This window comes from Ovis aries, chromosome 16 (genome assembly GCF_016772045.2).
Source record: "Ovis aries strain OAR_USU_Benz2616 breed Rambouillet chromosome 16, ARS-UI_Ramb_v3.0, whole genome shotgun sequence".
Lineage (NCBI taxonomy): Eukaryota > Metazoa > Chordata > Mammalia > Artiodactyla > Bovidae > Ovis > Ovis aries.
In genome coordinates, this window is record NC_056069.1 from 11,963,897 (window position 1) to 12,252,254 (window position 288,358).

The 288,358-nt window shown below is 39.7% G+C and overlaps 1 non-coding gene across 1 annotated transcript; it reads left to right on the forward strand.

Annotated features, from left to right (window-relative positions):
- The first annotated feature begins 54,776 nt into the window (after positions 1–54,776).
- Positions 54,777–54,883, forward strand: LOC114118788 (U6 spliceosomal RNA). The gene has a single exon (XR_003591951.1). It is a non-coding gene; the product is annotated as a U6 spliceosomal RNA (small nuclear RNA).
- Positions 54,884–288,358: the final 233,475 nt, after the last annotated feature.

Below are 288,358 nucleotides of genomic sequence, written 5' to 3' on the forward strand. Positions count from 1 at the left end.
CTGACGGGCTACAATCCATGGGGTTTCAAGAGTTGGACATGACTTCGTGACTAAATCACCATTTAAGATAATGTTTGCTTGTCTTCCTTTCTCATCTGCTATTAAAGAAAAGTCAAAAAAATGAATGAAAAGGATTTGTGAATACAGCATAAAGTGTTATCAAGCAAGCATTACTTGATCAAGATGAATTAAGCAGTCTCAACTCTTAAAAATCAAATACCCTGATAATCATGTACTTGTTTATGGGTGAAAACACACCCATTGAGGTCTGTCTAGGGGTGAGGGGTAACTGGTAAGTGATGCTAGAGAAGCAATTTTTGAGGAAAGAGCAATAAAACATATCTCCATGCCCTGTCAGGTATGTTAAACTCATCTTAGATTACAAGTGTAGGAGTTGAGTGGAGGGTTGGGATGGCTTCTATCAGAAGCAAAGTGGTGCTCACTCTGACCATCTCCATCTAATTCAGATGAGAGGGTGAGACCCTGGCTCTCATGCTTCTGGTCTATTTTCTAAACTTCAGCCTTTATTCTCTCATTATCACTTCCTAGGAAGTCCAATAAGGAAACAAATTGAAGGTGAGATTAGAAAATTGCTTGTTTTCAAATGAAAATAAGATGGCCTGATAGTTTTCATCCATCTAATGAGTCTCAGTTCAAATATGAATATAAAAATATAGTTAAAATTGTCTGAAATGTGACCACTTTTTAATGTCACTCTACAAATGTACATGGTGGTTCTTAAGTCCCACCTGCTAAAGTGTGAGAAGGCCAGTCTTATAGATCCCTCTCTAAATATTTCCAGAAACTTATCAAGATATTCACATGCCCCCAAATTAGATTTTGCTGTATCTTGCCATTGCTGGCCAACCAAACCAGTGCGTTGGAATCTCTGAAGTTAAAGCTACTGTGACAGCCACTTTCAAAGAGTTGTAAGCTCAAGGTTCCTGTTCATGGTGCCCATGGTGGAGAAACTGGATGATGACTGTGCCTTATGGCTGGAGATCTTGCCACCACTCTCGCAAAGTGACAAGGGGACACTCAGTTTTAAGCTAAGCTTGGTGCTGGGGAGGGGTTCTCAGTAAGGTTATTTGAGTCCTGGTAGCCAACTGGGACTATTCAGACTATAGCCAAAGCTCCGTGTACCTAATGCTGCATTTCTTTCAGTGAACACACACACCTCTCTTCCCAAAAACAATGCAAGGGTGTCTGGATCAAGATGACTTGTGGAGTCCTTTATCATGTATAATCTGGAACTGTCACTCTCCCACAATGCTCAAGCCTGTTTCTGGTTTGGGTTCACTTTTCAAAGATTTTTTTTCCTTGTTGGGACCACCTCAATAAGCTGATACAATGGGTGACTGAATTCCAGGGTGAACAGGTTTCAGTTTCAGGATGCTCCTCAGGCCCAGTGGCAATCAGTGGGTGCAAACAGAACTGGGGGAGATGGGACATCACCTTCCTCTGCTCACCAGAGCTGGGTGAGCCTGGCCAACGCCCCTGTTGCTGTTCTCACACCACTACAGCTTCCGTCTTGTCTTATGGATGTGGCGAGTGCCTTTTTGCTTCAGGGACTTGGCACTTACTTTCCTCTTCTAGGGCCTCTGTCCTCTGCTCACCATTCATTCCTTCAAGGCTCAGCTTAACTATCACCTCCTCGGAGAACCAGTTTCTCGGTCTGCAGTATATTGCCCTCTCTAACGCTTTTCGCAATCTACATCTTTGTTGTTTATTTACTTGCTTCCTCATTTCATGGAAATGCCGTGAAAGCAGCAGCCTGGCCTGTTGCTGCTGTATCTCTGGGCCTGGCGGGGTGAATGGCAGAAAGATCAGCAACAGTCCACAGTGATAGGGCACTTAAGAGTCGCCATGTATTGTGCTGAGCCAGCTTCTGTGTACTGGCTCATCTAATCTTAAGCACAGCACGGGAAACAAGTGCTAGTACGCTATCCTTTATAGGGGAACTGAGCCTGGGTATGTGTAGTGACTAGTCCAAGGCACGGAACTACTGTGTGCTGGTATTGGACTTCGCTGGTGGCTCCGATAGAATCTGCCTGTGATACAGTAGAACAAGGTTCGATTCCTGGGTCAGGAAGATCCCCTGGAGAAGAGAATGGGAATCCACTCCACTATTCTTGCCTAGAGAATCCCATGGACAGAGGAGCCTGGAGTGCTATGGTCCATAGGGTAGCAAAGAGTCAGACACAACTGAGCAACTAACACTTTAACTTTTTCACTTTTCGTTGGGATGAAAACCCAGACAGCCTGACTGCAGAGTTCATGCACTTAATGACTGTGTCATACAGCCTCCTAAATTACTGTACAATAGTCATTTTGCCCTATTCCAGGCATAAAGCAAAAGAATAACACGTTCTGCTCATGCTCACATTTGAGAACACAGCCGCCTTGGCACACATTCGGAGAGCATGTCTCTAGAACACCAATTCTAGTGGAGAATATGCATGGGCAATGAACACCTCTTAGGCACTGGCCTTGCCAGATATTAAAACCTATAATTTATTACACATATATAACTTCATGAGCCCCATTTCCTTCATCAACACATTCTAGGTTTAGAATATGGATGTGAAAACCACTGCCTGGGTTCAAATCCTGGCTCTGCAACTCACTAGATAGGCAAACTTGGGCAAATTTGCTAAACCTCTCTGTATCTTTCAGAGGATTATTGTGAAAAGCAAATGGATTAGTACATGTAAACCACTTAAAACATTTAAGAACCATTAGCTATTATTGTTCGGAGAAGGCAATGGCACCCTACTCCAGTACTCTTGCCTGGAAAATCCCATGGATGGAGGAGCCTGATAGGCTGCAGTCCATGGGGTTGCTAAAAGTCAGACACGACTGAACAACTTCACTTTCACTTTTCACTTTCACGCATTGGAGAAGTAAATGGCAACCCACTCCAGTGTTCTTGCCTAGAGAATCCCAGGGACAGCAGAGCCTGGTGGGCTGCCGTCTCTGGGGTCACACAGTGTCAGACATGACTAAAGCGACTTAGCAGCAGCAGCAGCAGCAGCAGCAGCAGCAGCAGCAGCAGCAGCAGCAGCAGCAGCAGCAGCAATTGTTGTTAGCATTTCAAGTCTTTGTGTGACTAGTTTTCAAATGCTATTGCATTCGATGTAGTTAAATCTTACAAAAGCCCTTTGAGGTAGGTACTGTAATTATCCCTTTCTGCACATAGGAAGCTGGAGCTTAGAGGGGGTTTTCGAACCTGGCCACATGTCAAGTACTCAGTAAAAGATGGAACTATGGTTTGGTCCCATCAGTGAACTACACAGTTTAAGCTTTCAGCTGCACATTACTCTGCCTTTTCTCATTTGATTCTAAAGATGCAATCATAGACCAAGGTTAAACTGTGATCCCAGCGCCTTTTACCATTTCAAAAGTTACCTCTGTATTTATTTGCTTGTTTAAAAAAAACACAAAAAACAGCTACTATTTCCACACCACCCCACCTCCAGTATGACATCTTACTTTGGGGAAGAATGTCCTGGGTTATCAGAGGCATCAAAAGATGTTTCAGCCCCACATTTTAAGACCCATATGGACATATTCTCTCTAGAACAACAGGTGGCTGGTAGCAGGGGGTTCAGTTCAGTTCAGTCGCTCAGTCGTGTCTGACTCTTTGAAACCCTATGGACTGCATCATGCCAGACTCCCCTGTTCATCACCAACTCCTGGGGCTTGCTCAAACTCATGTCCATCGAGTTGGTGATGCCACCCAACCACCTCCTCCTCTGCCATCCCCTTCTCCTCCTGCCTTCAATGTTTCCCAGCATCAGGGTCATTTCAGAATCTAGTAGCAGAGGGACTCTCTTGTAATAAGTTCTCCCGTCCATCTTCCAATGCACAGATGATTGCCAGTGGCTTTTTTCCTCCCCATGAGTAAGCCTTCTTAGTGCTCTTGTAATGGGTGGTGTCTGTTCTGATATTAAAACTGATTTCTTTTCTTCATTGTGTGTGTGTGTGTGTGTGTGTGTGTGTGCGTATTATGCCTGGTGCTTCTTCAATACCCACTGCCACATAGCCACCAGCTTCCTCTGCACTTAATGCCTCTTTCTTGCTCCTCACATGACAGGGCAGCAGCCTGCCTGGACTTGGGAGGGGCTGGGAAGGGATTTTTTTGTTGCTGCCTGTGATACATTATTTCCTTTCCCCAGAAAAGGATTCCTCCAATGCTGTCTCCTGGGGACACGTTGCTGCTCTTGCCTGGAGCTGCCCTGGTTACTTGGTCTGGGCTCATGCACAGCTCTAATTCAATTTATAATGCAGTTACATAACTGTTCCCAGTCTCCAGTTGACCTTGATGTCAAGCAGCGGTCAAGTTGTACCAGCCCGGGGAAAGGAGGAGGGATCTCTGGTCAGCCCTTGAGAACATTTTAGCTGGGGTTCTGGAACGGAATGTGGCACAGAAAGGCCAAACCAGACCAGTAAATTGTTTGGAAGGGGAAAAGCAAGGGTTGTTGATTTCTGTAAGATGGATGCTGTTGACTCTTAGGGTGATCCTGTGTCACTCGGTATCATGAGAGCTGTCCTCTTACCAAAGATAAGCGGGCTGTCTTCTTCCTTGTGAACTGCTGTTAGCAAATAAGCCTTTGGCCTTAGGGGAAGTGCTCCTAGGAGTGTCTTCAGCTTGGAACGCTCTCAAGGACAGACTTTCAGCACATTGTTTTCCAGAGAGTCCTGGTTCTATTCAGTTCTAAACAGTGACAAGAATAACCAAGTTCTGAGACTTTTGCTTCTGGTCTGAATAAACGAAGGAAAGCCAGGGGTTTCAACATGAAATAAAAACTACATCAAGACTGAACAGATCAGTCGAAATTTCAGAAATTCAATAGTATGAAAGCTCTCTGAGAGCAGGGGCTTTGTTTATTTTGTTTGCTGTTATATGCTCACACTGCAAAAAGTATCTGGCCCAAAATAGAGACTCAGAGAATAGTTGTTGAATGATGCCTCACAGAAGCATAACATGATTTATGGGTTGTGGCAAATGACTTTTTTCTAGTTTATTCACCCAAGGCTATCACACAAGATGTTTTCAGAACTCTATTCTACATAGTTTAATCATATATGTCTGCATATATGTATGTGTGTGTGTGTGTATAGTGAAAATGTAATGTTAAACATTGTACAAATTTATATTTATGTTGTAAATATATTTTTACATGTATATATATATGTGTGTGTGTGTGTGTGTATGTTGTCAGTCCTAAAGGAAATCAACCCTGAATGTTCATTGGAAGGACTGATGCTGAAGCTGAATCTCCAATACTTTGGCCACCTGATATGAAGAGGTGATTCATTAGAAAAGACCCTGATGCTGGGAAATATTGCAGGCAGGAGGCAAAGGGGATGACAGAGGAAGAGGTGGTTGGATGGCATCACTGACTCAACGGATATATGAGTTTGAGTAAGATTTGGGAGATGGTGAAGGACAGGGAAGCCTGGCATGCTGCAATCCATGGGGCTGCAAAGAGTCAGACACGACTGAGCGACTGAACACCAACATACGTATATGTATATATACATGACCCTTAACTGGTCATCCATGATCAGTACGCTGATTGATTGTGCCCAGATTTAGCAGTTCTGCCTTAGTCATAGCTTACTCACACTGATTTGGTTTCCCCATCAGCAGGACTAGCTTCGTGGGTGTGCTCTTGTACAGTTGTCAGGACCCCTTGCTTAGAAGCACCCTGTACTTATGTTTCATGCTCTGTCATCCTATTGAAATTCTTAATAATTTTTGAACAGAAGGACCCCATTTTCATTTTGCATTGGACCATACAAATTATGTAGCTAAGCCTGTCAAAAGTCCAGAGAGAGCTACTGTAGAGAAACACCATTTCATACCACCTACCGGTGCTAACAGCCCTTGGTAAGAAAAAAACAGCTGCTTATTGAGCAAGTCAACCGCTAGTATAATATACATGTTGAGAAGGGAATAGTCTGCTGTTTCCAAATCACTAAGAGATATTAACGGATCCATTAACCTTACAAGTGGCAGATGCACAATACACATATACTTTGAGAAAAGAATAATCAGGGAAATAACTCATGAATTCACTGGCACTTCTTCTCTGCCACAATCTAGCTATCTCTGCTTTTACTATCTTTATGAACGAAGATTCTACCAATTTTTCTACCAAATATTTTTAAGTCATTTATACTATCAACCTTTACCTTTTCTTTTCTTTTTTTTTTTTCCCTTTACCTTTCCTTACAACACAAATGCCTCAGATCCCATCTGCCTATACTGCTTAAATTCTACCACATTTCAGTACTTGGTCAAAATCAATTTGGCACTTTAATACACGCTATCTAGTGCTTCAAGAGTAGGGTTTCCATATCAAATTAGTTCCACTATCTTCCTTCCCAGGAAGGACAACACACATAATGTTAATTTTTCTAATAGTGCATAACCCGGACTAGGCACATAGAGCCACTGAGCAAACATCTAATTCTGTAAATTTAACTAACTTTAAGCCAACTAGTAATTTCCTAGGTATCACACACTAACATCCACCTAATAACTTTTACTTTATTACATATATTTTCAGTGTAAAAGTTAAACTTTCTAAATATCTGTTTTTGCTTAAATAAGGTTTTTAAGTTGCCATGATATTATCAGAAGACAATAGCCTACGCTTGTTGGTTGTGTAAGAATGAATTCACGGAATAAGCAAACAAGCAAAACACTATAGAAATAGATTCATAAATACAGAGAATAAACTGGTAGATACCAGGGGAGGGGGTGGTGAGAGGACAAAGGAAATTATTTCATACTGTGTAAAATATCAAATCACTGTTTTTAATACTTGAAACAAATATAGTATTATATGTTAATCATAACTCACTTGGAAAAAATAAATTCAAACCTTTTTGTTGCCCAAACTAGAGAGCTAAAGAAATGTTAAGAAAAACAAGCCATTGAAATAATGGAGGTGGTCTTTTTGTAGATTTTCCAAAAAAACTGCCCCAATTTTCCCAATTTTCCCCCAATTTTCCCAATTTTAATTCTCCCAATTTCAAAGCACAACAGCTGCTCAGGCCGAAAGTTGCTGGACCATTTAGCACTCACTTGAATCTCATAAAGTTTCCCATGTTTATAATTTCAAAGGATATTTTATGACGATCTAAATACTTATTTATTTATTAAAATGTCAAGTCACTCAGTGCGTTGGCTGATCAGAGCAGTCTGATTCTAAGGCACATCTTGATGTGAAGCAATGATGTTGCTTGAAGTCAAACTGGGGCCAGAGCCTCACAGCCAGATAGTTCTTAATTGCTTTATTTTCTAGATAGGAATTTTCTGAAATATATTTTCTTTGCAATGGAGAAAAATTTTTAAAGCTTTGCTTTCACTTCACAGTGAAAATAAGAAACAGGCAGATGGAAAATAACGAGTTTCCTCAATACTGTCTTGGCGGGAGAAATATATTTTTTTTAAGACTCCACCTTTTTCTACATATTCCAGCAACACCAAACTCCTGTTTTTCATTAGTTTGACTCTTGTTAGCTCCACTTAGCTACTCCTCGCTAGACAGAGGGGATCACAGATGGAACGCTGTCCTACCAGGATGCTCAGGCAGTAAGCATGTTCTCAAACTTGGACACAGATAGAGAATCTAACATTCCAACTCACGCTGTCACATACATCCTAGCGAAGGGAGTCCTCATTAGTGCTGTTCTTTATGCAAAACTAAAAGAATACAACAGAATAATGGGTTACACTATGTAAAAAAGACTAAATTAGAGTAAATGATTTCTGGAGATAATCAGCTTAAAGTGTTTGGATAGCTATTAATATAGTCAGGAAAATAAATCAAACCCACATCTCCAGGCTAAATGAAACAAAAAGATTAGGTCTAAATAGATCACCAAGTTCCATGCATGAAACAGGGTACTCAAAGCCGGAGCACTGGGACAAGGCCGAGGGATGGGATGGGGAGGGAGGAGGGGGGGGTTTAGGATGGGGGACACACGTACACCCATGGCTGATTCATGTCAATGTATGGCAAAACCCACTACAATATTGTAAAGTAATTAGCCTCCAATTAAAATAAATAAATTAATTTTAAAAAGGAAACATCTTAAAAGCACCTATATCTCCCATTATTTTACACATAATCTACTTTTTTTTTTTTTTTTTATAAAACTCTTTATCTTTGGGAGACATTTGATCCTTCATTTGCTGCAGAGAAATGACTCTCTTTTCTTGTTGTCAGGATTTTCAAGTGGGGATTCTGATGCTTTCTCTTAGGTCTTTCAGGTTTGCCTGATTTTCAAATCACAGTTTCTCCATAAATATTTACCTATATTCAAGCTGTAAGATACTTTCAGGAAATCTGAAATAATGAATTAGTTGATTAAACACTCATTCCAAAAAGTATGAGAAAGAAAGTAAAATGAGGAGCTTGAAGGGATTGGTTTAAGTAGGTGCTCCACCAGGACGATGGGACCAAATGATTTCCCAGACTGAAACCCTGATAAAACACACCTTTATTTTCACATGAGCTAAGACAGCTGACTGACAGGGATACAGCTGGGGCAGGAGGCGTGGAGAGGAAGCAAACACACTTGATCAAGTGAGCAGTGACCCAGATCCAGTATACATCTCCAACTTTCTGCTGGTCAGGTATATCCAATCAACCATTTGCAAGGGTTGGTAACTCATCCTTTCAGTAGTGTCAGTATTCAGAAACTGAGCTTGGCAGGCTCGTTTCCAGCTTGTGCTTCATCTAGCCTGGCATTTCATATGATGTACTCAGCATGTAAGTTAAATAAGCAGGGTGACAATATACAGCCTTGATGTACTCCTTTCCAAATTTGGAACCAGTCTGTTGTTCCAAGTCCACTTCTAACTGTTGCCTCCTGACCTGTATACAGATGTCTCAGAAGGCAGGTCAGGTGGTCTGGTATTTCCACCTCTTGAAGAATTTTCCACAGTTTGTTGTGATCCACACAGTCAAAGGCTTTAACGTAGTCAATAAAGCAGAAGTAGATGTTTTTCTGGAACTCTCTTGCTTTTTCTATGATGCAACAGATGTTGGGAATTTGATCTCTAGTTCTTCTGCCTTTTCTAAATCCAGCTTGAACATCTGGAAGTTCACAGTTCATGTGCTGTTGAAGCCTGGCTTAGAGAACTTTGAGCATTACTTTGCTAGCGTGTGAGATGACTGCAATTGTGCAGTAGTTTGAACATTCTTTGGCATTGCCTTTCTTTGAGATTAGAATGAAACCTGACCTTTTCCAGCCCTGTGGCCACTGCTGAGTTTTCCAAATTTGCTGGCATATTAAGTGCAGCACTTTCACAGCATCATCTTTTAGGATTTGAAATAGTTCAACTGGAATTCCATCACCTCCACCAGCTTTGTTCGTAGTGATGCTTCCTAAGGCATAAAGTGAAGAGGAACTAAAGAACCTCTTGATTAGAGTCAAAGAGGAGAGTGGAAAAGCTCCTTAGAACTCGACAGTCAAAAAAATTAGATCATGCCATCTGGTCCCATCACTTCATGGCAAAAAGAAAGGAAAAAAGTGCAAACACTGATAGATTTTTATTTTCTTGGGCTCCAAAATCACTGTGAAAGGTAACTGCAGCCATGAAATTAAAAGACACTTACTCCTTGGAAAGAAAGCCATTGCAAATCTCAGTTCAGTTCAGTCGCTCAGTTGTGTCTGACTCTTTGTGACCCCATGAATTGCAGCACGCCAGGCCTCCCCTGTCCATCACTATCTCCTGGAGTTCACTCAGACTCACGTCCATCGAGTCCGTGATGCCATCCAGCCATCTCATCCTCGGTCGTCCCCTTCTCCTCCTGCCCCCAATCCCTCCCAGCATCAGAGTCTTTTCCAATGAGTCAACTCTTCCCATGAGGGGGCCAAAGTACTGGAGTTTCAGCTTCAGCATCAGTCCTTCCAAAGAAATCCCAGGGCTGATCTCCTTCAGAATGGACTGGTTGGATCTCCTTGCAGTCCAAGGGACTCTCAAGAGTCTTCTCCAACACCACAGTTCAAAAGCATCAATTCTTCGGCACTCAGCCTTCTTCACAGTCCAACTCTCACATCCATACATGACCACAGGAAAAACCATAGCCTTGACTAGACAGACCTTAGTCGGCAAAGTAATGTCTCTGCTTTTGAATATGCTATCTAGGTTGCTCATAACTTTCCTTCCAAGGAGTAAGCGTCTTTTAATTTCATGGCTGCAGTCACCATCTGCAGTGATTTTGCAGCCCCCCAAAATAAAGTCTGACACTGTTTCTACTGTTTCCCCATCTATTTGCCATGAAGTGATGGGACCAGATGCCATGATCTTCGTTTTCTGAATGTTGAGCTTTAAGCCAACTTTTTCACTCTCCTCTTTCACTTTCATCAAGAGGCTTTTTAGCTCCTCTTCACTTTCTGCCATAAGGGTGATGTCATCTGCATATCTGAGGTTATTGATATTTCTCCCAGCAATCTTGATTCTAGCTTGTGTTTCTTCCAGTCCAGCATTTCTCATGATGTACTCTGCATATAAGTTAAATAAGCAGGGTGACAATATACAGCCTTGATGTACTCGTTTTCCTATTTGGAACCAGTCTGTTGTTCCATGTCCAGTTCTAACTGTTGCTTCCTGGCCTGCATACAGATTTCTCAAGAGACAGGTAAGGTGGTCTGGTATTCCCATCTCTCTCAGAATTTTCCGCAGTTTATTGTGATCCACACACTCAAAGGCTTTGGCATAATCAATAAAGCAGAAATAGATGTTTTTCTGGAACTCTCTTGCTTTTTCCATGATCCAGCAGATGTTAGCAATTTGATCTCTTGTTCCTCTGCCTTTTCTAAAACCAGCTGAAGCCTGGCTTAGAGGATTTTGAGCATTACTTTGATAGCATGTGAGATGAGTGCAATTGTGCGGTAGTTCAAGCATTCTTTGGCATTGCCTTTCTTTGGAATTGGAATGAAAACTGACCTTTTCTAATCCTGTGGCCACTGCTGAGTTTTCCAAATTTGCTGGCATATTGAGTGCAGCTCTTTCACAGCATCATCTTTCAGGATTTGAAATAGCTCAACTGGAATTCCATCACTTTGTTCGTAGTGATGCTTTGCAAATCTAGACAGCATATTAAAAGGCAGAGACATCACTTTGCTAACAAAAGTCTGTAGAGTCAAAGCTCTATGTTTTCCGTAGTCATGTATGCACGCGAGAGTTGTAACATGAAGAAGGCTGAGTTCCGAAGAACTAATGGCTTTGAATCGTGGTGCTGGAGAAGGCTCTTTAGGATCCCTACAAGGAGATCAAACAAGTCAATTCTAAAGGAAATCAACCTTGAATAGTCATTAGAAGGACTGATACTGAAGCTGAAGCTCCAACACTTTGGCCACCTGATGTGAAGAACCAGCTCATTGGAAATGACCCTGATGCCAGGAAAGATTGAAAGAAAGGAGAAGGGGCAGCAGAGGATGAGATGGTTGGACAGCATCACCAACTCAGTGGCTTTGAATCTGAGCAAACTCCGGGAGACAGTGAAGGAAAGGGAAGCTTGGCAAGCTGTAGCCCATGGGGTCAGAGACGATTTAGCAATGCAACAGTAACAGCAACAATTAATGACCTTAAGTCAGAGTTCATGACATTCTCAGGACACAATTTTTATTCATTTTAATTAAGAGAGGTTCTATCACACATTGTATGGGGTGAATGAGAGGAGTCAAGACTGTCAAAAAGTCAAATCATAATACCTTGTGCTATGACTTTAAATAGGGAGAACATTACTGGCCAGTATTATCCACTGCTGATATTTTCAAAACCTTAAACTTATGACTTCAGTGAAATACCTGGCTGGTCAGTCAGCTTTCACCCAACCTGACTTGAATTCCCAAGAATGCTGAGGCAAGTTAGGGCTTGTCAATAAACAAAAACAAAAGTTAATTTATGCAGTAATTGAGAATATTTGCAGATTCAGATGAATATCAAGTTGCATTCATATCATATATTCATTATTATAAATATATCTCAGGAAAAGCCACATAGAGAGATGCATAGGGCAAAGTATTGGGAAAAGACACAGAGCTTTCATACCCTCTCTGAGCACTTGCTCTCCTGACACCTACATGTATTCACCAATCTGGAAGATCTCCAAACCCCATTTTCTTGGGGTTTAATGGAGGTATCATTATGTAGGCATGATTGATTAAATCACTATTGTTTGATCAAACTTCCAACTCCCCTCCCCTCCCTAAACGTTGATGGGTGGGGCTAAATTACAACCCTCAACTCTTGGTTGTTCCCCCTATCTGAAGCAACCAGCCCTCCTCCCTAGGGGATCGCCAATAGTCACCTTGTCAACATAAACTCAGGTGTGGTTGAAAGGGGTTTGTAGGGTGTGACAAGCTGCTCCTTTTACCTCAATGCTTTGAAGTGATTTTAGGAATTGACAACAAAACACCAAACATTGTAACAAAAGATATTCCCTTTGTGCTTGTACATAGGAAATTCCAAGAGTTATAGCAGTTCCTAGAAATGGGATTAAAATCAAACGTGTAATTGTTAAATTATTTGTAACCTATTTTAGAGGCTACATCTATCAATTAATCACGCTATTGAAAATCTTTTAAGCCAAAGGAATAGCAAGCATCAATTAACCGTACTTGCAGACATATCTGTAACTGAATTAGACTGATCAGCTAGAAGCATCCCAAGGATGTTGGCCAAAGAGGAGGCAGAGGATCTTGGGAGGCAGGGACTCAACTTCAGCTGGTGGAGTGGCTAATGAGCTCTGCCTGAACTGGGCAGGGAGCTCCTACTGAGCAGCGGCGGCGGCAGACCCGATGGTTCCCCAAGGTCAGAATAAAGAGAACACTCTCTTTCAACGTTGGGGACAGTCCTCTCTCTGTTGTGTGAAATTTTTCACACCCTGGGACTGTTTTATAGGTTAATTTTAAAATTCTTTCCTATTGAGATCTACGTTTGCAAGTACCTACACATCATGGAGTGTCCTAATTTTAAGAAAAATAGGAAAGCTTGCAAAGCTCTTACAAGTGCTTTGGCCCCTAAAATAGAGTAAGTATATTGTGTTTTACAATAAAGAGAGGGCATCTGCAACCCGCACCTTACACAAGGACGAGTCATTGAACTTACGTTTCTAAAAGGAAGAAAAAGAGCTTGGAAGAAATTCTTTAAAAGGAGTAAAGCCGCTTACAAAGAAAACCAAATAATAAAAAAAGCCGATCAAATTGCATGCAGTAACTCTGTACTTTTAACCAATTAATCATGGTATTCGGGTAGCCTGTCTAGCACTTAATTTTCTGAGCTCTAAAAAAACAGACACATATAATAGAATCATGAAGAACAGAGGGCCTGGCAGGTGTTGTTTGTTGTTGTCATTTTTTTAACAGACATCGATGCACTCAAAAGTCCCTGACTGAATTCACAAAGCCAGGCAATATGTTGACGTGTTTGTTACTGTAAAGCTATGTTAAATATCAGAATACATGTTTTGTGCAAAGGCATTTAAATAAAACAAAAAAGTTGTTGAAATAAGAAACATAATTTAAAGAGGATCATGACCCAGTGATGGAAAACCAGGGCTTTTTCCTAATCCAGCTATTTAGTGCAGCAAAGCTTATGATAATCACCAGATCGACAGGCAATTTTTAATTTCTACTAGCTGTCAGTGGTACGTCGAAAGGTGCTGGGCGTGGACTATGGGTAAAAATGAGCCTTCAAAGAGATGCACGTCAATAGTTCAACTTTCTAGAGTCGATCTGCCAAGTCAAATCTCTCATGCATGGGTTTTTTTTTTTTAAACTTCTACTCCTCCTCAAACTCTATCTCTATTATAAATTTTCCTCAACTGATCTGGCAACAAAAGCTGGACAGAGAAAAATCCTATGTATTGTCATGAGAGCTAGAAAAGCCTCTCCTCAGATGAAGATTCAACCATTTAACAATCCCTTGCCTTCCTCTGCAGGGATAACCATGAGGCTCCAGGCAGTGCTGTCTGGAGCACTGTCTGTTGGAATTGGACATGATAATGAATAATGATGATGAATAATGATAATAAATGAGTAGTAAAACGTTTGTTGTTGTTCAGTCACTCAGTCATCCCTGACTCTTTGCTACCCAATGGATGGCAGCACGCCAGGCTTCCCTGTCCTTCACCATCTCCCAGAGTTTGCTCAAACTCATGTCCATCGAGTTGGCGATGCCATCCAAGCATCTCATCCTCTGCTGCTCCCTTCTCTTCCTGCTCTCAATCTTTCCTATCATCAGGGTCTTTTCAGATTAAACTCTCTTCACAGATCTGATTGCTTTTTGGCTTCAATTTCCATCCCCTAGCCAGGGCCTTTTGAAGGACCCCAGGAGAATCTCCCTGGAAATCCTTCCTTTCTCTGCCTCTTGCTCCCTGCTGAGGCAATCCACCTTATCAGTCCAGGCTGCCACTGCTCTTCCTTGAATGACTTGTAGGTGGGGAGGTTAGGAGGGGGGAGAGCAGTGTAGGAGGAAGAAAGGAGAGGCCTCTGCAGGCTCTGAGCCCTACAGCGGTGGAGGGGAGCAGAGCCCGAGCAGAGCTCTGCAGACTGCAAACTTGCACTGGCCTCCTTTACCAGCCGGAGGGGTTACCTTGCCTCGTAAGCAGGGCAGAGGCTACCCCTGTGCCTTCACGGCCTGCCTCCTGGAAGAGGGTACAGGGACCATGGGTATTCTCCTGTTTTCTGCCATCATGTAAATCATATACCTGGGTTTAGGTCCAAGGTCTACCTTTGAAAGGCAGGGCCCGTCCTGCCAGGCAGGACTGACTTATTCATTAGATACAGTCCGCATGGTCCTCTGACTCAAAATACCTCTCACTGTTATTGTTTAGTTTCTAAGTCATGCCCAATTCTGTGACTCCATGGACTGTAGCCTGCCAGGCTCCTCTTTCCATGGCATTTCCCTGGCAAGAATACTAGGGTGGGTTGTCATTTCTTTCTCCAGGGGATCTTCCCGACCCAGGGATCGAACCTGTGTCTCCTACATTGGCAAGTGGATTCTTTATGACTGAGCCACCAGGGAAGCCCTTTAGGGACCCACACAAATGTTTTGACTGCTTTTAAAATCAGAAGAAAAATGAACGTTTACATCAAAAATAATGTTCTAATATATGCTATTAACATATTAATCTTTATACCAACATTGTCAAAAAATAATAAGTTTTGAGTTTTGTTTTTTTGGAGAAAGAGGTTTACATAACATACTTAAGGCCCATGAAAGTCACAGTGTGGTGCAGCAGCCAAGAACTCACACTTGTTCTTGCTATACTGACCTGGCAGAAGGGGGTCTGTACTCCCCATGTGGACAGAGTCTGCTTAGCAGGACCATGCTCCCCCACTTGGAAAGGGAGATTAAGAGACGTCACCTCGACTTTAACCCAACTTGTCATTTCAACACGATTCTTACTAGACATCATTATTGGTCATTGAACCAATATCAATGTATTGGTCATATATGGATGTGAGAGCTGGACTATAAGGAAAGCTGAGCGCCAAAGAATTGATGCTTTTGAACTGTGGTGTTGGAGAAGACTCTTGAGAGTCCCTTGGACTGCAAGGAGATCCAACCATTCCATCCTAAAGGAAAACAGTCCTGAATATTCATTGGAAGGACTGATGCTGAAGGTGAAACTCCAATACTTTGGCCACCTGATGTGAAGAAGTGACTCACTGGGAAAGATTGAAGCCAGGAGGAGAAGGGGATGACAGAGGATGAGATGGTTGGATGGCATCACTGACTTGATGGACATGAGTTTGAGCAAGCTCCAGGAGTTGATGATGGACAGGGAAGCCTGGCATGGTAGTCCGTGGGGTTGCAAAGTTGGACAATACGACTGAGTGACTGAACTGATTGTTCACTGAGTATTTGCCCATTAATAAAGCTGACTTTGTTTAGCTTTTCTTTTTGGTTTCTTTTTTGTCTTAATTTTCCTCTTAATTTCATCTGACTATCAGCTTCTGGAAATGGTAAGCCACTCCAGTATTCTTGCCTGGAGAACCCCATGGATGGGCTACAGTCCACGGGGTTGCAAAGAGTCAGACATGACTGAGCGAAAGGAGGAGGAGAAAGATGGTAGGGAGTAGAGATGGATTAGGTCCTCATAATTTTCAAGAGATTTCCCCAGTTGGCCAAAACCTTTTTTTACATTCTCCTTTTGGAGTTAGTTGGTCCTACTTTATTTCCATTAGAAATTAAAGATTTATTTTGGAATCCAAGAACTTTAGAGTAGACCAAGAATTGTGTAAATACAAGGTCTTAACTTCAAAAAAGGAAACTTTGTTATCAAGGATACTCCTCATAATACTGAGTCTCATAGTACTTACTGGCTCTAGGTCATAGGGATCTGTTGAGGTTATTTTGTACCACAATTCTAAGGTATTCCATCATGATTTACTGAATGCTTACTAAATTTAATCCCTATGCCTGACCCCAGGGGTCATAAGATAAAGACCCGACCCTTTGAAATGGTGGTGTGTAGAATGTGGTGATTGACTTGAATTGTGCACACCTAGTCACTAAATTGTGTCCTACTCTTTGTGACCCCATAGACTGTAGCCTGCCAACACTCCTCTGTCCATGGAATTTTCCAAGCAATAATACTGGAATGAGTTGCCATTTCTTCCTCCAGGGGATCTTCCCAACCCAGGGATCGAATCTGAGTCTCCTGTGTCTGCAGCACTGGCAGGGAGATTCTTTACCACTGAGCCATCTGGGAAGCCCAGGTTGAATTGTATCTCCCCCAAATTCTCATGTTGACATCTTAACACCCAGTACCTCTAAATGTCACCTTATTGGGAAGTAGGATCATTGCAGATGTAATTAGTTCAGAGATCATTAGGGTGGACCCCAATCCAGTGTAACTGGTGTCTTATCAAGAGGGGAGATTCGGACAGAGGCAAGCCCATAGGGAAAACACTGCATGAAGCTGAAGATAAAGCACAGGGTGAGGCCTCCATAAGCCAATCAACGCCAAAGATCTCAAGCAAATCCCAGGAGCTGAGCAAGAGCACAGAAGAGATTCTTCTCACAGCACTTAAAGGAGTCAGCCCTGCCAATACCTTGTTCTATGGCGTCTAGCTTCCAGAGCAAATTTCTGCTATTTAAGACACTCAGTGTGTGGTATGGCAGCTTTAGGAAACTGATATTGTTGTTGTTTAGTCACTCTGCTGTGTCTGATCCTTTGCAACCCCATGGACTGTAGCCTTAGAGTCTCCTCTGTCCGTGGGATTTCCCAGGCAAGAATACTGGAATGGGTTGCTATTTCCTTTTCCAGGGAATCTTCCCAACCCAGGGATTGAATCTGCATCTCCTGTATTGCAGGCGAATACTTTACCACTGAACCACCACTGGAAAACCCAGGGAACTAATATAGTAATTAACTAAACCACTCACATAGAACAATAGATGCACATAAAATAAGTTTTTTTAAAAAAATCTATCCCCCCCCCAAAATGTAAAAAGACATAAAGATGCAAAAGCTTAGTGAATACTTTCATTCTGAAAAAATGAAAATTGTCTTTTAAAACTCATCAGGGAGAGCTCCATTTTGGTTTTGCTCATCATCTTTGGAAGAGAGGGAAGTTGGGTTTTTCCATTAACACCTCATGCTGCTTTCCTCTCCAGCCTGGGTGGTGACTGCGCGCTGTCAGCTCTCTTCACACCACTCAGCTGTGGTCACGGTTGGCCCAGGATGCTGGATTTGGTGTGGCCCTTTCAACAGACTAATTTACTGGCAGATAGCCTGCCGCCACAGAGAGAATTTTTTGACCAGGTTGTGGCAATTTGCAATAAAAGGATAAACACAAATGGAACTCTCTGTACTTTTTCATTATAGAAATAGTCAACATTTTGTACTTAAATGATGCATTGTACTCTTCCCTGAACTGCTCTGCAGGAAGCATTTTAAAATACGATATCTAGGTCCCTAAATAGATAGAATGTAATGGCTTCAGATCCACTCTGAAGCTGAAAGGAGACCTTGTAAAGCCTTGCACACATCACAAGCGGAGTGATACAGTCCCTCACCCCAAGACATTAATGAAGATAGAATCTAGAGTGGCCACTGTGAAAAGTTTCTGAGAGCAAACCTTTTCCTATCTTAATAGGATTTTCACAAACATCCTGTGTGGATGTTCATCTTCTATAGATGTCCAAGGTAGGCAAACTAAGTGGATGCCCAATGCAGGCAGAAAAGAGTAGAATAATTAAATGAGGAGGCTCATATTAGAGATGAAATATGCGGAAACCCAGATGTAGAACCATCAGCCTGAAAAATTACTGGGGGCGAAATGTCAATGTGAGACTAGCCAAGACAGGCTGAAGTTAGAGAAGCTGTGTGTATCAAGGAAAGAGCCTCCCAAGGACCAGATCCTCAGGATTGATTGGCTCATTCATTCACTCCTTCTTTCATTCACCCATTCCACCCCACCAAAACCACATAAAAGTGGTAAATGAGGCACCTGGGTCTTGTCTTCATGCAGCTCCCCTAGACACAGGAAAAGAAGTCACATAGAATGAAGCCAATACCGTACAATGTGGGGAACTAAAGTCTGTTACAGGAACTGGTATTATCTAAGTGATGGAAATGCCCTAGACTTCTCTTCATCTAGGAGATCAAGGCCTTCATCAGCTTTCTGTCTTCATCACTCTGACTTCTACCATATTAGAATCAATGGGATACAAGTTACATGAAATAAAAATTTCTAGATACATTACATATGATAGGTGTTTCCTAAACTAAAACACACTCAACATAATCAAATCTTTGTTTGGTGATTTAGAAAGCCAAGACTGGGAGAATACTGCTTCACTTCAGTCGCTCAGTTGTGTCTGACTTTTTGGACCCCTAGGGACTGCAGCAAGCCAGGCTTCCCTGTCTAGCACCAACTCCCGAAGCTTGCTCAAACTCATGTCCATCGCATCGGTGATGCCATCCAACCATCTCATCCTCTGTCATCCCCTTCTCTCCTGCCGTCAATCTTTCCCTGTATCGGGTCTTTTCCAATGAGTCAGTTCTTTGCATCAAGTGACCAAAGTATTGGAGCTTCAGCTTCAGCATCAGTCCTTCCAGTGAATACTCAGGACTGATCTTTAGGATGGACTGGTTGGATCTCCTTGCAGTCCAAGGGATACTCAAGAGTCTTCTCCAACATCACAGTCCAAAAGCATCAATTCTTCAGCACTCAGCTTTCTTTATAGTCCAACTGTCACATCCATACATGACCACTGGAAAAATTGTAGCTTTGACTAGACTGACATTTGTCAGCAAAGTAATATCTCTGCTTTTTAATATTCTGTCTAGGTTGGTCATAGCTTTCCTTCCAAGGAGCAAGTGTCTTTTAATTTCATGCAGTCACCATCTGCAGTATCTTGGAGCCCCCCCAAATAAAGTCTGTCACTGTTTTCATTGTTTCCCCATCTATTTGCCATGAAGTGATGGGACCTGATGTCATGATCTTAGTTTTTCGAATGTTAAGTTTTAAGCCAACCTTTTCACTCTCCTCTTTCACTTTCATCAAAAGGCTCTTTAGTTCTTCACATTCTGCCATAAGGGTGGTGTCATCTGTGTATCTGAGATTGTTGATATTTCTCCCAGCAATCTTGGTTCCTGCTTGTGCTTCATACAGCTCAACATTTTGCATGATGTACTCTGCATATAAGTTAAATAAGCAAGGTGACAATATATAGCCTTGACGTACTTCTTTCCTGATTTGGAACAAGTCTGTTGTTCCATGTCTGGTTCTAATTGTTGCTTCTTGACCTACATGCAGATTTCTCCAGAGGCAAATCAGGTAGTCTGTTATTCCCATCTCTTTAAGAATTTTTCAGTTTGTTGTGATCCACACAGTCAAAGGCTTTGGTGTAGTCAATAAAGCAATAGTAGATGTTTTGGGGGAATTCTCTTGCTTTTTCAATGATCCAATGAATGTTGGTAATTTGATCTCTGGTTCCTCTGCCTTTTCTATATCCAGCTTGAACATCTGGAAGTTCATGGTTCACATATTGTTGAAGCCTGGCTTAGAGAATTTTGACCAATACTTTGGTAGTGTGTGAGATGAGTGCAGTTGTGTGGTAGTTTGAACATTCATTGGCATTGCCTTTCTTAGGGATTGGGATGAAAATCAATCTTTACCAGTCCCGTGGCCACTGCTATGTTTTCCAGATATTCTGACATATTGAGTGCAGCACTTTCACAGCATCATCTTTTAGGGTTTGTAATAGCCCAGCTGGAATTCCATCACCTCCACTAGCTTTGTTCATAGTGATGTTTCGTAAGGTCCACTTGACTTCACATTCTAGGATGTCTGGCTCTAGGTGAGAGATCACACCATCGTGGTTATCTGGGTCATGAATATCTTTTTTGGATAGTTCTTCTATGTATTCTTGCCACCTCTTCTTAATATCTTCTGCTCTGTTAAGTCCACACTGTTCTGTCCTTAATTGTGCCCATCTTTGCATGAAATGTTCTCTTGGTATCTCTAATTTTCTTGAAGAGATCTCTAGTCTTTCCCATTCTATTGTTTTCTCCTATTTCTTTGCATTGATCACTGAGGAAGTCTTTCTTAACCTTGCTATTCTTTGGAACTCTGCATTCAAATGGGTATATTTCCTCTTTTCTCCTTTGCCTTTAGATTTTCTTCTTTTCTCAGCTATTTGTAAGGCCTCCTCAGACAGCCATTTTGCTTAATTTGCATTTCTTTTTCTTGGGAATGATTTTGATTACTGCCTCCTGTACAATGTCATGAACCTCCATCCATAGTTCTTCAGGCACTCTGTCTATCAGATCTAACCTCTTGAATCTATATCTCACTTCTACTGTATAATCATATGGGATTTGATTCAGGTCATATATGAATGGTCTAGTGGTTTTCCCTACTTTCTTCAATTTAAGTCTGAATTTGGCAATAAGGAGTTCATGAGCCACAGTCAGCTCCCAGTCTTGTTTTTGCTGACTGTATAGAGCTTCTCTATCTTTGGCTGCAAAGAATGTAATCAATCTGATTTTGAAATTGGCCATCTGATGATATCCATGAATAGATTCTTCTCTTCTGTTGTTGGAAGAGGGTGTTTGCTATGACCAGTGTGTTTTCTTGGCAAAATTCTATTAGCCTTTGCCCTGCTCCATTTTGTTCTCCAAGGCCAAATTTCCTTGTTACTCCAGGTGTCTCTTGACTTCCAACTTTTACATTCTAGTCCCCTGTGATGAAAAGTACATCTTTTTTGGGGTGTTAATACTGCTTAACAGTATTCTAACGTAATTGCTACCTGGTTCTTAACAGGAGTTAGTGACTCAATGTAAAGGGGTGTTCTTAGGTTTAAAGTACACAGGAAAATTTAGAGTTTAATGTGTATTTTCCCTTGGTCTTTTCATTCATGCTCATCCACTCTCAGTTAGTCTATCAGTAGACCACATTACTGACTTGTTAAGACATTAACATGTCTTTTGTTATCCAAATGTTATTGACCAGAGATACATCAATATGTTTTTAGAGAGTCATAAAATTAACACTACCATGGAAACTGTTAGAGCTTAAAAGTGACTGAGCGTTCATCTTACAACTTATAATTGTCATTTTCATTCATATTTTGCCCCATTAGGTTTTTGTTCCAACATTTTACAAAAATGAAACTCGCAGTAATGGAAAATGTTCCTTTGCTTCTACTGGAGGAGTGGATTGAAGACACATTTCTTAAAAGACTTTACAGGTGTGTCGTGTGTAACTATTGATGTAATAGCCTGTAAAGTGTAAGTGAAATAATAATTTTTGGCTGGCCAAAATTAAAATTGCTGGCTACAGGCATTGGTTTCTACAAAAATCCCCTGGTCAGTAACGAGTTAAGGATTCTCCCTGCGAAGCATATCCCAGATCCCACCTACCTAGCCCTTAACATTATCTTTCTTACTCATCTTACTCATCTTCTTCTGCTCTTTTTCACAAGACTGTAAGTTCCATGAGGACAAACACCATATCTATCTTGATCACTGATGTGTCTCTAATACTTGGCATATCTCTGGTACTCAAGTGCCATTTGTTGAATAACTAAACGTGTTCCTCTTTTACTATTTGCTTAGTCTATAGAGTCAGTTCCTTTCAGTCAGTTGCAAGAAACATAAGGTATGTTTCGCTTGCTTTTCTTATTAAGGGCATCAGGAGAGAACAGGACACAGCCTTAAGAACTGTCCAGAAGATATCGTAGCTGCAGCCCCTCAGACCCCTGACCTGGGCTCTCCCTTAGGAGACTGTGTCTGTTGCTCTCTCTTCCACTGTCTGGAGGCTTATCCACCCACTTTGTTTTGAGAGATCCTGCCGCTCTTGATGACTCGCTTTCTGAGTGAGGACCTGAAAAAGACACAGCTGGTGGTGGAGGTGCTGATTCAGAAGGCTTCATGGGCCACTGGCTCACCTCACCTAGACCAGAGTTTGGTGCTCATCCTCCATGAAAACAGGGATTATACAGGGAGAGAATCCATCCCCCACTTACCCCCACAAAGAGAGCTGCGGGCAAGACAGCCATTCTGGGCCTTCTCAAAAGGAGAAAACATCTGTCAAGTAACTCTCCTAGTCTGTGAAATAATATTGGAAGTTCCAAAATGTACAGCCATAAAAATGGATGTGGTTGGGGATTGGCTAAACACAAAATTTCAGAGCAAATACATTCTGAGGGTTAATCTTAATTGGTTAGGATTAATTTCTGATCATTTTCTAAACATGTACAGTCAAAATGTATAAGTTTGCCCCAATTTTTTAATAAAATAAATTGTTTGTAAAAATATTTAACTATCAGTTATAAGCTGCCCACAGACAAAAACATGTCGGCTACAAAGTTGAAAACATTGGCTACAGAAGCATTCACAGATTTAAGCAACATTGCTTAATTTTAAGTGTTTTCAGTTTTAGAGAATGGTGTATTTGTTTTTAAAGATTTATTTCAATATAACCACAATAGAAGGCAGTTTGGCTCAGCAGTTCTCAATAATTTGCATTTGTGAGCAAAACTGTACCCACAAGGATATTCATTGCATAATGGTTTGCAGTAGCAGAAGTCTAGAAGTAACCTAAATTTCTATAAATAAGGGACAGATTAGGTAAATTACATTACATCCTTAAAACACAATGTTCTGTATCTGTGAAAAAGAAGTCCAACCTACACATGCTGATATTGAAAACAAATTTCAAAATACATCAAGTGGAAAAGCAAGATACAAAAATATGAATGCCATGCAGATAAAAGGTGGCCTCCAAAGAGAGGACTTGCTTTCTGGGATGGGAATGAGGCCTACTTGTCAACCTATAAGCTTTTATTTTCCTTTTTTTTTTTTTACTGCTTGATTTTATAAAATTCCATTCATAAATTGCTCAAAATATAGAAAAAACAGAATCTCATTTTCATATTAAGCCACATATATGTAGTACTAGTTTTCTACTGAGTTTAGAAAAAATAGAGAAGAAACCTGAATATTCAGTACCTCTTATATTAATAAAACTAAAGCCTCTGACTGTGTGGATCACAATAAACTGTGGAAAATTCTGAAAGAGATGGGATACCAGACCACCTGACCTGCCTCTTGAGAAACCTGTATTCACGTCAGGAAGCAACATTTAGAACTGAACATGGAACAACAGACTAGTTCCAAATAGGAAAACGAGTCCATCAGGACTGTATATTGTCACCCTGCTTATCCAACTTATATGCAGAGTACAACATGAGAAAAGCTGGGCTGGAAAAAGCACAAGCTGAAATCAAGGTTTCTGGGAGAAATATCAATAACCTCAGATATGCAGATGACACCATCCTTATGGCAGAAAGTGAAGAGGAACTAAAGGGCCTCTTGATGAAAGTGAAAGAGGAGAGCGAAAAAGTTGGCTTAAAACTCAACATTCAGAAAACGAAGATCATGGCATCCAGTCCCATGACTTCATGGGAAATAGATGGGGAAACAGTGGAAACAGTGTCAGACTTTATTTTTCTGGGCTCCAAAATCTCTGCGGATGGTGATTGCAGCCATGAAATTAAAAGACGTTTGCTCCTTGGAAGGAAAGTTATGACCAACCTAGATAGCATATTAAAAAGCAGAGACATTACTTTGCCAACAAAGGTCCATCTAGTCAAGGCTATAGTTTTTCCAGTAGTCGTGCATGGATGTGAGAGTTGGACTGTGAAGAAAGCTGAGTGCCAAAGAATTGATGCTTTTGAACTGTGGTGTTGGAGAAGACTCTTGAGAGTCCCTTGGACACTTAGTAGAGCCAACCAGTCCATCCTAAAGGAGAACTGTCCTGGGTGTTCATTGGAGGGACTGATGTTGAAGCTGAAACTCCAATACGTTGGCCACCTTATGCAGAGAGCTGACTCAATGAAAAGACCCTGATGCTGGGAAAGATTGAGGGCAGGAAGAGAAGGGGATGACAGAGGATGAGATGGCTGGATGGCATCACCGACACAATGGACTCCGGGAGTTGGTGACGGACAGGGAGGCCTGGCATGCTGCGGTTCATGGGGTCGCAGAGTTGGACATGACTGAGCTACTGAACTGAACTGAACTGAGTAAGGAATTTACTTAGCCTTTGCCATTTTTCTCTGCTGCTGCTGCTGCTGCTAAGTCGCTTCAGTCGTGTCTGACTCTGTGTGACCCCATAGACGGCAGCCCACCAGGCTCCCCCGTCCCTGGGATTCTCCAGGCAAGAACACTGGAGTGGGTTGCCATTTCCTTCTCCAATGCATGAAAGTGAAAAGTGAAAGGGAAGTCGCTCAGTCGTGCCATTTTTCCCTAGTCTGTTTATATAATTTGCAACATGCAGAGCTTAGAAATAGAAAATCCCTAAATACAGTATAAGGATTAAAAAGCATTTGCAATATAAGAAAGTACTTAGTAACAAAGTGAATGTTTCCCTGAGGAAGAACCAGTTAGACGTGGACTCTCATTAGTCACTAGGCTCTCCTGGGCATTTAATATGACATACAAATTATATAATTCTATAATTAATATAAAGAATGCTATGCAGTCCTTTTATACTTTAGCTACTATGAGAGAGTAAAAACAAAATAAAAATAAATTTGACGTTGGGCTTTACACTACTTGTATGACTTTCATCTTTTCTCTCTGCTTTAATATTTACTTGCATTATCTTTTGTATTACTTAACAAACTAAGACAGAAAATTAAGGATAAATTCATATTTCTAGTCAGGACAGCATTGTAAAGTCACAATTTTAGACACTCCAAATGTTCCAGACATATAACAGTAATATATTTTAAAAAGAGAAAAAAATTAAAAATAGAAATGATAAAAAAATCAGACATTTTCATAGACCAGAATAGGAATATAGATTATAAAGTGAAAAGGTGGAGTGAAGTTGAAAGATGTTAGGCTGGGGACCTTTGGCTCTAGGTGTGGAAACTGGCAGAGGATCTAAGGATGTTTATGCTTGAGGGGTAACGGGAATTGAAATTGCCTGATGTAAGACTGGACCCTGGCTTACTTCTTGAATCAGAGGCTGGGTTAACCTCACATGTAAAAGAGGCTACAATAACACTATTTGCTGTCATAGGCTTGGGCTACAGCATCTATAAAGCTATGTGATTGTGATACAGCAAAGAGAAATACAGCCTCAGCTCCAGGATATGATCGAAACGTTTACTAGCTTGGACTAGATGTACAGTTGTTTTCAATATTTTCCGTCATGGATGCCCTGAATATCCAATGAAAGTGAAAGTGAAGTCAAAGTGTCCGTCGTTCAGTTGCATTCAACTTTTTGTGACCCCATGGACTGTAACCCACCAGGCTCCTCTGTCCATGGAATTCTCTAGGCAAGAATACTGGAGTGGGTAGCCATTTCTTTCTCTGCTGCTACTGCTGCTAAGTCACTGCAGTCGTGTCCGGCTCTGTGCGACCTCATAGATGGAAGCCCACCAGGCTCCCCCATCCCTGGGATTCTCCAGGTAAGAACACTGGAGTGGGTTGCCATTTCCTTCTCCAATGCATGAAAGTGAAAAGTGAAAGTGAAGTCATTCAGTCGTGTCTGACTCTCAGCGACCCCATGGACTGCAGCCCACCAGGCTCCTCCAGCCATGGGATTTTCCAGGCAAGAGTACTGGAGTGGGGTGCCATTGCCTTCTCCGATATCCTTCCCTAGGGGATTCCATTTCCTTCCTAACTGAGGGATCTCAAACCTAGGTCTCCTGCACTGCAAGCAAATTCTTTACCATCTGAACCACGCGGGAAGCCCTATAGAAGGACTAAATCTGAACTCTAGGTCCTGAGGAAAAGGGTAGGACCAACCGCAAAATTAGTAAATAGCACTAGCAGATTTCCAAAAGAGAAGAAGAGGAAAAACAATACTACCCGAGATTAACCTTCAACTAAAAATCCCATACATGAGAGGTTTACAAATGCCAACAAAGTCAGAACGTAGGAGAGGAGTTTACCTAATGATAAGAACAATACAGCAATCTGAACACTGGTTTAAAACTAGTGTATTAAGAATGTTCAAAGTGATAAAAAAGGAAGAACACCTCCTCCCTAAAATAATAAAAACAGTCAAACACGGAAGTAGTAAATCAAAAGACAGTTTTAAGGAACTGATCCAGGACACAGTATAGAGAAAAAAGTGATTTAAAAATGTAAAAGAGTAGTCGAGAGACATGGATGATATAATATATCCAACAGAAGCCCTAGGAAAAGAGAATAGAGGGGGAATGGAATGGAAGCAATATTCAAAGGAAGAACAGCAAAAAATACTGTCCAGAGTTAATGATATATTAGATTTTTAAGATTTAAAGTGCACATATAGTACTGATCAAAAGCAATCAAGCAATCTAGACCTAAATATTGATATTTTATACATCAATATATAAAGAAAATTAAGTATAAACTAATAGACATAGAAGATAGATGACAATCAGAAAGAAAGAAGACTTCTATCAACAGCTGCTGCTGCTGCTGCTGCTAAGTCACCAGCAATAGATGTTAAAAAGAAATTGGATAAGAGATTTCTGGGATGGTTGCAGATTAGGATGCACCATTCCTTTGTTTCCCTACCTAGACAAAAATTATCCTGGCAGAATCTGTCTATTCAATTATTTTGGAGCTCTGGAGCCTGTTGAAAGTTTACAACTTTCAAAGGTAGTCTTTCTGCTCTTGATGGGAACAGAAAATAGTAAAAAAAAAAATAAATAAATAAAAAACCAGTATGGCAGTTACTGAAAAAATTAAAAATGAATTACCATGTGATCTAGCAATTCCATTTCTGAGTATTCACTCAAAAAATTGAGTTGAAAGTAAAGCCTCAATGAGATAATTCTACATGCATGTCCATAGCAACATCATTTATAATATCTAAAACTAAAAAGTTATTTATAATATCTAAAACTAGGAAGGCTGAGTGCTGAAGAATTGATGCTTTTGAACTGTGGTGCTGGAGAAGATTATTGAGGGTCCGTTGAACTCCCAGGAGATCCAATCAGTCCTGAATATTCATTGGAAGGACTGATGCCAAAACTGAAGCTCCAATACTTTGGCCACCTGATGCAAAGAGCTGATTCAGTAGAAAAAACCCTGATGCTGGGAAAGATTGAAGGCAGGAAGAGAAGGGTTTGACATAGGATGAGATGGCTGGATGGCATCACTGACTCAATGGATATGAGTTTGAGCAAGCTCTGGGAGTTGGTGATGGACAGGGAAGCCTGGTGTGCTGCAGTCCATGGGGTCGCAAAGCGTCGGACACAACAGAGCGACTGAACAACAACACAAACATGGAAGCAACCCAAGTGTTCACTGATAGAGAAACAAAATATGGTGTATACACACAGTGGAATATTATTTAGTCTTAAAAATGAAGGAAATTATGATACATGCTGCAAAATGGATAAATCTTGAGAACATTATACTGAGTGAAATAAGGCAGTGATAAAAAGAAAAATACTGTATGATTTCACTTGCATGAGTTACTTAGAGGAATCAAAATCACAGAGACACAAAGTAGTGTGGTGGTTGCCAGGGTCTGGGAAGGAGAAATAGGAAGTTTTTGTTTAATGAGTACAGAGTTCTAGATTTATAACATGAGGAGAGTTTTGGAGATGGATGGTGGTGATGGTAATATAATAATATTAATGTACTTAATGCCCTAAAGTGTGCACTTAAAATGTTTAAGATAGTAAAGATAGTAAATTTTAAGTGTCCTTCACCACAATAAAAGAAATGAAAAAGAAAAAAGAAAGCAATGGGATTATATTTTTTAAGTGCTGACAAAAAATAAAGTAACTGCCAATAAAATTCTCTAATCAGCTTATCTATTATCCAAGAGTAAGCTATGAATTCTAAAACATTCATAACCATTGCTGAGAAACCGCTAGTTGATGTACTTCACAAAGAAAAGCAAACCCAGGGGAAAGATATGAGACATAAAGAGCAGGAGTAACTGTGGAAATTGATAAAATATGTTAATGTGGCAGAGAGCATTTTCCAAGAATGGTCACAGCAACGTTTCCAGTCCTTCCTATTGTGGACTTTGCCACACCATTATTGAGAGGTTGAATCTGTCTCCCTTCTCTTGGACATGAGCAGCCTTTATGGCTTACTATGAGTAGGATACAGTGAAAGAGGCACTGTGTGACTTTCAAGGGCGGATGATATGGCTTCTGTTCGGCTATCTCTTTCTTGGGACACTTGTCCAGGGAACCCAGCCATCATGCTCTGGGGAAGACCAACTGGCCTACACAGAGACCACTTGAAAAGGAATGCAAGAAGGAAGACCAAGGCCACCAGCCAACAGCAGGAGTCCAATGAAGGCTTTAGGCAGTGTAAAACAATGACACACCATCCTTAATTTACTTTGCTCAAATTCACAACCCTCAGTGTCTATGAGCATAATAATGATTGTCTTTTTTAATGCCACTAAGTTTTGGAGCAATTTGCTACAGAGCTGTATGGAAGAGTTAGTATATTTAACTGTTGACTGTTAAAAAGTTAAATATACAATAACAACAACAAAAATAATAATAACAAGGACAATGAAAGCTAGTAAATAGAAGTTGTTTAGGAGGTAAGCTTCTTGCTTGATTCGGGAGAAAGGTAAAGGTGTATAATAAATGTAGGCTTTGATAACATTTTACAGTTAAGTTTGTGGGCTACAAATTCAAAGATAAACATTAAAAAGAATAGAAATTGAACTAATCAACCAAAGAGTAAAAGTGGGAAAGGTAAAAATGAAAATTTTATAAATATATACAATCAGAGCCAAACAACATAATAATAAATTGACTAGTTCACTAGCAATGAAAATTGCTTTTCAAATTCTCAGACTTCTATTTGATTTAGTCTATGTTAAATAAAAACTCAAGCAGTGGCAGAAATAATATTCATACCTCCAGATTTTCTGATAGTGCAAAGTTCAGAAAGTTTTAGTCTTTTCAGTTATTTTGAGTATAAATCTCTACACTTTTGAAAGAGTGCCAATGGACAAAGAACAGAAACCAAGTGGTTTTGGGGGGCCATGTATCATGATGTTAGTAGCTCATTCGTGTCCAACTCTTTGTGACCCCATGGATTCTCCAGGCTCCTCTGTCCATGGAATTCTCCACGCAAGAATAGCGGAGTAGGTAGCCATTCCCTTCTCCAGGAGATCTTCCTGACTCATGGATCAAATCCGGGTCTCAAGCTGATTCTTTACTGTCTAAGTCACCTGGGAAGCCCTAGTTAGAGTATATGATTACCATGTGATTGTTAAATGAGTTTTCTCAACTCTCTCCTGGAAGAACATGGAAGATATTTATTTTAAATAGTTAATTCTAAATCACATTGAATAAGACAATTGATTCCACTAAGGAAGAAAATGGCAGTAGTTTTCCCTCAGCTAGGGGGATTGTTTGGAAGAGGGTGTTGCCAAATAGATGGGGAAACAATGGAAACAGTGACAGATTTTATTTTCTTGGGCTCCAAAATCACTGCAGATGGTGACTGCAGCCATGAAATTAAAAGATACTTGCTCCTTGGAAGAAAAGCTATGACCAACCTAGACAGCATATTAAAAAGCTGAGATGTTACTTTACCAACAAAGGTCCATCTAGTCAAAGCTATGGATTTTCCAGTAGTCATGTATGGATGTGAGAGTTCGACCATAAAGAAAGCTGAGCACCAAAGAATTGATGCTTTTAAACTGTGGTGTTGGAGAAGACTCTTGAGAGCCCCTTGGATTCCCAGGAGACCAAGCCAGTCAATCCTAAAGGAAATCAGTCCTGAATATTCATTGGAAGGACTGATGCTGAAGCTGAAGCTCCAATATTTGGCCACCTGATGTGAAGAACTGACTCATTGGAAAAGACCCTGATGACAGGTAAGATTGAAGGCAGGAAGAGAAGGGTTTGACAGAGGATGGAATGGTTGGATGGCACCACTGACTCGATGGACATGAGTTTGAGCAAGCTCCGGGAGTTGGTGATGGACAGGGCAGCCTGGCGTGCTGCAATCTATGGGGTCGCAGAGTCGGACACAATTGAGCGACTGAACTGAGGCAGATTGTTTGCTAGCCCACCTTATTTTTATTTAAACAGCACACACAAATAATAATCACTCATGGCAGTCAGTATTTAGCTCAATTTGCCGGCACATCCTACCACATTTTGTGTTTACCATTGTTCTCTGTGTCTCGTACTGACCCCACCTACCTTGATTCTATAGGATGTACTAACAAACACCCTGAACAATGCTCTAATAGGGGAAAAGGAGACAGAGGCATCACAGCTCTGTGCTTTTAAGCTGTGTCCTTTATTCTACCCTTCGCATTTCTCTGTCAATGAGATCCAGGCCACGGTGCCAAAGATGGCAGCCAAAACAAGGAAAAATAGAAGAGGATACCAGAGAGAAATCATGATGGCTTTATTTGCTGGACAAAAGAACTTTCTCTTGGCCTCTAATACGTTTAACAGTACTTATTAAAATGACCTCTTATTTGTGTTGTTGTTCATACACTGCTTTATACTGATAATTTAAGTATATTTTGTATCTTATCTCTTTAATCAGGCTATGTTCATTTTGAGGGGCAGTGTTTCATTAATCTTAGTATCTCCAGCACTTAAATTAGTGCTGGCACATAGTGAATACAACATTTGACAAATAAATAAATGCTACAGATGAGAAATGAATTTTCTCATAATTTTCCCTATAAAATGAAATTAAGAAACCTGCCTAAGAAATTTAGTGACAGAAGCGGGGACAAGAAACCAAAGACTGCTGTCCTCCTGCCCCCTACCAGAGTCAGAGCCACACTCTCTAAATACAGGAGGGCCATCTTCAGAAACCCCAGATTCCTTCCTGGCAAGCCTCTGTGACACCCACCAGGCTCCCATGAGAAGATGTCTATGGTCTCTGTTGGTTGTAAAATACCATAACAATGATATAGTGCTTTTAAAGTCTATCAGCAATTTTAAGTAAAGAAAGTAGTTCAAAGGCAAATGCATACTGTGACCATAATCTTTGGTGGACTCCTTGGGTGCTATATTATTTGTATATGTAAAAGAAACATTTCATTACTTCTAGAGATTTTTCTTTCCTTGAAAGTGAAAGTGTTAGTCACTCAGTCTTGTCTGACTCTTTGAGAACCCATGGACTATAGCTTGCCACGCTCTTCGGTTCATGGAATTCTCCAGGTCAAGAATACTTGAGTGGGTTGCCATTTCCTTCTCCAGGGTATCTTCCCAACCCAGGGATCGAATCTGGGTCCCCTTCATTGCAGGCAGATTCTGAGCTACCAGGGAAGCCCCTTCTTTCCTTGTTCAGTTCAGTTCAGTCGCTCAGTCATGTCCGACTCTTTGCGACCCCATGAATCACAGCACACCAGGCCTCCCTGTCCATCACCAACTTCCAGAGTTCACTCAGACTCAGGTCCATCGAGTTTGTGATGCCATCCAGCCATCTCATCCTCGGTCGTCCCCTTCTCCTCCTGCCCCCAATCCCTCCCAGCATCAGAGTCTTTTCCAATGAGTCAACTTTTCGCATGAGGTGGCCAAAGTACTGGAGCTTCAGCTTTAGCATCATTCCTTCCAAAGAAATCCCAGGGCTGATCTCCTTCAGAATGGACTGGTTGGATCTCTTTGCAGTTCAAGGGACTCTCAAGAGTCTTCTCCAACACCACAGTTCAAAAGCATCAATTCTTCGGTGCTCAGCCTTTTTCACAGTCCAACTCTCACATCCATACATGACCACAGGAAAAACCATAGCCTTGACTGGACGGACCTTAGTTGGCAAAGTAATGTCTCTGCTTTTGAATATGCTATCTAGGTTGGTCATAACTTTTCTTCCAAGGAGTAAGCGTCTTTTAATTTCATGGCTGCAGTCACCATCTGCAGTGATTTTGGAGCCCAAAAAAAGAAAGTCTGACACTGTTTCCACTGTTTCCTCATCTATTTCCCATGAAGTGATGGGACCGGATGCCATGATCTTTGTTTTGAGATAGTCCCAAATATTGACCCTGAGAAATGATCTCCTGTGCGCATGCATGCTGTCACTTCAGTTGTATCTGACACTTTGAGACCATCTGGACTGTGGCCTGCCAGGCTCCTCTGTTCATGGGATTCTCCAGGCAAGAACAGTGGAGTGGGTTGCCATGCCCTCCTCCAGGGGATCGTCCCAACCCAGGGATCAAACCAGCATCTCACATCTCCCTGCATTGGCAGGTGGGTTCTTTACCACTAACACCATCTGGGAAGCCCCAGTGATCTCCTATTTGCCATTATAATGAGTATTTATTTAATATTACACATCCTTCCTTTATAGTTTCTGTGTTAATAATCCAGTAATCGTGGGTGCACTACCTTCCTGGATCCCAAGGGTGAGACAATAATTTTCTTTCTTCTCAGCATATTCTTTCCCTATTTTATACACGTTCTCAGTTTCATATAAGGGTTTGGGGGAGAACATGAAAAGTCAGTTGGCAATTACTTTATAAGTTATGAATAATATCAAAATTACCAAGTAATTTTCTGTGGGTAGCTTAGACTTTTTTTCTCATTAGAAAGGACCTATAGGTTCATTGATCAGGACATATTTTTGTTCCTTTTAACCTTATCTTTGAAAGGCTTGTGAAGCTCTGCCTTACTTTTATTGCTTAACAGGCTTGAAAGACAGGAGAAAAGTCGCGGCAAGAACAGCTGAATAGAATTGTTGATTGTGATTGACAAAGAGCTGCAGTGTGCAGGAGAGGAACAAGGGCCTCTGTGTGGTGGGAAGCATGTGACCAGCTGCCCCAGTTCAGCCAGAGCAGTTCCATTCGTTAGCCTACTTTTCTGGATTTGCTTCAAGATTCTGATTGAACTTCCTCCTTTCCCGAGCCCTTTCCCCTTTCCCTCAGCCCTCAGAAGGGTTAAGAAAAAGGCAGACTCCTAAGAACAGCCTTATGAATTGTTTTATTCTCTTGGCTTTTTCCTCCACGTGTTTTCTAAAGCATAATCTCCAAATACTTTTGATTAAGGCTTTAACAAGTAAAGCATATGGCCCTGTTTATAAATTATATTCATGAGCTATTTATGTTAACACTTGGTGCTAATATATTACATGTCTTATAAAACACACAAAAAGAAAGTAAAAGAGTGATGCAAAACCAATAGAATTTTTCTTAATATCCACTCCCGCCCCACACCTTAATACATCATTTCCCTCCCAAGTTGTTTGTACCCTATTTTGGAGGCTCCTGACTAAAAGATAGTTGTGAGTTGACCAAGGAAAAGTGTAGTCCAATCTGAGAAGCTGCATTCTCTGTAGGACATCATTTGGGGATGTGACAACTTGGGCAGCTTCCATGAGTGTCTGGACACTTCCGGGAGGGCCAGGCAAAAATCACCCGCACGTGTCTAAGCCCAGGTTTCTGGAGACCTGAAATCTAGTTCTAGCCCCATCATTAAGTAGCTCTGTGACTCTGAAAAAACCACTTAACTCTCTGAATTTAATGTCAGTGTTAGAAATAGTAATTTTCCTGCCCATTTCTGCTAGTTGCTCTGAATATCAAATGAGGCAACAGTTTGCAACTTCCTGCCTATTTCTTCTAAGTACTATAAATATCAAACAAAGCAATGGATCTGCAATTGTTCTGTAAAGGATAACATGGAATAGAAATATAGGGCAATATTGTTATTCTTTTTAAAGATCATGGTAGGTAGGGTTAGTTTCCACCATTGTCTATTATATCAGCAAAACTAATTCACTACAGACTCATTTCCCTCTTGCTCTCCCCTACCAATATTAATGATCATTGGTGATCATCTAAGCCTTTTATTTTAGATTATAGTGAACAATTCCCCAACTCATCTTCTCAGGGTTTAAAAAACAGAAAAGGTAAGAAAAAGATAACAATTCTAGGGGTGAAAGACTGCAGATTATCTCAGCTCATGTTATTTTATGAATGAAGATACTAAAGCTCAGAGGCCTAAAGGATTTTTCCAGAGTCACACAGCTCAGAATGGAGTTACATTAGGACCTAGGCTTCCTATTTTGCAACTGATGTTGCATTCCAAGGGTGATTCACAGCATCATAGTTCCGTAGTAAATCACTTTTTCCTCCTTGACTGTTTGTTTCTCTCAATAGCAATCATGTCTTGGTGAAATCCAGTCTCTATCGATTCTCCATCAAAAAAGATTCTCTCCCTTTTCATATCCTTAAATCTTACAAATCAATCCCACTCCAACTCTTTCTTACTTTTTTCTACTTCTGCTCTGCTGGCCTCATTAGCTACCAGCAATATTTTCTTGTCAGGAAAGGACTGTGGATTAGATGTCCAGAGATGGCCCCTTAAATGGCCACAGCTGTCTCTGCTCTGTAAGGCACTCAAGGTAAAATAACCTTTTCACAGAGGGTAAAAATAGGAAGGCAGAAATAACCTTTGCACAGAAGACTCACACCAGAAGTAGGTGTGCTTATTTGGAGAGGAGAATTTAGAAATCAGGGATAGATATAGTAAGAGAAAAGGCTGGCTTCATGGATGTGTGTCCCTCCTGAAAGCTATTTCTTCCCTAAAGCTGATTTTTCCAGTCAGGACGGCCTTCCTCTTTCTTCTCTCCTATTCTTCTCTGGGCTCCAGCCCTGCTGCTTCCCAAGCTACCCATCCCAAACACTGTCTGATCTAATGTGAATTATGATCGTGTTACTTTTTCAATGAGTTCCATTTTCCCTGATTGAGGTTGTTTCTAGGTATTTAATGGAAAAATATTCTCGATGAGTAAGATATACGACATCTCAGGATCTATGTTTCTATTGGGATAAAAACAAATGAGTGGATTCATGTAGGAGAATGTCATTAAATGAAGCCTCACCCTAAGGTGTCACTATAAGATGGAGCAGTCACAGATGCAAAGCAAAGACCTAGTAAGTTTTTTTGTGAGTTCCATTTATTCTTCACTTTGTTCTCATAAAATATCCACTGGGTGGCTCAGTAATAAAGAATTCTCCTGCTAGTGTAAGAGACACAGGTTCAATCCCTGATCTGGGAAGATCCCACATGCTGTGGAGCAATCAAGTCTGTGTGCCAGAGCTATAGAGCCATGCTCCACAGCGAGGGCAGCCACCTCAGTGAGAAGCCTGTGTACTGCAGCTAGAGAGTAGCCCCCACTTGCTGCAGCTAGAGGAAAGCCCACGCAGTACTGAAGGCCCAGCAGAGTCAAAATTAAAAATAAATAAATTGTTGTTGCTCAGTCACTCCGTCCTGTCTGACTCTTTACGACCCAGTGGACTGCAGCATGCCAGGCTTCCCTGTCCATCACCAACTCCCTGAGCTTGCTCAAACTCATGTCCATCGAGTTGGTGATGCCATCCACCATCTCATCCTATGTCATTCCCTTCTTCTCCTGCTTTCAATCTTCCCCAGCATTAGGGTCTTTTCTAATGAATCGGCTCTTTGCATCAGGTGGCCAAAGTATTGGAGCTTCAGCTTCAGCATCAGTCCTTCTAATGAATACTCAGGATTGATTTCCTTTAGGACTGACTGATTTGATGTCCTTGCAGTCCAAGGGACTCTTGGGAGTCTTCTCCAACAGCACAGTTCAAAAGCATCAATTCTTTGGCGCTCAGCTTTCTTTATAGTCCAACTCTCACATCCATACTGGATGATACTGGAAAAACCATACCTTTGACTAGATGGACCTTTGTTGGTAAAGTATCTTTGCTTTTCAATATGCTGTCTAGTTTTGTCACAGCTTTCCTTCCAGGGAGCAAGTGTCTTTTAATTTCATGGCTGCCGTCACCATCTGGAGTGATTTTGGAGCCCAAGTAAATAGTCTGTCACTGTTTCTATTGTTTCCCCATCTATTTGCCATGAAGTGATGGGACTGGATGCCATGTTCTTCATTTTTTTAATGTTGAGTTTTAAGCCAGCATTGTCACTCTCGTCTTTCACCTTCATCAAGAGGCTCTTTAGTTCCTCTTCAGTTTCTGCCATTAAGGTGTTGTCATCTGCATATCTGAGGCTATTGATATTTCTCCCGGCCATCTTGATTCTAGCTCCTGCTTCATCCAGCCCAGTATTTCATATGATGTACTTTGCATATAAGTTAAATAAGCAAGGTGACAATATACAGCCTTGACATACTCCTTTCCCAATTTGGAACCTGTCTGTTGTTCCATGTCCGGTGCTAACTGTTGCTTCTTGACCTGCATACAGGCTTCTCAGGAGGGAGGTAAGGTGGTCTGGTATTCTCATCTCTTTAAGAATTTTCCACAGTTTGTGGTGATCCACACAGTCAAAGGCTTTAGTGTAGTCAGTGAAGCAGAAGATGTTTTTCTGGAATTCTCTTGCTTTTTCTATGGTCCAATGGATGTTGGCTATTTGATCTCTGGTTCCTCTGCCTTTTCTAAATCCAGCTTGAACATCTGGAATTTCCCGGTTCACATACTGTTGAAGCCTAGCTTGAAGAATTTTGAGCAATACTTTGCTTGCATGTAAGATGAATGCAATTGTGATGTAGTCTGAAACTTCTTTGGTATTGCCTTTCTTTGGAATTGGAGTGAAAATTGACCTTTTCTAGTCCTGTGGCCACTGCTGAGCTTTCCAAATTTGCTGGCATATTGAGAGTAGCAATTTAACAGTATCATCATTTAGGATTTGAAATAGCTCAATTGGAATTCCATCACCTCCACTAGCTTTGTTTGTAGTGATGCTTCCTAAGGCCTACCTGACTTTGTACTCCAGGATGTCTAACTCTAGGTGAGTGATCACACCATCATGGTTAGCTGGGTCACTAAGATCTTTCTTGTATGTTTTTTTCTGTGTGCTCTTGCCACCTCTTCTTAATATCTTCTTCTTTGGTTAGACTCATACTGTCTCTGTTCTTCAAAATGCACATCTTGCACGCGTGTTCCCTTGGCATCTCTAATTTTCTTGAAGAGATCTCTAGTCCTTCCCATTCTAGTGTTTTCCTCTATTTCTTTGCATTGATCACTCAGGAAGGCTTTGTTTATCTCTCCTTGCTATTTTTTGGAACTTGGCATTCAGATGGTTATATCTTTCTTTTTCTCCTTTTCCTTTCACTTCTCTTCTTTTCTCAGCTATTTGTAAGGTCTCCTCCGACAACTATTTTGCTTTTTGAGTTTCTTTCTCTTGGGGATGGTTTTGATCACTGCCTGCTATACAATGGAACCAACCTATATCCATAGTTCTTTAGGCATTCTATCAGATCTAATCCTTTAATCTATTTGTCATTTCCACGATATAGTTGTAAAGGATTTGATGTAGGTCATACCTGAATGGCCTAATGGTTATATAAAACACAAAATATCCACGTGGTGTGTAATAGGATCAGAATGCAAATAACCAGATCACCAGTGCAACTTTTGAGAGCAAAGAAAAATTTATGTTTACTCTATTTTGAATTTATCTTTTTGGGAATTTCTGGCCATTTAATTATCACCCCTGTTTGCACACAGGAGAAAGTCCAGCATTTTCTAGTTTATCCCTGCTCCCACCTGACTGTAAGTCTGCGTGCATGCTCAGTTATTCCATTGCATCCAATTCGTGACCCCACATAGCCCACTTGTCCCCTCTGTCCCTGGGATTCCCCAGGCAAGAATCCTGGAGCAGGCTGCTAGTTTCCTCCTCAGGGCACCTTCCTAGCCTTGGGAGTGAGCCTGCACCTCCTGCATGGGCATGCAGGTTCTCGGCCACTGAGCCCCCAGGAGTCTGTCGCATGTATAGTGTGTAGTTATATGGTATGTTTGGCACCCAAGCACCTAGCAAAGTCCCTGGCATAGCACAGGTGCTCCATTAATGGTTACTACACTGAACTAACTGGTTGTTAAGCCCAGAAAAACCACAGTCAAGAAGCTGAGATGCTTGTCCTTCTCTAAATGTTAATATTAAACACAACATGAGTTCAAACTTGAATAAAAAAGTAATTAGACAGTGATGAGTGGGAGGAGGGAAAAATAGGACAGCAGACTCTGAGAGCTCGTCTGACACATTTCAAAAAGTGAAAGAGATGAAAGCCCAGGCTTTCTTGAAATGTGTCAGAAGACTCCTAAGAAAAGAGGTCTATTAAATTATCACTAGGAGCAGGTGAATCTTGAGCACACAAGATGGAGAAGAAAGAGGGGTAGGACAGGAGGTGCCTGTGGGAGCCTGGAATTGCCCATTCACAGTCTCCTCTTCCTTCCCTCCCATTCCAGACTCCACACATTGGCTGGGTAAAGGGGGTGTTAGGGTCAAAGAAGGAAGGAATGATTCCTTGCTTCTCCACCTCTCACTCCTCCAGCCCTACCCAAAGTTAAACTTACATGTTGGGACAAAAGAAGCTCTCTGACCACTAAGCTCTGACGTAGCATAGAATATGGTCCAAATGCATCTGTTGGCCTTGGTTAGGAAAGGTTTCTGCTCTGATGCCACACAAGTCCTTCAGTATATGTGGGTGTGCATGCGTGTGTATCTGTGCCTCTGTGTGTGTGTGTTTACTGGTATGGGGGTGATCAGCTTTAACCTTAGGCTAGATTCACCATGCTAATAAATATTTTTAACTTCCAAGGGTCACTAGGCTCACACTGAAGTTTAATCATAGTACAAATAGAAATATGTGAATTTTTACAGATCATATATTAGAAGGTAAAACAACTAGCCAACCAACCTAACACCAACACTAACAACAAAATCTAGCTTCAGGTTTTAAACTTACTTTCAAGATTATGTTCATATTATGAAACGTTCTCAAAACACAATTGGAGTTTTAAAATTGACACGATTTTATTTTATAGGCTGTATACCAGATACCCTCTTGATCAAATGCGTTTGTCTTCTGTTACTTCTCCATTTTAAGACCTTTGCTCTTTCCTTTAAAGACTTCCAGAAGCCTGATTAAGCCAGTTTGAAAACTCCATTAACTAGAGTTTACAGGTGAGATCTCAAAGGCTTGGATGATTTGGAAAACTTTCATAAATATCTTTCAGAAATGTTCAGCTGCCTCAAGTTCATGTACAGCATTTGAAGATTTGGAGGAAAGGAAAGCTGAAGGTCTATACTACTCTGTTCAACACAGAAGCTTCAGGTGACCGTGAGTGCTTAGGTGAGCACAGAGAGCGCAGCTAAGGACATTTTAGTATGATTGGAACAACTTGGATACAGGAATATACTTTAAAAATTTAAGTGTGTGAAATCTAAGTACAGATCATGGTTTCAGCTGAAATTTAGATATCTGAATTGAGATGTGCTCTGAGTGTAAAATACTGGATTCTGAACACTTCCTATGAAAAAAAGATGTCATTAATATTATTGTATCATATTGACTAAATGCGAAAATGATAATAATTTGGATATACTGGGTTGAATAAAAGGTATTGTTAAAGTTGCTTTGCCTCTTTCTTTTCACTTATTTAATGTGACTATCAGAAAATTCGAGATTACATATATGACTCACATTGTAATTTTCACTTGATAGTGCTGGTCCAAAGGGCAGTTTTGACTTAAATATAACTATTGTAGTTCATCCACCTGCCTTACCATATCTCTGGCAGTAAGCTTTAATATTTATTTGTCAAACATGTTTTTTGTGTTCAAATAGAAGTGCTTAAATCTTCAAAGGGAAGTTGAGGTGAGGGGGGAAATGAACCAAAAGGGACAAAAGGCTGTAGCAAATGAGCTTTCTTCTCCATGAACAAGCAAATGGAACCACTTCTTATTATAGTCACAAAATTTTGCTCTAATTCTTCAGTGAAATATACATATATACATACATAATGTATGTATATAAATATACATATATACATGTGTGTGTATATATATAAGGGAAAAGAGAGAGAGAAAGAGGAATATCTTGAAGATAGGGTAGATTCAGTTCTAGAACACTTCGATAAAGTGAATATTGCTTTATTCACACAAGCTTTTTGATTTCCTAGTGCGTTAAAACATATTTATGCTATACTTCAGCCTATTAAGTGTGCCGTAGCAGTGTACCTATGAAAAACAGTGTATTACTGCAGTCAATGGGGTCAAAAAGGGTCAGACGTGACTTAGTGACTAAACAACAAATTGTTGTACAAAATTGTAAAGCACTGTACCCCAATTAAAAAAAATACATAGCTTAATTAAAAATATTTAGTACTAAAAAATGCTAACCATCATCTCAGCCTTCAGCAAGTCGGTCTTTCTACAATAGTAACATCAGAGATCACTATTCACAGATCACCATAAGAGATGTAATAACAAAGAAAAAGTTAGAAGTACTGCAAGAATTACCAAAATGTGACATAGAGACGCAAATTGAGCAAATGGTGTTGGAAAAATCATGGCAATAGATTTGCTCGATACAGGATTACCACAAACCTTCAGTTTGTAAAAAAAAAAAAATAAAATAAAATGCACTATCTATTTGTGAAGCATATAAAGTGAACTGCAATAAAACAAAGTACGTTTTTATGTATACATATATGGTCACTGATAGAATCACAGAAAAGTGGAAGTTACAACAAGGTGGAAAGTGGAAAAGAAATTTCAACCTCACCAATGTTCCATGACAGCATATGGGGAAAAAAAATGGGAATGGGAGAGGGGTGCTTTAAGAATGGTATTGTCAATGGAACTTTGACCTTATAGGAAACACATTTCCAACAATACAGTGACTATAAAATGTCAAGAATTGAGGATGGGAAACTGGGGGTTAGTGAAGAACGCAATTCATGACATTTCCAAATCAGAGAATTTTCTTTGGATATTTTCACTTTTTTCTTTCCAGAAGGTTTATCCCAGCTCAGAGTTGAGCCGCTTCTGCACCTTAAAATTGCTTTCCTTGAAATCTCTAATACCAGCTCTGCAGATCAGTACTGGATACAGTGTCCATGACTCCGGCACCTTGGATTCTCTGTGTGCCACTGCCCTTTATATGGCAGCTGCACCTCCAAACATCTCTAGTGCGTAATCCTATCAGTAGCTCCATTATCCACACCATCACCATGTAGAAACCTTAGACCTTCTCAACTTCTTCCTTACCTCCCTAGCACCCACTCAGTCAATCATCACCATGCCCAGAACCTCTCGACTCTATCCTCTCTCTTCATGTCCGCTCATCATCTCTGCACTAGACCCAAGACTTCCTAAGTCATCTCTCAGTTTTCAGAATTACCCATTTGGTCCCATACTTCAAAACCTTTCAATAAAGTATCTGTGTAACATTTAAATCCAACAGCATCATTTCCCATTTAAATACATTCAAGGACTACTAATCATCTATAGAATTCAGGGGCTTCCTTTTGGCTGGCCCATAAAGCCCTTGGTACCTGGCACGTACTCTCCAACCTCTAAACTTCATGATTTGTTACCTTTTGACTCATAATTAATGTTTACATATCAATTGTTTTGATTCCCTGCAGATCCTATGGTATTTTATGACTTTCTGTCTTTGCTTATACTTGTCCCTCCATCTAAAACACCTTTTCCATTTATCTTAGTGTTGCTTATCCTTCAAGATGCAATTCAGTTATGACCTGTCTCAGGAGGTCCTCCTCAAATCCCAGGTTGAGCTGTGGCCACTCTTCTCTCTCTAATGGCACAGGGGACATGTTTCTGGTTTAATATTTCAATTTGTTATATGGAAATCATTAAAAGTATCTGCTAAGTGTCTGTCTCTTCTTCTAGACCTTAAGTCCCATTAAAGTAGGGACCAAAACTCAAGTATCTTTATAGTCTCACTGTTAGCATCAGCTGACTTTCAGTAAATAATTATTAGAATGACTTGAGCAAGAGAAAGCGTCTAAAGGTATTGGGGTTGAAAGACTCTACACCTATAAAGCCAGAGTTCATATTCCTGGTGGTCTCACCATTGAGCAAGGAGGTGAAATTGCAGGAAAGTAATAACATGGTAGCAGACTGAGAGTGAGGGAAGAAGGCAGCCACAAGCTCTTGACATAAAAATGTTCTAGAGGGAAAGACTTATACAATCAGTGAATACATGGGGTACTCTCACTGCTAGCCTGGAGTCTGGACCCTTATGTGCCTGTCCTCCAGGAATCATGTGGCCTTGTTAGAAAATTGTCCATCTCTGGACCTTTCATTCTACCTTTATAAGTTATATTATCATCTTTCACCCATATAAAACAATTGTGGATTCAGGAGTATAATTTTCCAAAGTACAAACAAGTTTGATTATGTTTATGATTAAAGCAAGGCCTAGTGGGTTTAAGAGCCAGCCCACATCAACTCTCAGGATGAAGAACAGAGTGAAAAGCAATGTCGAAATGACTTACCCAATGGTTGTTTCAAGAAAGTTTTCAGATGACTTTTCCAATTAGCAACCAACACCTAGCGGTCCTCAGTGTGATAGCTATCCATTTCCAATCCAGCAAGATCAGTGGGACCTGGAAGATTGGATTGGCACCCTTAATCTCTTGCTCAGCACCAAGTATTTGCCTAGATGAGTGACTAATGGAGCAGTTGGCTTTCTTTTATGTTCAGTTACATGTACTAGGCAGTGTACGCTTGGAGTGTAAAGCATGATGACTGACATTTCATCTCCCACTTTATTGATACCATTTTAATGTTATCTAAGGGATGAAAACTCAATAAATCCCCATAATGAAAAAATCCTGTCCAGAGGGAAGCCAGTGGAAAGGGGAGTTTCCTCTCACAGCCCCTTCTCCTGTGTTTGCCTTTGGCTTCATTACAGTAGCAAACCAATCATCTTAAGAACTGATCTGTGGCTTGAAATTTTCCAAGCCAGATGTGGAATTGAATATGCAGATTAACAATGGGAAAGCATGTTTGAAAAGCTTTCAAGCCCATTTGAACTTGCATAGGTTTCTCATGCACTCTGTTAGCCGAAAGTTTACGAAGGAGTCTGTGTTCTTGGACCGTGGTGCCTGGAGGCTGGTGGTCAGGCAGGTATTTCCACACTAAGACAGTGAGACAACTGTAGCTCTGGAAAACGCACCCAGCAGCCTCTCCCTCCTCTTCCCACACTTCTGGGCAGAGAGTTGGCCTCAGGAAAGTATAGTGTGAGTGGGGGCAGCAGGAAGAGGTAGGCAGAGGAGCAGTGACAGCAGAAAAAGCAACAAGGTCAACACTAATAGCAGAGTAGCAGGACGGAGGTGATGAGCTGGTAAGAGAGGCCAGTCTGACAACCCTGCATTATGCTGTCAAAGGCTAAACCAAGTAGTCTTACTTCCTTTTCAACTGTGGGAAAGGGTGATTATGACTGAGCCTGGTTTCCCACATCATTCTCTAGTGTTCAGACCTCTCCAAATGTTAAGCAGCTGAGAGACGACGTTGTAGGCAAGACCAGCCGCTGAGTCCAAATGGAAAGGGCCTGGTAAAGGTAAAATGATGTGTTGCCCATGCAACGCTACATATATCTAAAAATTAAGCTTTCTTTATACCATGACATGCATTATGAGTTTTCCGCTCAACTTTTTATGTTAACAGAGTTGTTCCTGTACATGACATCTCAAGCGTGAATAGCAGGAGTGCACACTCGTGTACCAAATGCCTGCTGCATGAAGGGACCAGCTGTTGGTCCCGGCCATCTGCTAGCCCAGATGGATTCTCTGTAGGAAATGATCATCTTATATAACACACAATGTGGCCTCTTCTGAGCCCCAAATGGACTGGTGCTGTTAAGTCCTCTCAAGGAAAATGTCAGTGGCCAGATTCTGTTCTGTTCAAGCACAGAACTTTTACTGCTTGGTAAAGGTAGGTTACCACAGACAATGGCAAGGACGCCAGGGCTGCATTTCCTTGTTGTCTCCTAACATTTGTAGAATGAGTCATTGGTTGCCCTGCGGTTGTCCTCACGCACTGCTCATCGCTGTGATGGTGCTCGTGTTGAGGTCAGTGTTACTGCTGGAAGCTCATCACCGGTCATCTCCCCCATCTGCTCACCGACTCTATCACCACTGACTTTGATGTCCTGTCCTCAGCCCTGGGCCTTTGCAATTGTACTTTCCCATCCTTGTCCTTGAGGGGCTATCTCCCTCAGGTTCAGTTTCTGCTTGAACATCACAACCCTAAAAAGACTTTCCCTGACCACCTCATCAATCCAATCTTCTCCTTCCAATCCATTCCCCTCCATCTCCACACATTCTATTACCCTAACCCTGTCTAGTTTCCCTTAATCACTTTTAAATATCTTAAAACTATATGAATGCTTATTTAGTAATTTTGATACATCTGTCTCTGCAACTAAAATGTAGGATCAGTAGAGGCATGGACCTTTTCTCTCTTCTTTACTGATGTCTGGTGCCAAGACAGTGCTTGATACACGGTGGAGGGGGCAGGCAACAAATATTGGTTAACTGAACGAATGAGTGGATGATGAGAAGAAAATGCAGTTAACTGGCTTGTTCTCCACCATTCCATTAGGCAGAGAGGCGGATGTGACTGAACCCAGGTCTTTGGATTTCAAATTCCACGCTACTTCCTGTACACGAGGTTGCCTCTATTACAAAACTTACATTTGACTTCAGTGTTTATTAAAGGGGAAAATAAACTAATCTACATAGGAATCCTAAGGCCATTGTCACCACTCTTATAATTTGGAAACACTCTGATGAATTATTATCAGGCGTTTTATTTTTAACCCTCCTAAAGCTAAACACAGTACTTTCCCGAAGAGAATGCAAAGCTATACATCCAAGACAATAGTTTGTCGCAGAGTGGGAGCAAAGAAGCCTCAATGAATTTGAGATGTTTCCAATTAGCTCGCAAAAATGAGTGATACAAAAGGACTCCCAGAGGTTGCATATTGATTTCAAGTAAACAAATTACAATGCTGATTACACTATGCTGTTCAAATGGTCACCTTACATATAAGTGATAGAAACTTTCCTGAATCCCTGTGTCCTCTGACGGAAAAATCTCTCCCTTTGAGATCTGTGGGACTTGCTTTATACCATTTGTAAGACCCCCATCATAAGATCTACTCATGTAAAAGATTACACATATTCTAAAAACTTTATTATGTACTTAAATATGTATTAAGCATTTATATCCTTATCAAGTATTTTTCAGATATAGAAGTGATATATGGTCATCATATAAAATTTGGAAAATAAAACTCTTAAATGAGAAAATTATCCATATTTTACAGATGAACTGTGGAATCACTGAGCCAAGTTCAATGAAGAAAAATTCTGCTCAAATTGTATTTGATATTTCTTTTCATGTTTATACTTCATGAAGCTTACAAATTGTGAATAACTGTCATTTTTATAATATTCAGTTTTCAATTATATAAGCATGATGCATACTTCCGTTTGATTATGTGTAAATTATTTATGTATTTGTTTATGTCTCTGCTGGGTCTTCCTCGCTGCCCTGGCTTTTCTCTAGTTGCGGCAAGGGGGGCTACCCTTTGTCGTGGTGCATGGGCTTCTCATTGTGGGGGCTTCTCGCTGTGGAGCACAGGCTCCAGAAAACACAGGCTCCAGGGAGCACAGGCTCCAGAGAACACAGGCTCCAGGGAGCACAGGCTCCAGAGAACACAGGCTCCAGAGAACACAGGCTCCAGGGAGCACAGGCTCCAGAGAACACAGGCTCCAGAGAGCACAGGCTCCAGGGAGCACAGGCTCCAGAGAATACAGGCTCCAGAGAGCATAGGCTCCAGGGAGCACAGGCTCCAGAGAACACAGGCTCCAGAGAACACAGGCCCCAGTTGCTGTCCATGGGCTCCATAGCTGCGGCTTTCAGGCTCTGGAGCACAGGCTCAATAGTCATGGCTCACAGACTTAGCTGTCCTGTGACATGTGGGATCTTCCCGGACCAGGGATAGAACCCGTGTTGCCTGCATTGACAGACAGGTTCTTTACCACTGAGCCACCAGAGAAACCCCCATTTATTTAGTTTTAAACACATAATCTCAGTATATATAGATGTATTATAGATACATATTATACCTACATTATACACACAGAAATTTTCAAACATATGTAGGACTTAAAGAAGAAAACTTCAAAACTTTATTGAAATATATAAACAGGACCTGACTGTATATCTGAATAATATATTTATTGAATATATAGAAATATATGCATATATATTTTGAATAATATATGGATCACCTTGCATATTTTTTATAATGTTTTTTGAAATTGAAAACAAGTTTTAATAGCTCCGTTAAATTGTATCATGTGATTGTTACATACATTATTTATTGTCATACTGTGGGTTATTTAAGTAGGTTCCAAGTTTTTACTCTAAGCAATGTTGAAATGAACATCCTAATGCACAGATCACTGTACACCTCACTGATTATTTCCCCTGGGTTTTCAGTAGTGGATTTGTAAGATTGAAATCTATGAACTTCTCAAAGAATCTTGATAGTATAGTACCAAATATTTTTTCTAGAAAGCTTGAATTAATTTACATGCCTTTGATATCTCAATTTAGTTTATGATTGCTCTCTTCTAGTATTTGCTAAATTTGTATGTAAACATGGTATCTCTGGTTTTAGTTCACATTTCTTTGAGTGATGAGGTTGATATTCGGGAAAAAAGTTCCTGAAATCTGACCTAATTCCAGGTTGTTTTAGGGAAATAGTAAATGGTGGATTGAGAACTATTCAATAATTACTTTTGCGGGGCTCATTTGGAGCACATGCTGATTTCTGTGGTGTAAGTACTTCTACCATAGCATATTTCAAGCTGCTGGCATGATACGATTCAACATGGAGCTGGGAAGAGGTGTATTCAGTGGGTTCTAGCAAGTGGGGACTTCCCTGGTGGCCCAGAAGGTAAAGAACCTGCCTGCAGTGCAGGAGACCTGCATTTGATCCCTGGGTGGAGAAGATCCTCTAGAGAAGGGAATGGCCACCCATTCCAGTATTTTTGCCTGGAGAATCTCATGGACAGAGGAGCCTGGTGGGCTATGGTCCATTGTGGTCACAAAGAGTCAGACATGACTGAGCAAGTAACACAGAAAGTGGGGATGAGCTGGTACCAGCACATCACTGGAGTGTGGTTTTATGTTTAAATAACGTTTGGAGCTGTGGTCAGGTTTGGGTTCCCAGTCTCAGTGTGTTACCAACTTTGTGATCTTGGGTATGCATATCATACACAGGGTTTTATTTGCAGATGTAATAATCCAAGTATTTAACATAGTTTCTAGCCCAATGTAATAAACACATAATAAAAACATAATCAAAATAATATTAAAAAATAAAAAAACACATAATAAAAAAATATAATTTTTATATATAGCTCTAGTAATGTTTGTTTTTTCTTTTGTTGAATCATCTGTTCCTATTCTTTGACCATTTATCTTTCAGGTTATCACTGTTTTTCTTATTGATTTACCAACATTTTACGTATTATAGAGTATCAACCAATTTACATATTAACCAATATGTGGATATTAGCCATTAGGAATATTTTGGGATTCTTTTAAATTTTTTGCTTCTTAATTGAATATATGCTTTTAGACAATTAGAAATTAAAAATAACGTTTAGATATGTTTGTGATTACTTCTATTGTATTTATTCTTAGAAAACACCTTATATCACACAATCACACATGCCATTTATATATGTTTTAAAAAATTCTCCTCTAGGCATTTTTCTGATTTTACTTAGTACATTTAGCTGTTTAAATCTCTTAGAATTGTTTTGGTATATGATATGGGTGAGAAACTAATATTTAAGTATATAACCTGCTAGCTGTGTATGTACTGTGAAGGATGTACTATGAACTTCTCTCTCATTACCTCACTTCCCTCGTTTGTAATTAAAGATGACAGTATGGCCAACTTCATAATATGTTAGAGAGCTATTCTAAGTCCTAACATGTAAAGCGCAGGGAGCACTGTGTGATGCATTGTGAGTGCCAGACGGGGTTAGCTGTCTCCTCTTCCTCATCACTGTAATCATTATTATTATCAGCATCACCATCTTCTGTTTTATCTGTCCCATCCTTTCCTTATCGATTTTTTTTTCTCTTAAAGAAGATACTTTACTAGCAAAGCAAAACGAATAAGATGCTACCACTGCCAACAAATAAATTCTGACACACTTCTACTTGGGACCTGAGCTCAGCTTTTACAACTGAAAACACGGCTGTGAGGGGCACCTGTGGGATTCAGTTGTCTCCTACAGGCAAGCTGTTGGAGAGGCAGTCTTGAGACTGCTTTCACCTTGTAATTCATTATACACAGAAATAAGCTGCTCCATGACACTGTCCTTCCCAAGTCTACCCCTGAAGCTGGAGCTTTGGACTTGTTTGTCCTGGACACTATATGGGTGATTCTACAAAGAACAAATAGAACTGAAGGGTCATAGTCTGGTCCTGTTCAGAAACCTGAAACTTCTCTGGGAAATTTATTCTAAATAGAGAGAGAGGCCATTCACTGCCTGCTGCTACTGCTGCTAAATCACTTCAGTTGTGTCCGACTCTGTGCAACCCCATAGATGGCAGCCCACCAGGGTCTCCCGTCCCTGGGATTCTCCAGGCAAGAACACTGGAGTGGCTTGCCATTTCCTTCTCCAATGCATGAAAGTGAAAAGAAAGTGAAGTCACTCAGTCGTGTCCGACTCTTAGCGACCCCATGGACTGCAGCCCACCAGGCTCCTCCGTTCATGGGATTTTCCAGGCAAGAGTACTGGAGTGGGTCGCCAGTGCCTTCTCCATTCACTGCCTAACAGACACCTAAGTACTGATTGTCAGGACCAAGCTAAGCTGTGACAGAAAGACTTCTGTCTCTGCCTCAAGTTTTCCATCTGCAAACTGGAAACTAAGTATGCTGCTCCACATTTCAATACAATTTATTGTAGGGGCATTTAGTCAGTTTTTACTGTGGATAAATAAATATCTTGTATGATTATTTGCACTAAGATAGACATGGCTGATACAAAATTTTGGCTCAAAGTTCAAAGAGCCAAAGACTCTTTGAGAAGACTGTTGTTTGTCCACTGCACGATTAAAGAAGTGGATGGTGGTGGGGGGTGGTGGTTCAGCAAAGATTAAGGCAAAGGGACAATAGCAATAAAGCCTGGCTCTGCTTAGAACAGTTGTACATACGTGCTCAGGCTACAGACCATGGGGTTTCCCAGGAGAGAATGCTGGAGTGGGTTGCCATTTCCTTCTCTAGGGGATCTTCCTGACCCAGGGATTGAACCAATGTCTCCTGAATATCCTGCATTGGCAGGCAGATTCTTTATTTCTGTGCCACCTGGGAAGCCCAGAACAGTTGTATATCATCCCCAAAACAATTTCTTGGTTTTATACAGTGAACTTTTCATCACAATGTGACACGTTACTATGTCAATGAGATTGTGTGTGTGTGTGTATGTGTGTGTGTGTGTGTGTATATATACTTTCCACTACACAACTTTGAACAATACATCAAACTTGGTGGCCATAATCTGTTGAATATTGCTTTAATTAATCATTTTACTTCCCTGTTAATAGCCCTTCAGTCAATTGGGAATCAGTGAATTGCTCCTCCTTCCAGGGAAGATTTTCTAGGAGCACTTGCTTTATACTGGGTTAGTGGACATATAAGCAGAAGAAAAGCCTTCATGGGGAGGTGTGGCCCCTACTCTGGGAAGTGTAGGGAGCTCCTATAATGTGGCTCAATTTTAACTTTTCTGAGAAAGTTTTTATTTCATTCACTTTGGAAGGATAATTTCTCAGGATATAGAATTCTAGGCTGGTGGGTTTTTTCTCAACACTGTAAGCATCTTATACTATTGTTTTCTGGCTTACAGGCTGAGTAGAGGTGGACGTAATTCTTACCTTTGCTCTTTGACTGGTGTGTCTTTTCGCCTCTCTGGCTTCTTTCAATATTTTCTTCTAGCTTTGATTTGCTTCAGTTTGAAAATGAGATGCCTAGATGTAGTGGGGTTTTTGTTTTTGTTTTTTGTTGTTTTGCATTTATCCTGTTTAGGGTTCTACGAGTTTCTTGCAGCTGTGGTTTGGTGTCTGACATGAATTTGGGAAAATTCTCAAAAAATAAGATACAAGCATGGTTCTGAAGCAGCTAATAAAATTGGTCTCCACTTAAATTTCAAAAATATTTTTTAGTTATTTTTGAGTATTTGGTTTCACTTTCAGGTGAAGTTAGAATAATCTTATATTTAAAAAAGAACACCTTGTTTGAAGTTTAATTGAAATATTAACTTGTAGAGATTAAAAATAATATAGTATCCATCTTGGGAAAAAGAGTGTGTGTGTGTGTATGTATATATACATCATCAATTAATGTTTTATCATGTGTGTAAATACATATACTAATTAATAGGAATATATAAAAAAAGATATTAAAGGACTATATATATATTAAAGAATATGTATCTATTAGTATGTACATATTTATATGCAAATTTGTATGCTTTCTTCATCTCTAGACTGCAAGTTCCTTGAAAACATAAACTCTATTTTTTTTGTAATGTGTTGGCCCTGGCCAAGTGCCTTTTATATTTTGAGCAAATCAATCTAGGGTCACTTTTCACATGGAGGGAACAGGTTAGACAATGCCTCCCATACTCTTTCCAAGAAATGGATGGAAAATAATTACACCTGAAATTTATTTTTTTCTTTTCTCCGTTATATCCAGATTTGAAGGGATGCTACTGATGAGGCGGGGGTAGAATATAAGGGAAATGGTATAGGACATCTTTTGTTTCATGCACTCAAAGACAGCAGATTCTACAAACTAAGAATTATGTCTCAATATCTTAAGAGAAATTTCTTTATCCTTGGTACATGATAGGATTCTTTTTCACCAGAAAGGGATATAAAGAAATGGAGAAATCAGTAATTTAACTGTGGCCAGATAGTGACTCATTGCAACTAGGGGGATAATAAACAAATGATGAAATTCTCAAATTGATTTGCTTAATGTGAGAGCTTTAAACTCAGTCTCTGGCTATGAGTTAAGGTGAAGAATAAATGACACAATTGTTCAGTGGATATGATCAGTGTAGGCTATGCAGAGTACATCACACGAAATGCCGGGCTGGATGAAGCACAAGCTGGAATCAAGATTGCTGGGAGAAATATCAATAACCTCAGATATGCAGATGACACCACCCTTATGGCAGAAAGTGAAGAAGAACCAAGGGCCTCTTGATGAAAGTGAAAGAAGAGGAGGGTGGAAAAGTTGGTTTAAAACTCAACATTCAAAAACGAAGATCATGGCATCTGGTCCCATCACTTCATGGCAAATAGATGGGGAAACAATGGAAACAGTGACAGACTTTATTTTCTTGGGCTCCAAAATCAATGCAGATGGTGACTGCAGCCATGAAATTAAAAGACATTTACTCCTTGGAAGAAAAGTTATGACCAACCTAGACAGCATATTAAAAAGCAGAGATATTAAGGTCCGTCTAATCAAAGCTATGGTTTTTCCAGTAGTCATGTATGGATGTGAGAACTGAACCATAAAGAAAGCTAAGCATTGAAGAATTGATGCTTTTGAACTATGGTGTTGGAGAAGACTCTTGAGAGTCCCTTGGACTACAAGGAGATCAAACCAGTCAATCCTAAAGGAAAACAGTCCTGAATATTCATTGGAAGGACTGATGCGGAAGCTGAAACTCCAATACTTTGGCCACCTGATGTGAAGAACTGACCCAGTGGAAAAGACCCTGATGCTGGGAAAGACTGAAGGCAGGAGGAGTAGGAGATGACAGAGGATGAGATGGTTGGATGACATCACTGACTTGATGGATATGAGTTTGAGCATGCTCTAGGAGCTGGTGATAGAGAAGCCTGGCGTGCTGCAGTCCATGGAATCACATTCAGACTTGACTGAGTGACTGACTGAACTGACACTGTGCATATGGATAATCCAGTCCAAAGAATTCTTTTCAATAGCAGTGATTTTTAAATTATGCAGAAATTTTGACACTTTAATAATTTTTCCTGATTATAATCTTAATTCTATTTTTCAGTTCATAACTTTATAAAATATATATAGTCTTTAAACCCTAATTATGTTTTATGATATGTAAATAATACTATAGATTAGCTATAATTATTGAAATTACATTATTTCTATATACAAATTAAAGATTTTTATTGTCACTTTAAAAACAACATGAATGTTTTAATTAAAAATATAATTAGAAAAATAAATATAAAATGAGGTAACTTTATATATGCATGCAAATGAGCCATATGTTTGTCTACTCATGAATAGACAAGTATGTTTATATAAAAAATTGTGTTCATTTAAATTTTCTCAGGTGCATTAATTATATAAACATTTCTGGGAAGAAGATATAAAAATATGAATATAAGGTGACATTTAATGCTTTTCTTATTTTAATTTTATTTTTACTTATCGTAAGAACTCATCACAGTTTATCATCTTAACCATTTCTAAATGTACAGTTCAGTAGTGGTAAGTATATTCAAATTGTTGTACAACCATTTTTCAGAATATTTTATCTTGCAAAACTGAAGTGCCATACCCATTAAGTAACAGCTTTCCATTTTCCCTTGCCTACAGCTTCTGGCAGCCACCATTCTATGCTCTCTTTCTATGAATCTGGCTACTCGAACACTTTGTACATTGCAGGTATGCAGTATTTGTTATTTTGTAATTGGCTTATATCACAGCATAATGTCCTTAATATTCACCTATGTTGGAGCACATGCCAAAATTGCCTTACTTTTTAATGATAAATCATATTCTACTGTAAATATATATCACATTCCATTTATCCACTTATCTGTCCATAAGTACCTGGAGTGCTTCTACCTCTTGGCTATTGTGAATAGTGCTGCTATAAACACAAGTATACAGGTATCGCTTTGAGATCTGGCTTTCTAATTCCTTTGGATATATCCCCAGAAGTGAAATTACTGAGTCATATGACAATTCCATTTTTAATTTTTTGAGGAACCACCATACTGTTTCCCAAAGCAGCTATACAATTTTACAATTCTACTAGCAATACACAAGTGTTCCAATGTCTCCACATTCTCACCAGTACTTGCTACCTTCTGGCTGGTTTGTTTTATGTAATAGCCATCCTACTGAGTGTGAGGTAGGATCTCATGGCGGCTTTGATTTAGATTACCTTAATGATTAGTCATGAATATTTTTTCATGCCCTTATTGGCCATTTGTATATCCTCATTGCAGAAATATCTATACCAGTCCTTTGTCCATTTTCTAACCAGATTGTTTTATTGTTGCTGTTGAATTATAGGAGGTTTTTCTATATTCTGGATATTAACCCCTTATTAGTTAAATAATGTGCAAATACTTGCCATTTTCTAGGTTGCCTTTTTGTCCTGTTGACCGTGTCCTTTGATGCATAGACGTCTTTCATTTTGGTGTAGTCCAACTTGTGCTTTTACTTTTGTTGCCTCTGCTTTTTGTGTCATATCCAAGAAATTCTTGCTAAATCCAATGTCATGATGTTCCCCTATGTTTTCTTCCAAAGAGCTTTATATATTGAGTTATTTTTGTATATGGGGTAAGGTATGTGTTCAGCTTCATTCTTGGGCTTCCCTGGTGGCTCAGATAGTAAAGAATCTGCCTGCAATGCAGAGATCTGGGTTCAATCACTGGGTCAAGAAGATTCCCCTGGCGAAAAGAATGGCTACCCACTCTGGTATTCTTGCCTGGAGAATCCCATGGACAGAGGAGCCTGATGGGCTACAGTTCATTGGGTCACAAAGAGTCAGACAGGAGTGAATGACTAACATCTTCACTTTTCATGCAATTTCCAAGCATCATTTGTTGAAGAGAGACTGCCCTTTCCTCCACTGGATGGTCTTAACACCCTTGTTAAAGATCATTTAGCCATACATGTGACGACTTATTTCCAGGCCCTCTATCTATTCCATTAGTCTAAATGTCTGCCTTTATATCAGTACCACAGTATATTGATTACTATAGCTTTTTGATAAGTTTTGAAATCAAGAGTCTGAGAGTTTCAATTCTGTTCTTTTTCAAGGTTGTTTTGGTAATGCTTTTCCTTTAAGCTTATTTGTCACTCTTCTATTTCTTTAAATTTCCTTTTCTTATATAGTTTCTTATATTTTCCCTTCCTTTTATAGTTTTTATATTACGGCCTCCTTCACACCTGGAAGAAAGATGGACCAAGACAGCCTAACTGAGGGACCCAAAAGTAGTTGCCTAAAGCAGGCAAGCCTTAACAGCATGTGGAATAAACCTCTAAAATCTTTCTAAGGAAGGAAGGGTGAGGCTAGATTAGACACTTGGAGCAGGAGTTATAAACCTATGCACCTGCCCTATCTGAGGTTCTCATTAGTCATCCAATTTTGAGCAAGCCACTTCACCTCTTTAGACATCAGTTTTCTCAAGAATCAAACTGAGAGGGGTGCTTGCTTCAACAGCACACATGCTAAAATTGAAAGGATGCAGAGAAGATTAGCATGGCCCCTGTGCAAGGATGACATGCAAATTCATGAAGTGTTCCATACTTCTGATGAACCTAGAGTCTGTTATACAGAATGAAGTAAGTCAGAAAGAGGAAAAGCAACTTACAGATACTAACACATATGTATGAAATCTAGAAAGATGGTACTGATGTACCTATTTGCAGCGCAGCAGTGGGGACATAGACATAGTGAACAAACTTACGGACAAGGCTGGCAGCAGGGGGGAGGAAGGAGAGGGTGGGATGTATGAAAGGGTAGCATGGAAACATACACTACCATATGTAAAATACATAGCCAGTGGGAATTTGTTATATGGTTCAGAGAACTCAAAACAAGGCTCAGCAACAACATAGAAGGGTGGGATGGGGAGGGAGTGGGAGGGATGTTCAAGTGGGAGGTGACATGGGTAAACGTATGCCTGATTCATGTTGATGTTTGGTAGAAACCAGCACAATAGTGGGAGAAGGCAGTGGCACCCCACTCCAGTACTCTTGCCTGGAGAACTCCAGGGACGGGGGAGCCTGGTGGGCTGCAGTCCATGGCGTCGCAAAGAGTCGAACACGACTGAGCGACTTCCCTTTCACTTTTCACTTTCATGCATTGGAGAAGGAAATGGCAACCCACTCCAGTGTTCTTGCCTGGAGAATCCCAGGGACGGGGGAGCCTGGTGGGCTGCCGTCTATGGGGTTGCACAAAGTCGGACGTGACTGAAGCGACTTAGCAGCAGCAGCACAATAGTGTAAGGCAATTATCCTTCAATTAAAAATTAATACATTTTTTTAAAAGGAGGGGGAAGTTTTCTAAACTCTAGAAGTCTACCATTCCATAGGAAGATCAGATATAGGAACTGAATCTTAGTTCAGGCAATACAAACCCTAGGAGCTGGTAGTCTGTTTTTGTCCTCTCTCTATTCCTTTTCTTTTCAGTTATATTTCCTTTCTGACTCCCTATTACTTCACTTTCCTTTCTGGGAAATTCTTTTTCCTTTATTTTGTCATTTTATTTTCCTTTATTTTCCTTTCCTTTCTGGGAAATTCTTTTTCCTTTATTTTGTCACTTTATTTTCCTTTATTTTCCTTTCCTTTCTGGGAAATTCTTTTTCCTTTATTTTGTCATTTTATTTTCCTTTATTTTCCTTTCCTTTCTGGAAAATTCTTTTTCCTTTATTTTGTCACTTTATTTTCCTTTCCTTTCTGGAAAATTCTTTTTCCTTTATTTTGTCACTTTATTTTCCTTTCCTTTCTGGAAAATTCTTTTTCCTTTATTTTGTCACTTTATTTTCCTTTATTTTCCTTTCCTTTCTGGGAAATTCTTTTTCCTTTATTTTGTCATTTTATTTTCCTTTATTTTCCTTTCCTTTCTGGAAAATTCTTTTTCCTTTATTTTGTCACTTTATTTTCCTTTATTTTGTTATTTTATTTTCCTTTATTTTCCATTGTTTCAACTTTCTCAATTTTAACTTTAACAATTTTCACTCTATTTTCAGAAAAGGAAAAAAAGTACTGATGTTCTAATCCTCATCCAGCTAAATGCCATGCCATATTCAATCCATTCTTAGAGAAAGTTCAATTAATTATAGAGATAGCATCCAAACAGGCTGAGGGGATAAACATCTACATAGGAAAGAAATGGGTAGATACATTCCTCTGTTCTCTACTTCTTGTCCCCATTTCTGAAATCTGCCATTGAGGATATGGAGAACAGTGAAAGGTGGGATATTCAAGCCCCCTTGGGCTTCCCTGGTAGCTCAGTTGGTAAAGAATCTGCCTGCAATGCAGGAGATCATGGTTTGATTCCTGGGCCAGGAAGACCTGCTGGAGAAGGGACAGGCTACCCACCCCAGTATTCTTGGGCTTCCCCGGTTGCTCAGCTGGTAAAGAATTGGCCTGCAATGGGAGAGACCTGGGTTCAATCTCAGGGTTGGGAAGATCCCCTGGAGAAGGGAACCGCTACCCACTTCAGTATTCTGGCCTGAGGAATTCCATGGAATGTGTAGTCCATGGCATGGCACAGAGATGTGACTGAGTGACTTTCGCTTTCAGTTCTCCTTATTTCTCCCCTCAGAGTATTAACTGATCCTTTCTATCTCCTTTGTTGTTTTCTCAAATCTCTGACATGGTCCTCCTAACTTAAATGACTCCACTTAGCTCAACCTGGTCCCTTTCACTTCATCTTCTCTGTCATCCACCTTGCACATCACTGCCAGGCTAATCATAAAACTACCTAGAGTCGTCATTTGCTCAAAAATCTACAGTGGCTTCCTGTTATCTTTGGCCTTAGTTACAAATTCTCCTGTTTGGCTTTCCAGGCCATTCATCATCTCATAGTACTTTATTTCCCAGCCCTCCCCAACAGGTTTTTAACAGCTCACTTCCTTTCATGCATGCTGCTCTTATTCCCAACCCTTTGCCATTGCCCACACTATTTTTTCATTTGTAAGAATGTCTCTCCTCACCCCTGTCGACTGAGGAATTTTTGTCTCCTACATAAAGCTTACTTCAGTTACTTTAGATAACATAGACTTTCCTCCTAATTTCTTGAAGCTTATAAAATCAACTCTATACAGTTCAGTATTTGATTTTTTAGTATTTGTGTGTTGTTTTCCAAAGATTACAAACTCTTTTAGGAATGTGAACTTAAATTTTCCAATTTATAACACCACGTGCAAATGAAAGATTCCATGATTATTTTTAGAACCAAAATGTTTCAGTGTGTTCACTGACCTATGTATTCAAGTCCCTGGAATTAATTGAGCACACAGAGGTATATCGTGTCATATGCAGCATGCCATGGCTCTGAAAAATTATTCTTAGTATCAACAGGAGACATGGAGTCCCAGTTTGGCCTCAGCTATGTCTGACTCTTTGCAACCCCATGGATGGCAGCATGCCAGGCTTCCCTGTCCATCGCCAACTCCTAGAGCATGCTCAAACTCATGTCCATCAAGTCAGTGGTGCCATCCAACCATCTCATCCTCTGTCATCTCCTACTCCTCCCGCCTTCAATCTTTCCCAGCATCAGGGTCTTTTCTAATGAGTCAGTTCTTTACATCAGGTGCCCAAAGTATTCGAGTTTCAGCTTCAGCATCGGTCCTTCCAGTGAATATTCAGGACTGATTTCCTTTGGGATTGACTGGTTTGATCTCCTTGCAGTCCAAGGGACTCTCAAGAGTCTCCTCCAATGCCACAGTTCAAAAGCATCAGTTCTTCAATGCTCAGCTTTCTTTACAGTCCAACTCTCACATTCATACATAACTACTGGAAATACCATAGCTTTGACTAGATAGACTTTTGTTGGCAAAGTAATGTTTCTGCTTTTTAATATGCTGTCTAGGTTGGTCATAGCTTTTCTTCTAAGGAGCAAGTGTTTTTCAATTTCATGGCTGCAGTCACACACTACAGTGATTTTGGAGCCCAAGAAAATAAAATCTGTCACTGTTTACATTATTTCCCCATCTATTTGCCATGAAGTAATGGGACTGGATACCATGGTCTTTGTTTTCTGAATGTTGAGTTTTAAGTCAGCTTTTTCACTCTCCTCTTTCACTTTCATTAACAGGCTCTTTAGTTCCTCTTTGCTTTCTGCCATTAGGGTGGTGTCATCTGCATATCTGAGATTATTGATATTTCTCCCAGCAATCTTGATTCCAGCTTCTGCTTTACCCAGTCTGGCCTTTTGCATGATGTACTCTGCATATAAGTTAAGTAAGCAAGGTGACAACATACAGCCTTGACGTACTCCTTTCCCAATTTGGAACCAGTTCGTTGTTCCATGTCCAGTTCTAACTGTTGCTTCTTGATCTGCATATAGATTTCTCAGGAGGCAGGTCAGGTGGCCTGGTATTCCCATTTCTTTAAGAATTTTCCACAATAGTGATCCACACAGTCAAAGGCTTTGATATAGTCAATGAAGCAGAAGTAGATGTTTTTTTTATGGAATTCTCTTGCTTCTTCTATGATCCAGCGGATGTTGGCAACATTGAACATCTGGAACTTCTCGGTTCATGTACTGTTGAAGACTAGCTTGGAGAATTTTTAGCATTATTTTGTTAGTGTGTGAGATGAGTGCACTAGTGAATTTCAAATTGAGTTACTCATCCTCTCTGTACCTGAAAGTCCAGCAGGTATGTGTGTTTTCTCTTTTAGGAAATTACTAAAGCAAATCCTTCTGATCAATGCATCCAAGAGCAGCTCAGTGTCTTCTAAAATAATGACAATGTACAAAATAAGAACACACAAGTCAAACCAAGAAGAAATTTCTCAGTTTGTCAACGAAACAACTTACAGGCAGATTCCCCAAGCAGCAAACCTCCCTTACAAATATACACACCACATTTGAGAAGTCACATATTAAGGAGCCGAAGTCAGTCATTTACCAAACTGTGTTTCAATTCTTCCTTCATTCACTGTGCAATGCATGTTACTTTTTTCATATAAAAAAGGAATGCCTTTAATGTTGCCTTTTGCAAAGAGCTTCCCTTGTGGCTCAGCTGATAAAGAATCCTCCTGCAATGTGGGAGACCTGGGTTCAGTCCCTGGGTTAGGAAGATCCCCTGGAGAAGGGAAAGGCTACCCACTCCATTATTCTGGCCCGGAGAATTCCATGGATTGCATAGTCAATGGGGTCCCAAAGAGTCAGACACGACTAACAGACTTTCACTTTGAAAAGAGTTCACATCTATAGTAATCTCATAAATATGTCGGCATTTCACAACTCTATTAGTTTTGTATAGCCTCTACCTTCCTCTGTCCCTATCAGCACTTCTAAATCTTGCACATTTCTCACATATACTTAAGTTCATCAGGTGAATAATCAATAGGAGAAAGGCCACTGGTTTAGTTACCACTTCATTTTAATTCAGCCATGTGATTGACAGAAAATTTATATGAACTATCTATTAAAAGTGAAAGTGAAAGTCACTCAGTCATGTCTGACTCTTTGTGACCCCCATGGACTGTACAGTCTATGGAATTTTCCAGGCCAGAGTACTGGAGTGGGTAGCCTTTCCCTTCTCCAGGGGATCTTCCTGACCCAGGAATTGAACTGGGGTCTCTTGTACTGCAGGCAGATTCTTTACCAACTGAGCTATTAGAGAAGCCCTAAGACTCCTAAAAGTGTTCAAACTTTGGAATAAATCTGTTAAATACATACAATGTTAGGGTTTTTAGAAAAAATACAAACTTTCATAGATTTAAATAATATGAAAGCTAGGATTAGAAAGAAGAAGTGAGACTGTATAGTGAAACTTTACTTTTGCTTTTTCTGGCAGAAGCTAAAGAGCCAAGACTACTTTGCAATAAATAGGCTTGTGCACACAATTCTGAATATCTGCATAGAAGCATTGTGTTCTTTTTTGAAATCTAGAGAAAGAACTGTGGTTTCCCAGTCACTGCAGAAAAAGGAGCCATGTGTTATGTTGCAGATGGTCAATTTCCTCTGGTCACATTCACTCACTGTACATTGGGAAAGCAAAGAAAAGTGTAAAGTGATTGGATGGAACAATGCTTTTTATATAGTCATAGTGGATTATTTATTTTAAAAGGTCAGTCAGGAAAGGGTGTCAAGCCTTATAGAGTAATACATATGAAAATTAGTTAAAGTCATGAACCCCTGCAGGGGGAATCAGTCTTGAAAGTCAATCAAAGACCTACAGTAAATGCTCTGTTAGCTGGCATAGTTATAGAATAAAAGTCCTCTAATTAAAAATATGTTGCAGTTAAGCCTCCATTGTAATCACTAAATCATGCCTAGGTTTTAAATATTCAGGAATTAGTGTAATATAGAGTAGTGAGGAAACACAAACGCTATAAATTCAGACAACCTGATTCCAAATCTTGGTTATGACCCTTAACAGATGTATGATGTTGATTAAGTTATCTCTCATCTTTAAACCTTAATTTCCATATCTGTAAAATAGAGACAAACCTGGATTATATACCATGCTAGGACTTCCATTTCTGGCCAAGATGAAGTTTTGGGGACTAGAGTTTCCCTCTTGCCTCACACAATTAATAAAGTAGACAAAATATATGAAGCATTGGTTTCCATGACACTGATATTAGACTATGAAGAATATCGTCTCTGAGATATGAGAAACAAAAGAGATGAGATATCTGGTTGTCCAAGCTTACAACCTTGAGAAAATTTCCTGGTCATGGAGCAAGAAGGCAAACCAGATGTAGTCCAGCATGTAGTCCAGCAGAATAAGAGTTGAAGAGACAGCTGGGTATCTAGGAACATCAGGAATTCATAAGGCAGAGCTCAGAGAAGAGAGAGCCACAGAGAAAGAGAACTCTAGAGAATGACATAGAGCCAGTCCTTGAGTTCAGCACTGGTAAGAGAATCACCCACAGGATCAGAGGGACTAGTACCCACTGCTCACATGGAATCATGAAATACCACTGTGTCCACTGTTTCCCCGTCTATTTCCCATGAAGTGATGGGACAGGATGCCATGATCTTCGTTTTCTGAATGTTGAGCTTTAAGCCAACTTTTTCACTTTCCTCTTTCACTTTCATCAAGAGGCTTTTTAGCTCCTCTTCAATAAAACAGTAGAAACAGTGTCAGACTTTCTTTTTTTGGGCTCCAAAATCACTGCAGATGGTGACTGCAGCCATGAAATTAAAAGACGCTTACTCCTTGGAAGGTAAGTTATGACCAACCTAGGTAGTATATTCAAAAGCAGAGACATTACTTTGCCAACTAAGATTCATCTAGTCAAGGCTATGGTTTTTCCAGTAGTCATGTATGGATGTGAGAGTTGGACTGTGAAGAAGGCTGAGCACCAAAGAATTGATGCTTTTGAACTGTGGTGTTAGAGAAGACTCTTAAGAGTCCCTTGGACTGCAAGGATATCCAACCAGTCCATTCTGAAGGAGATCAGCCCTGGGATTTCTTTGGAAGGAATGATGCTAAAGCTGAAGCTCCAGTACTTTGGCCACCTCATGCGAAGAGTTGACTCATTGGAAAAGACTCTGATGCTGGGAGGGATTAGGGGCAGGAGGAGAAGGGGATGACAGAGGATGAGATGGCTGGATGGCATCACTGACTTGATGGACGTGAGTCTGAGTGAACTCCGGGAGTTGGTGATGGACAGGGAGGCCTGGCGTGCTGCGATTCATGGGGTCGCAAAGAGTCGGACACGACTGAGCGACTGAACTGAGCTGAACTGAACTGAGAGACTGAACTGAACTAATGAACCCAGAGATCCAAGAAGCCACAGAAAACCCAGTACACACACACACACACACACACACACACACACACACACAAACTACATTAAAGCACATTGTAACAAAATTGCTCAAAAACAAAGATAAAGAGAATATCTTGGTAGCAATCAGAGAAAATAGATATGCTATGTACAGAGGAATGAATAGCAGATTTTCTTTATAAGAAACAATTGAAAAAGATGGTGGTCAACAACTAGAAAAAAAAAAATCAACCTAAAATTCTATGCCCCAGGAAAATATCTTTCAAACACAAAGGCAAAAAAAGAGTTTTCAACCATGCATAACCTGGAAAACATATTCACTATCAGAAACACACCACAAGAAACATGAAACCAAATTCTCCAGGCAAAAGGAAAATGATATCACTTGACAATATGGATCTATAAATGAAGAGCACCAGAATAGAAATAAATGTACAAGATAGTTTACTTATGATTTAAAAACTTCATTATTTATCTATTTAAACAAAAATAATAATGCAGTATAGAATTTAAAACAAATAAATCATATTAAAATGCACCAATAGTACCAAGACTAAGTAGGAGGAATTTGATGTATATTATTTATCTTAAATTAAACATGAGATGATATAATATCACTTAAAGATAGATTGTGATAAGTTAACAATGTGATAAGTTAACTATAAACCCTAAAGCAGCTTTAAACAAGTGAAAAAAAAAAAGAGTTGGATCTAATAAGCCAACAAAGAAGATAAGATGGAATCATAATTTTTAAAAAAAATCAGTTGATCCAAAAAAAAAAAAAGAGAGAGAGAGAGAAAAAGAGTAAAAGGTGAACAAAGAATGAATGGAATAAATATAAAACAGCACAAAGACAGGACTATACCTAACCACATCAACTATACCATCCCACACTGAAGGGGAAATGCTATAAACAATCTAATTATAAGGCAATAATTATCAGATTATTGTCATTGGATAGTCAGGGAGGCCTGGCGTGCTGCAATTGATGGGGTCGCAAAGAGTCTGACACCACTGAGCGACTGAACTGAACTGAACTGAACTGAATTGTCAGATTGGAAGTAAAATAAAGACCTAGATATTTTCAGGCTTTTTAAAACAGAAATTAGAGAGCTGATACTAAAATTCATATGGAAATGTAAAGAATCTATAATAGTCAAGATAATTCTGAATAAGAAAAACAAAGTATTATTTGGAAAATAATACTGGAAAAGTATTATGGAAAATAATACTGCCTGATTTTGATATTTATTATAAAACTTCACTAATTAAGATAGAGTGGCACTGACAAAGATTGACAATTATATCAGTGGAACAGAATATAATCCAGAAACAGACCCACACATATACAGACCACTCTGTGTGTGCTAAACTGCCTCAGTTGTGTCCGACTCTTTACAACCCAATGGGCTATAGCCCATCAGGCTCCCCTGTCCTTGCAATTCTCCAGGCAAGAATACTGGAGTGGGTAGCCATTTCCTTCTCCAGGGGATCTTCCTGACTGAGGGATCAAGCCCATGTCTTTTATGTCTCCTACACTGGCAGGCTGATTTTCCACTAGCGCCACCTGGGAAGCCAGTACAGAGCGCTAACCTTCAACAAAAGTACAAAGACAATTCAATAGAGAAAGGATGTCTTTAAATAAGTAGTGCTGGAAATTTTGCATATCTATATGCAATGAATGAATTTTGAATCATACCTTGTATGACATAAAAATTGACTAAAAATGAGCTGTGAAAGTGAAAGTATTAGTTACTCAGTCATGTTTGACTCTTTGTGACCCCATTGATTATAGCCCATCAGGCTCCTCTGTCCATGGAATTCTCCAGGCAAGAATACTGGGGTTAGTTGCCATAGACTACATGTAAAAATAAATAACAAAAAAGATATCATTTAGAAGAAACCACAGAAAATCACTGTGACCTTAGGTTGGTCAAAGATTTTTTAACTATTAATATAACACCAACAATGTGATCATATTAAAAACTGATAAATTAAACTTTAGAAAATTTTAATTTTAAGTTTTTTGATAGAAACTCTTAAGAATATAAAAATAGTTTGAAAGAAAGTTTGTCAGATTATGTATTTATAAAGGATTTGCATATAGATTATATAGAGACCTCTCAAAACTCAATAAGAAAACAAATAATTCACTTTTTAAGAAATTGGCAAAAAGACACAAGAATGATATATATCTTCCAAAAGAAGATATACCAACGACAAATGAGCACATGAAAATATGCTGAGTCATTAGTCATAAGGACAATGCAAATTAAAACCACAATGAGATACTATTACATATCTGCTAGAATGGCTAAAATTAAAATATCTGGGTCATCCCCATGCACCAGCCCCAAGCATGCTGCATCCTGCGTCAGACCCAGAAAGATGTTATGGGGAGGGAGGTGGGAGGGGGGTTCATGTTTGGGAATGCATGTAAGAATTAAAGATTTTGAAAAAACAAAACAACAAAACAAACAAACAAAAAAATTTAAATATCTGACCATACAAGTGTTAACAAGAATTTTGAGAAACTGGGGATTCTCACAGTGCTGTTGGGCATATAAAATGGTGCAGCCATAGTTTGGCAATTTCTTCAAAAGTTAAACATGCATTATTCCACCAAGTTTATCTTGTAACTTGGCAGTTACAAGATAAACAAAAACATGTCATAAAAAGACTTAGCCCCAAACTGGAAATAAAGCAAATGTTCATCAATAGGTAATGGATAAGCAAAAGGTGATAGGACAGAATACTTCATCAGAGCCCTGGAAAGAAGAATACTGGTTGTTATAAGAGCTGGGCTGGAAATCAGGAGCCTGGAGCCTGAATCTGTAGCCTTGCCTGATTCTTCCACAGGAAAAAGGTGTGTGAACCCAGCTGAACCCTTCACTTCTCTAGACCTCAGTTTCTTTATCTGCTGAATAAAGCAGAAATATTTCCTTTTATTCTGAATTGTTTCTAATTTCCTCATTCACACAGGCACCAAGAAGACTAGAGAAAATGAGACAGAGGATCTTATGAAAAGGATAATGAAGTCTGATCAATTTCTATTATTATTTAATTGGCTATTGTAGAGAGTTTGTCCCTGTGATGGAATAAAAGTGATCAGATACGTCTGGCAAAGGACTTTTATTCCAAAAGGAATAAGGAGCCAGTCCTGGGTTCTGAAGCACAGGATCCCAGAGCACAATTCTCTAGTTTCTTGGTAGCTCCAATAGAGGTAAAAGTCTTTAGTCAAAAGTTTTGTGGATATTTGCTATTTATCCCTCCTCCACCCTATATCTTCCCAATGTTTCAAAATGATCTATTTTATAGCACTGAAAAGCAAAATTACATAGCTAAATAAAAACTTATCTGCTGTTTAGGGTATCCAGTGACGATGATGCCTATATGAAAAGAAATAAATCCTCAAAGTCACAAGATGCTCTCTGTACAGTCAAGCTTTCTTAAGTCCACAGTTGGGCTGGAATGAAACCAATCTTGACATGGTAACTGAAGGATAATTTGCCATCTAGAAAGTTACATTCCTGAAGAATATTTTATTGATTGACTAAAATTTGTAGTAGTGTCAAATTAGGAAGTGTTTTAAGTTGGGGAATTTTGTTTTCTAGTGCAAGAGTTAAAGTGAGTAATTTTAGCTATGCTTGAGGGAATGGACTGCATTTGGAACTCTCATGTAAATGAATGGATATAAACCTATCCATATATACCACATATATGAGGATCTTATTGCTTATTCTTATCCTGTTAAGGAGAATATGCAGTATTCTGATTTACATGTTACATGAAGTTACATGTCAGTAACATGCCACTGAAATCTTTCATGGTCATATATGAAATGTCTTCACACTGAAGAAATTCTACATTTTTCTTTTGTGTCAATCATAAATTACATTATCATGGACATAATCCCTTGCTAGCATTCACACTTATAATCACACTCATGCACATCCTCGATCTTTTCTGACAGCTTGCAAGGATCCCCATTCTCCTTTGCATGTAGCCTTCGCAGTTACAAAATTGAAATTTCTTTGGCCACTTCCTCTCATGATTGTAGAGCTCAGCTTTTCAAAGGTGTCTTTTTTTTTTCAATGGCTTAGACACACCTAAGAAAAATATGTATTCTTTTCACTACTGGTTATAGGCCAAAGCTTTTAAATCCCCATTTGCCAAGAAAACAGTGCTACTAAGTGTGCTATGGATCAACAAATCAAATACACTCTTGATAGTCACTTTTCTACCTCAAAAAGCCCCTATCATCTTCACATTTTCTTCTGCCCTTGTTACCCACAAATGGTCATTTGTTACCCACAGAAGAGCTACACTTATATCCATAGTCTGCTAATGAATCTCTGGCTCATATGTAGTATCTGACAGAACATACATGATACAAATCTCACCTCATAGCCTTATTTTTTATAAGCCTTGGAGGGACACAGTAAGTGAGTAAAGATGTTCTCTTTTCCAGGAGCATTTTTGTTTATAAAAATGGTATACATGGTGTCTTATGTTGGGTTCCCTAGAAGCAGATGGTAAGTCAAGGGTTGTGTATGAGTGAAAATATGCAAGAGAAGTGTGCAAGGGAACATAGGCAGCAGAAGAGGGGGAGGAAGAGGAGACGAGTGGGGTGGGGCGTGATTCCAGGAAGAGTCTTGTGGGGCTTCAAGTGGCAAGAGACACTTAGGAGTATGATTTACACCTCAGAGTTTGTATCCTTTGAGCACAGGGGCTGCGTCACTGGCTAAGGAAGGATCTAGGAGATAGAAAATGCCAGGCTCTTTGAGCTCCTGACAATGAGGTTCTTGATGTCTCAGGGGAGTCCCTTAAAGCAAGCTGAAGTGCAGGCCACTAGAAGTGAAGGCACAGAGAAGCCAGGGGAGGAACACACCCAAACCCTGCAAGGATGCCAAGGGGTATGGTCAGCACCAGCAGCTTTGTTGCACAAATGTTCACTGAGCACCTGCTCTGTGGGATGGTGTGCTACATGCTGGGAGCAAGTTGGTAGCAAGTGGGTCCATTGCACATTCCAGCTAAGTTTAAAGTAGGATTGAAAAATAAAGGATGCCTCTTAAGCCAACAACCACACAAATGAATGGAACATTACAAATTGTTGAGTACTTTGAAAAAAAAAAAAAAAAAAACTTGTGAGAGTATTTTTTGGAAGCACCTGGCTTAGTCTTGGGCTCAACAGATGCTTTTCCAAGGAAGCAATAGATAGCAGTTTGGCTCCCTGGCTCTATGAAGAAGAGTGGTTTTGCTAAGTAAAAACAATGTGCACATTTTTAGGTGTCCTAAAGAAATTCTTAAAGTCAGGCTAAACCCTGTGAAAAGTTTTAAATAGTAGAAAGGAGATAATATGAGGATGTAGAGCACTACAATCTAAAGGATATGTTCATTAGATTGGGTGAACTAGGAAATACTCCACAGTCCACACTTCATACAGGCAACACAACAGAACACAAACAGCCTGAATAAGAAAGTTACATACACAGCAACAATCAGTGGTCAAGTTTTGACAAGGGTGATTTTCTGACCAGGAATAATGATAAGAATTTCCCACGGTGAAACAATACGACTGCTAGGCACCGGGCTAGGTGCTCTATTCATTACCGGTTAACTCCTAACAAACGACCCATGAGTGTGGTACCATCTTCATCCCCACTATGCAGAAAGGAAAACAGGATGAGAGGGGGGTTGAAATATGCCGAGGATCACACAGATGCAAAGCAACTCAATGGGATCAAAATGGAAGTCTGATTTCAAAGCTGAGCCATAACTAATTTGTCAGACTGGCTGAGAGAGAAGTAACCACTTATATGATCTCACTGGGAAGAGAAGTAGAAACAATGGCAGGTTAAAGTCAGCAGCTACTGCTGCTAAGTCGCTTCAGTCATGGTGCGACCCCATAGACGGCAGCCCACCAGGCTCCCTCGTCCCTGGGATTCTCCAGGCAAGAACACTGGAGTGGGTTGCCATTTCCTTCTCCAATGTGTGAAAGCGAAAAGTGAAAGTGAAGTCACTCAGTCGTACCCGACTCTTAGCGACCCCATGGACTGCAACCCACCAGGCTCCTCTGTTCATGGATTTTCCAGGCAAGAGTACTGGAGTGGGGTGCCATTGCCTTCTCCAGAGCACTAGCTAATTATCTATCCACTTTAGGCAAGAGACTGGCTAGCTAGCTAACAGACCCCTTTCCAAACAGTGTGGGTCCACAGAGGAGTCAGTCATCCACACAGAAGTCTTACTGCTTGTTGCCTTGTAGGAAAGCATGCTCTGATGCTTTCTCAGTGGTCTCAAATACATTATATCTTAGACTCTTAGTTCCAACATCTTCATCACAGAACACATAGGGTCAATGCCTGAAAGTGGGTTCCTGATTGCCATGAGATCTTCACTAGAGGCTTCCCTGGTAGCTCAGCTGGTAAAGAATCCACCTGCAATGCAGGAGACCCTGGATCAGTTCCTGGGTTGGGAAGATCCTCTGGAGAAGGGATAGGCTACCCACTCCAATATTCTTGCCTGGAGGATCCCCATGGACAGAGGAGCCTGGAGGTCTACAGTCCATGGGGTCTCAAAGAGTTGGACGCGACTGAGCGACTAAACACAGCACAGAGTCACACCAACAAAATAAGCTGTTTTTTTTTTTTTTTTTTTTTTTTTTTGCCACAGCTCAAGGCCTGGCTTCTGAGACAACACACTCACTGTCTTCCATAAGCAGCTCAAAAATGTGAATTTCACATTGTGAGTCTGTCACACATAAATTACACTGGGGCAATAGAATGGTTTTTTCCTCTCATATGGTGACTCTGAGAGATTGGTAGCGACTGCCTGGAACATTGTTGCAAAGAATTCAGGCTCAGCAGGAGGAAGCATCAGGAGCTATGGGTGAGGTCCTTGGTCAGCACTGGATGAGGGAAGAATGTACAACATTTTGGCCACACCTGATGAAGCCCTATTTCTCAAACCTATCTAATCATAAAAGAAGAGTTTAAAAGCTGGCTTAAAACTCAGCATTTAAAAAATGAAGATCATGGCATCTGGTTCCATTACTTCATGGCAAATAGATGGGGAAACAGTGAGAGACTTTATTTTCTTGGGCTCCAAAATCACTCAGATGGCAACTGCAGCCATGAAATTAAAAGACTCTCACTCCTTGGAAGAAAAGGTATAACAAACCTAGACAGCATATTAAAAGGCAGAGACATTACTTTATTGACAAAGGTCCATCTAGTCAAAGCTATGGTTTTTCCAGTAGTCATGTATGGATGTAAGAGTTGGACCATAAAGAAAGCTGAGCACCAAAGAATTGATGCTTTTGAAATGTTGTGTTGGAGAAGACTCTTGAGAGCCCCTTGGACTGCAAGGATATCAAACCAATCAATCCTAAAGGAAATCAGTCCTGAATATACATTACAAGGAGTGATGCTAAAGCTGAAACTCCAATACTTTGGCCAACTGATGTGAAGAACTGACCCACTGGAAGAAACCCTGATGCTGGGAAAGATTGAAGGCAGGAGGAAAAGGGGATGACAGAGGATGATATAGTTGGATAGCATCACCAATTTGATGGACATGAGTTTGAGCAAGCTCCAGGAGATGGTGAAGGATAGGGGAGCCTAGCAGACTGCAGTCCATGGGGTTGCAAAGAGTCAAACATGACTGAGTGACTGAACTGACTGATGGATGAACCTAAGTAAAAGAATGCAGAGACCAAGGCCTCCATATTCTGGACTCTATTCATTTAAAATATCCAGAACAGGCAAAGAGTTGGGCATGACTGAGTGACTGAATTGAACTGAGTTGTTCTAATCATAAGACTCACAGGAGACTCTGGAAAAAAACACAGATTTCCAGGTCTAGGGCAAATCCACTAACCCTGCAGTCTAGGTGTCTGATAACTGACATTTAAAACTCATGATTCTTATGATTAGGTAAGTCTGGGAAATATTGAGATACTATTTTTATCCTATATATATATATATATACATATATATATATAGACTTTATGGAGTCAAAAACTTCTCATAGTTAAATTGTATTTGAATTGAACAGCCTTTTCTGCAGCCATATGTGTTGGTACACCTGTGTGAGCATGTACCAATATGCAGCTGCAGGTGTATTTAACAAGGATGGGCCTTCCTACCCTTTAGCCAACCCAGAGACTAGTGATGGGATCTGCCCTTCTGTATCACCACCCCTCCTCCAGGGGTCCAGAACTTACATCATGTTTTGAGTGTGACAGGGAGTTGGAAGTGTCTGGAGTAGTTCAGAGAGTCCCAGCTAATTTTCAAGTGAGAGGCAGACATCCTTTAGTTGTAGGATCACAATAGGATGCAGGCAAGAAGCTGCCTAAGGAGTGCCCTTTCATCGCCTCCTCTGTAGGGCCAGCAGATGCTCCTAGTCCAAAGGCCAGAGGTCCACACTTCCCACGCAGTCCCTGTTTCTGACCCCAGGCAGTTACTGGCATTTTCTCTGTAAACAGCTTTCTTTCTCCTTGACTTTCTCCAGTTCCTGGACTGACCTCCTTCAAGGTACCACCTCATACTTCTCTTTCTATTCTTCAGCACAGATATACCTAATCTATAGCCTATTTTCTTTCCTCTGTGGCCATGTGTGTGTATGTGTACGGGTGGGTGTGTGTGTGTGTGTTTGTGTGTCACAAGCTTCTATACTCCACTCTCCTCCAGGCCTCTCCTCTGATTTTCCTGTCTTAGAAGAAATAACAACAAACAGAAATTATTTACTGTTTATTTTTCTCTCTTACTGCCCTAAAAATCCTAGTCTTCCTTTAAGAAACATAAATATCTTTGCCTCTGTCTGACATTACGATCAGGAAATCCAGAGAGGAAAGAAAAGGTCAAAGTTAAATATTTCTTGCTCTTATCTTGTTATTTCTTCCTAGAGCATAAGCTCCCTGAGGGCAGACACTTTGCTCATTTTTCATTGTGACAGCTTCTGTAGTTGGTATACAGTATGGCATGTGTTAATAAAATTTGTAGGACCAATGCACAAATGACCATATTTCCAGCCTTAACTCCTCCAGTGCTCTTTTTCATCCATAACTCAACCAGTTTTTCAAGGCCCAGCTCAAGTCTTCCTCTTCCAAGAAGCCTTCCCTGCATATCCTATTTTTCTCGAACTCCTCTAGCAATTTTCTTTATTTCACACTACTTCCTTGTTTGTTATTTCAAAAACTTTTAGCTACTTTATTTATTGAAGGCAAACAACATTTTCAACAACTTTACCATAAATGTTCTAGTGACTTTCATTCAAGTTGTTTCTTAGAAATCCTTAAAGCAGACCAATGGCACCATTCCAAGAGTCTAATCCAAGAAAAGTAAGTTGGGTCAAAACAATGCTCTCTGGGTACACAGCTCTTTGACTCTTTGACTTGTCATTATTCTTTTATTTTTAATATGTGTCATATTTCCTTCTCACTTCCTTCATGAACAAAGGATTGTGTGTTTTCCCCTACAGAGATGAGCGTGGCTCGAGGCACGTAGTAAATTCCCACTGATTACTTGATTGATTTTAAAGACGCAAGGGTTACTTTACAGATTCGGAGGTTCTTCACATGACTGACTATGGTAAATGTGTCCTTCCTAATTCACAGGAAGGTCCCCTCAGTCTTGTGTTGTGGTTATAATGTTCTGTGAACAATAAAAGAAAATGTGTATGACTGTGAACACGTGTGTGCTCTCATTCTTCATCAGAATAGAAATAAAAAAGCCTATGAAAATGATTCATTCAGGCTTAAGGAGATGTTTCTATTTGTTCTGAAATGTGGCCTTTGACTAGGAGAAAATTAAAATTCTAGGATGCTTGGGCTCTTGAATGTTCTTTTCCTTTTCTAAACTTTGTCTCAGTTCAGAGCTGCCTTAGCAATTTTTTGCCAGCAACTGAAAGGAAGAGATTATTTTTGCCACAGCATTTGTCTCCATTTCAGCAGTGAAAACAAATGTTCAAAAGGTACTGGCAGAACAACTCAAATCTGAGGAGGTAATTTTTCTTACACATTAATCGTTAATATTGAAAAATGAAGCAATAATATTGATGGGATGTCATCCTAAACTCTAGTAAACTACAGAATATTTTGATTAAAAGAAGCAAAAAATAAAAAAAAAAGAAGGCATCATTAAGCAAGGAAGCCTGTTTCAGTGAGAGAAAAAGGCTTTGATTATTTGCCCCAAGATCCAGTAGTGCTAGTTGGGAAGGAAATGATGAGGGTTTGTATAAGTAACCCAACCCCAGTCCCCTTCTACCACAAATCTCTCATCTCAGAATTTTATATTCTTGAGCTCTCATGCTCTTCCGTGGTAAAGCAAACACATGTATGTTGTTAGTGGTTTCTCTACAATTATAAAACAATTAGGGTTGTTGAGCTTTCTTCTAGTGGAGGACACTTAGACATGTACTTCAACTAAGATTAAAAAAGAATCACAGACATTTGAAGGGCAGTGGCGAGTCTTTTCTCAATTTTTTGATGATTTATTTGTTTACAAAAATAATATAGTCCTTGGTTTGATAATTTATAGGAAAGAATCATTTCATAAATATGTTCTAACCTGAAAAACTTTGCGCATGTGGTGAATAGGTCACCTCAACCCAGATGAATTTTACAAGGGTTTTGAGTCTCCAGAGATTCAAACAATTTCTAGGTGCTTGAACTCTGGATCAGTTTCAATGGACGAGGTAAAAAGCATCTTTCAAGACAATATGTGCTCTTCACATTGCAACTAGTCTCTTGATTCTTCTGCCTACAGGGGACTCTAGCCAGATCTTAATAGCACAGTATTTTCCATATCCTCATCTCCTCAGTCAACTGGCAAAAGCAATCCAAGACTGTAAGTTAAAAAAAAAAAAAAGAAAGAAAGAAAAGCATCATTATCTTTTGGTCAATCTGGATAAACTTAAAAATGAGAAACAAGAGCCAATAATAAACCATAAAATTCCCAAACTGTAGTTAAAGTAGCCCCTCTTTGGACTCAGAATTTCACAGAAAGTTATAGAAAAAATGCTGCAGAAAGGATTCCTTGTTTTCATTCACAAGAAAAAAAATCACTGTAGTGATTTTTCTGGTTAAAAGATATATCTGGGGGAAAAATACTGCCAAACCAATGCAAAACCAAGTCATAATATCCAGTACCTTGGGAAAAGTAGATTTTAGTTTCTTCATTGAAGCATACCTAGGGGAAAAAATTCTAAGATCAACTAGAAAAAAGAAAAACACTTAAAAGTAGATTTCCATTTTCTTTATCATTAAAATGGAAATAATTATATTGGCAATAAAAATAAGCACTGAGCAGGGACAGGCCACAGTGACAAAATCCTGACAGCATCAGTATAAAGTAAGAGAAAACTAAGGAGTAGGTCTAATTGGTTTTGACCCTACAATATGTTTGGTAATTGTGTCCTATTCTTTATCTCTATTTTTGTTTCACAGTCATCTTTACATATTTCTTTCACCAGCTTATCTGGTGTCATAGTAGAGAAGTGTAGACAATTTGGATAGTATGATGGAAGTAAAGTTTGATGCTGTAATGAGCAATATTGCATAGGAACCTGGAATGTTAGGTCCAGTAATCAAGGCAAATTGGAAGAGGTCAAACAGGAAATGGCAAGAGTGAACATTGACATTTAGGAATAAGCAAATTAAAATGGACTGGAATAGGTGAATTTAACTCAGGTGACCATTATATCTACTACCATGGGTGAGAATCCCTTAGAAGAAATAGAGTCATAGTCAACATCATAGTCAACAAGAGTCCAAAATGCAGTACTTGGATGCAATCTCAAAAATGACAGAAGGATCTCTGTTCGTTTCCAAGGCAAACCATTCAATATCACAATAATCCAAGTCTATGCCCCAACCAGTAATGCTGAAGAAGCTGAAGTTGAATGGTTCTATGAAGACCTACAAGACCTTATAGAACTAACACCCAAAAGGATGTCCTTTTCATTATAGGGGACTGGAATGCAAAAGTAGGAAGTCAAAAAATACCTGGAGTAACAGGCAAATTTGGCCTCGGAGTATGGAATGAAGCAGGGCAAAGGCTAATAGAGTTTTACCAAGAGAATGCACTGGTCATAGCAAACAGCCTCTTCCAGAAGACAAGAGAAGACCCTACACATGGACATCACCATGATCAGACTGATTGTATTCTTTGCAGCCAAAGATGAAGAAGCTCTATACAGTCAGCAAAACAAGACTGGGAGCTGACTGTGGCTCAGATCATGAACTCCTTATTGCCAAATTCAGACTTAAACTAAAGAAAGTAGGGAAATCACTACACCATTCAGGTATGACCTAAATCAAAACCCTTACGATTATACAGTAGAAGTGACAGATTCAAGGAGTTAGGTCTGATAGACAGAGTGCCTGAAGAACTATGGACAGAGGTTGGTGACATTATACAAGAGGCAATGATCAAGACTATCCCCAAGAAAAAGAAATGCAAAAAGGCAAAACGGTTGTCTGAGGAGGCCTTACAAACAGCGATAAAAAGAAGAGAAGTGAAAGGCAAAGGAGGAAATAAAAGATATACCTGTTTGAATGCACAGTTCCAAAGAATAGCATGGAGAGATAAGAAAGCCTTCCTCAGTGATCAATGCAAAGACATAGAGGAAAACAATAGAATGGGAAAGACTAGAGATCTCTTCAAGAAAACTAGAGATACCAAGAGAATATTTCATCCAAAGACAGGCACAATAAAGGACAGAAATGGTATGGACCTAACAGAAGCAGAAGATATTAAGAAGAGGTGGCAAAAAATACACAGAACTATACAAAAAAGATCTTCATGACACAGATAATCATGATGGTGTGAACACTCACCCAGAACCCGACATCCTGGAATGTGAAGTCAAGTGGGCCTTAGGAAGCATCACTATGAACAAAGCTAGTGGAGGTGATGGAATTCCAGTTGAACTATTTCAAATCCTAAAAGATGACACTGTGAAAGTGTGACACTCAATATGCCAGCAAATTTGGAAAACTCAGCAGTGGCCACAGGGCTGGAAAAGGTCAGTTTTCATTCCAATTCCAAAGAAAGCCAATGTCAAAGAATGCTCAAACTACCACACAATTGCAGTCATCTCACATGCTAACAGGACTTCCCTGGTGGCTCAGATGGTAAAGCGTCTGTCTACAATGAGGGAGACCTGGGTTCAAGCCCTGGGTTGGGAAGATCCTCTGGAGAAGGAAATAGCAATCCACTCCAGTACTGTTGCCTGGAAAATCCCATGGATAGAGGAGCCTGGTACGCTATGGGGTCGCAAAGAGTTGGACACGACTGAGCGACTTCACTTCACTTCACATACTAACAAAGTAATTCTCAAAATTCTTCAAGCTAGGCTTCAATAGTACATGAACTGAGAACTTCCATATGTTCAAGGTGGATTAAAAGTCAGAGGAACCAGAGATCAAATTACCAACATCTGCTGAATCACAGAAAAAGCAAGAGAATCCCAGAGAAACATCTACTTCTGCTTCATTGATTATGTTAAAGCCTTTGACTGTGTGGATCACAAAAAGCTGTGGAAAATTCTTAAAGAGATGGAAATATCAGACCACCTGACCTGCCTCCTGAGAAATCTGTAGGCAGGTCAAGAAGCAACAATTAGAACTGGACAACAGACTGGTTCCAAATCAGGAAAGGAGTACATCAAGGCTGTATATTGCACCCTGCTTATTTAACTTATATGAAGAGTATATCGTGAAAATGCTGGACTGGATGAAGAACCAGCCAGAATCAAGATTGCCAGGAGAAATATCAATAACCTCAGATATGCAGATGACACCACTCTTATGACACAAAGTGAAGAAGAATTAAAGAGTCTCTTGATGAAAATGAAAGACGAGAGTGAAAAAGTTGGCTTAAAACTTAACATTCAGAAAATGAAGATCATGGCATCTGGTCCCATCACTTCATGGCAAATAGATGAGGAAACAGGGACAGACTTTATTTTTGGGGTTCCAAAACCAATGCAGATGGTGACTGCAGCCATGAAATTAAAAGGCACTTGCTCCTTGGAAGAAAAGTTATGACCAACCTAGACAGCATATTATAAAGCAGAGACATCACTTTGGCAACAAAGGTCTGTCTAGTCAAAGCTATGGTATTTCCAGTAGTCCTGTATCGATGTGAGAGTTGGACTGTAAAGAAAGCTGAGTGCTGAAGAACTGATGCTTTTGAACTGTGGTGTTGGAGAAGACTTGAGAGTCCCTTCGACAGTTAGGAGATCCAACCAGTTCATCCTAAAGGAAATCAGTCCTGATTATTCACTGGAAGGACTGATACTGAAGCTGAAACTCCAATACTTTGGCCACATGATGCAAAGAACTGACTCATTTGAAAAGACCCTGATGCTGAGAAAGATTGAAGGCAGGAGGAGAAGGGGATGACAGAATACTCAATGGACATGAGTTTGAGTAAACTCTGGGAGTTGGTGATATACAGGGAGGCCTGGTGTGCTGAAGTCCATGGGGTTGCAAAGAGTTGGACATGACTGAGTGAGTGAACTGAACTTACAAGCTTGGCTTCCGTAACAAAGATCCTAAAATAACAATGGCTTAATCAGAAAGAAGTGAATTTCTCTCTTACATCATAGTCTGAATAGAACAGTGATGGTATCAGGGACTCAGACTAATTGTTTGCTCGGTCAACCTCAATCTTCACCTTCTATTTGTGCCCTAAAATAGCTACTCTACTTCTGCCTTCACCTGAGAAGAGGCCATTCCATTAATGGCACATTTCATAATCTTTGCATATCATTTCAATTCATACTATTTTGGCTGTAGCTTGGTCATGTGACCACACTTTGGCTGAAAGGGTGACTGGAAATGTAATCTTTGAAGCAAGTATATGCCTCTGGTAACTGCATGGGTCTCTTACTTTTCATGCTTGATTTGCTATTGGTCCTTTGGCATTTCACCTGACTTTCAGGATTCTTATTGTTTTAGGGACAAAACTTACTTTCAGACACACTTAATGTGCTTTGGTAAGAGTTCAGGGTGCTTCCCACCTATTATTGGTTAATCACCAATATTAAGTATCTTAAAGTCAAAAGTGAAGTTGCTCAGTTGTGTCTGACTTTTTGTGACCCCATGGGCTGTAGCCTACCAGGCTTCTCCGTCTATGGGATTTTCCAGGCAAAAGTAGTGGAGCAGGTTGCCATTTCCTTCTCCAGGGATCTTCCTGAACCAAGGATCAAACCCAGGTCTCCCACAATGCAAGCAGATGCTTTACCCTCTGAGCCACCAGGGAAGTCACTAATGGTGTTATTTGCCCTTTCTTTCTAGTTCTTTCCTGATGGATACCTCTAACGTTAGCCTAAGATTTTAGTTTATTTTTGCTTGCCATAATGTTTATTATAGTACTCAAGTCCTGCTGCTGCTGCTAAGTCGCTTCAGTCGTGTCCGACTCTATGCGACCCCATAGATGGCAGCCCACCAGGCTCCCCCATCCCTGGGATTCTCCAGGCAAGAACACTGGAGTGGGTTGCCATTTCCTTCTCCAATGCATGAAAGTGAAAAGTGAAAGTGAAGTTGCTCAGTTGTGTCCGACTCTTAGCGACCCCATGGACTGTAGCCCACCAGGCTCCTCCATCCGTGGAATTTTCCAGGCAAGAGTACTGGAGTGGGGTGCCATTGCTTCTGGTTACATGTGCTTTAATTTGCTTCCTGGGGGTCCCGGAGGCTACTCTCCAGGCAGAGGCGCCAGGCTGGGCTCTCCTGCAGCGGGCCCCCCATGCCAGCCCTGCAATTTTAACTCGAAATTGCTCCTTAGAGTCTTCAGTTATTAGATTTGCTGTGCTTGTGTGTGTGCATGTGTATTTGTGTGCATGCATGCGTGTGTGTCTGTGTATGTGTGTGTCTGTGTATGTGTGTGTATGTGTGAATGAAAGTTTTATTGGTGAGTGTGGGATGGCCTTGTTTGGGGTGAGGCGTGAACTTGGTAATTTGAAAGATCAACTAGAAAATCTGGACAAGATTTTTTAAATATATGGAGATATCCCAAAGAAAACAGCCAGTGGAAAATACTAGGGCTGTATTCTAAGAGAACAAAGCTAAAGGGTCAAGCATTTAGGTTCACTTTTCTCCTAAAGGTTTTTACAACTTCATCCAGAACCTGAGCAAAGTATTCCTCAGACACACAGATGTGTCCTCTTTGTAATAATTCATCAAGCTCTAACCCTGGAGGAAGGCATGGCAACCCACTCCAGTATTCTTGCTGGGAAAATCCCATGGACAGAGGAGCCTGGAGGGCTACAGTCCCTGGGGTCCCAAAGAGTCAGACATGACTGAAGCGACAGAGCACAGAGCACATCACACTATAAAATAAGAATCTGTATAATTTCAATGTGTGATATACTTAAAATTTTTAAAAGAAGTCATGTTTGAAATCAAACAAATGAAAGAAATCATATAAAAAACAATATAACAAACACCTATGGGCCCAAGATTAAAAATTATTCTATCATTTAAACAATTTTATTTTCTATATTTATAATAAACATTTTGGATATAACCAGAGTTCTACCCTCATTTGTGTTTTGCCTCCTTATAGAAAACATCATACAGAATTTGATATATCATTCTTATACAAAGATTTGTGATTTTACTATACATATAGTAAGCATAAAGATATGTCCGATGATGAAAGTGAAGTCCAATGCTGTAAAAAACAATACTGCATAGGAACCTGGAGTGTTAGGTCCATGAACCAAGGTAAATAGGACATGGTCAAGCAGGAGATGGCAAGAGTGAACATCAACATCTTAGGAATCAGTGAACTAAAATGGATAGGAATGGGTGGATCTAATTCACATGACCACAGGTGAGGAAAGAAGAGAAGCAAAAGGCAAGGGGGAAAGGGAAAGATATACTCTAAGTGCAGAGTTCTAGAAAAGAGCAAAGAGAGATAAGAAGGCCTTCTTAAGTGAATAATGCAAAGAAATAGAGAAAAAAATAGAATGGGAAAGACTAGAGATCTCTTCAAGAAAACTGGAGATACCAAGGGAATACACATGCAAACACGGGCACAATAAAGGGCAAAAACAGCATAGACCTAAGAGAAGCAGAAGATATTAAGACATGGCAGTAATGCACAGCAGAACTATACAAAAAAGGCCTAAAGACTCAGATAACAGCAATGGTGTGGTCACTCACCTAGAGCCAGACATCTTGGAGTGCGAAGTCAAGAGGGCCTTAGGAAGCTTTCTTACAAACAAAGCTAGTGGAGGTGATGGAATTCCAGCTGAGCTATTTCAAATCCTAAAAGATGGTGCTATGAAAGTGCTACACTCAATGTTACAAATTTGGAAAGCTCAGCAGTGGTCATAGGACTGGAAAGGTCAGTTTTCATTCAAATTTCAAAGAAGGGCAATACCAAAGAATGTTCAAACTACCATACAGTTGTGCTCATTTCACTGCTAGTAATTTTTATGCTCAAAATCCTTCAAGCTAGGCTTCGGCAGTGTATGAACTGAACTGAGAACTTCCAGATGTACAAACTGCGCTTAGAAAAGGCAGAGGAACCAGAAATCAAGTTGCCACCATTCATTTGATCACAGAAAAAGCAAGAGCATTCCAGAAAAAAATCTACTTATGCTTCATTGAGTATGCAAAAGTCTTTGACTGTTGATCACAAAAAAATTGTGGAAAATTCTTTAAAAATTGGGAATACCAGACCATTTTACTTGTCTCCTGAGAAACCTGTATGCAGCTCACGAAGCAACAGTTAAAATCAGACATGGAACAACAGACTGGTTCCAAATAGGAAAAGGAGTACGTCAAGGCTGTATATTGTCACCCTGCTTATTTAACATACAGAGTACATCATGCGAAACGCTGGGCTGGAGGAAGCACAAGCTGAAATCAAGATTGTCGGGAGAAATATCAATAACCTCAGATATGCAGATGACACCACTCTTATGGCAGAAAGTGAAGAGGAACTAAAAGCCTCTTGATGAAAGTGAAAGAGGAGAGTGAAAAAGTTGCCTTAAAGCTCAACATTCAGAAAACGAAGATCATGGTATCCGGTCCCATCACTTCATGGAAAATAGATGGGGAAACAGTGGAAACAGTGTCAGAATTTATTTTGGGGGGATGCAAAATCACTGCGGATGGTGATTGTAGCCATGAAATTAAAAGACGCTTACTACTTGGAAGGAAAGTTATGACCAACCTAGATAGCATATTCAAAAGCAGAGACATTACTTTGCCAACAAAGGTCTGTCTGGTCAAGGCTATGGTTTTTCCAGTAGTCATGTATGGATGTCAGAGTTGGACTGTGAAGAAGGCTGAGCACCGAAGAATTGATGCTTTTGAACTGTGGTGTTGAAAAAGACTCTTGAGAGTCCCTTGGACAGTTAGGAGATTCAACCAATCCTAGGTGTTCTGATGCTAAAGCTGAAACTCCAATACTTTGGCCACCTCATGCAAAGAGTTGACTCATTGGAAAAGACTCTGATGCTGGGAGGGATTGGGGGCAGGAGGAGAAGGGGACGACAGAGGATGAGATGGCTGGATGGCATCACCGACTCAATGGATATGAGTTTGGGTAAACTCCGGGAGTTGGTGATGGACAAGGAGGCCTGGCGTGCTGCAATTCATGGGGTCGCAGAGTCGGACATGACTGAATGACTGAGTGACTGAACTGAACTGAACTGAAAATTACTATGTGTGTGCTCAGTTGCTCGGTTGTATCTGACTCTTTGTCAGACTGTGGCCCATTAGGCTCCTCTGTCCATGGGATTTTCTAGGCAAGAATACTGCAGTGGGTTGCCATTTCCTTCTCCAAAATTCATATATTAAAGCCCCCAGTGTGTCTCTGTTTGGAAGTGAGGCCTCTGAGGAAGTAATTAAGTTTAAATGAGGTCATAAGGGTAGAACCCTGATCCAACAGGTTTATTGTCCTCATGAGAAGAAACACTAGAGCTTCCTTTCTCTCTCTCTCTCTCTGTCTCTCTGCAAGCAGGCACCAATAAAAGGTCATGTGAGGACATAGCAAGAAGGCAGCCATCTACAAGCCAGGAAGAAAAGATCTTACCAGAAATGGACCCTGACAGCTTTTTAACCTCAGAGTTTCAGCCTCAAAAATTATGAGAAAAGATGTTTTTTTCTGTTTAAGCCACCAAGTCTGCTATTTTGTTATGGCAGCCAAAACAGACTAATACAACTGGAATAAGATAAAGTATAACTTGCAAACATCAAGAAGTTGAATTCTGTTTTTAACCCAATCTGGTAGTCCTTGTCTTTTAACTGATGAGGTTAATTCACTAAAGTCATTCTCTCTCTGACAGTTTTCATTTCTATCACTTTGTCTTATGCTTTCTATATCACATATTTTTCTTTATTATTTTCCTTCTTCTCGAAACAAGTATCTGACTGAATTATTGTCCTTAATTCTTTCTTTCCTTTCATCAGGCTGGGAAATTATACCCTTTAATGTTTATGATGTTATGGTTTATGCTTTGATTTTTAAAATGCTTGCCTTCTGAACAAAGTTCAAAGTGAATCAATAATTTTACCACATTTCCAAATATTACAAGGACTTTAGAAACTTTAAATCTGATTGCTCCCTCTTCTCTCATATGTCATTTTCTCAGATTTTTATTTCAACTTTGTTTTTATGAGTCTCACATTGTTCATAATTATTTTCATTTTTTTATATTGTTAACATGTGTTTAGGTTTACCCTATGTTTGCCAATTATTTTGCCCATGATTACTTTTGGAAACCTCTCTTCCTTCTGGGTCCAATTTTGTTTTTTTCTGAGGTAAATACTTTAATAATTGCTTTAGCAAGGGTATGTGGGTGGTAAAGTCTCCATGTCTTTTTGTTTTAAATTGTCTTTATTATGCTCTCACTCTTGACTGATGGTTTGTCCGATTTATAATTCTAGGTTGACAGCTATTTTTCTCAGCAATATGACAATATTAGTCAATTGTACTCTAGCTCTATTGTTACCATGAGGAATCAATTGTCAATCGTTTTCCCTTTATTTATCTTACTTAACAATTTTACTCTGGGACCTAAGGATTCACATTTTTCATCAACTGCTTAAAATCCTCTTGTTACTATTAGACTATTCATTATTCTTTTTCTTTTCCCTCTTAAACTTTTAATAGATATATAATAGACATTCTCCTTCCCTCTTCATGTCACTGAGTCTCTCTTTCATATTTTTATCTTCCTCAATTGCGTTTTACTTAATTTTCTTAGATCTATCTTCTAGTTCAATATTTTTGCTTCAGCTGTTTCTAATTTGCTCCATAAGCCATTTGGCTGTCGCTTAATTTTTAAAGTTCCATTTGATTCAATTTAATCCAATGATTCTTGGCATTTGTTTCTAGTGTATTTTTCATTATGTTTAATTATTTGAACATAATAATTTTATGTTTGCCATTAGAATATGCTATAAGGTGAAAATATTGATCTCCTAACACTTCTACCTGTTACATATTTAGTTTCTTATCCATCTTGGATTGTTTACTTGTAAAAGTTGAATTCCAGCTGCATTTCATCAGAGGCAGTCATGGAGCAGATGTGCTGTGGAGTGGTCGTGTGTTCACTTCTGACAAGTGCCCCAGAATTATCGTTGGTAAGTACAGGAGCACACCAGTACTCACTTCTCAGTGTGAGGATATCAAAACCTTGAGGGCCTTGAGGAGAGTGTAAATGCAAACCCCACCTTTGTGTGCGGAGCAGACCCAAATTATAAACTGACTGGGAACTCAGGCAGAGACAGACGAACCTTTCTGTGGCCTTCCTGTGTCACTGCACACAGCACTTCAGTCCTGTACTTTACTCCAGAACAGACTTTCAAAGTTTCCAGTTCTCTCCTAACGGGCTTAAGGATTCATTCTGCTACCCCGAGGGTCTTAAAGCTCTTAGGACACTTGAACCAGGAAAATCCTAACATCTGGTTTCCATCCCACATGCTTCCACCTGGAGTTAACCACCAAGGGAAGTCTCAACAGTGGGATTGTGCTCTGCTTGTCCAATTGCCTGATACTCGAGAATTGTTCTTACTTTTCCTGTTATCTCAACTATGCATTTTGAATAATGTTATATTTTGTGTACTTGGGGGAAAGGATTCAGGTAAATGAATTCACATTATTTAAGGAACAGGAAGCCCTGAACCTGTTTCTTTAAATGTCTCAAATTTTGAAGAGTTTGATGAAATTTATATGCCTGATACAAAGTTACTTTATTATTTAGGCCACCTAAATAACGCTCAAGATAAAGTAACATTAGTTTAGGCATAATGATTACAAGGTCAGGTCTTGATGTTTCCCTAGAGTCTACCTTCTAGGAAGTATGTTCTTATATTCAGTAATCCTGTTGGTGGCTTGAATCACTGCATAAGCATGTATGTTTCATTGAAAACTCAAGTTTTCATGAATTTAAAGAAACTACATCCCAACTGAGGGGCTCAAATTAACATAGGAATATTTTATGTTCACTAACCGCATCACACATTAATTCAAATCTGTGCTTTTTACCCTGGTGTCTCAGATGGTAAAGAATCTACCTGCAATGCAGGAGATGTGAGTTTGATCCTGGGTGAGGAAGGTCCCTTGGAGAAGGAAATGGTAACCCACTCCAGTATTCTTGTCTAGAGAATTCCATGGACAGAGGAGACTGGCGGGCTACAATCCATGGAGCTGTAAAGAGTTGGACATGACTGAGCAACTAACACGCACACACACACAAGCACACCCTAATTGAGAGGCTCAAATTAACATGAGAATTATTTTATGTTCACTAACTGTATCATACATTAATTTGAATCTATGCTTTTTACCCTGAGAATGTGAAGCAAGCTGGGGTTTCACAGCTATTTAAACCTCCTCTAAATAAGCAGAGTTGTGGGACATCCCTGGTGGTCCAGTGGCTAAGACTCCATGCACCACTGATCTTGGTGCAGATTCAATGACCGAGATCCCACATACCACATGGCACAAACAAGAAAGAAGAGTTGTATTCCTGAAACAAAAAGGAATATACTGGCAAGAGAAGACTCTCCTTGAGTTGATAACACATGGGTCAAATGCCTCTCTTCTTAGTTTATAATCATCTTTAAGACAGGCAAAGTAGTGTACAAATTATCTTAGAAACTCTGAAGTAAAACATCAAGCTTGTACACGGTAGATGCTAAATAGCTGTGGAAAGAAGAGTGGAGAGAGAGTGTGACGATGGTAGGAAAGGAGGAAAAGATGTAAGAAGGAAAGAAGGGGGAAGGAGAAAGGAGCCAACTTTTGTCCATCGATATGATACCCATAAAGAAAATGGAAGCCTAACTCACTTCTAGAACCTGGGCATCTGGGGCATAAATGCAGATGTCCTTAAGTATTACTTTAAAGGTTTCAGTTCAGTGAGATCCTACAGATTCCACCAATATGATTAAAGATTTTAGCTCCATGCACCCACTCCAGTGTTCTTGCCTGGAGAATCCCGGGGATGGGGGAGTATGGTGGGCTGCCGTCTGTGGGGTCGCACAGAGTTGGACACGACGGAAGCGACTTAACAGCAGCAGCAAAGATTACATAAGAATCTCTTGAGCTACATGTCTAAACTGGAATTTGTGTTTTCAGTGGAGTGTGACACTTAAAATCTCCATGGAAGCTGAGGAGCATGCAACCCATGTCAGCTCATCATGTTACTTCTATGAATCAAATATTTCTGAGCTGCATCCATGTTTTGAGAGAACTGTTTCTTTCTTTTTTATGACCTAAACATGATTTCATCCTGACCCATGTCTTTTATTTTCTCAAAATCTAAATTTCATAGACAGGGTCTGTTAGTTGCTCAGTCGAGTCTGAATCTTTGCGACACCATGGACTATAGCCTCTGTCCATGGATTCTCCAGGCAAGAATACTGAAGTAGGTTGCCATTTCCTTCTCCAGGGAACCTGGGAATCAAACCCAGTCTCCTGCATTGCAGGCAGATTCTTTACCATCTGAGCCAACAGGGAAGCCTATAGACAAGATAGAATGGTAGAAAACCCTTGCTTTCTTCCTGCTGTCACAGAGACCATCAACTCTATAAATGTTTCTCTTTAAGATCCAAATCCAAAGGTATGTGCTCAGTTGTGTCTGACTCTTTGCGACCCCATAGACTGGAGCCTGCCAGGCTCCTCTGTCTATTGGATTTTCCAGGCAAGAATACTGGAGTGGGTTGCCATTTCTCCTCCAGGGGATCTTCCCAACCCAGGGATCAAATTTGCATCTCTTGTTTCTCCTACATTAGCAGGCAGATTCCCTACCACTGAGCCATCTGGGAATGGAGGGGTTATTATGACTGAATTATACCCCTCAATAAACACTTTTCTAGCTCAAGGGAAAACATTCATTGGCTTGGTAAGGACAGTTTAGCCACACCTAGCCAAAACAGTAAATGTGAAAGCACTTGGAAAGTCAAGTATCTTGTCAAGTCATTACTGTATTAATGTGGAGAGTGTCATACTCTGCACTAGCATATGGGATGAAAATGGCCACCATGGGTAGACATATAGCCGAGGCTTCTGCAGTACAAAAAGGTAGTATCCCACTCTGCTCACATTGCTCCCTCTCTGTCATAGTCCAAGCTGCTATAGAAAAATATCATAGCTTGGCTATGCTTGGCTTATAAAAAACAGAAAACTATTCCTCACAGTTCTGGTGCCTAGAAGTCTAAGATCATGGCTCCAGCAGACTTGGTTTCCTTATTGCCAAATTCAGACTTAAAATGAAGAGAGTAAGGAAAACCACTAGACCATTCAGGTATGACCTAAGTCAAATCCCTTATGATTATACAGTGGAAGTGAGAAATGGATTTAAGGACTAGATCTGATAGACAGAGTACCTGATGAATTATGGACGGAGGTTTGTAACATTGTACAGAAGACAGGGAACAAAACCATCCCCAAGTAAAAGAAATGCAAAAAAGCAAAATGACTTTCTGAGGAGGCCTGACAAATAGCTATGAAAAGAAGAGAAGATAAAGGCAAAGGAGAAAAAGAAAGATATACCTGTTTGAATGAAGAGTTACAAAGAATAGTAAGGGGAGATAAGAAAGCCTTCCTCAGTGATCAATGCAAAGAAATAGAGGAAAACAACAGAATGGGAAAGACTAAACACCTCTTCAAGAAAATTAGAGATACCAAGGGAACATTTCATGCAAAGATGGACTCAATAAAGGACAGAAATGGTATGGGCCTAACAGAAGAAGATATTAAGAAGAGGTGGCAAGAATACACAGAAGAACTATGCAAAAAAGATCTTCATGACACAGATAATCACGATGGTGTGAACACTCACCTAGAGCCAGACATTCTGGAATGTGAAGTCAAGTGGGCCTTAGGAAGCATCATTATGAACAAAGCTAGTGGATGTGACAGAATTACAGTTGAGCTCTTTCAAATCCTAAAAGATGATGCTGTGACAGTGCTACACTCAATATGCCAGCAAATTTGGAAAACTCAGCAGTGGCCACAGAGCTGGAAAAGGTCAGTTTTCTTTCCAGTCCCAAAGAAAGGCAATGTCAAAGAATGCTCAAACTACCACACAATTGCACTCACCTCACATGCTAGCAAATTAATGTTCAAAATTCTCCAAGCTAGGCTTCAATAGTATGAGAACCATGAACTTCCAGATGTTCAAGCTGGATTTAGAAAAGGCAGAGGAACCAGAGATCAAATTACTAACATCTGTTGGATCATCAAAAAAGCAAGAAAATTCCAGAAAACCATCTACCTCTGCTTTATTGACTATGCCAAAGCCTTTGACTGTGTGGATCATAACAAACTGTGGAAAATTCTGAAAGAGATGGGAATACCAGACCATCTGACCTGCCTCTTAAGAAATCTGTATGCAGGTCAAGAAGCAACAGTTAGAACTGGACATGGAACAACAGACTGGTTCCGAATAGGAAAAGGAGTACGTCAAGGCTGTATATTGTCACCCTGCTTATTTAACTTATATGCAGAGTACATCATGAGAAATGCTGGACTGGAGGAAGCACAAGCTGGAATCAAGGTTTCTGGGAGAAATATCAGTAACCTCAGATATGCAGATGACACCACCCTTATGACAGAAGGTGAAGAAGAATTAAAGAGACTCTTGATGAAAGTGAAAGACAAGAGTGAAAAAGTTGGCTTAAAACTCAACATTCAGAAAACTAAGATCATGGCATCTGGTCCCATAGATAGATGGGGAAGCACTGGAAACAGTGACATACTTTTTTGGGGGGGTTCCAAAATCACTGAAGATGATGACTGCAGCCATGAAATTAAAAGATGCTTGCTCTTGGAATAAAAGTTATGACCAACCTAGACTGCATATTAAAAAGCAGAGACATTACTTTGCCAACCAAAGTCCATCTAGTCAAAGTTACAGTTTTTCCAGTAGTACTGTATACATGTGAGAGTTGGACTATAAAGAAAGCTGAGTGCCAAAGAATTGATGCTTTTGAACTTTGGTGTTGGAGAAGACTCTTGAGAGTCCCTTAAGGAGATCCAACCAGTCCATCCTTAAGGAAATCAGCCCTGATTATTCATTGGAGGTACTGATGCTAAAGCTGAAGCTCCAATAATTTGGCCACCTGATGTGAAGAACTGACTCACTTGAAATGACTCTGATGCTGGGAAAGGCATCAGAAGGCAGGAGGAGGAGACAACAGAGGATGAGATGGTTGGATGGCATCACCAACTCAATGGTATGAGTTTGAGTAAACTCCGGGAGTTGGTGATGGACAGTGAGGCCTGGCGTGCTGCAGCCCATGGAGTTGCAAAGAGTTGGACATGACGGAGTGACTGAACTGAACTGAACTGAACTAAGAATGCAGCATAAAATGATCAAGAACTTATATAGTTCTTGCTTAATAAGCTTACATTTTACTTCATATTTGACTCAAACTACTGATGTGTAGAATTTTAATGTCTCAGCATAAGTGGAGTATGTATGAAAGAGAAATGATCTTACAATGTTAATATTGAAAGTCATGGTATAAAAAAGAACATTTTAAAATAGTTAATAAAAAGTTAAATACAAAAAAAAAAGACTTAAATGCTGTTTATGAGATAGGTGTATTGTGATCAGTACTAACAGACACAATTTATATATACTGCTGTGGACATTAAAGATTAAAGTACTTGAGTGCAGGTTGATTCCTCCAGTTCTTTTCTTCTTTCTCAAGATTTCTTTGGCTAGTCAAGGTTTTTTGTATTTCCAAACAAATTGTGAAAATATTTGTTTTAGCTCTGTGAAAAATACTGTTGGTAGCTTGATAGGGATTGCATTGAATCTATAGATTGCTTTGGGTAGTATATACTCATTTTCACTATATTGATCCTTCCGATCCATGAACATGGTATATTTCTCCATCTATTAGTGTCCTCTTTGATTTCTTTCACAAGTGTTTTATAGTTTTCTATATATAGGTCTTTTATTTCTCTAGGTAGATATATTCCTAAGTATTTTATTCTTTTCATTGCAATGGTGAGTGGAATTGTTTCCTTAATTTCTCTATTTTCTCATTATTAGTGTATAGGAATGCAAGGGATTTCTGTGTGCTGATTTTATATCTTGCAACTTTACAATATTCATTGATTTGATGTAGTAATTTACTGGTGGAGTCTTTAGGGTTTTCTATGTAGAGGATCATGTGACTTCAGGCTCTACTACAAACAACAGTCATCAAGACAGTATGGTACTGGTACAAAGATAGAAATATAGATCAATGGAACAAAATAGCCCAGAGATAAATCCACGCACCTATGGACACCTTATCTTTGACAAAAGAGGCAAGAATATACAATAGAGAAAAGACAATCTCTTTAACAAGTGGTGCTGGGAAAACTGGTCAGCCACTTGTAAAAGAATGAAACTAAAACACTTTCTAACACCACACACAAAAATAAACTCAAAATGGAATAAAGATCTAAACATAAGACCAGAAACTATAAAAATCCTAGAGGAGAACATAGGCAAAACACTCTCCAACATAAATCACAGCAGGATCCTCTATGACCCACCTCCCAGAATATTGGAAATAAAAGCAAAAATAAACAAATGCGACCTAATTAAAATTAAAAGCTTCTGACAACAAAGGAAACTATAAGCAAGATGAAAAGACAGCCTTCAGAATGGGAGAAAATAATAGCAAATGAAGCAACTGACAAACAACTAATCTCAGAAATATACAAGCAACTCCTGCAGCTCAATTCCAGAAAAATAAACGACCCAACCAAAAAATGAGCCAAAGAATTAAATAGACATTTATCCAAGGAAGACATACAGATGGCTAACAAACACACGAAAAGATGCTCAACATCACTCATTATCAGAGAAATGCAAATCAAAACCACAATGAGGTATCATTTCATGCCAGTCAGAATGGCTGCTAAGCCATAAATGCTGGAGAGGGTGTGGAGAAAAGGCAACCCTCTTACACTGTTGGTGGAAATGCAAACTAGTACAGCCACTGTGGAGAATAGTGTGGAGATTCCTTAAAAACTGGAAATAGAACTGCCATATGACCCAGAAATCCCACTGCTGGGCATACACATTGAGGAAACCAGAATTGAAAGAGACACGTGTACCCCAAAGTTCATTGGAGCACTGTTTATAATAGCTAGGACATGGAAGCAACCTAGATGTCCATCAGCAGACGAATGGATAAGAAAGCTGTGGTACATATACACAATGGAGTATTACTCGGCCATTAAAAAGAATACATTGGAATCAGTTCTAATGAGGTGGATGAAACTGGAGCCAATTATACAGAGTGAAGCAAGCCAGAAAGAAAAATACCAATACCGTATACTAACACATATATATGGAATTTAGAAAGATGGTAACAATAACCCTGTATGCAAGACAGCAAAAGAGACACAGATGTATAGAACAGTGTCTTGGACTCTGTGGGAGAGGGCGAGGGTGGGATGATTTGGGAGAATGGCATTGAAACATGTATATTATCATATGTGAAACGAATCGCCAGTCCATGTTCAATGCATGATATAGGATGCTTGGGCTTGGTGCACTGGGATGACCCAGAGGGAGAGGATGGGGAGGGAGGTTCAGGATGGGGAACTCGTGTACACCTGTGGCAGATTCATGTCAATGTACGGCAAAACCAGCACAATATTGTAAAGTAATTAGCCTCCAATTAAAATAAATAAATTTATATTAAAAAAATAAAGTACTTGAGTGTTAGAAGCCTATTGTTTGCAAAGAAAACAGTTGGCAGAGTATTTCCTGATCTTGATCTGATATTGAAGTAAGTGAGGAAAATGGAATATTATTATGTTCTAACCAATAAGAATATATCTTTTGGTTCAACGACCAAATAAATAGGCGTCTTGTATTAAAATCAAGGAAATCAAGAGGAAAATTTGTCAGAAGAATTTTTGAAATGAGGAAAGTGAAAACAATCACTTCCCCATGATATACTTGATGTTGATAAGCACCATTTCAATGATTTCAAGGGTTTTTCTCAAGAGTATCTCAGGATACAGTCAATATGTTGAATAGCTCATTACTCATAGGCTGAAATAAAATATTTTTTAATGCTAAATAAATGATAACCAGTATTTCTGATAAAGATCAAATTGGGCTAAATGTTTGATCTGTCCTGATACATTTTTTAAAAAGATAGAGCTGTGGTTTTTTTAAATTTTAAAATCTCACTTGTTTCATTGAAGTATAGTTGATTTACAATATGTTAATTTCTGGTATACAGCAAAGTGACTGTGTCATACAAATATATACATATATACCTTTTATATTCTTTGCCATTATGGTTTATCATAAGTAATTGAGTATGATTCTTGTGCTATACTTTACGACCCTGTTGTTTATCTGTGTGGGTTTTTTTTGCCACTTTATTTTTTTTAATTGAAGGATAATTGTTTTACAGAATTTTGTGATTTTCTATCAAACACCAGCCAGAATCTGTTAGATAGAGCTGTACTGACTACCTTATATATTTAAGTGTTTAACATATAATTTATATAACTTTTATATATATATATATATATTAATATTATGGTAGCATGTTCAGTCCAGTTCAGTAATTCAGTCATGTCTGACTCTTTGAGACTCCATAGACTGAAGCAAGCCAGGCTTCCCTGTTCATCACCAACTCCCAGAGCTTGCTCAAACTCATGTCCTTGGAGTCGGTGATCCAATCCAACCATCTCATCCTCTGTCATCCCCTTCTCCTCCTGCCTTCAGTCTTTCCCTGCATCAGTGTCTTTTCCAATGAGTCAGTTCTTTGCATCAGGTGGCCAAAATATTGGAGTGTCAGCTTCAGCATAAGTCCTTCCAATGAATATTCAGGACTGATTTCCTTTAGGATTGACTGATTTGATCTCCTTGCAGTCCAAGGGGCTCTTATGAGTCTTCTCCAACACCATAGTTCAGAAGCATCAATTCTTCAGTGCTCAGTTTTGTTTATGGTCCAACTCTCACAGCCATACATGACTACTGGAAAAACCAGAGCTTTGACTAGACAGAACTTGGTCAGCAAAGTAATGTCTCTGCTTTTTAATATGCTGTCTAGATTTGACATAGCTTTTCTTCCAAGTCTCAAGTTTCTTTTAATTTCATGTTTGCAGTCACCACCTGCAGTGATTTGGAGCCTAAGAAAATAAAGTCTGTCACTGTTTCCATTGTTTCCCCATCTATTTGCCATGAGTGATGGGACCAGATGCCATGATCTTCATTTTTTGAATGTTGAGTTTTAACCAGCTGTTTCACTCTCTTCTTTCACTTTCATCAAGAGGCTCTTTCGTTCCTCTTCATTTTCTGCCATTAGGGTGGTGTCATCTGCATGTCTGAGGTTATAGCTATTTCTCCCTGCAATCTTGATTCCAGCTTCTGCTACATCCAGCCTGGCATTTTGCATGATGTACTCTGCATATAAGTTAAATAAGCTGGGTGACAATATAACTTTTATATATATAATATTTTTCTTATGATAGCCTATAAGGGTCTTGATAAAGTAGCACTTTAGTTAAGAGTTGAAGGAAGCGTAAGACAAGAACAAGCCATGTGGATGTCTAGGAAAGAACACTCCACTCAGAGGGAATAACAAGTGCAAAATTTCTGAAACAGAAGCATGCTTGGCGGAAGGGAGAGTAATAGGTGATGAAAGCAGAGGTAGCAACGAATCAAGATATACGAAGACTGAATGTTACTCTAAGACGAGAAGTCACTAGAAGGTTTTGAGCAGGGAAGTGTTTGTCACCATTTTCATGAGTTCACCTTGACTGCTGGGAATAAACTGAGGGAGGTAAAAACAGAAGGGAAACTAATCAGGAAGCTACATCAGTAACTGAGGCAAGAGAAGATGAGGGCTTATACCAGAGAAGAAGCAGGGGAAGTGGTAAGAAATGGTTGGATTCTGGACATATTTCTAGTCACTTATTCAGTAAATACTGTTTGTACTGTTCGTGGGGTTATCAAGGCAAGAATGCTGAAGTGATTGGCCATTCCCTGCTCCAGTGGACCCCGTTTTGTCAGAACTCTCCACCATGACTGGAGAAGGAAATGGAAACCCACTCCAGTATTCTTGCCCGGAAAATCCCATGGACAGAGGAGCCTGGCGGGCTACAGTCCATGGGGTCGCAATGAGTCAGACAGGACTGAAGCGACTTAGCAGGCACACACTCAATCTTTACCTTCCAAGGTGGCACAGCGGTAAAGAATCTGCCTGCCAATGCAGGAGACTCAGATTCGATCCCTGGGCCAGTAAATATCCCCTGGAGTAGGAAATGGCAACCCGCTCTAGTATTCTTACCTAGAGAATTCTATGGACTGAGGAGCCTGATGGGCTGCCGTCCATGGGGGTCACAAAGAGTTGGACACAGCTGAGTGAGCACCTTGAGCACCCTCCACAGTGACCTGTCTGTCTTGGGTGGCCCTACTCAGCATGGCTCAGAGTTTCATTGTGTTACACAAGATGGTGATCAGCTTGGTTAGTTTCCTGTGATTGTGGTTTTCATTCAGTCTGCGCTCCGATAGGATGGCAGGCTTGAGGATAAGAGGCTTGTGGTCCCAAGATGTGCCCACATGGTGGAGTAGGACATGCACTCATCTTCTCCATTGAGTGTCTGGGAGCCTCCAGTGGAGGTGTGGATCAACCGTGGCCTGCCACAAGGTTGGGGCACTGACTACAACAGCACCTGGAATCACAGGTGCTGGCATAAATCCTTTGGAAGGAGGTCACCATTACCACCATTACCCCTACCATAGTTTTGCCTCAGGTTCAGTGAACTAAAATGGACAAGAATGGGCAAATTTTTAATTCAGATGACCATTGTATCTACTACTGTGGGCAAGAATCCCTTAGAAGAAATGGAGTAACCCTCATACAACAAAAGAGTCCAAAATGCAGTACTTGGATGCAATCTCAAAACCAACAAATGATCTCTGTTCATTTCCAATCAACCTCACAGTAATCCAAGTCTATGCCCCAACCACAAATGCTGAAGAAACTGAAGTTGAATGATTCTATGAAGACCTACAAGACCTTATAGAACTAACACCAAAAGAAAAAAAGATGTCCTTTTCATCCTGGGGGACTGCAATGCAAAAGTAGGAAGTCAAGAGATACCTAGAGTAAGAGGCAAGTTTGGCATTGGAGTACAAAATGAAGCAGGACAAAGACTAACAGAGTTTTGCCAGGAGAGAATGCACTGCTTATAGCAAACACCCTCTTCCAACGATGATTCTACACGTGGACATCACCAGATGGTCAATACCAAAATGAAATTGATTATTTTCTTTGCAGTCGAAGATGGAGAAGTTCTATAAAGTCAGAAAAAAACAAGATGGGGACTTGACTGTGGCTCAGATGATGAACTCCTTATTGCCAAATTCAGACTTAAATTGAAGAAAGTAGGGAAAACCACTAGACCATTCAGGTATGACCTAAATCAAATCCCTTATGACTATACAGCGGAAGTGACAAATAGATTCAAGGGATTAGATCTGATAGGCAGAGTGTCTAAAGTGTGGATGGAGGTTCATCACATTGTACAGGAGGTGGGGATCAAAACTATCCTTAAGAAAAAGAAAATAAAAAAGGCAAAATGGCTGTCTGAGGAGGCCTTACAAATAGCTGAGGAAAGAAGACAAGGGAGAAGGAAAGGAGCAAAAGGAAGATATACCCATTTGAATACAGAGTGCCTAAGAATAGCAAGAAGAGATAAGAAAGCCTTCCTCAGTGATCAATGCAAAGATAGAGAGGAAAACAATAGAATGGGAAAGACTTCAAGATCTCATCAAGAAAATTAGAGATACCAAGGGAATATTTCATGCAAAGATGGGCATATTAGAAGACAGAAATGGTATGGCCCTAACAGAAGAAGAAGATATTAAGAAGAGGTGGCAAGAATACACAGAAGGACTATAAAAAAAAGATCTTCATGACCCAGATAACCACGATAGTGTGAGCACTCACCTAGTGCCAGACATCTTGAAGTGGGAAGTCAAGTGGGCCTTAGGAAGCATCAGTATGAACAAAGCTAGTGGAGGTGATGGAATTCTAATTGAGCTATTTCAAATCCCAAAAGATGATGCTGTGAAAGTGCTGCACTTAGTATGCCAGCAAATTTGGAAAACTCAGCAATGGCCACAGGGCTGGAAAAGGTCAGTTTTCATTCCAGTCACAAAGAAGGGCAATGCCAAAGAAGGTTCAAACTTCAGCACAATCGCACTCATCTCACATGCTAGCAAGGTCATGCTCAAAATTCTCTAAGCTAGGCTTCTACAGTACATGAACTGAGAACTTCCAGATGTTCCAGCTGGATTATGAAAGGCAGAGGAACCAGAGATCAAACTACCAACATCCATTGGATTATTGAAAAAGCAAGAGAATTCTAGAAAGCATCTACTCCTACTTCATTGACTATGCTAAAGGTTTTGACTGTATGAATCACAACAAACTGTGGAAAATTCTTAGAGCGAAGGAAATACCAGACCACCTGCCTCCTGAGAAACCTGTATGCAGGTCAAGAAGCAAGAGTTAGAACTAGACATGGGACAAAGGACTGGTTTCAAATTGGGAAATGAGTACATCGAGGCTGTATATTGTCACCCTACTTGTTTAACTTACATGCAGTGTACATCATGTGAAATGCCAGGCTGGATGAAGCAGAAGCATGAAGCAGGCACACAGATGACACCACCTTTATGGTAGAAAGCGAGGAAACTAAAGGGTCTCTTAGTGAAGGTGAAAGAGGAGAGTGAAAAAGCTGACTTAATACTCAACAATCAAAAATAAAAAGGTCATGGCATCCTATCCCATCACTTTATGGCAAATACATGGGCAAACAATGGAAACAGAGTCTTTATTTTCTTGAGCTCCGAAATCACTGCAGTGCAGATAGTGATCACAGCCTCAAAATTAAAAGATGCCTGCTACTTGGAAGAAAAGCTATGACAAACCTAGACAGCATATTAAAAAGCAGAGACATTACTTTGCCAACAAATGTCTGTAGAGTCAAAGCTATGGTCTTTCAGTAGTCATGTATGGATGTGAGAGTTGGACCTTAAAAAAAACTGAGCACCAAAGAACTGATGCTTTTGAACTGGTGTTGGAGAAGAGTCTTGAGAGTCCCTTGGACTTCAAGGAGATCCAACCAGTCAATCCTAAAAAAAAAATCAGTCATGAATATTCATTGGAAGGACTGAAGCTCCAATATTTTGTCCACCTGATGCAAACAACCAACTCATTAGAAAAGAGCATGATGCTAGGAAAGCTTGAAGGCAGAAAGAAAATGGAATTATAGTGGACGAGATGGTTGTATGGTATCACTGACTCGATGGCTGTGAGTTTGAGCAAGCTGCAAGAGATGGTGAAGGACAGGGAAGCCCGGCGTGCTGCAGTCTATGGGGTCACAAAGAGTCAGCACAACTGAGCAAATGAACAACAACCATTCAGCAAATGTTTATTGAACATTTATATAACTGGAACTATCTTGAACACTGGAAATGTCATGCTAAGCCAAACAAACAAAGAAAAACCAAACACAAATCTCCATGGTTCTTATTTTCCCTGAATAATTGTCTATCTCATGATGGAAGTTTGGAAGTAGAAACAGGCAATATAGATGTAAACCAATTTGCAAAAATACACACTGTGAATCAAGTTAACCAGTGTAAAAGGAAAGAGTACCTTGAGGGGAGTGGATGGACTTTGCTACTTTGGACTGTGAGTCTGAGAAAGGCCATTTAGGAAGCAGTGACTTACCTGCTTGGGCCTGAATGATGAGAAGGAGGCAACTAAATGAAGATCTGGTGAATGATCACTCAGGTAAAATGAATTACAGGTTCACAATCAGAGAGCTTGCTCAGCAAACAGATGTAAATTTGGCAGTGTGACTGGAACATAGTGAAAAAATGGGGAAATTGTTGGAAGTAATATTCTGTGTGCATGCCCTTAGTTGCTCAGTTGTATGTCCAACTCTTTGTAGGCCACCAGGCCCCTCTGTCCATTGGGATTCTCCAAGCAAGACTACTTGAGTGAGTTGCCATGCCCTCCTCCAAGGGATCTTCCCAACCCAGGGATCAACACAGGTCTTCTGAACTGCAGGTGATTCTTTACCACCTGAGCCACTAGGGAAGCCCAGGAAGTGAGATTATCAAGGAAGATCATGTAGTATCTTGAAGTCTGTAAAAAGGAATTGAAAAGGTATTTTAGAAAGCCTTTGGAAGGCTTTAAGTAAGAAAATAGCATGATCTACTTTACTGTTCTAAAAGATCCCTCTGATTACTTTGTAGAGGATTGATTCTGTTGGAGACATACAAAAGCAGAGCTCAAGTAAGCAGCTGGAAACATGAGTCTGATGTTCACGAGAGCAGTCAGGCTTGGAGATACAAGGTGAGGAGTAATCAGTGCATGGATGGTATTGAAAGAGATGGATATAAGTGAAATGACTTCAAAGTGAGTGTGGGTGGTGAAGAGTCAGGAATCCCAGGGACTTCCTGGTCTCTTAGTGAGATCACTCATTCATCGGTCTCCCATCACAGAAAGATCGTCTAGCTATTATCTCCTATTCTCTCCTCAGCTCACTGCACTGAGACATCTCTCCCCTCTGCTTAACTGAATCTGTCCCTGTTACAGTCACCTTTCTCCCCTTGAAACACAAAGCAAATGGGTTTCAGTGAATAAGTAACAAGTAGGAGAATCTGGGAGAATTAGAGCGTTTGAGTGACAGGATACCAACAGAAAAAGAACAATGCCTCCAGCAACTGAGGACCAAAAAATTAAAGTGCTGAGGAGGGTCTCCGCCATATCTGAGAGAAGATTCCTACCAGGAGCTTTGTGGCTTGGGTCTGTCTTCTCAAATTTAAGCTGCTTGCCTGTCTTTCTGATCACCATCTGCTCCTGAATTTCCCAAAGCCAAGCTTTACTACCCATCTCTATGACTCCAATTTGGGCCTTCTCAGGACTGTGCCAGCCTGGCATGCCACCTGCTATCTGTTACCAGGCCTCTCAGACTCTCCATCAGTCTGCCTGCTAGACTGAACCTCTCTCTCACACCCACAAATACATGCCCCTTTCCCATCATCTCTTGTGCGGCTCTGGTCCTACTTCGTGACTTCACTAGTCTGTGCATCTTGCAATAATTAATGAGATTCATCTGATTAGTCATGTCTCTCAATGTGACATTTCCTTAGTGTCCTGTTATGGTATTCTTTAGGGGTCTGGAAGATAGCTCGTGAGTGCTAAGGTTTCCCTGGTGGCTCAAATGGTAAAGAATCCACTTGCAATGCAGGAGACCCAGGTTCAATACCTGGGTCAGGAAGATCCCCTGGAGAAGGGAATGGGAATCTACTCCACTATTCTTGCCTGGAGAATCCCATGGACAGAGGAGCCTGGTAGGCTATACTCCCTAGGGTTGCGAAGAGTCGGACATGACTAAGCTGCTAATACACGCAACGTACTGTAAGAATCTGAAAACCTGGAAAGGTCTCTGGGCTCAGTTTAACACATACTCTGTGGTTAAGTTAGACTCCCAGTGAGGGCTGTGGCCCTTTACAAAGCATATACTCTCATGTTTTATCAAAATTAATAGAAGCAGCGAAGGAAACAGTGACTACAGTGAGGAGCATGTGGCAAATAAGGTATTCTTATTATCTTGTACTGGGAAAGGCTGGACCAAAATCTGGTGGACAATAAGGGCTTTGCTGGAAAGTTTAACTCTTCTTCCTGGTGCATGGTATAGGAAGACACAAGAGTCCTGAAGGAGTTACTAGAAGTTGAAAAGCAAATGTCACACTAATCTTGAAAAATCAACTTATAATTTAATATATATTCATGGAATTACATAGTCTATTATGTATTTGAAGCTTGTTTTGAGTTGAATTGTATCCCCCACAAGTTTATATGTTGAAATCCCAGTGGTCAGGATCTCAGAATGGGACTTTATTTGAAGGGTTTGTGGCAAGTGTAATTAGTTAAAATGAGGTCATACTGGAGTAGGGTGGGCTCCCCATCCAATATGACTGGTGCCTTAATTTGGACACACACACACACACACACACACACACACACACACACACACACACACAGAGGAAAGATGTCATGTGAAGGTGAAGGCGGAGATCTTCAAGCCAAGGATCCCAGTGACTGCCAGCAAACCACCCGAAGCCAGGGCAGAAGAACGGAACAGACTCTCCTTCAGGCCCTCAGAAGACACCGATCCTGCCAACACCTTGATCTCAGACTTGCAGCCGCCAGCACTGCAAGACAATACACTCCTGTTGTTGAAGCCACCCGGTGTGAGGTACTAACACAAAGCTTAAACAGACACAAATGAGATTCTCGACGATATTTTGGTCACATTTTCCATCTTGCATTCATAAAAGTGCAGAACAATTTGTCTGCACTTCAGAATTTTGCAGACCCTCACCTCATCACAATCACCACAGGGAAGAAGGAAAAACAAGCTGAGGTGTGTGTGCAAAAACATGGTCTCCCCTCTGAAGACACTGAAGGAGCGCTTCTTAATTTAGGCTTATTTCCAAAGAGGCTGAAGAAGGGAAATCACATTTAAAACAAACATTTACCCCTGTTGCTAAGTAAATGTCTCACAATATTACTATACTATCAGACATGAAAATTAAGCCAGAATCATGCAGTTAGGTCTAATGCTGTCTATCCAAGCACTGCTGCTACTGCTGCTGCTGCTGCTGCTGCTAAGTCGCTTCAGTCGTATCCGACTCTGTGCAACCCCATAGACGGCAGCCCACCAGGCTCCCCCATCCCTGGGATTCTCCAGGCACTAGTGACAGACAAAGAGAAATAGTTGCATTTTGTATGATAATTGGCCAGGGATGTGCAGCCTGTACTTAAAACCATGTCGGGACACTTTTGCATATCAGAAAACAATCTCATTAACACATTTCATGAGACACTTGTGTAATCAAAGAATTCTGATTATTCTCAAAGCCTTGGGCAAGGAATACAATTCAAACCATTTCAATGATAAAAAAAAATCAACAATTTTTACATTCCCACTGGTAGTGTCAAACTCATAATTGTATCCTTATTACTATGTCATCATTGTTTTATCAGAATAATTACTACTTTGTAGTACGAGTAAAACTATGTGCTTATAGAAACATGGACATGGGAAGTGTATTTCTTGCATTCACTTTAGACAGTAGAATCTACTGAAATTAGGCATAGGATAAAAGAGGATATGCAAGAAAAAGGCTGATGTCTTCAAATTCGCATAAAACCCTAAGGGTAAAAACCAGCCCACTCCACAAGTAATGTCCCCAAGCTTGACCTGGTGGTTTGACTTCCTGAAACTTGCACTGAACCAGACATTAGGCTTTTTACACAGCTGACCAAAGGCTCTGGCTGTCACAGCTTCTCTTCTGATGCCTCATTCTCGATATGCTCACCCCCACCCTGCCCAGACACACAGAGCTCAAGGCTCCTGGGCAATTCAGACAGGATGGCGCAGCACATGGAATCTACCCAGCAGACCCTCACCAGCCTGGTTTCCAAAGCCTGCCTGTTAAAACTAAGGTGAGGGTGAGTCATGGGGCCCATAGTCACCACCCAACCTGTTTGGGAGCATTGCTCAGTCATTTTAACAGCTAGACCTGCAGGCAACGTGTAGCCTGTTATGATAGGCTGAGCAGTGCTCAGTTTATCAAGGATCTGATTGGCCGAGCGGCCTTAGTGCTTTATAATAGTTCCTAGAAATGTTTACAGAACACTGTGTTTTGCACCTCCGTGTGAAGCACACCACGTGAAGCTGCGCCCCAGCCCACGTGGAGGGGGGCCAGTGGGAAGCTTCAGATTTCCCAAGAAGGGACACCTCTGTCTGTTTACCCCAAGCACTGTAGAGGAGGCATTAAACTCAAATGGAAGCAAGAGAGATGTAGATGAGATTTGAAAAGCTTAGGCTCCTACAAGAAGAATGGTTTGTTAGTCTGTCTCCTTGAAGGGGTTTTAAACAATGACAAGGAAGATTTATCTTTTACCAGTTTTGGAATATCTTTATTCTGTGCCCCTTGGAAGACACCAAACAAATATGTCAAACTAAATGGTGCCTCATGGGTTTAGGACTAGGGCTCTGTTCTTTTCTATTGGTTTGGCATCCTTATGGAATTTAGGGAAGAAAATCATTTTTCCAACTCTTAATGAACACCTCACATCCCACACACAGGTGCCCTTCTTTTAGGTCTTTTTGCTTCTAATTCCCTTTAATTTCCTTGGTCTTCCAAAACTGGCTCTGCATTATACATTCAGATAGTCCTTTTGTGGACAAAGAATTAAAAAAACACAGTATGCTTTCAAAAAACAGTTTAATGCTTTCTGCCTTTAAGCTTAATATGCTCAAATACAAAGAAAGATCTAAGAACCCACTCATTGCTATATTTTATCTTGGATTGGTGGACTTGTCAATTAAAGAAAGTATTTTCACGTTCAGACATATTCAGGGAATATTGAAGGAAAATGAAATGCAAGTGTAAATAAGGACTCACTAGGAAGGAAACGTAAATGGGTGGAGGGTAAAATCCACTTAGTATAGAAATAAAGTTGTGTTCACAGCAAGTCCAAACTGAGACAGGTAACACATTGCCCTAATGATCTAGCAGTTAAGCTTTTAAATGCCTGAAGTCTCATATTCTCGATTAAATTTCAGATTATTTGTGATTCCATGATTGGTTGAGTTTGGCTAGAAGCAGGGAGAAAGGGAAATGGTATCTCTGCTCTAATTTTCCCTCTCTTTCTGAGTTTCAGTGTTGAATAGTGGATTGTTATTTAGTCACTAACTTGTGTCCAACTCTTTTGGGACATCATGGGCTGTAACCCACCAGGTCCTCTGTCCATGGAATTTCCCAGGCAAGGATACTGGAGTGGGTTGCAGTTTCCTTCTCTTGGGGATCTTCCCAACTCAGGGATCAAACCTGCCTCTCCTGCCTTGGCAGGAGGATTCTTTACAGCTGAGCCACTATGGTGGGTGAATGAGGGCAAATGCTTTCGCCAGTAGAAGAAAATTTGGAAACACTCTTTTTGCCACCTATATCCAGTTTTTAAATTACCTTACTCAATGGCAAGATTTGGTGATTAGAGTTCAGGGAAACAAATGTTTTTCATCAGGGCTATGGCAATAGCTCCCATATTCAGTCTCCTTTACTCAAATGAAATTAACAAATCATTCTTCTATTGGTTCAACAAAAATTTATTAAGCACATACTGAGAGAGTCATTTCCTAGGCAGGTTGATAGGAAGTCTAGGGGTCCCCAAGGAGAGAGGGTCTGGAATTCTCAAGGAGGAAGAAAGGAAAAACTTTTTTTTCCTTCTCTACATTCCTTAGGATTATATAACAACAATGTATTATGCCCGAGGACAGTCTCAGGATTAAACCTTCTGGCTAATTCCGTTATCTTAAAATGTAAATTATGGGAGTAGGTCTGATGAGGTCTTTACAACCTCCAGACATTCTTTTGATTTACTGGAGAGTATATAACTCCATTGTTAACACTAGCAAGGAGGTACTCTTTCTACCCCCTTCTGATGCCTATGTCAGAAGCTTTCTCTATCTCCTTTATGCTTTAATAAAACTTTATTACACAAAAGCTCTGAGCAATCAAGCCTCGTCTCTGGCCCCGGATTGAATTCTTCTCCTCCGGGGGCCAAGAATCCCGGCGTCGTGATTCAACAACAACCTTTCAATACTATGTGCCAGATATTATTTTAGACCCAGGGTTATGGCCATGAAACATTTGAAAAATGTTTCTACCTTTGCAGGTTTAACTTGTAGTGAGAGGAGATGGATATTGAACAAGCAAGTAAGTGAAACTATAGTGTGTTAGATGACTGAAAAGGCTATGGAGGGAAACAAAGCAGGGATGGGCAATGGGGAGCACTGGGGGATATGTTGAGTATTAAAGTTCAAAGAAGGGAAGATAGGAAAGACTTGGCTGAGGAGAAAATATCTGAGCAAATATCTAAAGAGTGGGAGGACTAGATGTGGATGTTTGTAGGAAGAGTGTTCCAGGCAGTGGGAACGGCAAATACAAAGGCCTGAAAATGCAGTAGGCGCAACATTTGTCAAAGCATGAGATCTCCCTCATCCTATCAAAGTAAATGTCACACAGAAAGTAATTCTGTGCTAACAAAGGTAGCCAACAGCATGTGAATCCTATACTCACAGTGCGGTTTTTCTGTTCAGCATCAATTTAATGGTATGAAGTGCCTTGGGACTTGGTCCACATGTTACATTCATCTTATGTAGCTTTCTATTTGTTTTTATCTTATACTGCTGCTGCTGCTAAGTCACTTCAGTCGTGTCCAACTCTGTGTGACCCCACAGACGGCAGCCCACCAGGCTCCCCCATCCCTGGGATTCTCCAGGCAAGAACACTGGAGTGGGTTGCCATTTCCTTCTCCAATGCATGAAAGTGAAAAGTGAAAGGGAAGTCGCTCAGTCATGTTCGACTCTTCGCGAGCCCATGAACTACAGCCTACCAGGCTCCTCCGTCCTTGGAATTTTCCAGGCAAGAGTACTGGAGCGGGGTGCCATTTCCTTCTCCAAGAATATTATACTAGTAATACCTAAATACCAAATTATTGAAAAGATAGAAACAAAATAGGACTTTATTCACTGAAATGTGACAGTTCCCTTAGCCCACTTCCCCTGTTCTAGTCCCCTTCCACCTCCTGATCTCATCCCAGAAGAGACAACCATTAATGGCTTGATATATGCTCATCAGTCTTTTCTCTGTGTATTCACATACACAGAATATGTAGATGAAAGTAGTTTCGCTCATGAATGAGGTAATTTACATTTTCTTGACAATTTGCTTTTCTTGCTTAACAATGTGGAAGATTTACCTGAATTAGTACAGAAATCTCTCCTTCTTTCAACTACAGTGTGATATTTCTTGGTATGGATTTACCACAAATTATTTGTACTTCCCATTGATAACAAAGGCTCCTTTGTCCATGGCAAGAATACTTCAGTGGGTTACCACTGAGTGGGTTACTAGGGGATCTTCCTGACCCAGGGATTGAACCCTCATCTCTTGAGTCTCCTGCATTGGCAGGTGGATTCTTTACTGCTGAGCCACCTGGGAAGCCCAAATTCAAGCAATGCCAGGGCCAAAATCAACATATAACCCTGCCTGTTTGGAAAATGCCATAATGACCCACTTCTACTATGAGCATCTGGACACCTTTTTCATATGTCTGTCCCTCCCCCACTCCCCCATTGCCCCAACCACCCACTATTGTTGCATTATTTAATGGGATTAAGAAAGCTGGTCTGATGATGAAGCATCATTCAACACACTCTGAATATAACTTTAAAAGAACGTTATTTGGAAGGGACACATTCTGGGCAGCTTTAGACAAACAAAATTACTTAATAACTCTTGTGGAAAAAATTACAGTAGGTTAGAAGAAGGGAGGAAGCTATGGTAATTTGGAAACAATGTATGTTCCTTTGGAACAGGACTTAACTAACAGAAGACACTTGGTTTGTTTGGTAATAATTGCAACAGATTTCCATGATGAACTAGGTGAAATGCTCCCATGCTTGGAATTTCATCCAGAATTAACATGTTGCCTTTTCCTTTGAGGGTATTCTAGAATCAATGCACAGTTTCTCCACAACCCTAGCAACACTTGCATGGAATTTGGGATTGTTGAGGCTAACTTAGACCTCTTCCCAAAGAGTCAGTTGCTCCAAGTATCAGCACAATCTTGGTATACTCAGTCTCACCCATGCCACAATAGTACAGTCTTCACAAAAAGTGGTTTATATTTAGCTGATATACATATAATCTCAGAGATTTCCCTGGAACATGCATGAGGTCCTTCTTGATCTATTTTTATGGCTATAGCAATCTGTAAAGTTGGGCTCTCTGGAATCCTTCCTTGGTTTTCTGATGTTAAGTCCATCTGTTTTGCTGCAGTTTAGTGTTAATAGTAGCATTACCAGAGAATGTAAGTTCAAAATTCAGTCTAGGTGTCCAGCTTATATTCAGGGACACATACCCTTTCTGTGGCCATGTCACAACCCTTCTATAGGTGACGTGCTTTGCTGAATACAGCTTGAGACTTATCCATCATTGTTCTCAGGAAATTTCTGTGCCTCATTAGTCAGATAATCGAAAATCAGCTGGATTTTTCAAGCTTAGCTTCAAATTCTTTTTGCATTTGTCCTACACTAGGTGACATTAGGAAAACATCGCTGGTAGTAGATCAACTCTTGTGCCCCATTACCTAATGGCTTAGCTGCTTGACATAATCATTTATAAGCTCTGCAGTGATGTCTACTGGCATGGAGCAAATGCTGTCTGGCTGAGACAGATAGGGCCCCCCTGGAGAATAAACATATTTGTTGGGTTATTCTTGGAAGAGCTGTTTGAAAATTCTTTGAGCAAGGGGTAGAAAGTGGTGATGAGTTGTAGACATAATGCCAAATGAGCCCCCACTTCTCTAGCTCAGAATTCCCACAGTTGGCTACAGATGGAAGTCCATGGGGACAGAAGCAGTGATTGAAAGTGCTGGCAGCTTGGACCACCCTTTCCTGTGAGCTCAGTCTATGCATAACGTGAGAGAAATCCTTATGCAAACCCCAGATTTTGAGAGCCTCAACAACATGGACATTTAGAGCCAAGGAAGATCTGTACCAGGACCACAGCTGCACAAGCCTCTCACTCATTCCCCCAACCTTCTCAACCACAGACATAGAACATCCTATAGAGAGCAGTGGCCAGAGATGTGAAACCGAAATTCTACGGAGACCATGCCTCCTGGCCGGCAGATTCTTCACACCACCATAGGGTGAGCGCCGACACCAAGCCCAGCACAGCCACCTTCCTAAGCCTCCAGCGGCCACACCCCTTTCCTGCACTTCTGGCCTCTAGCCCTTGTTTAGCCTCTCCTTGTTGAGCCCGTGCAGCCACTCTCTTTCTTATTCTACATTAACACCGCTCTTTGAGGGGTTACTGGTGACTCATAACTTCAATCTTTCTTCAGTTTCTAGCACAAACCATAAGTATAGAATTCATGGGTTTTGGAATGAGGCAGATTTTTTTTTTTTTTTTTTGGCCTATTTGCAGGGGCAGCTTGAGCAAGATGCTTAACTTCCCATCTGTAATCCCTGCAGGATGGCTGGAAGAATTAACTCATCCCTTCATTCAGCAAATGTCCATTAAACATCCTAAAATAGGAAAAACAGAAAGCACAGTACCTGACATATAATAAGTTCATGATAAGAGTAATCATGCTTAGTGTGATGAAAATAATAACAGAGACAGAAGCAATATTAAGCACCAATCTGACCTGTGTCTTACATCCTTAGCTACTTCGATCTGAGATCAGGAAATATGGAGCCATTGTCCATAGTTTCTATGGCTTTGGTTGGGCCTCTGACTTCTTCCAGTTCATTCTTCCTGTGTACAGCATTTCTTTCTTGGCTTGGCTCTTGCAAAGTTCTCAGGTTGTAGTCTTGCCATTTTCTCTGGATAATATCATCATCCGGATAATATAATCATCTGTGAGAATTTGAACTTCTTCACAAGCTGCATGTCTCAAGTGTCACTCACCAGAAGAGTTCCTGTGTGGAGGAGCCGTTGGATGACATCCTGAGATATCGCCACCTGCCATATGGTGTGGCAAGTGTCATGAGGTAATTGCTTCCTTTATTCCAGGCCAGCCTGCCAGGAACTTGATGCTGCCTCTGTAACAGATGACACCAGTGGCTTAACTGTTCTCAGGCTTTCAAAAGCAACGACTTTGAATGTTCTAACACCATGGATTCCCTAACGTCTTCACCATCCTAGAGAGTTGTGTTTCCTCTGTGCCTTCTCCTAAGTACAGCTCTCTAGTTTTATGTTAATTGTGCTTGTTCCTACTACTCACCCTTGGAATTGATTCTAAGTTAATCAAAGTGTTCCAAATACAATTATCAAGTGACTGTTCCCTTAGTATTTATGTTCTTACACCCCAATTAATAATCTCACAACTTGAAGGAACTTGTTTCTAATTGTTTATGAATGTTTTGTCTATCTTATTTTCTTTACGTAGAACAAAATACTAATTATTTTTTTCTTGTTCTACACTTGTTTATGTCATTAAATGACAACATCTACAACATGAGTATCTGGAGGGCATCATATTTTTTTAGCTGAACATATTTCCTAATTTATGAAGCTCATGTAATGGATAATTGATCAGATTAGTTGCTTTCCATAAGAGGCCTTGTACAACAAGGTTTTTATTTAGTTATTTCTCTTGGTCACATCCTTAGGGTTTGTTGTTGTTTTCAGTCTCTAAATCATGTCTGATTCTTTGCGACCCCATGGACTGCAACATGGCGGGCTCCTTTGTCCACCACTATCTCCCAAAGTTTCCTCAAGTTCATGTCCATTGAGTCAGTGATGCTGTCTAACCAACTCATTCTCTGCCCGCCCCTTCTCTTCTTGCCTTTAATCTTTCCCAGCATCAGCATGTTTTCCAGTGAGTCAGCTATTCACACCCTTACTGTTATGTAAGCAAAAATATAATTCATCCTTAACTTCTTCTAACTTGTGTTTCCTAAGTACCTTGTTCACTGTTCTGATATTTTTTCCCCAGGATTGCATTCAAGTCTCTCAACAGAGTGGAAAGGGCTGGAAAGAAATGGTAAGGCCATGCTTCATGTAGGCAAGCTCAATGTTGCTGCAGTATCTGATTTGTCAGAATATAAATAGATACTAGAGGCCAAAGAAAAGAAAAAGAAAAACTCACTGGACCAGAGTTGATGGAACGCCATTTACAACCCCTGCTTTATTATCGTTGGGTTCTCATTTCCTTGAGTATTCTTTACATAATAAAGACCAAGGTACTTAACATTGAAATCTATGCTGTCAGAGGCTGAGTATGTTATGCTATGCTAGTAATTGTTTTTAGGATTTTAAATATATTTTAGAGTTTTTAAGATGTCAATTGTTGATCTGTCAACCTTTCAATTGATTCTGTGTGTGTGTGTGTGTGTGTGTGTGTGTTGAAAGAAATAAATGACCCTCCTCAGTTCTACAACTAGGCATTTTCTTATTAGCATAACACACATGCATCTGTAGAATTTTTTTTCTACATTCATATAATGTCTCAGAAAGTTTTCTCTCACAGTTTTTAAAGCCATGGAAATATAATTCAGATTTTTTTTCCCTCAAATCTTCAAGAGTTTGGCAAAAGAAGCTTCTAACCGACATTTTGTTTAATATATTGAGGGGAGGATTGTTGAGGGTTCCATAGAACTCTCTTCCTGTGGCTGGCACATCCTATTCCCTAGACTTTCACAGTGTGAAGATGCCAGTAAAATCTAAATCCTCAGCTTCCTTAATCAGCTGTTTCCTTATAGTTTCTTGATAGCCTCTTAATTTTCCTGTGTCCACCCTAGGAAAAAGAAATCATGAACCGTCTGGACTAACCCCAGTCTCTGGTGGATTCTAATGTGCTAGGAAACTTGAGAGTATCTTAACAGACTCACACGGAGATAAATGCTGATGGGGCAGGGAAAATCTAAGGGGAAAGTAGAACTGAAGGGAAAAGATTTCATGATTCATAGAAATTTTATATGTTCAATATATACAATTGGAACATCTGCTGAAGCACAATTGAGAGACTGCACAATTAACACTGCCCCCCCCATCCCGCCGCCAAAAAATGCCTTTTAGCCTTTTTCTGATAGCCTTTACCCTCAGAGCCTGCAGAGAGTTTATTTAACATTTCAAGTACATACTTCCTTTTTCAAAAATCCAGGATGATTCTTTGATAAAGTAGAAGAAATCTGATCTATCTTTGAACAAAGATTTTACTTACATTGCCCAGAAGGATATTTTCTTGTTCCATTAAATTTCTGGTTCTTTGTCCTTCACTGATTTTTTTTTTTTAATAAATTGTCTAATCTTAAAATGTAACAGAAGACTACAGCTACAGGAGCATTCATTGTGATCTTCATAGCTGGGACACAATGAGGTGGATACTGTCTTATACTACTCGGATGCCCCCTTCAGGACCAAGGTACTCATCTCCTCAGCTGCCAGGAATGTTGGTGGCTGATGGCTAGCAGCTGAGTCTCAAGTCCCTATTTGCTTGTGGACAAAGGGAACTGACTCATCCAAGTGAACAAACCTTCCCTGGAGGCAGTCAGCGTCTAGTGACTGATTCTGGTGGCCTCCTTGCCTCAGTTTGGGAAACCCCTGAAGCACCGTCACCATCTCTGAAGCCTTGGATCCCAGAGAGAACTGCAAAGGCCTCTGTTGCAACCACACTGGAGTTCAATTTCTCCTTCTCACAGTCTTGCTTCTCTCATTTCCCCTACAAACTTCCTGCACGCAAATTGCTACCACAGAGTCTATTTTCTGGGGAACTGACAAAAGAGAGTGGATACCAAGAGTGGTCCTAGGAAGCAGCCTCTTAGGAGGAATTTTTGGACTAGATTATCTGCCAGTCAGCTGCCAAAGAAAACCCCATCACTCCTGACAGGCTGAGGCCTCAAAGCACCCAGTGTGTGGTACTGGTGCAGTTGTTAATGCTATGGTTGCTGTTGTCGGTCGCTAAGTCATGTCTGACTCTGTGGGCCCATGGACTGCAGCATACCAGGCCTCTCAGTCCCTCACCATCTCCCGGGGTTTGCCGAAGTTCATGTCCACAGAATTGGTGATGCCATCCAACCATCTCATCCTCTGCCACCCTCTTCTCCTTTTGCCTTCAAACTTTCCCAGCATTAGGATCTTTCTCAATGAGTTGGCTATTCACATCAAGTGGCCAAAATATTGGAGCTTACCAGTGGCAAACTGGAATGAGATACCACCTAAAAAGAATGCATTGGTTGGTACAAGATCTGAGGAGCATTTGAAAAGAACTGAGGGAGCAAAAATCGTGAGGATTATGAAATTGGATGGCTGGCCTGGTACTCTTGATAAATTAGAATAGAGACAGCAAAGTGCTGAGAAAGATTAATCCCCAACATAAGACAAAATGTTAGAGGGTCTTATTGGCAGCATAGAAAGAGATCCATTTCCAATAACTGAGGATGGAAAAAAATCTGAAAACCAGGCCCAGAACTTAATTAGCAGGGTAGCAAAGCTCAAAGAAGGTTGACTTCTCAACTGCAACCAGTCTGCTTCATCAACATCAATTTCTAAACTTGGCCCTGTATCTTAGATTTGAACCCATTGACAGAAAGGAAAGCCATGTTCTGATAAGAAAGGACCCTGCAGCATCATAGTAAGAGTGTACAGGAATGAGTCTCCTGATTGGCATGGAACAATATCCACTTCTTTGGGCAACTGCATAACTGAGGAAAGGGGATACCAAAATATTTGAGGACTCCTTGGCAAAAGTTCTGTGTTAGCATTGTTAGTCAAGGACTCAAAGCATCATCATAGCTCCTCTTAGAATGGCATTATCTGAGTATCAGGTAATAAATGGGTTCATGTCCTGTGTCTGGCTCAGATGATCCAGTGGGTGGACCCTTCAGCATGGAGGGTCATGCTTAGCAGTGGGAAGAAACCCTACATTTGCTCCTTGGCTTGTGGTAAAAGAGCTATTATAATGGGTAAGGAGAAGTAGTTTATGAAAGTGTCCCTTCCTCTATCCAAGAGGGTAAATCAAAACAAATTTTGCATTCTGAGTAGATTGTCAAAGGTTAGTGGTACCCTTAAAGACCTAGAGGGTGGTCACCTTCACTTCTCCAATGAGTTAACCAGTCCAGCTCCTACAAAGAGCTGATGGGTCCCAACTGATGACAGTGGCCTTTCACTCAGTCAGCCAAGCATCAGCCCTGATTGCAGTTGCTGGGCCAGATGTGGTATTTCTGCTTAAGGAGATTCTCAACCTAGCCTCAGGAACATAACTGGGCAGATGCCTTCTTTTCCACCCTTATCAGGAAGGAGGATCAGAAGCAATACCCATTCATGCAGGAAAGGCAGTATTTAAGATCGTGCCTCAGGGCTCTGTCAATTCTCTAACCCTCAGTCATAGTGTATGTGATAGGAAGGGACCGGAACCATGTGGACATTCCACATAATATCACATTGGTACATTATACTCATGGCATGTTAACTGGACTTGAAGTTCATTCCAAAATACTTTCGCTCCTAAGAGTGAGAGAGAAACTCTATGAAGATTTGAGTTTCCTCTTTGTCAGTGAGGTTTTTAAGTGTCCAGAGTTCCAGGTATGCTCATATATGCCTCTAAAGTAAGGGACAGATTATTGCATCTTGCTTCTCCTGTCACTAAGAAGGAAACACATGTTCTAGAGGCAGCATATTTTACATCTAGGAACACTGCTCTGATCTATTTACTGAGGGACACAAAGGTTGAGACCAAGTAGAATCAAAGTAGCAAATGCAGGCCATGAGATAATCATCCCTGTAGCCTGGGCCACAAAATCCAGCAGACATTAGGGTACGAGAGCCCTTGGTAGCAAAAAGAAATTCTGTGGATCTTAGAGCCAACCATTCATTACAGGGAAATCACAGTGTAGACCACTATGGTTCTGGAGCAAGGCATCTGAGGTCTAGAGACACCGTTCAAAATACAACTCTTGCTATGCCACCAGGCCCTGATAAAGACTGAGCTTCTGACCCAGGCCATAAGGTGACCACAAAGCCACAGCTGTTCATTATAGTTGGGTTCTGTTTACTAAACCACAGGTCACGCACCCTCAATAGCAACACATAAGACAGAAATGGTGCAGCCAGGATCAGAGACGAGCAAGGCCACAGATACAAGTAAGCAGCACAATCCACGTGCTTCAGATGGCCATGTCATCAACCCCTGTTTCATCAGCTTCTCTCCCTCCCGGCTCACATCTGTGACTGCAAGGGAGTCCCTCAGACCAACTGAAGGAGGAAGGAAAAGACTGATATTATTCATAGATGAGTCAGTTCAAATGTGGGCACAGCTGTAAGTGGACTCCTACTGTACAACAGTCTTGCTCAGGGATGCTCCAAGGAAAGGACAGTGAGGAAAAATCCTGCTAATGAGCAGAGTTTGGGGTAATGCATCTGGTCATCCACTTTGTGTGGTAAGAGAAATGGCTAAGGAAAAAACAGGCCTGAACACCTAGTGAGTGGCTTCACTGGTGGTTCAGGAATATAAAAGAAATAATATTGAAAGATAAATAAGACAGAGGTATGGGGAAACAGCATGGTGATGGGCACAAAGAGTTAAGACCTTTATTTTGCCTGCTAACATTCACCAGAGCGTATCTACCTGGGATAGTGCTTGTCATGGTTCTAGGCAGAGAATGTCCTCAACCAAGATACATTGCATTAATTGGGAAATAAAACAGGTAATGCTGGTTTTCCCCAGTATAATACAATAAGTAAAATGAAAAGTTTGTACCACTCAGAGGAACAAAAGCTAAAAATTTCTCAGTTGAGCTAGATTTTTAAATATAAACATAACTAGAAGCAAACATGAGATAACAAAGCAATATCAAGTGACACCTAAAATCATTGCAGACAGTGACTGAAGCCATGAAATCAGAAGATGTTTGCTCCTTGGAAGGAAAGTTATGAAAAACATAGATAGCATGTTAAAAAGCAGAGACATTACTTTGGTGACAAAGGTCCATATAGTCAAAGCTATGGTTTTTCCAGTAGTCACATATGGATGTGAGAGTTGGACCATAAAGAAGGGTGAGCACTGAAGAATGGATGCTTTTGGATTATGGTGCTAGAGAAGACCCTTGAGAGTCCCTTGGACTGCATGGAAATCAAACCAGTCAATCCCAAAGAAAAACAATCCTGAATACTCATTGGAAGGACTGATACTGAAGCGCCAATACTTTGGCTATGTGATTCATTGGAAAAGACCCTGATGCAGGGAAAGGTTGAAGGCAAAAGGAGATAGGAGTGGCGGAGAATGAGATGGTTAGATAGCATCACTGACTCAATGGACATTAATTTGAGAAAACTCTGGGAGGACAGAGGAGCTCAGCGTGCTGCAGTCCGTGGGGCTGCAAAGAGTGGAACATGACTTGGCTACTGAACAACAACAAATCCTGCACTGTTCTCATGAAGAGGCTGTTTTAAATGCACCTCAGCATTTTAAGAGAGACTTTTGTGAAGCTGAGCAGGTATTTGTGCATAGGTGTATTAAATGGGAAGTGTCTCACTGCCTTGAATTGAACACTGGCTAGTTCAACATGTACTGGATAGAGTCAGAGGACTGGCCTTCTAGCCTCCTCCTTCTATGAACAAGCTTTGAGACCTGAGTTTTTCTAGGCCTTGATTTCTGCATTGATAAAATAAATGGACAGGTCAGATCAGAGGATCTTTTAATTTTTCCTGCTCTAGCACTCACCTGCTTTTGTGTAGTCCAGGAACACGTATATGATGCCTTGACACGTACACCCAGACTTTGACATAAGCAAGATCCCCAATAAATGGACCATTTTAGAAATTCCCACTCAACCACTGCAAATAGTAATTAAGTTATTGTTCAATTATGAAGTTCTATCTTCTGCATATAGCCTCTAATAATAGAAATTTTTATATAACCACTATAGAAATTTTAGGTAACCACCAGGTTCTTTTAGGGAGGGGAGTCTATTTTCTTGAGCTTCTAGAATACTTTAGGCCCCACACATTTTTTTTTTTAATTGTCAGTCATTTTTTGGTTTTCATCTTGGCCTAAAAATTCAAATTTAAGAAAGAAATGTATAATGTACTAATGCAACTTTTGTTCATTCCATGCTTTCCCTCTGAACTGATCAAATTTTCCTATGTGATACAATTCTACAGAAAAACAAAAATAATAAATAACAAGTGAATTTGAAAATATTATATTCCACAGACAGGGTGTTAGGTAATGAAGAAGACATGTATCAAATAGCTTAAATACACAAATTAGATGAGAATAAAAAGCAAAATATGATCCCCCACCAATAAAAGGGTATTTTGGCCCTGTACATATATTTTTCTAGAAAAAAATTACTTTGAGATATACTCTCAAAATTAAAAAGAATAGTGCATTAGCCATCAGGAAACTGCCAATCAAAGTTATGATCAAATTTCACTGTATACCAACTGAGATGGCTATAACAAAATAGACAATAACAAGTTTTGATGAGGATGTAGATAAACCGGAACTCTCATACACTGCTGGTGGAATTTTTAAATGATACAGCCACTTTGCAAAACAACCAGACAGTTCCTCAAAGATTAAACATAGACTTACCCAGACTTAGCAAGTGCCCAACAAATTCGTAGCTTTATACCCAAGGAAAAATGAAAATATATAATCACACAAAACTTGCATATAAATGTTCATAGTAACATTATTCATAATAGCCAAAAAGTAGAAAAAAAACAAATTTCTATCAACTGATGAGTGGATAAGCAAAATGTGATATATCCATACAATGGAATATTATTTGGCAAAAAAATTATGAAGTATTGCTACATACTACTACATGGATGAACCTTGAAAACATTGTTAAATGAAAGATACCAGATGCAAAAAGCCACAATAATGGATGATTCTGTTTAAATCAAATACCTAAAATGAGCAAGTATATAGCAACAGAAAATAGATTAGTGGTTGCCTAGGGCTGGAGTGTGGGTGGGTGGAAAGAGATGGGGAATGACTACTAATGGGTACGAAGTTTCCTTTGTGGTGATGAAAACTTTAAAACTGATTGCTGCTATGGTTGCACAACTCTATGACCATAATAAAAATCAGTGAATGGGTGAACTGCATATGTGAATGATGTCTCAGTGAAACTGCTGTAAAATGTAACAGATAAAAGACAAAGACTCAGAATGTAAGATATAGTGCACAATGCAATGAAGAAGTGAGTGTGAGAAATCCTACTACGAGAGCTAAGGAGCAGCCTGATAGAAGTTCGTACATATTAGAACAAACAAGGTAACAGGAAAAATATTTTCAATAAGAAGACAAGTGTCATCACACAAACAATACAATCTGTAAGCACAGTATCATATCGATAAAGTAAAGGCATATTTTTTTCTGATAAAAAAGAGCATGTGCATGCTAAGTTGCTCAGTTGTGTCCAACTCTGTGCAACCCCATAGACTGTTGCCCACCAGGCTCCTCTGTCCATGGGATTCTCCAGGGAAGAATACTAGAGCAGGTTGCCATGCCCTCCTCCAGGGAATCTTCCTAACCCAGGGATCGAACCAACGTCTCTTATGTCTCCTGCATTGGCAGGCGGGTTCTTTACCTCTAGTACAACCTGAGAAGCTACACACACCCTCAAAAAAAGAACAAAGAAAAACAACTAGAAGAAATACATTAAAAAAAAAATCATCACCCAAACATGATATGATATTTAGCAAATGACATCCAAGGAAAAGTACCGTCTGAAATACACAGCTGCAGCCCCACAGGTCGAGTAATTCAGGATTGAGGAGATGACCAAAGTCACTCAGAATTCAGAGGTAATTACTATCTTTGGGCCAATAACAAGACAACTAGAAGCATTTTCTTTTGATGAATTTGTATTTTTCTCGAAAGTGATTTGTCACTTTGAAAGCATATTTGTTCACAGAACAGTCTTTCCCTTTTAATCATTTATGGAAAATCATTCAAAAATATGTTTGCATCTTAAAATTTGTTTTTCTTTTATAAAAAAAATAAAAGGGCTTACATAAAGGATATTTCCTGACTTTTACTTGTGATTATTTTTTAGAAAAAAATGACTAAATTTTATCTTCTGGAAAATTTAAACTTAGCCCCATGTAAAAGCAGGTAGCTTAAAAAATTGCCCTAATATCTTAATGATCTCATAACCACTTTTTAATTTCTAATGAATTTTTAGGAACCAAAAGTTCTAGTTTTGCTCTAGTGTTAAAGAACCTTTAGCTGAACTGAAGCATTTTTTAAAATTTCAACTCCGTTTTTTTTTTCATTAAGCTGCTTTGGCTCAGTTGATCTTCTCAATTGTTTTCTTAGTTTCTGTTTCATTTATTTCTGCTCTGATCTTTATGATTTCTTTTCTTCTACCAGCTGGGTTTTGTTTGTTCTTCTTTCTCCAGTTGCTTTAGGTATAATGTTAGATTGTTTGAGAATTTTCTCGTTTGCTGAGGTAAGCCTGTATTGATATAAACTTCCCTCTTAGAACAGCTCTCGCTGTGTCCCGTAGGTTTTGGACCATTGTGTTTTTGTCTTCATTGGTCTCTAGGCATTTTTTAAATGTTTTCTTTGAATTCTTCAGTGATTCATTGGTTGTTTAGTAGCAGATTGTTCAGCCTCCACGTGTTTGTGTTTTCCCCAGTTTTTCTCCTTGTAGTTGATTTCCACTCTCACAGCATTGTGCTTGGAAAAGATGCTCGATATGTTTTCAATTTTCTTAAATTTACTGAGGCTTGCTTTATCGCCCATCATGAGACCTATCCTGGAGAATGTTTCACACACACTTGAAAGGACTGCGCATTCTGCTGCTTTTGGACGGAATGCTTTATAAATATCAATTAGTACATCCCATCTAGTGTGCCATCAGGTCTATATTTCCTTATCGATTTTCTCTCCAGATATTCTGTCCATTGATGTAACTAAAGTCTCCCAGTATTATTGTGTTACTATTAATTTTTCCTCTTACATCTGTTAACATGTGCCTTATATATTGAGGCACTCTCAGGTTGGATGTATATATATATTTTAAATTGTCATACTTCTTGGATTAATCCCTTGATCATTATGCAGTGTCCCCCTTTGTCTCTTGTGAAAGTGAAAGTGAAGTTGCTCAGTCATGCCTGACTCTGCGACCCCATGGACTGTAGCCCACTAGGCTCCTCCGTCCATGGGATTCTCCAGGCAAGGGTACTAGAGTGGGTTGCCATTTCCTTCTCCAGGGGATCTTCCTGACCCAGGGATCGAACCTGGGTCTCCTGCATTCCAGGCAGAACCTTTAACCTCTGAGCCACCAGGGAAGCCCTGTCTCTTGTACCTATCTTTATTTTAAAGCCTATTTTGTCTGATATGAGTATTCCTATTCTAGGTTTATTTTGATATCCATTTGTATGGATATCCATTTGTATTTGTATGATATCCATTTTTCATCCCATCAGTTAGTCTGTATGTGTCCCTAGATCTGAAGTGGGTCTCTTGTAAATAGCATATACATGGGTCTTGTTTTTGTATCCATTCAGCCAGTCTATGTCTTTTGTTTGGAGCATTTAATCTGTTTACATTTAAGGTAATTATTTATATATATACATATATATATATATATATATGTATATATATATGTCCTTATTGCCACTTCAATTGTTTTGGATTTATTTCTGTAAGTCTTTTTCTTCCCTTTCCTTTTGTTTCCTTCTCATGTGACTTAATGACTATCTTTTAGTGTGATGTTTAGATTCAATTTTCTTTTTTGTGAATATCAATTATAAATTTGTGGTTATAGTTATCATAAGGTTTTGATATAGCCATCTAAATAAAAGCACAATGGTTTTAAGTTGCTTATCACTTAATTTTAAGTGCATTTCAAATATCCTGCACAGTTTTACTCCCCTCCTCTCACAATTACTGGTTTAAATATCATATTTGTATGTGGATGATTCCCTACCTTTAGAAAACATGAACAGACAATTACAAGTGCTGAAACTGAGTTTGTGCTCTGAAACTCCTGACAAACAAAAGAACAAGACCAGATGGCTTCACCAGTGAATTCTACCAAATATTTAATTCCTCTCCTTCTGAAACTAGTCCAAAAGTTGCAGAGGAAGGAAAACATCTGGACTCATTCTATGAGGCCACCACCCTGGTACCAAAATGAAAGATATCACAGAAAAGGAAAATTGCAGGCTAATATCACTACTGAATGTAAATGTAAAACTCCTCAACAAATGCTAGCAAACTGAATTCAACAGCACCTTTAAAAAGATCATACATTGACAATAAGTGAAATATATCTCATGGATGGCAAGGATTTTTCAATATTTTCAAATTATTCAAATCAATCAGTGTGATAACAAACTGAAGAATAAAAACCATATAATCATCTCAATAGATGCAGAAAATGCTTTTGATAAAATTTATCATCGATTTATGATAAAAAAACTCTCTAGAAAGTGGGTATATAGGGAACATAGCACAATATAATAAAGGTCATATATGACAAACCCACAGCTACCATCATACTCAATGCTAAAAAGCTGAAAGTGTTTACTCTAAGATCAGGAATAACACAAGGATGTCCACTTTCACCATTTTTATTCAACCTTATTTTGGAAGTCCTAGACAGAACAATCAGAAGAAAAAAAAGTAAAGGAACCCAAATTGGAAAAGAAGTAAAATTGTCACTGTTTGTAGATAACATGAAACTATACACAGAAAATCCTAAAGACACTATCAGAAAACTACTAGAGCTCATCAATAAACTAGATAAAGTTGCAGGATATAAAATTAATACACAGAAGTCGATACATTTCTGTACAATAATAATGTAAAATCAGAAAGAGAAGTTAATAAATTCCATTCACTGTCTCATCAAAAAGAATAAAATATGTAGGAATAACCCTACCTAAGGTGGCAAAAGAACTGAATCCTGAAAACTATAAGATGCTGATGAAAAAAATCAAAGATAATATAGCCAGATGGAAAGATATGGCATGTTCTTTCCACCTGGGAAATTTTTAAAAGACTCACAGTTCAAGGCACAGCCAAGGAAGGAAAAGTAATAACTTGCTCAACATAAAAAATGTATTTTTATGTAAAGACATACCTCAGAGATATTGCAAGTTCAGTTCCAGACTACTGCAATAAAGCAAATGTAAGAATAAAGCAAGTCACAGGAATTTTTTGGTTTCACAATGTATATATGTTATGTTTATAGTATGCTATATTCTATTGTATGCAATAGCATTTTGTCTTAAAAATGTACATTACTTAATTAAAAGATACTTCATTGCTAAAAAGTTCTAACCATCATCTGACAAGGTAGGGTTTCCACAAACCCTCAATTTGTAAAATACACAATATCTATGCAGCACAAGAAAGCAAAGTGCTGTCAAACAATGTATGTCCGCAAATGCGAAATGACAATGTTAGGATTGGGAAAAGACAAAAAGAAAACAAAAGGGCATACTTATCTAACATACAGTGGAGTTATTTTTTCCCTTACACAGCAGAGATGGTAATAAATTAAAGGGGCAAAAATTGTAAATAAGAAATTCACAAAAGAAGAATAACGAAGAAACAATAAAATAGTCACTCTCACTAGTAATCAAAGAATCCAAGTAGTGTTAGTCACTCAGTCGTGTCTGATTCTTTGTGACCCAATGGACTGTAGTTCATCAGGCTCCCCTATCTGTGGAATTCTCCAGGCAAGAGTACTGGAGTGGGTTGACACTCCCTTCTCGAGGGGATCTTTCCAACCCAGGGATCGAATACAAGTCTTCTGCACTGTAGGCAGATTCTTTACTGTCTAAACCACCAGGGAAGTGCACCACGAAACAAGGGACAAGAAAATAGTCACTCTCACTAGTAATCAAAGAAGGCAAACTAAAGCACAAATGAGAACTGTTTTTCCGAGCAACGGAAAGAAGATATTTTTAAAAATTAGTTTAATTGGATGATAATTACAATATTGTGATGGTTTTTGTCAGACATCAACATGAATAAAAGTTTTATATGTATAATATAACAGTATATAACACTTTGTATATTAGCAGGCCATGAATTTGCTGAAAGAAAAGATTTTTGTGCCAATGTAGAAAATGAAAAGCCTTCATCCTTTTTTCTAAATCACAAATTCTTTTTAGAATAATTTCTGGGGATGTAAGGTATGGTATGATTATAATTAATAATACTCTATTACCTACTTGAAAGTCGCTAAGTGAATAGATCTTAAATGCTGTCACTGCAAAAAAGAAATGATAACTGTGTGATATGATGAAGGTGTTAGCTGACATGGTAGTAGTCATTTTGCAATATATAAGTGTATGAAATCAATATGCATTTACCTTAAACTTATACACATGTTATATATCAATTACAACCTCAATAAAGCTAAAGAATAAATCAACTTTTTAGTTAGGTACTTTCTCCCATGTATCCTTGAAAAACTATCCATAACCATGGTCACTGAACTTAAAAATCTGACACAGGGGTTAGCAACTAAATAGTTAATATTTATCTGAATGAATTCATGATATATTCGTTTAATGAAACACTAGTTTTCTCAGAGTTCCTTTTTCTGCATGGCCAAGTCTTCACCCACAGAACTTCCCATGAAGCTGCTGATCTTGCAGAAGTGGTGGGTGGAGCTCTTTTTGTCAGCCTACAAGGCCCCTAAGAATCAAGGCCCCATTGTGTCCATGCCAGGAAGCAGTAGCAATTCTACAGGCAAGCAGGTCTCAGCAAGCCCAGCCATAGGAGACCCATTCAGGTCAGCTATGCATAGACTCAGCTGTTGACACATAAGTCACTCATGACTTATTCAGAAATAATGTTAAAAAATTTTCCATTTTTACATTCTAACAAAAAATAACATTGGAGGCTAAATTCAAGCTCCTATATTATAACTGACTTGTGTTGGCCAGCTTATATTTTAAGGCTGACAGGTTTCCATTTGTTAAGGAATGAAGTCGTATTTGTTTAGGGGCCTGGTACTCTAAACAGAATTGCCCCAGAGACTGCTACTAAAACATCTAAGAAATTAATATTTAATAAAAAAATTTATTAAGCACATACCAAATTCCAGATATTATTTGAAGTACTCTAGGTGTTTTAATTCATTTAATGCAATGAGAACATTTTACAGATGGGGAAAATAAGTCTCACACAAAAGGTGACTGACTTGCCCAAGGACACACAATGAAAAATGGCAAGACCAGAATTTGAACTCTGGTGACAGGGTGTTAAGATTCTGTTCCTAACTACCAGGATATTTGACAAAGGAAAAAAGAGCCTGAATATAGAAGAATGAGCTTTCCAGGTGGCTCAGAGGTAAAGAACCAGTCAATGCAGGAGATGCAGGAGACACAGGCTCGATCCCTGGGTCAAGAGGATCCCTGGGTTGGAAGAATCCCCTGGAGGAGGATATGGCAACCAACTCCAGTATTCTTGCCTGGAAAATCACTTGAACAGAGGAACCTCGGGCTACCGTCCACAGGGTCACAAAGAGTTGGACACGACTGAGCGATTGAGCACATACACATACATAGAAGAATAGTTGGCTACTTTTCTGATTATAAGTTGTTCTAGCAAATATAGAGTTTAAAATTTATGATGTGTCTAAAGAAAGAAAATCACTACCCCCAGAATGTAAAGGAGAACAAAAGTTTTCAAAAGCAGGTAGCTCTGCCTGGATGCTGGGTTAAACGTGGAATTGTGGTGGCCAACCATTTGGATCTTTTAATGTGTACCAAGCCAACATACCAAACCTCATTACCACAGTCGTATTAACTTACATTTCATAATTTAATAAAAGGTGAAGTTAGACCATGAAGAGCAGTTATCAGCTCAATGTGCTGATGTGTTCTCTAACAAAGGATCAACTAGACAGATCCAGTTCCCAATCTTCCGTATTAATGCTGGTGATCAAATCATGACATTTTGACCTAAGTGCCAAATGCTTCATTTGCTGTGCCTTTTTTTTTTTTTCCCAAGGTAATTATGTTAGAAATGGGACTTCCCAGGTGGAGCTAGTGGTAAAGAATCCGCCTGCCAAAGCAAGAGACACAAGATATGGGATATGATTCTGGGGTCAGGAAGATTCCCTGGAGGAGGAAATGACTACCCACTCCAGTATCCTTGTCTGAAAACTCCCATGGACAGAGGAGCCTGGTGGGCTATAGCTGATAGGGTCACAAAGAGTCAGACATGACTTAGAACACACATACATGTTAGAAGTAAAATAGACCAATTTTATTTTTATCTTTTATCATCATATCTCCTTTCCTTGTGATAAGAAGGCCATGAGTAGAGAGACTGCTAAGAAAGTGTAGGCCAAGATTTTGAAAACTCTAACACAAGACAGAGTCTTATTTAGATTGACTGGAATGTCAACATAGTAGCAATTACTAAGTGTGCTCTTAGGTTTTTAGAAAGATTCTGGTAGGTTGGTAATTAGATTCTATTAGTTTAGCTGTAGGAAGAACTTGGCACATGCCCAAGTTTTGTTTGTTTGACTAGATTTCTTCGGTAAGGAAAAGTAATCCTTTCTTCATCCTTATTTATTCATTCAGTTATTTATACCATCACAAACATATTTAATTATCCTTTCCCGATTCTGAAATCAACCACTTCAAGTAGCCCTGGTTACTTTTATTTGAGATGATATTTGGAAACCAAGGTCTGGAGCATGGATATTTTGATTTTATTTTTTAATCTGTGTCTTTTAGAAACTGAGTTAAATTCAACTGCATTTTGTTATGAAGACTGATACATTTAGAGTAATTTCTATCATCTTTCTAAAAGAAAAGTTTCTGTTTAAGATGCATTTTCTTTCCTTTTTTCACATCCTTCCTGCCTGCTATTAACCTTATGGAATTTACTTTACTCTTTTTTCCTTCTGCTGACTTGGAAGGTGCAGCGTGTATTACATATTTAGTTATGACCATTAAATGTTTAATATAGGTATTTATCTAAACATTTTTCTAGCAAAGTAAACTATTTTTAGCCCTCTCCTATACATGGCATCTCAACCCATACTCTTGCCTGGGAAATCCCATGGATGGAGGAGCCTGGTAGGCTGCAGTCCATGGGGTCGCAAAGGGTCGGACACAACTAAAGCGACTTAGCAGCAGCAGCATACAAGGCATCTATCCACAGTATCTATACCCTTAATTCTCTTCATCTTCAATAACTGTTCTCTCTAATTTTATTTCAACATTTAAAAAACTTTTTGCCATGCCTGCATGCTTAGTAGTGTCTGACTCTTTGCTCACCTTTGAACTGTAGCCCACCAGGCTCCTCTGTCCATGGGGTTTTCTAGGCAAGAATATTGGAGTGGGTTGCCATTTCCTTCTCCAGGGGATCTTCCCGACCCAGGAATCAAACCCGTTTCCTGTGTCTCCTCCACAGCAGGCAGATTCTTTACCCACTGAGCTATTGGGAAGGCCTCCTCCCGTTAAAAAAAAAAACAAAAACACTTTTTTATTTGAGTATATATATTACACATGTACAACTGGATTAATTTTCATAAAACAAATAATTAAAAATACTGTATAAAATGCATGCAGATCAAGAAACAATATTATCAACACTCAAGTCCTCATTAATCCACTCACCCTGGAATCATAGTCTCCCACAAAGCTCTTCCTTTGGTAATCATTACTTGACTTTTAGCAGCATAGATTTGTTTACCTTATTTTTGACTTCTTATAGCATTTACTCTTTCATTTTTAGCTTCTTTCACTCAATATCATTTTTGTGAGATTATATTTTTGCATGTAATAAATAGTTCAGTCTTACTGGTATATACTGTTTTGTTGAGTGAATATAAAACTTATTTATATATTCGCCTGTTAATAGGCATCTGAATGGCTTCCAGTCTTCTGCTGCCTTTGGTTCACATGTATAGATAGAAGTCTGAAGCCTGCATGACTTTTCCTCCCATTTTAGGTGATCTGTGACTTCTGTCTCAGTGCTTTTAGAATTATTGGATTTTGAATTTTGAAGTGTCATAAGGAATTGTTGATAGCAATCCAATAACTTTACCTAATAAAGTAATTCTTTTTACTTTGCACAGCTTCTTTTAATTCAATTACAGGTTTTTTTTTTCTTTCGTGTTTCTAACTTTTTAAATATTTCATTCACACTCATTATTAATATGCAAGATCTCTGGTTTCGCATCTTATATCTATTACCTACTCCTTTATTATTTCCAACTTTCTGCCTCTTCTCTCTTCATGCTTTAGAATTTCCTCCCATTCATCTTCCAGGCTATGGATTTGTCTGTCTGCACTGTTGATTCTTTTCTCTATATCTATATCTCTGTCTCTTTGACTTATACTACCATTTAAAAATTTGAAAAATTTTAAAATTTGTTTTTATAACAAATCTGGTACTTTTTAATTTCCAGTCTCTTTATTTCATTTTTTATCTTTTTTCCTTCATTCGTGTTTTTCTCTTTTTTCTATTATTCCTTTAAAGTGAAAATATTTATTATCTACTTTTTTCCTATTTCCCAGAATAAGTATTTTCTAAAACGACATTCTTTCTTGGAATGTAATTATTTTCCTTTTTTATTACAGAATTTTTCAGAAGTCTTGCTTATTCCTTTGCTTGAGTTAAAGAAACAGGCTATCTCTGTCATTTTTAACAAACAAACAATAAATAATATAGATGGAGTCCTGCATTTTCTCTTGTTGTACTCAATTTCCTGTCTCACCTTTGAATCTAGTCTGAATGCCTGGCTGAGCAAACTAATGTAATCTGTTCAGTCATTTAAGTTATCCAGAAGCCTTGGGTTGAGAATAGTTGGGATTATGAGCCATTATGATTTTAAAATGTTTGATTGTAAGGTTTTTCTACATATGTTTGAAACTAGTTCATCAAGTTCTAGTTCCACTGAGTTGGAAGAAGACTGTTTTATTCAGCAGACACTAGTTATCAGTCATACTGGATCAAATTCAACATCAAGAAATTCCAACTACTATATCCTTTTTGTTTGGTGAAAAGGAGTATTTTTTTTTTCTTCATCACCAGCATCTTCCCTTCACATATTACCATTCACTTAATATGTGGCAGTAGAAATAGTTCCAAGTGAAGTGAGCTCCCTCTCCTCAGTGATCCACCTTCTAGACACTGCTTCTCCAGATGACCATTGTTAATACACTTCTGAGTCAAAGAATTCCTAGAGAAAACATCCTTTGCTCTCTTTAAGGGATCTATGATTTCAAAACACAGCACAAAGATGGGTTCCAACTACAATAGTTCCTCCCAATTCTTTCGGTCTTAGCCCTTTCACACTAAGGGATGTTGTTTGGAAGAATTCTCCGGAATGATCTATTCTTACTCGTCCCAGTTCACACTCCCCCATCACTCTCTCAGTTCTAGGGTAACTCACTGAACATTCTCTGTTTGGATTCAAAGTCAGTTTTTATTCTGTTAGAAATTTTAGAGCGCCAGATTGACACTATTACAAAGATTAAACGCTGGTGTGAGTTTATTATATATTTCCCTCTCTGTAGTCTTTGAGTTGGTTTTGATGATTAGAAGGGAAGGAATGTTATAACTGCTTTTACTTCTATCTTCTACTGAGCTCTTGTATTTTCAGTATTAGACACTGTATATCTTGCCTTTTTCTTTTTATCTTAATGAATCCTGTATGGACCTAAGCCTTTTAGGGTATAATAACCTGGGACAATTCCCCACTTTCTTTATCTGTTTAATAAATGTGGCCTTTCATAAATTAGATTTAATACATATGGAGCTTAACTGCGGTTATGGCAACATGCTTCCCAATTTGCTCACTTTTTTTCTTTTCCTCTTTTGATTTTTAATGAGGCAATTATGTTCTTTTTCACATATGCAGAATTCTTCTGTTGGGAATAATATTGCGACTTACTTTGCCAATAAAATTTCTGTTGCAGCAATATGGCAGGAAGTAAAGCGTTTTTTTCCCATAGGAATTCAGTTTTAGTTCGTTTCTCTAAGGTTTCCACTGCATATATTGAATACACTTCAATCTATAAATAAGAAATCTTCTGAAACCCAGTGGCAAAAGATAATGAGAGATACTTTAACAGAGTTTGCATATAATCACTTTGCTTTACAGCTTCTTTTGCATGATAGAGTGGTGTGGGGCTGGGAGAAATGAACATGTAAATTATTAAAAATAGCATTCTTGATCTACAAACCTCTTGTTTCCACCCCTTTTACTTTCTTTTAAGATCTAATATGAATCGATGCTCAACATCTTGAAAAAAGGAAAAACGATGTAGAAACAGTGGGGCTGCTCTTCAGTGCGTCCCTCTGCAAAGCATCATCTGTTTGAATTATTACATCTCTTACAAGAGTCTGTGGATAAGGTCTGATGAAAAAGGTGATATGGATCTAGTTCCACCCTTGCCTTTAACTAGTGGTGTGACCTTGAGGGAGTCACTTTACTTCTCCAGGCATCTGCTTTTCAATCTGTAAAATAAGGGGGTAATATCAGAGGCCCCCAAGCCTCCTTCCTGTTCTCAGACTCTGAAACACAAAGAGCCTCAGGTGTGCAATTACAAATGAGGGGTCTGCTAAAGCTCTTGAGTGTGAACAAAAATAGTCAAGCAGGCAGAAAGACAGGAATAGTTTCAGGAGCCCCCAGGATATTCTTAGATATTGTCCAACTAAATCTTGCGGGGAAACACTTTGATCACTATGCAAATCACTAGCATCTCATTTCAGAAGTGGTCTGACAATTTAAAATGAATTGTGTCACCAATACTGTTGCCTTAGACTCATAGCAGATAGCTCTCATCATGTCTGAGCATCAGACATGAAGAGCCTGTTCCTGCCACTCCCTCTTGGTAGAACATTCCAGAAACTGCCCCCAGTCAGTGAGGGTCAACACATAAGATGTCACTGCTCTGCCACCCTAAACCCTAACGTGTTACTCAATATCCACAGTAAGTTCCATTTTCAGAAACCTGACAGAACTTGCAACATTCTACACTGCTTGCCAATTATTTACTGAGAAAAGCCCTGTCATCTTCCTTGAAGAATCTTCACAATGGAACACATTTTGAGAAACCTCTGGGAGGCAATTTCTATGAAATATTCTTGGCTTAGTTTTAGTTATGATCGATCCACTATAAGAATATGATATTAATTCCTTTTTATGCGATGAACCTTGAAAAAAGTGAGCAAAGAGCTTGAGAATCTTGCCCTCTGGTAAAAGGGCTGCTGGAAACTTTCCACAGCAGTTTCCTGACCTGGAGCATCTCATTACAGAGAGAACATAGAGAATGACCTAATTTCAGGACTCAGTAGCATACTCTCAGTAAAGGTACATTACTAGATCCTTGGAGAAAGAATGCATTTTTAATTGTCATTTTCCTTTTATATAACAAATACTCCATGTCAAAAACTAAAGGGAGGGAGGAGAGGGAAAGACAGAGAGAAATCTAAACAGAAAGTTAAAATTGCCTGTTATCCCACTCTCTTTGAAACACTGTCATTAAAGCTATTTTTATGTAGATTTTTAATGCAAATTGATAATCAGAATATATAACTATTTTATATGTGCTAAAAAGGCCTATTGTTTTAGCATTTCCCTGCCCTCAAGCACATTCCATCTGCTGGCTAAAGTTCTTTGAAGTTTGAGAAGACTCTTCCTTACCTAACTGAATCCCTCAAACCATAATACGGAGACAGGGCATTGAACACAGCACAGTGTTTAACACTCAGGTTTGTGTTCTTTGGATTTTCTATTAGAAACAAAGATATATTCTTATTGGGAATGAGACCAGAAACTCGAATTAGAACTAAGGAAACATCCAGATTCATCAGTCTCCAGTTTCCCTTTTTGAGTCTCTTTCCTCCCTGACCCATCTCTTTAAACAGGATGAGCACTATTTCAGTATTTCTCTGAAGCAGAATTATGTCATCACCTGGAGCCGAGTGACAATGACCTGGTGTTTAAATCAGCTTTGTTATAACACTAAGCATGGAAGCGGAAGAGAAAGAAGAAATGGACTGCATTTCATTATGTTTCCTAGTGCTGTTTAGCCCACTGGCCCACCTGCAGGAAGGATGGGACTTTAGGAATTACGCTTGTTTCTGTTAAGCAACTGTTCTAACTCATCAGTGGAGAAACACTTGGAAAGGTTCTCCTTCCCTTAGGAATGTTGGCCAGTTCTGTCTCCTTCCCTCCACACAGTACAAAGTGTGAACTGCCCATCAGCTAGGCTTTTAAGGATCCATGTGATTTCTGAGGAGTGGCAATGTTCCCTCTATGCTAAGGATCGGAAATCACGTGACTCGTATTCTAAGAGAACCCAGAGGGGACTCCTCTTTTAGGAAAATATAAGCATCAGTTAAAGAAGGAGAAACAGGGTAAGTAAACATCCACAGACAGATGAACACATGAAGCCAGGACACATGTCCCACGTGAATCGTCAGCACACAGCAGCAAGAGGCTTGTTCCCCTGCTAAAAACCAGGTGACAAGGAGAAGAGGAGGACAGTTCTGGCAATGTTTCCATGAGAGCATGTGAAACCCCAAAACACCAGACCCAAATGAAAGAACTGCCAAACCCTTGAGAAAACCATAATTAGAGGGACTCCTAAAACTTTCAGCAGGGCAAAAAAAAAAAAAAAAAAAAAAGGAGCGGGGATTAAACCCAGCAATTTTATTACATAGCTATTCATCTTATGGACAATGGTTCATAATTGTCTCCTATTATTTGGGAATCAAGGATGGATCCTGGTAGCGACCCAGTTAGAACTGAGGAGAAGGAAGATTAAGTTGTTGTATCTGGTTTATCTTTTTTCTTAAGTGAGCAATGAAACAACTGCGAGGCATATACTGCATACCTCATTCCCTGAATCAACACGGGAGCCACGCCAAGTGTCAGATTAAATATTCCACAGCTGAAGTGTTTGCATAACTTTTTGGTGGCTACCATTTAAAGAAAGAAAAACAGTGATGGGCCTTTAAAAAAAATATTCCCTTAACTTGACATGCTCACAGTGCCCTGCCAGCAATTGCTCTCAACTTGGAAGGCGAGGCCATGCATATCTTGTCTCTGGAGCGACAGTGCCAGCTGGCAAGCGTGTCCCTGTGTTTCCATTCACCCTAGGAGCATGAAGCCCCACTGTGCGTCCTGAAGGCCACAGCTGGCACTGCTGTATTGTTTAACCATCTCTGCTTTGGCTAAGAAGCAAGTCATCTCAAGAAGGAATTTCCTGGTTTCTGAAGTGTCTGTCATGTTTCAACAATGAGTTTGCAATGGCTATGTGCATTTTCAGTTTGGGTTGGCTCTGTGGGTTTGCCCAGGAAATTGAAGACAGGTCTCTTTTTGAAACAAAATAATAAGTCTGAACAAATCAGCTTTATTGTTGTTGGCTCTGATGTGGCTTGGATTAATTTTAGCTCTACGTTTCTAAAGGGTTGCTCAAGAAATGATACTCTTCAATCTCAGGTTGTTTGAGGGAAGAGGGGGAACTGACATTTTGAAGTGCCTACTAAGTGTTAGGTGCTTTGGATGTATGATCTCAATGACTCTTCCTAACCATTGGGGGTAGTTGTTTCTCTGTTCATTTTACCAGTGGGGAAATGGAGACATTGAGAAGGTTATTCCCTTGCCCAAGGCCATGTTAAGAGCGCAGGCTGTGAAGTCCAATGGCTTTGTTTCATCCCAGACCTGCTACTTACTCTCTGCGACCTAGAGCAAGTCACTTCACCTCTCTGCTCCAACTTTATCCTCTGGAAAATAATAATAGGTATTTTCCATCGAGGACTAAATAATGTGTGTAAAGTGATCAATACCTGAGCTGGTCAGTACATTCAGCCCTTGTTACCTGACAGTTCAGGGATTTCAGCCCAGTGCAGCTCCCTTCCACATTGGTGCTAATGCCACTGAGTCACCAGTTTGCTGACCAATGCCAAACTTATCCATGGGGAAGTCTAAGTCAACACTGGTATTCAAACTCCAAAGCTGAAGGCAGATTTAATATCCTTGCTTTAAACTTATTTTCTCTATTGAAGCAGATAAGATCTGCAGCTCTGGCTCCAGCTCCTATGAAGGAAGCGCTTTTTGAAAAGGGACCAGAGAGGAGAAACGATGGATGGTAGAGAGGGTGGGGGGTTCTGTTGTCTCGTCGTCCAGGTCAGGGCCTTGGATTCAGAAGCAAAACCTGAAAAATTACTGTGTGATGTGTTTTCTCATGACAGCCGATGTCTATTTTATTCACTGCAGTCAAAAGCAGAGCTGAACTAGTAGTCCTAACTGATACCAACCATCACAGCCCCATCTGGGTGCTTCCTGGATGCCAGGCTCTGTGCTGGGCCCTGAAATGGAAATATGGGTAAGACATAGTCCCTGACCTTGCGGAGCTCAAAAAAGGGATCCAATGAGCCCAAACAACAAAGGGATCTGGCTCTCCAATGAGACTGTTTAAATTCTAGATCCTCTGAAATCCATTTGAAGGGAAACACGTATTTCATTAGTTGTCTTGTAACCAGGAATTTCTGGTGCTTTGTGAAGAGGCTTAAGTAACTTTCTTTAATAATCCTCAGTGAGAAAGCAAAAACCCACAAATAGGAGGGAGGGCCATAATGCTACCAACCCAGTTAATCACTTGGAAGTTTTTCCAGTCTTGCAAGGATTTCTTGGGCTTCAGTTGCCCCAATAACTACCCGCAGGGACTTGAAATCAGAATACCTGAATATAAGTTCCGGTCTTCCTTATTTACAAGCTGTATGATTTTAGCCAAAATCACTCAACTTATCTGAGTCATATTTTTTTAATCTGTAAAATGGAGAAGATAAATAATATTCAGGCTACAGATTTATTATCAAAGAGCAAATAGATTAACATCTTTGAAAGCCCTTTTATGCAGGAAAGACTTGTAAATACTTATTCTTGTTACTCCCACTCATACTTTCGCTTCCATTCATTTTAGAAACATTCTGTATTGTATGACTTTTAGATCGCAAGTTTTTTGCTTTGTAATCCAATGTCTGTGAATATTTCAATAAAGAGAGGGTTGAAAAGAAAGCATCAGTGAGCAATTTTTCCATACCACTTCCATGAGGGACAATGGGTAAAAATAAGACATCTCTCACTATTTTATTCGTAAACAACTATTTGTGAATTACTTACTTTATGTCATCCATTGTGCTAAATACTGTGTGTATGTGTGTGTAAAGTCCCACAACAATATCATTCTCACAATAGACTCATTAGAATATGATTATTTCCATTTTACAAATAAAGAAACAAAAGCCCAAGCAATAACATCAAGGTAAGAAATCTAGTAACCAGTTGAACTTGGTATGTGAACTTATATCTGCCTAACTGCAAAGTATAGGTTTTTAATCACAATTTATCCTGTGTCTGAAGATGATGATAATAATAATATGAAATGGGAAAGGGATGATTAATAACCATGTCTATTTCTTATATTTATAGGAAACTGAAATAAGATCACTTATGAATCTTTGAAGGTTCGATAATAATTATAGTATGTACCTATGGATAGAAATTTATGAGTTATGATCTAAGGAAAAGATGAATGAAAATTATAAAATATTATGTAAATATGTGGTGCTTTTATACAAACCTCTTCTTTAATTGGACCTCTGTTTTCCCTGAACTGATCTCGAGGGTCTTATATCATTATGAACTCTTAGCTAGAAATAATCTCATCAACTCTGAATTCCCAGATCCTGTTAGAAGAATGTTCTCTTATGACTAACACTCCTGCCTCTATACCTTTGCACTTGCTTTTCCCACTGCCTGGAACATTATCCATCAAGAAATTTGTCCAGCTCACCTGCTCACTTCATGGAAGTGTCTGTTCAAATCTCCTTTATCAAACTGAGCCTCCAGTCACGTGACTTGACTAGGTCTTCTCTCATCACATTGTACAAAATAGCCAAATCCCCCTCACAGCTATTTACCCATTGCCTTATTTTCCATGTCTTCAAAGCACTTCTTACCACTGAATATATTATTAAATATGTGTATATTTGTTTACTGACTGCTCCCATGGCTCAGAGAGAAACTCTGTAAGAACAGGAAATTTTTTGTTTGTTTATTGCTTCCCCAGATCTAGACTACTTCCCCAGATCTAGACTAGCACTTACCACAGAGTAGGTCCTGAATACATTTGCTGAATGAATGAAGAATGATGAACAGGGCCCTTTCTCTTTTGTATCATAATTAGTTATGCAAGTCTTACCTCACCTAGGAAACTGAATTTTTTGAGGTCAAGGTCTGTGCCTGGTTCATTTTTACATCTCTCTAGTTCCTAACACAATATACATAATTTGTTTAGTGATTGAAAATTTGCAGAGACATTATACATATTTCATTTGTGATCTAAGGACTCCATAACATGGTTTGGTATTTTTATCCCCATCTGTCTTCCTTGGCCTGCTATGACAAAATACCACATGGGTGGTAAAACCATGCACATGGTGACTAAAACCATGTACATTTATATCTCATGGTTCTGGGGGCTGGAAAGTCCAAGAAAAAGGTATCAGCTGATTTGGTTTCCGCTTAGACCCCTTTTCCTGGTTTACAGACAGTCACCTTGTCTTACATGGTGGAGAGAGAGAGAAGAACAAGCTCTAGTCTCTTCTTATAATCCCATTAATCCCATTCAGGAGAGCCCATCCTCACTACCTCATCTAAACTTATCTACCCAAATCCCCACCTCCAACACCTCACATGGGGGTTAGAGCTTCAACATACAAATTTTAGGGGGATATCAACATTTGGTCTAACATATCATCTCACAGATAAGAAACTATAAGTCTGAGAAATACATTAAATTTTTTGAAGTCAGAGATAATGCATAGGTCAGATCTCAAGCCCACTTCTTTTCTCCACAAGCCTAAGACTCTCTCTTTGAAGAATCCCTGCCTCACCCTGTGTTAGACTGATTAACAACTACTGAAAAGGAAGCAATAAACGGATACTGAAGCAGGGCTCCCTTGGAGGTATGAAGGAGGTACGTATGTGTTCAGTTGCGTCCAGCTGTCTGCAGCCCCCGTGGACAGTAGCCCACCGGGCTCCTCTATCCATGGAGTTTTCCAGGCAAGTGTACTAGAGTGGGTTGGCATTTCCTTCTCCAGGAGATTTTCTCACCAAGGATCAAACCCAGGTCTTCTAGATCTCCTGCATCGCAGCAGATAATTTACCTGATACTTTACCCCTACTGTCATTTGGTAGAAACTATAAAAATCTTTCATACAGTCAATGTCAAGGAAGATTCTTAGCTTCAGGCTTTCTTGAATATTATTTTATTTAAAACATTATATTATTAAAATATTATATTATTAAAATATTATATTATTTAAAACAATGTTAACATTGTTTTAACATTTTATTTTGTAATCGGAAATCTATCCTCACACTGTTACAACCTCTTCCTTCAGGTTTGAGAAATAGAGGCTCTGAGAGGGCGAATAATTTGAACAGGCCACATGGCAACTAAGCTGAGAGAGACAGGATTTGAACTCAAGCCAAGCTGTCTCTTTTTATACCTGCAAGAAAGCTCAGTTCTTAATATGGTCACTGAGAAAACCTTGTATGTCCTATTTGGCCTGCTTTTTCCAGTGGGCATGGTTTAGAATAGAGCTCTCTTCTCCAACAGAAGTTGAAAAGATATAAGTCTCTGAAAACATAAAGCTTTGGTTATTAATTATTCTTTCCTAAGTATATATGTGTATGTGTGTGTATATATACACACACATACACATATATATTGGGGGGACATACTTAAAGGATATGAATTTTTTTTCCCTGGATTCGATGAGCTCTTTAATCCCCAAATATTTGTGTAATCTGTCACTAAGCCCCAGAATTCCTGGAACCCTTATATAAAATCAACCCAGATTCCAAACTTAATGAGATTTATCCACCACTAATCTCCATATCTATTTTTATCAGAAATATCTTACTTATTTTCAAGATAGAACATGTCTCTATAACACGCCATTGCAGCAAATTCTACATTCTTGTAGATCAGAATAAAAAACAGAGTACAGGGCTAGATCTCAACCCGAAGAACGCTTTATCTTTTATATTTTAGGTTGAACTACAGACAGGAGAAAGAACTGTGAGGTTTAGACACTAAACAGACTAGTTTAAATTCAAAGCTACATTTAAATGTTTCCTTGTGAATGCCTGATATGCTCCATAATTTGTAATTTCATTCTCTGTTTTACCCAATCATGGGCCAGAAAAAAAAAAAAATCAAAAACCTGCTTTGTTTGATGCCAATAATAAATGTGGGACATTCTTTCAATTCATATGGTAAGCTGCCGTTTCGTGGTACCCACTAAACATGAAAAATTGCATGTATCGAGTATGACCTAAACTAAGAAACTTCAGAGTAGTCACTTCTGAAAGCCTCCATCTCTGAAGCCAACAATTTCAATCCTTCTTTGGAACTCTTCAATGGATGTGGATTCATCTTTTAAAGTTAGCTTGGAAAGAGAAAAGAGAAATGCTTGGAAGACAAAACTAAGATGCCTATTCTACTTTCTGCATCTACAATATGAATAATTTAGCCTGATTAAGAGAATGCTAAGGGCCATTAAATCTCCAATATTCTCAGATGATCTGATTTTCTCCATATGATACACTGTACCACCAATCCCAGTCTTATTTTCTTTCTTTTCAGAAATCCAAATGTTTTGACATGGAGTGGGTTGTTTAATATGATTTCCCAGTGAGTAAAATAAAATGACCTTTCTGAGGCTTGAAACTGATTCACAACTAATCAGTGCTAGAACAGTTATTTTCTTCTTTGGCCTCTTATTCTGGATTCACAAGTCACAAAACCCATGATACAGACCATTAGCTGTTTATCCTACTTCTGGCTGGCTTCTGAAAGTGTCAAAGTCTATGCTAGAAAATGAAGAGAATACAGGTATACTGCATTTCCAGGGAATCCAGAGTCCCTAAGAAATAATGCTTTTAAACATTAAAATGTATTAAAAGCAGCTTCTTGTTTTAAGTATCGACATGGTAAAGGAACCTCTTCTCTAGCAGACAATCACTCTGCCAGCTTTTCTATTTGGCAAGCCTAAATTTTAATAAGTCGGATGCATTTAAAGTGAGCACATCTGTGAACAGACAGAGCATTAACCTCAGGAGAGTGACATACTTCCTGATGGACAAGCTGGGGTGGTATCTGGTGCCTGTGGCAGCAAGGCCAGGGTGGCAGGGGTGGTGGGCAGGTTCTTCAATGTCATTGCATTTAGAAGCTAAGAATCTTGGGCACAACATAGCTTAAAAGCACATGATTATTGCCCTCATTGGTCTACGACTTCCAGAGTGTTTTCATTGTGACACCTAAGCAAGTTGAATAGAAAAACGATTTTAAATGAAGTCTTCTGAAGATTCATTCTTGAAAGGAAGAAGAAATAAAGTGTCAAGATAGCAACTCAGAAAAAGAGGACGGCTGTAAAATGTTAGAACATAGGCCTGTATGCAGAATCTTTTGAAACAGATACAAAGGCTCTTCTCTCTTCTTCATGTGCCTCTGTACTTCCAAGCCCTCATCTAACTAAGCAGAGACTGGTTGAAACACACTGCTTTGAATATGAAAGGGAGGTCACAAATGAATCATTTTTTAATAACTTGGGGAGGTCACAAATGAATCATTTTTTTAATAACTCGGGGAGGTCACAAATGAATCATTTTTTAATAGCACTGCTGCTACTTCTGCTGCTAAGTCGCTTCAGTCGTGTCCGACTCTGTGCGACCCCATAGACGGCAGCCCACCAGGCTCCCCCATCCCAGGGATTCTTTAGGCAAGAACACTGGAGTGGGTTGCCATTTCCTTCTCTGATGCATGAAAGTGAAAAGTCAAAGTGAAGTCGCTCAGTCGTGTCGCGACCCCATGGACTGCAGCCTACCAGGCTCCTCCGTCCATGGGATTTTCCAGGCAAGAGTACTGGAGTGGGGTGCAATAGCCTTCTCCAGATCCACTGGATCTGATCAAATGTTAACCTCCAATTTTCCTGTGGGACACTGTGAGGAAGATTTTTATTAAAACCCCAGTTTCCACAGCTTCAAAAGACAACACTGGCAGTGTAGGGTTGTCATCAGTATCGCTTTGCACTTGCTCTGATGTGGGAGGTGCTTTCTGAGTTTGTGCAGAACCAGTGTTACAGACTACATGTTTGTCCCCCCAAACTCACATGCTAAAAAAAAACTAACCCCAATGTGATTATATTAGGAGGTGGGGGCTTTGGGAGGTGATCTCATGAGGGTAGAGCCCTCATGAATGGGACTACTCTCATTTTTCAGTTGCCAAGTCGTGTCCAAATCTGTGATCCGTGGGCTGCCGCATGTCAGGCTTCCCCGTCCTTCACTGTCTCCCTGAGTTTGCTCCAACTCATAGCTGAGTCGGTGATACCATCCAACCATCTCATCCTCTGTCACCCCCTTCTCCTCTTGCCCTCAATCTTTCCCAACACCAGAGCCTTTTCCAATGAATCAGTTCTTTGCATCAGGTGGCCAAGTTATTGGACCTTCAGCTTTAGCATCAATCCTTCCAATGAATATTCAGGGTTGATTTCCTTTATGATTGACTGGTTTGCTCTCCTTGCTGTCCAAAGGACTCTCAAGAGTCTTCTCCAGCACCACAGTTCAAAAGCACCAATTCTTCAGAGCTCAGCCTTCTTTATGGGCCAGCTCTCACATCTGTACATGACTACTGGAAATACCATAGCTTTGACTATATGAAATTTTGTCAGCAAAGTGATGGCTCTGCTTATCATATGTTGTCTAGGTTTGTCATAGCATTTCTTCCAAAGAGCAAGCTTCTTTTAATTTCATGCCTGCAGTCACCATCCACAGTGATTTTGGAGCCCAGGAAAACAAAATCTACCACTGCTTCCCCATCTATTTGCCATGAAGTGATGGGACCACATGCCATAATCTTTGTTTTTTGAATGTTGAATTTGAAGCTAGCTTTTCCACTCTGCTCTTTCACCCTCATACAGAGGCTCTGTAGTTCCTCTTCACTTTCTGCCATTAGAGTGCTCTCATTTGTATATCTGAGGTTGTTGATATTTCTCCCAGCAATAGTGGAGTGGGTTGCCATTTCCTCCTTCAAGGGATTTTCCCGAGCCAGGGATCAACTTGTGTCTCTTCCATCTTCTGCACTGGCAGACAGGTTGTTACCACTTGTGCCCCCTGGGAAGACTTGTGAATAGGACTAGTGCCTTATTTAAAAGACCTCAAAGAGCTCGACTGCCCTTTCTACCAGCTAAGGAAATAGCAAAAAGACAGCCATCTATGAACCAGGAAATAGGCTCCAACCAGATACCAAATCTGCTGAGGCCTTGAATCTGAACTTCCATCCTTCATAACTGGGAGAAATGTTTAAGTCTATGATTTTGTTACATCAGCCTACACAGAAAAAGACACATAGTAAGCCCTAATACTGCCTGACTACACTGCTGAAAAGCAAACTTTATAAACTTCCCCATCCTTAGAAATTCTAACATTTCACCCTCAGCACCTTGCAAGCTTGTAAGGACGTGAGAGCTGGACTACAAAGAAAGCTGAGCACCGAAGAATTGATGCTTTTGAACTGTGGTGTTGGAGAAGACTCAAGTCCCTTGGACTGCAAGGAGATCCAACCAGTCCATCCTGAAGGAAATCAGTCCTGAATATTCATTGGAAGGACTGATGCTGAAGCTGAAACTCTAGTACTTTGGCCACCTGATGAGAGTAACTGACTCATTTGAAAAGACCCTGATGCTGGGAAAGATTGAGGGCAGGAGGAGAAGGGGACGACAGAGGATGAGATGGTTGGATGGCATCACCAACTCAATGGACATGAGTTTGAGTAAACTCTGGGAGTCGCCTATGGACAGGGAGGCCTGGCGTGCTGCAGTCCATGGGGTAGCAGAGTCAGACACGACTGACCGACTGAAGTGAACTGAACTGAACCTTGTAAGTTCACACAAATGCTTGTCATATGTTGCTTAGTTTCCTTAAAGCTATTTATAGCTCAAGTTGTAGCCTCCTCCGACTCCTATTTCTTCTCCTAATTTCATAAATTAAGTGTAGTATTTCAATTGATGAGGCTTCTTTTAATTCCTCCCTCCATCATCCCCCATGTTAGGGAAAATTCGAAGTGGTTAGAGAAAAAAATTACGCATCTGCCTAACATTCAATGAACATCTATATACAAAACACTGTGGAGCATCCAAAGCTGAATCAGAGTCAGATCCAGCTCTTACACAGTTTTAATCTATAGGAAAGAGAAAATGTAAAAAAACTATGTTACAAGGCAAAGACAGAAAAAATTGTTAGATGTTAGTAGCAAGTTTCAAGGAAAATGACATTTGGTCTCCCCTGGGAGATCAGGAGGAGTCTCATGGACGTCATTTTTGGATTGAGCCTTAAAGTATTCTTTTTAGTTTTATATGAAACAATATATTTTGTTTTTCTGATGTCACAGACCTAGCAAGTGGTTTTATACTGAATTTAATGAAAGTTACATACAACATTTTGTAAGAGGAGGAGGAAGAAAGGGAAATATTCATTAAATTTCAAAAACCAAAACCAAAATCTTAGATAACTTTTAGTATCTGTTCCATTCACACATTAATAAAGTTCATCTGAAAATTCTACGTAAAAGGAGAAGAGAAACAAGAGCAGAGGCAAAAAAAGAGAGCATATCAGAATAGAAAAAGTCACAGGGGAGAAGAAACCCACAGAGAATTTCCAGGACAGACCTTACTCTTCCTCCCAAATCAGGAAGATATTCAGCTAGGACACTGGGGCTTTATAGATCGATCTCCCCAAAATATTATCGAGTATGCAGCACCCAAGGGAAAGGAGGGAAGTGAGCAGGCTGGGGGTGGGTATGAGAGAAGGAAACACGCTTAATAGAGAAGACGGTGAAGGAGATAGATGTGTGTGTAGAGACAGTGCTGAAGAGCACTTAAACTAGAAAAATGTCCTGAGTTTCACCGTTCTAAAAAAAATCAATTTCTTTATTAGTTCTATCCAACATTGAACTTAGTAAAAATTGCTCCTTTTTAAATTAATCTTGTATGTGTATTTCATTAATATTTTGCTCTTGCTTAAGAGAGGCTTGTGATCTGCTTGAGAGATGCCAGTGAGGCTTGGCATGGTTACACCCATGCCCAGAATGATGTCCAGAGTCTCAAATGACCCCAGACACAAGCCAGACAGAGCTAGTGCATTCTAGGGGGATGGTTTGCCCATCAGTTCCTGTGCAAAAACCCAGGTCTAGGGCCCCATGGCTGTTTATGTCCTGGGATTTCCCCTCATGGAAATCATTTCAGTGTCTGACTGGGCTTCTCAGATGGAGGGTAGAGGATAGATCCAACTCAGGTATGACCTCCTTCAGATCTGGGTCTGAAAAAACTAAAGGCATGCTAGTCCCCAGCACAGTGAAGGCCTCAGGATCCCTTGGGCCTCCATGCTTGTAAAGTGCTGAATTTTGAGGAGAGGTGACACCACGTCTCCAGGAAGTTACTCTATCTCCACTGGGGCCACCGTAAAAAAATGATATCTGCTGTGGAAGAGACTTATCCTGGAGGAAACTCCTGCAAAAAACACATCTGTCCTTGAGATACCATCTGAGGATCCTGGGGTACAAGACCCATCATAAGGTGTGATGTGAAATCAAGCCCCACTGAAACACCATGAGGAAGCATGTTGGTTCCTATGGTACCCAGGCAGGGCATTTGGTGGGAGTGGGGAGTGGCGAGGCCTTCCCATGGGGTTGAAGGTTGGCACTGGAACTGGAAGTTCAAGGATTTGTAAGTATTAATGCCCATTCCTGGCATGTTACTCATTGATAAGAAGTTGAGTAAAGGGGCTGGAGGGGACCTGTCATCCAAGCCAACTGATTTCTTGATGCCACAATGGAATAATCCGGTAGAACAGGACACTGCAAACTCAAACACGTAAGACATCACAATGGAGAGGAAGCTTGGGGACAGATGGCTCTGGAGGCAAGTCGAACTAGAGAGAAGACATCTGGATACTCACAGAAGCAGATCATGCATAGAGAAGCAGCAAGCCCTAAGAAGGCTATCATTGAAGGCAGCAGTATCTGGGCATGCCATCAGGCCTGATGTGCAAAGAAATCTTGAGGTTTCCTGAGGGCAAGCCCAGCATTGAAGACTGGATGGTACATGATGGGAGGTTTCAGAGGTTTCAGAGCAGGAGAATGCACATGGCTGCTTGCCACAGATTTATTCAAAGGCTTTTGCCCCAGGCTGTCTCAAACTGGAGGAGCTGTGTTGAAGCTAAGGGGATGTCTAGGAGGGGTGAGATGTGCTGGCTATGACAGAGCTGACCATTAGTCCTTCTGCTGGGTCTGATTGGTTCTCTGAGGGTCCAAAAAGCACTGTGACATCCCAGACTTTGAGACACGGAGAACATGGCCTAAAGTCCACACCATATTCCTGCTGAGGGTGCTTTCCACATGGCAGAGGAGCTGTCTTCTGCTCAGTAGGAAGCATCCTGGAGCTGCCTGAATGCAGTTCATCATCGCCCCACTGAGGCTCTCATCTTCTCATGTAGCATCTGAGAGTTGGATCCCATGTCGACATTTAAACTAATATTTCCTTCTATGACATTAAGGGTCAGAGTAAACTCAAACTCAACCAGAGCTCATTGGTAGGGAATCGTTTTTGGAAAGCCATGTGGGTAAGACTCAGAGGAAAAATGGGAATGTTCACTGAAAGCCTGGAGTCATGGTAATGATCTCCATGCTGGACCTTAAGACTGTCATGCTTATCCCAAGAAGGCCACTTTGAAATTTCTCTGCAAATTGCTGTTAAAACATCTTGGCAGAAAATCTTAGGGGATTTTGGAAGCAATCCCCTCAATCGAAACCACTGAAGACTTCCTGGCACACTGTCTGGCCAACTGATTTCAGAAAGGCCTGGTCTGGATGCAGGATTGGGAACATTTACCTTTCATTTCAGAGACTATCATGCTTGCAAATCCAGGAAGGCATATCTGATCCCTGGCGTGTTGGAGTTGAGGGCCATACTCCTAGGAGCAGAGAATGCAGTGTAGTCATACTATCAGAATATGGTTCTGTTTGCCCAGGTGCCCAGCCTTCACTAGGGGTCATCTAGTATCGAGGGAGAGGCCCTAAGGAAAATTCCAAGGCCCATGTGGGTAACCCAGTATCCTGGAAAGAACACTGGGTATGGCCATCGTCCCTGATTATTCTTCTGTAGATTAAACACTCTTGCTGTAACTTCAGGCAAACTATCTGCTCAGGAGTCACATAATCTGGGCGATTGGATGCTAGGGACCCAGACTTAGAGCTCATGGAAGAAGGAATCACTTCATCTGAAGAAAAGGGCATATTTCACATCCAAAAATGACAAGTGGAGCCTCTGCGTCTGTCTGGGACCCAGGTCCCTTACTCCGGTTTTGTTACTGAGCCATTCTGGCCTTTATCAGTCCTTCTGGTTTCTCTGGAGAGTCAGCTTCCACTGCAGCGTTTTGCCTTCTTCAGTCTGCTATGAATGTATTTTCATCAGGGGAAAACATACACTAGATTTGAGAGTTTGTAAGGAGATGCTGGAGACACAGCTTTGATCCCCTGAGTTGGGAAGATCCCTTGGAGGAGGAAATGACAACCCTCTCTGGTATACTTGCCTGGGAAAATCTCATGGACGGAGGAGCCTGGCAGGCTACAGTCCATGGGGCTGCAAAGAGTCAGACGTGACTAAGCCACTGAAAACACCCGATGCACACACAAGAAGTTCTGCTGATGCACGAGCTCCTCATGATGTAGTCTATCTGGGGTCTCTCCCAGGCTGTGGGAATCTCAAGTGGCCACCAGTGGAGAGGGAAAGGCAAGAAGACACTGGGCTCTGCCAGAGCCATTGCCCCTGTGAGAGATGGGTAGTTGCTCCTTTTGGGGGCATCGGGTTTGGCACAGTACCGTGGAGGAAGAGTGGAGGAAGTTGGCAGGGGTGCCTGCAGAAGGGATCCATTTGTTTTCCACCCCAGGCTTATCCCAGGGGACGCATGGGAGCAGCAGGTGTGGTATCCAGGGAAGAATTCCGGGCCTGTTTGGCTTTCCGGGAGAGGTTGCAGGGCATTGCAAAGTCAAGTGTGTTCAGACAGGTTTGCTTCTCTTTGACCTGCTGCTAGGGATGCCGTGGGTGTGAAAGGGGCGGCAGGTTCCATTTGACCCTCAGGGCAGTCTCTGCAGCTTGAGAACATACACGTCATTTGGTCTGTCTTTGGAGCAGGTGTGGGCTTTGGTTCAGTTCAGTTCAGTTCAGTTGCTCAGTCGTATCCGACTCTTTGCGTTAATAATCTAAAAGTCTGGAAGACCTGTGGGTCCTGTGAGATGATGGAATTGTCAGGGTGTTGTGTGCTGGGGATCCTAGGAATCTATTGAGTCAGCAGAATTCTGACCAGGAGCTCTCTGACCAAAGCAGCGTGGGGCAATACCTTGTCCCCTTGGCACTATTTTCAGCCCCATTCTTCAGGTCCAGCTCTCACCCAGCCTGAGGAATGCTTGCTAGGTATGGTTCCCACTGTCAGAATCATAACGTGGGAGGGACTGGGATTGACTGGCCAGCCCCGTGTTCTCTCTGCCTGGAGAATTTGAAAACCAGTTAGGGACGTCCAGATGAAGCCATCACTGTAAGGGAAGGCCACCACCTCCTGGGTGTTGACTCTTTTGTGATAGAATTCCTCCCTTTAGGGTTACTGGACCATGCTGGTTGAATGCCTGAGCCTTCAGTCATAGACGGGGACAGGCTCCCTGAACTCTGCTTTGAGCGCAGCGGGAACAGTTGCTGAGGCAGTGGCAGGGGCCTGCTGCTTACTCGGCATGTCCCTTCACACTGGCTGCCTGTCTGCCTTGCTCCTCTTAGATTGTCTGTGTTCTGGAAGTGAGTCTTGAAGCTTCAGCATTCTCTGAGTGTGCTTCCTGCTTCTGGAGGAGAGCCTCACATGCTCAGGGCAAACATTTCACAGGGGTTGCCATGCTGCAGTGCTAATCCTAGAGCTTGGAGGTCCAGAAGCCATGCTCTCAAAGGCAACCCTCAGCCTTCAGCAGTTCAGTTTGGTCTTTAATCTGCACTGGCACACGAAAGAACTTTCCAAAGATGATCTCTGCCACCTAAATCGAATTTCCAGGTGAAAACTGGGGACATCAGTGAGTTCCACATTTAGCCCCCGGAGGAGGCAGCATGGGAACAGGGAAAGGGAAGCAAGCTTTGGTCCAGGGCCCAGACAGCTGCTGAGCTGGGTGGCACCCTCCCCTCCTCCATCTCCCCACTGCAGCTCTTAACATTTGTTAATCACTGGAAGGACCATGTAAATGACGCATATAAGAAATAGCTTAGAAAGGTGAGTTGAGGAAATTTTTAGAAAACATTTAAATGATAGGTTATAAATTTGGAAGTTTTCTTTTTTCTTTTTTGTAGGGAGTGAGGAACTACTAAGATTTCTGAATTTGGGCGTGACACGATTATGACTTGGCTTTAGAATGATCCACTCTCCCATTATTGTTTACAGGAAAAAGAGTCAACCCACTTCTAGATACAAGTAGGAGAATACCAAACCAAGATGGCTTGGATGATAGCTATGTATTAACTCATATGGGAAGATGTCCCATAACTGTAAAGAGGGATTCAGTTGTTTTTTCACAAAGTAATGACAGAATTTGAAACCAAGAGACTGGCTGAGGATATCAACAAAGGACACAGAAAAACAGCAACAAAAAAGGGACCAATATCAGAAATTTACAGAATGTCGGGAAGAAAATCGGAAATCAGAGGAACAAAAACTACATTTCTTATTATCTAAATTTTGCTGCTTCTAGTTTAGTGTGAGAGCTCACCTCTACCCCCAAATAATTATTTTTAAATGAAAATAGCTCAATATGAATACACAGTCTCTTAGAAATAATACATTCTTATTTCAGAAGATAAATTTAGCCAAGCATAAGTATAACTAAAAGAGTTCTTTCTCTATAGACAAGACCTCTGATGCATTTCAAAATAATTTTATTTACTGTCACTTAAAGTAATTAGAACATTCATCCCTAGTGGCTACTGCTCACCTTAGGAACAGTTTCCACATTCATATAAGGAGCAATGCGGAGACTATAAACTCAGCAGCCCACAGAACACTGGTCCCTCACTGGAAGTAAGAAGGGGGCTGTTGCTCCAGTTATCTGTAGCTAGGCAAGCTGCTCATCAAGATTTTCAGAATGCCCACATCGGAGCACCTCTTTGTGCGTCTTCGTAGAGTGTTCCCCAAGACCTTTTTGTAATCACTATGAGATTGTATTTTGTACAGCAGAATAAAGGGATGCAGAGTTGAAACTGAAAAATGACTATTCTTCATCTTTTCCTTTTGACTGAGCCTAGTTAACATGTTACTTTGGTAATTCTTCTGAGTACTCTGGGTATGAGTGGCAACACTTAGCCAAGGCAGGTGTCCCTCAGTGCTCTCCCACATAATTTTTTTTTTCACCAATAGACCAAAATGATATAGTCATAAGAAACAGGTATTTATGATTCTGTGGGGAAACTATAGAGGATGTTGAAGCTTTGTAGATGATGAAGTTGATGCCAGGCGACCTGCCATTGCATAATGATTCTACTGCCGACACCTAAAGACTCAACTTCTTGCCCTTGGGGTGATGTGATTTTGCCACAGAAAATAACAAAAAATGTCTAACTTGAAATTAACAGTGCTACATCCTGTAAAATTATATCAGAGCTTTTAATTTAAAAAGTATGATTTTTAAATTAAGCCCTCAGATGCCACACATTTCTTGGGTGGATTTGAATGAATAAAAAAGGAAGCAAACATTATAGAATTATAAATACAGGTGTAAATACTTAATATATACTGGGCACATAGCCTGTGCTACTATGTTTATATATAGCAAATCATTTCAACCTTTTCAGGAAGATATTTTACCATTATACTCTTTTCATAGATGAGAAAATGAATAGAAAAAGAGATTGAGAAATCGTTGTCATGAGTTCCAAATGAAAGTAAGAAACAGAATGCCATCCATGATATTTGCATATACCCAATCAGACGTAAATTGAAAAAAGTAGGGAAAACCACTAGACCATTCAGGTATGATCTAAGTCAAATCCCTTATGATTATACAGTAGAAGTGAGAAATAGATTTAAGGGACTAGATCTGATAGATAGAGTGCCTGATGAACTATGGAATGAGGTTCATGACATTGTACAGCAGACAGGGAGCAAGACCATCCCCATGGAAAAGAAATGCAAAAAAGCAAAATGGCTGTCTGAGGAGGCCTTACAAATAGCTGTGAAAATAAGAGAAGTGAAAAGCAAAGGAGAAAAGAAAAGATATAAGCATCTGAATGTAGAGTTCCAAAGAATAGCGAGGAGAGAATAGAAAGCTTTCCTCAGCGATCAATGCAAAGAAATAGAGGGAAACAACAGAATGGGAAAGACTAGAGATCTCTTCAAGAAAATTAGAGATATCAAGGAAACATTTCATGCAAAATGGGCTCAATAAAGGACAGAAATGGTATGGACCTAACAGAAGAAGAAGATATTAAGAAGAGGTGGTAAGAATACACAGAAGAACTGTACAAAAAAGATCTTCATGACCATGATGGTGTAATCACTCACCTAGAGCCAGACATCCTGGAATGTGAAGTCAAGTGGGCCTTAGAAAGCATCACTATGAACAAAGCTAGCGGAGGTGATAGAATTCCAGTTGAGCTATTTCAAATCCTGAAAGATGATGCTGTGAAAGTGCTGCACTCAATATGCCAGCAAATTTGGAAAACTCAGCAGTGGCCACAGAACTGGAAAAAGTCAGTTTTCATTCCAATCCCAAAGAAAGGCAATGCCAAAGAATGCTCAAACTACTGCACAATTGCACTCATCTCACATGCTAGTAAAGTAATGCTCAAAATTCTCCAAGCCAGGCTTCAGCAATACATGAACCGTGAACTGCCTGATGTTCAAGCTGGTTTTAGAAAAGGCAGAAGAATCAAAGATCAAATTGTCAGCATCTGCTGGATCATGGAAAAAGCAAGAGAGTTCCAGAAAAACATCTATTTCTGCTTTATTGACTATGCCAAAGCCTTTGACTGTGTGGATCACAATAAACTGTGGAAAATTCTGAAAGAGTTGGGAATACCAGACCACCTGACCTGCCTCTTGAGAAATCTGTATGCAGGTCAGGAAACAACAGTTAGAACTGGACATGGAACAATAGACTGGTTCCAAATGGGAAAAGGAGTACATCAAGGCTTTTTTAACTGCTTATTGTCACCCTGCTTATTTAACTTATATCAGAGTACATCATGAGAAATGCTGGGCTGGAAGAAGCACAGGCTAGAATCAAGATTGCCGGGAGAAATATCAATAACCTCAGACATACAGATGACACCACCCTTATGACAGAAAGTGAAAAGGAACAAAAAGCCTCTTGATGAAAGTGAAAGAGGAGAGTGAAAAAGTTGGCTTAAAGCTCAACATTCAGAAAACGAAGATCATGGCACCTGGTCCCATCACTTCATGGGAAATAGATGGGGAAACAGTGGAAACAGGGTCAGACTTTATTTTTTGGGAGATCCAAAATCACTACAGATGGTGATTGCAGCCATGAAATTAAAAGACGCTTACTCCTTGGAAGAAAAGTTATGACCAACCTAGACAGCATATTCAAAAGCAGAGACATTACTTTGCCAACAAAGGTCCATCTAGTCAAGGCTATGGTTTTTCCAGTAGTCATGTATGGATGTGAAATTTGGAATGTGAAGAAAGCCGAGTGCCGAAGAATTGATGCTTTTGAACTGTGGTGTTGGAGAAGACTCTTGAGAGTCCCTTGGACTGCAAGGAGATCCAACCAGTCCATTCTGAAGGAGATCAGCCCTGGGATTTCTTTGGAAGGAATGATGCTAAAGTTGAAATTCTAGTACTTTGGCCACCTCATGTGAAGAGCTGACTCATTGGAAAAGACTCTGATACTGGGAGGGATTGGGGGCAGGAGGAGAAGGGGATGACAGAGGATGAGATGGCTGGATGGCATCACCGACATGACGGACATGAGTTTGGGTAAACTCGGGGAGTAGGTAGTGGACAGGGAGGCCTGGTGTGCTGCAATTAATGGGGTCACAAAGAGTCAGACACAACTGAGGGACTGAACTGAACTGAACTAAATGCATACATGTATATAATATATACTGAATGCTGAAGAATTGATGCTCTCAAATTGTCATGCTGCTGTGTTGGAGAAGACTCTCAAGAGTCCCTTGGACAGAAAGGAGATCAAATCAGTTAATCTTCGAGAAAATAAATTCTGAATATTCATTAGAAAGATTGATGCGCAAACTCCAATACTTTGGCCACCTGCTGTGAAGAGCTGACTCATTGGAAAAGACCCTGATGCTGGGAAAGATTGAAGGCAAAAGGAGGAGGGGATGATAAAGGGAAAATGGTTAGATTGCATCACTGACCCAAGGGGCATGAAAATTTGAGCAAACTCCCGTAGACAGTGAAGGACAGGAGAGCTTGATGCGCTGCAGTCTGTGGGGTCGCAAACAATGGACACAACTTAGCGACCTGACAACAACAACAAACAGCAGTGTATACACATACTTATTTTGTCTTTTTTTCCCCTTTCTCCTCCCAGCTTCATCACACAAAACAGTTTAAAACCTGGATAGCCTGAGCAACGATCGTCAGGACTATAAACCAAAGCTGCTGTTAATTAGAAACTCAATTAGCAGATTTCCAGAAGACAATGTTCCATTCTCCTTTGGAACAAAGTGTTCGCGCACATTTGCCTCTAAGAGGGAGCTGGTAAAGAGCTCCTGGTGGCTCTTCTTATCCTGTCTCCACAGTTTGCAGTTATAACATGCACACAAATCCAATGCATTAAGTAATTAGTTCTCAGCATCTTGTGAACTGAGGACCTATTTCCAGAATGATTTAGTACCGTTTCCTCTGAAATTCATGGTAACAGAGGAAATAATTAGGCTCAAAAGGGTTTTACTTAAAATCTTGTGTCTCTGCTTATCTAAAATGACTGTGCTAATTAAGACTCTCACAAATTTTCCGGATACACTTCAACTCTGAGGACTTGGGTCTTCGCCTCAGGTGTTCCCTTGGGGTCTGGCACAATGCTGGGAAAACCCTGAGGTGTGAGTAGCTCAGACTGGAACCCCTAGAGACAAGCAGCTCATTTTGAACACAGGCTCTTCTATTGTATGGACATACATTCAAAGGCCTTTTTTTTTTTTTTTTTTTTTCGGTTTTGCACTTTTTTTCTGTAATCATGTTTAAGTCAATCTACTTGAGGTTAAAAAAATATTAGTCTAATCAGGCCTACATCAAGTGTGGTCTACAGACCAATTGGTGGTCTGTGGATTGTTACTGGCCATTTCATGGAACAATAAATATAGAACATGAAAGTAACATTTAGAAAATTTAACAGCAACTTATGCCCATTAAATTTTTTAGAAAAAATTTTAAAATGGGTCTTATATTCTTATATCTGTTTTTCTGTTTCATTTTTATATGATTTATCTTCTAACTGATCTTTTTTCCCTTCTTAAGGATTATGCTGCTGCTGCTGCTAAGTCGCTTCGGTTGTGTCCGACTCTGTGTGACCCCATAGACGGCAGCCCACCAGGTTCCCCTGTCCCTGGGATTCTCCAGGCAAGAACACTGGAGTGGGTTGCCGTTTCCTTCTCCAATGCAGAAAAGTGAAAAGTAAAAGTGAAGTCGCTCAGTCGTGTCCAACTCTTTGCGACCCCATGGACTGCAGCCTACCAGGCTCCTCTGCCCATGGGGTTTTCCAGGCAAGAGTACTGATGTGGGCTGCCATTGCCTTCTCCCTTAAGGATCATACTTCCTGCTTTTTTACATATCAGGTAATGCTTTTATTGGATTGGGGGTTGTGTTAATCTTCAGCAGTGAGTACTGAATTCTGCTTTGTTCTCTTACAGAGCTGTGAACTTTTTTCTGGCATGCACTTGTGTTGCCAGGGGTCAGTTTGGTCCTCTCAGGTATGCTTGTGGGCTGCCTCTAAGCAGTAAGCTCAGGTGAGGTAGGATTCCTCATGTTTCTTTTCTCTGAAGGGATCATACTCCTAATGGAACTTTTGCTCAGTATGTGAAAAACCATTGTTTCATGTGGTATTCTGGTTTCCTAGTTGTTTAAATTCGAGCAGCGAATCAGTCCCTTTGTCATTTGGCTAGAAACACATGTACTAGGACTTCATCTTAGCATCCTTCATCTTTATATCCAGCAATTCACTGGTAGGAATTTTACTCTATTTTTAGAAAACTATCAATTGATAATGCAAGAAAAGTTAAAGAGTGAAAATAAATGAAAAAGAACAACAAAACAATTAATTCAATTAAGAAATGAGCAGACAACTTGAAAAGAATTTCACCAGATAAGATTTACAAATGGTCAATAAATGCATGAAAAAACTCAAAATCACTAACCATTAGGGAAATATAAATCAAAACCACAATAAGATACCACCTTATATTCATTATAAAGATTACTTTCAAAAACAATGACGACAACAACAAGCTCCAGAAAATAACAGACCTTGGGGAGAAAATGAAACTCTAATCCATCACTAGTGGAAATGTAAAACGGTGCAGCCCCTGTCGCATGTAGTATGGCAGTTCTTCAGAAGATTAAAAATAGAATTACCACATGATCTAGTAATCTCACTTCTGGATATATACTCAAAAGAATTGAAAGCAGGGATCCAAAAATATATGTGTACACCATAGTCATAGCAGTCTTATTTACAATAGACAAAAGGTAAAAGCAGCTCAAGTACTGGTAGGATGAAGAGATGTTTTAAATGTGATATATACATATAATATGGGCTTCCCTGGTGGCTCAGCTGGTAAATAATCTACCTGCTATGCAGGAGACCTTGGTTTGATTCCTGGGTTGGAAAGATCCCCTGGAGAAAGGATAGGCTACCCACTCCAGTATTCTTGCGCTTCCTTGGTGGCTCAGATGGTAAAGAATTTGCCCACAATGCAGGAGACCTGGGTTTGATTCTTGGGTTGGAGAGAGCCCCTTGGGGAGGGCATGGCAACCCACTCCAGTATTCTTGCCTGGAGAATCCCCACAGACAGAGGAGCCCGGGCTTCTCTGTACATCAGGTCACAAAGAGTCAGCGCAACTAAGCCCAGCACAGTATATACATACATAGAATATTATTCAGCCCTAGAAAAGAAGGCACCTCTGACATATTCTATAACATGAACAAACTTTGAAGACACTGTAACTGAAATAAGCCAGACACCAAAGACAAATACTATGTGATTTTAAATACTATGTGCAAGTACTCAATGCCCCTGAACTGTACACTTACAAATGGCAAAACGGTGAACTCTCTGCATTTTACCGCAAAGAATACTGAAAATAAAAAAGCAACTTCATCTTCACTCCAGTTCACTTGAGAATCACTGGAGTTTAGAGGCTGAAGGTAGAAAAAGGCTGAAATGAGGGGAAGTTTGATGAAATTTTCTACCAGAGCTCAAGATGACAAGCAATAGCATTTCAGGCCACCCAGGTGCTTCCAACCAGGGAATCAGGAAGGTCTAAGTGAGTCAAATCTTACAGAACCTGCCATCATGGCTATTTTTGTATCATCTGTTTTCCTTTTCAATTAGCAGTAAAATCTTTAACAAAGATCTGTGTGGAAGGCTTCAAGAACAGTGAGGAAAGTAGAATCTGGAGGCTGCATTCTGTAGTACATCATGGGGGGACACCTTGAGAAACTAAGGAGGTAATGGTTGCTCTAAAGAGGAGAAGCAATTAAGTTCCTGTAGTCTCAGGGAGGAAGAGGGACAATCAGCCTAGGACATATTATTTATCATGAAAAAAGAGAATTGGGTTAAATAATATGCTTAGAATGATCCTATTGCTATATGTAAGAAAATATATATATACATTTATGTATATATGCATAGAAGAAAATCTCTGGAAGAATATAAGTGAAAATAACATTATAGCAATATCATATGTAGGCCCTTATATTAATATATGTATATATTGGGCTTCTGGTGGCTCTATGGGAGAGAAGCCTGGTGGGCTACAGTCCATGGACCCACAAAGAGTCAGTCACAGCTAAGCACACGTGCATATACATTTATAAATATATAGATATATATGTATAGTCAGTGTGTAAATTAAAGTATCTCTGTGGCAAACAACAAGAGCACAGTGATATAACATTGGTTATATCTCTGTGGTCAGATCATGGGTGGTTTGTACTTTTTCTTTGTAAGTTTATCATCTGTCGTTTACAGTCGGTAGGCAAAACTTTTATAATCAGGGAAAGAAAGCAATTTTTATTTAAAAGTTAGGAAAGGATTGTTGAGAGATGTTATGTGGTTCAGACTTGAGATACCTTTAATTGTTTTTGGAGATTTATCCATAAATTAGTCTGTTTCATTATCTCTCATTCCATTTTTGCTTTTAGCATTACAGATCAGGTGAGCAGCTTACACATTATCAGGTAACAATGCCTACCATTTTACATACTAGAAATGCATTTCATTCATTTAGGTCAGATAAAATTAGAATAATTAAGGTCACCGGATTTTGCCATTTAACAAATCCTTAAATCCAATTCTAATCTCATTCATTAATGTCACAATAAAGGGGTTAATTGTTAACATATAATGTTTCAGACCCACTCTGACACAAATATTATAATGTTATTAATAGATGCTATTAATGCCTTGCTTTCTAACTTTAGAGAAGGGCTGTTGTATTCAGTACTTAAAGAGTTACACAGAGTTATTGGTTCTGAAGAGGTCATCCCTGGGGTAACTCATTATCGCTTGTACAAGCACAGCATGTTCTGTGACAGGAGAAATGTCTAAAATGAGACAATCCAGTTAGTCAAGATGGGGCATGCCTGTGGTGACTCTGCAGTATGAGCAGATGCTGTCAGCTCCTGAATTGTCACCACGAAGCCTCGTGGCTGAGGCACAGTCCCAGCCCAGAACAGGTTGGCCACTAATCTGGGGGATTCTGAGAGCCTGTTGCCACATCAGACTCACGCTCAGTTGCTTCACTTCAGCTCTCACCCAGCTGGAAAGGACAATCTTGTTGCCTTATGAGTCTCCCACACCAAAACTTTCACCACTTTAAAATAGAGACAAACCAACAGATTTGAATCATAATCTCTCTCTTATTTTCTTTTTCCATTTCTTACAAAGGTATAAAGGGGCGTGAAAATTCCTAAAGGTGTACTTGAAAGGTCAGCCACCAACAAAATGTGCTGTCTCAATGGTTGGAATCCTCTCAAACCATTAAAAATCATATCATTAATGGTTTTTAAAGACATGGGAATGTGTTTGCCTCATGCTTGTACTGTGAAAAGAGCAGCTTATGAATGTAACTCTGTGAATATGGGGTATGATTACAATATTGTAAATGAATAAGATGTAAAAGATGAAAAGAGAAAAAAAAAGACTCAATGTCAAGATTAGAAGGGGTGTTTAAAGATCAATTTTTCTTTTGCTTTTTTAAAAATTTTTTCTGGCCTATTCACTTTCCAATATTTTCTAAACTTTCTAGAATAGAAATATATTACTTTCTAAAAAATTAAAAAAGACTCTCAGCAACTGTAGTTTTCAAGGTTGTCTCTAAACCAATGAGAGGGTAGCTTCTATTTCCTGATATCAATTCAATAACAACAGATACTTTTCTATAAATCTCCATTTTGCCATGTTGAGATGAGGCCTAAACAGAAATAGTTCAACCATTTTACATTTTCCTCAAACTAAAATTTTACATGTACCCTCATCTTCTTTATCACAAATTTAGAAAACTTATCCAGAAAGGGGAATAGACACTGCCCAATCAGCACTGCAGGTTCCCAAAGCTTCTACAGGAAGGTTTAATAAGAGGCTGCCTTGGTCCAAGGGGTCACTTCCTTTTGGAAATGCCTTCTCTCTCCTTACCCTGACACCAGGACAGGAAAAATACATAAATAACAATTGGCATTCATACTGTACTCAGAGCCTTAAAAGTACTTTCACAAGTAACAAGAAAGAATGCAAAGAGAAAGTCTCTGAAACCGTCTCAAGCCCTACTGACAAACATACCCCACTGACAAACATACCCCCTTATCTAAGCACGTTCTAACTTGGGTCACAAGTGGTGGCAAAGGGGATCCCAGAGGCACAGGATAAGGGAAATCAGCATGTCACAGAGCTGACTTGAGGCCAGGCACTGTGCTCATCGCTTGGCCTACAGTGTGTAGTCCTTACGACAAGACTAGTGAGACTGGAAGGAAGGGATTGGCACAACCGTTAAAAAAACAGAACACAACCATTACGGAGAACAGCATACGACAAAACTGGTTAGAACCTACAGGCCCAAGCTGGCAGAAGATTCAGCTTCCAGTAGACCTTGAGCCTTATTCTACCAGCACTATGGTACATTATCATAAGCTAAATGACACAACCACAGCAGCCGTGGCAGTTTCAAGACAGACTCTTAAAAGACCAAAAAGTGGACAGTAGCCCAATTCCTGGAAACTCCCACCCCTCCTCCAAGGTAGAATACTCTTCCCACTCATTAGCTTATAAAATCATCCTGCCCATAAAAACTAACCACTCCCACACTCTGAGCCTCTCACTTTCTGAGACAGCCCCCACTCTGTCAATGGAGTATCTCTCTCTCTAAACAAACTTGTTAAATAAATTTGCTTTCACTTTTCAGTAACTCACTCTTGAATTCTTTCCTGCTCGAAAGCAAGGACCCTCACTTGGCAGAGCATACAAGAGACTCACCCAAGACCTGGGACATGACCATCCTCTTATGTCCCATTTTTCCTACAACACTGGGACGAAGGTATCATTGTCCATATCAGGAATCAGCAGAGTATAATCCATAGGCCAACTTGAACCAATGGCTTGTTTTTGTAAATGAAGTTGTATTGGAACACAGCCACTCCCATTTGTTTTTTATGTCTGTGACTATTCTACTATAATTGCAAAATTGATTATTTACAACAGAGATAATTTTTCCTGCAGAGCCTAAAGTATTTATTATCTGGCCCTTCAGAGAAAATGTTTGCCAACCCCTGATTTACATGATATCTATGAGAAAACTGAGGCTCAGGGGAGTTCAAGAATACCCCAGTGTCACTCAGCTAATTACTTTCCATACCAAGATACAAACATGCATCTACCTTACTTTAAGCTCATGTTCTTTTTCATTTCTCCAAATTATAACTCAACAAGAAAGACCTCAACTTTCAGCAAAGTATATCATATGTGTAGCTTGTGCCAAGAAAGATGAGACATGAAGAACTGCTTTTATTTTTAGGAGATGTTATAAGACACATTAACTGTTGGATTCCTTAAACCATCCCTTAAACTAAAGAGCATTCTACCATAAGTTACTATTGACTAATATTGATATAATGTGTATTAGTCACTCAGTTATGTCTGACTCTGCAACCCCATGGACTGCAGCCCATCAGGCTCCTCTGTCATGGGATTTTCCAGGCAAGAATACTGGAGTGGGGTGCAGTTTCCTTCTCAGGGGATCTTTCCAACCCAGGGATCAAGCCCATGCCTCCTGCCTTGTAGGCAGGTTCTTTACTGCCTGAGCCACCAAGGAAGCCCTCACATTAAAACATTTTAAAATATTTGATATGTATGATATGGTACCACCTCTATGACCTTGCTAGTTTCTTCCTAGCCTAGAAAGAGAGGGGTAAGGAAACATGTGCTTAAAATAAAAGCCTAACCTATTCATCATTTTTAGCACAGCTTTTGTTTTAAATGTCAGTTTCTCTTTGAAAATCTCTTTTGCTTAACTCCTTAACCACTCAATTAGCTGTGATATGGGGCCTTGAAGAGATATTTCATAGGTGCCTAATGGAAGAAACTGCTCTGGAAGAAATGCTGATTTTCACTGCTCACACCACCTCACCCACTGGGGACATGAAGGTACAAGATGTCAAAGACGAAGACCAGAGCAGGGTGGAAGGCTAGCTCCTTTCACATCTGGGGCAGCAAAGGCAGCATGTTCCTAAGACCACAGTCTTTCCTAGACAGAGTCCAGCAGTTTTGTGGAAGAAAAGCCGGGGAAACCCAGAGGATTCATTCTCAATATGGTCAGTGGTGAGGAGAATCTGGTTCCTTGGTTCTTCTTGTGAAACCCCAAGGAAAATGTCATGACCCTATTGAAAAGCAATTCCTCTACTGTTTACAAAAAGGCATGGAGATTCAACCATCTTCAGGAAGGAGTCAGCAGAGACAGAATGATACAGAGAGCATTTTAAAGTGACATCCTTACCATGGGAAGAGAAGGAGATTAAAATAATCTAGTGGAAGTTAAGAATGGTGAAAGATTTTAAACCTATGATTTTACACTAAATTGCCATTGCACCTTGTCAAAAATCAGTTGTCCATATATATGTGGGTATACTTCCATGCTCCCTGTTCTGGTCCATTGATCTGTTTGTCAGTCTTTAGACTAACAGAACAGAGCCTTGATTACTGTAGCTTTACAACAAAACTTGAAATTAGATTTTATTAGTTCTCCGACTTTGTTCTTTTTTTCAGAGTGGTTTTGGCTATATTATATCCTTTGCATTTGTATGTAATTTTAGGATTAGCTTGCTGGCTGCGTAGGTTTTGATTGAGATTGCATTACATTTATAGATCAATTTGGAAAGAACTGGTAAATGGAGTAGGTTATTTATGAATATATCTCTTCATTTACATAGGTATTAATTTCTCTTAGCACAGTGTTATCGTTTTCAGTATACAGATCTTTATCTTTTACAAATGTATCCCTAAACATTTTATTTTTGAAACTATTTGAGATTTTTATTTCTGATCATCCTTTGCTAGTCTATAGAAATGCAATAGAATGTTTTTATTGATTTTGCATCCTGCAAACTTTCTAAATTTACACGTTAGTTCTTATAGCTTTCTTGTAGATTATACATAATTTTCTACATAGTTGATCATGTTCTCTGTGAATAATAATGGTTTTACTTACAGAATGGTAAAAACAGAATCGTTGATGTCTTCCTGGTCATTATTCCTATCAGTTCAGTTCAATCGCTCAGTCGTGTCTAACTCTTTGTGATCCCATGATTCGCAGCACGCCAGGCCTCCCTGTCCACCACCTACTCCCGGAGTTCACTCAGACTCACATCCATCGAATCAGTGATGCAATCCAGCCATCTCATCCTCTGTTGTCCCCTTCTCCTCCTGCCCCCAATCCCTCCCAGCATCAGAGTCTTTTCCAATGAGTCAACTCTTCACATGAGGTGGTCAAAGTACTGGAGTTTCAGCTTTAGCATCATTCCTTCCAAAGAAATCCCAGGGCTGATCTCCTTCAGAATGGACTGGTTGCATCTCCTTGCAGTCCAAGGGACTCTCAAGAGTCTTCTCCAATACCACAGTTCAAAAGCATCAATTCTTCAGCGCTCAGCCTTCTTCACAGTCCAACTCTCACATCCATAAATAACCACTGGAAAAACCATAGCCTTGACTAGACAGACTTTTGTTGGCAAAGTAATGTGTCTGCTTTTGAATATGCTATCTAGGTTGGTCATAACTTTTCTTCCAAGGAGAAAGCATCTTTTAATTTCATGGCTGCAGTCACCATCAGCAGTGATTTTGGAGCCCAAAAAAATAAAGTCTGACCCTGTTTCCCCTGTTTCCCCATCTATTTCCCATGAAGTGATGGGACCAGATGCCATGATCTTAGTGTCTTGAATGTTGAGCTTTAAGCCAACTTTTTCACTCTCCTCTTTCACTTTCATCAAGAGGCTTTTTAGTTCCTCTTCACTTTCTGCCATAAGGGTGGTGTCATCTGCATATCTGAGGTTATTGATATTTCTCCCGACAATCTTGATTCCAGCTTGTGCTTCTTCCAGCCCAGCGTTTCTCATGATGTACTCTGCATATAAGTTAAATAAGCAGCCTGTGGCCCACTGGAGAAGGGAATGGCAAACCACTTCACTATTCTTGCCTTGAGAACCCCATGAACAGTAGGAAAAGGCAAAATGATAGGATACTAAAGGAGGAATGTCAGTAGGTGCCCAACATGCTACTGGAGATCAGTGGAGAAATACCTACAGAAAGAATGAAGGGAAGGAGCCAAAGCAAAAACAATACCCAGTTGTGGATGTGACTGGTGATGGAAGCAAGGTCCAGTGCTGTAAAGAGCAATATTACATAGGAACCTGGAATGTCAGGTCCATGAATCAAGGCAAATTGGAAGTGGTCAAACAGGAGATGGCAAGAGTGAACGTCGACATTCTAGGAATCAGCGAACTCAAATGGACTGGAATGGGTGAATTTAACTCAGATGACCATTATATCTACTACTGCAGGCAGGAATCCCTTAGAAGAAATGGAGTAGCCATCATGGTCAACAAATGTGTCTGAAATGCAGTACTTGGATGCAATCTCAAAATGACAGAATGATCTCTGTTTGTTTCCAAGGCAAACACTTCAATATCACAGTTATCCAGTCTATGCCCCAACCAGTAACACTGAAGAAGCTGAAGTTGAACAGTTCTATGAAGACCTACAAGACCTTTTAGAACTCACACCCAAAAAAGATGACCTTTTCATTATAGGGGACTGGAATGCAAAAGTAGAAAGTCAAGAAACACCTGGAGTAACAGGCAAATTTGGCCTTGGAAGGCGGAATGAAGCAGGGCAAAGACTAATAGACTGTTGCCAAGAAAATGCACTGGTCATAGCAAACACCCTCTTCCAACAACACAAGAGAAGACTCTACACATGGACATCACCAGATGGTCAACACTGAAAACAGATTGATTATATTCTTTGCAGCCAAAGATGGAGAAGCTCTATACAGTCAACAAAAACAAGACCAGGAGCTGACTGTGGCTCAGATCATGAACTCCTTATTGCCAAATTCAGACTTAAATTGAAGAAAGTAGGGAAAACTGCTAGACCATTCGGGTATGACCTAAATCAAATCCCTTATGATTATACAGTGGAAGTGAGAAATAGATTTAAGGGACTAGAACTGATAGAGTGCCTGATGAATTATGGACGGAGTTTCATGATATTGTACAGGAGACAGGGATCAAGACCATTCCCAAGGAAAAGAAATGCAAAAAAGCAAAATGGCTGTCTGAGGAGGCCTTACAAATAGCTGTGAAAATAGAGAAGTGAAAAGCAAAGGAGAAAAGGAAAGATATAAGCATCTGAATGCAGAGTTCCAAAGAATAGCAAGAAGAGATAAGAAAGCCTTTCTCAGCGATCAATGCAAAGAAATAGAGGGAAAGAACAGAATGGGAAAGACTAGAGATCTCTTCAAGAAAATTAGAGATACCAAGGGAATATTTCACGCAAAGGTGGGCTCAATAAAGGACAGAAATGATATGGACCTAACAGAAGAAGAAGATATTAAGAAGAGGTGGCAAGAATACACAGAAGGACTGTACAAAAAAGATCTTCACAACCAAGATAATCATGATGGTGTGATCACTCATCTAGAGCCAGACATCCTGGAATGTGAAGTCAAATGGGCCTTAGGAAGCATTACTACAAACAAAACTAGTGGAGGTGATGGAATTCCAGTTGAGCTATTTCAAATCCTAAAAGATGATGCTGTGAAAGTGCTGCACTCAATATGCCAGCAAATTTGGAAAACTCAGCAGTGGCCACAGGACTGGAAAAGGTCACTTTTCATTCCAATCCCAAAGAAAGGCAATGCCAAAGAATGCTACCACACAATTGCACTCATCTCACATGCTCGTAAAGTAATGCTCAAAATTCTCCAAGCCAGACTTCAGCAATACGTGAACCGTGAACTTCCAGATGTTCAAGCTGGTTTTAGAAAAGGCAGAGGAACCAGAGATCAAATTGCCAACATCCACTGGATCATGGAAAAAGCAAGAGAGTTCCAGAAAACATCTATTTCTGCTTTATTGACTATACCAAAGCCTTTGATTTGTGGATCACAATAAACTGTAGAAAATTCTGAAAGAGATGGGAATACAGACCACCTGACCTTCCTCTTGAGAAACCTATAGGCAGGTCAGGAAGCAACAGTTAGAATATTATTCCTATTGGTTATTTTAAAAGTAGATTTTAGGGTAGAAAGAAGAAAAATGCAAGAATCAGGGAAATATTCAAGGGAAAATATTAATAAAGAAGGAAAGAAAGACTAGAACAAGGGAAACATATGCAGATGGGGGCAGGATTTAGGTCAATTCCATGGGAAGTTCAAGCATTCTTCCAGCATTCGCAGGAATGTCATATAGGTAAACAGTATTTGCAAATGTCCATAACTGGGCACCACCAGTGCCAACAAGCTGTAGAGAGAATGCCCACAACCTGACCCATCTAGTGATCATGGATTTGTCTTTCCAATACACTGTTGTATCATGATGGTGGAGACTCCATTTTCAAACTTATAACAATAATTTATTTACCAGACAGTGAGATCGAAAATACACCTCACACCCTTAGTTACAACCTCTAAGCTGATGAGACCAGATCCAACTTTTGGACATTACTGAGAAGTAAAGGCCCATCTAGTCAAGGCTATGGTTTTTCCAGTAGTCATGGATGTGAGAGTTGGACTATAAAGAAAGCTGAGCGCAGAAGACTTGATGTTCCTCAACCGTGGTGTTGGAGAAGACTCTTGAGAACCCCTTGGGCTGCAAGGAGGTCCAACTAGTCCATCCTAAAGGAGATTAGTCCTAAGTGTTCATTGGAAGGACTAATGCTGAAGCTGAAACTCCAATACTTTGGCCACCTGATGTAAAGAGCTGACTCATTTGAAAAGACCCTGATGCTGGGAAAGATTGAGGGCAGGAGGAAAAGAGGACAACAGAGAATGAGATGGTTGGATGGCATCACCGACTTGACGGGCATGAGTTTGGGTGGACTCCAGGAGTTGGTGATGGACAGGGAGGCCTGGTGTGCTGTTGTCCATGGGGTTGCAAAGAGTCAGACACAACTGAGTGACTAAACTGAACTGAACTCACTGAATAGCAGATATGGATCAAGGTGACCCAAAAGGAAGTAAACCTATCCACACCTTGATACAGCATGAACTTAATTCTTACCCAACATAGCTTAATTATTGATTTTTCCCAGTGTTTTATATGATAGTACCCCACAAAAGTGCTTCCCTGGTGGTTCAGAGGGTAAAGCGTCTGGCTCCAATGCAGGAGACCTGGGTTCAATCCCTGGGTCAGGAAGATCCCCTGGAGAAGGAAATGGCAACCCACTCCAGTAGTCTTGCCTGAAAAATCCCATGGACAGAGAAGCCTGGTAGACTATAGTCCATGGGATCACAAAGAGTCGGATACAACTGAGTGACTTCACTTTCACCCCACAAAAAGGGCTTCCCTATTAGCTCAGTTGGTAAAGAATCCACCTGCAATGCAAGAGACCCTGGTTTGATTCCTGGATGGGGAAGATCCCCTGGAGAAGGGATAGGCTACCCATCCAGTGTTCTTGGGCTTCCCTTGTGCCTCAGCTGGTAAAGAATCCACCTTCAATGCAGGAGACCTGGGTTTGATCCCTGGGTTGGGAAGATCCCCTGGAGAAGGAAAGGCTACCCACTCCAGTATTCTGGCCTGGAGAATTCCATGGGCAATCCATGGGGTCGCAGAGAGTTGGACATGACTGAGTGAACAAAAAACATGTTGAGTTTAAGTTAAAATAATTCTTCTTGGAACCGAATCATCAATCAAAACACAGACAAAGTCCTGTGCTCCTTGCAGGGATTTTGCTGTATGGACCTGTTTGTATTCTGACATGTGAATTCAAACATCACCAGTTCATATTCATGCAGACCAGTAACCCTCATGCCACAAAAGAGCACTCAACCAGAGTCAGAAGACTTGGCTTTAAGTTCATAAGACTCAAAAAATCAAAAACAAACAAACAAAAAAACCATGGAACAAATACAGAGAGGTGGACCTAAGCAGAGGGTAAGAACACTGGACTCTTTGGAGTGAGAGGAGAAGGGAAAGAGATTGAGAATGACAACAGAAGGGGTCATGAGTACTTAGAAGCTTCATGTAAGTGAGATCTGGAGGCAGAAGGTATGGGAAGGGTTTGGGCTCTTCCGTGAGAGAGATACAGGCTTCAGTTCTGGTTCTAACACTTCCTGGTTGTGTTAAATTCGTTTTTTAAAATAATAGTTCTCTTGACTTTGTTTCTCATTCTTTAAATTGGAATAATAATAGCGTCCACCACATACAACTTTTGTGCAGCTTAAGTGATGTCACACAAATGTGCAAACATCTATACATACGCCTGGGATATGAAGGTATACTCTGATAACATTACAGTGGAGGTCACCACACACTCGAAACAAATACTTATTGAGCACCTATTATGTGCTAACACTGTTCCAGGCACTTAGGTTACATTAGTGAACAAAACAGGAAAATCTGTGCCTTACAGTCTATTAGAGGTGATGATCCGTGGACAGAATAAATACATGCACATCAGGGGTGTGTAGCAGATGCTCCTGTCTGCAAGAAAGAAGCCCCACACAGCATATTAGATGAGGCAACCCCACATCCTATGAGCCACACAGATTATGTTGAAAGATGAAGGATCCAGTTGGCAGTTTCCTGATTACCACTGAGGTCTTGAAGTCTGAGCAAGGGAAATAGTAATAGAGACATTGTATGGTGTTTCGCACAGCAGTGCTGACACCAAGTTGCCAATGAGCCTTGTTTTCTTGGGGGCAGCAGATGTGTGGCTTTAAGATTCACAACATCAAGAACCAAGGTAATGCCTTCCTGTCTTCCTGTTCTATTCTGATGTCCTCCTCCTGTAAACCAAGTCTGTGGAGGGCAGATTGCAGGCTCTAGGGAACTGCCCAGGGAAGCTAAGCTGCTATTGCTTTATTTCCCCTTCCCTGTGCACTCATTTAAAACGATCCCACCCCCTGAAAAGCCAATTTCTGACTCTTTTTTTTTTGCCAATCCTTCAAAAAAAGATAAAACTTTTGATACTGTTCATATTTCCATTGAAGAAAAGTGATAAAAAGTCAGAACAAAGTTTATCCTGAGAGTCAAAAGAAATGAGGAAATATAATTCCCAGCTTAAAAACCAAGCTGTTCTTTTGAAATCTATTGGGGGAAAGGGTGGAGAACATTGATATTCTGCATCAGTGACTAAGTACTTAAAAGGAATATATTGGGCTCTATAATTTAACTGCCAAATCTGACATTCACATCCATCTGGACGTTTTTAAAAGGATCCTTGAGCCAGTCAGAATTGGCAGTGGGCTCTGTAATCACACCTGCATAAGGAATAGGAGCTTTTTAATGGGCAACAGTTAGAGCAAGAAAGTGTTGCTTGATAGGCCTTCGTTGAGAACCCACACTTAAGCATGTTAGCATGTGTGAATAAATAAATTTTAAAGCTCTCTGTTAACAAGCCTTTGTTTTTTATTCCCTACAAATCAAATTACTTGGGGACCCAGTTCATTTTGAGATTATTTGAAAAATGTCTTGGTGTTCTCAAATTTCCTTTGTACCAAAGTTTTGCAAAGTTAAAAGGTAAGCCACAAACCTCCATAACCAGTGAAAGAAAAATGCATTAATCCAACAACAAATTAAATATGATAAACACCCACACATTAGGAGAGTGTAAGTAAAGTTTGGGTCTCTAAGCACATGTCAACCTCCATGTGGGATTTAGCTCTGACTCACTGCCCACAAAGAGAAACTTTAATGCTTATATAACCCATCCAGGGAGCGTGACTTCAGAAAGTTCAATTTAGGCGGCCAGGTTTCTCTTTTTACCATCCCTATTAGTGTACCTCTAACTGCACATCCCTCAGCACCACCTGGGAGTGAAGCTGTTGCAGGACAGAATGGGGGATATTCTTTAAGGTGATTTTCAGGGAAAGATCAAAGGTGATGGGAAAGGGAGCCTCCTTACTTGGAAGAGCCCAAATAAGGAATTATCTTTACCTTCTCTGCTTCCTTTAGCAGAGCTCATTTTGGGAAAGGCAACAATACAGTCTACAAAAAGCACTTGGGATGGTGTTATTAAGGAGGGGCCACTGACTCTGGCTACTCTGCTTCTTTAGAAGAATGGTCACTGTGTGAGAATCCTATGGCCATCAGGCATGGCCTCATCCCTATGCAGGAGATTCCATGATATAGCTTCTGGGGAATGATTCAATACCTTCCAAACACCAACATGGAGGAGGGCATCCAAAACACATGGGAAATTAAAAATGTATTCAAATGCAGGGTAGGGGCCTGCAGGCAACTACAAACACACGTGCAGGAATCTACGGCTTCTTCAGTTGTGCCAGGGATTTCCTCTTCCTCACCTTCCCCCTCACTCCTTTTTTGCTTTGTAACTTCCTATTCGTCCCCTGAATGGATCATCCTTTTCTGACACAAAAGCCACTTTCACCCTTTTTGTGCAGAAAACTCTTGAAAAATCAGAGCTGCCTAACACAAAAGACTATAGTCACCATAAACATTATTTGAAAATAAAATCATTTTTCTTACTAAATTTGGTTCTTTGGGGTAAGATAGAAAGCAGATATATGAATTTATAGGATAAAACTCACGGCCGATTTGAACTGCTGAAATAAATGGGGGGAAAATTCATTTTCTATTTCTTAGCCAGGAGTGAAAACTAGGATGGGGCAAGTGACAGGACACAAGATTTTATAATCATCGCAAATGTGACTTGAACCCTCAAGTCTGGGAGGGATGCGTCCTGATGGGAAGGGTGGGGATAATATTTAGGAAAAGAGTTGTTCTCAACAGGATCCCAAATTTGGATTGTGTAGTAGTTTTCCTATGACTAACATTTGTTTCTGGTGACAAAAGCCAATTCTTAAATGGAAAGAATGGTGCTCGTATTTAATGAAACATGGCTCAATTCAGCCACTTTAAGAACAATCAGTGATTGACATGGACATGAATTTATATCTCACACAAATGGATCAGTCAGAATTCAGATAACAAAACCACTTTAGATGTTTCAAGTGGAAAAGGATTTAAAAGGAATTAAATGCTTACAAAATGGATAGAAGGGCTCTAGGCTGATTCCTGCATGAGTGACTTAGAGAACAACACTGCAGAACCTGCTCACTGGGGACTTTATTCTCCGTCATCATCAGGTACCCAGGAAGTCAGGGAGCTTCTGTTTCCACTGCAGGCTCTAGTTCTGCGGTACCTCTGCTGAGGTTCAGCTCAGCCAAAGGGTCACCTTGCCTTGTGATATGTATCACACTAGGGATAAACACTGGGACCCTTGAACTGCTTCTACAGGAAAACCACGACTGTATACCAACACAGAGTCAGACTCTGCTTCATGTATGCCTCCTAAATCATGCTCAGATACATTTACTTGAAGGAAGTCAGGTCATTTGAAGACATAAGATAGATGGAAAGTCAAATATTTAGCTTCCTAGTTACTCTATGGCATAAAGTGGTGGTTCTCAAATTTTGCTGCATATTAGAACTCCCTGGGAAGATTTTGGGATCCAAATGCCCAGGCTACACCTCATAATGAGTCGATTTAAAACCTCTGGGACTTCATATGTTTTTTAATAAAACACATCACAGGCAATTGCAACGTGCAGCTAGCAATGAATCACAGACACAAATCACGGCTTCTCCAACTTCATGTGAATAATCTGGGTACTTTGTAAAAATGCAGAATCTGATTCAGTCTGTCTGAGTTGGAGCCCAAGATTCTACATTTCTCATAAACTCTCGGTGTTGCTAAGGCTGACGCAGATGAAACTTTGAGTAGCAGAGGGGTACTGTAGTGGTTCTCAAATTTTACTGTGCCTCAGAGTTGCACTGGCTCTGGAAGGGTTGTTAAAGCACGGACAGCTAAGTCCCACTTCCAGAGTTTCGGATTCAATACATCTGTAGTAGCACCTGGGAATTTGAGTCTCTAACACGTTCTTAGGTGATTTTGAAGCTGCCTGTTCCACAGACACTGATGCAAAGCAAGCTACAAGGGGATTGGAGTGATGTTGAGCAAGCTGGTTGCTGTATCTGCAACAGATGGCCACCATGTGGAGTTTCTAATGAATTCAAAGAGTTTATATTCCACTTGGATCTAACAGATAGAGAGGGACTCAGAGGAGAAAGTGAAATGCAATTACTTATGCCAAATCCAGTTACCTTTATCTATCTTCCTTCCATACATGGAATTGCTGCTGAGTTCACTGGGGAGACCTCACAGGAACATATAGCTGGGTGGCAGAAACAAGAAAAAGGGAAGATAATATTCATTTTCCATCTCAGTAAACAGACAGGACTGTTTATCTCCATATTTTACTCTTTGGATAATCAAGGGAAAATATCTGAGCATTAGATGGATGGCAGAGATAAACAGTCTGTGGCCCATGTGGTTCCCATGGGAAGAGATTTCCAGTGGCATCCTGCTTACCCTAGTTCATTAGACACACTTCAGATGGCCAGCACTGAGTCTCCACTGCAGTGCACTCTGTGGGAAATTTTTCTGAATGCATCATCAACCAACACCTTTTAAAAAGAGTTTTATCATGAGGCAAATAAAATTGGTGCAAGGCAGTAACAGTTCTCAAACAACGTACTTTGTTGTAATTTACTCTGTCAGATAAATTTCACTCAAAATTATGGTTTGGAAAAGTTACTTACATCTTAGGAGGGCACCTCCTATCTCTACATTTTCACCTCTCTACTCTGCTTTCACAGGCACTGGGCTTCCAGAATGGAGGTCCCACATTTAACTCGTGGTTACTACATAAGCCAAGTGCACCTGAGAACATTATGATGGTCTGAGGCTCCATGACCTTCATTTATTGAGGAATTTAGATAGCTAAGGCCCTGAACTTAAAATGCAACAGCCATCATTAATCCAGGATGAAAGAACCCCCTTTGAGAAGAAAGTTTGGCTAGTCATCTCTGACTCTTTTCTTGTGTTTCAACTCAAAATGTCCATAAAGTCATCCCCTAACTTGCCCCCAGTGGTTTCAAAGGATTTTCTCTCACTAGCAGAGGATCTATGAAAAGCACTGAAATGCAGGGCTTGGGAACGCAAAGGCATATATGACAGTGAGCTCTTTTTCACTCACAATACTTCTGACACCAAACAAGAGCGGGGAGGTGACAGGTGTATGTGTGTGTCCCTCATACCAACCAATTCTGATCCCACATACCAAATGGGTGTCCAAAAATTCAATTTAGTTTTGTCAGTAACTTCCCAGAGTTAGCACAGTCCCCACAGGTTGGCGGCTCAGTCCCACAAGACTCCTGCACCCCCTGCCATACGATGCCTGTCTCAAGTCCTGAGACTTCCATTCTCTGACTGACTGACTCTGAACTGGGATTTTCCATGACCCCTTCTCCTCAGGTTTGATAATTTCCTAGAATGGCTCACAGCACTCAGGAACACACATGATAGAGATAGAGAGGGACTTAGAATGATTCTAAGAGAAAATGTTGTTGGGTATGTAGATAAGGGGGTTCATCCCCACAAAAGTGGCAGCCAAAGCCATGCTGATGAATGAAATCTTTGAGGTGCAGTGTAATATGTGCCGGTCATATGGGAAATAAGGAGGGTGGCTGTCAAAGACAGAGGGGTGACCACGGTAGACGTTCACCTCTCCATTTTGGGGTAAAAAGTGAAGATCAATGGCAGGGACAGCAGTTTGGGGCTTACAAAGATGTTATTGAAAGAGATTTCTAATGCTACCCAAAACCTGCTGCCAATTCAGTATTCACACATCAGATGTGGAAAGCTGTGTTTTTGACACCATGTGGCAAAAAAAAATTCAGTTAAAAAAGCTTCTGAATTTTAGCTGTTTATCAACAGTTAATGATTATTAAAATGAGGCAACAGAACAGTTTCAGAGATAGACAAATGCACACCTATCAGGTTAGAAAAAAGGAAGCATCATGAAAAAGTATGTGGTCAGTGATGCTGAGTGTTTGGTGAAGCCTGAATTAGAAGAACCCAGAATTTTTAAAATGGGGGTGGAGAGGGACAGAGAGAAGATGATGTTTTTACTTGTATGTGATAAATCTGCAGTAAAAAAGAAAGAGGGTACATTTCAAAGGATTAAGAGAAGCCTCTTTGAGCCACCAGACATTTAATATCTATGTCGGGGGATGTCTACTAAGTTAGAAAGACCTGGTCCATATTTATAGACAAAGGGCAAAAAAGGAATTACAAGAGGAATAATGATGGATGAAAGAGAAAGAGGGTGATGTGTGATGGAGTGAAGTCTTAGAAGAAGGAAGGGCTCAAAAAGGTACGTAGGGTGTGCAGGACTGCATGACAGAATTCCAGACCGTGAACTGTGGGCAAGGTCAGGTGTGGTCATTGCTTACAGTGCGGTTTCTCAGCTTTGGCCCTGGAAACGTGTTGGGCTAGATAACTCTATGTTGCGGGAAGCTGCTCTGTGCACGGCATTTAGCAGCATCCCTGACCTCAACCCACTGGATGTTGATAGCAAAACAAGTAAGTGATACTCCAAGTGTGAGGATCAGAAGGTCTCCAGATACTTCCAAATGTTTCCTGAAGGAGGCAGAGGCAAAATCACCCTTGGTTGAGAACCACTGGCTTTGAGACACCACTGGGAGGCACTAAGGTAAGGCGACTGCTCCCATATCAGAGGACCTTGAAACTCTAAGAGGTGAAACCATCTGGGAAAAAGAGGAATGTACGCATGGGACCCTGATATAAACCTGAGCCAGGGGTTACAAACAATGGGGAAGGGGCTAAACCCTGTTAGAAAAACATCCCTCCCTCTTCATGCTAAGTCACTTCAATTGTGTCTGACTGCGACCCCATGGACTCCAGCCCGCCAGGCTCCTCTGTCCATGGGATTCTCCAGGCAAGAACACTGGAGTGGGTTGCCATGCCCTCCTCCACCTCCCTCTGCAGTAGTCTCTTAAAGCAGCAAGGAGGTCACACGGTCTGGCTAGAATCATTCTCTACCTTCCCCAAAAGGCAGCCATCACTTTGCAAAATCTTTGTCAGTGGTACAGATGCTGTAGTGGCTGAGGTTTATAGTTGACACGTCTCTGCCTTTGTAATATGATGTAATCTCTTTCTTAGGTTCAACAGTCTTATGGGATGTTTACAGTAAATTATTGCAACCGCTGACTTTCAAGACTGCATGGGAAGGGGGTGGAGGAGGCCACACCCTGCCATGTGGTGGATCCTCACAACCTCTTCAAAACCCCAGGACCACCTGTCTCACACCGTGGGACAGGGAGCGTGGTCAGGAGGCCAAGTGGGGGAGTGTGGCTACTTTCTGTGTTTTCAGGGAAGTTCTGAGGGATAGAGGTGGGTAGATTAAATAAATTAGAAATTCTGGAGCTCCTCATTTCTGAATCGAACTGGAAAGAATAAGCTTACCATTGGTAGGTGTAAGTTTAGGGATACAAACCACTCAGTGGCAAGGAGCTATCTCCCTGAAACTCCTCCTAAGCTCTGGTCTCTCCATCCAAGAAGTGACTGGCAGCAACAGCAATGGGGCTCTCACTTCTTCACATGTTTGGCATCTCCAGTAGCAAAGCTACAAGTAGGTCCCCCACCTCAGTATCACATAAAATAAGACTAGAAACCTCCCCCGGCCCTGGACAAAGCCACACTTGCTGTTGTTTAGTTAGACACAAGTTACACACTGCGTATCAAGCCAATGGCACAAGATAGGGAGATGTATTGAGAAGAACAAAGCTTCCCTCTTCTCGTGATTCTGATCAAGGGAAGATTCCCTGTCAACTTGTGGGAAGAAAGGAGCTTCAGGAAAATGAAATGGAATTCCAGAGGGGGGAAAAATGGCTCTTTCCTTTCACTAAGCTCAGGAAAAGAACTCATATTTTTGCCACTAAGGGAAATAATTTATATTTCCAGAATTCTCATTGCATGATCCCTTTCACAACTTGAAAATAGTTTCTTCTGATGATATGGGGAAGAGTGATGCTGAAGAAATAACAGTGAATTCATTCATTTGACCGATATTGTGCCGCTGGCACTGTCATCAGCTCTGTTAGTAATTAACGAATAGATCCTGGAATGTTCCTGCCCTCCTGGGTTGTGATGGGAAGATGTAGTGCTAATTATCACTCTGCTTCAAAAAGGTGCTGGTCTTTAGGCTTCTTTGATCCATAAAACAAAGGGCAAGGACTTTAGTCTGAGGCTGAGTCTACCTTTAACACTCACAATTGGTGAGTCAGTTTATAGCAGTGGACCAAAACAATCAGTCTATGCTGAGAGCTGAACTGTGCACCCCTTGACAAAAAAATTCATGTTTAAGTAAGTCCTGTTCCTCAGTACATCAGAATGTGAGCATATTTGGAAGTAGGGTTTTAAATAAATAATTAAGTAAAATGAGGTTATTCGGGCAGACTGTACACCAATAATACTGGCATATTAGAAGAATTTCAAAACAGATAAGTACAGAAAGAAGATCATGTAAAGAAACAGGGAGAAGGTAGCTATCTGCAAGCCAAGGAGAGGGGCCTTAGAAAAGCCAACCCTGCCCATACCTGGATTTCAAACTTCAAGCCTCCAGCACTGTGAAAATATAAATTCTATAGTTTAAGACACCCAGTGTGTATTTTGTAGTGACAGACCTAGCAAACTCATACAGTCTCTATTAAAAATCACTCAGAAACACTTATTTAAAGATCCACAGGCCTAGTTTTAACTCACCGAACAGTGAGAATGTTCAGGTTTTAGGGCTCTGCCATGTAAAAAGACACATGGCAGAAGAGATACATTTGATGCCACAAAACCAGAGATCCACTGGTCTCCTGAGGCTACCCTATCAATATCCTTAATTTTTTCCGAGAAATCACTTTAGCAATACTTTCATGGAGACATTTACTGAACTTTTGCTTCACATCAGATGCTGTGTGACACCCAGAAAGAAAGAGGCTAGCTTTCCTGAGACATCCACTGTCATGCACTCCTTGTTTCCTAGGATGTTTTGAAATTTAATTACCAAATGCTTGTTAAAGCTCTCCATGGAGCCTTTTGATGAAACAAACTCTCTAACTACAAAGTGTGGTTTAAAATGGAGGTCCAGCCTGGAGGCACTGCAGGCTCCAGAGAGGCCTAGCCGCTTTTTTATGCAAATTAAACATCTTATTCCACCTGGCTACTGAGCCAGCAGCAAGCTTAGGTCACGGGCTCTATGGATGTCCTTGCTACTTCCTCCCAGTTCCTCTTTTTCACCTCAATTGTTTCTAATTTTCCATTAGAAAATCCCACTAGTATCATTTCACATTAATGGCCTTCTTCACACCCATGTGTTATTCTGGTTGGGTAATACTGTGTTGACTTAAACATTAGTATGACAGAACTAATTGGCTTTAAGGCTATTGTACTCACTGTCCTCTTCTTGGAGAGCCCTGAGGGAATGAATGTGCATAGAAGGTGGGCTATGTAGAGTTGAAAGAAGGTAGAGAAAGTTCTGTAAAAGCCACAACCATCTAGAAGCCGGGAGAGGGCCAGAGATGGGTAGTAGGAACTGCTCTGGCAGTATAGCCAAAGACCTCATTATCATTGAGGTTATTTGCATTTCACATTGATGTCCTCAAAGAGAATATATAAGCACCAGAGATAGGACTGAATTAGAGCTTTCCAACAAATGTGCAAGAAGTCTTCAGGTGTGCTGAAATACCTAGATTACTGATTCTCTTCTGCCCTAGGAGTAGTCTACTGGCCTGAAGGACCAAGTCCCCAAGCCTGTCCCCTCCAACAGTTGGAAACCTAATCAGGGCATTTAAATTCCCTTCAGTTTAATGAGTATGCAGAAAAACATAAACTTTTTCTCTGTGCTGGAAAAAACATCAGGAAAGATGGGATTAATGACTGTCTTCTACTTTCACTGCTTCCTTTCTCACCTCTCCAATTTAATCTCCACACATATCCAGGTGGAGCCTGCTAAAATGCTCTGCCTTGGTTCACATCCTTCTAAAACAGCCCATTGTTCTTATGATAAATCCCTCAATATGGCTAACGAAGCCCTTCCTGATCTGCCTCTGTGTGCATTGTCGGCCACATATCATCCTGTATGTTTCCCATTGCATTCTCTGCTTTGACCAAGCTAAATGGCTTTCAGTTCCTCCAAGTCATGTAGACACTCAATTCCAGGTTTTAACACATGATATTCCCTCTGTCTGGAATATCACTGTCCACTTCCAAAACACAAAGACAAACACACACACACACACACACACACACACACACACACACACACACACAGTGCACCTCCTGCTTCTTCATGCAGGTAGTCATCATATCTGCTTTGCTCACCTTCAGCCTCTAGAGCCTAGAACTCAGTTTCACAGATAGCAGTACGTAGGTAGATGGATGATGCAAGAGTTTCTTTTATGCTGGAAAGTCAAGAGTTTTCTTGTTTTTAAGTTTTTTGTTTTAGTTTCTGGTTTTGATTCTAGATCAGTACTGGAAATAAAATAATTTTCTCCTCATGAATCTCCTGAAAGTGGTCCCACCATCCCTGGACACATTATTGACATGAACTTTCACAAAATCAAGGCTCTGTTAGAGAAGATGGGTGGGAAATAAATATTGGATAAGAAACTACTCATGTTTTCTGTACTTCTCAGGAGAGAGAATGAAGAAGAGGAAGAAAGTAATGAAGAAAGGACTATATATAATTCAACAAAACTGAGTCCCTGTTATGCCCTGGACATGGTACTAAGAATTAGGGAGAGGATGGTGTACCAGACATAAGGTATCTCTCCTTGGAGATCTGGGCCTCTACCTGGGAATCCATACGCTAAAGCAATTTCATTCTGAAGAAGGTATTGAGAAGCATATCTGTCATGGGAAAATATAGCAAGGCCATTTAAGCTAATCTAGAGGCAAAGTTCCCCTTCGTGGATCAGTCATGTTGTGGTGAATGGTCTTGCATAACTCAATGAAGCTATGGCAGGGCCACTCAATATGGATGGGTCACAGTGAAGAGTTCTGATAAGACATGGTCCACTGGAGGAGGAAATGCAAACCTCTCTAATATTATTGCCCCTAGAACACCAAGAACAGTGTGGAGAGGCAAAAATATATGAAACCAGAAGATGATCCCCACGGGTCAGAAGGTGTCCAGTATGCTATTGGGGAAAAGCAGAGGGCAGTTACTAATAGCTCCAGAAAGAATGAAGTGGTTGGGCCAAAGCAGAATGATGTTGAGTTGTGGATGCATCTGGTGGTGAAAGTAAAGTCTGAAGCTTCAAAGAACAATATTGCATAGGAATCTGGAATGTTGGGTCCATGAATCAAGATAGATGAGACATGGTGAAGCAGGAAATAGCAAGAGTGAACATCGACATCTTAAGAATCAGTGAACTAAAATGGATGGGAAGGGGCTAATTTAATTCAGATGACCACTATATTTACTACTGTAGGCAAGAATTCCTTGGAAGAAATGGAGTAGCCCTCTTGGTCAACAAAAGTCTGAAATGTAGTACTTGGGTGCACTCTCAAAAACAACAGAATGATCTTGGTTCATTTCCAAGGCAAACCATTCAAAATCACAGTAATCCCAGTCTATGTCCCAAAACTGCTGAAGAAGCTGAAGTTGAACGGTTTTATGAAGACCTACAAGATCTTCTAGAACTACCACACACACACAAAGATATAATTTTCATCATAGGGGATTAGAATGCAAAAGTAGGAAGTCAAGAGATACCTGGAGTAACAGTTAAATTTAGCCTTGGAATAAAAATTAAGCAGGGCAAAGGCTAACAGAGTTTTGCATAGAGAACACAATAGTCATAGCAAACACCCTCTTCCAACAACAAAAAAGGCAACTCTACACATGGACATCACAAAATGGTCAATACTAAAATCAGATTGATTAATATTTTTGTAGCCAAAGATGGAGAAGCTCTATACAGTCAGCAAACACAAGACCTGGAGCTGACTGTGGCTCAGATCATCAGCTCCTTATCACAAAGTACAGGATTAACTTGAAGAAAGAAAGAAAATCACTAGACCATTTAGGTTTGACCTAAATCAAAACTCATGATTATATAGTGGAGGTGACAAATTGATTCAAGGGATTAGATCTGGTAGATAGAGTGCCTAAAGAACCATGAATGGATGTTTTTAACCTTGTACAGGAGGTGGTGATCAACATTATTCCAAAGAGAAAGAAATGCAAAAAGGCAAAATGGTTGTCTGAGGAGGGCTTACACATAGCTGAGAAAAGAAGAAAAGCAAAAGTCAAAGAAGAGAGGGAAAGATATACTGAACTGAATGAGGAATTCCACAGAATAGCAAGGAGAGATATGGAAGCCTTCTTAAGTGAACAGTGTAAAGAAACAGAGGAAAACAACAGAAAGGGAAAGACTAGAGATCTCTTCAAGAAAATTAGAGATACCAAGGGAACATTTCATGCAAAGATGGGCTCAATAAAGGACAGAAATTGTAAAGATGTAACAGAAGCTGAAGAGATTAAAAAGAGGTGGCAAGACTAGGCAGAAGATCTATACAAAAAAGGTCTACTGACCCAGATAACCATGATGGTGTGGTCACTCATCTAGAGCCAGACATTCTGGAGTGTGAAGTCAAGTAGGCCTTAGGAAACATTACTACAATCACAGCTAGTTGAGGTGATGGAATTCCAGCTGAGCTATTTAAAATCCAAAAAGATGATGCTGTTAAAGTGATGCACTCAATATGTGAGCAAACTTGGAAAACTCAACAGTGGCCACAGGACTGGAAAATGTCAGTTTTCATTCTAACCCCAAAGAAAGGCAATGCCAAAAAATGTTCAAACTATCATAAAATTGCACTCATTTAACCAGCAAGGTTATGCTAAAAATCCTTCAAGCTAAGCTTTAGCAGTACGTGAACTGAGAATTTCCAGATGTACAAGCTGAATTTAGAAAAGACAGAGGAACCAAAGATCAAATTGTCAGTATTCATTTACCATAGAGAAAGCAAGGGAATTCCAGAAAAAAAGACACCTATTATTTCTTCATTGACTACGCAAAAGCCTTTCTCTGTGTGGATCACAACACACTGTGGAAAATTCTTAAAGAGACGGGAACAGCAGACCGCCTTACTTGTCTCCTGAGAAAGCTGTATACAGGTCAAGAAGTGACAGTTAGAACTGGACATGAAACAACGGACTGGTTCCAAATTGGGGAAGGAGTACATCAAGGTTGTATGTTGTCACCCTGCTTATTTAACTTATATGCAGAGTACATCATGAGAAATGCTGGAATGGATGAAGCACAAGCTGGAATCAAGATTGCTGGGAGAAATATTAATAACCTCAGATATGCAGATGACACCACCCTAATGGCAGAAAGTAAAGAGGAACTAAAGAGCTTCTTGATGAGAGTGAAAAATTTGGCTTGAAACTCAACATTCAAGACACTAAGATCATGGCATCCAGTCCCATCACTTCATGACAAACAGAAGGGGAAAAAGTGGAAGCAGTGACAGATTTTATTTTCTTGGGCTCAAAAATCACTGAGGACAGGGACTACAGCCATGAAATTAAAAGATACTTGCTCCTTGAAAGGAAAGCTGTGATAAACCTAGACAACATACTAAAAAGCAAAGATATCACTTTCCCAACAAACGGGCATATAGCACAGCTATGTGTTTTCCAGTAGTCACGCATGGATGTGAGAATTAGACCATGAAGAAGACCGAGTGCTGAAGAACTGACGCTTTCAAACTGCGGTGTTGGAAAAGACTCTTGAGAGCCCTTTCAGCTGCAAGGAGATCAAATCAGTCACTCCTAAAGGAAATTAACCCTGAATATTCAATGGAAGGACTTAAGGTTTGAGGTGACTGAGAAATATCCGTACTAAAAAGAGTTACAGTAGTTGCCAGAACAGTTAGAGTGTGGCTACAAAGCCACTGATTTCAGCATCATCTGGGAACTTTTTAGAAATGTACGATTTTAGGTCTCTCACTAGATCTATTAAAGAGAACCTCTGGGACTCCTGGTCTATAGCTCATTGTTCTTCTACTGAAAATTCACTATTTATAGCATACAGCCTTTTATGAATATTAGGATGCACTCAGATGTTATGAAAATAATAGCACTTGGAATTCAGAAGATGCAAGTTCAAGTCACAAGGCCCACCTTGAACAAGGCTTCCAGGTGATTCTGATGCATTTACAAATTTGAGAGCCACTGGACCATAGCCAATCTATGATGAATACAATAAAAAAGGGTTGGAGGGAGGAAAAAAGTAGGACAAAGAATATACTAGATCTACACTACTCTGGGTATGAAATTATTTTATTTTCTTCTATTTTGCTGACCAGACAGGATTTATTCATCACCTATCTTGTCAGTGATGGCTCTTTCTTTCAATAAGCCTCCCCTATTTCAGTTTTTCTTGAGTCAATTTTGTCGGCTGCTAGATACATCTTAAAACATAGCCCCATAACTGTCCTTGGGTTAAAAAGTTTCAGAAGCCAGAGGGGTCTACTTAACAAATCCTAAGCTCCTTGGCTGGTAGTCAAGGCTGTATGCACTCTACACCTGGTGTCCACTCGCCTGCCTTTACCCACTACTCATCCCATGCTCAAGCCTAGCTGAGCTGACCACCAATCCCAGAACATGCTTGGCATTTGCCTATTCCTGTGATGTGTCTCTTGTTCTTTCTCCTCTATCCATACTCTGCCCTAACTGTTGATATCCTACCCAGAGTCCAATCTTCAGTGGTCTTCTCAGGCAGTGATGCACTGGGGCTGGCCTATACCTGGGGCCTTCTTTCCAAATCCTCATTCAGTGACTTCATGTCAGTAGCTTGAAATCAGCTATGGAGGTAACATTTACACCACAGAAATGGGCAACCAGTACAAAGGTTTCCTCTCCCCACCCCAGATGTACAATAATTAAATATTTCCTAGTGCAGTACTGCCAAGAAAGAATGAGCCTGTCTCCTTATAGTAAAGACACACAAGCTATGGGGTGAGTCTGGACTGCTGCGTGTTTTTGTATGTAAAGTGCTACTGCACAGTCACACTCACTTGCTGATGTGTTGTCTACAGCTGCTTCGACACGACAATGACAGAATAGAATATTTGCAACAGAGACTCTACAGCCTGCAAAGCCCAAAATTCTATCTGGACCTTTCTGAAGACATCTGCCAATCCTTTTTTAGTATTGTATATTCACTACTCATGGAGAAGGCAGTGGCAACCCACTCCAGTACTCTTGCCTGGAAAATCCCATGAGCGGAGGAGCCTGGTGGGCTGCAGTCCATGGGGCTGCGAAGAGTCGGACACGACTGAACGACTTCACTTTCACTTTTCACTTTCATGCATTGGAGAAGGAAATGGCAGCCCACTCCAGTGTTCTCGCCTGGAGAATCCCAGGGACGGGGGAGCCTGGTGGGCTGCCATCTATGGGGTCGCACAGAGTTGGACACGACTGAAGCGACTTAGCAGCAGTAGCAGCACTCACTACTTATCACACACTTATTTTTTAATAAATACTAGGATGCGATGAAATGTCCTGGAAATAATACTTGGAATTTAGAAAATGTGGCTCAAGTCTCCACTGGCTAGCTATTGACCTTGGTCAATTTACTTAATCAAGCTGAACTTGAATTTTCTCATCTGAAAAAGAGTACTCTACCTGACAGCAATATTCTGAAATCAAACATCTATGAAAACACCCTGTGTATTATAAGTGAAGTAAAGTGAAGTCGCTCAGTCGTGTCTAACTCTTTGCAACTCCATGGACTGTAGCCCACCATGCTCCTCCGTCCATGGGATTTTTCCAGGCAAGAGTACTGGTGTGGGTTGCCATTGCCTTCTCCAGGGGCTCTTCCCGACCCAGGGATTGAACCCGGATCTCCCGCATTGGAGGCAGATGCTTTACCCTCTGAGCCACCAGGGAAGTAAGCACCCATGCAAATCTAAGATAATGCCACTGTAACTTATGTACAGATCTTCTTTTTCTACTAGACTCTCCTAAGACAGTTTCCCACCTCCTCTATGTTTGCCTCCATCACAGGTAGCATCTCGCATGCAGGTGGTGTTCATTACGTCACTGTGGAACGGAGGATGAAAGGTGGGGATTCTCTTTTTCAAGTCTTAGTGGCCAGTTGGTGCCCCAGCAAAGATAGCAAGACTAGCCTAAACAAAAACACTGTGTGGTGATTCCTCGCTGCCCTGATTGCCCATTCTCTACTTTACCACTGCTGCTGCAAACTTTCCCTATCTGAACGTCCTTCCTTCTAGGAATACACCTTGTGCCCATTAAATGCAGCTGTCAACTGAAATGTGCTTGCTGATAAAAGTAGGTGAATAGTTTTTAGAACAGTCAACTCACTGGGATATAAGCACGAGACTAGATTGGCTTTGTTGAGCCTTTCCCTCCACTGTCGGTGGCTCCTTTAATCATGTATTTCCCAGGTTTTATAATTGCCCTATCATTTGCAGTATTAACCTTGTGTCACTCTCTGAATCTTTTATGTCTTTCACTAATACCTTTATCCACCTAGAGCAATACCTACATATAGTAGGTGGTCAATAAATATTTGTGGAATGAATGAATGGCTTTCAGTATTCAGTTAATACTGAATCCTCTTGATTTTAAAACTAAAATGTCAAACTCAATGCAGGGGCATTTTTCCTTTCGGTTGCACTAGTCAGGCCTGACTGGGAGAAAGGGAGCAGGTATGCTGTTCCCATACTTCCTCTTGCTCTTCTCAACTCTTTTTCTTAGGTACAGAAGCTAGGATTTTAAAAAAAATGGGAGAGGCAATTTTCCTTAGGGGCCTGGTATGGTAAGGCTGAAGTCTTCTCACTCGCCAGTGCCACTGTGTTCACATGGCAGCCATCCACTTGCTGCCTGTATCCTAAGCCAGACTCCTGTGTTCCTCAGGGTAAATAGCTGGGGGTCTCCTCAGTGCATGGCTTCTGATAAGAAGAAACCTTTGACCTAAACTTTGACCTAACCAGTGACAATCTTTCTCATCGACCCCTCATTTAGCTCTCACCTCAATGGGCTATGACCCACTGGTGATATCTTTCTGCCTTGACAGGACAAGAGCAGCTGAAGTATCTCTTGTTGGTCCACTCTGTAGTCACTTACAGATGTGAGAGCTAGACCATTAAGGCTGAGCGCCAAAACATTGATGTTTTCAAACTGTGGTGCTGGGGAAGATTCTTGAGAGTCCCCTGGACTGCAGGAAGATCAAAGCAATCAATCCTAAGGGAAATCAGCCCTGAATATTCATTGAAAGGACTGATGCTGAAGCTGAAACTCCAATACTTTGGCCACCTGATGGGAAGAGCCTACTCACTGGAAAAGACCCTGATGCTGGGAAAGACTGAGGGCAGGAGGAGAAGGGGGAGACAGAGGACGCAGTGGTTGGATGGCATCACCGACTCTATGAACACGAGTTTGGGCAAACTCCGGGATATCGTGAAGGGCAGGGAAACCTGGCATGCTGTAGCTCATGGGCTTGCCAAGAGTCAGACATGGCTGACCAACTGAGCTACAAAATCTGAAAACAATTCACACATTCCTGCCAGGATAAGTGGTAGGAGTACAGGCTGTGTGGCCTTTACCTCTTCTTTTGGCCCCATAGTCACTCTCCAATTCTTCCTCCACTTCACTGGTGACCTAGCTGCCTATCAGGGGAATGAAAGGATAGCACCTCCACTTTGACTGGTAAGTCTCTGGAAATATTCCTGAATTAGTTCCAGGGACACCAAAGCCCTGCTTGACTGCCGCAGTGTGAAAACAAATGAGTTCTCCTCAAGAACACTATGCTTCCTACCAGTGACCAGGCGCTCTCCCCGAGTGCTCTCACTATAATGATCAAATGGGAAGAAGGATGAGTGGCTGGATTCATGGAGTTGATCCTGGGGCCACTTTTTAGGCTGGGAGGACAGCTCTACATGCTGGTAGCTCTCTCACCTTTGCAAACTAGGCTCCTGATGATTTGGGTATCCACTTTTGGCAACAATTCTAGGACTTCTAAAATTCTTCAGGATATAAAAGCTGAAGTAATTACTGATGATAGAAAGGGTGGTGGATGGATCAAGGATTAGGAGATCCCATGAGAAGCAGCCATCCTCATCTTCATAAACGCGGCCTATACTGCAACAACATGAAATAAGAAAATTCTGTCTCTAAACTTCTAAGGTTGTCTCAGGACTGTGCTTCCAACCTAGTCTCCTGTTGGCTATGAAGGTCTCAACTGCCTGTTCCAGGGAGCTGCAATCCAGGAAGACTGTGGAAGGGGCAACATATAGGAGCAGATAAAACTGAAGCAATGCCAACTAAGGCCCAAGATTACTGTGATGGATTTGGAGGAGCAAAACATTGCAAAAAGATTGTATGGAGTCTGAATAATGAGTGCTGGTAACCCCTCAGTAAAAGCAAGTCAAGTAATCATTTGGAACTCTTGAGGAGAACTACTGAAAATTCTTTAATTTGAAAAATTGTCCATTTTTTTTCATTGTCTTTCTTATCTTCCTTCCAATTAAAGATGTCTTGAACAATGTTTAATAGCTGTTTTCTGATAGGGCATTTCTTTCTCACAAAAAGCCTCTGCCATGGAAATCAGTGATTAATCTGTAAGTGCTCTCAAGTGATAAAAGGGATGGAAATGGAAACGTAATTGCGTGTCTTGCACCTGCCTCCTGAAATTCATTAGCAGCTTATGGTCCTCTGAAATCCTCTTTGAGGACGTTAGAAACAATCACGCAATTGTTCTGGCTCCTCCTGCGTTTCATGATTCCAGCACTTAAGTGGCATGGACACAGTGGAAGATTTTAGAGGTATAGCTTGTTTTTAGGCACAGAATAGGTCTCCACATGCCCTTAATGCTGAATTCTCACCACTTCTCAGAGACACCTGTTTTTGCTTCGTAAAGTCATACCAACTTGCAACTAGCAAATGAAGTTAATGCATGAGGCAAGAAGTTGGAAAACTGGTTGTACTTTTAAAGTAACTTCACAAACAGAAATCTTGAGTCGGTAACTCCTTCAGCGCTATAATTTATTTAGAAGAGACACTTCATTTCCTTACTTAGAAATGCCAAACAAATTGAGGGTTTACTGCACAAGTAAAGAACCTCCTTTCCCAATCTCACTCGGTCGATGGTCCTCAAATATTGCACATTACGGACACCACCCCAACTGCTTTCGTGCCTCCTCTTGCTTAGTACTGTTTTGACTGGGCTTCTGTAGGGTGTCTCCTCCAACTTATGCTCTACAGTCATCCTGCAAAGTTTTCATGGCAAGATATTCACCAAAGAGGAATCTCACTTCTCCACTTACTACCCCCATGCCTTTTTTTGTTATAGCTGTTTGTGAAAAACTGTCTCTAGAAGAGGAACTGGTCATCGTTACTACCCTTCCTTAATCACCTTCTAGGCAGTGCTGTGGGCTTCCCTGGTGGCTCAGTGGTAAAGAATCCACCTGCCAAGCAGGAGACATGGGTTCAGTCCCTGGGTTGGGAAGATCCCCTGGAGGAGGAAATGGGAACCCACTCCAGTCTTCTTAGCTGGGAAATCCCAGGGGCAGAGGAACCTGGTGGACTGCAGTCCATGGGGTCGCAGAAGAGTCAGACACAACCAAGAGATTAAGCAGCAATGCAGTGCTGTGCTACAAGCATTAATTGCTGTGCTACAATATTAATATTTTTCACACCAGTTCAGGAAAGCGTCTTTTTAGCCCATTAGTGGGGAGCTGAGGCAATGGCACCCCACTCCAGTACTCTTGCCTGGCAAATCCCATGGACGGAGGTGCCTGGTAGGCTGTAGTCCATGGGGTCACTAGGAGTCAGACACGACTGAGCGACTTCACTTTGACTTTTCACTTTCATGTACTGGAGAAGGAAATGGCAACCCACTCCAGTGTTCTTGGCTGGAGGATCCCAGGGACGGGGGAGCCCAGTGGGCTGCCGTCTATGGGGTTGCACAGAGTCAGACACGACTGAAGCGACTTAGCGGCAGCAGAGGCTCAGAGAGATTGTGCCTGGCCAAAGATCTCCTATCTCTTTCTGTAAGCGGTTTCCTCTCAACAAACATGGTAAAAAGGCCATAGCTTTGGCCCACATATCTGAGGGGTGAGAGTAGCTTGTTTCAAGAGTTCAAGTAAATCTGGGCAATTCAGAAGTTGGTCTGAAATCCCAGTATCCCAGGTGCTGAGAGGAATAAAGAGCAAGAACTTTAGGACATCCTCCTGCCCTCAGGAATATACATCTACCAGCTGATATTAGCTGAGGATAAAGAGAACCAGATACGACAGGTACAGACAGTGTCTTGAGGAAGTGAAAAGCTGTGCTGTAGACGAAAAGTGTTAAAGAGGCTGGAGCAGTGACTTCAGTTTCAGGAAGAGGGAACTCAGATGGCTCTGCAAAACTCATTGTGATTTCAACAAAGGCGAAAGAGGTCAAATGGATTTCCAGACCAAATGTCAACTGGTTGCTACTTAATCAAATCCTGGCCTTCCTCCCCCACCTCCCATTTCTGCCCAAAGGAGAAAACTTACCCTGCTTTCACATAGCGACCAGGGCATGAGATTCCTACAGAGTAGGGGCTTATGGAGCTGACTGAGGCTGCTGTCACCAGAACCTAAACCCAAAAAGTCAGCTTCAACTGTGGATTCCCTTGGGTTGCTGCTAATTGTGCCCAGCTCTAATTAATTGACTAGATAGTTGGTGTTAAGTTGCTATCAGAACTACCCGGAATGAACTGTACTGGCAAGCTTTATTTGCCTTTATCTGTCAAACCAGAAAATAGGCAGATATCAGGCTATTTAACTATTCTCAGCCACCGTATGGCCACAGGGTCGCAAAGGTAAGACAAGACTTAGCCACTGAAACACCACCAGCCAAGAGCAGATGTTAAATCTGGGCTTCCCAGGTGGCTCCATTTGGGAAATCCACCTACCAGTGCAGTAGACACAGGAGATGTCTGCACGTGAGTTTGATCCCTGGGTTGCGACGGTCCTTTGGAGGAGGAAATGGCAATCCACCGTAGTATTCTTGACCAGAGAATCCCATGGATAGAAGAGCCTGGCGGGCTATCTTCCATGGGATTGCTAGGAGTCCAAAACGACCGAATACGCGCACACACACAGACGCTCGACAACCAGTGTCGGTTATCATTGCATCAGAAAATAGAACTACGATTGTCACTACCTCCACCCCCAAGAAGGCTCCTCTGAGGCAGTTGCTTTTGTATGATGCTTTCAAATGCTCAGCTAGAGCACATGTATTAACTATGCTGGCATTTTATAAATTTATAAATTGCATTAAAGTTATGCCTTTTTGCATACTTATTTACTTATATAGGAATTACAGGATTATTAAAAATTGTTCATCTTACCCCCTGTTATGTAATCAGCACCAAATCACCATTAATCACATTGATACGTATTTTATCATACTTCTTAAATTTGTATACATGTATATATCAACATATATACACAGAGTGACAGCACCTGAATCTCACAGTGTCATTTTTAATTTGGCACTTTAATTGTTCTTTCAAGAAAGTAATCCCAATGCTCTCTTAAACTGGCAATTTCTGGGCAATGTAATATGTGGGAGGAAAAAAAATCATATGGTCATATACCCTTTATAATGTATCCTGCACCATAAAATGGTTCTTTTGATCGGAAGCAATGTCAGTAAATTAGGTATTCATTCTGTGTGTCTTTGGGCAGTGGTACTGGCTTAGGTACAATAGGTAGGAAAGGCAACCTTATAACTTGAAATCAGGTATATCTTGGTTTGGAGAATTCCTAGCCTTTACTGGCGGGAGGGGGTTGTGTGTATTTGTGTGTGTGTGTGTGTGTGTGTGTGTGTGTGCGCGCGCGCACATGAACACGTGCATGCACTCAGTCATGTCTGACTCTTTTGACCCCATGGACTGTAGCCCACCAGGCTCCTCTGCTCATGGAATTTTCCAGGCAAGAATCCTGGAGTGGGGTGCCACTTCCTCCTCTAGGGGATCTTCCAGACCCAGGGATCGAACCTGCACCTCTTGCATCTCCTTCTTTGGCAGGCGGATTCTTTACCGCTAGTGCCCCCTTACCAGGGAGGGGAAGCCCCCTTACCAGGGTGGTTGCTGTTGCTCTTCAGTCACTAAGTCCTGTCTGACTCTTTGTGACTTCATGGAACTGCAGCACACCAGGCTTCCCTGTCCTTCACTATCTCCTGGAGTTTGCTCAAACTCATATCCATTGTGTCAATGATGCCATCCAACCATTTCATCCTGTCACCCCCTTTTCCTCCTGCCCTCAATCTTTCCCAGCATCAGGGTCTTTTCCAATGAATCTACCAGAGTAGAGGGGGTCTCATATAATCAACTTATCAAATAGCTGGTTAGCCTTGTTAAGGTGTGGAACCATTTCATGGTCTCAGAAATTCTCTCAGCTGCCAACACATTGGACATTCATTAATAACAGTAACTTGATCACTCTTGGTACAAGGGGATCCATGCCTTTGGGCCAATGCTAGCCTCCATTTCTTTGCCAGGGCTATTCCTTCCATAGGCCCACTGTGCATGCTTTAGGATGGTGAAGTGTAAGGCCTTGCTACAATCCACGGGATGAATCCTCTTCCCACAGTACGTTCAGCTTTTTTTCTGAAAGAAAAGTTCTCTAGTGATTAACTTAAAGTACAAAGACCCTCACTATTTTGAGGATCCATTTCCATAGGTCTCATTACATGTCTCTTTCCCTGACTTCCTTATCTCTCACCTTCCTGATGAGTATTAAAATATAAGCATTAGCAAGATCAGTAGTCATATACCATGCGCCACAGGCTCTATTTAATTTTTCTGTTAATGATGCTATATCTAGTGCAGCATTACAAGACTACATCTTGTGATCATCATTATTCCTGACTTGTTTATAGTACTCTGTCATCAGCTTTTTGTAGGGGAAAGACTAGTGACTTGAATGAGGCTATAATGAGGGTCACTAACCCTGTATTGTTTAAGTCTCTGAGAGTGTAATAATCCCTGAAAATATAGCACTTTGTTTTTTTCTGTTTGTTGTTGTTTTGTTTTAACTTACAAATTTGGCCAGTAAGGGAAATATTTTCAGCAGACGACTAAGGTCTTTTCGTAAGTCAAACAATAAAGATGAAGGTTAAACTGTTCATGTTGACTATGAATTGGGGCAATGGAAAAAAGCCTCCAGGTAGATATAAATTCAGTGGTCTCACTGTAAGACAGACCTAAGAAAGACTGGATTTACCATCTCCAATTGTCTCTGCCTCATTGCAGTTACTGGGTCTAGGGGACTGCCACCAATTACCACTGTGTATGTTTATGAAATAGAAGGGTGAGTTTTATACTATAAACTCATAATGCTATCATGACTGATGGTTTAGAGGTCCCAAAGCTTTTCATATATCCTTTGATGCATCAGAGATTAGCAGTTACCACACACACATATTTGATCAGGTGAATTTTCTTTACTTATCTCTGCTACTAGATTATTGGTTCCTTGACACTGTTCTATGTGCAGTTTATGTCCCTACAAGGCCTAAATGCAAATAATTAGTCAATAAATATTTGTTAAAGGAGCCATCCCTTTAGAGGATTTCTATACTTATGACTATAAATGGCTCACAATAGGTTTTCAAGAACAGTAAGTGAAAGTGGTTTTAAAATACATATGTAGGATCTGGCACTACATAACTGAGATATCAGCCCCCAAATTTGGATACAATGTGATTTGCCTATGCACCATTCAAAACACAGTGTTCCCAATGCAAAGCGCTGGCTCAGCCTGGCACCACACCTTGGCTTCATTCTCCTACCAGAGCCCATTTTTCAGCAAAGGGCAGCAGATGTGGCTATCAGCTGTACCGAGTTGTATAACTTATAATCTCTACCACTTGACAGGAGCTGACGCATGCTCACTCTCAATCTGGAGAAATACTGATGAAATTTTTGGTTTACCAGTTTCAGATAGGCGAACTAAAGCAAACAATTTAACCTCACAAGCCTCAAGGCTCTGAGAGGGGTGAGCTCATATCAAAATACGGAAGCTTCTTCTGAATGACTAACTGGAGTATCTAGAAGAGACATTTCTAAAAGAAGTGACAATCCTGAGATGACTAAAAAACAAATGCCCATCATCTCTAGTAATAAATGAAAAAAAGAAAATAATTGTATTTTTTTTCTATTAATGAAAGTCAGATAGCTTGAAAAGAAAAAGTCAGCACTGTTAGGATACTGTATATTCTGCCTTCACATATTAAAAAGTTCATGTCTTCACAAATGACTTTTAATAAAGAAATTAAAATGCCTTCTTTTTCCTTTTTGTATTTTTAGGCAACAAAGTCATTGATTCACTGACAATCCATGGCAATTGCCTCTTCATACACAGAAATTGCAGCGGTTCTAGCTTTCTGACAGGAGAATCAGGGCAAGATAAATTCACTTTAACATTTTTGTTAAAAATAAAAAGTCCCACAAACCTGGCCCATCATTTCCAACTGGCAAGAATATAAATAGCTGATGTACTTTATTATGCATAAAGCCAAACAAAGGCTAAAAAGATGTTGTCCAAAGGTGATTAGAATGTGTGTGTTTATAGGATCAAGATGTGGCCACCCTCTGGCTTAGGGTCCATCTGATTTGGTCTGTTTATAAATAGAATTCCAAAGTGAATGAACCCACTTCCTGTTAGTCTCTCTCAATCTCATATTTTTTCCCCTAAAGTATAAATTTTATGTCTTGCACTATTTGGAAGGAGAAAATGCTGTTTGTCATTTATCAAAATCGAAACAGCTGCAATCCAACAATGTTCATTTAATTTTAATAGTATGTAAATAAATGTGAGCAATGATTATATTATAGAAAGATGTGGATCTAAAGTTCTAATCCAATGAGTTTTACTTCACAGGGTTTCAGATTTTCTTAAGCTCCTTTCTGGCTTCCCAAGATTGCTAGATTAGAATGGACAGCATATTCTGTAGAATTAATTTCCTAACTCACTCCCAATCCATAGCACTAAGCCTGTTTAGATATGAAGATTTTTTTTTTTCCTCTTGAAAATTCAAAACAATTTACTTCGAGAGCAAGAGTGAGTGATTTGAAAATATGCTGGCTTGAAAACCATGGAGCAATTGAAGGCGTCATTATGCTTTCCGGATCAGGTGTAAAATGGACAAGAAAAACATGTGCATTTCTCTGAAATTCCATCCATGTGACTCATGCTTAGCCCACAGTAACTGCATACCTAAGACTTGCTTCACTATTTAGCCAGTCATTTCAATGTACTTGTATTTTGGATCATTTCAGAGTTTTATAGACTCTAGGTGATTAAGGCTATCTAATGTACATCCTTCAAAAAGATCGTCTGCCTTTGGACACTTGAAGGGTGTTGCAGTAAATTATGTGGTAAAACAGCTTGAATTAAATAATTGTCTTTTAGAACCAAGCTAACATTTAACTTTATTGAAAAACTAATTTGAAAATTAAAGTTCTGGTTTTCTGTTGAAGCATATGTAAAATTTCCAGACTGTAGAACATGGAGGAAGAATCCAATCATAGCCTAGTGGTTTTCCTATATTGGGGAGACAGAATTTGGAGTTCAGTAGGTGTTTGGAATATGCAAGGCAGACTCCCAAAGAGGAAAGAGGTGCACAGATAAACAAAACAACTCAAAGACCTACAGAGGGTAAAGCTCAAGTTTTTACCTGAGTACAGTCTTGTAAATGCATGTGGGGAATCTAAGAGGAAGTCACTAGAAAGAAGTAGATGAAATAATTCCTGCAGCTGATGCAAAGCTGGGACCCGTTTATTTTTCCAGCACCCAGAGACTACGGATCTTCTGTCACACAGGGCATTGAGCAGTGAAAGTGAAAGTGTTAGTCGCTCAGTGGTATCCGACTGTTTGTGATCCCATGGGCTACAGGTTCCTCTGTCCATGGGATTCTCCAGGCAAGACTACTGGTGTGGGTACCCATTCCCTTCTCCTGGGGATCTTCCCAACCCAGCAATCAAAACCAGGTATCCTGTACTGCAGGTGGATTCTTTACTGAGCCAACATGGAAGCTCATCCTAGTGAGAGATAATCAGGCTTAGGGGAAAGTCTGTTCTGGACCCACCCTAGTAAAGCTCAAAACCAAGAATCAAACTGATTCCAAGTAATTTCATCTCAGAACAAAATACCCAAATATTTAACAAATGCAAACATTTAAAAAATAGATATAAAATATAGTACAACTCATAAATACATTCACATACTGATGAAGGTAGAAGAAAGTGTGAGAATGATGAGAAGAGAAATGTTAGATAAAAGAAGACCCAAATCAAACTCCTAGCGATGGAAGGTATACTATCTGAGATAAAAATTCAGTGAATAGCATTAACATGAGATTAGATTTTCCAGAAGAAAAATCAGGAAATGTGAAGACAGAACAATAGAAACTGCCCAAAATAGAATACAGAGAGGAAAAAAATGAACAAGCATCAGTGAGCTGTGAGATGACACCAAGTGATATCCCCAGGAGAGGAGGAGGGTGCAAGGGCAGAAAAAGTATTTGAAAATATAATGGTTGTTGATTTTCCAAGTGGAATGTAATCTGCATAACACAGATTCAAGAAAAGCAACAGATTCCAAGCAGAATAAACACAAGGAAAGCACACCTAAGCACGTCATAATAAACTGCTGCGAACCTGATGAAAAGGAAAAACTCTTAAAGGCAACCAGAGGAAAACAAGAAACACTACGGAAGAACAAAAATAAGAATGAAAACAGACTTCTATCTAGAAACGGTGCAGACTAGAAGACAGTGGAGCAACATCCTTAGAAAGAAAAAGTCTCGCAAAGCAAACACCTTTTGCCTTGAGCCTTCCTGTCTTAAGGAAGCGTGAGGATGTGATATCGGCAACACTATCAACCTGACACTATGAGGCAATAGCTTGGGTACCAAAAGGAAGATTGCTCTAAGAATGGCAGAGTAGAAAGACAGAGCTCGGTCTGATCCATTTTTGAGTTGCCAATTTCTTCTTGAAACCTGTTCATTCTGGATTAGGTATTAACTAAATAAGAAACATACTTATGCTTTAAGCCACAGGTCACCAAGTTCATACCACATGCAGCCAAATGAAAACTATGGTCTTGGGGCTTTCATCTCCACTAGGAAGAAAAACATCATTTGGCATAAATTCCCTCACCCAGCCTCTTCTTTGTCTCTGTCACTATGCTCCAGTACATAGCTTTCCCCCTAGTCTTAGGGAAAATGACTCTTCTTTTTAAGAAAAAAAAAATTAAAAAAAACATGGCAAAGATGTCCATTTGGGCTCTGTGTCTCTTTTCTTTCATTTTCTCCAGGAACTTGTGTCTTCTAGTATTTCCAGCAACTATCTTTTCATTCTTTTATTAATGTTTCCTCTCTGCTTAATTCAGTTGACTCCTCATTGGGTAGAATTCATTGTTTTCTCTTTGGCACTTCAAATTAGAGGTTTGAAGTGAGGCTTGTTGAGGCTTGTTGTTCTATATCCCCCCGCCAAACTGTTCCTCACCCTGTAATATTCAATTTCTTCCTTTTATTCTATCACAATTCTTCATAAGACCTCCCCAATATTTACTCGCCATATTTGATTTTTTCCTCCACATGCATTCTCCTTAAATTTTACAATATGCAATTTTTCATCTAAAACTTTTCAACATTGACTTTCATAATGTATATTATTCTGAATCTTTCCCGTGTCTCTAACCCCCTTCCACTGTTGTCAAGAACGTAACTTTCTTCTATTCTCTGGCTACGGCTATTGCCCAGAATTCAATTCCTGGTATTCTCTTTCTCCATTCCTGTAAAAACTGATCCCTCATGGTTTTAATCATTATATGAATGCAGGCAATTTCCAGATCTATATCTCCAGTCCCCTAATCTCTCACAAATTCTAGTGCCTTATCTCTAGTTGCATTCTAGACAATCATTACTCTAGTCACCTTATCTAAAAACCAATTCATCCTTAACTCCAATCCAGGTCCCCTTCCTTATTTACTACACCTATTGATGGTATTCAGAGAATGCAATGGTAACCCACTCCAGTACTCTTGCCTGGAAAAATCTTATGGATGGAGGAGCCTGGTAGGCTGCAGTCCATGGTGTTGCAAAGAGTCGGACACGACTGAGCGACTTCACTTTCACTTTTCACTTTCATGCATTGGAGAAGGCAATGGCAACCCACTCCAGTACTCTTGCCCGGAGAATCCCAGGGATGGCGGAGCCTGCCGTCTATGGGGTCGCACAGAGTCGAACACGACGGACGCGACTTAGCAGCAGCAGCATTGATGGTATTACTATTGTACCAGTCACCAAACTTGAAATTTTAAATTCACCTTCAACTATTCTTCTCTATCCTTTACTTAAAAGCATTCATAAGTTATGATCAAATCTTATTGTGGACACTATCACCTTACTTTAGATCTTTATCTTCTAATTTAAAAATTCAATATTTTTCACTCTCTAACCTTAAAATCCCTCTTCCTCCAATGAATATACAGCTATACTCCATTAGAAACATATTGCTAAAGCATTCTTGCCATCAGATTACATTTAAAATGAATTCATATTGCCTGCTCGATTTCTGAATATGAAAGAAGCTTTTAAGGAGCTAAGCCTGGCACAACAGGAAGCTTCTAGAAACCCATTAGAGTAGAGACCTAAGACTGTTAAGCATTTTGCATACAGCACCTGCAGGAACAATTAATTACAAGTGTGACTGGACTGTTAGCCATGGGTAATAAAGGTGAAGCTTGATTTTCTCAACTTTACATAATTATTTAAAAATGAGTTCCTTGATTTCTGGCATTTATGTTATCAATGGACATCTTAATCTTAATAGTAAACATTCTTAATCTTAATAGTAAACATTAAAGTAGCTTTCCTTCCAATGCAGAACCATAACTGCTAAATCAACCTCTAGATATTTGAACCAAATTGATGCAAACTGAAATCATTTTCAGTTTTTGCAGTTTGATCCCCTATTTATTCCTAATGTATAGCTCAGGTCAGTTCAGTCGCTCAGTCACATCTGACTCTTTGCGACCCTATGGACTGCAGCATGCCAGGCCTCCCTGTCCATCACCAACTCCTGGAGTTTACTCAAACTCATGTCCGTTGAGTTGGTGATGCCATCCAACCATCTCATTCTCTGTCATCCCCCTTCTCCTCTCACTTTCAATCTTTTCCAGCATCAGGGTCTTTTCAAATGAGTCAGTTCTTCACAACAGGTGGCCAAAGTACTGGAGTTTCAGCTTCCGCATCAGTCCTTCCAATGAATATTCAGGACTGATTTCCTTTAGGATGGACTGGTTGGATCTCCTTGCTGTCCAAGAGACTCTCAAGAGTTTTCTCCAACACCACAGTTCAAAAGCATTAATTCTTCGGCACTCAGCTTTCTTTATAGTCCAACTCTCATATCCATACATGACTACTGGAAAAACCATATCTTTGACTAGATGAACCTTGGTTAGCAAAGCAATGTCTCTGCTTTTTAATACACTGTCTAGGTTGGTCATAACTTTTCTTCCAAGGAGCAAGCATCTTTTAATTTCATGGCTGCAGCCACCATCTGCAGTGATTTTCGAGTCCCCCAAAATAAAGCCTGTCAGTAGTAAGTGTAAAATCCAATTTTTCTTCACTTCTCCTTTGTTTCTATGATATGATCTCCACAGACCATATAAGCTGTAAAAATGAGTAAAGAACACTTTTAATTGTGTATATATAAGACAATTTAGGCTTAATTAACAAAATGTTAACCAAAGTCCTTTAGTCCAATTGCATCAGTTGCACTCTAAAATGACGACAAATATGCTAATATGTCTAACATGAACATGTATCCGAAGCATGTCTTTTTCCATTTTAGACTGAGGTCACAGCCTTTGACTAGATCAGATCAAAAAGACATGCTCCCTATGTTCCACTGTCAAGGACAGAAAAGGATTGCTCCAAGGCTTTCTAAGCGTGTCATCAAAATAATATTTATGGCCTCTGATCCTGGAGTTCATTCTGATTTTATTGACTTTGTTTGTATTTTCCAAACCATTCTCTTGCCTTTTATAAACAGTAATAATTTTATACTCCTAACACAGTTGAATTTCTAGGGCTGTTTCTAGGCTCAGAAGTTAGTTTGTAGGGGATGATGACAGAGTTATTTCAAGAGTAGACAATTTAGAATAACAGGGATAATGGATTTGAAGTTTAGAGTCCTGAGTCTTTCTTAGAGTTCTGTAAGTAATCAGCATTCTGATGTAGACTGATACTTTTCCAGTGTGCACAAAATAACTTGCAATCGTTGATAAAATGCAGCTTATAGGATTCCATTTCTAAGGATTTCTCTTGTTAGCAGTACTAGATTGGAGACCAGAGATTCGTGTGTTAAGCAAGTTCCCCAGGAATTGAGACTAGTATTCTTCTAACTACACAGTGAGAATCACTGCCTTAGACAAGTCAAGTCCTCTGGACTTCAGTTTCCACATCTGTAAAATGACAGAGCTGGATTAGATGACAGTTGGGGATACTGTCAGCTCTTAACATATTATGAATCCGTTAAAGTGTTTCCTATTTTTAGCAATACAAACTTGATCAATCCAACATGGGTGGCACTGAAAAGACCAGACATCTCTTTTGTTAGTGTATTGCCTGAAGGAATATTTTTTTCTCTTTCTATACCTACTGTTATCTTTTTTTTGCATCTATATCACCTCAAAGTCATTTCATGACTAATCCCAACAGTTGCCCATCATGGAATTTGACCAGAGAAGAGGCAATGGAGACCATCAAATATGGCTACACCCCTCAATAAAATCCCAAATAGGCGGTCATCCAGCCAGTGTTTCTTTATTTCCATTACCAGGAACTCACTATGTTGAAACATGGAAATAGCTTCCTTATCGTAAATGATAACCTTTCTCATTAGAGGTTCTATCCATATGTCCTACCTCTGATCTATGGTTCTTTATAGAATAAGCATAATTCCTCACCCATGCAATAAGCATTTGAATACTATAGTCTTCACTCCCTATGCAGTTTCAACTCTTACAAACAGTTTATGTTTAGCTGTCCTTCAGGGGATCTTTTCTAAGGTATGTGCCCAGCTATGGTCTTGTTAGGACCATGTCAAACTAAGGGAAGCAGGGCACATTTAAAACTTGTATGACCAAAAAAAGAGAAATATCTCCCTTATACATTATTCAAGATTAGCTTTATGCTCATTCAGATCCATATACTTACTGCCTCCCTCCTGGAAGCCCTAGAAAATGCTCATATCACTCCTAAGGTCATATGTGTTTTCATCATCTCTATGGACCAAAGGGCTCAGTGCATCTGCTGGTCCAGGTTTCTCTTGTTGCTCATAAGTATCACCACCTCAACCGTACCATGCCCACAGTTCTTCCTTCCTTCCAAGGGACTTTCCTCTTGCCAATGAGACAATTGAGATTGCTGAACTTAGTCAGTAGGTTTTTCCACCCCAAGAGGAAATAGAAGTTGATCACTAATTTTTTTTTTTCTTCCCTCTATCACCACAACCAGATAGCAAAAATAAAGAAATATTATCTTTAGAGGAACAACAAAAAGCTTAGAGCTGTTGTTTTAACATAAACAGTGGGACAAAAAGCAATGGAATGAAAATTTTAGAATGTTGAAAGGCGGAAAAACTGTCAGACAGGAATTACATATCTAGAGAAATATTCTTTAAAAATAATGGCTAATTAAAGACATTTTCAGACATGAAAAGATGAGAATAATTGTTGCCAACAGAGCCGTACTACAAGACATGCTAAATGAATAGACATCAGAATGAAAGGAAATTATCTCAGATGGAAGCGTAGAATTGCAGAAAGAGACAAACAGAACCAAAAAGAGTAAATGCAAAGGTAAATATGAAATAAAAATTTTTACTTTGTAAGAAAGAATGTTTAAAGCAAAAGTAATAATGTTTTATGGAATTCATAGTATATATAAAATTAAACTACATGAGAACAGTAGCAAAAAGAGAAGGTGGGGCTGAAAGCTTCTTACATTATCTGTGAGGTGGTCAAATTTTAATTTAAGATCTTATTAAATCAAGGATATATACTTTAATGGTAGCAGGAAATGGCAACCCACTCCAGTACTCTTGCCAGGAAAATCCCATGGGTGGAGGAGCCTGGTAGGCTGCAGTCCATGGGGTCGCACAGATTCAGACACAACTGAGCCACTTCACTTTCACTTTTCACTTTCATGCACTGGAGAAGGAAATGACAACCCACTCCAGTGTTCTTGCTTGGAGAATCCCAGGGACAGGGGAGCCTGGTGGGCTGCCATCTATGGGGTCGCACAGAGTCAGACACGACTGAAGCAACTTAGCAGCAGCAGCAGCAGCGTATACTTTAATATATAGCATAAACACTAAAATGAAACACAAAACTGTGTTAAAAAGCTAACAAAACCTAAAAATAAAATAATAGGGGCTTCCCTGGTGGCTCAGTAATAAAGAATCCGCCAGCCAATGAAGGAGACACAGGTTTGATCCCTAGTCTGGGAAAATCCCACACACCTCAGAGCAACTAAGCCAGTGCAGCACAATTACTGAGCTTCTGCTCTAGAGCCCGTGAGCTGCAGGTACTGAGACCACATGCTTCAACCACTGAAACCCAGGAGCCCCCTAGAGCCCCATGCTCTACAAGAGAAGTCACCGCAATGAGAAACCTTCACACCATAGCAATGAGTAGCCCCTGCTCTTCGCAGCTAGAGAAAAACCCACACAGCAATGAAGACCCAGCACAGCCAAAAAAGAGGAAGAAACACACTTAAAATAATAATTTGCAAGAAGGCATGAAAGAAGTAACAAAGCGATCAAGCAAGATTGAGAAAATAGAACACACAAAACAGTAGCTTTAAATCCCACCATAGCAGTAATTACATTATATACCAAACCAAGAAGCCGAAATACTCTAATTAAAAGATGGAGCTTATACAACAAGGACCTATTGTATAGCACATGGAACTCTGCTCAGTGTTATGTGGCAGTCTGGATGGGAGGGTTGGAGGAGAATGGAGATAAGAGAATGGAGAATGGAGAATGAATCCCTTAACTGTTCATCTGAAACTATCACAACTTTGTTAATCAGCTATACCCTAATGCAAAATAAAAAGTTTAAAAAATAAAAAAGATAGAGGTTTAGAATGAATATATTTTAAATCCATGATTCAATATGTGTCATCCACAAAGGATGCACCCTCATATAAGAAGGATACAGACAGAAGGAAAGTGAAAAGATGGAAGAAGTTATACCATAAAGGCATTAATACTGAAGAGGGATATTTTACAATGATTGCAGGCTCAGTTTCTCACAAAGATGTGACAAGCCTAAATGCATGTGCAGCTAATAACATAGCTTAACATAGGACACAAACCCGACAGATCTAGAAGGAAAAACAGCCTAATCCACCATCACAACTGGAGATTTTCACACACCTCCCTCAATCAGAGATGAAGCAAGCTATTTAAAATAGCAATGTAAAAATGATTTGAAAATCTCTATTACCCAACTTGACCTAATTAATATTCAAATACACTACGGCTAACAAATGGAGAATACATATACCTTTCAAATATACACAAAACAATAACAATGTAAACCACATATGTGTCCTTTAGATAATTCTTTGTACATTTCAAATGATTAGCTTATTCCTGTTTCTTAACCACAATGAAGATTAACTGGAAGTGAATAACAAAAAGTTAACTAGAAAGTCCTCAACATTTAGAGATTAACAACATAATTTTATAAAGCTCATGGGTCACAGAGGAAATCGCAATGAGCATTAGAAAATATCTTGAAGTAAAAATAATAAAAATACATAAAACTATATACTAAAAGGGTAACTTTTACTCTAAGTAAATTATATCTCAATAAACCTGTTCTAATCTTTAAAAAATAATGAGAATATAACATACCAAATTTTCTGAGATGATGCTAAACCAGTGCTTAAAGGAAAAATGTACTGGCTTTAAATGCTCATATTAGAAAAAATAAAGGGTAAAAGTAATGATCCAGTGGTCATCTCAACTGTTTAATAAAAGAAAAAATACTATCAAAGAAAGAAGGAAGGAAATTGTGGTGAATCCAGAGACATGCCACTCAGATTGCCCATCAATATTAATGAAGACAAACTGTCTCAGCTATCAGCAGATAGACTCTGGCTCTCAACTCCTTCAGGAGTTGCCTCAGTTACAGAGAACCTCCTCAGCCAAGGCTATACCCTTCTCAGGTAGCTCATATCCAGTGCCTGGTAGCAGTGGAAGTCTAAAGTTCAGACATTTCTGACCAATGCAGGGCATTGCTAAAAGTCTAAATGCCCATCCAGCTCTTCATAGGGTTGTCTGACATTTTCTAGGCTCCATTACTGTTAGATTTCTCTGTCTGATCAATGAGGTTTCAGACTCTTCCCTTCCACGGGACCTAATCTCTGATAAATATCCTCATGTGAAATCCGTCACAGATTTTGCTCTCAGAGACAGACTTCAACAGAAAAATCAAAATGAAAGCAGAAATCATTAAAGTAAAAAAAATAAATAAATAAATAAAAAAGAAAAAAATGAAAGCAGAAATCAATGAAAAAATAAATAAATAACCCCCCAAATACAGAAAATCAACAAAGTTAAAAATTGATTTTGTCAAAGATCAAAAACATTAATAAATACCTAGCAAGACTCTTTAAGTAAAAATTAGCAAAACAAAACACTCAACAAAAGCTATTTGTTTAATACTGATACATTCCAGACAGGGAACACTTCCAACACAAGAATTCCTGGTGTTATCCTTTTTATAGCCATATCCACCCTTTCCCCACCCCCACCCCAATTCCTAGTCCCTGGAAATCACTAGTCTCTGTTCTATTATTTTATCTTGTAAATAATATTATATAAATGAAATCATATAGTATAACTGGTATTGTTTGTTTTCTCTCAACATAATTCCCTAAAGATTCTTCTACATTGTGTGTATGTCAGTAACTCATTCCTTTTAATTGCTGAGTCATATTCCATGGCATGGGAAGTACTATTTTGTTTAACCATTTACCCATTGAGGGACATCTGGCTTGTTTCCAGTTTTTAGGAATATAGCTACTATGAACATTCAAGTATAGATTTTGTTTTAAAAGCATTAATCTTACATTCCCTGGGATAAACGGTTGTGTACAACTGCTAGGCTATATGGTAGTTGTGGGTCTCCTGTGAGGTGCTAGTGATAAAGAATTCGCCTGCCAGTGCAGACGTAAGAGACATAGGTTCAATCCCTGGGTCAGGAAGATCCCCTGGAGGAGGGCAAGGCAACCCACTTCTGCATTCTTGCCTGGAGAATCCCATGGACAGAGTAGCCTGGCTGGCTACAGTCCGTGGGGTCACAAAGAGCTGTACAGGACTGAAGTGACTGAGCACGCATGCACACACGCATGGCGACACTACCAACTATTCTGTGTTTTTCTAAAATTCATGTCAAAAATGTAACCCCAGTACCTCAGAATGTGACCTTTTGGAAATAGGGGATCTAAGGAGGTAAATAAGGTAAAATGAGGTTACATCAGTTCAGTTCAGTTCAATTGCTCAGTCGTGTCCAACTCTTTGCGACCCCATGAATCGCAGCACGCCAGGCCTACCTCTCCATCACCAACTCCCGGAGTTCACTCAGACTCACATCCATCAAGTCAGTGATGCCATCCAGTCATCTCATTCTCTGTCGTCCCCTTCTCCTCCTGCCCCCAATCCCTCCCAGCATCAGAGTCTTTTCCAATGAGTCAACTCTTCACATGAGGTGGCCAAAGTACTGGAGTTTCAGCTCTAGCATCATTCCTTCCAAAGAAATCCCAGGGCTGATCTCCTTCAGAATGGACTGGTTGGATCTCCTTGCAGTCCAAGGGACTCTCAAGAGTCTTCTCCAAAACCACAGTTCAAAAGCATCAATTCTTCAGTGCTCAGCCTTCTTCACAGTCCAACTCTCACATCCATACATGACCACTGGAAAAACCATAGCCTTGACTAGATGGACCTTTGTTGGCAAAGTAATGTCTCTGCTTTTGAATATGCTGTCTAGGTTGGTCATAACTTTTCTTCCAAGGAGTAACGGGCCTTAATCCATTATGGCTGGTGGCCTTATAAGAGGAGATTAGGACACAAACAGCACAGAAACTGAAGAATTATCACGTGAGGAGAGGTCAGATCAAGAAAGCGGCCATCTTCAAGCCGAGGAGATGGGCCTCAAAAGAAGGTCTGCTAACACCTTGATTTTGAATTTCTAGTCTGTAGAACTACTAGAAAATAAATTTCTGTTTATTTCTAAGCCATTCTGTCTGTGATATTTTGTTATGGCAGCCCAAACTAACTAATAAACATGGCCAGTTTTATAATAAACTGCCAAATTGTTTTCCAAAGTCGCTATACTATTCCTGCCAGCAGAGTAAGAGTGATCAGATTCTCTGAACCCCTTCCTGAATTTGATGTTGTCCTTTTTTTTATTTTAGCCATTCTGACAGATGTGGCAATATCTCATTGCTGTTTCCACTTGCACTTCTTAAATAACTAGTTATGTTAAACTTATTTTTGTGCACTTATCTTTCATCTGTATATTATATTCACAAAATATCTCTTCATGCTGAAGCCGATTTTTAAATTAGATTTTTAAATTTGTTTTTCACTGTTAAACCTCAAGAGTTCTTTACATACTTTAGGTAATGGTCCTTTGTTAGAGGTCCTTTGTAATTTGCAAATAATGTTTTCCTGATTGGCACTTGTATTCTCATTATCTTAAGAATCTTTTGCAGAGTAAATTTTTAAAAATTTTGACGAACTCCAATCTAACCATTTTCCCCTTTTATATATTATGTTTTTGGTGTCAAGTTTAACCCCAGATCCAAAAGATTTTTCTATGTTTTTTTCTATAAGTTTTATAGTTTTATTTTTCTTTTAACCACATGAACCAGTTTGAGTTAATTTTTGTACAAAATACAAGGCCTAAATCAGTTCATTTATTAAAAAGGCAGGCCTTCCTCCATTGAATTGCATTGTCAGATTGTGAATGGAGTATGTGACCCAAAATGGTTAAGGATCATTGTTTTCCATAAAAGAGCCTCCATAAAAATTCCTAGACTTTGTTAAGGCAAAGCAAACACACTGTGAGTCTCTGTTTTATGTTATTTGCTTCAAACAATGAGCCTTCTTTTATTCTCCTGAGCTAAAGATATAGAAGAGCAGATGAACATGTTCTAAGATCCAGGTTTTCTTCGGTGATACTTTAGGTTTATGACACTTATTCTGCTCTAATTCATTATTATGTTTGTGTGGGATTGATACTTATTCTGTTTGAATTCTTGTATTAAGACTCTGGCTTGTCTAAAATCAAAGAACCAGCCCAAAGTTTTAAGAGCTGTCTGCCTCTTGTCCACTGGAACATCAGACTCTCTCAAACTGGATTCAAGCCTCCCCTGGTTTATCCACACTCTTTTGTGAAATTACGAGTAATTTTATGGTTGGTCTTTCTTTTCCCAGAGCTGGTACTATTAAGTCACTTGGCAGACAGAGGGAAAGAGCTGAATATTTGATTGCAAACTATAGAGTGGGAGAACTGTTAGTTTTATATACCAAATACATCTCTTTCTAGGCACATGAATTATGCTGCTCTATCCTTTGAAGTTCAGAAAACCATGTGACTTGCTTTGACCAATAAAATATAAGCTGAAATTATGTATTTTGTTTTGTTGAAGCCTATAAAAACACAAATGCTTCACCACTGCATTCCTATACAGATTAGCAATGCTCAGGAGGTAGAGACTCTGTCAATCTGCAAACCTAACTGAAAACAATATGAAACAGAGCCCCAGCAACCCAAATGGACATGCGGCATGCAGTAAGAAATAAGCCCTGTTGTTATAAACCACAAGGACATGTAGTAAGAAATAAGCCTTGTTGTTTTAAACCACTAATTCTTTTGTTTGTATTTTTTACCATGCATAATTATATCCATTCTTATGGATATATTCCAGGTGGCACTACATGTATTTATTTAGTTGTGAAAATTCATTAAGTGGAAATTGAAATTAGAATTAATCTTTAAGTCCTTATCAATCTGTTTATAAAAATATACTTGTTAATTGAAAAAGTTGTGGTGATACCATATTTCTGAATTAGAGTTTGAAAACACACTTTCTACATGTAGATTAGCAGCAGCATTCCATGGGCTAAGACACAAGCACACCAAAATTTATTACTGGCACTGAATGAATACTTAATATTTTTGAATAGTTACAATCCACAAGAGGGAGATGAAGTGATTAAACAGCAAAATGCTGAGCAAAAATAGCTAAGTAAATATTTCAACTGTTCGACAATAGCTTAACAACAAATAATTTAACAAAATTTTGTATCCACTGAGCAAAGCGCTTGATGGATTCAAAACAAAAGGAAAAACAAAAAAGCAGCTCCTTGCACTTTAGGTCGTGAGTGAGGAAGACGCTAAAGAGATAAGACAGTAGAAATGTCTTAACCCTTCTTTGTGCTCTCGGTCCTGTGGGAGCACAGGGAGGGGTGACATGGTTGGTAACCAAGTTTATACATCATGGCAAAACTCCATTTTCAGCTCATACCCCCGCTGGAAAATTATGCTGTTGATTAACCAAAATTTAATCCGGAAATGCATGAAGGCAGAATTCAAGAGAAGCCAGCTGGAGAACACGGAGTACAGAGTCAGAGAAGTGTAAGATACCCCAGTGGAGACAAGAAGTCGCTCCTCGATGAGAGGTAGAGATAAGCAGTTTAGGAGCCCACTGAGAGCAGCAAAATCCCCCCAGCAATGGAACTGATGGTGCCTAAATCTGCTTAGGTCCTGTGTGAACCCCACACAATCTTCTCCCTTGAAGCCCTCAAAGAATGCATACTGGGGAGATAACTGAGATCACTTTTTTTAAGGTGCACCAGACTGGAATTTTTCATCAATTTTAGTGAGGATGGAAAGCATATTCATAGCTGTCCTTGATCTCTCGGTGTGAAAAAAAAATATATATATATATATATATATATATATATATATATACTGCAAGTTACCCTGAATAGCCATGTTTAAGCTTATAGTCAGATCTAGAGTTTTCATTAGATGGTGGGTTTATGGACTACCCTGGTGATCCAATAGTTAAGAATCTGCCTGCCAATGCAGGAGACATGGGTTTAATTCCTAGTCTGGGAAGATTCTACGTGCTGTGGGGCAAGTAAACCCAAGTCCCACAACTGCTGAAGCCCCTGCACCCAAGAGTCCATGCTCTGCAACAAGAGAAGCCCCCACAGTGAGAAGCCGGTGAGAGTAGCCCTACTGCCACAACTAGAGAAAGTCCTCACACAGCGGTGAACACCCAGCACAGCCACAAATAAACAAATACATTTAAAAAATGTTAAAGACTGTGGGTTATTTTTCATCAACTAATCCTACCTCCATCTTCATAAAGTCCTGAACTGAAGAACCATTATGGAAAATGCAGAGGTGGTTTGGGTGGGACTGCCCTGAGTATTACCCAGAGTGGGCAAAATGAGTTACACAGCATCCTTTACAAATAATTTCTTGACAAAGCTGTTTCCACATACAACACTTAAGGTAAAATGAGGTAACCTGGAGATTAAGTTTTAAAAAATGTGAAAAAGATTTGGGGCTAAAAAGCCTATAAAAATAAAGCCATAATATTCCTGATCCTTGCCATCACATGTCAAATCATAATTTTCTGTTTTCCAAAATATGAACTTTAATCAGGTTTATGTGCTCTGACCCAGAAATTCTACCTCTAGAATCTAAATCTATGAAATAATTTAAGACATAAATGGAGATTTGTAAGTAAAACTATTAATTGTAAAATGAATAATATTGAAGTAATTGTAATTAACATTGTAAGTGCTTATAAATATTAATAGGAAATTAACTTTTTTCTAAATTGGGAAAAAAAGAATGCTGCATAAATGAATCTGAGTATGTGAAGTGATTCTATGTGAGGAAATACAAAATTATATTCGGCTCAGTTTAAATGACAAGGAAACCTCTGACTTTTGGCTAGTTCTTAGAATGCACAGTGTTGAAGCTACTTTAATCCTGGACCTCAAAGTGCAAGCTTGGATTACCTTCTTCTTAAATGAATACTTCTCAAAGCTGAGAATTTCAGAAGTTGAGTCATTTTCATGATTTTTTTCTCTTTGCCTATTTTGAAGACTGGGACACAAATGCACTTTGTGAAGCTCACTTTGAACTGAAACTTAATTATCATGTTGGCAGTGAATCTCGGTGGGTGATTTCCCTGTCATTAATCAAATCATCAAATAACTATTTTATTAAGTCAAAACTATATACTTAACAGTATACTGGAGCTACACTGTGTATGGAAGAGCTAAGCCTTGGTCTTGCTCTCCATCTGACAACTTATCACCCACAGAAAGTGAGCCACGAATAAATGGCACAGGAGAAAACGAGAAGAAAGAGCTAAGTCAGCATGCAGAGGCTGGGTGCCAGAAATGCTGGTAGAAACTCGATTAGACCAACAGTGACCAGGGAGAGCTTGATGGGGGAAGTAAAATTGCACTACCCTGCACTACCCCTTGAAGGACAAATACGATTTGTGTAAGGAGATTATCCAGAATTCTAGGAGAATAGCACAATACAAAGGAAGGAACGATACCAGGGATAACCTGGTTTAGCTTCAAGGGCCCCGATATAGAAAGAAGCAATGGAAAATGAAGGTGGGAGAGTACTTGGGAAGAAAACAGAATAAGTCTGGGAAAGAAAGAAAGTCAGGGGTATTTTGGTGTGTGTGTGTGTGTGTGTGTGTGTGAGAGAGAGAGAGAGAGAGAGATTTTTCCTGAAACTGGAATGATAAAATTGCTTTAAATATTAACTGTAGTCTTGATAAATCTAGATTTAAACATGTTCTTTGTTAATAATTTAATACTTGATGCAGTATAACAAATAGCATTTTTTCTATCAAAAGAAGATAACAGCTAGAGCCCAAGTACCCAAGTCATAATTTCTAGATACTTTCTGAGTCGTAGTATATGCATGCATGCTTACTTGCTCAGCTGTGTCCAATTCTTTGAGACCCCTTGGACTGTAGCCCACCAGGCTCCTCTATCCATGGGATTTCTCAGGCAAGCATACTGGAGTCGGTTGCTATTCCCTTCTCCTGGGGATCTTCTCAGCCCAGGGACTGAACCCGGGTCTTCTGCACTGGCAGGCAGATATTTTACAGTCTGGGCCACCAGGGAAGCCCATGCATGTATACACAATCTCTTCATTTATGTCCTAATATTTGTGATTCCATGGATTGTAGCCTGCCAGGCTCCTGTGTCCATGGGATTTTCCCAGCATGAATACTTGAGTGGGTTGCCATGCCCTCCTCCAGGGGATCTTCCTGACACAGGGATCGAGCTCACATATCTTGCATTTCCTGCATTGCAGGTGGATTCTTTACTGATGAGCCACTGGGGAAGTTCAGGGAAGCCCAGTCATCCCCAAATATTAATGGTGACCAAGTTGGCTGCCCACCATCTCCACCAACCTCAGCCCAGGTCCCATCAACAGAAGTTATTTTACATTTGCTTATACAGCACCCTATCCACTGCCCAGCTCCTCCAGGCCATCTCTTTCCTTTGCACCAGAAAGAGTGAGAAAAGATAAACAGAACAGGTAGATGAATATGGATAGATGGAAAGCTAGGTTGATTGGGAACACATGGAAATTCAATCTCTGCTCTCAAAGAGTTTACAATCCATCAGATATCAGGTATGCAAATTAGTATAATATACAACAGATTCAGTGCAGAGATACACTGTGTGTTTCCAAATAGGGCTGAAGAAACATCCAAGTCTGCCAGGGGGAGATGCGAAAAAGCTTCACCAGAAGCATTTGACATAAAATTGAATGAACAGGTGGGAATTCTTGGAGCAGACTCAGCGGAGGCATTCCAGACACAATGATCACAGACAGAAAGACACAGATTTATTAGAAAGTATATCATGTGTGAGAACCTACAGAGAATCGAATATTGCTGAGAGGAGAGTTAAGGGGAGATGAGTGGGAGATGAAGCCTGACAGGTAAGCAGCAGCTACCACGTGGGTCATCAGGAAAAGTCCTAACAGGAGAATATGCCACAGAAAGCACTAACAAATACTCATCTCAGTCATAAGGTAAAGGGATGCTTCACTTTTGTTCTTCTTTAAAAATCTTTTACTTATTATTTGTACTTATATATTGTAATTTGGCTTTAATGTGTACTAAGTAGTGACTATATAAAACATGTATGTAAAATGTGGGTAAGCTATGAATGATAACAATACAAATAAAGCCCATTTACTTGCTTTAGGGAAAGGGATGTTACTCTCATCTCTAAAGCCCCTCCCAGGGTCATGCCCTGCTTTCCTGCTCAGAAACAACCATTAAAGAGCTGAGCCCAGGCTAGGTTGTGTTCCTTCCATTTCCTGCCTCCCCCTGTGGATATTTAATTGACTCTTTTCCTTCCCATCCTAATCCCACTCCCTGGACCTAAAATAAATGTGTATGGTTTTTTTTTTTTTTTCCCTAACAGGAAGGGAAGTCCCAGATTTTCTCTTCTAACTCCTTCATTTTACACCAGAAAGCTGAAGCATAGGCAAGTAATATCCTCTTGTTAATTAGTGCTAAATTCAGCACTAGCACCTAGCGCTCCAAATTCCAATGCTCGTTTGTCAGAAAACCAAGCCTGATTTTGCCTCTAGTTGAGTTACTGTCCCATCTTGCACAGAGCAGTCCTCCCCTTATGACACCCTCACTTCCTTGGAACGTTTGTAGTTTGAATCACAGGGAGGTTCAGGATAAAGAGCCAGCAGGAGATGACAGTGAGAACGGCACGGTAAATTGCTATCCTTGCATTTGGGCAACTTTAGGAGAGTTATTATAATAAATTACTTCCTCTCCATCTCTGTTGTAACATTTATTTTGAAGGCTTGAGGGTACATAGTTCCCTCATGTTAAATGGACTAATTATTAATCTTCTCAGCCAAGAGGTGTGTCCAATTAAAGTCTGAGTCCCTAGTAGCTTCGATTTAAAATTCAAGAATCCTGTTGGCTGTAGATCAAAGATGTCATTTGAAGGAACATGAAAACGAGAAAAATTAAATTTTTTTGTGTGTGTGTCCTTGCTAAAGAACCAAAAAATTACTACAAGAATTAAAGCACCATATAGTACTATGGGGCTCTGCTCTTACACGCCAGGCACAAACCTCAGTGGTGTTTGCATTTTGTCTGCACATGTCTATTTACAGACTTATTAGGGAAGATGGCTTTTGAAAGACTTTGCATCCCAGGTATGAAAACCATTATTCAGTCAGTAACTTTCAATCTTCAAATCATTAGCTATTCTTTCCTCATCTGGGTTTTATCTTTTTGTCTTTAGACTAAAACAACAATAAGGCTGGAAAAGACATCCAAAGGCCATTGAATTGTTGAGTGTTGGAGCAGGAAGGGACTTCAAAGACTGATTAAGTAATCCCCTCAATTGACAAGAGGGAAGCTGAGATCCAGAAAAGTATCAATATCCATTAAAGGTCACTTAAATGTGGAACTTGGAATATAGTTCCCTATTCTTTTTGCTGCTAATAAATCAGTCATTTTAGCAGGCAACAGTACAGATGGCACTTCTTGCATGAAAAGCCTGTCCTTGCCCAGAGACATGGCTGGCCGAGTCTGCCCATGAACTGAGCCATAGCCCTTGACTTTTCTCTTTAACTCCTTGCCTTTGCTCAGAAAGAGCCAGCATCTGTGTTGTATACCAGGAAAGCCATCTGGAAGGGTTCCCCGGCAGGTCACAGAGTTACTCCAAGGCTCCCAAACTGAGTCTGCCTGATAATCAGTCCTGTCTATTCCTGGGGTGAGAAGCTGACCAGGTGGACATTCTGTCATGAAACATACTCATGAAAGGGCTTCCCAGGTGGCTCAGTGGTAAAGAATCCACCTGCCAACGCAGGAGGCGTAGGTTCGATCCCTGGATTGGGAAGATCTTCTGGAGAAGAAAATGACAAACCACTCCAGTATCCTTGCCTGGGAAATCCCATGGACAGAGGAACCTGGTGGGCTACAGTCCATGGTGTCACAAAGAGCTGGACACGATTTAGTGACAAAATAACATCTCTAGAGAAAAACTAGCATATAGGCTTTCTAGGTGGTGCTAGTGGTAAAGAACCTGCCTGCCAACTCCAAGAGACAAAAGAGGCTTGGGTTCAATTCTGGGTCAGGAAGATCCCCTGGAGGAGAGCCTGGCAACCCACTCCAGTATTCTTGCCTGGAGAATCCCATGAACAGAGGAACCTGGCAGGCTACAGTCCATGGGGTCACAAAAAGTCAGACACAACTGAAGTGACTTAGCATGCAGCTTAGCAATTCCTTCCATTAGGCTGCCTGACTTTGTTGAACTCAGAATATCCCAACTAGTTTGACCACTGTTCCCTCTCTCCTTTATTTTTCTTTATATATATGTATGTGTGTGTATATGTATATATATATTTATTTATTCTTAACCCACAAAGTTATATTCTGTGGAATGCAACTGGTGAAGCCTGCACCAGGGAACAACTTCTGCACACCCTGTTGCTTTGATTCAGCTTTCCAAGGAGGGCTTATGTTCTGCTTGGGCACACAGGTAAGCAGGGCTTTACTGCTTGAGGTTTTCACTTCATCACCCTCTGTACAGGATCCAGAATATCAGTTACTGTGATCCATGACAAGTCAATGAGTTTTGTTAGGAGATGTGCTGTTAGGTTTCTTCTACAGGCTTTGACCAAATAAAAACATTCGATCCTTTTCCTTATCCTTTAAAAAAATACTATCACAAGCTCCGGGCAAACATCTTTGTTTTTTCAGGCAACAAACATACACTTTTCATATTGGATCATATGTCAGAACAAAGATAGTTCAACTGATGCTTAATTGTTGTTGTTTAGTCACTAAGTCATGTTTGATTCTTTTGTGACTCCATGGACTGTAGCCCTCCAGGTATCTCTGTCCATGGGATTTTCTGGGCAAGAATACTGGAGTGGGTTGCCATTTCCTCCTCTAAGGATCTTCCCAACCTAAGAATCAAATTTTTTACTACTGAGTCACCTGGGAGGCCATCTGATCCTTACAAATATCAACATGTCTAGGTAAATTGAAATCCCTTTTTCACCATCCAACTCCTTCATGAGGGCCAGTTCTTTTGTTCATGTAAGCAAATCTATTTAAAGAAAAATTCAATAAATAGCTGTTGGAACATGAGTGTCTGAAGTTAGGGAAACACTGTCTTTGTTTCACAAAACTCTAAGACAAACTTCTTGATTTCCCTCTTGCTATTAGATTCACACATCACTAGACAGTGAGTTGCTCAAAAAAGCCATAGATACTGGTGATATTTATCTTTGTATTATATATGGAAATTCCTTCCTGTGTCTAAATACTGTCCTGATAATACTCGTACCCTGTCAATATCCAATATGTGATTTTAGGCCTCTTTTCTGCAAGCCTCCCTTAATCCCTTGAAAATCTTTTTGCATATGGGTTTGGGAAAAGAAAAAAAAAAGGAGCACTCACAATCACACTATATCTCCCCAATGACCTGACAATTGTTTCAAGGATTTCTGGTAATATTTATAATTGAAGTGCAGAGGCTCTATGGTGACTGGAAGATGTTACTGCAATTTTTCATTTGACTAAATGACTAGAATTGCTATAAAAATCCTGACATTTGTCATTAGTATCCTAGAAGGAATTGCAAATTTACCCCAGCAAAGATATTTCAACTGAGTCAGTTGTGTCAACTGAACCAGTCACTCTACGTATCCATCCAGCCCTCCTGTCTCATGTTCACAGATGGGACACAAGACATACTAGTGTTGCAATGGTGTTTAAAGTAAAACAACTCCCCATAAGTTTAAACATGACCAAAAGCAACACTCATGTAACACCTGGAACTTTCTCTCCACCCCACATGTTCTTTCCTGCCAACCTGTCTGCTGATAGAAAGGCTGAATGTCCTGAAAAATACATTTTTAGCATAAATCATCTTGTTATGAATCAATCAACACATCAGGAAAATAAACATTTTATTTCTCCTCTGTTCCGTCTCTCTATCCCACTTTCTCTCTTATACACCCTTTGCTTTTTCTAGAATGCAAGTCCACACGTAAATGTATCTTACCCAACAAAGTTCTTGCATTTTTGTATTATCTTAAAACTTTGGGTTATTTCTTTCCAAGAAGCCAGTGAATCCAAACAATCTTTACGCTATCCTTCAGTTTGTTCCTTGCAAAACAGAATTTAAAATTCAGCTTTATGCCATCTTCCCATCCTCTAAAGTAGTTGCTTATGCTTCTTGGTTTTTACTAAAGTCTTTTTGACATAATCACTTAAGAAATTAACTTCCTATAGAAAATTCATAATGATATTTTAAATAGTCCTATACAAAAGCTAGGCAAAATTGGTTGTCTATGAACCTTTCTAATATATCTCCAATGAAACCATGCTGGGTTAAATTTCCTATGCAAGCACAATAAAACCAATGAAAGAGCAGGTTACGAACTGATATCTGAGAAGTAGGGGATGAGTTATTCTATGATCCCTGTGTCCTCTGCCTTCTGTCCACAACAAGGCCAAGCAGGGTACAGAGTGATGAGCACCAAGGCCAGCATGGCTGCAAAAGCACATGTGGCCTTTTTGCTTCTGGGCATACATGGGCTGGGGTTGTCTTAATTTTTAATATACGTGTGTGTGTGTGTGTGTGTGTGTGTGTGTGTGTTGGCAATTGTAGCTCATCCCTAAGACAAAAATCCAAACAGAAAAACTACAAGGTCTTTGGGCTGGCTCCACATGGAGTGTCTACAAAGGCCTGCAGTGCACCTTGGATGACTTTCAAGTTTTTCAAAGCCATCTGGAGCCTTTTAAAGTTGTCATTGTTTAAAGAACCTGCAGAGAGGGGAGAGAGTGCTTTGAGTCTTCAGAGAAAAGGAAGAAATAAGATGTAAGTAGCCGACAGATGTGGTAGAAAATCAGGTACTGTGCCCTCCACGTGCTCTGGCTGTTCCTGCTGACTCAGCTGCTCTCTCCTAAGGTGGTTCTTCCTCCATAAAAACCACCTGCCTGAACACAGAGAGAGTGGCAATCTGCTTTGCCTTTCCTTTGGAACACCTAGGGTCTTCTCATTCCTTATCATTCTCTCTTGCCGTTGAAATCTACACAGCAGCTGTTTCTCCTTTATTTTTCTCCTACTGTCCTGAGCATACGGTGCCAACACTGGCTCTGAATTTGCGACCAGACAATTTTTATCCTTCCAAGTTCTCTTTATCAAGTTCTGGTGCACTAGTATTTTAGTAATGGTAAATTCTCTGCTTTTAATTTCTGGTACATTTAAGTTCTTGACCCCTTCCCTATCAGAAGATCTCCCTCTGCTCCCACTCCCTCCCAGCTTCCATCTCTACAAACCTCTTGATTTGAATCTAACCATTCTTCTTTCATGTTACTCTTCCGCGTCCACCTGTCATTTTCACTATTTTTCACTCCCTGCGTCTCATCTGCTTCCACCTGGATGCCAATTCCCCTTTATTAAACTTAGGTTATAATTTCTTATTTTTCTCTTTTGAGCTTTAACTACCTTTCTTCTCTATCCCACTTTTCCTACATGAACACATATCAAAGAACCATGTGAGCAAAATGAAATTTTTATGACATAAGACTTTAACTGATTTTCCCTTGAAAAGCACAAAATAAAAGCACAACTCAAAGAAAAACTGACCCAGTTTGACCCAACGATGTTCTTCAGTGAATGCAAATAAAGGTGATTTACTATCCACACATCTATTCACAAGTATACCCTGTCAGTATCATGGAAACCTGATGAGCACTATGTGGGAGTGAAAGGTACGCTCAGTTCACATTCTTCCTATTTAGATAATGTGGTTTTAATCAACAGAGGCTAAAAATAGAGATTCCTGCTTCCTGGAAAAGATTGACTCCAACATCTCTTTCCAAGGAATTGAAAATGAGATGTTGAAGGGTCTTTGCCTCCTGAGAACATATTAAAAAAAACATCAAAACACATTTGCTCTACGAGTATTTTCCAAACATAAGAAGGTTGATGAGTATATTTAGGCTTTGAAAAACTTTTCCTATTCAATGTATAACTTAGAGAAATTCACAGTTCCCAGAAAATGCAGTCTCTTGAAATGTAAAATTTTAGAAAGGCTAATTTTCTTCTCCTTTTTGTCTTGGGAGTTGCTGGAAGTAGTAGGTATAAACATACAGTAGATAGCCCTTATCCCTGGAGATACATTCAAACCCACCAGTGGGTGCTTGAAATTACAAATGGTACCCAATCCTGAATATATTGATTTCCTATGCATACATACCAATGATAAAGCTTACTTTATAAATTAGACACTGCAAGAGATTAACAATAATAACTAATAAATAAAATAGAACAAGTATAACAATAACAGTGTAATAAAAATTAAGCTAATGTGATCTCTCTCTCAAAATATCTTGTTTTACAAATATAACCCATTTTCCATCTCAGCTAACCACTCCTCACATACTATGGTAGTAACTTTTGCAGTTTGAGGCTCTACAGAAAAACTAGCTCAAATATTTTTTTCTTTCTTCACAGTTTCACAGAAGATTGGTTCTTACTGTAGGTCTTAGCAACCTCAGCATCTGATTTTTTTCCTTCCTTTATTGAGAATATTTACTTTTCCACTTAGAGGAAGCAATTTACAGCTTCTCTCTAGAACATCCAAATCTCTAGTATCAACCAACCTTTCACTTTGGGGCCATTGTCAAGTAAAATAAGCATTGAATACCAGCATTGTGATACGTTGACAGTGTATCTGATAATGAGATGGCTACTGAGTGACTTATGGATGGAATATGCTGGACAAAGGGATAATTCATACCTGGGGGGAACAGAGGAGGACAGCATAAGATTTCATCACACTACTCAGAATATTATGCAATTTAAAACTCATGAAGTTTATTTCAGTAATTTTCCACTTACTATTTTTGGACTTTCATGGAAAGTGAACCCCTAGATAAGAAGAGGCTTATTATGTATGTATATATGTGTTAGGGGAGTGTAATCTCCTTGGTTCTGTCTCGTCTCAAGAAAAATTTGAAGCAAGGGACGTTAAAGCCCTTGGCGTGTCACAGCTCTCAGACAGACCGTGTTACAGCTCTTGGACAGATCAGTGTTACAGCTCTGTTTTACAGCTCAGTTTTATTTAGAAAATAACAGGAAAATACATCCTCAAGGCATGAGGGCATGCCGACCCAAAGACGCAAAGAGAAGAGAGAGCCTCGGCCCTTTGGCTCCTCTTTTTGCATGTTTTTTCCTCCCCCCTGGGCCTGCCCTATGTAAATTGGGCTAGCCAGGAGTGCTGTTCTACCTGAGGTCCTCACTTCAGCCCGCATACCTTCCTTGTTCTATTTTCACCAGCTTTTCCCTTCCTTGTCTTTTAGCCACCGCCATTCTGGACTCCTGTTTCCTATTCTAACTACCTAACATTGGTATGTGTCTATCTAATTATGTATCTATCTATGTGTCTGCAATGGGTTTTAGGGGATTTGGGAGATGGTTGGTCTAGCAACTGGGGTCACAAAGAGCTGGACACGACTGAGCAACTGAACACACAGCACGCACAATCTATCCACTAGGTTATAAACTAATAATTCCAAACATGGTCACTAACATGAGAGCATCCACAGCAAACAATGTATGTTATGTTCCTTAATTCTGCATCGATTTCAGAGATCATGAGTCATTCCTCTTTAGACATATAAAGTTAAGAAAATTGAAATTCTGAATATGCATGAGTTATGTGGAGAGGTGCGTTCAGTGTTGTGTTAGAAGTCATTTCAGGTAATTTGGCACGCTGATAACAGGAGAAGAAGAAAACTCAATAAATTCTAATTATTCTCATTCCCTCCCACCCCAGGCCTGAATGAATTATCCTGTTTTTACTTAATGATTACTCCATGCTATTATGACCATATAGACTTTGATTACAGTATTTCAGAACACTCAAGAGTTCTAACTGGGCACTTTATTTTATTTTTTTTTCCTTTTTATATGCAATGTCCTTATGGAGAAGAATGAATCTTCAGTATTATAAAAGCTGAAAAACAATAAATACCTATGGTCAAAGGTTCAACAAATTTCCCTGAGACTGGGGGGAAGGTATCTTATTTTGTTATACTGATATATATCATCAAATTGTTTTTATCCTGAGGGTTAAGTTCCTTCTTGGAAGTATACTCACAGCAGTGAAAAAGTTGATTTACATTTTATGGGCTATTTAGGGCTAGATTATTGCTAAAAATTTTAAGTCTCTTTTAGGGAACCAATTTGTCTTCTCTATCAATTAACATTTGTTCATGAACTCAAAATACAAATTGAGTTGTAAATCCACCTAAGAATATAAATGGGAGAGTAATAAATGAACTATATTAACTTGTAAGGGAAAAGCAGGGATAAAGAGCTAAGTTACCTAATATACTTTTTAGAAAGAATCAAGGAGAATAAAATAGAGCACTGCTGGCACAGAGAATCACATCTTACATCTTCTCTGCTAAGCGATAAAAGACCATGTGATCTGAACAATGAAAAGTGAGATGATGCTTTTGGCTGAGTTTTTCGAGGACAAAAGAGGTAATTCTAGGTTGTTAAATGTGCAATCACTTTCCTTATGACACTGTGCAAATGTCAACATCTTCAAATAAATGGCAATCACTAAAAAGCTAACAATTAAGTCCCAGGTTTTTGGCTAGAAATCAAAGAGCTGAAAATGTACCTAATATATAAAACTCATTGTGATTTAACTATAGGAAGGAAAACAGCTACTGCTAGAAATACATCAGTTTCAGTCTCTGGTCTATAAGGATCTTTTTCTATTTAGAACAGTCTTTTGAGAGATGTAAGATGAATTGAGAACATGAAATATAGAATTTCAATATTCAGGCAATTTTTTTTTTTTGTAAATCAGTCTGCTATCAAAGAATGAGTCAGGAATAGAAATGCAAAATTTGAAGGGCTGTCAAAATCAACCTTTGAAACAGTGCATTCAAGTGAACAATGCCATGGTAAACACCCTTAACTTCTCTAGTTTCATAAAGTGTTCAGGGTGGGATCTGTGCAACATGTTCTAAACCAAGTGAGACATAAAAGAAAGAGCCTCTGCAAGATTGTTATTGAATTAACCAAGAACGTGTGATGCATTTGCTTACTGTAAATGAATAAAATGCATTATATATTATTAGGAGAGGCAGTATGGCATTGTAGAATTAGAATCAATCAGCTCTCCAGCCAAATCTCTACTTTAACACTTATCAGCTATATTCAGTTTAGTTCAGTTCAGTCGCTCAGTCGTGTCCGACTCTTTGCGACCCCATGAATTGCAGCACGCCAGGCCTCCCTGTCCATCACCAAATCCTGGAGTCCACCCAAACTCACGTCCATCGAGTCGGTGATGCCATCCAGCCATCTCATCCTCTGTCGCCCCCTTCTCCTCCTGCCCCCAATCCCTCCCAGCATCAGAGTCTTTTCCAATGAGTCAACTCTTCGCATGAGGTGGCCAAAGTACTGGAGTTTCAGCTTTAGCATCATTCCTTCCAAAGAAATCCCAGGGCTGATCTCTTTTAGAATGGACTGGTTGGATCTCCTTGCAGTCCAAGGGACTCTCAAGAGTCTTCTCCAACACCACGGTTCAAAAGCATCAATTCTTCGGCACTCAGCTTTCTTCACAGTCCAACTCTCCCATCTATACATGACCACTGGAAAAACCATAGCCTTGACTAGACGGACCTTTGTTGTCAAAGTAATGTCTCTGCTTTTGAATATGCTATCTAGGTTGGTCATAACTTTTCTTCCAAGGAGTAAGCGTCTTTTAATTTCATGGCTGCAGTCACCATCTGCAGTGATTTTGGAGCCCCAAATAATTAAGTCTGACACTGTTTCCACTGTTTCCCCATCTATTTCCCATGACCTGAGTAAAACATTTAACCTCTTTGTTACCCAAATCTACAAAACAGAGAAAATGCTAGCTAATCTACTATCTGTTGTGAGGATTCTTAACCATGCATGTAAAACATTTAATAATAATATCTAGTTTGTAGAAGATGCTCAATACAAACTGGGTTGGCTTAATTATGGAAAAGTTCATTTGGGTTTTTCCATAAGATGTTAGGGAAAACCCTGAACAAACTTTTTAGCCAACTCAATATTATATAGTATTGATATAATTATTATTGCTCAACTGGGGATATTTAATTTTTTGAGTGAGAAAAGCCATTTGTATTAAAAAATTTTTTTGTCTAAGAACTAACTGAAGAATGTGAGGAATAAAAATAAAGATGAGATATTTTAGGAACAGAGAGCATCCACATTCAGTCTAATGTCCTGGCTCGTTTTCTAGAACATTTCATTTAATTTAGCTTTCCTGAGTTTTTCACCAGACTTCTCCTACATAGCTCATTGAAAAGAGCAAGGTTATGTAACCAGGGCACACAGTCTATTAACTCCAAGGATCCCAGAGACTCTTTTTTCCTCCTGTTTTTGTTTGGGTGTGTTCAGTCACTCAATCATATCCCACCCTTTGCAACCCTATGGACTGTAGTCCACCAGCTCCTCTGTCCATGGAATTTTCCAGGCAAGAATACTGGAGTGGGTTGCCATTTCCTCCTCCAGGGCATCTTCCCAAGTCAGGAATCAAACCTGCGTCTCTTGCATTGGCAGGCAGATTCTTTACCCCTAGCACCAGGTGGGAAGCCCCCTGTTTTTGTTTTGTTATATGCACATCTTTGAAGATGTGGGCTTAAAATTTACACTGAGATCACTTGTTATTTTGCTTTGGAATTTTTCTTATTATAATCCTAGATACAGTGATATTCTTAAATGAAGCTATTTTACAGATATATTTCCAAGAGTTATTCTTCTTTATTGATACGTAGCTTGGTATAGTCTATCCAACTAGACTAGTTTTAGGAGAGGAAGGTGGAAACAGTAGATGTTCAAAGTGCTTAGAACAAACTGCACATATCAAACTGCACAGCCATGGAGAATGCACTCCCATTCAGTGTGAATAAAGCCCATCCTTAACTTTAATCCGTCACATTTGCTTGTATCAGAACATCTCAAGGCAAGATCCTTCTCAACCTCCTTTGAAACACCTTATCTCCAAAATCCGCAAGAAATTGAATCATGTCTCTTTTTAATTCTAAAATTATAATCATATGGTTGAATCTAAATGTTAGTCTGGATCTCTCATTCCAAATTAAATTAATTCTCAAAAGCAAACCTAAATTAGAGATAACCATATGCTCTCATCTCAAACACAGGCACACCAAGCTATTTCTAGGATGTCATTACATTATGTAATCATCAGTGATTTCATTTTTAGGTTTTCATTATATTATACTGACTGCAGGAAAATCTAGGTTAGTAAGCATGATATCATGTATAACTCATGAACAAATTATATCAGTAACACCTGCAGATCGTATATAAAAACACCAGGACAGAAGCCAGAAAAAGGCTTGGAGCACAGCCAAATGCCAGTCTCAAAGGCCACATCTAGCACAGACAAAGTAACACTGAACTGAGTTTGCAGCTGATGAATGGGCCCTGGGAAGCATGGCCATATCATCAGTCATCATCATTGTTATTTGGAGGTGCCTCCTGGCGTGACAACAGCGGTTAGGGAAAAGAGGAGACATTACCAAGTTACTGGAAAGCTATTAGTGTCTCTGCCCATTAAACTAACTTACTTTCTTCTTTTTTAATGGTAAACAATGCACCCCAATATCACAGCTGCTTCTATACAGACAAGAGGAAAGCCTTTATGAAGTAGAGAGAAGAACACACAGGAATCCTCTGTGGAAAGGCAAAGTGCACACAGACAGCCGAGACTAAGAAGGCAAGCCATGCGGCCAGGAGGCCAAGCAGCGCTCAGAAAGAGACGTCCTCACGTGAAGAAAGGTAACGGCAGTGCTGGAGGCGGTCGCCTGGATAGCTTCTAATAAGAAAGACCATCCTCAGACAGGCTAAGGAAATGGCCACCCACTCCAGTATCCTTGCCTGGAAAATTCCATGGACAGAGGAGCCGGGCTGACTGCAGTCCATGGAATAGTCCATGGAATTGCAAAGAGTCAGACATGACTGAAAGACTAACACTACTACTACAGATAGGCCAAAGACTTATCTAGCTCAGTGTTGCCTTACACAGCAGCCCTAAGCACTTTTTTTCTGGAAGGCTCTGACTGCTGTCATTGTCAGCAACCTTAATTTAAAAAAAAAAAAAAAAGGTTAGGTGTGTACCTAGACCTCCTGTACTTTTATAAATGTGTAGTGCTATCCTAGAAAAGTTTAATGGTTCCCATAGGGAATTGTAACTCGTGGGATGGTTCTTTACACTCCCAGTTGAAAGGGACTTATGTCCTGGAAAGAAGAGATTCTCAATGCTTTAACTGGTAATCGGCCAGAAAATAGAATATGAAGCCTGTCATTCACAGAAAGGAAAAGAAAGTAGAAGTTCAGAGGGCCTTTCATTGATCATTATTAGAGAATATCAGAAACCACAGATTAAGAGTAGAATAATCGTAAATGTTATCATCTTCTCTGTGTGTTATTTTGACTTGACTCAGACTCTTTCTCAATATAAATCTAAAAAGACACAGGGGAACTTCTTGGCCAGTTTTTGGTTGAAAGTCTATAATCAAAGGATAGAGGGGGATGCTGAAGTTTCAAAGACTACTTTTGTCTGGAAATCAAGCCTTTGAACTCTGCTTCCAGCTGGGCCATAGAGATAGAGTTCAGAGGCCTGTAGAGAGTAGGGAGACTTGTAAAAGAACTTCTCTCCATGGAGATGGATCATAAGAACCTATTTCCTCAGGCTTAAAGACCTAGACATGACCCAATATCCTGTTTAATAGCGAAAAATTATAAGTTTTTATTTTGCTATCCTGTTGTCTTCACTTCTATACAACATTGATCCTACCCAGTAAATTAAGAAATTTTTAAAGAACATAAGAATTTAAAGGAAGAAAAACTGTCACTATTTGTCAATAATAGAATCAAGCATTAAGAAAATCCAAAATCATCCTATGTAAATCTTCAAACAATAGAATTGGGCAAGGTCATTGAATACAAATGGATACTCATTGGTCACAAAGAGTCAGACACAACTGAGCCACTTTCATTTTCACTTGGATACAAAATTCAATATACAAAATATACAAAAGTCAATTGTTTTTCTGTAAACCAGGAATACTTAGAAAACAAACATTTTTTAAAGGATTAATTTACCACAGCATCAAAAATATCAATAGAGAACCAGGGAGTAAATCTTATGAAAGGTGGACAAGACCTCCAGATGAGAAATTATAAAACCTTACTGGGAAATATTAAGACCTAAATTAACAGGAGACCTATCATGTAATTAATTTGGAAGATTTTGAAAAGATGTTAATTCTCCACAAACTGACTTATAAATGCATTGCATCCTCATAAAAATACCAGTGCACTCGCATGCGTATGTACATGTGCCTGCCTTTTTAAACTTGATAACTCCTTAAATTTGCTTAGAAATGCATATAATATGAAACCACTAAGAAAAACAATGATACTCTTAAAGAAAAAAGAAGAATGTGGGACAACATGTTTTACTGATGTCAAAATATAAAGTTATAACAAAAAGACATTGTGGTCTTGGCAGAAAAAATGGGCAAATAGATGAGGGGACAAAATGGAGAGCTCAGAAAAAAAAAAACCCTCAGGAAATAAAAATATGCTAGATTTATGAGAGAACTGGCACCAAGGATCAATGGGGAAAGATGAACTTTATATAGTTCATCTTTTTCTAGTTCCAGGATAACTATCTGTTTGAAAAGGTATTTAACTTGAACACCTATCTCATACCATATACAATTTCATCTAGATAAAAATTAAATATGAAAGTCACATATATAAAACTATTTGAAGAAACTATATGAGAATTATCTTTCAATCTTGAGGTTTAAAAATATTCCCTTTTTATATAACAACTTTATTAAGTTATAAATAACATACTATAGAAATCATTCCTTTAAAGTATACAAGTCAGTGACTTTCATATATTCACTGAGTGGTATGATCACCACCACTATCCAATCTTAGAATGTTTTTAACTCCTAACTCCCAATACCCCCTTTATCCTTCACCTTTACTCTGCCTCCCAGTCACTGCAACCGGTATACATTCTGTCTCTGTGAATTTGACTATCCTAGACATTTCATTTAAAAGGAGTCATACAATATTTTGTCCTTTGTCACTACCTCCTTTCACTTAGCATAATGTTTTTAAGGTGTATCCACATTGCAGTTAGCATGTATCAGCAATTTATTCCTTGTTATGAATGAATACTATTCCACTTTTTGGATATACCACATTTGTTTATTCAGTCATCAGGTGGTGGAGATTTGGGTTGTTTACACTTTTTGGCTGTTATGAATAAATACTTCAGTGTACATTCATGTGCAAATTTTTTTGGCAGACATGTTTTTACTTCTCTTGTGTCTTTACTACCTAGGAGGGGCATTGCTGTATTATATGACATTACTATGTTTAACATTTGGAAGAACTGCCCAACTGTTTTCATAGTGGCTACACCATTTTCATCTCCACCAGCAGTATACAAGGGTTTCATTTTCTCCACAAACCTGTCAACACTTGGTATTGTCTATCTTTTAATTTTAGCCATTTTAGCCGGGAGGAGCAACCCGAGGAGCAGTGGTTGTGCAGGCACAGGAGGGCCTAGAGGAGCTATCCCACGTTGAAGGTCAGGAACAGTGGTGGTAAGGAGATACCCCTCATCCAAGGTAAGGAGCACCAGCTGTGCTTTGCTGGAGCAGCTGTGAAGAGATACTCCCACGTCCAAGATAAGAGGAACCCAAGTAAGATGGTAGGTGTTGCACGAGGGCATCAGAGGGCAGACATACTGAAACCATACTCACAGAAAACTAGTCAATCTAATTACACTAGGACCACAGCCTTGTCTAACTTAATGAAACCAAGCCATGCCCGTGGGGCAACTCAAGACGGGCGGGTCATGGTGGAGAGGTCTGACAGAACGTGGTCCACTGGAGAAGGGAATGGCAAGCCACTTCAGTATTCTTGCCTTGAGAACCCCATGAACAGTAGGAAAAGGCAAAATGATAGGATACCAAAAGAGGAACTCCCCAGGTCAGTAGGTGCCCAATATGCTACTGGATATGAGTGGAGAAATAACTCCAGAAAGAATGAAGGGATGGAGCCAAAGCAAAAACAATACCCAGTTGTGGATGTGACTGGTGATACAAGCAAGATCCGATGCTGTAAAGAACAATATTGCATAGGAACCTGGAATGTCAGGTCCATGAATCAAGGCAAATTGGAAGTGGTCAAACAAGAGATGGCAAGGGTGAACATTGACATTCTAGGAATCAGCGAACTAAAATGGACTGGAATGGGTGAATTTAACTCAGATGACCATTATATCTACTACTGTGAGCAGGAATCCCTCAGAAGAAATGGAGTAGCCATCATGGTCAACAAGAGAGTCCAAAATGCAGTACTTGGATACAGTCTCAAAAACGACAGAATGATCTCTGTTCATCTCCAAGGCAAACCATTCAATATCACAGTTATCCAAGTCTATGTCCCAACCAGTAACACTGAAGAAGCTGAAGTTGAATGGTTCTATGAAGACCTATAAGATCTTGTAGAACTAACACCCAAAAAAGATGTCCTTTTCATTATAGGGGACTGGAATGTAAAAGTAGGAAGTCAAGAAACACCTGGAGTAACAGGCAAATTTGGCCTTGGAATGCAGAATGAAGCAGGGCAAAGACTAATAGAGTTTTGCCAAGAAAATGCACTGGTCATAGCAAACACCCTCTTCCAACAACACAAGAGAAGATTCTACACATGGACATCACCAGATGGTCAACACTGAAATCAGATTGATTATATTCTATGCAGCCAAAGATGGAGAAGCTCTATACAGTCAACAAAAACAAGACCAGGAGCTGACTGTGGCTCAGATCATGAACTCCTTATTACCAAATTCAGACTTAAATTGAAGAAAGTAGGGAAAACCGCTAGACCATTCAGGTATGATCTAAATCAAATCCCTTATGATTATACAGTGGAAGTAAGAAATAGATTTAAGGGCCTAGATCTGATAGATAGAGTGTCTGATGAATTAGATAGAGTGTCTGATGAATTATGGAATGAAGTTCGTGATTGTGCAGAAGACAGGGATCAAGACCATTCCCATGGAAAAGAAATGCAAAAAAGCAAAATGGCTGTCTGGGGAGGCCTTACAAATAGCTGTGGAGAGAAGACAGGCGAAAAGCAAAGGAGAAAAGGAAAGATATAGGCATCTATATCTTTCCAAAGATATAGTTCCAAACAATAGCAAGAAGAGATAAGAAAGCCTTCTTTAGCAATCAATGCAAAGAAATAGAGGAAAACAACAGAATGGGAAAGACTAGAGATCTCTTCAAGAAAATTAGAGATACCAAGGGAACATTTCATGCAAAGATGGGCTCAATAAAGGACAGAAATGGTATGAACCTAACAGAAGCAGAAGATATTAAGAAGAGGTGGCAGGAATACACGGAAGAACTGTACAAAAGAGATCTTCACGACCCACATAGTAATGATGATGTGATCACTAGTCTAGAACCAGACATCTTGGAATGTGAAGTCAAGTGGGCCTTAGAAAGCATCACTATGAACAAAGCTAGTGGAGGTGATGGAATTCTAGTTGAGCTGTTTCAAAACCTGAAAGATGATGCTGTGAAAGTGCTGCACTCAATATGCCAGCAAATTTGGAAAACTCAGCAGTGGCCACAGGACTGGAAAAGGTCAGTTTTCATTCCAATCCCAAAGAAAGGCAATGCCAAAGAATGCTCAAATTACCGCACAATTGCACTCATCTCACATGCTAGTAATGTAATGCTCAAAATTCTCCAAGCCAGGCTTCAGCAATACATGAACCGTGAACTCCCTGATGTTCAAGCTGGTTTTAGAAAAGGCAGAGGAACCAGAGATCAAATTGCCAACATCCGCTGGATCATGGAAAAAGCAAGAGAGTTCCAGAAAAACATCTATCTCTGCTTTATTGACTATGCTAAAGCCTTTGACTGTGTGGATCACAATACACTGTGGAAAATTCTGAAAGAGATGGGAATACCAGACCACCTGACCTGCCTCTTGAGAAATCTGTATGCAGGTCAGGAAGCAACAGTTAGACCTGGACATGGAACAACAGACTGGTTCCAAATAGGAAAAGAAATACGTCAAGGCTATATATTGTCACCCTGCTTATTTAACTTATATGCAGAGTACATCATGAGAAACGCTGGACTGGAAGAAACACAAGCTGGAATCAAGATTGCCAGAAGAAATAACAATAACTTCAGATATGCAGATGACACCACCCTTATGGCAGAAATTGAAGAGGAGCTAAAAGCCTCTTGATGAAAGTGAAAGAGGAGAGTGAAAAAGTTGGCTTAAAGCTCAACATCCAGAAAACAAAGATCATGGATTCTGGTCCCATCATTTCATGGGAAATAGATGGGGAAACAGTAGAAACAGTGTCAGATCTTATTTTTTTTGGCTCCATAATCACTGCAGATGTTGATTGCAGCCATGAAATTAAAAGACGCTTACTCCTTGGAAGAAAAGTTATGACCAACCTAGATAGCATATTCAAAAGCAGAGACATTACTTTGCCGACTACGGTCCGGCTAGTCAAGGCTATGGTTTTTCCTGTGGTCACGTATGGATGTGAGAGTTGGACTGTGAAGAAGGCTGAGCGCTGAAGAATTGATGCTTTTGAACTGTGGTGTTGGAGAAGACTCTTGAGAGTCCCTTGGACTGCAAGGAGATCCAACCAGTCCATTCTGAAGGAGATCAGTCCTGTGTGTTCATTGAAAGGACTGATGCTAAAGCTGAAACTCCAGTACTTTGGCCACCTCATGCGAAGAGTTGACTCATTGGAAAAGACTCTGATGCTGGGAGGGATTGAGGGCAGGAGGAGAAGGGGACGACAGAGGATGAGATGGCTGGATTGGATCACTGACTCGATGGACCTGAGTCTGAGTGAACTCCGGGAGATGGTGATGAACAGGGAGGCCTGGTGTGCTGCGATTCATGGGGTCGCAAAGAGTCGGACACGACTGAGCAATTGAACTGAACTGAGTGATTTTGAATCGCTTTCCTATAGCGATTTTGATTTGCATTTTGTAAATGACTACTGATGTTGAGCATATTTTCATGTGCTTATTGACCATTTTTATATCTTCTTTGGACCAATGTCTTATTCAACTTTCTTTTCCATATTTTTAATTGGCTTGTCTTTATTATTGACTTGTAAAAGTCCTTTATTCATTCTGGATATGCTTCTTGTCAAATATATAATTTTCAAATATTTTCTCCCATTTTGTGGGGGTTTTTTTCTACTTTCATGATGGCTTCCTCTGAAGCATGAAAGTTTTTAATTTAGATGAAGCTTAATTTATAGTGATACATTTTTTTCTTTTGTAGTTTGTGCTCTTGGTATTATATATAAGAAACTATTGCCTAACTTGTCTTAAAGATGTACTCCAAGGCTTTCTCCTAAGAATTTCATAGTTTCAGCTTTTTCCTTAGAATTATGATCTATTTTTAGTTCATTTTTGTGTGTGGTGTGAGGTAGAGATTCAGATTCATGTGTTTGAATGTAGATATATAGTTTCCTGGCACCGTTTGTTGAAAAGACTCTTCTATCTCCATTCATTGATCTTGTTTCCCATACTGAAAATCAATTGACCATAAATGTAAGGCTCTATTTCTACACTCTTAATTCTATTACAGCAATCTATATGTCTATTCTTATGATAGTATTACACTGTCTCAATTACTATAACTCTATAGTAAGTGTTGAGATTGAGAAGTGTAACATCTCCAACTATGTTCTTCTAGACTCTCTGGCTATTTTTGGTTTGTGGTAATTCCATATGAATTTTAGGATAAGTTTGTCAATTACTTCAAAAAATGCAACTTAATAAGGATTACAATTCAATGTGTAGATCAGTTGGCAAGTATTACCATCTTAACAATATTGTCTTTTGATCCATGAATGTGAAATGTCTATTTATTTATGTCTTCTTTAATTCTTTGAATAAAACTTTGTAGATGTGCATCTTGTCCTTCTTTTGTTAAATCTACTTTTAAGAATTTTACTTTTATTTTTGGTAGTATTGCTCAGAAAATTATTTTATTAATTTCACGTTCAGATTTTTCATTGACAGTGTAAAAAATTTTTATATGTTGACCATGTCCGACAACCCTGATAAACTAATGTATTACTTCTATTACTTTTCAGTGTATTCTTTAGAATTTTCTATATACAAGATCATCTCATTTGTGAAGAGAGATCATTTTACTTCTTTCTGATGCAGATGTTTTTTACTTCTTTTTCTTGCCTAATTCCTCCTCTCATGTTGAATAGAAATGGCAAGAAGAGATATCTGTTTTATTCCTGGTCTTAAAGAAAAGGCATTCAGTCTTTAAACACTAAGTCTGAGATTAGCTATGAATTTGTATAGGTGTCCCCTATCGCGTTGAATAATTTTTTCAGTCGTACTTCTCCATTAAGTTGGGAAAAAATAAAAGTCTTACAATAGTTAACATAGACAATGATATAAGTATCAGGAACTATTCTGGTAGGAGTGTAAATTGTTATGGCAACATTAGAAAACTGCTTTATCTAGTAAAATTGAATGTAGGTAAACATTTTAATTTAGCAATTTCACCCATAGGTATATACTCTAAATATATTGTTGCTCATGTATCCTAGGATTCGCATTATAAAATGTTAGTAGAATACACTTAAAACTATAAAGCATTAATGAAAGAAAGTAAAGAAGATACAAATAAATGGAAAGATATTCACATTCATGGGTTGAAGGAATTAATACTGTTTAAAAGGCTCATACTATTGTAAACAGTCCTGCAATGAACACTGGGGTGCATGTATCCTTTCAGACCATGTTTTTCTCTACATATATACCCAGGAATGGGACTGCAGGGTTATATGGTAGCTCTATCTTTAGTTTTTAAGGAATCTCCACAGCTGAGATATGGAAGCAATCTAAATGTCCTTGATCAACAGAGGAATGGATAAAGAAGTTGCGGTACATATATGCAATGGAATATTACTCAGCTATCAAAAGAATGAAACAGTGTTATTGCAGCAACATGGGTGAACCTAGAGACTGTCATATTGAGTGAAGTGAGTCAAAGAATATGCCAGCAAATCTGGAAAACTCAGCAGTGGCCACAGGACTGGAAAAGGTCAGTTTTCATTCCAATCCCAAAGAAAGGCAAAGCCAAAGAATGCTCAAACTACCACACAGTTGCACTGATCTCACACACTAGTAAAGTAATGCTCAAAACTCTCCAAGCCAGGCTTCAGCAATATGTGAACCATGAACTTCCAGATGTTCAAGCTGGTTTTAGAAAAGGCAGAGGAGCCAGAGATCAAATCGCCAACATCTGCTCGATCATCAAAAAAGCAAGAGGGTTCCAGAAAAACATCTATTTCTTCTCTATTGACTATGCCAAAGCCTTTGACTGTGTGGATCACAAGAAACTGTGGAAAATTCTGAAAGAGATGGGAATACCAGACCACTTGACCTGCCTCTTGAGAAACCTATATGCAGTTCAGGAAGCAACAGTTAGAACTGGACATGGAACAATAGACTGGTTCCAAATAGGAAAAGGAGTATGTCAAGGCTGTATATTGTCACCCTGCTTATTTAACTTCTATGCAGAGTACATCATGGGAAATGCTGGGCTACATGAAGCACAAGCTGGAATCAAGATTTCTGGGAGAAATATCAATAACCTCAGATAAGCAGATGACACCACCCTTATGGCAGAAAGTGAAGAGGAGCTAAAAAGCCTCTTGATGAAAGTGAAAGAGGAGAGTGAAAAAATTGGCTTAAAGCTCAACATTCAGAAAACGAAGATCATGGCATCTGGTCCCCTCATTTCCTGGGAAATAGATGGAGAAACAGTGTCAGAATTTATTTTGGGGGGCAGCAGATAGTGACTGCAGCCATGAAATTAAAAGACGCTTACTCCTTGGAAGGAAAGTTATGACCAACCTAGATAGCATATTCAAAAGCAGAGATATAACTTTGCCAACAAAGGTTCATCTAGTCAAGGCTATGGTTTTTCCAGTGGTCATGTATGGATGTGAGAGTTGGACTGTGAAGAAAGCTGAGCGCCGAAGAATTGATGCTTTTGAACCGTGGAGTTGGAGAAGACTCTTGAGAGTCCCTTGGACTGCAAGGAGATCCAACCAGTCCATCCTAAAGGAGATCAGTCCTGTGTGTTCATTGAAAGGACTGATGCTAAAGCTGAAAGTCCAATACTTTGGCCACCTCATGTGAAGAGTTGACTCATTGGAAAAGACTCTGATGCTGGGAGGGATTGGGGGCAGGAGGAGAAGGGGATGACAGAGGATGAGATGGCTGGATGGCATCATCGACTCAATACACATGAGTCTGAGTGAACTCCAGGTGTTGGTGGTGGAGTTGGAGGCCTGGTGTGCTGCGATTCATGGGGTCACAAAGAGTTGGACACGACTGAGTGACTGAACTGAACTGAACTGAAGTCAAAGAAACAGAAACATCATATGACACCCCTATACATGCAGAATCTAAAAAGACATGATACAAATGGACTTATTTGCCAAATAGAAACAGACTCATAGACTTAGGGAACAAACTTATAGTGGCCAGGGAGAAGAATGGGGAGGGATGATAGTTCAGGAGTTTGGGACGGACAGGTACACCCTGATATATTTAAAATGGATAGCCAACAAGGATCTATTGTATAGCACAGGGAACTCTGCTCAATGTTATGTGGCAGACTGGATGGGAGAGGAGTTTGGGGGAGAATGGATACATGTCTATGTGTGGGTGAGTCCCTTTGCTGTTCACGTAAAAGTACTTTCTGTTTTTTTATTGAAAACTACTACAACATTGTTAATGGGCTATACTCCAGTATAAAGTAAGAAGTTTTAAAAAACATCCATACTACCCAAAGCAATCTACAGATTCAATGCAATCCCTATCAAAATTCTAGTGATATTTTTCACAGAAATAGAACAAACAATCCTAAAGTTTGCATGGGACCTCAAAAGACCCCAAAAGACCATACTAGCCAAAACAATCTTGAGAAAGTGAAACTGGAGACATCATGCTCCCTGATTTGAACTACATTACTAAACTATAGTAATCAAAACAGTAAACCGTTGACATAAAAATAGACATATAAATCAATGAAACAGAATAGAGAGCTCACAAATAAAGCCAGCCATATATGGTCAGTTAATTTATGACAAAGAAACCAAGAATATACAATGGGGACAACAGTCCTTTCAATAAATGGTGTTGGAAAAAACTGACAGCCAGATGCAAAAGAATGAAATTGGACAATTATCCTACACCATTAACAAAAACTGACTCAAATGGATGAAGGACTTGAGTGTAAGACCTAAAATCATAAAGCTCCTAGAAGAAAACAGAGGTTGTAAACTACTTGACATAGGTGTTGGTGATATTTTTTTTTTAATTTGATACCAAAAGCAACAAAAGTAAAAATAAACAAGTGAGACTATATAAAACTAAAAAGATTCTGCAAAGGAAAGTTAACTATTCACAAAAGGCAATCTACAGAATGGGAGAAAATATTTGTAAATTGTATATCTGATAAGGGGTTAATATTCAAAATACAAGGAACTCAAACACCTTAAAGGCAAAAAATAAATCCAATTAAAAAATGGGCAGAAGATCTGAATAGACATTTTTCCAAAGAAGACACACAAATTACCAACTACATAAAAAGATGCTCAACATCAACATCACATATACATTAGAATGTTATTCAGACATAAAAAAGAATGAAATCACAATCTGGGACAACATGGATAGATTCTGAGGGCATTATATTCAGTAAAATGTCAGACAGAGTAAGATAAATACTGTAAACCTTAAAAGTTCTCATCACAAGAAAAAATTTTCTAACTGAATAATGTTGTGGACATGGACTAGACTTACTGTGGTGATCAGTTTGAAATGTATAAAAATACAGAGCCATTATGTTGTGTACCTGAAACAAATATAATGATATATGTCAACTATACTTTAATAAAAAATATGCTTATAATATTGCTCATAATAACTAACTTTCTGAAAAAACTCACATACCCACCTTTGGCAAAGTGAATACATAAAATGTTTTATATTTTTGCAATGGGATACTATGTAAAATATATTTGAATATACTACAGAAGAGTATACAAACTTTACAAATGTTTATGCAAGGGAAAACAAGTCATAAAATAGTAATTACAGTATTATTCTATTCACACACAGTTCAAGAACAGGCAGCACTAATCTTATTTTTGAGGATGCATACACAGGTGGGAGAAAATGTAGGGAAAGGAAAAGAGTACTCCAGAGATCAGGGTCATAGTTAAGATGTCATAAGGCACCTTATGAAGACTCAGTGAAATCAGAGTGGTAAAGGATGTAAGGGAAATTCTGTGGTTTCAGCAAGTGATTTGATGAATTTATATAGGTATCTGTTCCATGTGCAAATGTTAAAAATTGTTTTACAGGCAAAAAGTACCTATAACCTTACACAATTTTCTGCATATCACATTTTAAAATAAAGATGTTTAAGCCAATAAATAAACACATTGCTTTTCCCTGATTAGCTAATCCTGCCTTTTATCAGAGATAGATGACTGCAAAAACTAAAGTGTTTGGAAATGATTATCTTACACTGAAATTCAGCATGGAAAACAAAAAAACCTATCTGTTCAGCTTTAAGTGGGGGATGGGAGGCCTATATCATGGTTCACGGAAATTTCTGCCTTGAACATCCCTTCCCTCAACCCACTAACTTTTTCATGAAATCCTAGATCTGCACAGTGTGAACACTTTGGAAACCATTATTAAAGACTCTTGAGGCAGAAAAAAACCTTGGATGTCATCTAACCTAAGCTCATCATTTTACAGAGAAGGCTTTATGACATGCCCAAGGTCATCCATCTAGTTAATAGCAGAGTTGGCTTAAAACTCGTATTTGATTTTTAGCAGAGTGTCTATTTTCATGGTTTAGTTGTTCAATGAAGTAGCACTGAGAATCACTTGTGTATAGTTTCTAATATGCCTTCCAGATTATTTCTTATGTTAACTAGTTCTATTAGCAAAGCATCAGCACTAAACCAAAGCACAGCCTACAATTCCAAGGGGATATATGTGTGTGTATTAATAAATATAAATCTATCAGTTCAGTTCAGTTGCTCACTCATGTCCGACTCTTTGTGACCCCATGAATCACAGCATGCCAGGCCTCCCTGTTCATCAGCAACTCCCGGAGTTCACTCAGACTCACGTCCACCGAGTCCATGATGCCATCCAGCCACCTCATCCTCTGTCGTCCCCTTCTCCTCCTGCCCCCAATCCCTCCCAGCATCAGACTCTTTTCCAATGAGTCAACTCGTTGCATGAGGTGGCCAAAGTACTGGAGTTTCAGCTTTAGCATCATTCCTTCCAAAGAAATCCCAGGGTTGATCTCCTTCAGAATGGAATGGTTGGATCTTCTTGCAGTCCAAGGGACTCCCAAGAGTCTTCTCCAACACCACAGTTCAAAAGCATCAATTCTTTGGCGCTCAGCCTTTTCACAGTCCAACTCTCACGTCCATACATCACCACAGGAAAAACCATAGCCTTGACTAGCTGGACCTCTGTTGGCAAAGTAATGTCTCTGCTTTTGAATATGCTATCTAGGTTGGTCATAACTTTTCTTCCAAGGAGTAAGTGTCTTTTAATTTCATGGCTGCAATCACCATCTGCAGTGATTTTGGAGACCAAAAAAATAAAGTCTGACACTGTTTCCACTGTTTCCCCATCTATTTCCCATGGAGTGATGGGACCGGATGCCTGGATCTTCGTTTTCTGAATAAGTCTATACTATATATCATATATTCACTAACAAATATAATGCATATTTATGTACATATACTTTTTAAAGTATAAGACCACTGCATAACGTTAAAATCGGTTGGGACATCTTAACCTCAATGAGAAATGAAAGCTAGGAGAATTATTTGTTTCAGAGCACGTGAAAATTACTGCATTTTTTCTCTACTAATTTAAGCCAAGATAAAATGAGTTGAACAGAGCAGCATGAGCGACTGAAAACATTATCACAAGTCTATTCTCAGTTTCTCCATTACTGCCCTGTAAGTAAATTCTTCAGTACCATTTTTCTAGATTCCGTATATATGTGCTAGAATACAATTTTATCTTTCTCTTTCTGACTTACTTCACTCTGTACTAGGCTCATCCACCTCATTAAAACTCAAATATGTTCCTTCTCATGGCTGAGTAATATTCCATTTTGTATGCGTACCACAACTTCTTTATCCATTCATCTGTTGATGGTTATCTAGGTTGCTTCCGTGTTCTACCTATTGTAAATAGTGCTGTAATGTGTCTTTTTCAATTTTGGTTTTCTCAGGGTATACGCCTAGGGATGGGATTGTTGGGTCATATGGTGGTTTATTCCTAGTTTTTAAGGAATCTCCATATGGGGAGAGGGGAGGAGAGGGGGAGAGGGGAGGAGAGGGTGAGATGCATGGAAAGAGTAACATGGAAACTTACGTTACCATATCTAAAATAGATAGCCAACGGGAATTTGCTGTATGGCTCAGGAAACCCAAATAGGGGCTCTGTATCAACCTAGAGGGGTGGGATGGGGAGGGAGATGGGAGGGAGGTTCAAAAGGGAGGGGATACATGTATACCTATGGCTGATTCATGTCGAGGTTTGACAGAAAACAACAAAATTCTATAAAGCAATTATCCTTCAACAAAATAAGTAATTAATTTAAAAAAAGAACATTATCACAAGACTTTTCTTGCCCAGTGAATGTTAAATTTGGAAGTAATACACATTACTTCTTTTAAGGAAAAGATTCTTTTTTTTTTTAATACTCTATAAAATAGGAGAGCTTTCTATGGGATGTTCATAGTAACTGGAAACTAAACATTTTCTTTGATGACATTTTATGCATAACAATATGAGGTTTAGGCTGTAATGAGGATATGGCCACAGGGCCAAGTATAGGGCAGTCTCCTTGGCTACCACACACCCTACTGCCAGTCTTATGTGGCAGTCAAGGAGGTACACTGCCCATATCTGCCTCCAAGACGGAATCTGTCAGCCAGCAGTGATAGCAACACTGGCACCAAGGTCGAGCTCTTCCTGGGCAGTCTCTAGCTGAGGTCTCAGCATAGTAGAGGTTTCAAGGCATATTTCCTAGCGTGTGTGATGGCTCCATGTACCACAGTACCCAACAGACTGGCCAAGACCAAGTAGAGCTTCAGTGCAGTCTGAAATTCCTCCTACATAATGCTCTATCCCTTCCCTTCTCTTTTCATAGGTAGCAGATCTATACCATGATCTGAAGGGTTTCCTTGCTTAATCTTGTTCCTTCTTTCTTTTATCTCCCATGATCATTACCCCCAATAAATCTCTACTTTGTATTCTATTCCAGGGGACCCAACTGACACAGAGAGGTGGAGAAGATTCAGTCGCTTCACTCTGTGCTCTTTTCTTTTCTAAGGACAGCATAATATGCAGGCACAGAAGAGACTTGTTTTGTTTCACCACAGTATATGAGGTTTAGAGAAAAACAAAAATTTACTAAGCATCTACGAAAAAGTATGCCCACAAGATTCCTTCTCAGAAAAATTTTAAAAGAATTCCTTTCCTTACCACGCCATCCATTCTTTCCCCTTTCTTTATAAAGAAGACCTGCTTCTGTTTACCTCCTGGCCCTGGCAGTCCCATTGGATCCAGTTGTCACTGCCTATATCATTCCACCAACGTATTTTTTTTTCCTCTTGAGATACCCCTTACCCTTAAGAAATAGCAGAGAAGTCCCATGGCTGAAGTAATCAAGACTCATTGATGCTTTTTTCCTCCAAGGGACAGGACAACACTCCTCCCCATCCTAATGCTGTCCTTGATGATGGTTACATTTGAGTTAGACCCACCTTGTACAGAGCTTCTTCCTAATAAGCATGTTTCTGGTTTCTGGCCTATGGCATATGTGTCCATTTCCCTCCATCCCTGGAGATGTGCTTGTCCTTCTAGCTCACTGTTTTGTAGCTTTAATATGTGCCACTACCATCACTACCACCGCCACCACCCCCACCTGTGAGATGATGTAGGTAGGCAGCCTCTGAGTTAGAATTTGACAAATGCATGGTCATTCACCTCTGTGTGTTTGTTTAGGCAATCATCAGGTCAGGATGAGCACTGACAAATCATCTCCACTGACAAGGTCCTGTTCAAACCCCACCTCTTTCATCCAATAACCCAATTCAGGTTCCACTGATTCCTTTCTGTCTTGAACACATCTATTTTTGGCCCCACCCACTTGCCTGTCTCAACTTCCCGATTTGTATTGTTCACTTGTGTGCACTGGAAATCCTTGAGCATTAAGGATTACAATCCTAGCAACTGTAGCTTTGAATTCTCATGACCTACTCACCCATGGCTCCCCTTGGTTCTACTTGCAGATATCTTGAACTCAGAATTAGACCCAAATGTGGCTTTTTTTTTTTTTCTGGTGCCATCAGAAAAGGAAAAGGGAGCCAATGGAGAAAAACAAGGCAATAATTATGCCTTATTTTGTTTCATTTTATTTCTTAAGAATTCTCTATTCCTGTGGATCTTTCAGACTCCTTGCATGCTGTCCCCAACACATGCACTTGTACATATGCACACAACTCAGGCACTCTCCTCTATTCCCAAAGTTCTCCATAGCCACACCGCTACAGCTCGGAGTTTTTCTGTCTGCTATGTGAAACACTCAATATGCCAGCAAATTTGGAAAACTCAGCAGTGGCCACAGGACTGGAAAAGGTCAGTTTTCACTCTAATCCCTAAGAAAGGCAATGCTAAACAATGCTCAAACAACCACACAATTGTACTCATCTCATACACTAGCAAAGTAATGCTCAAAATTCACTAAGGCACGCTTCAACAATACATGAACCGTGAACTTCCAGATGTTCAAGCTGGTTTTAGAAAAGGCAGAGGAACCAGAGATCAAATGCCAACATCCGCTGGGTCATCATCTTGAAAAAGCAAGAGATTCCAGAAAAAACATCTATTTTTGCTTCATTGACTATGTCAAAGCCTTTGACTGTGTGTATCACAATAAACCGTGGAAAATTCTGAAAGAGATGGGAATACCAGGCCACCTGACCTGCCTCTTGAGAAATCTGTATGCAGGTGGAAGCAACAGTTAGAACCGGACATGGAACAACAGGCTAGTTCCAAATAGGAAAAGGAGTACAGCAAGGCTGTATATTGTCACCCTGCTTATTCCACTTATATGCAGAGTACATCATGAGACATGCTGGTCTGGATGAAGCACAAGCTGAAATCAACATTGCTGGGAGAAATATCAGTAACCTCAGATATGCAGATGACACCACCCTCATGGCAGAAAGTGAAGAACTAAAGAGCCTCCTAATGAAAGTGAAAGAGGAGAGTGAGAAGTTGGTTTAAAACTCAACATTCAGAAAAAGAAGATCATGGCATCCAGCCCCATCAGTACAGTTCAGTTTAGTAGCTCAGTCGTGTCCAACTCCTTGTGACCCCATGAATCGCAGCATACCAGGCCTCCCTGTCCATCACCGTCTCCCGGAGTTCACTCAGACTCACGTCCATTGAGTCAGTGATGCCATCCAACCAACTCATCCTCTGTCGTCCCCTTCTCCTCCTGCCCCCAATCCCTCCCAGCATCAGACTCTTTTCCAATGAGTCAACTCTTTGCATGACATGGCCAAAGTACTGGAGTTTCAGCTTTAGCATCATTCCTTCCAAAGAAATCCCAGGGCTGATCTCTTTTAGAATGGACTGGTTGGATCTCCTTGCAGTCCAAGGAACTCTCCAGAGTCTTCTCCAACACCACAGTTCAAAAGCATCAATTATTCAGCACTCAGCTTTCTTCACAGTCCAACTCTCACATCCATACATGACCACTAGAAAAACCATAGCCTTGACTAGATGGACCTTTGTTGCCAAAGTAATGTCTCTGCTTTTTAATATGCTATGTAGGTTGGTCATAACTTTCCTCCCAAGGAGTAAGTGTCTTTTAATTTCATGACTGCAGTCACCATCTGCAGTGATTTTGGAGCCAAAAAAAATAAATTCTGACTCTGTTTCCACTGTTTCCCCATCTATTTTCCAGGAAGTGATGGGACCAGATGCCATGATCTTCGTTTTCTGAATGTTGAGCTTTAAGTCAACTTTTTCGCTCTCCACTTTCACTTTCAAGAGGCTTTTTAGTTCCTCTTCACTTTTTGCCATAAGGGTGGTGTCATCTGCATATCTGAGGTTATTGATATTTCTCCCGGCAATCTTGATTCCAGCTTGTGCTTCTTCCAGCCCAGCGTTTCTCATGATGTACTCTCCATACAAGTTAAATAAGCAGGGTAACAATATACAGCCTTGTCATACTCCTTCGCCTATTCGAAACCAGTCTGTTTTTCCATGTCCAGGTCTAACTGTTGCTTTCTGACCTGAACTTCATGGCAAATAGATGGGAAACAGTGGAAACAGTGACAGACTTTATTTGGGGTGGCTCCAAAATCACAGCAAATGGTGACTGCAGCCATGAAATTAAAAGACTCTTACTCCTTGGAAGGAAAGTTATGATCAACCTAGACAGCTTATTAAAAAGCAGAGACATTACTTTGCCAACAAAAGTCCATCTAGCCAAGACTATGGTTTTTCCAGTAGTCATGTATGGATGTGAGAGTTGGACTATAAAGAAAGATGAGCACTGAAGAATTGATGCTTTTGAACTGTGGTGTTGGAGAAGACTCTTAAGAGTCCCTTGGACTGCAAGGAGATCCAACCAGTCCATCCTAGAGGAGATCAGTCCTGGGTGTTCATTGGAAGGACTGATGTTGAAGCTGAGACTCCAATACTTTGGTCCCCTGATACGCAGAGCTGACTCATTTGAAAACACCTTGATGTGGGAAAGACTGAAGGCAGGAGGAGAAGGGGATGACAGAGGATGAGATGGTTGGATGGCATCACCGACTCAATGGACATGAGTTTGGGTGAACTCCAGGAGTTGGTGATGGACATGTAGGCCTGGTGTGCTGCATTCCATGGGGTTGCAAATAGACACGACTGAGTGACTGAACTGAACTGATGAGACATAATCACTTTCAGGGTGATTGTTCTGATCTTGTTGTCTTACACATCACTCTACTCAAGCACCTACCTTAGGTTAATCAAATAATTCAAGGCAAAAGGAAGAGGAGGGACTAAATGAATTAGGGTCCAGTTACATGTAACATCTACCTAAACAAGTGAACACAGTCAAGTAATTTGTTTCTAAAGCTCAATTTTCTTAAGTGTAAAAGGGGAATGTAATGAATTTAGAATATTTCTTTTCTAGTATGTATAACGCTACATGAAATCTAAATGTAGAATTAAGTCAGTAAACAATTTGCTTTTAAGTCAGTAAACAATTTGCATTCACCCAAAATAAGCTAACCTTTCCACATTTTAAAAAACTGAATATTAAATATCAATTTGTGTTAAAAATTAATTTTTTAAAGTTTCACACTGTGAGATTAATATTCTACAATGAAATTTCATTTAATCCTCACCTTTTTCCTTGAGCTACCATTTTCAGCTGTATATTTTCATCTCTATATATTTTTGCTTATATTCACTATGACAATCTGTGTTTTCTCATCTATTCGTTCAGGTTGACTTAAAATACGTCCAGATATTTTGGGGAGGAAGCTATTGCACTGTCATTATAAAGTAAAATCTTCCAGAAAGAAATTGTTTAGACTTGTACATTTTACCTATTTGTTAAATTATTCCACCTGGCTTTATTCCAGGCAAAGTCATTTCTTCTCCCTGTAGATTTAATCAAATATACATTGCCAGCACACAGACATATTAAGCCACCATTCAATAGGCTGACTCACTCGTTTTTATAGTTATGATAAAGTCATTTGGAAAAACAAACTCAAGCTGTTAACCAGTGAGAACTAATCCCAGATTCAAAATCCAGTCCATGAAGGGGCTGTATCACTGTGGCCATGAACATTCGGTCGTGTAAATGTTCCCCCTAAGGCTGTGGGTGACAAGGCTGATGAAAAGGAATGGGGAATATTGAGCCTCCAAGATTGCTCACCAAATGTGGTGACTGGCTCAAACAAGCAATTCTATACAGGACCCAGAGTCTTTGGCAGCCCTTAGGGCAGCTTCTGCCTTTGGTGGCAAAACAGAGTTTGGTTTTTTTTTTTTTTTTCATTGTTTTTTGAAACAGGATGAGTGTAACCATTTTTTAGCATTGGCTCTTTTGTGTTACAGACAGTCTGTTAGCACACATTTTCAGATCCAGTTCAAAAAGGAAACAAAATAGAAGTGTGGATGCATGTTAATTACCCAAAAACATGGCGCACCAGATGGCCACCAAGGTCTGCTTCTGTCTAGTAGGTAAATAATGCTTCCCAATCCCTTTGTCCTCTTTGAAAACCAAATTGTGAATTGTTTTCCCTCCAATTACTGTTAACACAAGAGGTAACCAAGGGCAACAAGAAAGCTACATTTTACAAGTGGACGGGAGCAAAACAGCAAACTTTTTTTTTCTCTCTTGCTAAATTCTCCAGAATTTATTGGGTCCAGAAAAAGTCAAGAAAAATTCTTAAAATGCCAAAAAAAAAGCATGGAATTGGGCCTTCAGTCAAGGCTCCAACACCAGAGAAAAAGAGTTTCTTTTTCTAAGCACACATAATGTTTCAGCTCTTGTCTGCCTCTTTGATATAGGTGTGATGATTTTGACTTTAAGGTTCCCCTCACTAGTCTGTGTAATTAGGCCTCTTGTATCACTCACGGAAGATTTTAAACTTAAGGCATTATGTACAGTCCTGGTCCATTTTAAGAAAAACAAAACTTGCACTTTTTAAATGTCCTTCTGCCAAGCAGAAGTAATATCATAAATTCTGTATGACATTGCTTTCACTACATACGTACCTCAGTGTGCCCAGTGGTAGAAAGTATTACCTTCCATAATATGTCTGTAGACCTGAGGGGCAGACAGTAGATTTGTGATATTGACTTTGGTCCTTCCTTCTCTGGCAGTCCCTTCCTTTTTCCCTCATCAAGTGGGTAATTAGCTTTGCATTTATGGCTGTGAGAAAGGAATGTATCAGGTAGGAGAGTAGAAATAATGTGCAAGTCTGGTTTTTATAAAATTTAAAAAAAAAAACAGAAGAGCATAGAATAACTTAGTGGCTCAGGATATAGATAAAATAATTCGGAGAATCTGGGAAGAAAGCATAGCTTCTCTACCTTAGGGAAGGAGTTCCATGCGCCAGCACACATGCAATTAGAGGAGATATCAGACAAGACAGACCATGCATATAAAGAACTGTGGCCTCCCAATGAAACTAGTGGTGATGAATGGTCAGGACCGGGCTACAGCATGAACACTGCTACCATTCCTTGCATATTTAAGGACAAATGCTCCTTCTTCCCAAGCTTTGGCACTATGTGCATTTCACATACTTACGCATAATCCCAGGAAAAGAAGGAAAAGACGGGAGAGAGATCCTTAAATTGATTGAGGGTGTTTTTACCCTTCCCGGGAGAATAAGGTCTCAAATAAAAATTAGGCTGAGTTCGAAGAAAATAAAAAGTTTATTTTGTGTAACTGAATTTGCTGATGCAGGGCCAAACCTGTCACCTTTACAAAGACAATCTTGAAGTTTGGGAGAAGGCGATTAGGGGGAGTAGAAAGACATTTCATAAATGAATTTGGACAGATTAAAATAAACAGATTAACAATTCTACTGAGGGAATTCTCACATTTAAGAATGTTGGTCATGCCATGTATGAGAGTTTCCTATATGTCATGAACTTTGCCTGTACTGACTTACCACTCCTCTTAACAACTTTATGAGGATAGCAGGATTATTATCTCCTGTTAGCAGATTAGGAGAGTGATGTTCATGGAAGGAAATGACTTGCCTGGGATTCAAAAATAGGTTCCTGTTGCTGCGCCATACTCAGTCATGTCCAAGTCTTTGTGACACCATGGACTGTAGCCTGTGAGGCTCCTCTGTCCATGGAATTTTCCAGGCAAGAATACTGGAGTGGGTTGCCATTTTCTACTCCAAGGGACTCTCCCTGACCCAGGGATCAAATCCGTGTCGTCTGTGTCTCCTGCACTGGCAGGTGGATTCTCTACCACTAAGACACCTGGGTAGGTAACCAGCAAAACTGGGCTAGTAGGAAATTTAATGTGCTGAAGGCAGGATGTCCACCATGCTCTGCTACATCGAAAACAAGCAGAACTGATGCAGAGTGGGAGGGGCTATTTAAAGCATCCTCCTCTTAGTCCCTCAAGCGCCTTTGCTCAGAATCCAAGCAGAAGAGGGAGCTAGAACTAGTGCCATCTGCCTTATGTCTTAAAGTTGCTCAGTCGTGTCTGACTCTTTGCAATAACATGGACTAAAACAGTCCATGAAATTCTCCAGGCTGGGGTACTGGAGTGGATAGCCTTTCCCTTCTCCAGGGGATCTTCCCAAGCCAGGGATCAGACCCAGGTCTCCCACTGCAGGAGGCTTCTTTACCAGCTGAGCCACAGGGGAAGCCCAAGAATACTGGAGTGGGTAGCCTATTCCTTCTCCAGTGGATCGTCCCAACCCAGGAACTGAACCAGGGGCTCCTGCGTTGTAGGCGGATTCTTTATCAACTGAGCTATCAGGGAATCCCAGGGCCATCTAAAACCTCAAATTTATTGTGACCCACTTATTTCTTCTACTTCCCATTCTCTCTATGGTGTGATTAGGGTTAATTACTCCTCAATAAAACTAGCAGTTTGCAGAACAAGATGGCAGAGAAGTAGGTGGACATGGAGTACATCTCTCTCCATGGATACATTAGGAATACACTTTCAGACACAGAACTGCATGCAGAACACCAGCTGAGAGTGGACAGGAGTACCTGACCAGAGGAAAAGAATATATAGAACCATGCAAAATTTGGTAGGAGGAAGGAATTAGGGGGGAAAACAGGAGTATTAGTAGGACTGGACCTTCCTTCAGTGGGTGGGGGAACTAAAGCAGGGGTCCGATCCCCTCATCCAGACAATTGTCTGACTCAGAAGAGAAACATTTAAGGCTGAGAGTAAAACAGCTGATCTGTGGCAGCCTAAATGGAATGAGAATCAGACAGTCCTTGCCACAGCCATACATATGCCAGGGAGGAACACAAGTCTCCTGGAAGGGGCAGTGGCTGGGAGCTGGAGTTTAGGGGTTGTGGAGCAATCCCAGGGCGAGGGCTGCTGTTGACTGCGGAGGGGATGTGAGGGATGAGACTGTGGTGGGAAACGCCTGTGGAGGAAAGCCAGGCAGCCATGGAAGCAAGGCAATACTGCTGAGTCATGCGTAGGGGGTGGAGCCACCACCATAGCCTCTCTCTCTCCACAGGCCAGCATCAGCAGCTGAACAACAGAGAGGCTGGCCCCTCAAACGCCTGATGCATTGAACTGCAGAGTAGGACCCCACCCAGGGTGCCCCACTAAGTGCCTGACAAGCCGAACAACAGAGAACCTCAGGCAAGGGATCCCTTCTAAGTGCCTGAATGGGTGGAGCTATGGAGAAAGACTGGCCAAAGAGGCCTTCTGATCACCAGCTACAAGAGGCTTGAAAACAGACTCTGATGGGGCCATAACTCCTGCCATGGACACAGTCCACGTCCCTGCACACTTGGCACCGCCTGCAAGCCAAGCACTTGTGCCACCTTCACGCTTAACTCTCACTGGAGCAGAGTTGCCACAAGCACACACACACACACACACAAATCTTGTGTTTATGCCTACAGGGTCCCTTCGGTCCAGTCCGACTCTTTGCGACCCTGTAGACTGTGGCCAGCCAGGCTTCCCTGTCAGAGAGGGGGTTCTCCAGGCAAGAATACTGGAGGGTATTGGCCAATACTGGTTGCCATACCCTTCTTGAGCACTATATTTCCTACTACCCTAGACGCCAACCCCCCTGAGTACCTGGTGCTGCCAGAACCCCTGTGACCCAAGCAGCTGCACCACCTCCACACCTGGCCCTCACAGAGGCAAGCCAAAGCCCTAAAGGGCAGTCCCAGGAGCTAAGCCTCAGTAGACGACCCACATGTAGAGGTGGAAATAAGACCACAATTGAAACCCAGGGGCAGTGCGGCTAAGGAAGAAGACCCAAAACCTTCCCACCAGCTGTACAAGCTGCAGATTAAATCCACACAATCAACTAAGCAGACTCTGTGTCTATGGAATATAAAGGCCATTGAGAGCTCCCACAAAAGAAAACGCACTAGCTCTGATAGCTGCGGACATTGGAGACAAGAACACACAGGAGTAGGACCAGATTAGGATCTGAGCAGCCCCCACAGCAGGTCCAGAGATCAGCACAGTGCTGGAGGGCATCCTAGGGAGGTGAGGTGGACTGCAATTCCGAGCACAGGAAAAGACTGACAGCAGTGACTCAAGAAAAACATTGATTATTCTTATGTTTTGACTTGTTCTGTAGATTCTTTTGGATTTTTTTTCTTTTTTCTTTTCCCTTTCTTTCCCCCTCTGTTGTAGTTGTCAGTTTTATAATTAAATTTTTAAGATTTTCTTTTTCTTTTTCCTTGTACACACTTTTTTTATTGTTGTCATAAACCTCTGCCTGTACGTTGGGCTTTTGCAATTCTCTGGAGTTTTCCTCTTTTTTTTTTAATTTTAATTTTTTAAACCTATTATTATTTCTACATTTATTCCTTTGTTTGCTTTCCCTTCTGCTCTTTTCCCCTTGCAGTTAATCTTTAACATATATAAATCTTCTTTATCTACCTCTATTTAATTTTGTGTATCTTTTCTTTCTTTCTTTTCTTTCTCTCCTTTCCTCTCAACGTGTTAGCTTTATTTTCATTGCTTTATTCCCCAGTTGGCACCTTGCTTCAGTTTTGTTTTCCAGTTTGTGCTTTAATAGTTTTCTTCTGGTAGATATAATTTTTGGTTTCCTTTGTTCACCGGGTCAATCTATTGTACTTAATTTTTGTTGGACTGTTTTGATTTTGCTTATAGGTGTACATGTATACGTGTATATTCAGTCACACTTTCTACTGTTGCTATAAAACTCTGCCTCTACCCTGGGCTTTTGAAGTTCTGTGGAGTTTTTCTTGTTTCCCCTTTTGTATTTATTCTTCTGTTTTTTCTCTTTTCTCTTTTTTATAATTTTAATTTTTAATTTTTTAAACCTATTATATTTTTTCTGCATTTATTCCTTTGTTTGCCTTTCTCACTGTTCTTTTCCCCTTGCAGTTAATTTTTAATGTACGTAAGTCTTCTTCATCTATAACTTTGCGTATCTATTCTTTCTTTCTCTCCTTTCCTCTCAACATATTTGTTAGTTTAGCTTTCATTGCTTTATTCCCCACTTGCTGCCTTGCTTTAGTTTTGTTTTCCAGTTTGTGCTTAAGATAGTTTTGTTCTTAACTGGTAAATATAAATTCTGATTTCCTTTGTTTGCCGGATCAATAGACTGTACTTTATTTTTGCTGGATTGTTTTGACTTTGCTTACAGGTGTATATGTACCTGTGTATATTCCATTATTTTAATTATTATTTGCCTGATTTTGTAACTGCCATTTGTCTGGGGTTCATTTTTGGTTTCTTATTTTTGGACATTTGTTTTACTCTCCCTTAATGCCATAACAAACCACTTGTGGAATCTTTGTTCCTGACCAGAGATCAAACCCTGAGCCTTTGAAGTGGGAGCACTGACTCCAAGACCCTAGACAACCAGAGAACTAACCCTAGGGAGTATCAAATAGTGAGAACTCACACAAAGGAAATCACTTGAATACAAGACCCGGCATCACCCAACCACCAGTAGCACCCTGTGAGGGATGCCTCATGTAAACAATAAACAAAACAAAAATACAAACCCAGTCATCAGCAGACAGGATTACCACCTCACATAGCCTTGCCCGTCAGAGGAAAAACAATCAAACAAACAAAAACTCAGCACAAATTTCACCCTATATGAAGCTCACACAAACCACTGATGGCTAACAAACACATGAAAAGATGCTCAACATAGCTCATTTATTAGAGAAATGCAAATCAAAACTACAATGAGATATCACCTCACACCAGTCAGAATGGCCCTCATCAAAAAGTCTACAAATAATAAATGCTGGAAATGGTGTGGAGAAGAGAGAACACTCTTGCACTGTTGGTGGGAATGTAAATTCATACAGCCACTAGGGAAGGCAGAATGGAGACTCCTTAAAAATCTAGGAATAAAACCACCATATGACCCAGCAATCCCACTCCTAGGCATATACCCTGAGGAAACCAAAATGGAATGAGACACATGTATCCCATTGTTCATTGCAACACTATTTATAATAGGTCGAACATGTAAGCAACCTAGATGTCTATCGACAGATGAATGGATAAAGGAGTTGTGGTACATATACACAATGGAATATTACTCAGCCATAAAAAGGCACACATTTGGGTCGGTTCTAATGAGGTGGATGAACCTAGAACCTATTATACAGAGTGAAGTGAGTCAGAAAGAGAAAGATAAATACTGTATTCTAACACATATATATGGATCTAGAAAAATGGTCCTGAAGAATTTCCTTACAGGGCAGCAGTGGAGAAACAGACGTAGAGAATAGACTTATGGACATGGGGAAAGGGGAGGAGAGGGTGAGATGTATGGAAAGAGTAACATGGAAACTTACATAACCATATGTAAAATAGATAGCCAAAGGAAATTCGCTGTATGACTCAGGAAACTCAAACAGGGGCTCTGTATCAACCTAGAAGGGTGGGATGGGGAGGGAGATGGGAGGGAGTTTCTAAAAGGAGGGGATATACGGATACCTATGGCTGATGCATGTTGAGGTTTGACAGAAAACAGCAAAATTCTATAAAACAATTATCCTTCAATGAAAAATAAATTAATTAAAATTAAAAATAAAAAATACTAGCATTTTTAGTGTCTAAGGTAAATGCTATGTAACTGAAAAACAGGGCATAGAATTAAAACTTTCTCTCCCTTTGGAAACATATATAGTATAATAAAGACTCAGCTCTTTTTTTGTAAGGTCAGAAAATCATTCTTTTATAAATATTAAGGAGGAAAGTATCAGTTTTTACAAAAAGGAAATTTAGGAAGAGGAATGGCTGTCTATTAAATTATAAGTCAAGGAAACAAAATAAATTTGGTTGAAAAAATTAAAGGTTATACATTGGTCAGAACTAATGAGGGAAAAGAATGAAACTTCCTTTCTTTGTACCTTTTTGTTTTCCTCTCTGACATCAAGGATAATTTTTCATTTTATATAAATTGACTCAGTTTTAAGTAGCACCTTCCAATAGACAGAGAATCTCATAAGAAATATGGATTCAACTTCCAGATGACCAACTGGTTGGCCCAGTTTCCAGGACAGAAGCCAAGATCTGATTTAAAATAAAGAACCAGATAGTTTCTCAGCAAAGTTTGTTGCCTGATTATCCAGAGAGCCTGCTCAAGACTCCAGTTTAATTTGTTCAAGGCACACTTTGTAGTTTTCCACTCATTACAGCTTGCAACAACATGCCATATGATTTATGTCTTCTTTCAAACGTAAGCTCACCTTGCCCGGATGGGCAGTTTTCCTCCTGCCTTGCTGGCTTCCTTTTCTAAGGCTCCTTTAGCTATTCATTCTTTAACAGTGGAATTCCTCAAAGTTTAACCCTTGGTTCTCTTTTACACAGCAGAAGACATAGATCTCTCTCTAGAGGATTTCATCAACTGCCGTGGCTTTTCTTACTGTCAGAATGCTGAAGACTACAAAAGGCACACCTCTAGACCAGACTTCCCTCTGAGCTCCAACTCCCAATGTCTACAGACAGCTAACATTTAGTGACTGTTCATCAAGGGCTCTGACAAGCGCTGTCATGCACATTTTTAATTTAGTCTTTTATATATTAGATTTTATCCTTTTGTTTGTTTTCAAGTATACATATAATATTGATAAGATAGACATTCTTATGAAAATTAAAATGATTAAAAAAAAGATCAGTCATATCAGTCTGCCTATTATTCAACTTCCTACACCACCTCATCTCCTGCTCATCTTCAAGTATCTACTGTTAGTTTGATGTATGTTCTCATTTAATTTGCACAACTCAGGGGAGGTGCTGTTGTAGTTGTCTCCATTTTAAAGATGGGGAAAATGTATAAGATCATTTTTAAATTTATCCAATATTTCATGGATGGTAAGTGACAGCACAGGTAATACAAACTCAGTCCACCTCACTCCAGCACCTCCACTCTTCCATTTCTACGCTGTCTACTTAATTGGGTATTTCTCAGGGACACACCAGATTCAACTCTCTGAACTTAAACTTATAATTTTCCTGCACTGTACCAACTCATCAAGTCTCATCCTTCTCTTGGGTCTTAATGTCTGCAAATGACACAGTCAAATACCTATTTGTTCACTGAGAAAATATAATACCCTTTCCCCTTTCATAATTTATAACTAATCACTCACCAAACCTCACTGATGTGACTCGGATCTATGAGACTTTTATCATCAGAGGTGCCACCAGAACCTCTTGACTAAATCTGCTTTCAGATTTGCGTGTATGAGTGCTAAGTTGCTATAGTCATGTCCATCTCTTTGCCACCCTATGGACTATGGCCTGTCAGGATCCTCTGTTCTTATGATTCTCCAGGGAAGAATACTAGAGTGGGTTGCTTACTTCCAGACTTGCGACCTTCCAGATCACCTCTGCACAACTGCCAAATGGACCTTTTAAAAATATTCACATTGAAGTGCACCCCCCTCCTTAAAATCTTTGGCTTCTCATTGTCCTTAGAATACAGTACAAAATTACCGTCTGGCTTACGAGGCTCTCTTAGTCCAGCCTCTGCCCACTCCCCTGGCCTTCTTTCAGTCTCTGTCCTCCAGGCTCATTGGTCTTCTCTCAGTTCCTCAAACAACTCAATACCCTTTCAGCCATAGAGGCTTCACACATGCTGTTCCTTGTATTTGGAGCTCTTTTGCCCTCTTTCTTAACTTTTATAACTCTGTTCAGCATGTGAGCCTTGAGCTGCCTAGGAGGGCCTTTGCTGTCCCTTCAATCTATTTCTAGTTTCACTCTGATATGCTCTTCTATCACTCTTTCCCTGGAGAAGGAAATGGCAACCCACTGCAGTATTCTTCCCTGGAAAATTCCATGGACAGAGGAGCCTGGTGGGCTACAGTCCATGGGGTTGCAAAGAATTGGACATGACTGAGCACATGGTCTCATATCACCTTTTAGATAAATGGTAAATGGATCTATTCCATTTATCATCACATAATTAGTTCACTAGTCCAAAATAAATGTTTCCCCTACTAGACCATAAGCTCTAGAAGGACAAGAACATTGTGTCTCTCACTCAACCCTGTGCCTGGAAGATAGCAGTCATCTAATAATTTATAAAATGAAATTCAGCCTGTCACTCAGTAAGTAGCTTTCTTAGTAAGTAACTTATTTAGTTGGCTCTCAAGTTTCCATTCCTGGAGATAGGAATGGCAGAACTAGCTTCGAGTCACATTATTTCTTTCAGGCAAGTTGGCTTTACTCCCTGCAGGCCTGGCCTCTGATAAGAGTATCTCGAATTTTAAAAGTTCAAGGAGCTAAGGATATTCTCCAATGAAAGTCCCTTGGGAACAGAAATGGGGCCCTTCAAATCTGGGCCTTTTCTCCTTTCCTCTCCCCTCCAACCTAAGAGTCACCAGAGGAAGTCTAAACATCACAAAGCAAGATTACTGGGAAATCTTTTGCAAATTCACTTCTCTGTCTATTTCTAAACAGTACTGCTTTAATTGATTCAAGTTTGCCTGATTGGATTCTAATTTCAAGACAACTCCCCAAACAATTCACCACAGAATAAAACACTGGAATTATGGTAAGTATAATTAAAATGCCCTTGCATTCTAATATTGTCTCTTCCTCCATTGCTCCCGCCCACAGTGGGTTTTCTGTACCAACAAAGAAACAGCTGTATGATCAGCAGAAGCCCATCTGTGTGCTTCCATCTGCGGCTTCTTTTGCACTTGTACCAAGTGGAACTGGAAAGCAGAATGTGTTCCATTCTTGATTCTACTGTTTTCCATTATTTCATGTGTACAAAAAATAAGAGCGAAAGAGTTTTGGGATCCCTCTCTTAAACTGGTACTTCCAAGAAGTTCAAGGGTAGCTAATAATACTTCTTCTGATTTATACCATTATCAAGAATTCAGAATCAGTTAAGGATGGGTGAATCCCTAACAGGAGGAGGCCAGTCCCTATCACTTTACTTGGGAATGAACTGCAATGTTCAGGCTAATGCCATTGCTATGATGGTGACTCACTCAACACAAAAATCTGAAAAAAGGAAGATGATGAGGCACCTAGTACTTCAGAAGTTGTCAAACTTCTCCATTCCCAATACTTCCTTCCTTCTCCACCATCAAACACCCATCACAAAATTCATGCAGCAGGTTCACGTTGAACTTGTCATCTCAGCAGACCCGAAAGCCTAGGGAATAGGAAATGTCCTGGAAGTTGTAGTGCTCTAACTCTGGACAATCGCTCTCATCAGCTTTCTACAAGTTTGTTCTCTGCTGCAGTTTTTTAGGCCATTGTCACCACAGGCTCCGTCTATTTTTAACGTGCATGTAAGGAATGACCTAGAAATCTCTTATCCTTCATTTCAAGTGTCACCTCTTCAAAAGGTCTTCCCCAATTTCTCGAGAAAGAGTTAAGTGCTCATTCTATTTGTCTCTTATTGTTTGTATCAGTTCATAGGTATCTATAATTACAATGCTATAATTTTTACTTACATGTCTAAATTCTTCACTGATTCTAATGTTCCCTATTTTTGCTTGTATCTCTAGACTCTAAAATATGAATAAATGAGTGAATGAATCAGATTTGTTTTTTGATTTTTATTAATTTCTTAATGGTACAGCAAAATATACCAGACAAGTAAAACCTGTGAAGTGCAGGAGGATACCCATTGTCCAGAATGTTCTATATAAGCCATGGGCAGGAAAAAGTTTCTTTGAAGAAATCAACCATAAACTCAAATTCCCAGTTTAGCTCCTCATGTCTACCTTCTATCCAATCATATTTTTGCATTTTAAATATAAAGAATGAGAAATCAGCTCTAATTATGTAACTGTGACAGCTTACTTTATCTTGCCAAACTTTAATTTCCCAAACTAAGGCTTGCAGGGCTGGTGTGAGCTAATGCACAGTGCCCAGAACAGCATTGATTATAGCGTCTGACAGACAGTGAATGGTGAACACTCAACTCTCATTCTTATGAATATTAGGAACTTAATACACATTTTGATTTTCCTCTATTCTCTCTGTATCTGTGCTGTTACAAAGCTGTGAGCCATAAATAAACGATCAAAAGACAGGAAATGAGAGGGAAAATGTGAAATAAAAACAGCCTAAAACCCAGAAAATCCATCTTTGAAGAGTAATGCTGTATTTCATTTATATCAGATCCACATGCAATCTAGCTTAAGGAATTTTCACTACTCACATGTCATGTCTTCTTTGATAACTAATGGTTTGACATATCTTTTGGCTCAAAAGACTTAGCACGCCATAGTGCAGGGGATGTGTTTACTGGGGACAGCTGCCACAAAAGAGTCTCTGCAGATGAACTTTATTTAACAAGCTGATTTCAGACATCAACAATCGAGAGAGAGAGAGACTAAAGCACTCGTTTCATAACTACAGTATTCTAGTTAAAATGAATAGACAAAAGATTGTAATATATCAAAGGGTAACTACATTCAAATCTGCTTTTCTATCAGTGACTCCAAAAGGTCTTTTTTTTTTTTTTTGCCTTACTATAAAAAAATAAACTGAATATCAATTAAAGACCAAATTTGGGGCATGAAAAACAAAATATAACAAAGCAGATAAATTCCTAAGATTTTCATCATGTGCACCATGATCTCTCACTTGCCACCCAAGTAAGCATGAGTAATCACATACTGGGGTCCTGAGAGATGTCAGATTTTCTGCTTTTCATGGGGGATTCTTAGTTAAATAAAAACAGTCCTTGTTTTCAAGAAACTTATGTTCTAGCAGATAAGACCAGCTAACAAATTAAAATTGTTATACTCGGCATAAGTATTATTGTAACAATAAGAAGGTGGCACTTGTAGAGCCCAGAAGAGACAGAGAATTAGGGAAGTCTTCCTGAAAGAAGTGGTATATGCTAAATTTTACAGTATAATCAAGAGATATTTGTCACAGAAGGAGGAGATGGGTAACCAAGGGGAGGACCCACATGTGCAAAGGTGTGAAGGCCAACAGTATAACTTGTTCAGTGAGCTACAAATAGATCACCATGGTGCAAATGGGGTAATACGGAGGCCATAGACAGGAGTCAAGGATGGAAAAATAGCTTAAGATCTCCAGGAGACTTGTGTGTAAGGGCTTAATTTTTTCCATCAAAGCTATGTAAGTTGGAAAGTGACATAACCAGATTTGCATTACAGATCACTTTAGCTAAATTATGGAGAATGGACCAGATACAGAGAGACATCAAACTTCATCACCCATAGGAAATACATAGCAAATAGTACACTTAAACACAGAAAGAGAACTAAAGAAGAGTTTCACAAAGCAAAACAGAGTTGCACTGCATGTGATGCACTGATATTTTCTGTTCTGTTTCATTGTTTAAAATTCTGGTCTCAGCCTTCAGTTGACTTCATAACTCTAACGGGATGTGACCTATGGTTTGAAAAACCCTTGATAAGAAAAAACAGACTGGAGTCAGGAAGATCAGATAGGAGGTTATTATAGTAATTCAAGCAAAAAAGAGATGTGGACCTCAGCTAAGACAACATAATGAAAAGGATCTGATAGCTTTTGCCTTATTATTAAAGCTCCATTTATTTTAGTTGCTATAACCTAGCAAAGTAAACTTGGCAGCATTAGTGCACTTATGAGATAATCATCAACTGAGTGCCTACATCACACTGTGCAAAGAGCTTTACACATATATTAACTCTAATTCTGACTGTAACACTGCAGAATAGATATTTTCTCTATTTTACAGGCAGGAACACCAAAAGCCCAAGGAATCAAGTAGGTTTGACAAAGTCATGTATTTGAAATTAGCAGATAGGTGCACAGCCAATCTATTTAGTGCTAGCAAATTTGTATTAACTACTGTAGTAGTTATGTAGCAGTAATGCAGTACTTTGAGGATTATTTAGATTATTGCTATTCAGCTTACTGCTTATTTAGCTTATTATTTAGCTTTTTGCTGTTATAAACAATGTTATCACAGACATTTTGGGTCTATGTACCAGAGCTCCTTAAGAGAAAAATTCTTGGATTGTAAGCTAGAGTCCAAGGTAAGAGAAACCCAAGTAAGATGGTAGGTGTTGCAAGAGGGCATCAGAGGGCAGACACACTGAAACCATACTCACAGAAAACTAGTCAATCTAATCACACTAGGACCACAGCCTTGTCTAACTCAATGAAACCAAGCCATGCCTGCGGGGCAACCCAAGATGGGCGGGTCATGGTGCAGAGGCCTGACAGAATGTGGCCCACTGGATAAGGGAATGGCAAGTCACTTCAGTATTCTTGCCTTGAGAACCCCATGAACAGTAGGAAAAGGCAAAATGATAGGATACCAAAAGAGGAACTCCCCAGGTATTAGGTGCCCAATATGCTACTGGAGATCAGAGGAGAAATAACTCCAGAAAGAATGAAGGGATGGAGCCAAAGCAAAAACAATACCCAGTTGTGGATGTGACTGGTGATAGAAGCAAGATCCGATGCTGTAAAGAGCAATATTGCGTAGGAACCTGGAACGTCAGATCCATGAATCAAGGCAAATTGGAAGTGGTCAAACAAGAGATGGCAAGGGTGAACGTTGACATTCTAGGAATCAGCAAACTAAAATGGACTGGAATGGGTGAATTTAACTCAGATGATCATTATATCTACTACTGCGGGCAGGAATCCCTCAGAAGAAATGGAGTAGCTATCATGGTCAACAAAGAGTCCAAAATGCAGTACTTGGATGCAATCTCAAAAACGACAGAATGATCTCTGTTCATCTCCAAGGCAAACCATTCAATATCACAGTTATCCAAGTCTATGTCCCAACCAGTAATGCTGAAGAAACTGAAGTTGAATGGTTTTATGAAGACCTACAAGATCTTGTAGAACTAACACCCAAAAAGGATGTCCTTTTCATTATAGGGGACTGGAATGCAAAAGTAGGAAGTCAAGAAACACCTGGAGTAACAGGCAAATTTGGCCTTGGAATGCGGAATGAAGCAGGGCAAAGACTAATAGAGTTTTGCCAAGAAAATGCACTGGTCATAGCAAACACCCTCTTCCAACAACACAAGAGAAGACTCTACACATGGACATCACCAGATGGTCAACACTGAAATCAGATTGATTATATTCTATGCAGCCAAAGATGGAGAAGCTCTATACAGTCAGCAAAAACAAGACCAGGAGCTGACTGTGGCTCAGATCATGAACTCCTTATTACCAAATTCAGACTTAAATTGAAAAAAGTAAGGAAAACCGCTAGACCATTCAGGTATGACCTAAATCAAATCCCTTATGATTATACAGTAGAAGTGAGAAATAGATTTAAGGGCCTAGATCTGATAGATAGAGTGCCTGATGAACTATGGAATGAGGTTCGTGACATTGTATAGGAGACAGGGATCAAGACCATCCCCATGGAAAAGAAATGCAAAAAAAGCAAAATGGCTGTCTGGGGAGGCCTTATAAATAGCTGTGAAAAGAAGACAGGTGAAAAGCAAAGGAGAAAAGGAAAGATATAAGCATCTGAATGCAGAGTTCCAAAGAATAGCAAGAAGAGATAAGAAAGCCTTCTTCAGTGATCAATGCAAAGAAATAGAGGAAAAGAACAGAATGGGAAAGATGAGAGGTCTCTTCAAGAAAATTAGAGATACCAAGGAAACATTTCATGCAAAGATGGGCTCGATAAAGGACAGAAATGGTCTAGACCTAACAGAAGCAGAAGATATTAAGAAGAGGTGGCAAGAATACACGGAAGAACTGTACAAAAAAGATCTTCACAACCCAGATAGTCATGATGATGTGATCACTAATCTAGAGCCAGACATCCTGGAATGTGAAGTCAAGTGGGCCTTAGAAAGCATCACTATGAACAAAGCTAGTGGAGGTGATGGAATTCCAGTTGAGCTGTTTCAAATCCTGAAAGATGATGCTGTGAAAGTGCTGCACTCAATATGCCAGCAAGTTTGGAAAACTCAGCAGTGGCAACAGGAGAGGAAAAGGTCACTTTTCATTCCAGTTCCAAAGAAAGGCAATGCCAAAGAATGCTCAAACTACCGCACAATTGCACTCATCTCACACGCTAGTAAAGTAATGCTCAAAATTCTCCAAGCCAGGCTTCAGCAATACATGAACCGTGAACTCCCTGATGTTCAAGCTGGTTTTAGAAAAGGCAGAAGAACCAGAGATCAAATTTCCAACATCCGCTGGATCGTCAAAAAAGCAAGAGAGTTCCAGAAAAACATCTATCTCTGCTTTATTGACTATGCCAAAGCCTTTGACTGTGTGGATCACAATAAACTGTGGAAAATTCTGAAAGAGATGGGAATACCAGACCACCTGACCTGCCTCTTGAGAAGTCTGTATGCAGGTCAGGAAGCAACAGTTAGAACTGGACATGGAACAACAGACTGGTTCTAAATAGGAAAAGGAGTACGTCAAGGCTGTATATTGTCCCACTGTTTATTTAACTTCTATGCAGAGTACATCATGAGAAATGCTGGACTGGAAGAAACACAAGCTGGAATCAAGATTGCCGGGAGAAATATCAATAACCTCAGATATGCAGATGACACCACCCTTATGGCAGAAAGTGAAGAGGAACTCAAAAGCCTCTTGATGAAAGTGAAAGAGGAGAGTGAAAAAGTTGGCTTAAAGCTCAACATCCAGAAAACGAAGATCATGGCTTCCGGTCCCATCGCTTCATGGGAAATAGACGGGAAAACAGTAGAAACAGTGTCAGACTTTATTTTTTTGGTCTCCAAAATCACTGCAGATGGTGATTGCAGCAATGAAATTAAAAGACGCTTACTCCTTGGAAGAAAAGTTATGACTAACCTAGACAGTATACTAAAAAGCAGAGACAGTACTTTGCTGACTAAGGTCGTCTAGTCAAGGCTATGGTTTTTCCTGTGGTCGTGTATGGATGGGAGAGTTGGACTGTGAAGAAGGCGGAGTGCGGAAGAATTGATGCATTTGAACTGTGGTGTTGGAGAAGACTCTTGAGGGTCCCTTGGACTTCAAGGAAATCCAGCCAGTCCATTCTGAAGGAGATCAACCCTGGGATTTCTTTGGATGGAATGATGCTAAAGCTGAAGCTCCAGTACTTTGGCCACCTCATGAGAAGAGTTGACTTATTGGAAAAGACTCTGATGCTGGGAGAGATTGGGGGCAGGAGGAGAAGGGGACTACAGAGGATGAGATGGCTGGATGGCATCACGGACTTGATGGACGTGAGTCTGAGTGAACTCCGGGAGATGGTGATGGACAGGGAGGCCTGGCATGCTGCGATTCATGGGGTCCAAAGAGTCAGACACGACTGAGCGACTGAACTGAACTGATATTATATTTTATCCTTATTAATGATGCATCTATCATTTACACTCTACTGAGTCTTTTGGCACATGCAGTAGCTGGATTTTTCTATAGGCCTTTTATACATCCATGTGAATGAAAGTTGCTCAGTCGTGTTTGACTCTTTGCAAACCCATGGACTGTATAGTCCATGGAATTCTCCAGGCCATAATACTGGAGTGGGTAGCCTTTCCCTTCTCCAGGGGATCTTCCCAACCCGGGGATGGAACCCAGGTCTCCTGCATTGCAGGCGGATTCCTTACCAGATGAGCGACAAGGGAAGCCCTTCTGCATCTATGGAAGTGATCGTATGATTTTGTGTTGTAGTTCTATTAGTATCATAGATCTTTAATATTTTCTATTAGTATGACTTTGTATTGTAGTTCTATTATTATTGTGAACCTTTAATGTTTTCTGTTAGTATGACAGATTTTTAATGTTTTCTCTGACATTAAATATCCTGCATTATTAGAATCAGTTCAAATTAGTTGCTCAGTCATGTTCGACTCTTTGCAACCCCATAGACTGCAGCACGCCAGGCCTCCCTGTCCATCACCAGCTCCTGGAATCTACCCAAACTCATGTCCATTGAGTCAGTGACGCTATCCAACCATCTCATCCTCTGTCGTCCCCTTCTCCTCCTGCCCCCAATCCCTCCCTGCATCAGAGTCTTTTCCAATGAGTGAACTCTTTGCGTGAGGTGACAAAAGTACTGGAGTTTCAGCTTCAGCACCAGTCCTTCCAATGAATATTCAGGACTGATTTCCTTTAAGATGGACTGGTTGGATCTCCTTGCAGTCCAAGGGACTCTCAAGAGTCTTCTTCAACACCACAGTTCAAAAGCATCAGTTCTTTTGCATCCAGCTTTCTTTATAGGCCAACTCTCACATCCATACATGACCACTGGAAAAACCATAGCCTTGACTAGACGGACCTTTGTTGGCAAAGTAATGTCTCTGCTTTTATTTATTTATTTTTTATACATGGATGAACTTTTTTTTTTTCTTTAATTTTTTAAAATTTTATTTTACTTTACAATACTGTATTGGTTTTGCCATATATCAACATGAATCCACCATAGGGGTACACATGTTCCCAATCCTGAATCCCCCTCCCACCTCCCTCCCCGTACCATCTCTCTGGGTCATCCCAGTACACCAGCCCCAAACATCCTGTATCTTGCATCAAATCTAGACTGGCGATTTGTTGCTTATATGATATTATACATGTTCAATGCCATTCTCCCAAATCATCCCACCCTCTCCCTTTCCCACAGAGTCCAAAAGACTGTTCTGTACATCTGTGTCTCTTTGCTGTCTCGCATACAGGGTTATCGTTACCATCTTTCTAAATTCCATATATATGTGTTAGTATACTGTATTGGTGTTTTTCTTTCTGGCTTACTTCACTCTGTATAATCGGCTCCAGGTTCATCCACCTCATTAGAACTTATTTAAATGTATTCTTTTTAATGGCTGAGTAATACTCCATTGTGTATATGTACCACAGCTTTCTTATCCATTCATCTGCTGATGGACATCTAGGTTGCTTCCATGTCCTGGCTATTATAAACAGTGCTGCGGTGAACATTGGGGTACACGTGTCTCTTTCAATTCTGCTTTTAAATATGCTGTCTAGGTTGATCATAACTTTCCTTACAAGGAGTAAGCATCTTTTAATTTCATGGCTGCAGTCACTATCTGTAGTGATTTTGAAGCTGCAAAATAAAAAATAAAGTCACCCACTGTTTCCATTGTTTCCCTATCTATTTGCCATGAAGTGATGGGACCAGATGCCATGATCTTCGTTTTCTGAATGTTGAGCTTTAAGCCAATTTTTTCACTCTCCTCTTTCACTTTCATCAAGAGGCTTTTGAGTTCCTCTTCACTTTCTGCCATAAGGGTGGTGTCATCTGCATATGTGAAGTTGATATTTCTCCCATCAATCTTGAGTCCAGCTTGTGCTTCATTCAGTCCAGCATTTCTCAGGATGTACTCTGCATATAAATTAAATAAACAGTGGGACAATATACAGCCTTGACGTACTCCTTTTCCTATTTGGAACCAGTCTGTTGTTCCATGTCCAGTTCTAACTGTTGCTTCCTGACCTGCATACAGATTTCTCAAGAGGCAGGTCAGGTGGTCTGGTATTCCCATCTCTTTCAGAATTTTCCACAGTTTACTGTGATCCAGACAGTCAAAGGCTTTGGCATACTCAATAAAGTCAATAAAGATGTTTTTCTGGAACTCTCTTGCTTTTTCCATGATCCAGCGGATGTTGGCAATTTGATATCTGGTTCCTCTGCCTTTTCTAAAACCAGCTTGAACATCTACAAGTTCACAGTTCACGTATTGCTGAAGCCTGGCTTGGAGAATTTTGAGCATTACTTTACTAGCGTGTGAGACGAGTGCAGTTGTCTGGTAGTCTGAGCATTCTTTGGCATTGCCTTTCTTTGGGATTGGAATGAAAACTGACCTCTTCCAGTCCCATGGCCACTGCTGAGTTTTCCAAACTTGCTGGCATATTGAGTGCAGCACTTTCACAGCATCATCTTTTAGGATTTGAAATAGTTCAACTGGAATTTCATCACCTCCACTAGCTTTGTTTGTAGTGATGCTTCCTAAGGCCCACTTGACTTCACATTCCAGGATGCCTGGCTCTAGGTGGGTGATCACACCATCGTGATCATCTGGGTTGTGAAGATCTTTTTGTACAGTTCTTCCGTGTATTCTTGCCACCTCTTCTTAATATCTTCTGCTTCTGTTAGGTCCATATCATTTCTGTCCTTTATCGAGCCCATCTTTGCATGAAATGTTTCCTTGGTATCTCTAATTTTCTTGAAAAGACTTCTCATCTTTCCCATTCTGTTGTTTTCCTCTATTTCTTTGCATTGATCGCTGAGGAAGGCTTTCTTATCTCTCCTTGTTATTCTTTTGGAACTCTGCATTCAAATAGGTATATCTTTCCTTTTCTCCTTTGCTTTTGGCTTCTCTTCTTTTCACAGCTATTTATAAGGCCTCCCCAGACAGCCATTTTGCTTTTTTGCATTTCTTTTCCATGGGGATGGTCTTGATCCCTGTCTCCTGTACAATGTCTTGAACCTCCATCCATAGTTCATCAGGCACTCTGTCTATCAGATCTAGTCCCTTAAATATATTTCTCACTTCCACTCTGTAATCACAAGGGATTGATTTAGGTCATACCTGAATGGTCTATTGGTTTTCCCTACTTTCTTCATTTTAAGTCTGAATTTGGCAATAAGGAGTTCATGATCTGAGCCACAGTCAACTCCCAGTCTTGTTTTTGCTGACTGTATAGAGCTTCTCCATCTTTGGCTGCATAGAATATAATCAATCTAATTTCGATGTTGACCATCTGGTGATGTCCACGTGTAGAGTCTTCTCCTGTGTTGTTGGAAGATGGTGTTTGCTATGACCAGTGCGTTCTCTTGGTAAAACTCTATTAGCCTTTACCCTGTTGCATTCTGTACTCCAAGGCCAAATTTGCCTGTCACTCCAGGTGTTTCTTGACTTCCTACTTTTGCATTCCAGTCCCCTATAATGAAAAGGACATCTTTTTTGTGTGTTAGTTCTAAAAGGTCTTGTAGGTCTTCATAGAACCGTTCAACTTCAACTTCTTCAGCATTACTGGTTGGGGCATAGACTTGGATTACTGTGTTATTGAATGGTTTGCCTTGGAAGCAAACAGAGATCATTCTGTCATTTTGAGACTGCATCCAAGTACTGCATTTTGGACTCTTTTGTTGACTATGATGACTACTCCATTTCTTCTAAGGGATTCCATTATTAAAACAGACCCCACTTATTCATACTTTAAAAAAATGTGTGAATGGAGTCTGTTTTTTATTGATACACTAATTTTTAAATTTATATAGGATGTCTGTATCAATATTCACAAGTAAGATTAGTCCATCATTTCTGATGCAATCTTGGGTTAGCTATGGGGAGTTAATGCCTTCTTCATAAAAATAAACTTGAATTTTTCTCTTCTTTCTTTACACTCTGGAATAATTTCAGTGGCATTATAGTCATGTCATTATTAAAAAGTTGAATTCTTCCTTGAAACTATTGGGAGATTATGTTCTTTCATAGGAGTAGCTTTAGGTGTGTTTCCTATTTTTTTGATGTAATATGTCTGTAGAGATGGCCTCTCCTGTTATTTTGGTAACTTTTATTTAATTATCTACTTAGTTTTGACTTTCAAATATTTGCATAGAGTTCCAAAGTGTTTCCAAAGTGTCTTAAAATTATTTAAAAATTTTCTCTTTTTATGATTATTTATTTTATCCTCTTTAATTGTTTACAATATGCTTTGTCTCCTTCTTTCTTGATCAGGTTACCTAGTGGCTTTCCGTTTTGCTTTGTTTTTTAAAGCTTTTGGTTTTATAGTATTTCTGCTTGCTATATATAGCATTTTATTTATAGCATTTCTATTTCCTAACTTGTTCATTTATGCTTTTAATTAATTCCTTTCTTGGATTATTTTGATTTATTTTGTGATTTAACTTTTAACATTTTGAATGGAATTTTTTTAACTCCATTAACTCCAAAAAACGGAATTTTTAATTTTTAATTTTTCTTAGTCTTATGAATGTAGGATTTAATGGCATAAGTTTCCAGGTGTTAGAATGTTTTGTGCATTTTTAGGTCTTTACAATTTCTAGTTTTATTACATTATGGTAAGAAAATACTCCTGTAATATATCAAATATTTGAAATTTGTGGATTTTTCTATGGATGATATTAGGGTTAATTTTTGTGAATGTTCCTCACACTAGAAAAAATATATACATATGATTAGACAGCAACATATAATCTTTAATTACATAGAAAGATATATGCATATACTGATGATGTTATTTAGGTTTCCATATGAATTAGCAAACTATAGTCTGACCCAACTTGCTTTTGTGAATAATATTTTCTTGGATAAGAACCACACCTATTTATTTATGCATTATCTCTGACTATTTTATACTTCAACATAAGAGTTGAGTACCTGCAACAAGGACAATATGGACCAGAAAATCTAAAATATATAATATCTGGCCTTTTCCAAAAAATATTTGCTGGCTTTACTCTATATCATCATTAATTTTTAATCTAATTCATCCATTTTGCATTTTTGAAGTATATTAAATTTTTCAAATATTATTAAACTTCCAAATATTTTCTGAACTCCCACAGAATTAAATATACTTCTGTGACTATATAAGTAATTTTTATATTTTCACTGCAAAGTTTAGCCTTTAGATATGTAAATATCTTTTATTATTTTCTAGTTTAAATTTTACCTTGTAGGACATCAGTAATTTAACCAGTGCTTTATTTGTATATGCTTGATATATTTTTGAGAGTTATTTTATTTACAACCATTCTCAATCTCTTTCCTTTGGATATGTATAATATATAACATAGCATTGGATGTTACTTTGCTTGCCAATCAGAGAAATAATTTATAATTCTATTAACTTTTTTATTTTGTCATATGATCAATATTTCCATTTCAACTCTGTCATATTGTTTTATGTTATATAATACACCTAGCAACCTCCCTTTTTTGGTTATTTCCTATTTGGCTCCCACTGTGCAGGAGACACAGTGGGAGACATGGGTTCCATCCCTGGGTCCAGAAGATCCCCTGGAGGAGGGCATGGCAATTCACTCCAGTATTCTTGCCTGGAAAATCACATGGACAGAGGGGCCTGGTGGTTTTACAGTCCATAGGGTGGCAAAGAGTCAGATGTGATTGAAGTGACTTAGCACACATGTACACATAGGGATATTATAAGATAATAACTTCTTTTCCTTGCCTCTGTCTCAGCATCTGGCTTGAAATAATATCAATTAAATCCTAATAGTAACCATAAATTACTTAGTAAGCTTTTTATATTTTTATGTGATTTATTTTCCTTATATTTTAATAATAACAGTATATCATAATTTTCAGAGTATGCAGTCATTGAACACCATACTTCCTGTTACATAACTACCATTTGGTATTAGTTCTATATGTAAATATATCTTTAGTATTCATCACCAGCATGTTTGCCAATTTTATTTCATTTTTTATTGTTGCCTGAAGCTCATTCTCTAGTACATTCCTCAGGAAAAAAATATATTCCATGAATTATTGCATATTCATAACAGTTTGCATGCAGCTTTTATATCAGAAAGTCACTTTGACTGGAGAGAAAATTATTGGTCGTATTTCCTTTATTCAGAATTTTAACATGTTCTTCCATTATCTTCTGGCAAGAAAGTACTATCATCAAGCAGTTTGATGACATCAGATTTTCTTTTCTTGATAAAGAAAAGGTCTCTCTTGGTCTTTTTTCTTAGTTTTCAATTTTTTTTTCTTTACAGTCTGGTAATTGTACTATGATGTGACTTGCTGCTCTATGCATATTTTAAATGACACAATTCTATGCCAAATTCCAACAGATACATGGTTAGCTCTTTCAGTGTGCTGTTTTGTCTTTTTAATTTCAAAAACATTTTCTTGAGCTATGCTTTTTCACTAGTTTTCCATTGTTTTGGTTTTCTTGTTCAGAAATTCCTAATTATATACATGTTGGACCTTTTTGTCTATCTTCATCTTTCACTTTTTCTTAAATTATTTTCTCTTCCTGAATTTTTTTCTTTTTGCTTACTGTTTATCTTCAGGTATTATTGGTTTTACTCACTTATTCTCATGTATATTCAAGTTTAGTCTTCAAATCTGATTTTTTCTTTTTCTTTGATTACTAATTCTTTCTTGACTTCTATTATTTCTAAGTTCTAACTTAGGTTATCAGGTTATATTTTTAATTTGCTCTGTAGGCATGTCTTTCTGGCTTTAGATTTTCTGTAGGGACACTATTATGCTCTGTATTATCTCTTTTATATAATTACTTTTGTTGTTATTGTTGTTTAGTCACTAAGTCATGTTCAACTCTTTTATGACCCCATGGACCATAACCCAGTATATTTTTTGCCCATGGAATTTCCCAGGCAAGAATTCTAGAGTAGGTTGCCTTTTCCTTCTCCAGGGGATCTTACTGATCCAGATATCCAACCCACGTCTCCTGCATTGGCAGGCAGACTCTTTACCACTGAGCCATGAGGAAGCTTTTACAAGCTATGACGAACCTAGACAGCATATTAAAAAGCAGAGACATTACTTTGCCAACAAAGGTCCATCTAGTCAAAGCTATGGTTTTTCCAGTAGTCACGTATGGATATGAGAGTTGGACTATAAAGAAAGCTGAGTGCCGAAGAATTGATGCTTTTGAACTGTGGTGTTGGAGAAGACTCTTGCTAGTCCCTTGGACTGCAGTCAATTCTAAAGGAAATCAGTCCTGGGTGTTCACTGGAAGGACTGATGCTGAAGCTCCAATGTTTTGGCCATCTGATGCAAAGAATCGACTCATTGGAAAAGACTCTGATGCTAGGAAAGATTAAAGGCAGGAAGAGAAGGGGATGACAGTGGATGAGATGGTTGGATGGCATCACCAACTCAATGAACATGAGTTTGAGTAAGCTCTGGGAGTTAGTGATAGACAGGGAAGCCTGGAATGTTGCAATCCATGGGGTTGCAAAGAGTCGGACATGACTGATCAACTGAACTGAATTGAAACAGGGAAGTGCTGTAATTACTTTACAATGAATCAAAATTATTTTCCTTAACTTACAGGAAGAATGGATGGATCATAATAGTTTTTCTAGCATCTTATCTAGAAATCTTAATGAATTGTTAAAAGATATAGCCTCTTACTTTCTGACAATCTTTTGACATTGTTCCCCTTCATTTTTATATAAACTTTCTCTTTCTGGTCCTACTATCTTTGTTTTGCCTAATTTATGTTATCTTTTTATCAGTTTCTCATAGATCTGTTTCAGTTTTGAGAGTTAATAGTGCTGCTCTGGCCTTTTCAGAGGCCAGATCTTACCAGCATGATTAGAACCCTGCTTTTTGTTTGTAATTTAGAAACTAAATCCTATTTCCTTTGAAGTAAAGGAAGTAAAAATAAAGCCAAATAATTAAGAAAAGATAGAGGATGAAGAGGATTAAATCTTCAGACTAAGAAAAGTTACAAATAACTAGCAGGATAAAACATCTTAGAAAGAAAAATAATATAAGGTAGAAAAAATAAAACTTAAGATAAAGGATAAAAACACAATATATTCAAAACACAAAACTAGAAAGGAGGAAAGGATTACAACAGAAGGTAATAAAAGCAAGCAGTGTTAAAATAAATTTAAAAGAGGAAAAAGAAAAATTACATGGCAATAGGGCTCTAAAGTAATGGAAATAAAACAAAGGATAAAAATAAATTAAAACTTAGAGAAGCAAGTAAACTAAAGTAGAAAGTTTAAAGTAGAAATCTTATGCAGTCTTTATCATAGCAGAGACACTTATTAAAGCATTACTAGTTTATGAGCAATAAAACAGAAGACAGACTTAATACATAACAAACAGAACAAAGACAGTAAAAGAAAAGAAAAAAGGCTGACACTCATTGAAGACTGGCTTCCTGCAGCAGGGGATCTCACAGCAGAACCTGCAGATGGACCGCCTTTAGGGGCTCTTTTTAACTTTTGCCAGTCTACTGATACTGACCGTGCTTTAAACAGTCATTAAAGGAAACTATGTTCTTTCTAGAAAAAGAGTAACTCTCCTTCTGTGGCTTCAGCTGAATCTAATGAAGTGCTAGAAGTCCCTGATATTGTGATACTCATCCTCATTTCCCCTGCCCTCCATTACAGAGTATAAATCTCAATCCACACAGAGATAAGTGGGAAATTATAGCTTTATTGTCTATAACTCAAATGAATTTCTATTTTGTTCCCATTCTGTCAGATGACAGAAGGTAATTTCCATCAGTATGCTGTGCAGTTTTCCCCCTCTTATCTTTAGCAGGAAGTTCTAGAGGCTCCCCTGGTGGTTCAGCAACAAAGAATCTGCCTGCAATCCAGGAGATTTAGGTAGACGCGGGTTCAGTCCCTGGGTCGGGAAGATCCCCTGGAGAAGGAAATGGCAACCCACTCCAGTATTCTTGCCTGGGAAATCCCATGGACAGAGGAGCCTGGTGGGCTACAGTTCAAGGGGTCACAAGGAGTCAGATGCAACTGAGTTTCCAGGCATACATACTCTAGAGGACTGGCCAAGTATGATCGCACAGTGGAGTACGTAACGTTCTTCCTATTCTTGAAGAGTTTTGTCTAAACTGGTATGTACTAAACTACTCATTATCTTTGGGGGTGGGCAGATTGATCCTAACAGTAGTTTAGACAGCCCTCTTTGCCACCTGCTCGGCTTTTTTAAGACTGAGTGTTCTCCACTACTTCTGAAGAATCTCTACTCGGGGAAAGACATGGGAACCATTTTGGTGCTTGTGCGTGGAGTGGCAATCTATGATCTTACTAAAGTGTACCCACACTGGATTTAAAGCTCCTCTCTGGTGTCCCCTGAGTCCCCTTTCATGGGGCCATCCAGGAATCAGAGTCCAGGGCCCCTCTGTCCTGAATACAGGGTCTCTCTCCTCTCAGGGAGAAGGCAATAGCACTCCACTCCAGTACTCTTGCCTGGAAAATCCCATGGAAGGAGGAGCCTGGAAGGCTGCAGTCCATGGGGTCGCTGAGGGTTGGACCCAACTGAGCGACTTCACTTTCACTTTCATGCATTGGAGAAGGAAATGACAACCCACTCCAGTGTTCTTGCCTGGAGAATCCCAGGGACGGGGGAGCCTGGTGGGCTGCCGTATATGGGGTCGCACAGAGTCCGACACGACTGAAGCGACTTAGCAGCAGCAGCAGCAGCAGCTCCTCCTCAGACCAAGGAAATAGTTTCTTTTTTCCAAGAAAATCACCACCACCATCTTCAAATCCACACCATCTGTTTCCCTTAAATCTTGGGCCTTTGGAATTTTCAATCTAAAGAGCATCTAGGAAACAATGAACCCTGCCCAGCTATCAAATTGAAAGATAGGAGAGAAAAATGGGAAATATTACAAGAAACTATTGTAGATAATAAGTTCATAAATATGTTTCTATCATGTAGTTTTCTCACTGTGTCTTATTCATTTCAAAATTTTTTGAATTAAATTCAAAAGGTTGCTTTTGCTTGATTTTTAAGGTGTTCAGAAACACATTTTTCCTTCAATTTATAACAATCTTCACTTTGCATTAAAATAATAACAAGGTCAGATTAAGACAATTATTAACCACCCTTGCTAAATAAATATTGCCCCTACTCTTTGTGGGCTTCTGTGCTAAAACTTGGGAATGGCTTTTTAAGCTTAATTTAAAAAGAAAACATAGCCTACAATTTTGATAAAAATGCAGTTTTTGTTGTCTCTCTCTGATAGTAAAATAATCTTAAATTTTAGAACTGTCTTTTCATCTTGAATTGAGATCAGTTTTAGAAAAACATGAAAGAAAAGCGATGAGAATCTTTTCCCTTAGTATCACAACAACACATGTGGAATCAAATCTTGTGTCTATAAAACAATTATATTGTTGACTATATGCCTCTCTTGTTTCTCCTGCACCTTCTGGTAAAATACTTAGGAGATCTAAGGAGGAGATGCAGATATTACTCTCTGATAGCCAATTAAGAAGTTTTTGTGTGAAAACTCAGAAGAGAGCTGAACAAGAGGCAAAATAAATCTTTTGTATTTTCAGAAGGTGGTGGCAGCTCTACTCTAAAGCTAAATGTATACAATTTCAAATTTTCATCCCATACATCATTCTCAACATTTTGTGTGTGTGTGTTAAAAATCCAGAGGTCTAGTTCATGCAAATGTGATGATTTTTAATTTAAACATTCATAAAGTCAATATAAATTAATACAGTCTATGTTCTCAACTTTTGTTCAAGGAAAGCTATACATAAAATACCCTAGTAGAAGCAATGTAGATATTCTATATTAATAGATGATGCAAAAAAGAAAAAAAAAAAGTGGGCATTTGGATTTTTCTCCATCATCTTATTTCAGCAAACATTTCCCAACTTCCCAAATTAAGGTTTGCATACAAAATGACTGCTAACTACTTCACTAAAATGACTTCATTAAATTTTCCCATGCAATTCTTTTAACAAAGGATCTATACATTAAACAAAAGCTTCTGATTATATAGGATAAAGGTCTATAATGGTTTCATAGAGAATGGTTTCAAGTTAACTAAACAAGGAAAAAAAAATCATAAAGACTAAGAAAGATCAGAAATAAAAGAGAGAGAGGACAAGAAAGAAAAAATAATGAAGCTTCTAGAAGTCTACAGCGTGGGTCTTCTACTACGTGCTTCCCAAAGTGGTTTAAAATACATCCATTCCAATCAGGAAGAGCCAATTATGTAAATCTGTACTCTCAACAAAGAATGTTAACCGATTCTGTGGGAAAGAAGGAGCAGATGGAGAGACCTTTGGGAAAGCTGGTGTAAATAAAAATTCCTGAGGCAGAAAGGATCCTTTCACTCAAGGGAAAAATCCATGCTTTTTCGAGAAACAGTTTTCTCTTTGTGCCCTTAGAGAGCAATACGAACATGCAACAGTGAGTTAGGTTGATCAGGATATTTGACCTTCCAAAATGGTGTATAACAACACTGTTAACAATTTAGCATGGTCCATCATTTTGGAGAAAATAAGATCCTCCTTTCAGAGGGTCATTTTGTACCAGTTACATTCACCTCTGAATTCAGTGCTCAAACTCACTCCATAGATATGAGGCCAGAGATCTCAGCCACTTTCTCAAGGGCCTTACCCACTACTGCAGGTCTGCAATGATGTTGTTTTGGACATGATCATGATGGTGCTATGTACTGCACTGCTAATATTCATACCATCATCCTGTATGCAGTAGGAGGAAGCAAAGGATCGGGCTGGGATTTTATCTCACCTGTGATTTTTTTCCACGGGTGGCACTTATCCTGAATCTTTCCATCTTTACTGCCTCTCCAGTACGTCCACATCTTGCTTCGCATGAACTAAAGTGGACAGCCTGGTAGGTGTTCTTCCCTACATTTCTCCCTGGTCATTGAAACTATTGAAGGGGGAACTTGTTTTATCAGACACAAACACATTATAGAAAGGTATGGCTAACCAAAGACTATGGTCTTGGAATAGACAAAAATTTAAAAAGAGTGAAGAGGAATAAATCCTAATATAAACCACATTTAATATATAACTAAGGTGATATTTCAATAAGTGGGGAAAGGTAGTTCATCTCATAAATGGAACTTGAACATGCCATCCTTTCAAAGTTCACAATTAAGCATAGCATTTATTGTTATGTTTATTTTTAAAATTCCATGGAAAACACTAAAGGAAACCTGGAGCACAGAAAGACTATTCACTCAAGCAGAGGACAGTAACACAGAACATCAGAAGCGTATCCTCAGAGATGAAATATGGAACCTTTGTGGTTACTGGTGTCATGTAAAAACATTCTTGGTAAAGAAGGTCAAACAACAGGATAGTCAAAATATATTTCACCTGTAGCTTTCTGCCATTTAACTTAAATGAAACTCTCCTTTTTCTGCTTACTCCGCTATTACAGGAGCAAACAATGTTAGAAGACCATGGTTAAGAATTTGATTGACCTCTCATTCCAGAAAGATTTTCTACCTCCGGGAATCCTCCCCTTTCAACAGCTCTATGCCAGATGTTCCAGTAAGCACCAATCTCATCCCCCTCGAGGTAGACAGTGCAGCAGTCCTGGCCACCTGTGATTTAAGTACTGAAAATGCATCAGCAAATATTAAACTTATGATCTTTACATTTTCCTTTAATGAATATTTCATTGCAATTTTTTATCCTGGAGGTCAAGCTCCCCATTGCAGGAGCAGGTGAAATTTTACTTCTTAGAGAGATTTTTAGGCTTAAAAATCAGGTTTTGTGGAAAGAGAAGTTTAACTAAATTCCTTTCTCTCCTTTCATATATTGAGAGCAATCCTGAAAAGACCAGCTAATGACTTTCTGTAAATATGAGTTGATGTCCCAAGTACTCTTGTTTAAGGCTTAACTAGAGTCAAGTGGAAGAAAGGGATAAAGGAAAATCGCATTCTTTCATCTCCTTCCTGAGGAAGACAAGGGGAAATCTAGGGAGGAGAAAGTAGTAATAGAACATGTGTTTCCTGACTGCCCCTCTAGGCTTTGTTCCCAAGGGTGGGAGGCACTCGAGGTAACACAGAAATCAAGCCGCTCCTCTCTGGCTGCCAGACACCTCCTGAGCTAGACCCCACCAGGACAGGGCATCGCTTCTGAGCTGATCTGAACCCCCAGGTGGCCCCTACACTGAGCTAGGAGAAGGGACTGCCAGGGACTTTATGGGACAAGGCTGGGTGATCTTGCAAAGGCAGAGGCAAGGTGAGGCAGGAGGGTGATGCTCCACAGCCCATGAGAGCTATGGGGAAGCCAAATCAGCAAGAAGAGGGTGGCCCTGGCTCTGTGGGGGCATTCCAAACTCGAAGAAGCCACGCACTTTCCATCTACAGAGATGAGGCCCATAAGGAAAGGGTACCCAGGGGCCATGGGACGGTGCAGAGGCCAGGGCCATTTCCTCCCAGGGATCCACAGAGCCAGACACCACTGTAAGGAGAGAAACCTGGGGAAGAGGAGACTTTCCAGAGACTGAGCATTTCTGTTTTAAAGTCTTTGTCCTACCTTAAAAGAGTAAGTAACTGGGACAAAAGTAAAACTTTAAACTGCTTTGGGCACTCAGCTAATATTTTGTTTTCCTGCTAATCAGTCAGTGACAGCACAGGGAAATGCCAGCAAAATCACAAACAAAAACCGTTCATTTTCACTGCAAAACCAAGCAGGTTAAACCTGTGTCTGAGCAACTCGGTCCTGTGACCTTTTCTGGATTGTCAGAGAAGCAGTTCCAGAGCTCCTAAGAATCCCCTTAAGGGGTTTGAAAACCCAAAGAAGACAATGCTGACTACCATCAGAATGCATCTTCTTCTTATCCAGCTTCCAGAGAAATTCAGACACACAAACAAAAACACTTCTAAACAATTTTACTATCAACAAGTAATGATCTGGGCGGTGTGAAAGAGTGTGTCCATAAACTCTTCTCTCTGCTCCTCTATTTGCCATGTCCAGCTTCTTTCCACTTCTCCATGATTAGGCATTAGATCTTGGCTAAACCCAGATGCTCTGATTTATTTTTCCTTTCTCTTTTCAAACCACAGTAACTCACACAGGAGCCAAACCCCTTAACTAAAGAATAATTCATGGCAGAGCAGCTAGCTTTTTAAACAAAATCATTTGGGTGGGGGCTTGGGGGGAGTGGGAGCCAGGAGGTCAGAAGTTGATCCCTGAGTGAGGTATGCAGAGGCCTCCTCCCCAGGCTAGCCTTCGGGGATTATCACATTACCCCAAGGGCCTGTGTGTGGCGGCCAGAAACAATGCCGCTTGGATCCTATTCATCCCCTCCTGCCCACAGGGCAGTGAGGCTCTCTGCTCTCAGGACACTGGTCCTGCGGAAGGGCTTGCGTTTCGCTGGTGGGAGAGTTACTGAAATATAAGAGGTTCACTTGCCTCAGTGAAGAGAGGCCATGCTGCTTGAATAAATGATCCTTAAGCTCCGCATGTGGTTCAATGGAAGGCAACTGGGCTCCCCAACAAAAGCTCTAAGTGGTGCTTAGCAAGGCAAGGGCCAAGCAGCACAATACAGATGGGTGACTCATATAAGGCTTTGTACTCACCTGCTTGGCCCGTCCTCTCTGCTCACAAATCACACACACACACACACACACACACACACACACACACACACACACACGCACGCACGCTGCAGATTATGACACTGAACTTCCCTCCTAGGTTACCCTGTCAACTGGTCGAGGTGCCTCACCCAGGTGTGAATGGTACGGAGCCGGCATGCCTCTGCAGAGAGTGAGACCAAAGCAAAGCCAGCTGGAAACAGCTTCTGCAGGCGGACTTCCAGATCTGCATGGAAGGAAGGTTGAGTTGGGACTGGCAGAAACTCTTTCTCCTTTTCTTACTATAGAGAAAGTTTCAGATGCTCTATGGAAAATGAGGCAATTAGGAGAATGCCCCCTGGGGGACTGGCAGTGAATGTCGGAGCACAGTTGCCAGGGCTTGAATGAGTGCTGTAGGTGGAGAGAGCTGGGGTGGTGTTGGAGAAGCCACATCCTAGTGATGGCCTTTCCTCCTCCTGCCTTTCCACGTGCGTGGACTGGAGCGAGCAGTCAGTGTCAGTATGCACAGTGTCATCGACGGGTGCTGCCTTGCAAAGGATCATGCCCACTGCCCCCAGCATACTGTCTGCCTGTGGGAAGCCTGGGATCTGTGAACTGAGGGAGCCGCTGTGGTCTACACGTGGGTCTCCTTGGGGATGCACTGCATCGGCAGAAGGAAGAGGCTCCTGAAAACTTCTGTGGTATGGTAAACTGTGGTTGACTTGGCAAGGCTTCCCTGTATATGAATCAATGATATGTGTCACTCCACTCAATTAAAAAAAGTACTTCCAGCAGAATTTCTCAAATGGTTTGTAACAGTACATATTTTGCATTTCAGGAGTCAACTTTCTCTTGAAAGACTATGAGGTTTACCAATAGTCATATAAAATCCCCCATATTACATATGATTTTTATTATGGCTATAAATGTATAACATCTAATAACCTTTCTCCTAGATGAGGAAAATTAATTGAATCCACTCATGTTCCATCTACTATCTTCTCAGTTTCAATGGGGGAAAAATAAAAGAGTGGAAAACAAATTATTTTTGTTTTAAGAGAATTAAAATAGCTAAGAAAGTATGCCCTTCTATACCAGTAATGATAGGCCCTGCCTGGCTCCTACAGCGGATACTGTTTCAAACGTTATAACATTTTGCTGATGAACATGCCCGACTGAATTTCTAACCATTCATTTTCTAAATTGTACTTTTTAAAACTTGACAAGACTTGTTTGGTTACTGAATTATATCCTCTTCTGAATTTCTTCCTTCTGAAAGTCTTTTTTTTTTTTTCCTTAAAGGGATATTATCCTTGCTTTGCACAGTTTTCTTAATAGTCAGGTGTTCTCAATCTACTTCACAGCTTCACCATTGCTACTGGTTAATCTTCACATCTGAATCATGTGTGTGCTGGGCTCTGTTGTGCTTAGTTGCTCAGTTGGGTCTGACTCGCGACCCCATAGACTGTAGCTCACCAGGTTTCTCTGTCCATGGGGATTCTCCAGAGAAGAATACTGGAGTGGGTTGCCATGCCCTCCTCCAGGGAATCTTCCCAACCCAGTGATCAAAACAGGTCTCCCACATTGCAGGCAAATTCTTTACCATCTGAGCCACCACGGAAGTCTGAATGATGTATGGTGAAGGCAAATTTCACCAACAAAAGGTGTTGCCTTAGTAACAATTTATAAGAGAAGAAAAAAGAGGATCTGATGTCAGAGGAGGTCTGGCCGCGACTCTGAATTTTATTCTGGGGTTTTCATCCTTTGATTTTTCTTTAAAAGGATCAAATGACATACAAAACTAAGGGCCACAGGTCTATCATCCTAAGAGGTGATTGTTAATGCCCAACAGACAGAAAGGACCTCATGATACAATGCTTGTTGTATCCGACTTGGTGTTGGTCTACACAGAAATTCAAATATTGAAACCATCTTCCAGGGCCAGGAAGAAAATGTTTTTGTTTTTGTTGCAATATAGATCTAGCCAACATTTAGGATATATGTCATTTTTATTGTTATACTCTGTATGCCCACAAATCCCAAAGCATGTTCCATATTAAGATTTTGGCTTCTATTAAGACCACAACTTTGGTATGGAAAGGCATGTCTCCTTTCATCAAAGTAGGAAAGAAAAACAAAGTAAAGAATGATAAAAAGCAATAGAGGCCTGAAATGGATCTATTTATACTGATCTCACTAATCCAGGGGATCTTCCCAACCCAGGGATCGAACCCGGGTCTCCTGCATTGCAGCCAGATGCTTTATCCTCTGAGCCACTAGGGAAGCCCCAATCATTAATACTAATCTTTAATACTGAACTTCAATTTCTTTTTACCTATTTCTTTTTATGAGAAATTCTTATGCCCTAAACACTTAATTCTCTTGGTCTCTAATAGTCTACTAGTTGCTTACATTTTTGTTAAAAATCAGTAGGTTTCAAATTTCATGACCCCTCAGTCACATTACCCTCCTAGGATTCTTAACCTAGGGTTCACTTGGATGGGGGAAAAAGTATCTGTGACTTTGTCAACGGTATAAATTACAGATTTTTTTGTATCATGTCATAACTGTATAGAGGAATTATTTATGCTCAGTGCTGTGTTCAAACCTGGTAACTTTTATGAAAACTCATTGGTAGATGTCATTTTAGTTTCTTAATATTTCTTAATAAAAGGGCAAATTTATTATTGTACTAAAGATTTATACAAATTTTGGTAATTGCATGTTATAATAATCCTATGCATTCACTTTATGTGTTTGTTTTCCGAAAAATCAAATAAATTAGTATTATTCTGAGAGAGAATCTATGATTATTGAAGGAGACGGTGGCACACAGACACTCAAACACTAAGAAATCGCATAGCCAAGCCTACATGAGTGGTGGTGCAGCTCAGGTGATGTATGAAGAAGGACTCGAAGGAGCTAGGGAAAGAGGGCCTGCTTAATTTCCAAAGTTGGCCATGAAGGGGAAAAACATAGCATGTGGACTATGTATTTGCTATTCCCAACTCCCACAAGCTTGGACAATATTTACATATTTGTCAGGGAGAGGGGGAAATAATTAGCCACATCATGGTCCAGTCATCATAAAAAAATGTGTGCATTTAAGTCCACTAACTATTGCCAAACATTCAATAGACAAAATTCAAGCCACTAATTCCATTGTAAGGATAGTTTTAAAACCCTACAAAATACTTCTTTATTTTGAGGCCAGTGTAGGAATGACAATCTGAAATGGTTTCTTTTTTTTCCGTAGAAATGTTTATAAATCTCATCTAAGGCCTTAAATTGAGACTGCCTTGTTCTTGGATGAACTGTACCCAATCTTGTCACGTATTTTTGCAGATTTGTGTTGCCAGTGATCAAAGCCTCATGGTCATTTTAAATATAAAACCTCATGAAGTTCATTTCAAAATGTTTGTAGTGGAGCAGTCCCCTGTTAAATCAGTCCCTCAGCAGAGAGGGTGTTGGCCATGGGGTCTGGAATGGAGTACTTAGCATTCCCAAGGAGAAGCTCCTTAGCATCCCCTAAGGAAAATGCAGGTAATCAAAGTAATTAGTGGCACTCATGCATTGAAAGCATTTTAATACTACATTTCCTAACTGAGCAGCGGTCCTTTTGCTGATAAAAAAAAAAAAAAATGTTGGGCGTTAGAAAATGTAATATATAGAATAATGGGAAGGTACGGGTTAGGGAGTGGTCCATGCTAGAAAGAACTGTCAGAAATTGGGAACTGAGGCTTCCAGAAACTTGAACCCAAATAGAAATTACTTGTGAAATCTATAGCAGTAACTTTCTCCATCTTATTATATCCTTCACTTTTCTTTTCTACCTCCTATTCCTTTCTTCTCCTGTCTCCATTATTTTGTCCTCCAAATTTCCAAACCCTTTCTCTCTTCCATTTTCTCTATTTTTCATCTCTCCTCTCCCTCTCTTCCTATAAGAAAATTTCATTTTTGAAAAGGATGTAGTCAAAACATCTCTCTGGTTGTAGTGTTTGCATGACATTTTTCCCCCATTCTTTTGATTTCAAACTACCTATGTCTTTATATTTGAAGGGTGTCTCTTGTTAATAGTATATGTTTGGGTCATGTATGTGTGAACACAAGTGTATAAATCCAGTCTAATAATCTCTTTTAATTGCCCTGGTGGCTCAGATGGAAAAGTGTCTGTCTACAATGCGGGAACCCAGGTTCGATCCCTGAGTTGGGAAGATCCCCTGGAGAAGGAAATGGCAATCCACTCCAGTATTCTTGCCTGGAAAATCCCATGGACAGAGGAGCTTGGTAGGCTACCGTCCATAGGGTCACAAAGAGTTGGACATGACTGAGCGACTTCAATTCACTAGGCCACTTATAGCAAATGTAATCATTGATAAAATGGGATTAGCTCTACAATTCAGCTATTTTCAAATTATCTAATCTGTTCTTCCATCTTGTTTACTTTTTTTCAAATTAAGCAAAGATTATTTTTATTCATAGTATTTCTTTGATTGGTTTTCTTAGCTATATCTTTCTGTATTATTTATAATGATTACACTAGATGTTAAAATATGCACACCTGATTTATTATAGTTTACCTTGAATATTTTATGATATCACAAACATTTTCACCATCCCCTCTGCTGTTTGGTATTGTTGTCATATATAAGACTTCCATGTGTTACAAACTTCACAAAGCATTGTTATTTTGTTGCATTTCTCTTTTTGAACTGACTTTTATGTTCACCCACATATATATATACTTTCTCAGATTTTCCTTTTTTGCCAGTATAGTTTCAAAATACACAAAGCAAAAACCTGATAGATTGCCAATATAAATCACCAGCTCTTCCAGAAAACAAGATAAGGAAATAATTCCAAACTCATTCTATGAAGCCAGAATTACCTGATATCAAAACTGGACATTACAAGAAAAGAAAACTTTAGACCATTGTTACTAACAAGCATAGATGGAAAAGCTTTTAACAGAATTTTAGCTATTTAAATACAACCATATACAAAAAGGATAATACATAATGACAAAGAAGGGTTGATTCCAGGAATGCAGAGTTAATTTTAACATTCAATCAAACTTCCAGTTATAAAATAAATAACTCATGAAGATGTAGGGTGCACATACTGTATTGCACGTTTGAAAATTTCTAACAGTATATGGTAAGTCCTCATCACAAAGGAAAAAATTGTTATGTCTATGTATGGGTGGCATGTCAACTAGACTTATTGTGGTGGTCATTCTGCAATATATACAAATGTCAAATCATTATTTTGTATACCTGAAACTAATGTTATATGTCAATTATATCTCAATAATTTTTTAATCAAGAAAGATAGTTTATTAATGATAGAAAATCAGAGTCTTTGGGAATGAGGGGATGTCTGAGTGGAAGCACAGTGATGATTCTGAGAGGCTGATTTGTATCTTGACCCAGATGATGATTGTGAAAATATATGAACAAAAGGAAGAGAATCATCTCATTAAGACTAATAAATAAGTGGTTATTATTTGCAAGTGAGAAACAGTAACAAATATCTTCTGGCCATTTTCAGAGATCATAAATTTTTTTAAAAAAATTGTATTTGATGTCATAAAAACTTAAACTTTACATACAAATAAACATAAAGATGAACATAAAAATGGGCTTCCCTGGTGGCTCAGAGGTTAAAGCGTCTGCCTCCAATGCAGGAAACCCGGGTTCAATCCCTGGGTCGGGAAGATCCCCTGGAGAAGGAAATGGCAACCTACTCCAGTATTCTTGCCTGGAGAATCCTATGGATGGAGGAGCTTGGTAGGCTACAGTCCATGGGGTTGCAAAGAGTCAGACACGACTGAGTGACTTCACTTTCTTTCAGAGATCATAAATTTTTTAAAAAATTGTATTTGATGTCATAAAAACTTAAACTTTACATAGAGAAAAATACTCTGAATAATTGAAACGGCAAGACACACTAGTTTTAAACATTGTAACACGTCTTTAATATATAATAACTTTCCTACAAATAAACATAAAGATGAACATAATAATAGAAAAAATAGATATTAACAATGTCTAGATAATTCAGAAAATTAAAAAGCATAAAGCATCAATCAACCTATGAAAATTATGCTTATTAAAAAAGGAAATCATTATAAAACATAACAAAGCATCATTTTAGCTTATTAAAATGCTAAAGATTTTTTTAAAGGTAATAAAATATTTTAGGGTGAGAATATAAAATGTTCTCACATATTGTTGGTGAGAAAATATGTTGATACAACACTCTGGACAGTAATTTGCAAAAGTCTAAAAGATATATACTCATTGTAATACAGAAACCAGAATTTACTCAAGAATAAAAATATGCACAAGTATTCTCTATAGTGAACTTAGCAAAAAAGGTAGCAAAGCAATATATGCAAAAAATTTCATTTTCAGAAAAATGTATCTATATGCATATAGAAATATCAGAAGAGATAAAACTAAAATATAATAAAGACAATAGCTGGGGTGGGGTAATATTATGGTTAAGTTTTAATTTTGTTCATTTCTTTTAATTTATGTGTTTTAGTTTTTTAAAAACTACTTGATTTCTTAAAAATTCTATAATGACTCAATTTAAATTTTTTAAAATAAATATATTTAGCTGAAAATATGTGTGTAGAAAATGACTATGAAGAAAATTAGCATAATATTAATTGCAATATTTACTGCAATGATAGACTTTGGGATATTTTTTCTTTAACATTTTTTCCTACAAAGAACATGTATTTCTTTTTATAACAAACAACTAATTTTTTAAGTAAATGAAGAATTTTTAGTGAAGTACAAGTAGAAAGTGTATAGTAATTGACATAAATCTCAGGCAAAGCAAGAGTCCATCATGGAAAACAGTAATTAACAATGTTCATTTATGAAATAGTTAAATTAGAAACAATTAAATTATGAACATAAGTGGAAAAAAGTCAATGTAAAATCCATGAACAGAGAGGCCTCAATGATTCCAGTGTTGACCTGGAACACTGCTAACTAGGCTATTTCTTTGAATAATCCAATTAAGTCCAGTTAGTTGAGAATGTTTAAAAGATTGAAAAAATATATATATTCAGAGTGACATCTGTTTCTCTCTCAGGAATTAAGGAGAGAGATCCTTTCATACTTTTCTTAAGGACACAGATGCTTTCCTAAGACTCCTATGTCCAAGGCATCTAGACCAGGACGAGTTTGGTCTTTGCCTTTGAGCTCCCAGGAATAATGGCATTTTTCTACTACATTATTTATTACTGACATATGTGAGACAGAATTCTAGCTATTTTATAATCAAATTGGCAAAACTAACCAAATTCTCTGGTTGTGCGTTGGTGAGAAAAGCCTGTGATAACTTTCTCATGACACATCCTCAGTTCTAGAACTCATTTGGAACTTGATGACATTCAGACTGAAAGGGCCAATTTATTTCTTCTCTAACATTACCCCAATATGTGATGAAATGTAGCTTAGAGAAATGGCTTATCTAACCCATGGATAAATGAAAATGACTTTGTCATGTGGTGACTTGAAAGCTTACTTATATTTAGAGCAGTGTTTCAGACAATAGTGGTTAGAAAAAGCTCTACACACACAATGAGCCTTTATCCTCTTTGTCTAGATCAGTAGTTTTCAAAGTGTGGTCCCTGGAGTAGCAGCACTGTTAGAAATGCCATGTTTGGGCTGCTCTCTATCACTACATCAGAGACTCTGGCACTGGGGCCCTGGAACCAGATATTCAAAACGTTCTCAAGATGATGATAATGAACATACAGTTTGAGAATGATTGTTCCAGGTGGTCTTTGATATGGATCCTTAGAGAACTACTTAAGAGACTAGAATAACACAATATTGAAATCTATAGGAAAGATGTTTCTGCAGAAATTTTACAGCAGTTTTAATCATGTGTTATGTTTGAAAGGTGAAAATTCCACATTTATCAGAATTCTTATCATGAATAAATAATACAGTGCCTTTTAAGAAGAAACACCATGTGTCAATGTTTTCCTGTTTAACAAGAAGCATAGGGGAGAGAACAAAACCCTACTAAAAGAAACTTGATCTTGTTTATCTTCCTTTACACATTGTCATACAATATTTCTATGTACCCTATCAGTTCAGATCAGTTGCTCAGTTGTGTCCAACTCTTTGCAACCCCATGGAATGTAGCACGCCATGTATGTACATTAAGTTGCACTCATGCTAACATCAAAGTCCTAAACCCTGGCATCCACCAACACTAATACAATAAGAATGTTTTGCTATCATTACCATGTAGCTCAAAAATTAGAGTTTAATATTATCTCATTTAGCAGCTCAGAAATAAGAAAATAGAAGGGGAGAATTTGAGAGTACACATTGTCAAATCTGCAAATTATCAGTGTAACTCTGTGAGTCTGCATTCTACAGCAAGAATACTTTCTAGAAAGCGGAGTCAGAATACATGCTTTGGTAGAAAGAAGTGAAATTTGATAAGAGCCTCATGTTCATTTCAACTATACAGGAAAAATATATCTCTACAGGAAAATAAACTATATAACTACACAGAAAAAATATACCAGCAGACAAAAATAAAGCCATTTCTATTCCAGAGTAAATTCTGGGATCTTCAGAAAATTTTGAATGTATCCTCTCTTTAATCTTCAAAGCATAGTGTTTAAGCTATCTCTTGCAATTATCAACTCTTACAAATCTGCAATTTATACAAGACTTTGTGGGGATAGCTTGTTTCTGCTCTGCATGGCATCAACTGGCATGGCTTAACACTGGGGGCTGGAGTGTTACATGTCTGATGACTGATTCTAGTCACTTGAGGATTTTGCTGGGACTGTTGACCAAACACTCACCCATGTCTTCTTCATGTGGCCTGGGCTTCTAAGGGTGAGCACTCTGAGAGAGAGAGAGGTGGAAAGCCACATTACCTTTCCCAGCCCAGCCTCTAAAGTGAAGGCTGGCAAGACTTCTGTCATGTTTGAATAGTCAGAGCATTCCCTCCCCATCCTTCCCAGAATCCAGGGGAAAGTATATAAACCTCCTTTCTTGATGAGCAAGTGCCAAGGTTCTGGGAAAGCATGTAGGACCAGAAATGAAGCTACAGCCACTTTTGCAAAATACAGTACAGCCACAGTCCTCGGTGAACAACAATTTACATTTCTTCTCTGGACATGAGAGTGAGCAAGCCTGCAGACAATTCCAACTTCTAGCCTTAGCATCAACCCAGCTGTTTGTGAGTGGATGAAAAGAAAGCTAATCCCACTGGGCCCTGGACCAGGTTACAAACTCATGAGCAAAAGCAAAACATATTGTTTTGCCTTAAGCCTTTATCTATGTATTGGAATGTTATGTAGCAGTAGATAAGTGGAAGACAGATTCTCGACTTTTTCCCTAATTAAACACAGGTAAGAACAGGAGACACTGTTCAACTCAATGAGATTTAAAATATAAGAAAGGCTGGCTCTCAAGCTCATTCTCATTCTACTTCTCCAGAAAGCATTTTGAAATATCTGAGCATTATACCATCATAGTGACAATATTGAATTCACCTGAATTTATGCAAAAATAGTACATTACAAATTTTGGTACCTTACCTATCATTATAATGTACTTCTAATGAGACACTCCAATGTGTTATGAAAAGATGCAGATTGAAAAGTACTGTCTCAGACACACTTAGGGGTAAAAATTTCTTCAAAAAAGTTTAACAAATAACCCTGAAATTAACAAACAAATGCAAAACTCTGAGCTTAGTTTTATCTATATTTCAAAAAAAGTCTGCCTCTGGTAGCATGTTGCTGGATAGACAGGAGCATGTACAAGTGGAATGGAAAATGGAAACACTACCAGTAAGCAACTTGCTCTGTTCACTCTGAGAGATGGTGAAGGAACCACCAGTCACTCTCTCTATCATTGAGCAAGTTCTTCATAAATACAGTGACCACCATTCTTACTGTGCCCAGTAGAGTCTCAGCATTTTACCTGATTCCACATTCTGTCCAAATAAAATTCTGAATAATAATTTGTGTGGTCATTTTATTCATAAGTCAAGTATTTACAAAAACAACTTGCGGGTTTGTGGGATGTCTTCTGATATCTCTGGACAAATCTTTCGAACAATTTCTGAGAGAATGGATCTGGATAATGTACTTTACATCGCGATCTGGAATCAAGACATGAGGGTCACGTGTGCCCTGGATTCATCACGCTACACTCTGTTAGCTGTCCTCCTCTTCACAGTCTGACTGCCTGCCAGTTATAACACTACATCTGTTGGTTACAGCTGAGCAATAAGAAGACTTTTCACTAAAAGCACTCAACATATTTTTCCAATGGTCTCCACTGGAACTTTAAATTCAGCCTCTAAGTGCTTTGTAAAATTAATTTGCTTGCTCAGAATTTCATACTTCCTTTAGCACAGTATGTAAGAAAACTGCAGGAAGAAAGTGTTTGCCCAAGTTTTCACCAATGGAGAAGCTTTGCTTTCTACCCAGCATAGTCATGTTGAAAAAGAGTCCCAACCATACCACTTCCATTAAACACTTTACCTGATTGCCTAGTAAGTCATCCCTGTAATCAAAGCATTTTGTTGAATTTTCTGACAGGTACATGGATTTTGATAATTACATTATCAGGCTTGAAGCTTTCAGACCAATCATTAAAATCTTTCTTGGTCTAAAAATAAAGCCCCAAACATGATTATATGATTACTATAAAATGGAAAATATGAAACATTAAAACAAGTGGCCTAGTACATGCTGTTTTCAAAATGAAGACAAGATCTTGGTTTTTACCTGCAGGGAGCTCATAGTTGTACATATGGGAAGACACTGGGTCCCCTGAGTTCTGGGCTAGGCTATAAATAAAGGGTTTATCATATGACAGATAAAGGCAGAGCCTGATTTCCCTGTCTACCCTCATACCCAAAAGATCAAAAAGTCAATTTATCTCTGAAGTCCAAAACCTTCAATTATGAAGTCTTTCACTTAGAGATGACTTTTAATCAGTCTCCATCAACCTGGAAGCACTGAATATCCAAGTTCGTAAGATACATGCCTCTGACTTGCTCACAAATATACAGAGTAGACTTGTATGTACATTTGTATATGAATGGATATTTGATAGCAATAGCTAACACTATCTCTCAATGCTTTGTGGAACAGAAGCAAGCGATCATTTGCATTCATAAAGGACCCCTTCTCTCTTTTTCACAAAAAATAAGAAGCTTTATTTTTTTCTTATTAATACTTTATTTTTCAATTGGAGGAAGATAATTGCTTTACAATGTCGTGATGGTTTGTGCTATACAACACAAATCAAAACAAAACAAAAAAGGTGCAAAATTTTGTGAGGCAGGCCCTTGCTAATCTCCTGCTACACTGGTTATATTAAGTACACTTTCAGCAAAGGAAACTCTATAGGCTTTATTATCTATTTGGCCAAATTAAAAGGACTGTAGCCCTGGGGATTGTTGACCATAACTGGTCTTGTCCTCATTATTTAAAACAAATGAAGGGATATAAATCTGAAACATCTTATCTGGTCTAAGAGCCAAAAATGCAAGTTTATAAAAGTAAACTGGGTAAAAGGCTTTTCGGGCTAGGTGGCAGGCATCCAGGAAGCTTCCATGGCAAGTGTGGCCTGCCTGGTGTTCTTTGACCCTATGTTCTGACCCGGGTAGATTGAAACCCAAACTCTCCCTGCCACGTGAGACAGCCTATGGGTTTAACCTTAGGTTTCTGGGAGGCTGAGTCTCTTTCATGGCACCACGGCTGCTTCTGGCTTAGCATGGGGTACCAACCAGCAATACACATGCATGTGAGGAAGTCCATAGTGCTAAGGCTCTTCCATGTATCTCTGCAAGAAATCTCATTCAAAGAGCGAGAGTTGATAGCTTTAAGATGAAATACAACAATCATAAACTGGCTTTGTTAAGCCGTCAAAAATAACTAGCTATCATGTAGGTAGGTAGGCAGAAAGTAAAGGCGATCATATTGACTGGTCCTTTCATGTCTCCTATCAGTGAGAAATCAACTGTCTGTGTTTAAACATATCTAGGTTCTAAGTTTAAATAGTGGCTATTTCTCAAAGGTTTGGGGCTTGGGCAATGAGGCTTCTTTGGGGTCAGAGACTATATTTAATTCACTATTATATCCCTAGAAGTGACTACAGTACCTAGCAAAGGTATTCTGTAAATATTAAGAAAATAAAGCATTATTGGCTCAGTTCAGCATGAAAACATGTTTTATGACCATCCTACTTTTATAGTGGAGAAGGAAATGGCAACTCATTCCAGTATTCTTCCCCGGAGAATCCCATGGACAGAGGAGACTGGTGGGCTACAGTCCATGGGGTCGCAAAGAGTCAGACATGACTGAGCAACTAACATACATACATATAACTTTATAGAGCCTATTCCTTAAATTTGTGTATATGATTCACTAAAATTTCTTTAAATGATAACTGTACAGTCAATGCTTTATTACTAACTGCAGAAAAAAAAAAATTACAGGGACTTAGCATTCCCCTTCCCTCTTCTCAATAACCTCCTCTGTTTATCTTGTACTTAGTACAATAATAAAAATATAGTAAAAAGCTTTTCTTCTTGGATAACAGAATTAAAATGTAAATTACAGCTCTTGCCCAGCAACTGGGCAGATTTAGGAAAGATGCTGTTAATGACACAACACAGACACAGTGCTAGGTAGATCTGCTGTTCCTACAGAGTAGTCTTCTTAGAAGCATTTTACTACAGCCTTTCTTCTCTCAAATCATAGTGACAAGTAAATGTCAGTTCCCAGAAGGATCATAATGACTGCAGAGTCAAGAAAATAATTTGTGAGGCAACACGCAATATAGCATCTTCAATCCCTGTGCCTTCCCACAAGACAAATACACTCAAGAAATGCTTAAGGACACAGGCATTTAACAGGGTTCCACTTATACTTCCTTGAATACTGCATATTACTGATTCTTGTTCAAGACTCAGAAGACTTGTTTTAACCTAAATTCTTCTCAGGCCCATTTATCCATTTCTATTAGGTTTTGAGGAAAAGGCATTGGTGACCCACTCCAGTACTCTTGCCTGGAAAACCCCACGGATGGAGGAGTCTCATGGGCTGCAGTCCATGGGGTCTCAAAGAGTCGAAACGACTGAACGACTTCACTTTCACTTTCACTTTCATGCATTGGAGAAGGAAATGCAACCCACTGCAGTGTTCTTGCCTGGAGAATCCCAGGGATGGAGGAGTCTCGTAGGCTGCCGACTGTGGGGTCACACAGAGTCAGACACGACTGAAGCGACTTAGCAGCAGCAGCAGCATTAGATTTTGAGCACAACTGGCAGGGAGTGGGAAACAAACAAACAAAACCCCAAACAAACAAAAGAACCCACTTTCAATGTATTCAAATTAAGTTTATTTTATTTAACTAGACATCTTTATCCAGTCCATGGGGTTTCCCTGGTGGTTCAGACAGTGAAGAATCTGCCTGCTGCAATGCAGGAGACCCAGATTTGATCCCTGGATCAGGAAGATCCCCTAGAGAAGGAAATGGCTACCTACTCTAGTATTTTGGACTGGAGAATCCCATGGACAGAGGAGCCTGGTATGCCACAGTCCATAGGGTCACACAGAGTCAGACATAACTGAGGGACTAAACACATACACACACACACACTTACATCCATTCCATATGATGTTAGGAATACTCTCTTTCTGGTCTCAAACACAGAACTTAATCTGTTTATTCTCTGAAAGAACTAATTTTACTATCAAAGAATAATTTGAGTCAATTAACCTCAGGCTTTTAAATTTCACAATACTATAAAAATTAGAAAATAATCAGGGAAGCTATGTAAATTATTTTTTTTGTAGATAAGCACATTAAGAATTTCCCAACTATCATCCTAATTTTATTATTTTTCAAAATGACATTTTAAGCCCTAAAAAGTAAGAAGAATATAATTTGAACACGCATCAGTTCACTCCAGTTCAATGGCTCAGTCATGTCCGACTCTTTGTGACCCCATGGACCGCAGCACGCCAGGCCACCTTGTCCATCACCAACTCCCAGAGTTTACTCAAACTCATGTCCACTGAGTTGGTGATGGCATCCAACCATCTCATTTTCTGTCATCCCCTTCTCCTCCCGCCTTCAATCTTTCCCACCATAAGGGTCATTTCAAATGAGTCAGCTCTTTGCATCAGGTGGCCAAAATATTGGAGTTCCAGCTTCAACATCAGTCCTTCCAATGAACACTCAGGACTGATCTCCTGTAGGATGGACTGGTTGGATCCAAATAGGAAAAGGATACGTCAAGGCTGTATATTGTCACCCTGCTTATTTAACTTATATGCAGAGTACATCATAAGAAATGCTGGGCTGGAGGAAGCACAAGGTGGAATCGAGATTGTTGGGGGAAATATCAATAACCTCAAACATGCAGATGACACCACCCTTATGGCAGAAAGCAAGGAAGAACTAAAGACCCTCTTGATGAAAGTGAAAGAGGAGAGTGAAAAGTTGGCTTAAATCACAACATTCAGAAAACTAAGATCATGGCATCTGATCCCATCACTTCATGGCAAATAGATGGGGAAACAGTGGCTGACTTTATTTTTCTGGGCTCCAAAATCACTGCAGATGGTGATTGCAGCCATAAAATTAGAAGATGCTTACTCCTTGGAAGGAAAGTTATGACCAACCTAGATAGCATATTAAAAAGCAAAGACATTACTTTGCCAACAAAGGTCCATCTAATCAAGGCTATGGTTTTTCCAGTGGTCATGTATGGATGTGAGAGTTGAACTATAAAGAAAGCTGAACACAGAAGAATTGATGCCTTTGAATTGTGATTTTGGAGGAGACTCTTGAGGATCCCTTGGACTGCAAAGAGATCCAACCAGTCCATGCTAACGGAGATCAGTCCTGGGTGTTCATTGTAAGGACTGATGTTGAAGCTGAAATCCCAATACTTTGGCCACTTGATGAGAAGAGCTGACTCATTGGAAAAGACCCTGATGCTAGGAAAGACTGAGGGCAGGAGGAAAAGGGACGACAGAGGATGAGATGGGTGGATGGCATCACCGACTCAATGGACATGAGTTTCGGTGGACTCTGGGAGATGATGATGGACAGGGAGGCCTGGCGTGCTGCGGTTCTTGGGGTAACAAAGTGTTGGACATGACTGAGAGACTGAACTGACTGAACTTGCATGAAATGTTCCCTTGGTATCTCTAATTTTCTTGAAGAGATCTCTATTTCTTTGCATTGATCGCTGAGGAAGGCTTTCTTATCTCTTCTTGCTATTCGTTGGAACTCTGCATTCAGATGCTTATATCTTTCCTTTTCTCCTTTGCTTTTCGCTTCTCTTCTTTTCACAGCTATTTGTAAGGCCTCCCCAGACAGCCATTTTGCTTTTTTGCATTTCTTTTCCATGGGGATGGTCTTAATCCCTGTCTCCTGTACAATGTCATGAACCTCTGTCCATAATTCATCAGGCACTCTATCTCTCAGATATAGTCCCTTAAACCTATTTCTCACTTCCACTGTATAATCATAAAGGATTTGATTTAGGTCATACCTGAATGGTCTAGTGGTTTTCCCTACTTTCTTCAATTTAAGTCTGAATTTGGCAATAAGGAGTTCATGATCTGAGCCACAGTCAGCTCCTGGTCTTGTTTTTGCTGACTGTATAGAGCTTCTCCATCTTTGCCAAAGAATATAATCAATCAGATTTTGGTGTTGGCCATCTGGTGATGTCCATGTGTACATCATGTGAAATGGTGGGCTGGATAAAGCACAAGCTGAAATCAAGATTTCCAGGAGAGATAACAACAACCTCAGATATGCAGATGATACAACTCTAACTGGGCTTCTCCAATGGCTCAGGGGTAAAGAATACACCTACAAAGCAGGAGACACCCGAGATGTTGGCTTGATCCCTGAGTTAGGAAGATCCCCCAGAGAAGGAAATGGAAACACATTCCAGTATTCTTGCCTGAAAAAATGCATGGGCAGAGGAACCTTTGTGGGCTACAGTCCAAAAGGTCCAAAAAGTTGGCTAAAACTGAGTGGCTAAGCACATAGGCATATCACTCTTTTAGCAGAAAGTGAAAAGGAACTAAAGTGTATCTATCTTGATGAGGGTGAAAGAGGAGAGTGAAAATCTGGCTTGAAACTCAACATTCAGAAAATGAAGACACGACATCTGATCCCAACACTTCGTGGCAAAAAGAAGGGGGAAAAGTTGAAGAGGTTTTATTTTCTTGGGCTCCCAAATTACTGCAGACAGTGACTGCAGTCATGAAATTGAAAGATGTTTGCTCCTTGGAAAAGAAGTTATGACAAACCTAGACAGCATATTGACAAGCAAAGACATCACTTTGCTGACAAAGTCTATAAAGTCAAAGGCTATGGCTTTTCCAGTAGTCATGTATGTATGTGGGAAGTGGACCATAGAGAAGGCTGAGCACTGAAGATCAGATGCTTTCAAACTGGTGCTGGAGAAGACTATCCAGAGTCCTTTGAACTGCAAGAAGATCAAACCAGTCAATACTAAAGGAAATCAACCCTGAATATTCACTGAAAGAAGTGATGCTGAAGCTCCAATACTTTGGCCACCTGATTTGAAGAGCTGACTCATTAGAAAAGACCTTGATGCTAGGAAAGAATGAAAGTAAAGGTTAAGGGAGTGGCAGAGACTGAGATGGTTAGATAGCATCACCGACTCAATGGACATGAATTTGAGCAAACTCTGGAAGATAGTGGAGGACGGAGGAGCCTGGCATGCTATAGTCCTTTGGGTCACAAAGAATAGATCATGACTTAGTGACTAAACAACAATAACAAAATGGAAGAGAATGATAATAAACATTCTACTAGAAACCGCAGCTGAAGTAATATGCGGAAAGAAACGTCTGAGTTATTTCTAATGACTAGGCTTTCATGATGTAGAGTTAAATGAAGAAAGAATTGCAAAACTTCACAGATTCTAGGAGATGTTTTTGTTTTGTTATGCTTTAGTCACTTTTTAAATTGAAGTATAATTCATCTACTATGGTGTGTTAATTTCAGGTGTACAGCAAAGTGATTCAGTTTTACATATGTATATGTAAATATATACATTGTTTTTCAGGTTCATTGCCATTAAAGGTAATTACAAGATATTGAATATAATTCTCTGTGCTATACAGCAAATCCTTGTAGGTTAACTATTTTATATATAGTAATTTGTATATGTTAATCCAAAACTTCTGATTTATCTCCCCCCACTACTATCCCCTTTGGTAACCATTAGTTTGTTTTCTATATTCATGAATCTATTTCTGTCTTATAAATAAGTTAACTTGTATCATCTTTTAGATTCCTCATATAAGTGATATCATATGACATTCATCTTTTTCTATCTGACTTATTTCACTTAATACAATAGTCTCTATGTCCATCCATGTTGCTGCAAATGGCAATATTTCATTCTTTTTATGGTTGATTAATACTCTTCTTTATCCATTCATCTGTCAGTAAAAATTTAGGTTGCTCCATGTTTTGCCTACCATAAATAGTGCTTCTAGCTGGCCATCAATAAAAAGTCTACAAATAATAAATACTGGAGAGTGTGTGAAGAAAAAGGAACACTTCTACATTGTTGGTGGGAATGTAAATTGGTGCAGATACTGTGGAGAACAGTATGGAGGTTCCTTATATAAACTAAAAATAGAGTTAGCATACGATCCTGCCATCCCACTCCTGAGTATACATCCATCCAGAAAAAAAAACTAATTCAAAAATATACCTGCACCCCAAAGTTTTAGCAGTACTTTCTACAAAGGGAGGCTATTAATGATAGCTTTTGAATTACTATATAAAATCTAATGTCCTATCAGACATTATTACATCCACTTTGTGGTGTTTTATTAAGCATTTATGTTTTGTACTTTTACAGACCATAATTAGTTTGATGGTTACAAGGTTTACACTTAAGTAGTCATTCCCTGGCGGCTCAGACAGGAAAGAATCCACCTGCGATGCAGAAGACCTGAGCTCGATCCCTGGGTTGGGAAGATCCCCTGGAGAAGAAAACGGCTACCCACTCCAGTATTCTGGTCTGGAGAATCCCCACGGACAGAGCAGTCCAGCGGGCTACATTCCATGGGGTCCCAAAGAGTCAGACAAAACTGAGCAATTAGGACAGCACAGTCATTTATGAACACAAAAGTCAAATGACATGGGTTTGAGTTTCTGCTCTTCTAGTTGAAAGACTAATGGCAAGATTTTAGCATCTTAAGTCTCAGATCCTTCACCCAAAAAAAAAAAAAATTGTAAAAGTAATAATATCTGCCACTGAAACTCTTTATGATGTTAAATGATTTAAAACACCAGAAACATAGTGTAACACTGACCAAACAGTAAGAGTTCAATAACCGTGAACTAGTATTCCGACATGTACAATACTCACTTGGTTTCTTCTTCCATCACTCCTATGCTCCTGGAAGAGAAATGACGCTTTGTTCATCTTTGGCCAATGAAGAGTACATCGTAGTGTCAACAACACAGTTGCCTCTAAGTATATTTATTGTACTAACAAGTGAAGATTAGCGACACTCCCTCAGGCTACTTTGGTGTTAGACATCAAAATTATCCAGCAAGATAAAGCAATAAACATGAAGATACTGCAAGTGATTTATAATTATATATAAGTCCTATATTTAACATCACTTCTCATTTAGTATTGACATGACTCCTGAAATAGTTAAACCAATTTTGCTCTATCAAGTCTGACATTTTCAAATATTAAGAATCAAAACTGTCAATGGTAAGATATTATTATTGAATGAGGGTGGGGTTGGAACCTGTTGGTTTTCTAATTTTAGACATATGACAGTGATGGAAAACATATATTCACAGATGAGATACACGAAAACAAGGACATACTTGTAAAGAGTACAGAATACATAAAATATGTTATTAGATAGGGAAAAAGTACATTTATGTAAAGCAAGGTAAGATCCTTTGTACTCTAGAAGAAAAGATAAAATTCTATAGTTTTCAGAATCAACTCTTTCTACAAAATTTCATAACATTAAAATGCGAATTTCATCCTGATTACAGTACATTTCTTTTCTTTTAATCCATTCATTAAATCTAGTAATGCTCCGCAGGTTTTTCTTTTAGTAATTTATTGTTTAATAAATTTCACAGTACCTAAATGTGACCTATGGTTGACTGAGTCCAGCGAAAGACAATCGATAACTGGGGGTTAATTTACTTTGCTGCTAGTGTAAACAACTCTGGCATTCTTTTCATTAAGCTATCTTGGCGGCAAGATGAGCATTTCTTCTTCTTCTACTAAGTGGGTCTTCAGAGACTAGAGTGTATCACTCAGGAACAAAAGTTTCTTCTGGAGGTTGTTAAAAGGAAAGGAAAAGAAGAGGAGAGGGAAGGGCAGGGGAGGGAAGAAGGGCAGGAGAGAAAAAGGGGAGGGGAGAAAAAGGGGAGGAAGGCAGGCGGACAATTTCAGTGTAAAAGTCAGGTGTCCTGAGTTACTAGTTGGAGCAAGAAACTAAACAGAATAATAATGGTCTCTCTAATCCTTGAATTTAATTTTTTCAAATTGTTGAGGTTTTAATTAAAAGTCATGCAAACACACACACACAATCTCAAATGAGAAACTTTAAATATAGCTTTAGTTTCTATGCTAGCACATCCCAAGAATGGTGATACATTTGACACTCCATGATGAATAAATGTATCCAGGAATCTCATATGTATCAGTTTGACCCAACAAAGTCTTCTACCTTCCTGAATCCTATCTTTTAAAGTGCAATAGGGTCAGTATCAGTTCTCAGTCAGCATGTTTAATTTAGTTCTCAGCGACTGCCTGTTGTGAACCCATTCCCCCTCTAAGTAGTAAATTCTTTATTGGTTTGTCCTTCTGCTACATGAGATGAAAGCAACTCATGTTTCTTGTTAGAGTATAGAAACTACCCAAAGTTCTATGGAAATACCTTTTCAATAAGTGAATTAACTAGTGAATATTTTGGAAGGGGGTAGGGAATAGAATATATCTTCAGCTTAGGAGCTATACATGACAACTGGATTTGAAACTCTCCTTAACAATTATGACACCTCTCAGAAAAGCATTTATTTCATTCGTAAAATTGCCCCAGTATTTTAATAGTGTGTGCATGTGTGGAAGGGAAAGACTGATAACCACATCTTCTGAGGAAAATTTTCAGAATAAATGCCCTTTTTTCTGAAATGTCACTACATCCAGATTTATCTGTTCAATCCATCTTTATCAAACTTTCGTGTCTCCCAAATGAAAATACCTACTTACAAGCTACATACAAAGAATTTCAGTCACTTGAAACTGAACCAGCCATTCTCAATTAGCTGCCTTATACCCCCTTTCCCATATCATTTTTTAGTTCTTTATAAATTATTTTCTCATACAAGCTATGAGATACCAAAATTGGTATGATTTTTAAAAATTTATTATTATTATTATTATTTTTACTTTACAATATTGTATTGGTTTTGCCATACATTGACATGAATCCACCACGGGTGTACATGTGTTCCCCATCCTGAACCCCCCTCCCACCTCTCTCCCCATCCCTTTCCTCTCAGTCATCCCAGTGCACAGTTAACTGATTGGCGAATCTACCTAAGAATGAAATCTAAGCCCATATTCTTGGGTAAAGGAAAAGGAAAAACAATAAGAGAAAAAACAACCCCATTTAAAAATGGCAAAGGGCCAAAGAATACACAGCTACAGCTACTGTGCAAGATATTTTCTGGTATTGCCTCATTCTCTTCTTGGGCAACCCTTGGACCAACAGTCACACTGGCTACCCCAGAGATAATGAAGAAAAGACCGCTATTATTGCCATTATCAAGACTGGAAGAAGAGTGAAGAAGCCATTGTACAGAACACAATAATACTGCTTAAGGCAAGAGTTAGGGGAAGGTTTCCTTACTTGTGAGCTTCCCTGGTGGTTCAGATGGTAAAGCATCTGTCTGTAATGCAGGAGACTTGGGTTCGATTCCTGCGTCAGGAAGATCCCCTGGAGAAGGGAATGGCAATCCACTCCAGTACTCTTGCCTGGAAAATTCCATGGACAGAGGAGCCTGGTTGGCTACAGTCCATGGGGTCACAAAGAGTCGGACACGACTGAGCAACTTCAGTTCACTTCCTTAGTTGTAAAGTAGTGTGGATAGAGAAATCTGGTGGGCTACATGGAGTTAGCAAAGAATCGGATAAGACTGAATGACTGAGGACACACAGCATAAGTTAAGAGAAAAGCAGGAGATAGGACTTTCCCTAGTTCTCACGTCTTCATAAAAGCTTATATACTCACAGTCCTACCCCAGTTCTTCTAGTTTTTGGTTCTTATATTTTTTTTTCTTTCTTTCTTCTTGTGTATATTCTGCATTACACTGCCATAGAAAAGAGACTAGTGAATATTTAATATCAGAGACTTATTTTTAAAGTAATCTCTAGGGATGTGTCCTGGGCTTAGTACAGGCTCAGCTCCACTATCCAGACCTTCCACATATGCAGTTCTGCATAATAATTTCTGGATTGATCCTAGCAGTTTTTGTTCCTGTGTTTTAGTTTGGAAATTCCTAAACTATCTGCAGAAACAAATCAGATTAAATCATTTCTGGAACAGTGTTAGTGCTAAGCAAATTAAATTAAATTCAAATTCATATACAAAACCCTCAGTTAATCAGAATATTCATTTAACTGGAAGTTAAGTCCCACTGAAGATAAACAATCTTTTGCAAAATAAGCAAAGTCCACTAGTGCTAAACCATTAGGAATATGCAATGAAGTCTTCATTACCTTGTCAGCGCATGATTGAAAAAAATTTAATGGGTATTTATGAACCACAAAGAAGGAAGCTGATGGTTGCGATTCTTAATCTGAAAGTCCTGCACTTTGTTTCATTCCTCAAAGGACATTTTTAAAACTTCTGGGAAAAAAACTCAAATAGCAAGTGTTCCCAATGACTTAGCTACCATTTATCACCCATATTTCATAGAAAGTCCTCCATAATGGATGTTCTTTATATTTTCTCTTCCCAAATATAGATATCCTGACCCTTTGAACAGTACGACTTAAAAAAATATGATTTATTTTCCAGTATTTTGTATGTAGAAAGCAATTATTAAATACTTGTTGAATTAAATAAGGAATGAATGCAAGAACCAGCTACTGTGGGGGGAAAATAAAGCAATAAAATAATTCCACCTAGTTGTGCCAGTGAAAATGCTAATCACGAGTAGCATACCTCAGTGCTAAGGGTGCGTACCCTGCACCTTTTTTCTGGGATGAGCACAAGTCTATGGTTACTAAGTCCTCTCTCAGACCCATTATCTATCACTGTACCCCATTTCTCTGCCTAATTGATGCATTCTTTCTGGAAGGCATGACTAAGTCAAAGATGCTTCAAATCAGATGTGTGTGGCATGCAGAAACATTCTAGCCCAAGCAAACTGCAATCTTCTCATCTGGGTGATGTAAGCACTGGCCTTGGCTGTACTCAATTTCAACATCAAAACTTGTCCATTTGTGCTATGCGTATTTACCCATTACACTCATTCAATTTCCCCACATACCCTTCCCAATTATCTGCCCATTTAACCCACTTAGTCTATCTCTACTACAGTAAACATGTTCCCCTTTACCATTTACTAGCACTGGGCTGAACTTTCAAGGGCCTCTAACAGGCTTTGTGATTCATTTATTTTTTCCTCTTCTTGTTCAATTTTACACTTATGACTCATCTCAAAAGTGGATGCTGCTGCTGTAGACAAAAGCATTGGCAAGAGCCTAACTATACAATTGACCATTTAGTCTTAAAACCAAATGAAACAGAATAATGGCTGCAAAATTGATCTGGGCCATGGGGCAGAAGCTATACTTAAACTTCATTCCGCATAGCACCTGCCACAAAGCTGATGGAGCGAAAATTGTATCATGATGATATGCTCTAGGTCTGGGTGCCATTTACTGTCTTTTCCATTATTGTTGATAATAACAGTGCTTTCAAATGGAACAACATTCCTCCTGCTACAGATAAAGAGGATTTGGGAAAATATCCTATCATCTTATCTGAGAGACCAGTAAAGTAATAATTCAATTTTCTCCATTTTTCTGGGAACTTGGCAGATAATATTAATTATTATCTCTAGCCAGGGCACCAATGAAACTAGCAAATAAGAATAAAGTGCATTTGTGAATAAAAATAAAGCTAGTAAGTTAAAAGAAAGTTTATTTGTCTGTTTTGTAGGAGAATCAGACCATTCTGACATTTTGAAAGGAAAAAGTTTGGCTCCTCTGACAACTTCTTATAGGTACTTCAGAGCACCCTAACTCTCTCCTTCAATACTGACCATTTGGCATAAAGATCCTGAAAGCCAATTTGTCATCAGTTTGCTCTTTCATCACCCATAATATCCCACATGCCATCTCTTGATTAGGAAGGGTTCTCTGTCCTCGTAAGTTGC